General features: G+C 42.4%; 4 protein-coding genes across 16 annotated transcripts; 2 read left to right on the forward strand and 2 right to left on the reverse strand.

The window, feature by feature from the left end:
* Positions 1-32,302: 32,302 nt before the first annotated feature.
* On the reverse strand, positions 32,303-157,377 carry fto (FTO alpha-ketoglutarate dependent dioxygenase). 2 transcript variants are annotated; one of them, XM_066713411.1, is made up of 10 exons: positions 157,253-157,375; positions 134,920-134,997; positions 134,120-134,738; positions 131,281-131,406; positions 128,835-128,914; positions 126,961-127,104; positions 116,183-116,302; positions 99,141-99,268; positions 34,147-34,292; positions 32,303-33,525 (listed from the first exon to the last, which is right to left on the reverse strand). In XM_066713411.1, exons 1-9 carry the CDS (start codon positions 157,292-157,294, stop codon positions 34,154-34,156), a joined length of 1,476 nt encoding a protein of 491 aa, XP_066569508.1. In that variant the 5' UTR covers positions 157,295-157,375; the 3' UTR covers positions 32,303-33,525; positions 34,147-34,153. The 2 variants fall into 2 exon arrangements, with proteins under 2 accessions (XP_066569508.1, XP_066569509.1); XM_066713412.1 differs by lacking the exon at positions 126,961-127,104 and having other exon boundaries at positions 157,253-157,377.
* A 184-nt stretch (positions 157,378-157,561) lies between these two features.
* Positions 157,562-219,125, forward strand: rpgrip1l (RPGRIP1 like). 2 transcript variants are annotated; one of them, XM_066713413.1, is made up of 27 exons: positions 157,573-157,647; positions 158,713-158,798; positions 161,123-161,215; positions 162,210-162,354; positions 164,276-164,592; positions 166,015-166,120; positions 166,322-166,465; positions 171,643-171,748; positions 174,593-174,739; positions 175,190-175,263; positions 177,174-177,313; positions 180,647-180,753; positions 181,169-181,219; positions 182,096-182,275; positions 187,487-187,604; positions 189,633-190,097; positions 192,134-192,285; positions 192,602-192,968; positions 194,172-194,380; positions 196,057-196,152; positions 196,839-196,922; positions 198,681-198,852; positions 199,671-199,768; positions 210,165-210,351; positions 212,879-212,963; positions 215,820-215,953; positions 217,389-219,125. In XM_066713413.1, exons 3-27 carry the CDS (start codon positions 161,131-161,133, stop codon positions 217,478-217,480), a joined length of 3,861 nt encoding a protein of 1,286 aa, XP_066569510.1. In that variant the 5' UTR covers positions 157,573-157,647; positions 158,713-158,798; positions 161,123-161,130; the 3' UTR covers positions 217,481-219,125. The 2 variants fall into 2 exon arrangements, with proteins under 2 accessions (XP_066569511.1, XP_066569510.1); XM_066713414.1 differs by lacking the exon at positions 158,713-158,798 and having other exon boundaries at positions 157,562-157,647.
* Positions 219,126-235,982: 16,857 nt separating this feature from the next.
* On the forward strand, positions 235,983-246,222 carry aktip (akt interacting protein). 6 transcript variants are annotated; one of them, XR_010819989.1, is made up of 11 exons: positions 235,983-236,173; positions 237,978-238,105; positions 241,818-242,026; positions 242,557-242,621; positions 242,735-242,835; positions 243,154-243,242; positions 243,419-243,517; positions 244,160-244,267; positions 244,681-244,741; positions 245,149-245,309; positions 245,555-246,222. XR_010819989.1 is itself a non-coding variant. In XM_066713436.1 (10 exons), the coding sequence occupies exons 2-10, from the start codon at positions 238,064-238,066 to the stop codon at positions 245,254-245,256; spliced, it is 882 nt and encodes a 293-aa protein (XP_066569533.1). In that variant the 5' UTR covers positions 235,983-236,173; positions 237,978-238,063; the 3' UTR covers positions 245,257-246,222. The 6 variants fall into 6 exon arrangements, 5 of the variants coding, with proteins under 5 accessions (XP_066569533.1, XP_066569534.1, XP_066569536.1 ...); XM_066713436.1 differs by having other exon boundaries at positions 245,149-246,222; XM_066713437.1 differs by having other exon boundaries at positions 237,981-238,105; positions 245,149-246,222.
* A 334-nt stretch (positions 246,223-246,556) lies between these two features.
* rbl2 (retinoblastoma-like 2 (p130)) lies at positions 246,557-266,063 on the reverse strand. Of its 6 annotated transcripts, none has more exons than XM_066713432.1 (22): positions 265,672-266,063; positions 264,495-264,625; positions 264,023-264,223; positions 263,385-263,452; positions 257,995-258,123; positions 256,632-256,792; positions 256,405-256,469; positions 255,426-255,606; positions 254,436-254,602; positions 254,035-254,138; positions 253,569-253,672; positions 252,498-252,635; positions 252,012-252,176; positions 251,751-251,862; positions 251,112-251,378; positions 250,741-251,009; positions 250,171-250,347; positions 249,844-249,915; positions 249,260-249,362; positions 248,892-249,121; positions 248,062-248,226; positions 246,557-247,855 (listed from the first exon to the last, which is right to left on the reverse strand). In XM_066713432.1, exons 1-22 carry the CDS (start codon positions 265,807-265,809, stop codon positions 247,685-247,687), a joined length of 3,318 nt encoding a protein of 1,105 aa, XP_066569529.1. In that variant the 5' UTR covers positions 265,810-266,063; the 3' UTR covers positions 246,557-247,684. The 6 variants fall into 6 exon arrangements, with proteins under 6 accessions (XP_066569529.1, XP_066569527.1, XP_066569526.1 ...); XM_066713430.1 differs by having other exon boundaries at positions 263,385-263,449; positions 264,005-264,223; XM_066713429.1 differs by having other exon boundaries at positions 264,005-264,223.
* Positions 266,064-266,894: the final 831 nt, after the last annotated feature.

Consider the following 266,894-nt stretch of genomic DNA (forward strand, 5'->3'; position numbering starts at 1 on the left):
TTCTTCCCCCTGATGAAGCAAAGCCTCCCTGCCTCTGTTTCTTTCCTACTCTGTTTCTCAATGTGCTTCTTTCCTACTCCAGTCTTGATGTTGCTGTTGTTAGTGTTGCTATAAAATGACCAGTTGCCAGGAGCCCGGAGCTAACGAGTGTCTGTAAAAACACAAGACTCGGAAGGTTGAAGAGTGGCCCATAGACGCTAAGAATAGGGTCTGGTTGGGCAGTGTTCAGGTCCTGTACCTGGTTTGTGCTTTGGAGAAGGAAAGAAAACACATATGTGGGTTCTGGAGACATGATTCAGGCTGACTGTGTCTTTGTCTAAATGCAGATATCTGATGTTTTAGCATTTTCTAACTAAATGCCAGGATGCCAGGGTCCCCGCTTCCATTCGCCTCACAAGCCAGTAACACGAGATCAAGAATCCACAACCCTATACTTTCTCGGCATTGTACATTATTCATCATTGTAGTACAGAATTTGGATGCACCGTGTGAACTAATAAGACATATTTTCTCCTCCACTCGAGATAATGTGAAGGGAGAATGCAAAGCAGCAGCTGGATTGTTTGCTGGCCTTGCTGATCCTCCACAGCGGAAGGATTTTAACCCTCTTCTTCTTCTTCCATTTTTATGATTGTCAGGAAAGTGGGTTTTGGGTTCTGTCTGGGTATTGTAGTGTCCTCCCTCTAATAATAATTTCTAGGGCAGCAGAAAAACTCATGTTGTGATTTGTGCAAGTCTATAATTACATCATTTGTAAACACGGCTCTTAAGTCAAGCGGCAGTTGTTAAATGGGTTGTTCTAGCATAGCTCTCGGCCTCCTGCTGACAGGTACTGTATAATTATCAATGTTTGTTCTCCAGATAAGATCAGCCAGTGAGTTCTGAGGCATCTCGTGAAACCCTGCACTGGTTTGTGTAGAGAAGTTCAAGCGCGTTCCCTCAGAACCCCCTGACCCGCTGAGCTCTGTGGATTAGGGAGGAAACGCCACGCTGCAGCTCTTGATTGATTCGATCGGCTAACAGAGGGAGGGGAAGCTGATGAAATAACATGATGAACAGCAAGGCCAGTTTATTAAAACGATACCATCACTGTATTTTTAAAACAATATTTTGTTTTATAATTTTATCATTTTCTAAAATAAATGTATAACTTTCTATTTGCTTTTGCTGTCATTGATCTGATCTGATTGAATCAATGGTTAATTTGATGGCTACATGTTACTTCTCTCATGATTACACTACAGAGTTGCAGAGTCATTGATGGTGAATTTCGAAGTATGCCAGCAGTGAGCAATTGCAACGAAGAGTAAATATTGTAAATATTGTATTGCTTATGTTGTGCAATACCAAAGCATGGGAAGGCATTAGTCAGACCTGCTTATCAAAATCACGAAGTCCATCTTGGGCCAATCAGCCTGTGGGATTGATGTTGATTACCACTGCTTTTGAGTTCACAACAGCATTAAAAATAGCTGTATATAAAAAGAAGGTTCATTAATAACACTTTTGTATTGTATTTGCCTTCCATCAGGAGGTAAATGTTTATTTTATTACACATTCTCCATAGTTCACTCAAAGTTCAGAAATGTGTTTTATCAGCTGAGTGTGTGAGGGGTTACATGTGTGTGCCTGCGTGTATGTGTGTGTGTGTGAGAGAGTGCGTGCCTGGGTTTATGTATATGTGTGTGTTTGTGTGCGTGTCTGTATATGTGTGTATTGTGTTTGCCTTTATGCATGTGTGTATGTATTTATGTGTGTGTGTATGCATATATATGTGTGAATGTGTGCCTGTGTGCATGTATATTTATATGTATGTGTGTGTATGTGTGTGTTAGAGTGTGTGTGTGTGTGTGTGTGTGTGTGTGTGTATGAAGGATAATTAAGGAGCAGTAATCAGCCTAATGACGGAAGTCTGGGCTGGTTGAACAGCAGTGCCCTTGGTCTTCTAGTGTTATTGGCCAACAGTTACAGCAGGTTAGTGGAATGGTCACATCTACACAACTTATCAGCCCTGAGCAGCAGAGAGAGTAAATATCAGCACAGAGTCAGTGTAATGGTATGTACTGTACACACTGCAAAAATACTGTTGTTCCTGATGCATAGCTACACACTCGGCACTGTACTGCAGTGTGATATGCATACGCTGCCAGAATGGGATTCAACTACAACTCTAAACAATAAGCTTTTTAAATATGTGACAGACATTTATTTATTAATGTATATAATTATTCATACATTTATTTGTTTGTATGGTTCATTTTAATTAACCTATAGATTCAACTAAATCATAAAATGAATAACAATCATCAGTATTTTGACTTTAACTATCAACCCAGCACACGTGTGAAAATGTTCTAATATGCGAATGTTCAGGTGCGGCCCTTGTCTGTCAGTTTGTCTGTCTGTCTGCCTGCTTTGCTTCAGCCTGCGCCGCTCGCTCGCCAGCACAGTGAGACTCTCCAGACGCAGATAAATGACAGAGTAGCTGGAGACTCACTTCTGACAGGCGAGGCTCTTAAGACATTGAAAATGACTCTAATCTGAACATTTATCACAGACCATAATTGAATTATAGGTGGATATAGAGGTCATTAATGATCATTTTTACAGATATCCACTGGGTAGGATATGAATTGTTTAATGATATACATACACTGTTAGAGTAGAAGAAGAAGAAAAAAAAAAAAAAAACAAGAGTGTGAACAGGCTTACTCAAGTAACCTAATCCCCCCGGTTCATCTAATGGCATCCAAGAGTAATTCATTTTAATTTAGTTTTTATTGTGTGAAAGTGGGAATGATACACTGTAGGTTTATTTTATTTCATACCATAGCAAGCTCGACGAGGTGCCAGGTGTATTTTACAACATTCAATTTAGTAAGCATGGAAGTCATTGATTGTGAATAAACTAAAATACATATTCACTACAGAAGGAACGTATAGTGTGTGGTTGGGGGTCAGCAGGATCAGGCTAATCCAACAGAAGGTCAGCCTTGAAACTGTCACAGCAAAAACAAACCTCTTTTAATCTCCCCCCCCACCCCAAATCCTTTAAAGGAGGAGAACAGAGTGTTATCTCCCATGTACTCTCTGATTATTATTCCTCTGATTGCCCTTTCAGTGTGTCTGCTTCCTTTAATTCTCTGCTTGAAGAATATTAAATATTCACAATATGCTTATATGCAAAAGATGGTGGTTGTGATAAATGCTAGGGGAAACCTAAAGCATCAGTCCATCACTCACACCACAAACCCCTCTCACACAGTCCCCAGTGAGCGGCCAGATTTAAATATGTTAAAGCTGGAATGGGAGAGCAGAATAAAGCACTCCATTCTTCATAGTTCTCTTTGTGGTTAGATAAACTTGTTGTCAAGCGCATTGTTTGGGGCTGTGCAATGACATCCCTCAGCCTGATAATCGCATTGCGATGGAAATGAAGAGGGGAGAGAGGAGCGGTTGGAGAACTGCACCCATTGTGAGTCGAAGACAACTGCAGTGCTCCAAATATAACGTGCACTAAAAGCACCCTCTTATTTATCTACAGTGCATGGACCAAGACATTTTAATAGGTGATCAAACATTATTAATACCATTATTTCTATAATATAACACTATAAACTTTTCCCTAAGTTGAATTGTCCTTGTGAATCTTTTGTGCACATATCACACATATATATATATAATATAGACACACAATTATAGTCAAAAGTATATATTTTGTTTAATAAATATGGTTTAAACACCCTGTATTCATCAACACACACATCCATCACATGGAATCTTTATGGTTTTCTGTCGGCTCAATTAGTGTGCAACAACATTTAGTGAAGAATAAGGTTCACTGCATTGTTTCAAATAAAGGTAGTGCATACTCTGACTATAAGTTCCAATATGAAAATGTTTTTTTTTTTTAAATAACTATAAATAGCTTGTGGCCTGAAATCTCATGGGGCCTTGAAATTAAAGCAGTCAGGAATTGTGGACATATACAAGTAGAGTTATTGTCACTGGGAATGAACAGCAGAGGAACTCTTTCCTGCTTGAGATTGTGGTCACATCACTAACCTTCCAGCTCCATTTGCTCTGGAGTTTTGGTCAGACCAAGCAAATCTGTGCAAACGCAGCGTAAGACACAGAGGAGGGTGCGCAGCTGGCCCCGAGACAACACTCACTAGTGACGCCACACTTATACTCCCATCAGAGGGTATAACACAAGGCCTTGTGAAATGGCATGCCTAATGTAATTTTACAGGTAGGGAAACTGATTTATTTGAGGATTTAATTGCCAGTGTTAACAGATTTTCTGTCAAGAAAATCCCAAGACTTTCCTCCCCTTCTCTTATTAAAGCTCTGTGTATTTGTTGAAAGTTAATAAAATATACAGCAGCTGAACTATGACCTTTAGTCTTTATTGAAGGCCACAGTGCCGTTATTGCATATACAGATGAGGACCTGTTAGGAAATGATAAAACAAACAAATGATAAGATTTAAGGTCGGGAAGTTAAAACAACATCTAAAATGGCAATTAATAGGTCTAAGATTCTGTCTTTGTCATTTCCCCATGCTTGGAGAACTTCAAGGAGCTCAATGTGTTGGCTACAGAAATATTCTTTTAAAGAAAACACGATTATTGAATTAAGAGCAGAACTGCCAATGTAACTGATACGGTTATTAAAACAGAGAAAAACAGTCTGTATAAATGCCCCATATCATGCCTTCTCAATTCTGAATAATGAGGAAGTATTGTTGCAAAAAATAGCAATAGTAGTAGTAATAATACTAATATTAATATTACTATTATTATTATTATTATTATTATTATTATTATTATTATTATTATTATTATTATTATTATTATTAATCATAATAAATAACTAGATATCTAAAAATACTTTGAATGAGAGTGATTTTGTTTGCATAATATATTACTGGATGATATATTACTGGATATGTATTATGTTTTTTTTATATTTTTTTTTATAATAATTATTATTACATTTCTTAGCAGACGCCCTTATCCAGGGTTACTAACAGTTATAAGAATATTTCACATTATTGGAAGTATGCAGGTTTATGTCAGTTATAGTTTGTAATCAAAGTAGCAGTAATACAGTAAAATCATGGGGAAAATATGGGAAAAACATGGTGCAAACATGGTAAAATCATGTTTAAACCAATATACAGAAAATGTATATAGTGTGCAAAAGACAAAGAAAAAGAAAGAAAAAATGAATGGGAAAAGGGGATTTATCAATAGAACCTCCGTTATCTTGTTTACTCATTAATTATAGAGGAGATAAGGATTACAAGAAAGCACTAAGAAGCAGCTTAAGAAAAGATACCCCATGAACTGACCTCAAGTTTTTGTCAGCTTCTTCTTTTTCTTCTTTTGGGAGGGGGTGGAGGGAAATAAAATAAAGTCTTTTTCTAAAAAAAGTTAACTGTTTATTTCAAAGCCTACTGTCATTTCAGTATGGAGGTGTTCAGGAACGCAGGAGAGCGCAGGTGGCGAGGGCAGAGCGAGGGACTGTGGGCCTGATGGGTCCTTTAGTTATGCCTCATCCACTTCCTGACACACAGCTGATCCCCCCCACCCAATCTCATCCTTCAGAGAATGTTAAAAATGCAATGGAAAAAAAATACAGCAGAGCAGTTCAAGAAGAAGAAGAAGGAGAAAAAGAAGAAAGAAGAAAAACAAAAGTTAAGAAGAAAACCTGCCATGTGCTTCCCATCTCTGTCTGCACCTCAGCATGATCAGATCTGTCAGTGACGGACAGGTGTTATTCAAGGCTGGGCATAATCCCCTCTCTCTCCCCGGGCTGAGGATTGATCCATTTTCTGCCCTTTCTTTCTTTTCTGCAGCCAGAGCCAGATGTAAAACAGATTAAAGTGTTGTACAAAACCCCAGCTACAACCAGGCAAAGCTCTTTTTTCCCAGCACCATTCCCATTTAGTGAGGAGGGCTTGTAGCCTGACTGAGGCCCAAGAGAGACTGTACTCTTGCAAATTACTTGCTGACTGATAGCTACAGAAATGACAGCTCAGCACGTTAATAGAGATCTTTAGCAAAGCATTGTTGTTGACTAGCAGACAACCTTGTCCTCCACTACATGAAAGCAGATGTGGGCTTTGCTCCAGTACATGTATCGTCAGTCCTATTTTTTCAAGTAGCTACCAGCGTAGAAAGAAAACAATCACCTTCCGACACCCAACCAGCTCCTCAGGTTGACTTAGGAGAGCTCTGTGTCCAAAGAATACAACAGCTGTCATCGGGATGTTCCGACAAGAGACTCAAACTCACTGTTCCATGCTGGATTAAGTACAGTTTTTTTAACATTCTCCATTAGTTCAGAGACATGAACGCTTTGAAGTTTTAGTATCAGAAGTTCACAAGGCCTGTTGCAGTCACACACACATACAAAATGCTCACACCCTCTTCTTCTAAACGTCACCTGCTCCGGTACAGAGGGAAGCGATAGAATCAATCCTCGCAATCAGGAAAAATAAACATACAAATATGTTTAAAGAAGCTGAAGCAAAGAATGTTACGCTATGCATCAGCAGTGAATACAGGAAAAAAAACACAAATGTATTTGATTGTGCTGCAGTCTAATGTTTCGCTAAGGGACGTGTTGATCAAATCAGACTCTGCAGGTCTTTTTAATTGCCGTGAACAGATTATCAATTAATACAGGAGCCAATGCTGGTTTAAACATTAGGCTGCAGTTCCTCGTGTAACAGAAGACAAAACATAATTCAATTCATTTTCCTGTGGTCACTAACATAACAAAAGGTCAATCATAATACTTTTAATTAAAGGTAAAGCAGTCAATTGGATTGCCATGCATTCATGTTGACAGAAGAAGCCGCCAAACAATATCGTTAGGTTGCTGATTTAAATAACACTTTGATTTACTTATTATAGTAAAGAAAAAATCCTAAGATGTTGCAAAGTTAAACAGGGAGATGAGTGAACAAATTTTGCAGAGGCAAAGTGAAAAGAACAAATGCCACACTGTCTTTAGAAATACAAAGCAACAGATTGAATTAGACGTTAACATGATTCTCCAACTGATTTAAAATATCTATATAAATAAAATAAAATAAAATAAACAAACATGCAACCAGCCTTTACCCGCAATCTTTAGCAGCGCTCCACTTATGTTATTTGTGGGAACGTTTGGGAGAATTAAAAGCTCATGCAATAAACATATTTTTATTTAATTCATGACAAAACACTGATGGGCCTCTGAATTGTAATCCGTTACAGATTTGTTCGAAGCATATGTTTTAATTAAACAAGTCAGCCCTACTAGTGAATTCAGTGAACCCAGTGAATTCCTGCCTTAAAGACACAGGGCCAAGTGCGTGAGAAGCCACGGGGGCCGGGACACGCAGCAACACGCCAGCGTGGTTCACACGGTTGCTGTGTACTTTTACGCAACATGTACTGCTTCACATGTTGCTGCAGTCCAAGGGTGCCGTGCAAGCATGTCATGCTTCTCCATTCGTTTTTGTATTTTATTTCTTGTTCCATTAGTCTGCGAATAGATCCATTGTACCTGGTCTCCCCCCTAGCACCAGGCAACCAAAATGTCCACCTGGTGGAGTGGAGACGTTGGATTTTATGGCTCCCAGAGACTTAGCTGAGTTTCCAGCACACTCATGTTCGGTCGTTTTAACGTATCCGATTCGCAAATAGCAAGCAGAGTTAACGGGGGCGGGCTGATCGGGCGCAGGCCATGCTCTCGCTGCAGAACAAGACAAGTGCATTTCAGCTTTCCAGATCGAGCTGAAGTAAGTGACGTTTTGGAACTCTAATCCAGGAAGTCTGTCCTGTAGTATTTATGCATCAAATCAGACAGTATAGGATGTCTATATATATACACAGACAACCTGAGGTAATATATGTTTATGGCTCCACCATGGTTAGAGTCATGACATGGGAGCAGCTTCACGCAGGCCTCTGCAGACCGATGTTAATGCGTCCCTCTTCTGTTGTGGTATTTTCAGGCTCGGTTCCACATTTCAAAGTCTTTGGGGATGGAATATTTTCCAAAGCGGAATGCGAGGTTTGGGAGGTTGTGGGGCAGATTTATTAGGATTTTGAATCAACGAGTAATTTGCACCATGTTAGTCAAAGAAAAAAAATGGATCCATGCTAAAGTGTAGTAACTTTCAATCTTTTTTTCAGTATTTATGTTAGCCATCAAAGCTGCTAACTATGAAGTATCTGATTTCCACTCATAATAGTTGGCTGCGCGTTTCACAGATGTGCAAAGAATAGCGTTGATAAAGATCCAATTCAATAACATTCAGTAAGAGCACATTTCTCTCTGACAGTATTCAAACTATTAAAATATTAACCTGGAAAAATATGTGCATATAATATTTTTTATGTCAAGATAATGGTAGTGTACATTTTTGCTTGAACACTTTTTAAGTGATCCAATGCTTCTTTTTCACAAGGCGTTCTTTGTGAATTAGTGTCCCTAATAAAGGTTGCCAGGGTAACCTCCGCAAGTTCTGCAGTTCCATAATGACTTCCACAAATGCGGCTGTGCTGTTAACACAATAACAATCATTGACCTTGAGAGACGAAAAAAGAAAAGAAAAGAAAATGAAAACAGCCATTGCAAATAAGTAAATGTGTTTAAAAATTAAAGTGCAGGAAATTGCACATAATTGAAAAGATGTTCTGGTTAGCCTGTGTTCCCTGAAGCTCCAGGCAGTTGTAGTGCAGTAAGTAAACTCTTGAGTGACGTGGAGTGACAGTGCGCAGCTCCAAACACATGTCTGTGCCGCCACCCAGAATGTACAACACTCTTCACAAGGCCGCTCCAAATACCCCCCCGGCACCTCCCTGCCGCACCCCAGGAATCTCTCACCCCATCCCTCCAGCCATCCCTCCCTGAGAGAGAGCTCACTGTTCGGGCAGTACAAACCTGCTTGTGATGTCTCTGGCAGGGACGCTCTAATGAAGTGCCGTGCCGGAGGAAGAAGTTGATGGCCAGAAAAATGCCCGTCACCCCACGGCTGCTCCTGCTCACACCAAACACTGAAGCAGTTTAACCTGGTTGCCAATGCCAGGACTAGGCCTTTCTCCAGTGGGCAGAACCGAGAGGAGAGACACCTGGCCAGGGCCTCCTCAGCAGGCGGTAGCCTTATTTTTCAGGACAATCGTCATCTCCGTCACCATTCCCCCCTCCGCTGTCCCCCCAGGGTGACTCAAGCTGTCCGCGTACAATATTCCTAGTAGGGAGTAGAGATTCCAATTAGGGACTTATTCAGCTATGCAAACTTTGAATAATATGTGGGCATTGTATCTTAATGTTCATTTTACTCCCCCCCCGCCATTCACCACTTGGGTTTACTAAACATACACATTTAAACAATTATGCGCCGCTCCTCTCTGAAGAATCACCCTGAGTGGTTCAGCCAAGCATTAAGAAAAGCTTTCTCCAGGAAAAGAGAGATGATGCTCTACTTAATCACGAAACAGTCTGACCGCTGTACTTTGCGTACACTGAAACAGCCAGTCAATCATGTTTACAAAAAAGAGAGAGAGGGAGAGAGAGAGGGGGGGGGGGGGAAACTCAGAGCAAAAAAGCCAGAGGAGCGTGCAGGCTGAGATGTCTACAAGAGGAAACCAAAGGAGCTTCAGAGGTTAATTGCTAAGACACAGAATTCCTTAACTTTATTTTGTCTGAACTGCATACAAACTGGTTAACAAGCATATTTTATTTAAATCAAGTTGAGTTTTTTTGTTATCGTTATTGTTGGGTTTTATTTTTTGCAACAGATATTTATCTCTTATGCTAATTGAAAAACCATTCAAAAGGTCTTTACAGCCTGGGTCCCTGATCAATTACTATGATTCTCAGAGTAGAGGCAAAACGGTTAAAGCTGTCTCAACTTAAAATGAAAGAGAAAAGAGAGAGAGAGGAAGAGGGAGAGAGAAAGTATTCTCCATGTCATTCTATTTGTGCAAATTCAATAAAATAAATTTTGAATACCAATAAAGGTTTCTTTATTTTGCTTGGCTGGGCGTGGGCCCCTCAGTCCCTCAGTGCAGAGCTGGCCGCAGTGGGATCAACTTTCCCAAACTCATTGATGCCGTGCCATACAGGCTGGGGATAATTTGCTGAAATGCTCCTTAGATATTCCCGGTTCTTTTAAAGCAGAAATTCAATTTATGGACACTTTTATTACAATGTCTGTCAGTGACTAAAATAAGTTTTATAATCAGCAGCACATATCTGATCTGATTACACGAGACAGTTGGGTCAGCCAATATGTTGTCCATTATATCACAGGCTAGGGATCCACAAAAAAATAATAATAATGAAAGTAAGCAATAAGACATGGGTTTGTTGTTGTGAAACTGAAAAACATGCTGTCTGCAGGGCCGGGTGCCGGGGCACAGCAGGGACACCGGCTACAAAGCTGCTTTACATGACTGCTTCTGTATCCAACTGCTGGAAAAGGGATTCTTATAAAATTATATTAAAATTACAAGTTCTGCAGTGTAATTTAATGTGCCTGCCTACAACACCTGGACATACACCATTTTATTATGAGAAATTATGTATTTAATTGAAAACCTCACTATGCAAAACTGAAAACAGTAGACGTTAATTGATTGCATATATTGCATATATATATATCAGAGTACAATAAAACTAAAACTAAACCTTTTTTCAGCTTATTTTTACATTGCAATATATTTGCCTCTATAGTTTTTTTTATATATATATATATATATATATATATATATATATATATATGATATTGGCTAGAATGCTGGCAATCATTGGAAACTGGAAATGATTAACATCAAAACAAACAAATAAATAAATAATCCAAAATGGGCAGTTGAATAGTTGTATTAATAGAATGAAAGGAAATTTAAAAGGAAAGCACGCAAGTGGAGGAACACAATACTCATAAATGAAAATCGAATGGGTTGGATATGGTACAGTGAGGGTGAGCTGCATGCAATTAGTTGAAATGGCAGTTTCATTGGGGTTGGGGCCGGGCTGAACATCAGGGCGAACTATTATGCCTTGTTCACACTTGTATTTCCACAAATGTCAGAACTTAAAAATTTGTTTAAAACATTTTCTTGGATGTACGCCTCTTTTCTTTCGAGCAATTAATCAAAGTTTACCATAGAGACAGCCTTGCACTCATCCAAGCAAGCAGTATTTCCAGAAAGCTAAATTGTTGGAGAAAGAACTTTGAACCACAAACTAAACTAAAATCTAAAGCAGGTTTTAATTCAGATTTGGAAATGAATATAACACCTTTAATTAGCACAAAGATTAACTTGTTTTCATAAAAAAAGGGACAGCACTGTGGGGAGGGGGGTTCTTCTGAGTTTGCATTTACCAGATTATTTAGAAGAGCATCACTTGTCACTCAGATAGGTCTCCCTCTGATCTGCATCCGAAGGCAGATTTCATCATGGCCCGATGATATTATTGGAAAATATGTGCAGAAACTCAAAACAGTGTCTTTTTTTTAATTGCCTGCTTGTTCCTGATGTTATTTTTGGAGGCTATGCTAGTTGGAACTTAAGAGCCCATGCCAGAATCCTCAAAAACAGTAACTGATATCACCTCTGCCTGGCAATCCTTAAAATGTTCTGTGTTATTAAAACTGAGTGCATCTCAAAGGAATGTTTTACACATTCAGTAGGTGTATGTTAAGGTGAGGCATGACACTGCTGAATTATGACAGAGTGGGTTCTGGGGGATTTTTTAAAGAAGGGTGGGCTGACAGGGGGAGTTGGCTTCAGGCACCAAACAACATCTCTGCCAAAGCCACTGACATTGCACAGAGTTTACTACACCTCCCCTACACACACACAGCGCCCCCTGCAGCACGGTACTAGAAACATCATTGATCAAAAATCCCACGTGATGACACAACACACTCTAGAACATTATGACAAAGAGAAGCCAGCAAAGCCCACAGTGGGTGGAATGTCAGAAAGGAATAGAAGGCGGAGAGACAAAACGCTGAGCAAATTTGCATTGGAATTACAGGCAGCCAGTTTGATTTTTGATCTAATTCTGATATGTGTGAGGGTACAGGCTGAGCACTAACCATCATCTTTGAGTGATTTGTCTTTTGATAGAAAACAAAACAAAACAAATAAACAAGAAATACAAGCCTGGAAGAAGTAATAGGAGAAAAGGACTTCAATGACAGCGCAATCCGAGCTTGCTTCAGTAATTTCAAAACTGCATTAAATGTGTAATAAGTGATCAAATGAGACAGCCCCCCCCCCCCGGCTGAAGAATAGATTCTCTTTTACAACAAAACAGAGCTTTGATTCAATTCTCGACAGCATTGCAGTTATGAAATACATTTTCGTGACTTTTTCTTGTCAGCCAGCTGAGAGAGGAAAAGGGGCGTGTCAGTTGCCATCTTGTTGACTGCATCCGCCTCTTCTTGCTGCAGGACTCCAAGCATGGACCACTAAGCTCTACACAGGACCAACCCTGAAGTGAGATACTGCTGTTGAATCACATCCTTCAGCATCTCCCTGTAACCTCAGCTCTGTAACACAGTCTACTTCTTCAGAATGCTTTGGTCTGGACAGCTGCTGGGTCTCAAAATTCAGCGTCAGGAAGCCGGCTGATCCTCTGACTCGTGACATCACTACAGGACAACTGCATGATGGGTATTTAATGCTGTGTCTCTGACTGATGGGTCCCTTGAGTTCTTTGGAAGCTCTGGTAGATTCTGAAACTGGAAGTACCAGGCCCAGTGCCATTTTGAACCCTGAACTCAAGGGCCTCTCAGATTTTGTTGTCATTTGAGAGCCTTCTTTTTGGAAGAAGGTGAGGAACAGGGGGTTATGAGAGAAACAAGAGAAAATCTGCCTTTGTCAACACTGAGTGATGGGGCGTCGATGACACAGCCTCGCTCGCACACGGAGCACTGCCACCACGCTGCCACCGGAATACCACAGCGCTGACAGCCTGCCCAGGCACATCACACAAAGGGGGGCTGGAGGGCCACAACCGCGTGGGGCCGACCACACTGGGGAGCCCCAGCTGTTGGAAACAGCAGTTTAACGTACAAACAAGTCAATCAGTGGGCATCAAACCACCGCCGAGAGCTGACAGTGAATCAGATCACTACCGAGCAGAAGCCTACGGAGAGACTGATGTCAGGAGCCGCAAACATAGAACTGCCTGGAGACAGGGAAGGAATCCAATGCAGGGGGCCAAGGCTGCAGAGAGAGATTCTGGTAGACTCCCAGCCGTGGCCGGGAAACTCAAACCAACACATGTTTCTGCTTTCGGAAGATCAGTTTGGTGCTTTTAATGTTGGGAAGATTTAAAATTAAATACATTACCATAGATCAGTTTACAGGGATTAGGGACATCTGTTTTGAAAATGAAAAACAAAATTAAATAACATTTTTATATGTTCGGTAAGATTAAATTAAAATATCATTAATAACAGCTTTTCCAGGCTGCCCCGCTGTGCCAGGGGAAAGCTCAAAGCCGCGTCCGAGTAAAAAAAAACTTACAGTCTCCGGCAGAGTTCATATTACTTGAGTGCGCTGATCTCGGGATTATTTTCACCAGAGCTGCTAAAAACACCCAGGCGACAGGTGCTTTTCGAGGAATTTAAGAGAGAGAGGGAGAGAGGGGGGTGGGGGGGGAAAGAGGTCCCTTCTTTTATTCTGCTCCCGAAGCCTGTAATTCCAGACCCCATGTGGTTTTGTTTGAGGTGATGAGTGGCTCAGCTCCACTGGACTGGCCTCCAGGACACACCAGACAGCGAAGTCACTCAGAGACACTGTGGGGCCAGCTCGGGGTTCGTGAGAGCACGAGGAGGGAAAGGAGAGAAACGGGAGCGTCCTGTCGCTGAAAAAAATGTTTGGTCCAGATTTACACTTCATGTTCCAGACCAGGAGGTTTGGGTGACAATCTGGCCCAATTATAACAGTAAGAACAACATCAACAACCACAGCAGAAAAAAGTACAGCAGCCGATCATGCAAAAGCAGCTGTTTCCGTTTTGTGCTGTTTACTCAATTATTCCAGACGAGACTAAATAGACTTTGTATTTCATCATGTATTTGATTTCCTCAGCAGCTCTGAAGCTGAAACCCTAACTTACAAATAACTTCCAGGATAATCAGCTTTAATTTGCTAGTAAATGACAGTGTGCTGCAACAGTTCAGATGGTGAGTATTTTAAGAGAACTGTCCTGAGTTTCTGTATTTGTTTGTTTGTGTGTTTAATGAAATATCTATTAATGGAAACAACTTCACAAAAGGGAGGCTGAAAAAGGGAAAGTCTACTCAGGACTCGGCTCAGGTTTGGGGACAGTTCAGGAGGAATTTCACTCCATTGATTCTTTGTTGTTGTATTTTTTTTGCTTTAAATAGCATGCATGAGTAGTGTCACCATTAAAATAACACACAAACACTCACACACAACAGATAAGAGCACTTTCTGTGCCACTGGACAGCTGGGGCATCAGGTTTAGGTCACAACGGGGCTAGACAGAGAGTAACTCAAGCAGGGCCAGAACACACACATACCCACCCCCCTTCCATCCTCAGGATCTCAGTGACAAACTGTGCTGGCAGAAGCCCCCCAGGCTGACGCTGACATTGATAGCCTTCTTCAGTTCCCATGAGACCAGGCAGGAACACCAGCCACTTCACCTCTGGGGTCCTGGGGTCACTCTGGCCAGGACTCCCTCCCTGCTGGGAAACACTGCATTGGTGCAAACTGCAGCCCTCTCTCTGGACATACCTCGGTGCCCTGCATACATTGTGTTGCCACGAATGTCCCCACAACACCCTTCTAATCCGACCCAAGCAGCCTCTGCAGGGTGCTGATCCCCTTAGCTCCCCTTAGCTAATTTTGAGACATCCATCTATCAGGGTGTTATACACTGCAGCTGACTCCATTGGTGAAACACCTAGGAACACCTAGGAACTCCAATCTGAATGGATGTCAAACTTTCCTGGGCACTGTAACCTGTCCTAGCCCTAAACCTGAATCCCAGAGTGTTGTGTTTTAGGCCTAAATAACAGTAGGTTAAGAGAGGAAAACTGCAAGTTAATTTGAAACACCTGTGTAAGAAAACTTCAAAGAAGAACACATCCAAATCAATATTCACATGATGTTTACTCTTCTGAATGATCATTCTACCGGGTTACTCCCAGCAGTGCCCTGAGGGTCCATATGTAATTCACTGACAACAGGAAAACAATGGAAGGTGTGTGATCCTGCAATACCACTATGGCCGGATTGAAGGAAAATGCAATCCGGATAGAATTGGATTGTAACATTTTTTAAAGTTTTTAAGACGCATAGTGTCCAGTCTATGATGATGCATGCATGGATGCCTGTAAGAATTGGGATTCACACTTTTGAAAGTCATGCAATGAAGGTAGCTGTATTTAAAATGCACATTCTGAGAGCGGGACCGAGGACTCAGGCCTTCTCTCTTCTCTCGTTTATCTCTCACGGAAAGCCGCTGTCGGCAAAATCAATTAAAACCAAAACAGGCATAATTCTAGATTAAAAAAACAACAACTGCAAGCCAAGGACTGATAAGAGTGTTTGGGATTCTAACATATCAGATAAAAATATAATCATGAAAAGATCTGATTTGCCCTTTTAATATAGTATTGCGGCATTGTGTGCATTTTGGGGTTTGAATAGCAAACAGCTATGGCTGCTGCTGGTTGCATTTTTGTATTTATGGTAAGCGCAAACATTTCTCAGGGGCTTGCAGTCTTGTAATTTCAACCTTCTGATATTGGAAATGTGTTCGGCTGACAGCAAAGGGGGGACGTCAAGAAAGATTCCCCTGGGGTGCGAAATACAAGGGTTAAACCTCCGCAGTGCAAGCGGGCCCCGTGAGCACGAAAAGCACGGCGATCAAATGAAGCGTAAAAGTTAAAATGGGGGTTTAGAGATGCCGGTGGGAGAAGAGCAGACATTCAGAAGCCAGGGTTAATTACAGAGCGCAGAGAGGTTCACATCGGTGGCATCTCCGGTGCACCCGGTGGTTCAAAGCAATGCATCAGCCTCTGTCCCCATGCATCCAATCACACTTGCGATCAGTGAATAAAAAATGACCTGATCTCAATTCCCATATTGAGGCGGTGAATGCACGGGTATCATGACACTATCCCGCCAAGGTCTGTTAATAAGGGAATTAATAATACTAAATTCATCCTGTTTTGTTATTCATAGTTACCGTTCGTGTTGTCCCTCGTTGGACACTGGGCTCATGTTAATAATAACACTTACAATTACAGTGTCAGTATGAAGTGCAAATCAGTGCCAGGCGTTTTCCACTGCGATCAAGACATTAAGGCTGCATGCGTCCCAGTGGCTGGTCAGCAGTTTTTATGGGACGTCTCTAATTAGATGTTCTATTAGAATTCAAGGAACAGTTTCGTTCTTGAACACTCTACTTGGAATGGCAACATGGAACCTTGGAATATTAACCCCCATTTCAGAAATAAAGTCTGGGAAGCCTGGGTTAAATATATTACCTGGCTCCTGGTTTATTTTTAATCTTCTCCAGATTAACCCATTAAAGCAACCTGTGGCGCATGAGTCACAGGCTACTCTGGCATCGGCCCTATAGACTGAGAGCCGCCTTCAGTGAAATGAAACAGGAATGAATGAAACACGTTGAAATGAAGAGCGAGTGCGAGCAGATGGAGGTCTCTGTCCTGTGTTTCACGGCACAGTCTTTGCTTTGCAAATTAATTCTGCGTCGGTAGCCGTTTTGTTTGGTATGTAAAATGCCGCATCTGCTATCTTGTACGACAACACTTTCTTTGAACTGCATTGATCACCTTTTGCTGTTTACAGTCGTAAGCATGGCAAAGCACTGACCCCGCCAGACAGACGCGGGCGTGGGCTCGAACACACACATACACACACACACGCACACATGCACACACGCACACACACGCTCACACAGCACTGCACTCACAACACAGGGCTGATTGTGTTCTTCCGCATACATACAAACACACATTCATACATATATAAATATAAAAATATATTATACACATACACATATGTTTCTTGTTTTGCACTGTCCCCCCCCCCCACCACAACTATTTGCTTACACAAGCATAGAGTCGGCCTTAGTTGCCTAGTAATGAGTGAGAGGCAAACAGTCTCTGTGAGTCACACCGGCCAGAGCCTCTTTGATGTTGCCGACCAAGGGCAACAAGTGCCTGAGAGAGAAAGGGAAAAAGAAAGACACCTTCTGGAGTGTGTACCAAAGTCCCTCGCCATAGAAACTCTGCCATTCAGTTTGCTTAGGCAGAGCTCTGTGGCTTGTTGACTGTCCTGTCAGATGGAGCTCAAGGACTGACTCACAGAGGACCGAGTCTCAAGCATCCCAGAGCTTTCGAAAATAATCTATACCTCCCTGAGAGACTGAGGCTGTTTGATCTCTCCCTCTCTCTCCACCTCAGCCAGTCACTCTGACCCCGGGCCTCCTTTGCCTTCCCGTCCCCTTCACCTAAGCCCGTGCACACCTGCCCACACCTGTCGCCTGGCGGACAGGAGCTGCAACCTGGCGGCCATGTTGCTCTGAGGTGAGACAGCAAAGGCCTTGTCTTCCTGCCGCCTTGCCTTTCTGCCTCCTTGCTGCCAAAAGGGAATGCCTTGGGTGTTTAAAATTTAATCTTGAGTGCGTTAATTGTTCTGCGTTTTCGTGAGAGAAGCATCTGTCAACCCCGAGCTACAAAGACTTCATCAAATGGCAAATTAAAATAAAATAAATAAGAAAAAAGATCTACAACAGACGTTATTTTAAGGGGGGGGGGGAGATAGGAAAAAGAAAAAATAATGAATTGTAAATTGCTTCTTCTTCATCTCTATTGATCTCTATTACAATAGCAGTTCACTGAAAAATCTGGGATGGTTTTGTACAGATCTTATTCTGCTCATTTATAATTACTAATACACTTGTAATACCAAGGGCAGCTTCAGAAGGGGTGCAATGTGAACACTGGTAACAAGAGCAGATCAAAACTCTCTGTGGGGCTTCACTGCAACGCAGACCCCTCAGGCTATGCTTTTTCCTAACATATACCTGGAGCGATATATTTTTTTAAAGAATTGATAGAGTTTAGTTTAAATAAAAAATGAGTCTAGTTTCACCAAGTAAATGCAGCTTATTTCTATTCATTTTTTTTTATATACGAAGAGGTTTCAGGAGAGAAAGAAACAGAGAGAGAGAGGAAATATATACATACATACACACACACATATATATATATATATATATATATATACACATTAAATATTGACATTATGTAAAGACACACTCTCACTGCATGAATTTGTTAAAGCTTGTTTTCCAGGTCCTGGATTCATGGATCATACCTTTGCACCTATACTGTGCAATACAAATGTGGCCTCTGAACAATTACACTGAGATTAATATCATCTGTTACTGTGAAATGATTTGTAACTGAACTGGGTCATTTTGCACCTGCAATGATGCTGAACTTTACACTGCTGTTCAGGATAAAACCCACATAAATCAAACACACCGTTCAAAAATAACTACACTCGCTAACCCCATTCATCTAGACATCTCACCGCCTCACAAACAGTGCCATCATCTTACTAAACCATTTCACTGTTATTTCTGCCTGCCTTACTTCCCAGGAGATAAATATATATACATACCGTTGCCATTTTTACATGTATTTCAGAAACATGAAAACATCTTTGTGATTTACCATGAACATGATCACAATCCTCTTTACATCACAATATATTTACATACGACAGACACCTCTCAAAAGCATTGGCAGAACAGAATCGCTCCGTCTTCATTCTTACCAGTAAAGTCTGGAAGACAATTACAACAATAATAATTATAATGCAAGAAAAAAAAAAGTGAAAGTTGTGTTTCACCCTTTGTTTTTTTGCTCCCCCAATGAAAGAGAGCAGGCTGTGATTCCTGCATGAACACCTCCCTGTCTTCCAGTCGGCGGAGTCGCTCGTGGGAGACACACTTCTGTTCTCTGTGAACACAAACAAGCACTATCATAGAAGCTGTCTTCTGCATTATTTTCTGGGATGTGCATATGCAAAACATTACCCACAAACAGCACCTTTGTTCCAATCCTCTTGAAAGTTTAATCAGGGAGTAATTTATGAATAATAAAGAGGCAAGGACATGAGATCCAAAACCATAATGCATTTTATATATATTTTTTTTTCATCTGTTCCTTGAATCCAAACGTAATGCTCAAATTTAGAACAAATAAGACTGGAATTCCATGCACCATGTGAGATTCTCTTGTCTATAAAAGGTTTAATCTGAGCACATTAAACTAAGGGAATGCAAGTGCAAGCCTTGTGTGGGAATAAACCCCTGGTTCCTCTGAGAAATTGTCAGTGGCATTCTGTTAATAATTTAAGATCTTTTTCTTGGTCTCTGAATATAGAGTAACAGTAATGTTACAATACACCCCGTGCAGTGTTGTATAACAATGAATAATGTATCACTTAAATGGTCTAGTTAAAAATAAATTAAAAGGATGTTGGCCCTGGTTTGGTAAAAACTATAAAGCGGTGCTAACTCGGGCTGCATCGGTCATTATTCAGACTGTCTTGACACAAGCCATGAGCTACAGAGACACTATGAGGATGTAGAGCTGCACTACAACTCAGCTGTGGGCCCTGACAGTCCACAGCACAGCACAGCACAGCACTGCACTGCAAGCTCCTGTAACACTGCGTTCATCTGACAGGCTTTATACTCTTATTAAGACGGGGTCTAAACGGACACACTGGCACCCGTGTCCTTGACACATTCCTTCAAGACAAAAACAAAATTTCAACCGGAAACAAGACTCTGGCTTTATTTTAAATGTGCAGTGTTTCTTTGCCAGAGGACTGCAAAATCTCTGTCATGCAGGGGTAGGATTTATTTAGTTCTGTATCGAAAAGTCACACATTTTTGATTCCTTCTCTGGATTAGAAGAGTCACCAGGGAGAGGACCTGAGCAGACCAGTGGTTTTGGTTGCCGTAGCCATACCAGCTGGCAACACTCACCTGCAGCGAGGCCCCTCAGCCAAGTGCATGGACATAAGTGGTGACTGGTACCAAATGCATGGTCCTCTCACTGAGCCTGTGAGATCTCAGACCCCCTTCTGGGGCACAGGGGTCAGCCTAACTGCCAACCAGCCTCAGATACTGCTGGAGAGCTACAAAATCGCTCACTTTATTTTCTCAGTGGTGCTGTGGAGCCAGGTCTCAGAAATGGTGCTGTCGAAAAAGCCCCACATTTTCTTTTCAAAGGTATATCAGGGCCATAAATCTTTAAAATGATTTATTTTTAGCCCTGTATCCCCAAAGGGTAACTGAACACGGCTCTCTGCTGTTGACCGCGGTGCAGAGAGTAATAAAGGAACAGAAAGGATTAATGTTAAAAACGATGTAAACAATATAACGTTGGCAGCCCCATTGAATCTTAGGTTACTCAGAATCCGTGCATGATCTTATTTAAGATTTGCTGCTAAAGTTTCAAAAGCTGTAACGGGCAATTTTAATTTGCATTATGTCTTGATAAGCATGGCCTTGTTTGAATCTACAAATAGCTCCTGAACCTTTTAACCATTATGCAACCTTTTGACATCAACAAAGGTTTCAGATTTACATTCGCGATCCAGAATAGCTTCTCCCTCAGTGCCCATTAGTCCGGTCTTGATGTTTCCTGGCCAGCCTCATGCCTTTTTCCATGTTTCGTGATCCCAGCTGGAATTCTGTTTAACCAACTGTCCTGGCACGGAGCCCTGTGCTGCTGTGAGCACAGAGAGCGAGAAAGAGAGAGAGACAGACCCCTCGCTCTGAGGGTCAGCTGCTCCGAGTGGAGGAGAAACTCGATATTGACCTCACCCCCAACTCTCATCAGCACTCACTGCATCCCGCGGCTCAGTGGCTCCCTTTCCGTCTTTTATTTATTTATTTATTTATTTATGTATTTATGTATTTATTTAAATAAAGAACAGGTGTACAGCAATGCAGAAAAAGCAAAGCATGCTGTGGTGCTCTAGACCAGATTGGCTTTCATTTATTAAATTGTGTTTGTACATACTTCTCATACATCCATGCTTTGTTTTAGAATATTTCATTTGGAAGCTGTTTTTATTAATCCTGTTTTTATTTTGCTTGGTTTGGGTCATTTGAGTGCTTTCTTTACTTCGTCTGAAATCCATTCAGCTAACCGATACTACAGGTCATGAAAGTACAAACTTTTTCTCTTTAGTTTCCAAATGCTTCATCAACCAAGGTTTTGTGTTTCACTCATGTTTCTTGACTTTAATTTTGTTCAGTGTATCAGCAATACTGACCATACAACCCACAGAGTTTGAGATGGTCTCAGAGGGTAAAGAAAAGCAGCAGCTTGGAGAGTTGTGTCTGATTCCTGGGAAAAGGACAAGGGGAGAGTGTCCTTCATGGGCAGTAGTGCTGTAGAGGAAACGACTGACAGACAGGTTGTACAAACTCTGCAGCTCTCTGCCAAGACCACGACAGCATGTTCAGGAAAGTTGTGTGTGAAAAAATAAAATATATATATATCCTCATCAACAGCAAGAAAATGTGTTTGTGTGTTTTATGTGTGTGTTTTGGATTTCCTGAGAAAACACACCAATCACGGCAGACAGGGGAGCCCTGGACCTGTGTGTGTGCTGGAGAGATTAATATCAGGACAAGAGGATAACTTATTCATCAGCAGGTTATTGGAAACGGCTTCTTCACTGGGCAGAGTTCCTGCAACACCCCCCCCCCCCTCAACATACCCAGTTTAAGGTACCTGATCCTGCGAGGGAGTGGTGGGGGGGTTGATTCCAGAAAATTAAAATCAATAACTTCATTACACTGGGAGCCTGTTCCCCTACACCTGAGCTTTTCATTTAAAAAAAAACAGAATCGAGTTTACAAGTCCTACTGTTATATTTATTAACGCTTCGTGTCTGAGATTGTCTGGAAAAAGGCAACAGCTACACAGATATCGCCCCAGGACTCTGGAGAGAGAGAGAGAGAAAGAGAGAGATAAAGCACTCGCTCTCTCACACATACATATTGTATGTACATATAGAATCCTTACAAACCCTCTCACAGATTGTATACACACATAGTGTTTGACACACCTTATCCACTGGTTACAGGCATGAGTGACTGCCCAAGTGCTGCAAATGGGAATGGAGTCTAAAATGCGCCCAGAACACAAGGTTTCACTCCTCTCTGTGTATACTGCATGTCCTCAGTAATGTACCTGAGATAATTTCATTAGCAGGGTGGAGATCCACACAGGGTGTATGGGACTTCAGCCCCAGAGCTGAGCATCACACAGAGAGGCGTCACAATCTGAACAAACTCTCCAGCGATGTGGTAGAAGCTGAAAATTTGGGAACATTTAAAAATAGACTGGATAGGATCCTTGGATCACTCAGATATTAATGGACACCAAACGAGCATGATGGGTCAAATGGCCTCCTCTCGTTTCTTATGTTCTTATAACCCAGAGTGGTTTAATGTTGTTGTTTTGTTTGCCCCCTCATTCCCTTCAGTCAACTCTGAATATTTATTTGGGATTCATGACCTTTCAGTTCACCATCCAAGTGACAGACCAGCATGCCAGCAAACTCCTACACAGCCAAGACTGATCTCGCCGCTGTTCCCAGATACAACATCATGATGACATCATAATTCCTCACTTCTTCACAGTGCAGACATCACTGCCAGCCAGGCTCAGAATCACAATGCTCACAAAAGTTATCTATGTTTCATTCAATATTTCTATTATCCCCCATCTTCAAGTTGGAGGAGGCCCATATAATAGAGATGGGCCTCCTCCAACCTGAAGATGGGGGATAATAGAAATATTGAATGAAACATAGATAACTTTTCTGCAGAAAGTGGAAAGTGAAAAGCTAGAATCCAGCTCAAAGATTGTGACAATTGCTTCATTTTGTAAGAAGGTCCAGCTAACATTCCTATAACAATGTTTAGGGAAAAAAAAAGTAAATATAAAAATGATTAGTCTTTCCCACGCCTCCTTCCTCTCTTGTTAGGTCTTCACATTTAAACCTGCTGAATTAGAACATTTGCTCAGGAACCAAAAGTTTTGAAAGTCAACCTGTAATTGAAAACAATTATCTATTCAAGGATATAAAAGAACAGAAACACACTTCAACAGAAAACAAAGAATGTGTGTGTCTGTGTATGTCTATGCATGTGCATGGCTGTTTGTGACTGTGTATGGATGCATGTGCGTGTGTCTGTGGGGGTTGTAATGCTGACTTTGAAGCTCTGAAGTTTACTTGTGTGAGAAGGAGAGGTGAGCAGGATGCGACGTGACATTGCCGCTGCCCACTCACCTCGCTGATTAGCCTGCCCGGCTTTGTCCTGCCTCTCTTCCTGCAGACTGTGGAGAGGAAAGAGAGAGAGAGAGAGCAGCGATGGGAGCAGTAATTGCTAGAGCTCAAAGTCTGCGCCGAGAGCCTGCAGGCTGAGATCAGTGCCGCTGATTCCTTCCCCCCGCCCTTTCTTTCTATAACCTTAAACATCCCTCTATTATAAAAGTCATCATGTCAGCCTGTGTTCGCGCCGTAGCACTGGGTGAAGCTCTGCCGTGCTCTAATCTGTAGGTCCTCAGCGAGAGAGCGGAGTGCGGCCCTGGCACACGGTGCCACCCCTACTACCGGACCAGCGCTCGCTGCCCTACCCAACACTGCCACAGCGATGCCACTGTCTGCAGCGGGGAGCGGCTGGGCCTTTCTCTGTGGTATTGGTATTTGTTAAGACGGCCAACACACAAACAGCAGGGTGACCGTGGTGAGTGAGGGGACGCTGTGTACCTGCTTTACTGGGGGCAGAGCTGGCAAAGCTGATTGGTCAGTCAGTGGACTGCCTTTGGCTGGAGAAAGCCCCCCCCACAACCCATGCTATATGGAGAATTGCAGTGGTATGACAGATCCAAATGGCTGATTAAAGAACCAAAGTCACTTGTCAGTAATAACTTTAATCTCTTCTTCCCTGGTGCTGTTCAACTCTGTGCAGGTACTGTCTCAGCAGCCTGCAGGTCAGCCTTGGAGACACATTTTTTTAAATTATGATTTGATTTAGTTTTTTCCCCTCCATTTCCATTGTATCTATTTCTTTATATAGCTTCTTGTATCTCAGAGGTATTCTTCCCAGTGAGGAGATCTATGAATCCCAGGAAATCCTATGAAAACCTGCTCAAGGTCAGAGAGGCAAGATCAGGTTAGTATTCAGAGTCTCTCCTCTAAGCAGCTCAAGAAGCACCGAACCTCTTCTTTTGAAGTGAGCAAAAAGGAAAAAGAACTAAACAAACAAAAAAAAAAAAACTCAAACAGAGGGGCTTTAGGAAGCAGAAGAAATAAATGTTGGGCACAGATTTGACAACATCCAGAGATTTTTCTCAATTTTTTTGCTTCCTTTTTAGCAGGGAATTCAGTAAAAATCCACATTAAAAGAAGTTATAGATCAACCCGAATGTAAATTTAAAAGGGATGTGAGAGGAACTTGACTTTTCTTCTTTTCATTTCTTTTTCTTGTGTCTTCCCAGCAATGAGAAGCAGTTGTCAGGTGGATGTGTGGTTGTGTATTGTGGTCCATAAAATATTTACCAAAGCAATAATGACTCCCTGGACAGAGCAGGAAAAAAATAAAAAAAATAAAAGACTGGTGTTCTTCTCTCTCTCCAAGAGGAAGACCTGAACAAACACAGAGAAAGCAAGAGATGGAAGGAGGCCTTTCCTCTTCAAGTCTCTCTCTGCTTCCTTTCTTTTTCTGTCTTTCCCTCTATCTCTTCTTTCTCCAGTGGCTCATGTAGGCCTGAACCCAGAGTGTGGAGACACATGGTGTGTGTGTGTGTGTGTGTGTGTGAGGCGGGGGCAGGGAGTTTGTATTACCAGTAAGACATATTGTATGACATTTTCTATTACACTGTTGTAAATATTTTCTTATTTTTCTGTCAGACGTACTTTTAACTAATTAACACTTTATTTTTTGCGTTGGTTTCTTTGTTTGGCGTAAGTTAAATAAATAATATAACACAGGAAAAGAAACAGTATCTGGGCTGCTGTGCAAAGGGTAACACTTTGGGCTTCCGAGTGCCATGCTGGAGCTCATATGTCTCTGAGCAGACAGCACTGAGGGGTCTGCTGTGGTCAGTGCGATCCGTGGAGAAGAAGAGGAAATACTTTCACAGCGTTAATATTTATGGCACCCCTGACGAAAACAAGGACACATTCGACAAAATGGAAACAACAGTTTGAGTTTTAAGCAATGGGTGGAGCCTCATCCCGGCATGTCATCAGATGAATCCCCAGGAGGAGGAAGAGAAGGACAAGAAGAAGAGCAAATGTTTCCCAAATAAAGCAAAGAGGCCCACGGAGAGAGTGCCCTTTTAGAGGAACACAAAACTGTCGACAATTTAAGATATGTGCTTACACCAGGGCTGAGATAAAATTATTAGAACAACTGCTTGGCTTGGGGTTTTAAAGTACATATGTTGGCTTCACGCTGACAGTCTTCGGGTCTCTAGGCATTTCAGAGGTGCCTCGGGGCATTTCCCAGGCCTCAGTTCACACCAGCCATTTGCTAATTGAGTCCTCTGACCTCTGAGAGGTCCTCCAGCTGGAACAATGTGAGCCACTGCGTCGGCACTTGTGGTGGCACAGGCTCCTTCAGTCTGCGGGGGGGCAGGGCAGGAGCCAGGGTGAGCGGCGACCATAACGATGAACTGGATGACATGTAACAAGCTACACAAAAAGAAGGATGCCCTCCCTGAATGTGCAACGATGGGAGAGCCAGGCTACACTGCCGAGCAAAGCTGCAGGATATGGTTACACCTCCAGCAGAAAACACAAACAAACAAAGAAGAAACAACAAACGCGACGATGACAATGACGACAACAACAACCAAATTCTACGGCCTGTATGGTGAAGGATACATCACTCTCAGAAAGTGCCAGTCGTTATCCTCACTGGAGCGGGACGTCTTGTCCGCTCCCGTGATAAACTGGCAATTTCCCGTGACCCCTGACCAAGGAAGTGCAGCAGAACGCACGGTCACCGGGCCCACTATTCATCTGCGTGGCACATTTTAACAACAAGGCCCGGAGTATCGATACTGTCCACTTTATTTATTACTAAATAAAGATGGATGGCGAGAAGGAGACGCCATTGATTTTCAATAGCCCTTAAACAGAAGTCAATGGCAGAGGTTGGACAACACTGGCAGAAGCACCGACCGGTAAATAAGAGGGTTATGAAATAAACAATTCGGCCACAAGCTATTCCTCTGCAGGGTTTTGGATGCAGATGCGTCTGCTTTGTTTGTCTGGTTTCGTTGCATTTCTTCTGCTAGAAGGGAAAAGTTGATCGAAAAATAATGTAAATGCAATAGAGAGAGAGGTATACGAAGAGGCATTCTCGTATTGATCACATTGATTGGCTGCAGGACATGTTAAGATTTTTATTTTAGTGGCAGAAAGCCATTAACTGAGAAGCTTATAGACATAGTTGATGCAGCTTCGATCGCCCCCCTCACTCCAGTCTTCTTCTGTTCTTGATGCAACAATCGTGCTGATGCAGACCTCACATGCCCAGGCTTCCCTGTCACACAGGGGCCTGGGTCTCCATTCCCCGTCACAGCAAATAGCTGCTTTACACTGCATTGCCACCCACTGCTCGGTCCACCTTGCCAGCTTAACCACACCCACACCTGACGCCTTCAGGATCCACGGATCCACACCAAGAGACTAGTAAACAGTACCAATCAACGTCGAGAGGGCATAAGCCTTGTTAGTCACTCTGCCCATAGCTCCAGGCACTCCTGTTTCTTCAGAAGTGTGCAGACAAAAGATACATGGAAACCACCCATGTTTATCAATAAACATCACGGGGAGCACTCCCTCCACTCCCAGGGCTAGACCAGATCAAAACTTTGACCCGCCTGTGAATCTCAAGTGACAAAGTTGTACCTTAATGCAGTTTGATTCATAAATAATATAAAGTGTATTTTAACAATAAATGAAACCTCGTTAGGGTACAGATTTGTACTAGGTCACACTTTTGATTTGGTCTAGCCCTCAGTGTGTAGCAACATTAAGGCACGGCTGGCCTGGCTGAGGGGGCACTGACACCTTTGATCTGAGAGGCGCACCGAGTGTCAGGATTTGAGGCTCCGCCCAGACAGGGCCCAGTGTCGGTTTCGGTAGCTCTGCGACTGATAAAATGACAAGTAGAGACACTGCCAAATGGCCTAAAAAAGCTTTTTATTTATATTTCCCTGCCCTGCTCAGCTCATCTGTTTGAACCTGGCAACTAGTGCAGCTCATCTCCATCCATATTTATAATGTTTATTATTCTAAAGTGCGCACACACATAATATGACTTATGACAGATCATTCTCAATAAGTCCTGCCCTGCTTTTGGAATAAATGAGTGAGTCAAGCACAGGCTGGTGATTGCGCCCCGGAGCCCAGGCACTAAGCCCGCACAAACTGGGAGGCAATTAAGTTTAACCTGAGTGCAGCGGGCAGAGTCAAGTGAGAAAGGAGTTTAATTGTTTTTTAGTCCACGGCCAAACACAAAGCAATGAGGCGTGTTTGCACTGAGGAGCACTGGAGAGCGGCAGCACTATGTACACACCGCAGACTTGCAAAAAAGGTCACATCGGCCCCTCCGAGCATTTCCTTAAATAAAATCATCCTACCCTGCACTTTCACAAGCAAACAATCTCCCCGGCTCTTTATTAACCAAATAGAAGGACCTTGACCGGGACGAGGGGGTGTGGGTTGGAAATTCAATATCCAGCCCCCCCCCCGCCACCAAATATTTAAACCAAATAAATAAAATAAACAAAAAAATAAATAAACAGACAGATAAATAGAAATTCTCATGCCCCCGAGCATCCAGGGAAGGCTTCGGCTCCTAGATGTAATTTGACATCTAAGTTATTCAGAGGCCAAAGCCAAAAGCTATTCAAAGACTTTATTTGAAGATATGTCAATCAAGGTATCGCGCTTCCACGGTGGCGGTTCATGCAGGAGATCTCAGTGACTGAGATACCCTTCAGCTATCTGCAGATAAGGTGAACATCTCTCCTAATGAATATATCACATCCTTCCTCCTGCAGCCCACTATCAAAACATCTTAATACTGCCTTAATAGCAGCTTTTATCCAGCATGTGTCCTAAAAAATGTATTAAACATGATAACCATAAACAAGGAACAAGGTGTAGAAGCTTGTCCTTGCTAATTCCTTGCGGCTGATTAAGATTTTAGAGGCCGGCACTAAATCGAAATGTCAGGCCTGTCCTCGGCAATGAGGAATTAAACTTGCTTTTACGAGTTTTTTTGGTGTTGAAACGAGAGGACTCTCCCGTAGCCCGGCACCAAGCAGAGGCCGGCGATACTCAACAAGCCTTTCATCCATTTTAGATGAGATGCAGATGACTCAATTATCCCAGCCTGTCCATGCAGCTTGGCAGAAAAAGAAGAAGGAAAAAAACATAAATGCACAGCTCTGTCTTTTCTCATAACAAAGTGTGTGGCTAATGCGGCAGCAAAATGCTGCTTTTTATTATAATCTCCTTAAGAGACGCAACACTTCTAATTATGCAAATATAGGTCAGTGGGCTGCACATGGTGCATAGCTAGAGAGCTGCAAGGAGCTCGTTTGCTGTCTTCGAGAGGACAGGAACTGGATGGTTCCTAGTGAGCAGCAGAATCTGGAAAAGCACAAAGTGGGTCAGCCTCAAAGGAAGAAATAATTAATAACCTCAAATAGCCTCCATTGGGTGGAAGAGAAGGAAAGTGTGAGAGAGGGTGGAAGAGTGACATATACATTGAAAGAGAGTGTGAGAGTGAGAGAGAGAGAAAGAAGCCCCTATGGAATGGCATGATGGCTTTGCATTAGCTGTCATCTGTGAAAGCAGCTCTATCAACCCTCAACTCTACCCAAAAGCCAAAGCTGAGCATGCGTTGGTGGTGGTTGTTTCTAACCCCAGCTCCAATGAGCGGACCAGCATGAGCCTCCCACTGTGTCAGGTTGCCCTGGCCCCCTTGCGATCTCCATTTTGAGAGCCGTAACCTTCTTAAAGCAAGTTACCCACATTCCCAGATTAGTGAGAATCCTATCATAGACAACGCTGTGTAAAAGAAGTAGTGCAGCTCCTAAAAAGAGTGTAGGAGAAAGAGAGAGAGGAGAATGAACAAACTCTTGCTAGTTTTTTTATGCGTTTTTTTATTTTTAGCCCAAGTGAGACTGTATGCCTGGTGCAGCGTCTTTGGGGGCTCCAGGTGAGCCCTTCCTTTTACAGAGATTATATGGCTCTCATTAAGATATCATGGAGCTGCCAATGCTGGGGGAGGAGGAGGAGGGACAGACGTGAAGCTATAGCTGTGAACAGGGTCTTTATTTAGCTGTGGTTTCCACAGCCATGTGCATTTCCTCTGAAACACCTGCTATACCCATACATCGCTTGTAGCGCTTCTTGTCTTTCCATTGCCATCAGCTTAGGGACCTCTTGTCATGGAAAATAATACATTGATCACTTATTTAGAGGATTAGGGGGAAAGAAACAAAAAAAAAGAAACAAAGTACAGCACTTGGCAACAGCCACGCATCTGGGATGCCTCCACTGCGGCGTGTGTTAACGCGAGTGGTGCGCAGCGCCGTAATGCCTGGGACAGTTGCGCACAGCAGCCCCTTGCCTTCCCCTGATCGGCTAATGAGGCTTGTTTGTATTCTAATTCACTGTTTAAATGGCAGGCATTAAAGGACGCGGCGGGAGTCATTTGCCAGGTATGTGTGTGGAGCAGAGAGCTGTTTCTTGGGCAAGCTTTGCAATGATGACAAGCGGCTTATACAGCTGGGCCGGGCCGGCTCCCTCTCAGAGAGCTGCCTGAGAAAAAGGAAAAACACCAATCAACCAAACAAACAACATCTCCAAGCACCGCTGAACTGAGCTGATCTGAGATGAGCTGCCATTTCATAAAGATGGCAACAGTGAATGGCTTTTCAATTCAAAAGTTCTGTGATCATCCAGAGAGTCTGTTCTTTGTCAATGGGTCCCATCACAGTAATCACACATACAATCAGTCTTATTTAGGAGCACTGGGTGTTTGTTTCTCATCTTTGAGTGAAGGGGTGGTACACTGAACATGACATTCAACTTTTATGGGCATATTTCTAAATTGAATAGACTACATCTGTGATGACTACTACCTTGCTAAGTAAGCTGCAGCTGCACATTTCCATAATAAATAAATCACTTAAAAAATGTCAAAAGTAATAATAATCCAAATAACAGGCAGAGCGGTAAGAAACGTCGACTGGAGGTGAAAATAGTTGACTCTTGTTTTCAGATGATCAATAATGGCCTGAGATTATTAGTAGCTGTCACAGATGGTCAAGCGGTTGATAGTGTGATAAACCAGATTGTGGAGATGTTTATCTGCCTCTAAAGCAGAAACCAGATACAGGCCTCCACAGGACACAGCCCCCAGGGGTGGGGGCAGTGGACACAGGATGGCCCAACACCCTCAGGTAAGGAGATTCCAGCAGTAATCTCCTGCTATCCAACACAGTTTAGTACAGAGTTTCAGAGATAAGACACCAATCTGGTGTTTACCAAGGCACTCTGGTATTTTAGCATTTCTCTCTCTCTCCTCTCTCTTTCCCCCACTAGTTGCTGATCAAAACGTATCCCTGAATCGCTGGTCTAGTGGTGCACACCGACTACAGATAACAACAAGAGACAAATCACAGTAGCATGAAAAATAAAATGGTAAACTTAATTAGATGTGAACCCCTGTCCCCAGCAAAATCATGGAAACAAATCATAACAATAGTGCCTCAACCATAGCAATTGGTTGTATTTTTGTTTTCGTTTTTTGGAGCAACGCCCAATTCAAAACTCATCCCATTAGTTAACCCAGTAGATTGACAATCGTAACCTTACTAGAAGTCAAAACTAACTAGAAAAATGAAATCCTAATCTTAGGCCTAACCATATCCCAGCTAATCCTTTAGAATATATTGTTATTATTATTATTATTATTATTATTAACAACAACAACAACAACAACAACAACAACAACAACAACAACAACAACAACAACAACAACAACAACAACAACAACAACAACAACAACAACAACAACAATAATAATAATACTACAAATATTTCTACAACCACTGACTTTAGTTCTGACAAGGAGTATGAAGAAGGCAAAATATGGAGACCGAGCTGCACAGAAGAGCCTGTTCTAGCTGTTGTACTTATGAGGAGCCCAGATCGGCCTGGCCCCGGGGGCGAGCAGTAAAACACAAAGGGTTCTGATTTTACACTTTATATAGCAAGCACAACACAGCATTAACTCTGTAAAAACAGCACGCGGCCTCTGCTGTGCTGGAAGAGCCCATAAAGCTGCGGGATGCGTTGCAATAGGAGAATCACAGAGCAGCTCTCCCTTCCCCCCGGTGTCCGGTGAGCTGAGCTCGCTTCAGATCCTGGTAAAAATAGTCGTAGCGATGCTTGTAAATTCAAGGCTACAGTTTTCAGAGCTGACAATCTGGCAAAGATACAAAAAAGAAAGAAAGAAGAAAAACACTCACAGACACTTGAGCTAATTGGTTTGCGAAGGAAAAAGGCCAAGTACAGTAAATAACTTTAATTCCAATAGATGTCTGCCAATATTTCTTAAAATGTATTTGAATATTAGGAGGTGCTGTGACTGAACAGAACCCCAAGACTATAACTCAGAGGAACCTGAAGAATTTTCTGCAATTCATTATTGTGTTGAAGGAATTGTACAGCATTTCCAGTCTGGATTGCACCGCATATCCCCAATTAAGTGGGCATCCAGGAGAAACCAAATAAAACAAGCACATGCTGGAACTAACTGGGAATAGTCAATGGATATTCACCCTGTGTGATACTTTCTATCGGGGCTACCAGCTGGATACAGCCAACATCTCGCACTCAGCAGTACCTTGAACAGGTAAATCAAATTGCAAGACTGAAAATAAATTTATATTATATATATATATATATATATATATATATATATAATATAAATTTATTTTATATATATATATATATATATATATATATACACGCACACACCAGTTATCTGATAGATAATTGATTCTTCAATGCGCAATGGTTGCATGAATTCTAAAACTGTAAAAAAAATAAGAAAAAACACAAACTGGAAATGACAGCAGAGATTTGGCTTTATTATAATAATTTTAAATGATGATCATGATGTTGACAGTATTGGTTTCATAAACATTCAGCTAAAATCCCACCACTCCTTGATTCATAATGTTTACAAATTACATAAAAAAAAAAAAAACAGCAATACAAAAAAATACATTCATTAAAAAAAATCACAAATGCCTCAAGTACAACACCAAAAAACACAGTTGAAAAGCCATTAAAAATGACAAAACAGATGTAATTATGAAAAGCATGTGTTCTGCATTGGATTTCGTCTACACTGTGGAGATAAGGTTGACTCTTATCACTGTTACACACTGGAAAGAGGTTGCAAGTTTCCCCCGCGAGCACAAACACCTCCCCACATCACCGCTGGCTCATACTCCTGAACACATGCAAGGCGGTGATAGCCACCTAACAGCACAGAAATTAGGGCATTAATCACTAAATAAATAAATGAAGCAAAGACCGCAGCCCACAGGTGATAGTTGCACTCCAGAAAGAACGCTCCTCCACATCATGAAAAGCACAGCCTTCTCTGATTAACCTGCTCAGCATGTATGGTTCCCAGCATTGTCTGTCTGAAATTAAACTTTACAAATACATGACATGTCCACACCAACCCAGAATCCACCTCGGCTATGGATCATCTTCTGATTTAGCTTTTAAAAACATCCCTTCCATATGAACATAGAATGCAATGAGTCGTTTTATCGTATAGACTGAGAACACTGTGGTATCAAAACTCTGATCGGCCACAGAAAACACTTGATTAAAAATACCTTAGATTTAACGAAGTAGAATTAAAAGTACAACAATGTTTAAAAGGTTGATTATGCTTGCATCACGAGGATTAACCAATGGATAGAACATGACATGGATTTTACGACATTGTGAAGTAATCGTGCCAGGTGACCGTGGGTTTTATTTTCATGATTTCATCTGAAGGGGATAAAACAAACAAACAATGCACTACTTGTACCGCCATTCGTTACTCAACTGCTTATCCACAAACTAAACTCGCAGATCTGGCTCAAGGTAAAAAAATTAAATAAAGAAGTGCTGTGTTTGTGTTGGCCTCCATCGCCACAGCCGTGTCCCCGTTGATGGATACTGTCTAAAGGCAAGTGGCGACAGACGATCAGATCCCTATCTTCAGTAATCCATTTAGGCTGACACACGTGCTGCAGGAAACTATTTCACAGCCATTCTTCAAAGCCTGATGAAAACAAAATATACACAAAGTCACCACCTTCTTCAATTTGAAACTAATCAGAGTTTGCTTAGTATTGCCAAGTAATTTATGCCTGCGCTGCGAGAGGAGAACCTGACCTAGGGTCTCCCTGCACTTAGAGGCAGAGGAGGAAGAGCACAGAGAGAGAGAGAACATCCATTACGACAAATGAAAAAAAAAAAGAGTGCAGAAAGATGGTGTTTGTACAGAGGCCAAACTCTAACGGCTCTGATAATTAAACCATATTTATGTGCAAGGGAAAGAACTATTGACCAGACAGACACCATTTATCAAAACTGGGGATCATAAAAATATAGAGGTCTCTGTGCTCAGACATTTGGCCAGCTGTCCAAGTTCTCTTCTCGGGGGCTTGGCAGCGGACAGCCGTGATGTAGGAACTCAAGAGCGGCCACAAATTCCCACACATCAGCAAGACCCCATTAAGGAGAAGAGAGGGGGAAAAAAAGCAAACAAAAATAAATGAATACACCTTTAAGATCAACACCCATTCTGCAGACACAGACATTAAGGTGTGGTAATTCAGAGGTTTATTCCTTTTAAAAGTGTGCCATGGTGTTGTGTGTCCTGTGTGTGCACCCTGTTTACCTGGGTCTCACAGAAGACTCTCCAGAGTTTGTATGATGGTCTTCAGGTCAAAAGGAAGAGGCAGAGAAGGGTCATGGTCACGCCAGTAAGGGTGAAACATGGGAGCTTCGTCAGCGGGCAACGTCTGGGCAAGTCTGGACTGGCACCTAGAGAAGAGAGGTTTATTGAAAATCATGAGACTGAGTCTTCAAGAAATGCAACAGCTAAGTGTGACCTAAACACATGCACTTAAAGAGGACTGGAGTCAAGGATTCAAATGCACCTTGTGTCTTAGAAGTATTTTCATATTTATCTATTTTTAGGTGTAAAGATGAAATTAATCAATGAATTAATCAAGAAATTATAGATATAAACAAATATAAAGCATGCACCAAGAACTTACAGATAATACAATTAATACAAGAATAACCAGATAACCAAGCAGCTACCACCCTGAGTAGCCTAAGTATGCTCTGATTGGAGTGTATCAGTGAGCGAGGGCTGGTGTAACTGTCAGTGCGCGGGCCGTTTGCTTTCACTAAACACAGGCCTTTATCACGGAGAGCACTAGTCCAGTTGTGTATCCCCACCTGATTTATTCCCCCCAATAACCATCACTAACTGTCAACCACACACATCAGAGTGGAGCACATGGCGCAGAAGGCTGTGGGGACTCTGAGCTCAGTTCTTGTTTAGATCTTTCAGAACTGACTCGGAAATCTCCTTTGTACAACAGAAGGCTCAGGAAACACATGAATCAGCCGATAAGCAGTACGGGATTCGATTTGATCCATATAACAATTACTTAAAATGCTGACAGATGGCTTTGTAGCTTTGTAATTTTCTCTTTTATACCTTATTAAAAAAACACAATCCAGATTTGTTTCTATAATATTTAAAAGGGATATATATATATATTGTTTTTTGGGCGAGAAAATATATGCTGTGAAAGCCATCAAATCGTTGTTATTTTATTTGTCTGTTTGTTTGTTTGTATAGAATGATTTCTAACCAAGAACACGCTCGATCCATTCCAGCTTTTCATATGTCGGTTGAGGTCCTGTGTAAAATGGTTGTACGCTGTTTCCCCTGTGTAACCACAGGGTGTCTGAACAGCACCTTGCGGCAGGCAAGATCTTAACTGTCACCATCAATCTGTGCTGCCTGATGGCTAGAGAGGATGACCCCTGACCTGGTAGTGCACTGAAGTGCCTAGCAGGGTGGCAGTGGCCCTTTCCTCAGGAGCGTGAAGGTGATCGCGATGCAAGGACTGCAGATTATTAAAAAGAAACTTTTCTTCACTGACTCTAGCCTTCACAGTGACCCCCCCACTCTCACAGCCCTCGAGAGGTTCCTAATCGTAGTGGGTTGTTAGTGGGTGGGCTGTGTAAATGGCCAGGGGACAGCTAGCTGTTGCTGCAATTTGTGGTTGCACATTTTGTTCAGGCCACTTAATACCCGAGCAGCTCTGCGGCTAAGTGCTGCGTTTCAGCCTCATCTGCCCTCAATCTGTAGTACATTACACTAGGAGGACAGTATTAACATATAACATTCCAATATATCTTCTGCGCTTCAAATCGGGCCCTGATAATAGCATCTGTTAACATGCACTAAGTACTATTATGTAGCACATCACTTCATAAATAATAAGATTAGCCGACCTTGGGGCTTCGGAACGAGTAATGTGTTTAAATGTTCTCATTATTTATTTAGAGCCAGAATTAAAGGAACAGAAGCTGCCCGGGACAATCCGCTTAGCATAAATACTCTCCACCATAATAAAGTGTGCAAATTAACACAAAATAGCTGCTTTTAAAATGTTGGGGTACCTCGTCACACGAGGCATGTTTCAGCATCGCCGTAATTAGGAAATTGACGTCCATGCACAAAATCCATATCAAGAGTTCCCTACATTTGCAAACAGAGTTCAGTTACACAGTACAGTACAGTACAGTACTCCTCATTAGCAGCAGCGGTTTCTTCTCTGCGTTGTATCTAATGAACCGGTCTGTGAGTTTGCTTCCTCAAATCAATGTGCTGCTTTTGAATTCCCTGTCCGACACAATGAGCCACGGGATGACAGACAGATGTCTGGAGAAAAATTGAACTTGTGTCTGGTTCTGCACAAACCCTGACGAGGGGACACAGTGATTGCATTGACTAATGGGAATGCCTTGTTATCCTATGCCGGGGTGAGACACATATACCTTTTTTCTTGTTGCATTGGTCTTACAATTCACTGTAAAAAGCTGCATCTCAATTTGCTCTTAAATCATCTAATTAGATATTACTGTAGCGGTTTAGATACTGTACAGCACACCGAAAGCAAGTTACATATTATGTAAGTGTAATGTCCAGTTCACTACATACACAGACATATATGACATTTACATAAATGTCAAATCTGTATGTGAAAGCCGTGGTTTTACCTCATTGCAAAAGTCTTGACTATTTGCACAGTGTTACTCAAAACTGCTTTAAGAAATAAAAAGAAACAAAATGGGGGATAAAAAACAAGCAAGGCGAAGGCAGTCAAAAAGAGAAAATAAATAAATGAGGATTGAAAATATGAAAAGGAGAAAAAGAAAAGACCCTTCAATATTTCTCAGTCTTAACCATTTAAATAGATTAACCTCACGCAAATACAGGTTAACTATCACATTTGGCATATGATCAAGTCAGATTGGCAATACAATCACTCATTTCAATTTTCAATGAAATCCTATAGCTCAATGATCATCGTAAAATGGTATGCTAATGTGAAAGGTATCTATGCTTCTATCCCCTCTATTCCACCGAGGCTGCTCTGAACACTTACTGTGAACTGCGGCACACTTGCTTTAAGCGAACACTGGTCATGATGCTAAAATTAACCACTTTAGCTAAAGTGAGTGTTAATTATGGACATGCAACCAGTCAATAAAAGGTTAATGTAAAAGTCAAAGGATAAATTCCTTTAAGTATTGCATCATTCCACCGTCTCCATGACTAACATTGCGCTTGGTGTTTTTTCTTTTTTTCTTTCAATCAATACGTTTTACTGTAATGTGCAGGACATTGATTTTGCAGGGGGGGGGGTTGGCCCTCACTTGGTCTGACTACTCTAAAAACATTTTCTGTTGTAAGTAAATACAATTATTAATCTCTTCTTCACTCTGTTTTTTAAGAGGCTTATAATGAATGAAAGCATGGCTGAAGATTACCATCAGGACCTTGCAGCTGCCTGGTGTGTAACTGTCTGCAGCACTCTCACTCGCGAGCTTTCATTAAATGCATTTCGGTTGTTACAGGATGGAAATCTACTTTAATAGACAACATCAGTGCATCCGCCTCTTGTAATTGCTCTGGTAAATGCAGAATCTCAAAATAAAAAAGATAAGGAACCCTTACTACAAAGTACCCAGACAACTCTTAACACATTTAATGTTGTAGGAAGCCATTTATAACAGGTCCAGTACAGGATCGTAGCAAAAGATCCTGTACCTCCCATGTTTGCTTAATATAAATGCGGTATTTGCTGCTGGAAGTGCCTTTGAGCTGATCAGTACTTGTCAATTTTGTAGTGATGCCTAATCATACAGAGTTATGTGACTCTTTACAAGCAATCTTGCAGGTATGCAGATTCTCTACACCTGGATACCTGAAGTGCACACACAGAATGTAATCAGACTAGTCATGCAAAACAGGCACGCATGTATTGAGAAAGGGTGTACCAAACTGGAAGCCATATATCAAAGGCAGACAAGGAAAGAGACTGCCAGCCTTCATGACTCTTACATAAGTGGAACTGTGTCAGTCATAAATGCGACTGAACAATCAGTTTCGGGAACAAAGATTTTGAAAGCTGTTGTATGAAGAACTGCGTTACTTAGTACAATATGGAAACATCAGAACACAAGCTTCCTCTGTGCTTGTAAAACCAGGACAAGAAGTTATGTATGTACTTATGTGTAGGTGTTGGATTGCGCTTTGTATTTTCCCACATCAGAAGTGCTATTGTTTCCAGATTGTGCTGACAATTGAGCAGTTAGTGTGAGGGGATCAAACATGCAACATATGTTCCTTTTATTTTTTTTTAAATCCTTCTAATAAAACCAACATCTGATAAATTCTTTCGTCTAATTAACAGCCTTGAAAAACACAAATACTTTTAAACTTTAATAGGGTTTCCCCCCCTCTCCTCTTCTCTTCTCTCTTCTCAGAGATACCTTTGCGGGTGTGCTTACTCTGCTGCCACATTGAAACGCTGTGAGGTCTTTATAGTTACAGTCTGCGCAGCTCATTAAACCACATGAAACAAATGGGATCGTTTTCATTAAAAGCTGCTAAGACTCTAATTGTAATAAAACAGGGGATCTGTGGGCCGCAGCACATGCAAAAGGCGCCACATGGACCCTGGTCACCTCAACCCTGCTGCATTGGATGCACCACAAAAAGAAGGAAAAAAAAAAAAGAGCTGGACGATGAGAATGCGAGAGACCACAAATTAGGTGCTGTGCCGGGAGCTGTGTGGCAGTCTGGAGCCCTTGGCCGCGTGCAGATACCACACGCAAGCCTGAGCAAAGGTAGCTCCTAAACAGGCTTTATAATTGAAACAATAAAAACAATTACAGTCTAGACATGTGAAAAGGCAATGAAAGCTGCAGAGACCGCACTACCAATCCAGGTGGACATCCATTAGGTTCTTAACAACGTAACAAATTACACAACACCTAGCTCTTCTCCTCGGGCTCCTGTGAGGTATGCAAGCTACAGTTAACTCATAGAAATTAATGACCAGTAACAACGTTTTTAGGCAAGTAGGTTACAAAGAGAGAAGAAACAGGAAAGAAAAAGAAAACATAAACCTTTTTTTATTATTATTCTCAGAACCATTTGTCCATCTGTCAGGGGAGGGAGATGGATTGTACCCACAAGCTTTGCTCCAGAATCAGATTACAGTTAGATTAGAAATGCACATCGTTGTCAGCCTGGGGCCACTGACCCGGCCTGCAGAGCACACGGCCTATATGGTGGGTGTCTTCAGTAAAGGGGATGAGAATGGATTCAAATACTTTATGGAAAAAATGCCATTAGTGCCTCTTTGAAAATATACAAATACGTCATCTAGACTGGAGTCAAATAATAATTAAATAAAACAAGCAAAACTAACAGTTTTGTTTTTGTAGTTTTTCTTACCTATTTAAATAGTATTCTAATCAACATTTCTGTACTACACTATAATGACAACGAGGAATATTACACGCTCGTTCTCTCTCGCTCTCGCTCTCTCTCATATATATATATATATATATATATATCATGTTTGCACAGTTCACACCTGAGTAGTTTAGGGGCATAAATCTTTGCATGGTCAGGAAGAGTGTTATTGCAGGGCTGGGAGCAGTAATTCTTACTCACTAGAAACTGCACGGTGTTGCTGTGAAAACTTGTTGTTTTGTGAACGTTTTGTAAAATGATCCCAATTTGCACCTTCTGGGCACAATCTACTCAGAGCAATAACATCTGTGATGAATGGGCTGCCATGACAGCTATACAGCTACTACCAGGTGACTTCTGACCCTAGTCACATGATAAGGTCAACTGAAACTCATACAATTCCCACCTGTCTGCAGGTAACAATATGGGGGTCAAATAGGGTTGGATAATTATATGTATCTTGCCTTGAATTGCCTAGTTACAAGTTATACTGTTAGCTGCAGGGGTTGTTGAGTTAAATTCCAAAAGCTTTTTCGTGCTAAGCTATGGAACACAGGCATTAAACTATGACATAAAAGGTATACTGTTTCAGAAAGGTATATGTTAACCTGTGTTACAGTTTTGTTAAAAAAAAAAAATTATATATATATAAAATATATACACTCACCTAAAGGATTATTAGGAACACCATACTAATACTGTGTTTGACCCCCTTTCGCCTTCAGAACTGCCTTAATTCTACGTGGCATTGATTCAACAAGGTGCTGAAAGCATTCTTTAGAAATGTTGGCCCATATTGATAGGATAGCATCTTGCAGTTGATGGAGATTTGTGGGATGCACATCCAGGGCACGAAGCTCCCGTTCCACCACATCCCAAAGATGCTCTATTGGGTCTATTGGGGGCCAGTTTAGTACAGTGAACTCATTGTCATGTTCAAGAAACCAATTTGAAATGATTCGACCTTTGTGACATGGTGCATTATCCTGCTGGAAGCAGCCATCAGAGGATGGGTACATGGTGGTCATAAAGGGATGGACATGGTCAAAAACAATGCTCAGGTAGGCCGTGGCATTTAAACGATGCCCAATTGCCACTAAGGGGCCTAAAGTGTGCCAAGAAAACATCCCCCACACCATTACACCACCACCACCAGCCTGCACAGTGGTAACAAGGCATGATGGATCCATGTTCTCATTCTGTTTATGCCAAATTCTGACTCTACCATCTGAATGTCTCAACAGAAATCGAGACTCATCAGACCAGGCAACATTTTTCCAGTCTTCAACTGTCCAATTTTGGTGAGCTTGTGCAAATTGTAGCCTCTTTTTCCTATTTGTAGTGGAGATGAGTGGTACCCGGTGGGGTCTTCTGCTGTTGTAGCCCATCTGCCTCAAGGTTGTACGTGTTGTGGCTTCACAAATGCTTTGCTGCATACCTCGGTTGTAACGAGTGTTTATTTCAGTCAAAGTTGCTCTTCTATCAGCTTGAATCAGTCGGCCCATTCTCCTCTGACTTCTAGCATCAACAAGGCATTTTCGCCCACAGGACTGCCGCATACTGGATGTTTTTCCCTTTTCACACCATTCTTTGTAAACCCTAGAAATGGTTGTGCGTGAAAATCCCAGTAACTGAGCAGATTGTGAAATACTCAGACCGGCCCGTCTGGCACCAACAACCATGCCACGCTCAAAATTGCTTAAATCACCTTTCTTTCCCATTCAGACATTCAGTTTGGAGTTCAGGAGATTGTCTTGACCAGGACCACACCCCTAAATGCATTGAAGCAACTGCCATGTGATTGGTTGGTTAGATAATTGCATTAATGAGAAATTGAACAGGTGTTCCTAATAATCCTTTAGGTGAGTGTATATATATATATATATATATATATATATATATAAGGAAAACAAACAAGTTTAGATGAAATTCCTGTAATTTCTGACAGTCTGGGCAATATTCCTAAGTGAACTGGTTGTGTGCTGTTAATCTTTTTCTTTTATTTTCTGAGCCTGTCTACAGCAGGAAAAGTCCAAATCAGAGCCTGATATACAGTAAATGAACACTGGGCATCATGCTATCAAGACTTCTAATCTTGCCTTTCCTTTGAAATGAATCAGCACTCTGAAACATCTCATATTGCATTTCATATCGCACCCAGTTAATTTAACAACATTTGATCCTGATTGCTCTGTGGATATTTCCTAAAGATGGCCATTTATTACACTGTGATAACAGGACAATGGGGGCTTCAGGAAGGCCAGGCCGGATCCTGAGCAGCTCTCTGGGCACCTGGGGTCTGATGACTTTGGGTTTTGGTTTGGAGGCCTTTTCCATGGAGCTCTGACATCAGAGGTGGGGGAGAGAGGCCCAGGTGGCATGAGCAGTAGAGCCCCCATTCCGCTGCTGTGGAGATGCTGAGGTAGCTCAGCATGTGGATACCAGCCACAGCTCACTAGCTACATCCACCCTGCTGTAGCTGCCAGCTAAGGTGACCCCTTAAGAGGAGCCCATCAAATATAAGCCAATGATCACACTGTGACCCCTGTCAAGCTCCCACCCTCACTGCAGAGGATATGAGACTCCTATAGACTCTGGCAGTCCAGGGCTCCAGAGTGAAGGAGTGCACCGCCCCCACCCCAACACTGCAGGTCGAAACAAGACAACTATCTACCCAGACATGTCGAGAGGAACACAGCTTGTCAAGTCTGAAACATTACCATGACCAATATTTCAAATAAATCATTGAAGATGTCCATTGATTAGAAACTATTCAGAGTGAATGGCATGTCTTCAAATTGAATTCATATTGCACCGCATTGCATTGCTGAATTCTCAGGTCTGTTAATGTTGCACAAATCTTCAAAGTTCTCCCCTCAGAACTACTCTAATGCTTTGAAGTCTTTATTGGGGAAGTAACTTGGAGAGACACAGCTGCTGACAAAAACCCTCCTCTCTGGACCATGAGCTCCTACTCTTCCACACCATTTCTACACCAGCTTTTATAAACTTGTCAATATCTGTAGAGGTCATTGTGAACGGATGGTAAAGAGCAACCCATTCATAACGTCACTTGCTAAAAGCCTTTGGGGAGGAGTGTGTGTGTGTGTGTGTCTGGGGGGGACAACCTTACAGGTCACCTCTACTTTTACACTTATAATAACTATTAATGGACAGCAGAGATCCACCTGCAGTGTGCCACAGAGCCAAGTGCAGTCAGACAGCGTAGGCACCATGTAGCAAAAGATGCAACCCGACAGGACGCCGAAACATTTTCACTCCCAAACTGGAGAAGAGGAGGAGCTCCACTACGGAACAACAGTAACTGTCAGGGCTGTCAATCTCAAGAAAGCTGCAGCCTCCAATACATACATCACATTGTACCTAAATTTAGTGGCAGCAGGTGGAAATAATGATAACGATAATACTCTCAAGTTGACCAGGATGAAGAACTTTGATATTAGGATGCAATAAATTGTCATAACCATTGTAAGCTTCATTGAAAACAGCGGACATTTCATTTTCTTTCTATTTTTTTTTTAATTAACACTATAAATTGTCCTTCCTTGCCCAGAATGCTGTTGCAGGTTGGATTGCTTTATCCAAACCCGGCGTCTCCTACAGCCCGAGTCTCTCAATCAAACCACGCTGTGTTTTAATTGCAGTGCAGTTCTGACGCTGGCACCGCTCAGTTGTTCCGTCTGGAAAACGTTACATTATTCCGAGACCTGCGTGGGGGCACCGCATTGTTTGATTCAATTTAAATTTATTTTCTTATTTATTTTCAGAGAATGACTTCAGGGTACAGCTTTACCGATTAATATCACATAATTAATGAAAACCGATCTTAATAATGTTTGGGTTTTTAAAAAAAGAACAAAGATAAAACAACCATTTTCCCCAATTAAAACAGAAATAGCGCAGTGGGAAATACCCTTAGACAATAAGAAGAAACCGCAACGTACAATAAAGATCCAGACGCACTGAAATATGCAATAAAGTTAATGACGGGTAATTTAAAAGTGATGATATAATTTGCGAATGGGCATGGACTCATTGTGACTCACAGACCAAACAGCTTCTTTAGACCTGAGGTAAGAAATCGCCGCTCTTATTTTTATTTTTTATTTCTCTTTCTTTCTTGGCACATGTTCCTGCACAGCACAGTGTACCACACATCTAAAGGATCCCAAGAAGCCCAGAAAAAGAGACAGCAGCTTGTGAGGGACTGTACCACCTCCTGTGATTTAAAGAGTGTTTCTCCAAACAGGGAATCAAATAACACACTTTCCAAGCGTGATGAGAATATGGAAGCAGACACATCTGCATGAAAAAACAATCAAACTACTCCATATGAAAAAGGTCTGGGTATTCTGCATTTACCACCTAGTAAAGCATATTTGCCACAGGGGTGACTGCTCATTCCCCCATTCTTTTTGGAAGTTGGAACTTAATCATCTTGCTTTTCCTTACAACATAAATCATGCTTTTGACTAATTTTTCAGTGGATGACACAAAGGAACTGCACCCTTCACACATGGGAGTGTTGTCCCTGCTGACAAAAGAGTACATTCAGTGGCATGAAGAACATTTGAACGCCTCTGTACCTGACATTACACCTCGCAGAATCAAACTATTAAGTAGCTTCTGTAATTATATGCTATTGAAATGGTGTGAACATTTAGCAATTTGTTTGAAGCAGAAGGCTGGGCAGACCCTGAGGCAGGACAGTGTGTTCTGTCTTGCCTGGGGGACAGGTGTCCTTTTCTATAGGAAGGAGGAGATGTGTGTGTGTGTGGGGGGGGTGTGTGTTGATTGAGCTAAGAGAACAGACACCTGGCCAAGACTTTCAATCAATCAATCAATCAATGATTTAATCAACTAGTCTATTTTGGTATAGCACAGGTCACCTCAAAGCACTTTATGAAGATAAAACCAACCAACAAACCACCAAAGAAGCAATATCAACATCCTGAGTATCAATAGAAAATATAACACTAATGAGAGAGGATTAAAAAAAACAAAAAAACAAAATCAGAAGCAGATTACATGCGATTCAGACATTAATAACTGTGTAATTACACAATTCGTACCAATCAAAATCTGATATCATGGAGTTACACAGTGTGTGCTGTGAATGTTTCTAGATAGAAATAGCTCAGCTTTAACTAATGCTTTAGGACAATTTGATTATCCCCTTATTCTGTGGTGCAAAAACAACATAGGAACAAGAGCCTAAGGTATATTTACTCGGTTATTAAGCCCAAGTATGAAAATTCAGAAAGGTTTTGGTCGTAAATGCACATGGTGCACACTATGTCAGAGACTCCCTACAGAGGACATCTTGTATCAGAAAAAGACCTGACCTAACCCAGCGTGGCACTAACTACTTAAAACACAGACAAATCCTCCTAAATATCCCAGGGAAAAAACAACACAAAAAAAGACAGACAACGTATCAGGTTTAAATTCTAACTGGTGTCGTTGAAGAGGTCTGTGTTCTTTCTGCATTTGACATGTTCCCTGCTCGCGTTACAGGATTCTTCAAGAGACGACATCATCATTAGCATGCACGCCCTGGGGTCTCCTGCACTCCTCTCCTCACTCTGTGCACAGTAACTACAACCTCCCAATCCCATTCGCCAGCAGAATTAACATGCAGAAACAATACAAGAGATGCTCCCTCCATTTTCCATTAAGTCAATTTATTTTACTCGGTAGCTCGATAGCACGTAAAAGCTATCCGGCTTTAAACTGCATGCATGTAACATTTGGATTCTGCCGTTTAACAAGTCCCCGGCGTTGTATGGAGCTGAAACACGTCTCTGAGCTGCTGTGCATTGACCATTTATTCTGTTTGCTGTACAGCATCATATACAAAGGTTGCAGCTGCAAAAGTACTGTCCCTAATTAACGCAGCAGCACAGTGGACGCCCCCACAAGATTTCAGAGATGTGGTGTTGGGGAACAGGCTCGTGGGGGGTGGTTTCTGAAATACCAGCATCCTACAGTAAAATGCAGAAGAGGCACCCTCTGCAGATCTGCTCTACAGAGTCCTGTCTCCGACACTAAGAGCCCCACACCAGGCAGAGCAGGATAGCCGGGCCGTGCATTGGGATGCCCTTGCCCACACCAGTGACATGCAAGGAAGAGGGTCTATTCAGCGAGACACACACAAACAGTACACAGAGCACTGCTTCCAACGCTCAACTCTGACAAACTGCTTTTCTTTCAGATCCACAGCTGTCGTGCACTGTGCATCCTGACTTCAGATCCCTCCCAGCTGCATTTAGGGCAAGTGCCTGACAACAGGGTGACACAGTGGTGGTGGTGGGGAGAAAAGGAGGCGATGGCCATGACTGTCATTCCACAAAGTGATCCTTACATGCTCAGTGTGAGCACACTGGCGTCAACATGTCACCGTCCATTTGAACTTCCTGTAACCACAGAAGCAAAAACAATTTTTACTCTAATTCCATCTGACTTAAATTGTCTGCTGTAGAGTAAAAAAAAAAAGGGAAAGGAAGAAGACAACAAGCTGTAAATATGGAAAGAGACAGAAAATCATTGAGAATCTTGCCTTTATGAATATTTGATGAAGAAAGGTTGGATTTATGGCTAGTAAAATGACTAAGAAAGGATGTCTGTCATGTGACTCGCGTGTCAGCAGAGGTTAGTATAAACAGGGTTGGACTTAGTCGACATGACAGCAGGCATTAAAAATACTTGTCCGCTTCTCGCTACAGTTAGTCTCCCTGTCTTATTATTCATGTCTCAGGTAAGTCCTGGTCAAGCAGCCCATTTTGTTTTGCTACAGTAATTGCTACAGCTCTTGTAATAAGATTTCAATCCCTCATTATTTGACAAAAGTTTTGGCTTTAATTTTTAGCTCCTGCTCAGCAAAAGAGACTGGCCTTCTTCCATATTTTAAAGTGTTATTAACTTATTTACTTACTTACATATTCATTGATGTATCTTCGCAGAAGTAGAGCTTTGGTATTTTCCCACTGTGACAGTGTTTAGGAGCCGTGGGAAAACTCCCACAGATAATCTGAAATGGTTTAATTGTCACCTCTGGCGATGGGATTTAACTTTCGGCCGACCTGAATGTGCACTGTTTCTGTACACACTGTGGTTTTAAATAAGTGGGTGGCTGTCCAAGATCATGGATATTTTTTAAATTCTGCACAGGTTACTACATCTCTCTCTTTGTTTCTCTCTTATTATTATTTAGCTGTTTTAATAAGGAGCGGTTTGGTTGCCAACTTTTCATGCGCAGAACACAGTCTGTTATGTTACTGAACAGGCAAAACAGCATAGTGGTTAAAGCTTATCTGCCAACTATGACACCCGAAAGTCAAAGGCATCGGCAGTCATTAATTTTAATGCGTCTCAGTGGTTTTAAAATGTTCAGTCCATCAATCCGTCATGATTATAAGTACATTCTTTACTAACTGCCTGCAGTGTCTTCATATATTAAGCTGTCTTTTGCACCTGAGTAACTACCCATGAAAACAGTTCTTTGTGGTAGGCATTTTTCATTTGTAATTTATTTCCCTTAAACATTCTGTGTGTGTGTGTGTGTCACTTCATCTTCTTGAATGTTCTGTATCTTTTCCATCTCTAAACTATCCAGGGATCTTACCATGGCTCCCCATGCTGATAAACATTACTTAAAAGTTCTCCATGATCACCATAGCAAATGGAAAATGTGTTTGTAAACCAACCAAAGATGTCTGCAGAAAGATGCCCTTAAACAGTTTACAAACTGGGGAAAACTATCCTTCTACAGAGATGTGGTTGTCTGTTTTCCTTGAGGGTGCCTCGCTCAGGGTCTGAACAAACTTACCAACAAATAAACACTGAACCAAGTGATTCTGGGATTCTTCCCTGCCCACGGGCCTCCCTGCTGCCTGTTCTAGACTTCCTCAAGAGCTGTCATGTCCTGTCAGTCAAAGTGTGCCAGCGGAGAAAGAGAAGCTTATCACTATGGTTTCTTGGGGTGTAAACACAAAGGAAACTGTAAAAACAACCTACAGCCACGATCCAGACTCACTGTACAGCCTTATTGTGCCGTATGAAGCAGCTGAGCTACAGCGCCACCCTCTGCCATGCAGCACGCACTGCGCCCTGCATGCCAGCCTGCCCGCCTGAGGTGACGGCGGTTGGAGTCTGCGACAGCAGGCGGGGCTGGGTTGGGTGTCTGCTGGGACCCCCTGCCCTCAGCGCTCACCCTGCTTCCACACTTACAGCCATGTGAAAAAAGGAAATTTAACACATCAGGGAACCTGCCAACTTATCAGATCAACTAATCAATAGAATTGACTAAAAGCACCGGAGTTAGCTCTGAGCGAGCTGCAAGGTAAGTAAGAGCCATGGGGCTTTGTGCCGAAACATTACCTCTGGCCCGCTGCCTCTGTCGAGGGACCTGGGGGGGCACTGGCTCTTTCCCCATTGTTTCCGCCTAGCTGCCTACCAGCTGCCTTTCAACCCCCCCCGACACACACATCCTCCCCTCCTCATCCTGTAGTGGCAAACCGCGACACGGAAAGGGACAAAAATAAATAACATAAATCAGAAACACACGCTGTCCCTCTCACAGACAGACACAAACACACACACATGCATGCATCTTCCACAGGGATGTCCTCCGAGGCCTGAGAAATAGTGATCCGGGTCATGAGACAGCCGCCCCGCTGCAGCCGCAGTGGTTCAGACCCGTGTAAATCTCAGCACTGAAATGTGCGTCGGGAGACTCTGTGGGATACAAATGGCTTCTTCGTGTAGCTCTCTTGCTCACAGAGGCTGAAGGTACCTACAGGAGGAACTTTCATGCTGTCTGACATTCACCTGACAGTCCTGAAAGACATGCTGACAAATTCCAACTCACAGGATTTAATGCTCTAAAAAGCAACCAGGCTGATTGGTTCCCCCCCATTTTTCCTTTCTTGTTTCTCCTTCTCTTTTTTTATACAGAACCTCGCTCCAATCACAGTTAACATTCAAATACAGAAAAAAAACAACTGGAAAAACAAGACGAACAATACAGGGGTCTTGCAAGAGGTCGGGCTCTGACATCTGGGGACTGTTGGGACTGTTTAAAAGCAGAGATGCTCAAAAGTACAAAAATGAAAAGAGACAACATGCAGTGAGTGCTGTTTTCTGCCTGCCTGCCTGACAGTTACTGTTGAAGATGCTGCACAGCTTTTGTCTACTTTTCTTTTTGAAAAGTTAATCTGTCCATAAGAATATATGTACACTCACCTAAAGGATTATTAGGAACACCATACTAATACTGTGTTTGACCCCCTTTCGCCTTCAGAACTGCCTTAATTCTACGTGGCATTGATTCAACAAGGTGCTGAAAGCATTCTTTAGAAATGTTGGCCCATATTGATAGGATAGCATCTTGCAGTTGATGGAGATTTGTGGGATGCACATCCAGGGCACGGAGCTCCCGTTCCACCACATCCCAAAGATGCTCTATTGGGTTGAGATCTGGTGACTGTGGGGGCCAGTATAGTACAGTGAACTCATTGTCATGTTCAAGAAACCAATTTGAAATGATTCGACCTTTGTGACATGGTGCATTATCCTGCTGGAAGTAGCCATCAGAGGATGGGTACATGGTGGTCATAAAGGGATGGACATGGTCAGAAACAATGCTCAGGTAGGCCGTGGCATTTAAACGATGCCCAATTGGCACTAAGGGGCCTAAAGTGTGCCAAGAAAACATCCCCCACACCATTACACCACCACCACCAGCCTGCACAGTGGTAACAAGGCATGATGGATCCATGTTCTCATTCTGTTTACGCCAAATTCTGACTCTACCATCTGAATGTCTCAACAGAAATCGAGACTCATCAGACCAGGCAACATTTTTCCAGTCTTCAACTGTCCAATTTTGGTGAGCTTGTGCAAATTGTAGCCTCTTTTTCCTATTTGTAGTGGAGATGAGTGGTACCCGGTGGGGTCTTCTGCTGTTGTAGCCCATCCGCCTCAAGGTTGTACGTGTTGTGGCTTCACAAATGCTTTGCTGCATACCTCGGTTGTAACGAGTGCTTATTTCAGTCAAAGTTGCTCTTCTATCAGCTTGAATCAGTCGGCCCATTCTCCTCTGACCTCTAGCATCAACAAGGCATTTTCGCCCACAGGACTGCCGCATACTGGATGTTTTTCCCTTTTCACACCATTCTTTGTAAACCCTAGAAATGGTTGTGCGTGAAAATCCCAGTAACTGAGCAGATTGTGAAATACTCAGACCGGCCCGTCTGGCACCAACAACCATGCCACGCTCAAAATTGCTTAAATCACCTTTCTTTCCCATTCAGACATTCAGTTTGGAGTTCAGGAGATTGTCTTGACCAGGACCACACCCCTAAATGCATTGAAGCAACTGCCATGTGATTGGTTGGTTAGATAATTGCATTAATGAGAAATTGAACAGGTGTTCCTAATAATCCTTTAGGTGAGTGTATATGTCAGTATGTAAGTTTAGTTCTTTTCTAAATTAATTTCCGTATACTGAAACTCCCAATTATATGGGCTGTAATAGTGACACATTCGTGGATGTGTTTTCAGATACAGCTCTCTCTAATTTTAATCTTTTTTTTTTTTCCTTCTTGAGAAAATATATTGTACTACTATATGATGTATTAAGTCAATTAAATATACATTATATTATTTTTTTCAGCATTTTGAGGAATTAACTACCACCTTATTTCAAAGATTATTCAGGGGTTAAAAAAGAGAAAGCAGTCATGTGCCAGAAATAGTAAAGAGAAAAAAAAAGTTTTGCATGGGACTGTTAGCAACATTATGCAAATGCATGGCTGTGAGCATCCTTTTCCTAATTGTAAACAGGATCTTCACAAGGTATATAGCCCGCAGCCCAGCCCCAGATCTCCTTCTCTCACAGGCGGCCCAGCTTGTTCTGACTTATTAATGAACAAGCCATGTAAATGACGCGAGCTTCCTGATGAGGAGACACCTCACGACACATTCCACATGCCCCTTGTGTTTTTTACACACAGCAAGCCCTGCCGTCGTGCCTCCCGGTCGTTACTGTGGCACGCAGGCAGGAAACTGCGAGGCTACTGCTCCTGATGACCTCTGACACGCAGCAGTGGATGTGTTACACTTTGGTTTGTCTGAACAAAACATAAATCAAGTAACAAAGCAGCCCTGGAGCGCGTGCCATGCTAACCCAGCTGATGGTGTGACATGTTAGTGCAACCACACTTGTTGCCAGGCTGCCTGTGGAGTGCAGTATGGAAGCCAGGGAGGGGGGCCTAGCAGGGTCTGATCGCCCTCTCAGGCTCTGGGCAAACCACCCTGAGCTGAGCCGCCAGGTTAGGACAGGTGAATCCAGGTGGGACCAAGTGTAAGGCCCAGCAAGGATGTCTGATTCCACTCAGGTCCTTGGCTATGGCAGGCTGTGGGGTGTGTGTGTGTGTATCGTGGGCTTTGGAGGGGTAGGGCAGAGGACTCCCTTGCTAAACTGCCTTCAGCTCCTCTGCCTCTGCTGTGACTGTCCACTGGAGTCAGGACCCCAACCTCCTTACTGCACTGTCCAGGGAGAGGAGAGCAGTCCACTGGTACAGGACTCCCTCCCTACTGCTCTCTCTAGGACTCCTGCACCTCTCTGTCAGACACTGTGCAGTGAGGGGCAGAAACACCCCAAGCGTCTTACTCTATCAGAATTGCATGTTCCTCAGCTATTTTCTTTCTCCTATTGCACATTGTACAAGGCTTCTTCCCAGCCTCAGAAAAAAAAAAACACGTGTAGCTCTCACAATTACATTATCTTTGCCTTGGTTGTGAAACAAAGTAGTTCATCATAATTCTAAACATAACACAAAAGTAAACAACTTCATCTTGTGTTAAAAATACATGTCATTGTGATTTCATTAAGCTGCCTGATGCTGCTAAAATGGCAAAGCACTTCTGTATATTCTAATTAATGCAACGGTTTGAAAGAGGAGAAAGTATTTACAGAAATGCTCTCTTCAAATAAACCTTTCCTCCGGGAGACCATTGTTTGTCTGACAACACGGGTAGCCTTATTTACGGATTTTAATTGCTTTGGTGATCTGTGGGTAAAACTTAATAATCACACCACAATAGAATTGTTACTCTTTTTGACAATTGTAATAAAATGCTAGCAGTGTCTGGGGAAATTCAAAAACGTTTTGGATGCAAATAGTAAAATGTCACTTCAATTTTCCCTTAAAGGGGAACTAATCCTTCCGAGCAGGAGGCAGGGATGAGAGTGCCAGTGTGAAGCCCAGTGCCGGATTTCGCTCCAGCTCGATGTGACAGCCGTGAGGGAGCCACGGCGCCACTTTCTGCCACTAACAGGCCCGGACAGGCGGAGTGTAATCTTAAAAGACGCTGACAGGCCAATCATATCATACGTACTGAACTCAATTATTAAAGCTGGGAAACTCAACTCAACAAATCCTTGACATATACCAGAAAGCGACTGACCTGTACAGCTGTGCCAAAGAGAACTACAGGACAGGACACTGGCTCAGTTTTGTTCTTTGTTTGTTTGTTTGTCTGTTCCTTCAAAATGCTGGCTCTGATTCAATGATTCCCCCCCCACACTCCACTCCTTAAAGATCTAAAGTTGGCAAAGTTGGTAATTCTCTATGCACCCCTACGGTGGATGAAAGAAAATTAAACTGATTGCCGAAAGGCGTGCAATTAAAAAGAAAGATAAATACAGATGCATAATTAAAGCACTCTGTAGAAACGGCACTTGAAAAAGAACTTCAACCAGACTTTCACACGGGCCCTGTAATACTCCAAAGGGGTTTGACAGAGAGTTTATCGGAGCACCGAGAGTGATCTCATACATCTACATTTCAGAAAGGAACACCCCCATTCCATAATGATATGAAATAATTAGCTGTTGTTCTACCTAGTGAGTATTAAATACATACTGCAGAAATAGTCTATGAAAAAATTCAGGAGCGAATCAGAGACCAAATTGTTCTTTTTCATCTCCTCGAGGAAGCCAATGGGAAAGAGCCTAAAGGATCAGAAACCTGCAAGGGTTTATTCCTCTGTGCCCTGCCCAGCAAGTATAATCCAAACATAGGCTGCCATTTACGTTTCTGTTAGTTTGCTGAAAAAGTGCAGTGCGAGCCACCTGCACCCCCACCCCAAAGTAAACTTCCTTGAACTTTAAATCCGGACTGTGCTCACACAGCAGATCAGCTGGGACAGGACACCAGACTTATATACAAAGAATCCTAGTCAGATTCAGATAAGATTTTTTTAAAACTTTTTTTGTTCTTACAAATATAACTAGTTTAAAATTATGTTTAAATGCAAGTGTATAAAATGTACGCATACATAATTACACTGCATCAGCATAAGCAGAACAACAAGCAGGATCTTTCCCCAAAGTGCCAATCAACTTAAAGCACCGGATTACTGTACCCGTCTCCAAAAATACAGCATTGGCTTAAAGAGTGGGAATTTGGCTGCAAGGCTCCTGCAGCTCTGTGGTGCCAGTGGGACACGGTGAGGAGATGGAGAGGGAACAGAGCTGGCTGGGTGCATTAGTGCCGCCATGCTCTCCGAGAGGGGGCCTTGGGGGCCAAACGGAGCGGGGGCTGAGGCCTGAACCATGATCTCCCCTGTCGGTCCATTCCATCATGGTGGTGGTGTGTGTGTGTGTGTGTGTGTGTGTGTGTGGGGAGGGAGGCTGGAGGGGGGGGTGCCGCGCGCTAAAGAGCAACTACACAGTCAGCCACGTTCGATCAATAAGTTAATGCAACCAGTCGATGGCAATGATTTTTTTAGGTCTTAATTAAAGAAACACTTTCAGAAACAAATGATGTCTTCAATCTATCGACAGCAGAGAGGTGAGGGGTTAAACACGAACACAACCATCAATGTTTTTTTTTATTCCATTTCACAGGCAAACATTTCAGTAAGCAACCAAAATAGCTCCTAGGCCTCCAGTGTTGGCCAATTAATCAGTCCCTTGTCAATTTCTCCCTCCGAATCATACAGGCAAATTAGACTACTCAAAAAAAAAAACAAAAAAAAAAAACTGACTGAACAGTTTATGATGAAAAATAGATGTAAGTGCATGCATCTGGCTTTTCTTTATTTTTTATTTTATTTTTATTTTCTTCCATCTAGCTTGTTCTTCTCCCTCTTGGAGAGCGAGCCAGATTCCCTGGAATGGGAGGAAGTCAGCTGACAGGGCTTTTTCCCCACTGCGAAGTGTATAACTAGAATAATTAAAGAACACCTAAATTGATGGATCCCATTAATGCAGAAGAATTCTCCAGCGGGCGCTCTGCACAAACATGTTAAGTCAATATTTTTGATTCCCCCTGATGGGTCTGCACCAGGCACTAGTTTAAAGAGACATCAATCTGTGATGTCAGCATTTATCTAATGAACCTTCAAAAATCAATGCGCGGAATGGTCCGCTACATGTATGCCCACAGTTCTCGCCGGCTGTTTCTCCCAGGGACCCTGCGTATAACTAAGGAGCCCTGACAGTCAGAGTGGCAGGCCTGTCTGGACAGCCTGTGGTCCAGAGAGCCTCCCAGCTCAAGAAGGAGGGGGCCACGACAGGCTCCTGTCATTTTCCCCCTCACTGGTGATGAGCTCCACAATGAGGCCTGCCTGCCCCTCTGCTCTCCCAAACCGGCTAATAGCTGTCTTCTTCAGAGGTGTTTGCATGGTTGTAAAGATAATAATTATTATTTTGTTATAAAAAAAATATTCTTAATCATTAATCATCCTCCTAATGCCTTTTTATGTTTTATTGCATTCTTGTTTATTTATCATTCTGTCCTGTATTTGTGTAAATGTAACTTATAGTATACAATTACTGGCTAACCGTTCCCAAATGATGCAATCTCAAAATCTATTGACTTCCCTGAATGGGCTATATAATCTTCACATCAGAGCAATAAATTACAGACAACATAATTTGTCAGAATGCTGACTTCATATTCCCACAGAGAGCGAAAGAGAGAGAGAGAGAGAGAGAGAGAGAGAGAGAGAGAAACACAGGCCGGGTGACATGTTAATCAGCCAAGATAGGGGAGCCAATGGAGGAAGGAGGGGGGGGATAGAATCGACTAATGTCTTCAAATGTAAATAACGCCTTAATCTTCTGTTGTCGCATACGCAGTCTTTATGGAACATTACCCTCAACTACCTTCCAGAGATATTTGGGCTCACTGGAGAGTAATTTATATGTCTATAGGCATCTGTGGGTTGTGATAGGGAATGCCTATTAATATAGCCCACATTAAATTTATAGCAACAATCGCTGTGAGCAGAGGCACTGCCTGCCAGTTTGAGTCTGGATCCCCGGCACAGGCGGCTTTTATACGCGCAGGGTAAACTAACCTTTGCAATAAAGATTTAGCAGGTTTATTAGTTTAGGAAATAGCTGTAATTAAGGATAATTCATAATGGCCGCTTATCCACTCTGCTGCAAAAAGGCTGGCTTAATTTAGCCTCCATTTCACACAGTCATAAATAAACAGACGGGGGCTTTTCTGCACAGCTGTGATATTCCATCCTGGCTGGCTGGCTGGCGGGATGGTTGGCCAGGCTTTGCTTGTGTTTCAATCAGAGGAATTAACCGACGAGACAATTAGGCTGAATGCGCACTGAAACAATGCAGGGAGGGCAGAGACCTCTGGGACAAAAATAAATAAATAGATTGAATACCCCAACCTCCCTGAGTTAAGTACTGTACTTACTGTACAACATGCAAAAACACTTCTCTGGTGATGGATTCTCCAACTGGTGAAGGCCGTTCAGCACCCAGTCTGGTTTGTGCAATTACGGAGAGATTATATTGACATGGCAGCAGACAGAAAACATGTACACAGACGTTAATATTACAATAGGGCTTTCTGCAGGTAATTCTCTGTGCGGAGGTGGCTTGGCGACGCAGACCATTCTCGGTCTTGTGCATGGTGTTTACGTGGCGCTAAGTCCCGCTTAGTGGGGCGCACAGAGCACTGCTGCCGCATGGCCCTCCCTCGGCATGCATCACTCATAACTACCATAAAGATTACAAAATCAATAGCTTCATAGACACAGCCTGTACATGCAGACCATTAAGTATCATGCACACAAACACACTCGCACCAAAAATCTGACATTGCTAAAGACTCTCCACACATTTTCCTCAGCAAAAGCTGGGTCCCTCCAGACCATTCTGGGCGAGTGTGAGGGTCTCTCTGCATTGATTCACTACAAGTAGGGGGAGCTTCCAGAAAGCAGTTCTCAGAAATAGCTCCCCAGCACTGTGAAACAAATCTCTCTTCCTGGAGCAGTGCGCCAAATTGGACATAATTACACTAATAGATGAGATGATAAACGTTCGATAAATCTGTCATAAACACATGAAAAAGTTCAGCAGATTCCAGAACTCCATATATAAATCACACCACGTGCTTCTGCATTAAGGCTGGTATGGCTTCCCTTGGTGCGAGGGCCTGACCATATCGCGACAAGGCTTTAAAAATATATACATGTTAATATATTTTAATGTACCCTGGTCAGGTGCGGTTCATTATAATGAGGTTTGTGAGCAGATGCACACAATAGTGAGGTGCTGGCTGTTCAGATGTTACATTCCTTAAGAGGTCCAGTCCCATTAACTAGGACTGAGAGCTCCAAGAGGGAAATGTAAAAACAATCAATTAGTGAGGAAGATGTGTCCAAAGTGGGATTTCATCTGCCAGTTGTCATGTCTCTACTCTAACATTGATTATCCTTGTGTTGCCCATTACATTTTCTGTTAATTCACCACACACACAAAATCTATACATGCATTCTTAAAATGGTAGGCTGTGTTGTGTTTAAGCTGCCTTAGTTACATTAAAGACAATAGCTGTCAATCTGCCTAATGGCTGAAAATCCTGACAGTAGTCAGTAGTCACTGAAATAGAGACAGGAAAATAAAAAAGGGATTCTATATATTATATTTATTACAGTGTGGAATCAAAACTATTGGCATTAAATATTAAACCTGTAAAGGTGAAGACTATTGTGATTATTATTATTATTATTATTATTATTATTATTATTATTATTAATAATAATAATAATAATAATAATAATAATGTCTTCACCTTTACATGCTTAATCATTAATATGAATAGTTTTGATTCCACATAATAATAATAATAATAATAATAATAATAATAATAATAATACCACACTAATTACTTTCAACTATACATTTATTAGGTTGCATTATTATTTCTGGAAACCCTGTAAGTCAGCTTGAAATGTATTTATTACATAATAATAATCATATTTAATAACCCTAATGAAAAGGTTAGTTACATTCTTACATACTACAATACCTTTCTTAAAGCTGCTGATTGAAGTACAGGACTGTCTCCATTATTTCTTAGCAGATGCCCTTATACAGGACTACTTACAATTGTTAAAATGTAACACATTATTTTATATACAATTACCCATTTATACAGTTGAGTTTTTACTGGAGCAATCCAGGTACAGTACCTTGCTCAAGGTTACAGCTCATGGTACCCCCACCTGGGACTGAACCCATGGCCCTCCACTCAGGAGTCCAAAGTCCTAAGCACTACTCCACACTGCTGCCCAGTACAGCATGGCAGGAACACAGCAGACAGCATCGCAAAGTGTAGGAACCAGGACACAGATCAAGAGAGAAACACGGCAATGTTAAACAAACTGATGAGAAAAGCAGGGGGGAGATCTGTCAAAGTGACTGTGGTACATTTTCATAAGGGCTAATTAAATAATGACATAATTGCATACATTAATTAATTAATGTAATCAAAAAGGAAGACCATCGTGACACATGCACACAGGGCACTTATTTATTTACCTGCTCAGACACAACCTGTATTCTGGCTTATTATTATATTGACTTCAAAGTGAAGAAAGGCAGCCAGGAGATTGACAGACATAAACAGGTATATTGGCAAGCAGTCAGATTGCATGTGCCCTACTTAAAATACTCTGACAAGCTGCATTGCCCTCGAAAGCAAACAGCCACAAGTAAAAAGAGATTTTTGTATTTTTAAATTGGTGGCTTGGATACTTAATTAATACTGTATAAAGCCCTTTTACACTTGGGTAACAATAACTTTTACTAGCTGAAAAAAGAAAATAAATATCTGCAATGAAGACAAGGCTTTAACAGGACAGTTAGAACTGCTCCTGATATCTGTGTAACCTCTGGTGTTATCTGGTGCATTATGCTTCAGTTGAAGGAGATGCAATAAGAGATCCACTCCTGTATATGTTATGATGAAAATAAATGACAGGAAAAAGAATCTACTAAGGCAGTCCAAGGGTATCAAACTGTCAATGAAATGAGTCCAGGGCAAGGCACGGGTAACACAAAATAAGGAAAAAAGAGAAGGGAAAAGAAAGGAATATATAACTGAACCAGGGTAAGAAGCCGAGTGAGAACACATCACTTTATCAAATTTCTCCGCAGCATATTGAGACAGGGGTCAGGAAAACAAAAGCGAGGGGCAGTGTGTAAGCCACACGAAAACACAGCGTCCCCTATTAAGTTTTATAAAGAAGACCGGGCAAGCCGAGCTTTTCTGCGCTGCCTCCCTCCTCCGCTGATGATTAAATACAATCTGAGTGCCAAAAAAGGTTTAACCCGGCTGCCGACCAGGGGAAAACGCAGCTAAAAGCAATTTCTGAAACACCTGCCCCCTGAGTAAAGTGGAGGAATATCGAGGGCTTCCTTAGCATCCCTGGCCTCCAGAGCTGACACGCTTTGATGGGAAATTTAATGTAATATGCTGTGAAAGCCAAAAGGCCCGTTGTCAGCAATGAAGTCTGAAAGTTAGCAGAATTAATATTATAGAACAGAGAGAGTGATCCTGGGGGAACAGGCATGCAGGAGCATGGGACAGAAAGAGTGAAAGAGAGGAAATAAAGGGGGGGCAAGAAAGACAAGATGAAGAAAAGAAGAGTCAAGAATTACAAAACAGAGTCAAAACAAAAACAAAACTAGGAAAACCAAAAAGAAAAGACAGGCAAAGGTGAAAGGCAAAGAGAGAGGGAGAGAGATGTTGCAATATTCTCTCTCTCCGTTCAGAAAAGCCATCATGGCCTGGCCCTTTGTGCACCGTTTATTTTTTATCTAATAGAAAGTAATGACAGAGACAGCAGTCCAGCCCTCTTTGACAGGGAGTAGGCCTCGGGGGGAAACTGAGGGGCAATTTTGCATCCCAGAATGCAATAAGAATAAATGCATGTGGGAGTCTATTTGGCGGGAGTGATGGCTAGTTTGTTGCTTATCGAAGTCCAATAAATCTCCATGCTTCAACGAAAGATGAAAATGGTTATCTCATCACAGCAGAACTGATGTGAATTTTTGACTCACAGAGTGGAGTATCTTTGTGTGATTTATTGAGGGGAGGCGAAGAGGAGGTGGGGATGGGGGGGGGGGTTATTTAGCAAACAGAAAGAAAAAGGAAGAGAGAAATAGAGACATAATGATAAATAAGAGAGCAAATGAAAACAATCACAAAGAACCGGCAAAGTGGGAGCAAAACAGCACAGAAGACGCAAGTAAGATCTTTGAACACTGTGAGGTCCCATGATAGGAATCCATGCAACACTGACCAGTGCATTTCAGCGTCCCTGCCCCTCTACAGCAGGGCAGAGGATGCCACTAGTGCTGCCCAAGCATTGCCAGGGCCGTAATACCGTAAACACCACCCAATCCTTAAACCTCAAGCTATAGAATCCCCCTGAGTGAGTGAACTTAAATGATCAAAGTTAGAAAATAATATTGAATAATATAAAATTCCCAATTATAAAATAGGAGGGGCTGGCCCAGGCGTCCTCAACAGGATCTTGGCCTTGATCTCCAGTGACAGATGACTGACCCAGGCTGCCATGTTGACATACAAATGTGAAGAGCTAAGCATCACATTTTCTTTCTAAATAATGTGTGCCAAAGTAAAGCTCTCTGAAAAACTGCCAGAGCATTCCTAACTCGGACTATGGCCTAAACAATATTACCAGTGAGTTTGATAAAGTCAGTCAATTTTCCTCAAGAAGCCATTATGTCCCGGGGTCATGCCCTGTAGCCGGGATGATAAAGACGTGTTTACACTGTGTCCCTGCTGCGTGGCGACACAGAACCGGTCAAGCAGGCCTCCTTCAGTCCCATTTTTTCAGTAAAAGCCAGAGACAGTTTCCCTAATTACGCAGATGCAGTCTTTCTTCTGCTGTCCCAAGATGTAAGGAAATAACGTTACATGCTTCAGCAATATTCAGTGTGACATCAGGGAAGAACAGCACAGTATATTTAGGAGGCGCTGTAAATATAATCAGGACTGTCACTGAGCTAGCTGGAATCACAGCCTTCAAGGATCATTGATCATTATCTAGCTTCAAATACACTGGTGCATTGCTCATCTTAAAAAAAATCTATAATAAGGGCAACAAAGATAAATTATTGATGTGAATGCTGTTTCACAGTACAGCAGAAATGATTTTTTTTATTATAAAGTGTTAAGAACGAACATTTCGCAAAGAGATTTTTTTTTTTCCCCTTCCAAGGCCTGCTAAGTTTTTGTATTCTTTAAAACAAATGGTGAAAGCTCAGGCTTCAGGAGAGGGAGAGGAATAAAATGACTTGTCAAAGCCCTCTAATGAAAGATAATCATTTGAATACTTTTTTGTTTGTTTTGTCTTGTTTATTTCCTCCTCTCGAACACATACACACACACCACCAAAGACCAGCACTCATTAGCAGCAGTAATTAACGACTGTCAGACACACAACTCTACCAAATCTGACGGGGAGAAAGTAGTGGTGAGGAGTGCTAATAAATCAGGAAATAACAGCTGACACACACACACACACACACACACTAGGAAGCAGGTGATGAAGAAATGTTGACATCAAATCTAATTATGTTTGAAACGGGGCCGTGTGCTGCGCAATCCTCGCTAATGCGCTGTTATTGCCACCAAGCATCCCCTTTGCTCGGGTTGTTTGCCTGGGTTTGTGATTGAGCCTCTTTACGGCCCTCTGTCATATCCAGTGAGGACAATATCAGGGAGGGAAATTACGGGAGCCATGACCTCTCCAGTTAGAAATTTAATGATGAATATGGTGCTGGAAAGGCATGGCAGATTACCCCAGTAAGAGCCTTAAAGCCAGGGGTGATATATGACATATTCGGTGGGCACTTTCTCAGGAATGTCACCGGGAGGAAAAAATAAAGGGACAGAGAAAAAGATGACTGGGAGAATTATGCAGCCGTAATTGTCAATCATAGCCCGAGATGCGCCACGATCACCGCGTTCTCATATCGCGGCGGCATAAAGTTGTTGTGGAAGGCGGGAGGGCTTCTTAATGCACCACAGATGAGCATAATATTCCAATCATTTTTTACTCAGTTGCTAGGCAAATAGTACTTTCTTTAAAGCTGCTGCCTTGGCCCAGGGCAATCTCGAGCCCAGCATTTACACTTGAATTGAGCAAATATCTGTAAACCACAATTTTTCATATTTTCTGCATGCATAAGAAGATGAAAAATTTCGATCATTTGTATTGTCTGGCTGAGGTTATACACAAATATTAGTTTATCTCCTCCACTTTAGCTCTCTCGCTAAGCAAGACGAATAGATCTGGGGGACAGGCAATATTCTAGGTACAAATTTAGTCCATCTTTTATCTGGTGTAAAGCACACATCCTGCAGGTCTGACATATTTAGAAAGACAACGGCAAAATCTCTTCTATAAAAATAACAATGCCAGCACCAAAGACAATCTGGAATTATGCATATCTAATTGCAAAGTTCATTTTGCATTTGTTTTGGTTCTTTGATTTTTCCAAGTAAACCATGCAAACAATCCAACTCCTTTTTACTGCAGATAAATGTATAAAAAAAAACATGCAAATTGGAAAGTGGACCTGTAAAAAAAAAGAAATAGATATCAAATTTAAAAATCACATCGATTTTTATGGCTTTCATAATTTGCAATTCAAGTTCAATTTTCTGTGTTTGGGACATGCAGTCCTATTTGCAAAGGCTTGGAGGGGAGGGAGGGTAAGGAATTCTGGGACAGAAATTAGAAAATCCTCCAGGAGTGTCTGATTAGCCCCCATGCAGCCAAGCAGAAAACTCATTAAACAATGCAGAATGTTCTTAATCAAATCAATCAAGGGATGGACTCCAAACTGATAGCTCTTATCAAAACTTATATAAACCATGAAAAATCAAATTTGCTCATAAGTATTAAAAAAGGAGTGGATAGTTATTGTGAAAATACCACTGATTGTTCTAGATCTGGATCAATATCCCGGAGACACAAGACTAGTGGAAAACTCAGCAAAAATAATATTTTTATTATTATTATTGGTTGCACAAAAATGTGCCTGCTGAGTGGCAGTCCAAACACACCACCTGTCCTAACTCGAATGTTATCAGTGCTGCCATCTTTACTAAGTCACACCAATATGCCAAAAACTTTGAAAAGGTGTATTTCTAGAAATAAATGTAGTTTAATGAGCATTATGAATTCAACTAAATTAATCACTAAACAACATTGTTTTCAAATGGTTGGTGTGAATATTTTAAACTATAACTACAACTTATAGGCTTATTATTTATTTAAATTACATTATATGTTGGCCTTTTAAATTGCAATTGCATGCATTTGTTTATCTGAGAATAAATTAATGGCATCCCCATTAACAAATTGCAAAATGCATCAACATAAGACCAATGAACACAGCCACAAACACAAGACCCTTGACACTTTTGACCAACTTGATGTAGCAGAGATCACAAAAATAGCTGACTAGGGGGGCCTGGGTGTGGACTGACCAGAGGGAGGGACTGATGTACAGGGGCAGTGTAATGCATAGTAACCCCCCCAATGCCAGCCCTAAAACAAAGAGAACACAGTGGGAGAAGACTGGCTGCTGTGCATCTCTAAAGTGCTGACAGACTGGGTAGCTCTACTGGGTAATTAAGCTGCTCGGAGTACAGATGTTGAGCTATGGAGGCATCTACCAGGATGCATGGTGTTACAGCAGAAATAGCCTGGCATCTGGTTTCAGGAACTAAGTACCATTCTTAGGGTTTGGATCTTAATTTTTTACAGTTGACAGCAGTGTTATTTGAGCTATTCAGTGGCATCTGGCTAAGAGAGAGAGAAAAAAAGCTGCATGCACTTTAATTAATTGAGGAGAGATTACATGGTCCTCCAACCGTGTAGTTTGTCATCAGAGCCCATTACACATTTATATCAGATGTTTCTCCACAGTGTCAACAATAATTTAAAGGTGAGCTGTTTTAAAAAAAAACAAAATAAATAAATAAAGCAGACAGCATTAATGTGAGACTTCGGTTAACACGCTTTAGAGGACTCGCCGTTTTGCAATTCACACTGAACCCCCCCCCCGCCCCTGCACCATAAAGAGGTCGCAGCATTTTTACAGACTAATTTATTCAATAAATACTATGAATAAATGTTCAAAGAAACTACAGCACTACAGTATGTCTCTCTCTAATCTCTTTGACACAGAACACACAGGGTATTAGTGTATAGTAGCGGTGCGGTTTGTGTTGTTTATGGTTGCAGGTAGCAGGTATTAGTTTGACATTGCAGGAATATTAGGGAGCAACCCCCCCTCACACTCACACACAAACTGTACTGGTAAATGGAGTTTAGGTGATCACGTTAAATAAATGTATGTGTGTATGTGTGTGTGCGTGTGTGTGTGTGTGTGTGTGTGTCTATATATATATATGATGACATACAGATGACAGCTACAATCCTACATTGAAAACAATTTCAGTCATCCAGAGCTAAAAAGCAGCAAAAAGCTTGTTCTACAACAACAGCTAAAATTGACTGCATACAGTGCACACAGCTCCTGTTTACATTTCATCAGTGTCTTCAGGCATTTTACAATCAGCATGCATTAGCAGACAGCTACACAGAATCCAGGACAGAGCCCTGCGATCAGGAAATAAAAACTTCGTCAAACAGCAAAGTTTTTAGGATAGCCTTCAAATGTGCTCAGCGCTGGGAGTGCAGGATTGATCCTGAGCTGCAGAATGGACAGAACCAGCTCTCTGCTCCAGAGCCTGTATCTCATGGTGTGACAGCAGGGTCTGTGCACAGCCAGGTATATATATTTAAATGGTCTGTGAGCCAGGGTCTTCACAGAATGACTTTAAATAATTGAATTCCTCTGTGTAAAAAACATTATATTGAATTGTTTATTTGTGCATTCTGTCTCCTCTCTAACCTATATATAACCGGAGGCCGGCATGTATGCCATTAATCTCATTAGACCTGCCAGAGGAATTAACAAAGAAGTTGTTTTGCACTGAGAAAGTTGACAACATTAGACATGGATACAAAACAGAAACATACAATCTGGCTATCAGTGCATTGTCATGCGCAGTTCACAGACATGTTTTGCAAGGCTGTCAGGGTGCATTTCAGTATTTTCCATTTTCCATAAATACATGTGTTGGAAAGAGAAACTGTTCTGTATTTAATTTCATGTTTTTTCTACTCGTATGTCTCTAGCACATTATTTTTTCTACTTTTTTCTTCTTTGCCCCCTAGCAGGGCTTGTGCATTCCTGTCTGACCACACATGCAATTACAAAAAAAAGTAATAAAAGGCAGCATAAACAAACACTTCACAAAGGCACACTTAGTACTTGACTATTACAATCCAATGGTAGCACACAGACAATTAACACTTTATTCAGATAATTAGTGCAGACAAACAGATGTTTAACAGGAAATTCCTTGGGAAAAAAGCTGTGGCCTTTTACTGAGTCATTGTATAAAGAAGATACAAAATCATAAAATATTATTAGGAAGGGGAACAACAACAAAAAAGCATTTATATACTGTTTGACAAGCAGCTACACACTTTTACTAGAACATTACCACAATTATTAAGGGTTTCCATACAGGGTTTATGTCCAGTTTCAGTAGTAGTGCTGGTCCTAAATATTGGTTTTAAAACTGTGTCTTTCCCCCTGCTGAATGAGTGCTGTTCATTGGAAACTGCACTTTAGACCACTGCTAAATGCAATGTGGGGGGATGCAGACCCTGGAGAATGTGGACCTCACTTTGCCCAACTGATGCCACCTTATGTAGCAGGGTGGGAAACCCAGGACTGGCACCGCTGGAGAATTCACTCTCAGTGGTTTCCAGAGACACGCTTGATTTCAGCCAGGGGAAGGCACTGTTAGATATCCAGAGGTAGTAGGTAAATAAATGAATGCGCTCGGACGCCAGAAAACACAACCATGTTGAGGTTTTATTATTCCCAGGGCTGCTGGGTTGGCTCTGTCTAGGTGTCTGGAGGCTCTCACTTTTCATTTGAATTGTTGTCTCAATCTGTGCAGTACAAAGCATAACACTGACAAAACCTTTCATCAGTGATGAATAATTAACTTTTTTTTCACCCATTTTATTTATTTTCTTAAATTAAAAACAGTTTAAGTTTTATTTTCAAACTGCTTCACTTTGGCAACAGTATTTTCGGTTTTGAAAGACTCTCGACAACGGCACTAAAATAAATGTTATATTCTTTTAATCTAATGAGTTTTCCCCCTCATAATGAACACAGAGATTGAATTATATCTTCAGGCGCTTGGATGTCGAGATTATGCAAAAGGAATATTGTGTACGGTTGAAGACTTGCAGAGAAGAAAGGGTTAAGTCTCCATCCTCATATTTTTCTTTCTTTTTTTTTATTTATTTGTATTTTTTTTTCCCAGGACAGAGCGGTATTGACGGCTGTGAACTCAAGTTTTGCTCCCAGTCAAACCTGCAATTATTGCTTCTTGTATCTCTACCTTAAACATTGCTTAACAAGAAAAATATGTCAATATGCCATGAAAGCTTTCATTTATGCCTTGAAATTAAGCTAACTGCTTCAAGCTATGTTGTAAATTACCCTTAAGAATGCACAACTGGGCAAAAAACAGAGAACAAATCTCCAAGCCTTCAGACACAACGAGATTTATAATTTGTAACATTTTAGAGATATTTATTGTTTTATCGTCTCTTTGTCCCAGCGACCCCCTTTAGCCCCAGGCACTATTCCTATCTGATCCTTATAAATCACGTCTCAAATTTGTCAGCATGTCACATGCAGTTTTTTTTTTGCTTTTGGAGGGGTAAATTACAAAGCACACAGAGCCGTTGTGAAAATTACTCTTTCAAATTTACGGGGGAGAAAAGGGGCTGTGTTTGTGTTACACCCCTGATGATTTATCATCCTGTAATAAACCTCCAGAGAAGCACTGAGCAGGCCGGACCCCTGCCTCTCTGGCAGCCCGTGCCCCACAGTCGAAGTGATCAGAAACAGGTGCCAAAGCCAAGTCACTGTCCTGCCCACAGCGGCTGTCAGCTAATGATAGATTAGACAAATCTGATTGCTCTATCTTAACAAGCATCTCTGAATCTTCATCAGTGAGGTTATTGAATTATGATTAATTCACTGGAGTGCCACTGACAGATAAGGCGCTTTATCTGTGGATGTGCAGCAGTTGGTTCGCCCCAAGCAAAAAGGCTGTGCTGCTGCTGGTAAAATAAACAGTATCAAGTACAGTGTGCTGTAAAAGATAATAATCCTAACACATACCTTTTAATTCAACAAAGAGCTAACTGTGAGAACAGTGCGTTAAGCAGTGAAAATGACAAAAAGAATGAAGACAATGACAGGTAAAACACAAAGGGATGAGGCAGGAGAGGGGGGTGTTCAATGATGAGAGAGGTAGACAAGCAGGATGACCACACTGACGACTTTACGGTTTAATTATGAAAATAAGTAGTTAGTGCCAGCTCTTTGTGTTTGTTCTGGGAGAGAGAGAGAGGACTACAAAATAGCACAGTAACAGTCAGTGGAAGGATGTTAGATTTGGCACCTGAAAAGACTACTGCCGAACTTAAAAGGAAAGGGACTGGTTTCAAAAGTACTCGTATGCAAATGTATTCTTTCACTTTTTATTGTTTTTAAAACCAGTCCCTCATACACAATCAAATTTGGTAAGAGCAAGTCAGGTATATTTGCTGTAGTATAACAATGGCTCTAATCACTGTAATAATAATAATAATAATAATAATAATAATAATAATAATAATAATAATAACAACAACAACACACAAGCTTATAACCCTGTTCAGAACGGTATGCTCCGCAGAACAGACTTTTCCATAGAGTACGGACTCCAGACTGGGCTATAGATTTCTCATTCTTGGGAGATTATTTAATTATACCTCTTCCGCAGCATTCAAATGAAAAATCTCCAACAAGGAGCTTTCATTTATTTCCCACCCTCTCTCCAGTGCTCAGGGCATTACCAGACATTATTAGGCGGTGTGTTAGCTAATCGTTTCCAGGTAGTCAAGTGAGCACTTGAGAGAGAATCAAAGAATATTAAGTACAGTGAAATCCTGAAATGTAGAAAACAAGAATCAATGGAAAACGGGCTCCTCCTGTCATTATTAATTCCATAAGAAAGTGCTAATTAACTTATTGTGACCTTACAATTTAACCAAAAGGCTAATGTACCATAATCATGTTTCAGGCCAAGCAGTATTAACCTTTCCATGACTTATTTTCCCAGCCTGAGTTAATCGATTGTAAACTGCAGCTGAGGTCAAGACAAGCTGCTTCCTTATTTCGCACTCCTTAGTTTCCCCCTCATGAGGATGTTAATGGAGTCATATTCCTCAGGAATCAATACGTGATTACAGCATAGATTCCTATTGACTGCTCTGATGAGATCTGACATTATAAAAGCCAGGAGGAGGAAAGAAAAAAAAGAACAAGAAAGAAAAAGAAATATGAGGCAGTCTGTGCTAGGCTCCTGTACTGTACGGATATTGTTATGTACTGTACAATACTGGGTGTACTGGCCACTGACCAAGGAATGGGATCTGCCCATGACTGATGCCGACGAGTTCTGGGAAACGGAAAAGTCAGAAGCAAAGAAGAAACGTGAAGCCAGGAAAGATAGAAAGAAAACACTTTCAAATGTGTGACCAGAGCGTGACATTTTGACCCAGGAAAATAAAATGTCATGACTTATCAGTTTAGCTGAGTGGAACAGACAACTGGCTCTGGTGCACCCCGCCAAGCAAGGTGGCACGCACCGTGCAGTGGCGTTCTGAGGACGCACAGTGGGTATTTGTTTTCCAAAAATCAAAGTTTGTTTTCTCCCCACATACACATTGTTAATTCTCTGCCTGTAAATGGTATCAGGAGATTGTTTACACAATCAGCCAGGCTCAACACTCCTACCACCTTTTATTTTATTATTTCCCAACCTTACTACTTTTACCTAAACATCAACATCAGAGGGGGAAAAAAAGCAAAGCGAGGACATTAGAAGAGCGACTATTTCAACTATTCCTGCTGCCCCTCTCCGTGAGAAGCCATTGTCAGGGTGGAGTGGGAAGCAGATTCATGTCCTCTCAATCTCACTGGGTCCCCAGGTCACCCATGCCCGGGGGGGGGGGGGGCTGGCTCCCAAGGGTGGACTCTCTCAGGTCGCTCCCCGCCAGCAGGGAGGCAGCTTTATCACACGCCCTCCTCTCCCCCAAGAGGCTCTTTCACAGGACATAATTATCTCTCATACATAATCCATAATTGCTGTGTTTACAATTAGTACATAAGACACATGAAACAAACACTAAGAGCATTAAAAGGTGCACGATTCATTTCCAGATTTCAGAAGACTTGCCTAGTAAGCTTTCAGAACCCTCCTCTGGGTAAAAACCCCATCGTTTACTTATTTTTCAAAAGATAGCCTATTAATTTAATCACGTTAAAAAGCTCCAGCTGCTGAGAGATGGACTGTGTGGAAACTCCCTGGAGTGCCCCTTGGAGTAAGAGCGATAAATGACCTAAATAAAGGATACTTTTTGAAGGCTACAGCGATGCGCCAGCACCATTAAAAGAAAATGAAGTGTTTATTAGTGAGACTCCGTGGCACTTTAACTTATTGAGATCAAGGGCTATTGTGGTTAATGCCTTTCCGCATGTTCTCCGTTTATTTAATTCTGCCAGTCAGTCTGAAAACCCAAAGCTGCTGCCTTTTTCTCTCTCTCTCTTCTTCCCCCCCCTCTTCTTTTTGTTCCCCGAGAACTCAGCTCCACAGAGGAAGAGCACTTGGGGAACATAGGTCCTGAGGTTGTCTCTCCAGCACGTTAACACATGGAGAGGAACGCTTACATCCTGCTGCAGCAGGGAGAGAGAAATCAAAGGCATGCAGATGGAACATGTAATACAACACACTCGCCGTGTCCCACCGTTTCCTCCGTGAGAAGAAATTAGCATCATGCTTTAAAGCCATTGCTCGTCATTAGGCAGGCGAAACAGTGATGACATGCTGAAGCCATTTAAAGTTCAGCATTTCTGTGCTGGCGTTTGCTGAAACTTTTACCTGTACCAATGAAAGGGCACACTTATCCTTGTCTTCAGCTTTAAGCTTTATGAAATGATTGGAAACGACACATTATTACACAGAAAGATGTGTAAAGTGCTACTTTTTGGACAATTCTCCATGGCTGTTTCTTTACGATGCGTTTAAACTCTTAAAACTCTTTTCTAAACTTCTGCTCATGTGACTTCTTCAGTGCCATTTACACATAAAGATTTTAATGAAAAACTATAAATTGTCTGGCAAGCATTATTCTCTCATTAATGTGAATTTAGCAATACTTCTCTAAATTTAAAAAATCATTCCTGGTAAAGCTTTCTTACATCATAATGGGCGACTGTGGAAGAATAATACCATTCATTTAGAGGTGAATTAAAAGATAACTCACAAAATGAAACTTGTAAAAATTCTAATATGCACACCTAAAACATAGTTGTTGTTTTTTCTTCCTTTAATTGGTTTTCATAACCTCCAGCGCTATAATACTGAGGTAACCAGTTTTAACATTAACACAGTGTCATAGTTCTTCATTTGTTGAATACCCCCCCAAACCTTCAACCCTTCCCATTCGTTGGAAAGCTGAAGTCTAACAGTGTGGGAGGGGTGGCTTACAAAGTTAATGAAGTTTTATTATAAATTGCAAGGGTTCCTATGAAGATTGATGTTGGACACAGTATAGTTCTGAAGTCTAAGACTGCAATTACAATCCCATGCAATTATCTCCAGCCGTTAATAGCCCAAGATAGCAAGTCACAATCCAGCAAGTGCATAATTTATCTTGTTTTTTTTTTTTTCTTGTTTTTTTTTTTTCTTTCTTTCTTTCTTTCTTTCATTCATTCTTCAGAAGCTCTTGTGGTATTCCAAATGTATAATCTTGTTGTATACATTTCCCAACGGTGCAACAAAATGCACAGCAAGTGCTGACTAGAACAAACTAAAAAGCAGGGCTATTGACAAGCCGTCAGCGAGTAATAATGAACGCTCTCCCTGTACTTTCACCTTACAAAGCAGCAGCTCTAAATTATGACAAAGTGGGGGAAGGGGCTGGCTTTCAGCTTCATTACACCCCCAGTGCCACTCTGAAGGAGTAGGAACAAGACGGCCCCTGGCACAGCCAGCGCAGTCTCTCCCTCTCTCCCTACCTCCCTCGCTCCCGAGCAGGCAGCCCAGAGCACCAGCTCCTGCCGCTCCCCGACTCCCTTTGCAATTGTGTAGTTAAGACGCTCTGGATTCAGGTGGCTTAGGAAAATTATTGTGAGGTTTAAGTCTCCCTTACTCGTAGGGGAATGTGAGCACCGCGATTACGAATGCTTCTGTGGGTAGGCAGGGCAGTCAGGCCCGTGTATCCAGTGACACAAACACACTACCTATGAACAGGGGTCAGGACAGATTTGAGGAGTTTGAAGAGCTTTTGAGTTTTCAAAGAGGGGTCCAATCACAGGCAGGTAGAAGAGCCACAGAGGAGGCAAAGGAACGGGACTATGTGAGTCACTTAAGAAATCCAGGGCCTATATTATATACACACACTATACTAGGTCACCTTCACCTCATTAACTGGCCCGTTTGCTTAGCACTATATACAACGATCAGCCATAACATTATGACCACCTGCCTAATATTGTGTAGGTCCCCCTTTTGCCTCCAAAACAGCCCTGACCCGTCGAGGCATGGACTCCACTAGACCTCTGAAGGTGTGCTGTGGTATCTGGTACCAAGACGTTAGCAGCAGATCCTATAAGTCCTGTAAGTTGCGAGGTGGGGCCTCCATGGATGGGACTTGTTTGTCCAGCACATCCCACAGATGCTCAAGTGGATTGAGATCTGAGGAATTTGGAGGCCAAGTCAACACCTTGAACTCGTGATTCATCAGACCAGGCCACCTTCTTCCATTGCTCCGTGCTCCAGTTCTGATGCTCACGTGCCCATTGTAGGCGCTTTCGGCAGTGGACAGGGGTCAGCATGGGTACCCTGACTGGTCCCCATACACAACAAACTGCGATGCACTGTGTGTGCCGACACCTTTCTATCAGAACCAGCATTAACTTTTTCAGCAATTTGAGCTACAGTAGCTCGTCTGTTGGATCGGACCACACAGGCCAGCCTTCGCTCCCCACGTGCATCAATGAGCCTTGGCCGCCTATGACCCTGTCGCCGGTTCACCGCTTTTCCTTCCTTGGACCACTTCTGATAGGTACTGACCACTGCAGACCGGGAACACCCCACAAGAGCTGCAGTTTTGGAGATGCTCTGACCCAGTCGTCTAGCCATCACAATTGGCCCGTGTCAAAGTCGCTCAGATCCTTACGCTTGCCCATTTCTCCTGCTTCTAACACATCAACTTTGAGGACAAAATGTTCACTTGCTGCCTAATATATCCCACCCACTGACAGGTGCCATGATAACGAGATTATCAGTGTTACTCACTTCACCTGTCAGTGGTCATAATGTTATGGCTGATCGGTGTATCTGTCCAGAGGAGAATATTTTTTCAATACAGGCCATGCTAACTGGCCAGTTGATTTCACAACTTCTTTTACAGGTCCCATTCCACTTTATTCAGTAGCAACTCCCAATCGAACGACGCCGAGCAATAAATTCTCAACTTCTAGCCATGGTTTATGAACGCCCCCTTAACTCATATAAAATTCTTCCCAGCGATCATGCAGACGCCTACCGTGAGTGACAATTATTGTCTACGGAGCTCCTGACAGTCAATGTGATTTATACAGGTTATTATAGCCCATTACCAGGACAAAATAGGAAACAAACACACATCACAAAGCCGCATCCCAGACACAAGAATGGGGCTTTCTGCACTGGCACGACTGAAAGGGAAGGGAGCCACCAAGCAGTTGGTAAAAGTCCAGTGTATACTCAGCTAGCCACTGCCTTGCATTGTCTTTAATCTAATTCTACACATGGTTTCATTTTAATTTGAATTGAAAGCCTCATGTTAACAAACCATAACAGATCTGCCTAATCCGGTAGTACAAAAGACTGATGTACACTGCATTCCTGTGTGATATAAGGCACTTCTCCCTCTCTGAATCATTACTCATTTGCATATAAAATGCATGCTTGAGGTAAAGGCATATATTAAACCCATTAGAAATCTCTCTCTCTCTCTTTAATGCGTTTACATAATAGTGTTTTGCATTTTTTCAGAACAGTAGTCCAAGAGGAACGTATTAAATGCTCGTGCTGAAGCTATCTGTTTTAACTCCTGCAGCCTACTGATAATAGTTTTAGTGATATGCAGTCTGTATGTAATGAATGGAGACAGGCCTGCACTGCATCATGGAGGTGTGGGGCTAATTCATCAGGCTCTGGGTATGGGACTGCAAGGAAAGAATGGTCCTAATTTTCTAGAATAAATAACAATACTGTAAATAAAATAACAAGTAAAGCGCCCGTGTAAGAAATTCATCAGTAAGTGGTTCTTTGGGGTAAGTGTCTTCCACCACTTAATGTGTGCAGCAGCAATGGCGAAAAACTCAAAATAATAGGGTAATGAAATGAATCCTAGGTAAAGTTGCACAGAGTAAGTAAGTAAGTTGCTTCATAAGTATTGTTTGAATCAGCAATGCACAATATTGGTAAAAAAAAAAAAACAAATCACACAGATTCAAAACCTGCCCGACAGAGGTTTCTGTGCTTGACTCCCATGACAGGTTCGATTTCAGAGCGAATCTGCAAGCTTCACTCTGTCTACACATTCCTGCGTCGTGTCATCATCGCCTCCCACTCAAACTCGACAAACAAGTCATTCTCATAGCAGACAGGAGAGCAGTTTCATACCTGTATTTACCGACCGTACCCGAAGCGCACAACCCGACCAAGAACCGAAGTCTTAACTCATGCCGGTGGGAGGCAGGGAGAAGGAGAACAACGCAACCTGAACAAAACGCTTCCCACAAAACCCCCCCAAGTTAATGACTGTCCAAGTGCCTGAAGGTGCATAAGTGAGACAAGAGCAACTCCACGCTCACCTGGCCTCGCTGCATACCTTTGTCCTGACTTAAGCACACCTGTGTCCCGCTCACGGCCCACAGAGGAGCACAGAACACAGCTGTCTCAGCCGCAGCACACAGAGGCCTTCTTCATGGGGTAACATTTGGTGCTGATACCGTTTGACAGCCAGCGATCAACAACAGTCATCTAAAGCTACCATGTAAACCACAAGGTGCACACGGCATAATTACAGCCTGCTCCAGTTGGTGCTACAGCAATTAACTCAAAGGAGAATTAGTCAGTGCTAACACACACTGCTGTGCACTTCAAACACGGTTGTGGTTAGTCGTTAACGGTGTAGGAATTCTTGTGTGGGGAACCTGTCAGTGCTGCAAGTGTGATCCACCAACATACCTGTACAAATTAGAAACTTTTTCTTCACTTAAGTTGAACATCAATCTTTAGAAGACACCGCTAGGCAACAGGAGGGATCCATCAAGGCTTAATTTTATGCTTTATTATTAGTCGTTTTATTTTTTTTTCCATTTCCAAGATGCCAAAATAGCAGACTGCATTGATTTTTTTTTATCTCCACCAGACGAGCCAATTAAGTGCCCCGACATATAACCACAAACAAATTATCCACAGCTTGTTGAATCGCTCCTGGTCGCCTCCAGTTATTTAGCGTCACCTGTGTGAAACGCCTCTGGCTTTATGATAATTGTATTCTCTGTGAGCCCAAACTCCCTGATGGTTCTCTGCTCTTCCATGTCAGTCTGATTCTGTGAGGAGAAGGGTGGCGGGTCTGCCTTCACAAGCACAAACTTTTGGGCATTTTGAAAAATGTGTGCCACTCCAAAACATGTTCAAAATCAATAAGAACATTTCTATCTTCTCATTTTTTATTTTTATTTTGTCTTACAGACTTGTCGCCAATGCCTTAAAGGTGTGTTTATATCATGCATGCACAGGCTTGTCAGCTGTGTCTATTTGCATATTGTCATGACTGCCTGAACAGGACCTGGTAATTGCAAACATTTCTTGTAATGAGGACTGATGGTTTATGTGTGCAGCATATTTCAGGGTACGCCTGTTGACAGCTAAGAGAAGTGATAAAGTAATACTAAACAATGCACAAATTACTTGCTCTGTATGACAACCGAACAAGTGGTTTGTAAGAACTCCTTTCATGTTTTATTCAGTAAAGACTGTGCCTATATATCCCTATAAATAGTCGTGTGAAACAAAGTGCTTAACAATTGGTGCATTGCAGAAAAGGTCCAGATAAGGTGAAGAGATACTGGAATGTTACTTGAGAGAATGACACCAGAACTGCCAAACTGGCAATGGCAAGACTGAAATAAGGTTGTAAATTAGACTTTTGGTGGAGAAATTGCACGATTAGCCCGCAATAAGGAATAGTATACAGAACTGGCAGGCTCGCTCAAAGGAGTACCAGGTCTGAATGCCAAGATGTACTGAGGTCAGAAAAGGGGCCCGTCAGAAAAGCTGCGGGGAAACACTCAGAAACCCTGCAAACCCGGTGCCAGACTAGAACCACTGCCACTGGAGCGAGCCGAAGGCTTCCCGATTACAATCCCTCAGAGCACCATGTTAAGGGGCAATATGAAAAACATCATGAGCTTTAAACGCTTTATTTAGTATTTATTTATTTATCTCTCTATTACGCTACAAGTGAACCATCAAAGCTAGAGTGTAGTTTTAAGGGAGATGATTTTCAATTATAAAACAACAAATCGCTGTCACTGTGTGTTATTTATTTTTCTAATTTAAGTATGAAAGACTGAAACAGTTGGTCTTTCTTTTTTCTTTCTTGGCTCAACCTCTCATTAGGTACTGTGGCTGTAACCTGAACCTTTCCTAATGCCTTGTGTTTACAAAACCAGAGAAACCATTTGCCTATAATAACAATGTTGCAAATACAAACCCTACCCTAACTGGGAGGGTGGAAGGGACGACGACACAAAATGCCTGTAGCACATTCTTAAAAGAAAAGAAGAAAAAAAAGTCTGACTTGAGCATAACAAATCATAAACGGTAAATGAAAATAAACAGAGATGCACTGTCCTTTTATCTGCTTTGTTTAAATTTTCCTCAGAACCGTGCAAACCCATCACCTTCAGCGCAGTACCTGAGTGTATCGAAGTTCTCCTGCACACACCATGCCTTCATTCCACATCGATGCTGTAAGACGATAACCTTGTCTTTGCTTTCTCACTCATCGGGAATTTATTCTTCTTCTGGAGAAAGATGTGTAGGTATTTAGGATATTGCATTAAAAAAAAATATATATATATATATATAAGATAGAGATAGATGGGTGAGTGGGGGGGGGTGGAATCATCAGCGTTTGTTTTTTTCCCCTAAAAACTGAAGGAGGAAAGGCGGTCTGGTATACGCCAACAACAGCTACTCATGCAGGGCCTCCCGCTTTAACCTGCCGGAATCCGCAGGGGGAGAAACAAAGACATGCATTATGGGACACATCTTAAACAGGCTCGTTTATTTTTTAATCGCTAATCCTCCATAATTACCACACAGCGCCCGTGGCAGACACTCTTCCTGACACATCCCGCAACCAAATGGCTCGGGCGGGGGGAGATGGGGATGTGCGGCACTCTTTGCTGCCACTTTCGGAAAGTCAAGGCGGTGATGATAAAAGTTTGCGCTGCCCCTCCCTGGAGATTCTTGTTTTTCCTTCGAGGGACAAGCAATCAGTGCTCAGCCCACCTATGCACAACCCCAGGGCCCTGATGGCATTCCTCTGACAAACACACAACCCAACTTACCTGGAAAGGTTCATGAGCAATTCATAAATAAACCTTCCAGAGAAGGGCGTGAAACAGCACCTGTGTCTTAAGTTGTAATTTGTAACAACAATTTTCTTGTTAGGGCTGTTTTATGGGAGGCATATAAATACTGATGTCTGCTGCAAGAACAGCTGCAATTACTATCTTGTTGACAGCTGCCCTCACATGTCTCTTGTCAGTTACTGCAGTCAGTTCGATTCCTTTCTCAAATTGTTCTCGAATGCTGCAAAACCTGCAGAATAGGACTGACCAGGTTAACACTGTAAACCCGCTGAGAGCAACACATACTGAAGTAGTGGGGCAAGGGGTTTAGGATGTTAATGCAATGCAGCCTTGGACTCCAGGTGAAATACGCACCATGGGGAGCTATCCATATTGGGCTGCTCGATTGCCAAGCACAGACCCAAAATGTCCAAATTACAATCACAAGTTCAATATGTCCCAATGGTCAGAAACACACGAAAGGGAAAAATAAACATTTAGAAAACTAAAACAATGTACATAGCAGATGTAGGAAGAAGAAAAAATTATCTGCACGTGTTTAATTAAGGTGTATTCATATTTAAACTACTTTAATAATGGGACACTGTGATGTTTACCATGCATTAATTAACATGATGTGAAGGCCGCTCCCCAGCGCGAGGTTACACAAGTACACAGCGCTGCACAGCCTTCAGAAGTTTCTCACTGGTCACGCTTTGTGGATTTCTGCTACGGTGGTTGGAAAGCAGTTTTCAAATCCGGTCTCAAAAAGAAGGAATTTGGGTTTTAAAATCCGTCTAAAATCCATTCACGGGTATCAAGAGGAGTTGCCGAACAAGCTCTTAGGAGGGCTGGGAGCGAAGCTTTCCACACACTGAGAGACGAGGGGCGAGCCTTTAGTAAGACGGACATGAAGGGGCATGACACAGGCTTACCCACGACACCCACAGCCCCCCCACCCTCGGAGAAAAAAAAAAAAAAACTGTATACACATACACACACCCACAAAGAAAAGATAATGGGACTAAACTACAGCAGTAGCCTTTGCCTGCATCACACACAGAGTATCAGTAAGTTCAGGAACTTAAGTAATTCAGATACACTGATCTATGATACTGTTGGGCTCTGTTGTTTGTTGCCAGGTGAAGGACTATGCAGGAGTCTGGGAAACAGGTCCTGGGCTGTGCTGGTATAAGAGCAACCTGTGAAAGAGCAGGCCAGCGTGGGATCTGTGTTTCAGGACATCGGCACAGATGCTTGGGATTGGTCAGCTCTCTCCTTAGCACCATATCTACATAGATCATTTTAGGTCTAGACTCTTCAATGGTTTCTTCACATTTATAATTGATTATAATCTGAGACCATCTTTTTTTTATCTCTCTCTCTCTCTCTCTGGTAAACCCCTAAGCTAGTCCCACTATATCTAAATATGGATGCATTTAGAAATTATAAACAAAAAAAAAGTTACAATCAGACCATTCAGCTTTTATTTGTGCCGTTTTTTTTTTTTTTTTTTTCCTGCTCGTCGTTGTTGTTGCTGAATTCTCCAAACAAAACCAATTGCGGAATATGATTTTATCACAGCTGTGATCTTTTATACACTATTTGATCAGCGTGAAGGAAAGTAACTCGAGCTTTTCCATTTCTCGATCAGGACTGGTTTGGGTTAGAGCGCGCAGAGAGAACGAACTATAACAAAAATCAAAAGGCCTTTAGCTAATTATAGTGGGACAGACTCTGCAATGAGAAGTGCTGCACACAGACCTGTGCAGTTAATGCAGAAAACTACGCAGACGCATCACAGTCCATCTTCACCTTCAAATTCAGGAAACATCCACCGAAATAATAAACAATACTGATAAGAGCTTATCTTCCCAATACTTTTCCTCTGGTCAATCTGAAATATTTAATAAAATGTCTTTGCTGGGGAAACCAAAGCATTTTTGGCTGCTGACGAAATTAAAGCAAGCAGTGCGTCTTTAATGGTGATTATAATAGGCAAAAGGCGCAACGATTATCTACAATTTGAGGTTTTCTTACAAAGCCAAACAAAAACTACAACATTGCCAACATCTACTGTTTATACACAGGCATTTCCAGGCAAAAACAATCGTTTTGGTTTGGCTCTGTGGAAACCCATCCCAGAACTCTTCAGAATGAAAAGATAAGGCCAAAATGCCACAGATAAAAGACGCCTAAAGCCTATAATGGTTTAGCGTTAAAACAGGGGATTCAAAAATGAAAAACTTTTCCACTTGAGAGGTTTAATTTCTTTTTTATTTATGTATTTATTTTTAATCCCAACAGTGATCTAAAATGCAGTCTGCTGTGGGTCGGTGTGTGGGGGACAGCTATGCCTGCTGCTGCTGTTTTGGTTGGTGTTGCAACAGTATTGACTACAGGGTCCTGGCAGCCAATTACAGCTGCCAGGGCACAGGCTCCATGTCAGGGGATCTTGCTGTCCGCACTGCCAGCACACAGCCAGCCCCCCCTCCACTCTTCTCATCTCCTATCCACTCACAGGTTTCACTGTCCAAGCCCTGTTGCCAGAGCATGCTCGCAGTCTGCAGCTTGTGCAGTAAGTGATATGTAAACACAGCGAAGGCCATCTCAACCCAAAAAAGGGAGGGAATAGGAGAAGAGAAAAAGGAGAGAGAAAAAACACAAAAAACTGCAGTTTATAAGTATTTGGATTATCTTAACTAAGTCAGCGGATTTACCTACTGAGATTTGAGCAGTTTGCTTTCAGCCCCTGAATGAAGGGCGAATTATGAGGCAGAGTTATTCAATAAGAGCTATCTGCTCTGGCACTTAATCAAAGGGATTAGGGTTTGGAAAGCCAAGCCTACAGGTTATCCTTCAGGAAGCATACCAAGTAGTTATCAAAAACATCCAAGTTCAAAGCAGCTCAATTTTCATATATTAGAAGTGTTTGGCCAGAGCCCGGGGCTTGTTTCTAGGTAAAGAACTGTGTTAAAGCTGTTTGTACTTGCATGCTTGGGAGACAAGAGGGAAGAAAAAAAGCCAGTGCTTAAGTGAGCCTGGGTCCATCCACTCTCTGGGCTGCACAATAAATCACTGGCAATCCCAAGATGGCGAAATATAATCTGCCAGTGTGTCGAACACTCACATACTGCTCGCTGACTGAACGTTATTACAGGTCCTTATTCAAATCCATTAGCAAGCCACGGTGTGGCTGACACACTAGATTCTTTGATACATAGGTTTGGTGTGTTTGGCACTTTGCAGGGATTCATAACATTCCTGGATCCTTTATTTTGAAAGAAGTTGTTTTTGTTTGATCGTTTTTTTAAATGTAAGCAGAAAGATTCATTTCAGTACAAATAGCTGATGAGTCTGTGGACCAGCAGCACCTACCACCAGGACCCCTGGCCCCCGTGTATTACACACACATCTCTTACAGAGACACCCACATTTCATTACTTTTTGCTGAAAAAGTATTTTTTCCCATCATTTACAAAAACATAGTTGCAAAAGGCACCTGAAACAATCATAAACAGGGCAGTCATAACACTGTGGAGATGGAAAAGAGCTAATGAGGGAGTGTGAGGTGCTGTTGGCTCTGCGGACAAGAGGGGTGGAGCAAAGCTAGATGAAGGAACAGTTTAACAGCTGCCCCCACTAATGGCCACAGCATTAGTGTGGAGAGCGGCTGCACACACATTACACCTGAATGGCACGAGGATAGGCAAACCAACAAGGCCTCCGCAAACAGCACACACACACACCCTGCACTCCCTTTAAAGACACGTGTCAGTGAAAGTTGGCTTTTTCTGGTGCTTCATAAAACATACAGGAAAGTACGGACACCTACCGGGAGACCGAGGCAGGCTGGACTGGGAGATGCCTGAACTCCCCTGAATTATTACACCTCTCCCTGGGCATTCCTGACCACTGAGACAGCTCAGCCCACGCAGTGTGAAGCAGCGCTCTCTCTGTTACTCCTTAACTGAAAGCCATAGAGAGGGAGGAGATTGGAGACCATACCTCCATGCTAGGTTTCAGCACCTGGCGTCGCAGTGACGCAGTGCGACTCCTTCTAACACTCGGGATCGCCTCAAGAAATCTGGACTGCCCTGCTTTCACCCCTACCCCTCTCCCTCTCTGTCTATCCCACTGTCCCTTTCTCCATCTACAGATGTGTAATGGGCAGCAGGGTCAGGTTGAGGGGCTGTGTAAGTCCATGTCTGCGTTAGCCAGGACATTGTGCAGGCTTACCCACAGGAGGGAAAGGTATCAGTGAAAACAAATGTTTTAAAGTCCCGTGCATGTGCGTTCCCTCAGATCTCCTTCCGAGCACATGTGCGATGCCTTTCAAACATGAAAGAAGGGGTTAACCCATTTCTCTTCCAACGATTTACTCAAAGGTTTACACATCTTAACATAGAAATCTGTCTAACTCAATATTGTAAATTTACATTTTTGAAAGCCAACCTGCCAGAGAGAGAATATGGCTTTAATAGAAGTGTACATCTGCGTGGCATTACAGACATTGCAAACAGATGTAGCTTTAATTGTATTTTCATCTAAATTGCAAAATAGCTACTTAAGAAAGAAGCTAAAATAACATACAAACAACAGTAACTATAATAACAAGTGCAGCTGGAATGAAATGAAAAAGATCAAAACGGGGGTTTACAAATTCAGAGCTGCTCTTTGAAAGAGGATCTCCCAACATTGTGGTGCTGTATTGATTTATTCTGCAAATTCGTGTCTCTCTGCTGATGGCAGTGCACCAATCTTTACTTAGCAGGAGGTCCTGCAAATAGCACTTGTCCGATTTTCCACAAATATTTTTTCCAAACATCAAATATTAATATCCGAAGAAAAGGCAATAAAATGGACTGAAAGTTCTGTTCAAAACAAACAAGCAAATAAACATGAGAGAGAAAGAAAAAAAAAAAAAAATCAAGAATCAAACCGCTGAAGCAGACTCTGTTCTGCAGAACAAGTTAGAGAGTTCTTACATTTAGTAGGTTGAAATACCTTATTTACAGTTTTGTTGTTATTGTTCCAGTTTTCTTTTTGTTTTTGCTTGGTTTCGGTTATATAGTTTTTCTACTCTGATTTGAGAGGGGGGAAAAAAGCCATTTTACAGAGATTTTCATTTTGGCAAGTGACACTGTCAGGCGGGAGACAAAGGAGGGTGATCAATACAATCTTTCAGATCCCCCTCTCTTGATGAACGTCACAATCCAAAACCAGCAACAACAGCGACACGACTCATGCATCAGTTTTTCAAAGTTTATTGAAATGGTGAGACTGTTTACAACAAATACTAGCAGAACACAAAACGATATTCCCCTGCCTCAACAAGCAAAGCAATGCTGAAGTAATATTCCCCTGTAGACTGGCAAAGGATTCGTAATACATACATACATACATAAATAAATAAATAAATAAATAAAACCTTCAAAATCCCCTATCTTCTTTAATGGGTAAGGTCACAGAGAAAAATCAAAACAACATAAGTGTCCTTATTTATCATTAAAGTATGTTGTCATCTTTTCTCCTTAAAAGAAGCTACTATTTTCTCTATAAATGATCGTGCCAGGCTTCAGGCCAGATGGTACAATACTGTAATGTTACAATTACCTCAAGGTTGCATGCTAAAACAACTTTCAAAACATTGCCTTTTGAAAATATTTTCTATATTTAGCAGAAAATACAATGTTCAAGACTTTTTTTTTTTTTTTTTTTTTTTTACAAAAAACAGAATGCAAAAGAGAGAGGGAGGGGGAGAACAGAAAGAGAAAAAGAGAGGGCAAACCATAATCCTAGTTTTACATTTTAGTGAATCCTACAAACTGAGTAAATAATGGCAGATAGCTACAGGCATCTCCAATGAGCGAGACTGTACCCTACCACTGATTGTGCACTTTAACCCTTACCCTGTTGAAAGCTAAATCTGTTACTTGCTTCACTTTCCTGATCTTGTGCAGAATGACTGAGGAAGCTGGGACTTAACTATGACATTTGCACTTGTTAGCTCCTTGTGTACTAGGATGTATGATTATATTTTGGGTTTGGTTATATTTACTTTACTTGTGATGCATTGATAATGTTTCTCGTGAAAACTGTAAGTCACCCTTGGAATTGGCATCTGCTTATAAAATCAAATCAATAAATACTTTAAACAGTTTAAACAATCAATCACCATCATAATCACTGATCAAGAAATGGGATATCTGGTCTGAATTCAGCATGGCTGACAGCCATGCATGCTACACAGATTTCTATATAACAGATTGAATGGACTCTTTAAAATTTTACACAGATATGGTATTTACTGTTATAACAATGTAATAAATGTAAACCTCTTAATAAATGTGTAACGAGTACGCTGTATAGCTGACAGACATTTAAAACATAAACTTTCCCTTCTAACAGCTTTATTTCAACATAGCAACCATAGAAACTGGAAAACCAAGACACTGGCCTATATTGTATTTTACAGAGAGAATAACAAAGGTTATATCTAAAGCTACAGCTACTCCTATTAGTACTATTAATATAATATTATTTTTGTATTATTAATAATAATAAGTGGTACAATAAAAAAAAAAAAGATAGTCTAATTGTATGTGACTGCATGCTGTAACGGTAGACCATAAGCACCTGGTATTTTTGCTGGCTGTTAAACATGCCCAGCTAAGGGCCCAGCTGGCAACCAGACACAGGAAATCTCCAGCCTGGGGACCCCTGACCCTTTGGGGGATAAACCGAGAGCCGGGCAACCTTGCTGCAAGCCTGGACAGCTCATCAATGACATATTTAATCATGTTGGGATTACTGACAATACCCCCAATTTTCAATGGCTTTGGACACCGTCCAAAAACATGCTCCAGATTTGTACTCTGCTGCTAGACACATCATCAGAATGTCGTCGTCGCTGTTCCTCGTCTTGTGCAGTAAAATAAAAAAGCTCCAGACTATCTAAGACCACTCTGAAAGGAAGGGGAAGTCTGTGAAAGCTAATTAAATGTTTATCTGTATTCTTACACCACTACAACATTTTTGTTTCAGAACATTTCAAAAGCCTTTTCTATAATGTATGAGCCCTGGTTAAGGCTGTGTTTACCAGTAAACAATTTCCTCCCTCTGAAATGGAGGCACTGTTATGCTTCATTTTGGGAGTCATGAGGTTTAAATAATTCAGTCACTCAACTCTTACACCTAATTCAAAAAACATATAGCATAGATGCTGCCATGACATTCAGCATTGCCCAGCAGTAAATTAATCCAATTATTCAAATGTCAGTTAAACCTGTCAGACGACGGCTCCTTGGGCTGGGCGAACGTGTTAAAAAATTAACAGTACTTTAGTCCATTTAGCTCTATTTGCGAAGCTAATGTAGAACCCACAGTTTCGACAAAAAGTTGTGGGATTTCATGGGCGGACGAAACACAAGTGCCTCTCTGTAATGCATGCATAATTCACTTTGGAAATCCGCACTCGCTTTTAAAAACGTTACTGAAATATACATGTAACATATGCTAATGTGTCAGTGTACTCGTGCAGCCCAGGCATGGAGCGATTGGGAGACTGCACAACACAAAGACCTGAGGGGCTGAGGGTGTCGGGGATTATAAATGGAGAGGAAACATCTTTGTCCCGAGTCTGGAGTCCACAGCCTTGGCCCAACTGACAACACCAAATCCCAACAACATCCAACATGCCCTTCCTGCCGCGCTGGCAGCCGGCTCTCCCAGCCTTAATGATATCCCAGCTGACTCCTGCACTCTTGCCAAAAAAGCCGGCAGCAAACGACGCACCTTTACTCACAATATGCTCCACGAAGCAGAATCCCCACTTAACAGAATGGAAGCTGCACAATGGGACAGACAAAACAAAACAAAAATGCATACACACACACCAACCCCACCCCCCCACCACCACAAAAAAACTAAAAAAAAGAAAACAAAGGAAAGAAAGGATATGCAGGGATGACAGGATGCAGGGCCGGTGAAGAGAAGAGGACAGGTAGCAGCAGTCCCTGGGAGATCACTCCATAGCGCAGTGCTGTAATAAAGGAGCCTTTCCCCAGCCGCCACATAAACCCAGTGCATCTGCCAGAGCAGGGTGTGTGTGGCTGCTAAGTGCCCTGCGCCAGGCTCTGCTGTTTCTCAAGGATGGGTTGCTCTCAACTAAAGCTCAGTAGATTAAACATTGTTAGCAAAGGCCAACCAAGTCCCATACTGCTAAGGCCATTATAATTAAAGAATAACAGCATGCTACATTCTGTGACTGCAAATGGTATCATATGTTTTCCAGACCAACTGGCAGAGCGCGTTCCATTTAACCATTTAGGATTTACTGTACTGTTCGCTGAAATCCATAGCCAGCAGCCTCATAAGACAGGAGAACCTCATCTGTGCTCTCGCATTAAACTCTGCCGTGGGCAAGACGTGTGCGCTTACAACACAGACGCTGTTTCAAGCGGGTATTTTCTGTGTTTAGTTGTTTTGGTCGAGTTTTTTTTTTTTCTTAATCCTTCAGGCATAATGCACAGACACATTTTAAGGCAAAAAATTAATACAAATGCTGTATGACTATGTATATAGTGCATAGATTTTGTTGTGTATTCATGCAAAAGCCTGTATGTGGAGGCCTGTATTGCAATATTTGTGAGTAAGTTATTCGAAACAGAATACGCCAATAAACCCACAAGTTCAAGAAGAGCAGCTTCAAGAATAGACACAGCTTGTGTGTATAGACAGGAACACACAGACCACAGAGGTAAGATCTGCCATTAGATACTGAAAAAAAACACATAAGCTTTTTAATTTACAATCTCATAAAAGCATTTAATAGGCCTTTTCTATACAATATTGTTGCCTAAAGCTCATCTGAAGAGGTGTTAAAACCTGCAGAATACGCTGCATTCTCAGACTGCTTTCAGTTAAGGGAAGAAGGGGGGGGTTGAGGAAAAAAGGCCAATTAATATGGAAATTTCCAAAATATGAGCTAAGTGTAAATTACTTTTCTTTTTACATAAACATTGGCTCCTTCAGTTCCGTAACAGACTGCTATCAGACGCAATGAATCACTTTGCTAATGAGAAAAAGCCTCTATGCAAAACTGTAGATAAATATCAAGCGATAAAAAGAATGTAAGCAAATACAGCCTTTAATTATTGTAACATTGCTGGTAGAAAATACAGATAAGACAAATATTACCCATAGGCAAGCCAGCTCTCAGTACACTGTACATTTTAATCAAGTTTCTAAACCACATAATGAGGCAATGCTCGCGCTGAATTATCTGGTGGCATTGGCCTCTAATTAAAGTGATCAAAGTCCTTCACTCCATTGATCTGTTCCCTGGCACACACTAAACTGAGCCAGCACTCCAAGCTAGAATTACGGCGGGCTGGTGGTCATGTTTAAAAATGTCTTCCCCCTCATGCTGCACCTATTAAAATGGCTTAAGAGCTTAGTGCACTAACTTTTTCCCCTCACCACCCCACTTAACAATAAACCAGTTCCTGCTACGCATCTTATCTGGGGGTTCAACTGCTGCGTTACACTGCGATCTCAAGGGCCTGTGCCAATGGCCACCAATTCCACAGGTGGAGAAATTCCAGGCCCACATGAGGACTTGAACTCCCTTAAGATGCATGAGGCTGGTTCAGGGCGGGCCCCCGAGGTCGACGTGCCATAGGATTAGTGCCTTTTCTGCCTGTGGCGGCAGCATATCCGAATCATCTTTACCTTGACAAAAGTGAGCCAGCTTATGCCATTGGCTGACCGCGCTGATCAGCAGCAGACAATATTGCTTTGTAGGAGAGCCATAATCAGCTGACATCTCGGAAGCGGTGCCTGGGCTGACGAGTAAACCTAATACTCCTCCAGACTGTCACAGGAGACAGAGAGCTGCTGGCTCTCATGAGCAGGAATGCTTGTTGGTTAAATAGTTTCGTGGAGGCAGTCAAGTGAGGGCATCCAACAGCGACAGTTTAATTAGGTAGATCAGTATAACTTTATCTGCAGGCTGCAAGCACTGGACTAGAAACAAGTGTTAAACGGCATTTGATACTGAGCATCAGCCTAAAGCAGAGCAACGGGGAGAGATGGGGAAGAGAGGGAGGAGGAGAGAGGGTACTCCTCCTTAGACAAACATCTCCCCTCAACGACCTTGGCGCACGTTGCTGGGGAGAGATGTAAGAAGGGCGGGGTTTAGGACTGCTCTCCATTGTTGTATTGATTTCTGGGCACTGTGTCCCTCAGCCATTCTTGCCTGAGAAGGGTCTCTCTCTGTACTTTACTCATCCTATCACATTTCCCTCTTGAGAAGAACACCCTCTGGGTGCATTCCTCAGGACAAGGGAAACCCAATTACTCTTTCTTTTCTTAATTGAGTGCTTTAAAAGAGGAAAAAAAACAGTATGTCTCTGAGCTAAGGGTCTGAATCAGGGTTAGGGCCCGTCTGGACTGGGCAGCAGACCGTGCTGAAGGTGATCTCCTCTCACAGGCCCCTGACTCTGCCTGGGGGACACATAGTTTGTCATGTTTAGTATCTGTCCTGAGAAGAGTGTGAGACACACATAGAGATGCTGTTCCAGAGGCAGTTGGTTATAGTCTGCTTCACGTTTCTATATTGCATTTTTGGCTCAAAATTAGAGTTCTAAATGTGAAATGTAATCATCTATAACACATTTTCCACCCCAATGTACATTTTCAACTTCACTGAAATTCATAGCTGTGCTCAGGGGTAGCTGGGGTCTAGCTCAGCCCGCAAACACTGCAGACATCTGCACCTATCTGGGCACGTCTTTGAATAGAGTGAGGGAGGCCTGCCGAGGAGTTGAGACTGCAGCCTAAAGTGTAGGAGTCTTTCTTGTGACCTTTAACCCTCCAGTGCAGGCTGTGCCAAGGGCAGTGCTCTTACCTGTGCCCGGTACTTCAGCTCCCCCAGCAGGTATTATGCCAGCTTTATCTACACCTGGATAACCCACACCTGGCATTCAGAAATGGGCAATCACACAAATCTGTAAGAGAACGTTATACCTCAACTACTTTTTACAATTGTCTTTTCTTGGGCTGGGGGGGTGATATTCCAGATAACACTGCTTCCATGCAGTGTAAGGTGTGTGCATGTACACATCTGTACATCACTCCTGACATACAGCTCTGAATCCGTGACGAAGCACTTGATCTGATCTCACAGCTAGGCTGGGAGGCGATGACTGTCTAGGGCCCTGAGCCATATCTCCAGTGCACGTCTCCGTAGCTAGCACCTCTTTCAGTTCCTTGTGGGGCTACAGTCCTGGTTAGGACAAAAGAACATGGACCGATGGCCTGGGCAGTCATGTGGCCCCAGGTGTTACCTGACCACAACATTTCCATCTCGATATTTTCTTGAAGAGCAGTTTCCTGCATAGGTGTGGTCATGGGTGGAGTTTGTGAGAGGGGGGGTGTTTGAGGGGGCTAAGCCCCCGCAAGCTGGATATGTTTATTAATTTATTTTCAGTAGTTTACAATTAAGATTAACAATAAATTAATACATTTTATCGACCTGCGATTCCTAATATGAGGGGCAAAGCTAACCAGAACCCAACTGCGCTTCCACCGCTCAGTCTAAACAGGTTTCACGGTATTTTCATATAGTGACACAAAATTCTGCAACATTCCATATTTTTCAAATTCGATTGTAATACATGAGAGTGAACGCTAATATAGAAGAGAACTATTACACTATTAATTAATTTAACAAGATTTACATTACATTAAGGTAAGAACAGTATGTTAAGACAATGTTTATGTATGCGTAACACTACGGAGACATAAGAAGCTGTAACGTAACTATAGTAAAAAGCTGTACATTTAGAAGATAGACCTACATGTATTAAAACTAAGTATTCAGTGTTTCCCCCATCATTCTACTGTCTAGGTGGCATGCAAGCCTACTGGGGGATAAAAAGTTAAATTGCATATAAAAATACAAGAAGAGATTAAAATATTGTTAAGCCCCCTGCCTACTGTTGCCGCCTGGCCAGTATTTTACTGAATTGTCTGGTATTTTAATTGTACTTTGACCCCCTGTCAAATTTATTATTATTTATTTATGTATGTGTTTATTTATTTATTTTTCTAAGATGTTCGGTACAATCAGTGCACAAGCACAACCCCATCCCTGCCTCCCCAAATAAAGATGTCAAACTCCACTTTTGGGTGTGGGTTAGTTATAGGTAACTACAGCCTGGACATGGGCTAGCTAACATCTACTGCAGAGTAGCAATTACTGGAAGTGATAGGTAACCATCTACTCTGCAGAGTAGCAAATAATGGCAGCCTTTTCCCCCTCCCCAGTGTCAAGTACAACAACCTGCTTGCCAGCACACAGCTGATGATGGGAAAGGGGGAGGGGGTACAAAGAAACAAAAAACAAAACAAAAAACAGGCTTAAGCAAATAATTAGCCATAATCAACTAAGTACATGACTACCCTGCACTGACTGACAACAGTAGTAATGCCGTATCATCCTCCCCTCTGTAAACGAGAATGAGTGTGTGCATGCGTGTGTGTGAGTGAGCACGTGTGGGTATGTGTGTTTGTGTGAGAGTGAATACGTGCATGTGAATGTGTGTGCAAGTGAGCGAGTATGTGCCTACATTTTGTGTGCGTGCCAACTCTGGACCGTACCCAGGCCTGCTCTGAGCCGGACAGAGGTGTCCCCTGCTTAGGACGACGGTTTATTACGGGAAAGCCAAGCGTCTGCCAGTTTACATCTCCAGGCGGCGTGTTCCTGCACAAAATTAATGATGTTCGGAGCCGCAGCCTAGCAGGTGAAAATGTGCTGCAACAATTATTCTAATGCTGGAATACCACAGCACCAAATGTTGCTGTCAGACGAAGGTTTAATTACCTTGGCACCCGTGCCACTTATAATCACCTGTCATTAGGAACAACGGCTGCATCTGTTTACACGTCTGTCAGAGATGCCAGGACGCTCAAGCCTAAAGAGAAGACAGCTTTCCCTGAGACAGAGACCCAGACGGAAAAAGGTCATGATGAGATTTGTCTGTCCTCGCATTCATATCTGCTGGATATCAGAGGAGTGAAGATGGCTGTTACATAAAGCGAGCTTCTTACCAGAGGTTTCCGCTGAAATAAATAAGCATTAGAGAGCTGTGTAAGCTGTTATTCATTTATGTTACTGTCCTAATGTTGCACATGCCTACTTGCTGTCCTGTCATTACCGTACTGTACTGTACTGGATGGATGCTATGGCTATTCTTCTCCTTCTCTCTCGTGCACCTTTTTCTGTCCATTCCTTCTTCATTTTGAAATAAAACTATGTATGTTAGCCAATAACTTTATCACTTAAATTAACCCCCAGCCCCTCCAAAAAATAAAAAGACTCAACCTACAATATAGTCAATGTTTCCCCAGGCCTCCCCCAGGACTGGGATCAGGCCCAGTGGTCTTGGCAGAAAGTCTGAAGCCGAGGTGGATGACTCCAAATTACCAGGGTGGAAAAGTCTTGTTTTCTCCGGAGTTTAATCTCTGCTGGCTACACCTTGGCTCCACTGATTGCAGGGGGATTTTGAGGGAAACTCTTCAAACAGATAACACCATTGGGAAGTGTGTGTGTGTGTGTGTGTGTGTGTGTGGGGGGGGGGGGGTTAAGAAACCATTAAAAAATAAGACAAAAGAAAAGAACAGAGCAGAAAAGTTTGGACTGTCTTGCTGCCTGCTGATAGCTACGAGGAAATTACATTTCAAGATGCAAGATACTGATTGATTGGCTGATTGACTTGATGGGTTGCGAAGGCAGAGAGAACAGCGCAGACTCTGTGTGGCAGGAGCACAGGGCCCTGTACCCTCACAGCTGTGGGTGCCAATCCCGTGGGGGCAGGGTAATATATAGCGCCGACTCTGTGATGCATCACTGCAGAAGACCAGCACAGCTGTTAAAGGGGGGATGGGGGCGGAGGAGGGGGGGCTGAGGCAGTGCCAAGGTGTGTGGCACCTGTGCCCACTGACCCCTAATGCAGCTTCACTACAGCTGGTGGAGAGTGTGTGTGTGTGTGTGTGTGTGGGGGGGGGGGGCTCATTACAGAGGGAGCTGGAGTTTGCACCGTTGAAAAATGAACTGTGTCGGGATACTAGGGTTTTAACACCAGGCTCTCCACATTCCACACCACGGCCAAGCCAACAGAACATCCATTTCCTAACGGCACCCCCCACGTGCGTCGTGTGAATAAATTGTTGTCGTAAGCAAGCTGTCAGGGCAACACTTAGGCCTTTGCTTCCTCCTGGTCCATGCCCAGTAGAGATCGCTGGCAATTATAAAGGCTTTTTTGTTTAAACCTTCCCTGTCCTAAATTCAAATAACACCCCTAACGTATGCCAGCCCACAACAAATTTAGGGTTTACAACAATCTGAATGCGGCTTCAACATGATCTAATTCTTCCCTTTAAGGTGTCTTTGGGAAAAGCAGAATCTGGCCACCATTTATGTTAAGTAGGCCTATTGAATACAACCACTGACCAGAACTGACCTATTAAAACAGATCTTCCTTTGAGTAAGACACTAGTCACTGCCGAATTGCTTACCCCTTTGAACATATGCATTTCTGCAGTGAAATCTACGATGTTGGACTATACAGCTACAATACTGATACACAATGCTACATACAAACAGGAAGTAACTGGCAGGGACCTGGGTGCTTTAGGTTTCCTAGCAATAGAATTCAGGTTTCTGTAGGATCTGCAAACTGACCTGGAGAACAATGACACAAAGAGCTCTTTCTAATTGCACAGCCTGAATGGAGTGCTTAATACAGAATACTGAACACTTGCAAGCCTCTTACAAGATGCAGTACTAACAATAAATACACATATTTGGCAAAGGTACCATCACACCCTTGAAGAAACTGCATTTCACATCAGAAAAAACCTGCACTCTCTCACACAGCAAAACCGCCTCCCCGTCTTTGTCTCTGTCTTTGTGTGTGTGTGAGAGAGAGAGAGAGACAGAAAGAGACACACAGACTCACACAGATACCTCACACTTGATGACAGTAGGAAGAGGAAAAGGTCTCGCTACCTGCCTGCCTGCACCAAGTTTTTGTAAAGTAATGAAGAGAGACAGCTTTGGGACCGCCCGCGTGCCTGTCTGCCTCACAGAGGGGCCACGGGGGAGCACACGGCGGGGGGGGCCTTGACAGGGCCAGAAGAGGCGTCCTGTGCAGTGACAGGCCCTGCCCGGCCCCCCAGGTCTGACCCTCTGTAATTCCTTCACAATGTGGCCGATGACAGGAGCAGCTGCGGCTCCTAACCGAGATGGATGAAATTTTCATAACTATTTCCCCAAGTTACATTTCACCTTCAGGATAATTTATGACCTGCTCGGGAGCCTTGAAGAGACAATATGCTTGCCATAAAATTAACTGTAACAGTCTTGTAGGTTATAATTAACAATAGTGAAGGGGGTAGCGCCAACTGGATAGGAACACATGGCGTAATTGATGGTGATACTGGGGGAAATTAAGGGGAAGCTAACAATATCATTACTGCGCACGTCACTTCAGTAAAAGTCAAGGCATCGGAGTGTTAATTACAGATAAACCCGCCCCCCCGCACCCACCACCCTCTAAACCACCCCCTCTCTTGGAACTGCTCACTCTGCACTACTACACAAGGAGAGGAGAGGAGAGGAGAGAAGGAAGGGAGAGGTAGAGTGAGGAGAGAAAGGCAGGCCTACCCACCACTGCCCCCACCCCCACATGACACACACACACCCACCCTGTGCTCATTTAATTCCTTCTCCTCTCCTCAAGCTGCTCTTAACCCCACATAAACATTATTTAAGCCAACAGAAAATCACTTATTAGGTCTCCCATTCCTAATGAAAAATAAAACACACCACAGCACCCATGCCCTCTATGGTTCTGTCTTCTCCATGCTGGGCTCTGGAGCAGTGCGTCAGGTCCCGTGTGAGTGTTTTACAGCTATAGAAAATGAGGGTTTCACACCAGTGTGTTTCTTCCATCTTGAGCGATGGCTCTGGGTCCAATTAATAAAACCACCCCATTTCCTCAGCACCGTAATGACTTTCTTAATTAGTTACTGGCCCAATTAGGAAAGGCTGCGAGTTGCTCTCGGCTCGTGATGGAGACAGACCAATCCAAGGTCTGCAACATTTTGGCCATCAAAGGCAGTAAATGACATGGCTCGGGATCAATAAACATATAGTGTGTGAGAGAGAGAGAGAAAGAGAAAGAGAAGAATTGGTTTTGAATAATTGTGTTTTTGGATATATGGTTTGATTGCGGATTTCGGAATGGACTGGTTGCGGGTTGTCTTGTTTGTTATTATTATTGTTATTTGTGAAGTTAGGGATCTGTTTCATGTGCGTTTAGGCTCAACAAAGAGTTTTGTTTACCTTTTCCCACATCTCTTCTGTTTTGAGCAGTAGCGCACGAAATAAATCGAAACTTATTTCCCCACATCCTCATCTACGTGTTCCTTAAACCACGCATGAGAGTCCCGGCAGTGCTGGACTCCCCTTACACTTTCACATCATATATATAAGGACCCTTCATTATACTTAATTATTTGTCTCTCTGGGAGTTTGAAAGGATACAGAGGGAGATGCCAGGGAGGGACAGTGGAGATCCACATGGGTCCTAGACACGGCACGATTACTCCTACAGATGTTTTCACACACGCTTTATGATTCCTATCCTATTACTATGTCCTTTACGAATAATTACTGGTTTCACATCCAGTGAAATCCCTCTTGGCCTAGCCTTGTTGGTTGGATTTGCACATTTTGTAACAATGTTTCCATATTAAAAACTATACTCAATAGGCGCATGTCTCTTCAACATGTGGCTTTTCGTGTCTGCGGAATCTTAATTACATTCTTCCCTCTATACGCTGTATAATAACGACAACCAGCTAAAAGCTTAATTATAAAATTACTGTTTTCATTCACTTTTACAAGTGATTAAAATGAGCTGATGTGATACGCGGATCTTTTTATTCAGAGGCTATACATAACTTCCTAATGGAAACCTAAGCACAGAATCATAACTTCCAGTAAAACAAAGTTTATTTAAGTTTCTTCTGAGCCATGGCAACCAGGCTTAAGAACGTGAACCGTGCACAGGGATATTTCAGTTCGAGTTACAGCACAGGATATGAAGTGATAACCACAGAACTGTATTTAATCTTAATTCCCCTGTCTGTACAAGGTGTCTGGAGAAGAAACTAGGGCAGTTCAGTGCAAATCGGGAAACTACATTTTCTCTGTGGAGATTTTTATTCCCCCCGCTATGCTGACAAGACTAAACTATTCCTACATTACTTCACACCAACAACGGGGTAAGAAGTAACATATACCTTAGAGGGGGGCAGAGTGCATTATTCATAGCTTTCTAGTAATAAACAAACAAACGTACAAAAAAAAAAAACAATTGGTCTCTTTGTAGATTAAAACACCAACCCCATGGCACATTCGGCTGTATGCTCTGTTGAAGAACACAAAGCCACAATTCAATTCCATACGTTATAAGACAGGGCCCTTCCCGTAACACCACACTCACTTTGAGCTGTTCAGGGAAGCCAGCAATCAAGTGAAATTCAAATATTTTTTCAGAATAAAGACATCGGCTGGATCCCTTTAATGAGAACTCACCCGGCTCAGGTGAGGGCCCAGTGGCACCCCTCAGCCAAATAGAACCTCTCAGATTTACTGCTCACAAACACCCACCAAAATGGGACGCCAAGTAAAACTATTAAATGTTCTTACCTGGCAAATTCAAACATCATGCTCTGCCCTGACAGGACAGGCTAATTAATCCATTCTCTCCAGTGAGAATACATAAATAAACACTATTAAGTGATGTGTTACACTGCACTACAGTCGGGAGCCCTTGCTTCCTCAACAACAGCAGAGACAAGTTTAGTGTAAATAAGTCGTTAGGGCTGCAGGAGATTGCAATCATGTCTCGCATCAGGTGTTGAGTTAGAGAGTTCTCAAGTTGGCAACAGATATATGCTTTATAACACTAATTTGCTTATATATACACTATAATTATAACTTTGAAACAGATCTATATATACATATACAAATTCTGCATGCTTCTGTATGGGCTACATGTCTTCACTGCACACTGTAGCACCATTACCCCTCACTGCTTAGTCCTAAATAGATTAGTGCTTGATTAAAAGTGGGTAGCACCAAGTCAGCCCATAGGGGACTCTTCATGCTGACACACACGGGAGGTTTCCTGGTGTTATCCGAGAACACTTAGGCAGGGGCATTAAAGCACTTTGTAGGACAATGCTGTGCACAGTGGGACAGTGACAGGGAGAAAGCAGGCCGTCTTCATCGCCATTGTTGCTGACGTTTAACTGGAGAGCCATCAGGCTGGGGCCAGTGTGCAGGGTTATGGGTGGACGGGCACCCTCTTTCACACTCCCATCTGTGAGAGCATGCCATTGTTCTGTAGCACCCAAAGGGTGGAGGGTGCTGTCACTCAGACACAAAGGCCACGTCTCTTTGTAGAGGGGGCAGTGTGGAGGCGGGGGAGCTCTTGAAGGAGCAGAGGGAGACAACTGGTGGTTGGCGCGTCCAGCACATTTAATCAAGCTCCCACACAAACAACTGTTGCTGGGAGTCCAGCTCCTATTGATCCGCCCTTTAATTGGTGCCAAAGCTTTTCCTCTCCAATGGGGGCCGCACAGGTGAAGAGAGGAGGCCGGGGGAAGCGATTGCCGGGAACAAAAGGGATCTGGCAGCGACTGAACGGCCTGGGGTCAAAGGTCTTCCTGGGCAGCTGAGCAATGAGGGCAGCTGTGGGTCTGACGTCTTTATTCTGGAGTACAGGCAGGAAGAGAAGAAACCCTTGCACACTCCCAATCACAGTGGGAGAGAGAAGACTACTTTGTGCTGACACTTCAGTATAGGTCTCCTATGTGGCCAAAAAAATAAGAAATCTGAAATCTACACTCAACACTGATTTCTCTGCTGTGTGCCATTGAAAGTGCAAAGGGCTCAGTGAAGAGTTCTACTACATACAGTGTGAGCGAGAGAACTGTACTGGGCAAGATAGGGTCTTGTCCCCTGTCCTTTTCCGATATTTGGTGGACATCTGTTTTTTTGTTTTGGCACAATGGAAAATAATTCAATCTAATTGCATACAGTGTAGCTATGGTACATTTTTCTTAAATTAAGCCTAAGTGGAAGCATGTGTAGACAGTGCTGCATCAATGAAGTCCACATGGATGACCAAAGCTCAGACCTCTACACAACTACCGGGCAGCAGGGGCAGCTCACTGGAGAGCTTTAAATGTCCCTTACTTGAAAAGGCTTTTCAGGTCCCTGATTGAGATGTTCTCACTTAGTCCAGGAAAGCATCCCAGGACAGATGCGGGGAACGGTCTTGGTCAAGGCAATAAACAGCAGATACACGGAAGAGGTACAAGTGACAATCTCAAGAACAGTCTTAGAAAAGGCACTTTTATGCAGACCAGACAGGAGAGAGAGATAGCAGGGCCCACATGTCTGTCTGATGAGTGGAAGTTTCTTCCTGACAGCTTGTTAGGAACAACCATATATGGTTGAACAGGGAAAAATTAAGGTATACATAATATTTCATATTAGGGGGGCTTGTATGATGTATCAAGCTCAAATTGCTGGTAAAAACTGGTTCTTATCAGACTTTGTTCTTTTGGGTATGAGAGTTGAACTATAGCACAGTAGCGTAAGAGTAAGACAGTGACCTTGTTGACAGGCACACAGGGAAAGAAATGCAGTTCTTCACCATAAATTAATACATAGATCGATAGATACATGAATAAATAAATGTACATTACTGGTTGGAACTTGTAGACACACATGTATCCCCCCCACTCTTTATTCCTTGCAATCCTGCACCACAGACACAGTTATCTAAGTCAGTGGCCAATCCACCCTATTGCTTCATCTATCCAGTGGCTGCCTCTCTGCCCACCTCTGCCCTCCCGTGGGCCCCTGGGGACATGGTGAAAAGACGAGGCTGCTGGATCGGACCGGAGGGTGGTCTCTGCACCCACTGCTGTCCCTTTCTGCTTTCTTTTTCTTCTCTTTTTGTTTTTTCTTTTTCTTTCTTGCTTGCTTTCCAATACGACACCAGCCATGGATGTTCGGTCGGTAAATTGTTAATCTCCTCTCGCTGCACATTACAGCTCCACAGCCCTCACAACTGTGGAGATGCAAGTGTGGCTTTCACATAGAGGGGGAGAAAATAAAAGAAAGAAAGGAAGAAAAAGAAAAAGAAAGAAAAAGGAAAGCAGCAGAGTGCCAGATGGGCACCTTCACAGTCCATTTATCAAACCCAATACACAGGGCCTTACCCTGACTCCCCTCCCTACTGCTCTCATGTACTAAAACCCCATGTAATTTGGTAATAATTTTCATTATCATATAATGACCTTACAAAGCCTACAGCAGTTTGCAGGAGCAGTACAAAATTCACAGCTGTTCCCTTTAGTGTTTGCTCACTGGCTGTGATAATGCACATACTTTATTGGCCCAGGCGTGACCTATGCCTCTCTGAGGTCACAGCAGGGTCACTCTCTGAGTGGCTCTTCAGCAGGTTTGAAAACCTGTCCATCAGGTGCAAAGGGCTGGCTGAAAATAAACCTCATCTTTCACTAAATTCGCTTTTTAACACCGGAAACCCCACAGCCACCACCTCCACCACCACATCCCACCCTGCCTCCCTCAGGACGTTAGAGAAAGTATTGCCGATCATTACGCTGTGGAATTAAATTAATTCAAATCCTAAGGCCGGTCCAGCCAGGATCCCAGGGGGCGCGAGTGCTCGGAAAGGAGTAGGCGGCTGCCCGGTATTAATTTTAAAAATTGCAGTACATTGCACTGCGATGTCACGCTGTATTAAATCACTACGGCCGAGATGCAAATGATACCGCAACATGTTTGGAGAGCCAAGATTTATCTGGGGCTACAATGGTTAGGAGGCTGTAAATCTGGGAGCCCAGATTGTGGCTGGCTTGAAAGCAAGGTAAACGTGCAATTAGAAAAACGAGGGAGGGAGGGGCAGGAGGAAGAAAGAAAGGAAAAGCCTCAATGAGAGGAAGTGAATAAGTGAACAGCTGCCTGCAGTCAGGCCGGGTGACGGCGAGCGCGATAAGTCACTGTGAAGACCCAAGAGTCAGAATTTAAAGACTTCTTTTCTCTTGATGGTCTCAGAATGGGCTCTGCAGCCTTTGAAAGCTAACAGACAGCTAACGGCAGTGAAAATGCTGGATTTATGTGCAGTTGGATTATTTAACATATTTTTTTGCAAACGGAAACAAAGAACTTAATCAATTTGATTACTTAGGACATGTCAGCTATACCTACAGTATATACTGATTTGAGGAGCACACACATACACAAACATACTTACACACACACAGTCAGAGATACCTCCCTCTCTTTTTGGTAAGAAAACAATTATCAGGAACATGGCTAGCATAGATAATACTTTTATTTTTATTTCACTTGTAGAAATGTATTATTAGACAGACCCCTCTTGACAGGATAAGATCAGGAAATAAGGGGGACTAAACTGAAACCAGCAGAAAATGATAAATCTTCATTAACGATTAGGAGACCTGAGAAAAGAAGCACAGACTGCAGCAATCCCTAATCTGCTTGGCTGAACTGCGTTACACACCCAATAATGACCAATTTAATAATAATGACAAAATATATTTTTTAAAAGCTACTGGGTCTTAAAGTTAATTATGAATTTTTGAATATATTCCAAAAGCTTTGTATCATGAAAAGCTGACCTGTGTGTGTGTATGTATGTGTGCATGTTACATTACATTCTGTCTGCTGACAGCTACTCCACAGGCAACACACAGTGTTTTAAACAAGGTAATCTGCTCTGAGATTCCCAAAGAACAGTGAGATTAAAAAAAAAAACATGTTATCTGTGCGAAAGTTTAAGGGGGGTATAATGAATAATATCTGCCATCTAATCAATAAACTACTGCCTTAGTGTTAAGACAAGGACTAATTCTTTCCTGTCCTGGTCCATCTGAGCCCCCCCCACCATACTATGAAGTACACACAGAGTTGTAGAGGAGGTTTGATGGCTTCTAGCTTTCAGCGCCTGGACCAGCTCTGGCCCGGCAGGCACCTCACACTGCGGTAGGCGGGGCCAGGAGCATCAGCGGGGCAGGGAGAAGTGTGTGGTAACTGTCTGCTTACAGGGATCATCTAGTCGAGACATTCTGATTTGTTGCTGGGTGGAAGGGGGAGCTTTAGGTTTTTAGTTTATTTAAAACTCTTGGGACGTCCCCCCTCGTGGGGCAGCCATGTTGCCCAGAGATTCCCTCCAGGTGGTTTCGGCTTGTTCGCTGCGGCCTGCGTCTTATCTGCCACTAAGCCTGCTAAAGAGCCCTAGCATATTTTAGCCAAGATGAGACTGTGTGTACTTCAGGCCTGGCTCCAGAGCCTGATTAAGCTGTTCGCAGCACACAAAGGTCAAACCCATTTGTACGCAGGCCTCATCAAATCCTCAAGGCGTTCTGTTTACCTAGGCAGAACATTAGGAAACTGGAAAATGTGAGGAAACCTGAACGAGAGGGGTGGGGAGGGGAGCTGGGATGCAAAAACAACACCCCTCAGTCAGAGAGTTTATCTGTGTAATGGTAACTGTTAAAATCTCTTGTCACTCGGATAGAGGGTTATCTGTGTGGAGGAAGTGGCTAGCTGGGAGTTATCTGCGGGGCATCCCTGTCACTGTGATCTCTGCCAGGCCGCAGGGATCCCCTCCATCCCAGAGCTGCTCGAAACAAGCCATCTGCACCAAGGGTGTTTTCACTTCTTTAAAAGGTAAACTGCTGTTCAGTATACAACATTTTAGAAACCATAGCAAGCGCCACATCCCAGCCCTGTAGAGTGATTCGTTTTACAACAGTAGAGCAGTAAAACCCCATGGCAGGAGTTATCCTGAGAGTACGGTCACATATTCACCTAGCACCCAGAGGCTGGAAGGCAAATAAGATATGCTAATGTCAAGCCGATTCAAAAGCACTTGCAGTCACAGGGAGAAGTGAAGCGGATACAGGCATACAAAGCAATATATACACAAATATTTACTATTTGGCTTTTTTATGATGCATTTACTCAGATAATGATAATTGAATGCTGCAATTCCCAAAATATGTTTACACAGTATAACAGTGCAAAGAACCCATGACCTGCATGGAACGACACTCACATTCAACAGATGGATTTCTCTGCTGACTAATGGGAGGTTCTATCTATGGACAATAAGCTCCATCTTCTGCATCAGTTCACAGCACAAATACCCTTGGAAGATTTGTCTCCTTGCCTCAAATGATCATGAAAACACTTTGCAACCAACTTTTTCATTTTATCCTTAATTTATCACAAGGTAAAACATTGTGTGTGCATGGGAGACTCCCTGTGCTAAGTTGAGTCTGAACTCCTGGGCAAGGGGCAGTGTAACCTTTGCCCTCCATGGCAGGAAGTGGTGGGTGTGTGTGGTATGCCAGGGTGGCGGCAGACACTAACCTAGTCCTCCACAGCTGCCTGAGCTCCTGTCTCTCAGCGATGATGGGCAACAGAGCTTCAGCTGCCTCCCTCCTACTCTTCTTGTCCAGCCGCCCTTCTTTGTCCACTACCGCCAGAGCCAGCTGTGTCTGGACAAGGAAACAGGACACAATTAATAACAACCTGGGAACAGCAACAGCAAATCAATGACTTCTTTAATACTGCTGGGCTATCAACAAATCGATGCAGCGCAGGAATACCAGTGCAAGGGCCTAGGTGTGTGGGTGGGTGGCTAGCTGACTGTGTGTTAGTTATTGTATAGTTGTGCTTGGTTGAAGGGAAAGAGTGAGACGTGAGCAAGCTAAAGCTTCACATTGCACCGGCACCTCAAATTTGATCACAAAGAATATTGGCAAACATGCTTCAGAGGGAACATCATGCAGCTATGGCTAAAAAAACAAAAGGCTGATCACGGTTTTGTATAGGGAGTCAAAATTGCAGTCACAAATGGTTAAAGACTTAGAGTAAGGTAGTAAACAGAGAGTAGAAGGCGTATGCGAGCAATGCGACTCCTTATCAAAAGTCTGACAAGCTGTAACAGATTAAATGGATACATTACAACTTGGACAAACATGTATCTGAAGGCTTTTCACTTTAAAATTCACTTGCACTTGTGAGGTGCTATTTCCGTGAGTGTTCACCAACATCTAGGTAAATTCACAACGATGCACAGGAGTAAATCTCAAGGCGCCAGCCACCTTTCAAGTTGCCCGAGTTTTTATATCAGTTCGGTGAAAGAGAAATGAAAAGGAATTTGGCAACACAAATTAAATGCAGTGTTGTCACTCCCACTCGAATAGGTCTTTCCCCCAGTCTCTCTGCCGGCGGTGTGATGGATCTGTTACTCTGAGCGACTCTGATGCCTTGTTAGCAGCAGTCTCTCTCTGTCAGATCCACAAGTGCAGCCGTTTCATTTCTGTCGATTACGCAAAACTCCACTCTTGATGTTTTTTATTTTTGTCTGAAATTATATATATATATATATATATATATATATATATATATATATAGTTTTATACATTTCAGACAATCCAGCTGTCTGTTTTTATTCTTGTGAGGACAGGTTTCAATGTATGCTTTCCAAAGCCACATGATTTAAAATGCTCAATCATGATCACTTTCGGTAAGTTTCCAGATCTTTTTTTTTCCACCAGTGGGAGGTGAGACAGACAGACAAAAGGCACATTTTTACCATAACTGACGCACCTGAAGAGGACTACAATGCATGCGACACACTGCCCGAGTAGAAACACCCAGGACACGTGCAGCTCTCCGGATGGTACAGCACTGTTCCAATTTACATACTAAATGTGCACAAAACCCACAAGACGAATAACATTTCAAATCAGACCTTCAGACAACAGATTTCAATAATTTAGCAAAGATATGGTTTTCTTATGCGGTATTCTTTGCTCTCAGTCACCCATAAGAGAAAATGTTTTCAGCTGAAGACGGTACAGTTTCAAACAGAGGCCCTGATTTCCGCTGCAGAGACTGTGGGACTGTTTACACGGAGAGACACCTGAGGACCAAAGCCCTGGCGCTCCCTGGAGGGGTGAACTCAAACACACGGAAAGCTATTAAGGTCAAAGGTTTAATGAAGAGAGGAGAAAAGAAGGAAAAAAATCGTACCAGCGTTGAGAACAACTGCGAAGAAAGAGTGCTTCAAAAGTACAAAGAAAACAAACAAAACAAAACAAAAACTAATAGCATCTTGAACTCCAGTCACCTCTCTTTGAAGCCTTAACAAACATCATCAAGATGACCTCAGGAGAGTGTCTGTCTGTGCCTCTTTATTACTGTAATGGCGCTACTCACTTCATCTCCCTCCCACCCACAGCTCTGTTTGCTGTGCTGCGTTTTACCCTGGTGCTGAATGAGCCCTTCACATTTACCCCCGCGGTGATCCCCTGGCCTTTCTGCTCCTGGTCGCAGGGCAGTCATTGTACAGGTCGTCCCAAAACACAGATAGCTCCGAGAGGAGCCTGGCCCTGCCTTATCTCAGCTCTCTGTTAGCATGCGACGGGGAGGGGTCCCAGTGTTTACAGACAGATGACAATTCCTATCCTCTGCTTCCTGAAACCATCAAGACATGTCCCCCTGACCCCACCGGCAGGGCTGAGGAGGAGAAGACAGGTATGGGCGATTTCCCAGACACCCTGTATATTTTTACTAGAGAGTGCGGACCATTTTTCCTCCTCCTAAATGGCTTTTATGGGTAAAAAAACACAAACACAGTCCAGCAAGTGACAGGACAGACCCAGACACAAATGTTGATAGCACCTTCAAACGCAGAGCAAACAAACTTCTGACTTCATTCCAGACTGAAGTGTTGCTTGAGGCAATGTCCCCCTCCCCCCCCCCCACCATCCCTCTGTACAATGGTCACCTTTTGTCCCCAATGTCCTCTTCATCATAGCTAGTCTTAACAGTAACTTCAACAAAATTGATTTTTTATTTATGTTTTGTAAATCACGATATTGCTCAAATTGCACATTTGTTGCACTTTCCTGCTTCAGGACAGAACTAAAAACAACACACTGCAGCAAGGCAGCCGAGAGCCACCAATGCCAAATAGCTTCTGGTGTGTTTGTTACCAGACCTTCTGCTGAGTGTCTACATGTGTTAAACTGTGAGGCCTAAAGATAGCATCTGAACAATTAAGGGTCCTGAGCCAGCCAGAATTTCAATTCCAGACGCACAATCCTAACTTCCTTCCATTCCTCAGTTGCAAAGAGCGGCCTGCTTTCATTTGAGTCATGCCCTTCCATTTGAGAAGAGCAAGACGTTTCCCGAGACTGGTGTTAGAAATACGGCCAAAGACAAATTTCTGTGTGTGTGTGTGTGTGTGTGTAAATTCCCTAAGAGAGGTGCCAGTTGTGCACTTCCTCACAGACGGCTATCCCAGACCAACCTGTGAACAACAGAATTATTCTACACACCTGCCAATATTTACTTGGCCCCTGTGTTGCAGGTCCTACCCTGAGACAGTGTGAAACTATGCTGTATCCAAAGGTGAATGTCGGGAGCCGGGGACCGGGGAAATCGGCATGGTCCTGGAGAGGAAACTGAGGTTGGCGACTATGACTGTGAACATCAGCACTATTGAAATGGAGGATCGGACATTATTGCCCTACTCCCTCATTTACCCACAAACACTGACCCCCAGCCATCCCCTTCCGGCGCTTCAGCCACGAAGACAAAACTTTCTTTGGGCATCTCATTCTCCCTGGCAGTGGGAGCCAGATACACAGGCTGTTTGGCTCCATTGACTTGTCCTCTCTCAGCTTGTGCTTCCCGCATTGGCAAAACTTCAACTGGACACTGGCTCCATCGGGCATTGCACAACTTCTACACACAATTATTTGACAACTGCATTGCCAACCATATGGGATAAAGGAAATATCAAGAAATCCATATTTCTCTATACGGTTATCTGGTGCTCCCCATCAGCAGCCACACCATTAACCTTTGTGTAATGGTAACACCTACAGGGATGGTGCTTATTTGACAATTCTATAGCAACTCTACAATGCAAAATCTAACTTGTGTAGCAAAAACTGGGATTAATTACTAAATGTACTTTTAAATTACCTTCTGAACTTGACAAATTGACAAATTCCTCCAATTAACTCATCTTCACTGCGATATTTCACTGCAGTGCCAAACAGAAGGCTGATGTTACACAAGCTCTGAATTACAGCAGTAGGTAACCTAGCCCATTTAATACCCAAACAGCTGAAACAGACAGACTGAAACCCAACCCTAGCCAACATCACAATTTCAAGTGTGGACACACAAATCCAAATTAAATTAATTCAGTAGGAAAACAACCCTAACCCTAACAAAAGCTGGAGTTCACTGGGGACCCTGACCCCTAACCCCAGCTCAGACCAAAACTACACTAACTTAATTTCAGTGCAAAACTGAACTCTTAACCATAATGAGACCATTCCTACCTTCATCGGTATGATACCTTAAAACATAACTTGAATAAATGTTCAAATTTGTGATGTTCCTTTTTCTTCTGTGAGGTGTTTGTAAAAAGAATAATAATTAAATCTTCAATTAATAAGAATATGGATATTAATTAGTGAAATCACTCACAACAGCACAATAATCCAAGACCATTCCAACTGTCAACCCTAATTAAAGTGTATAATTTCATTTATTTTTATTTTTTTTTTAAATCCATTGATAATCAAGCCTGGACTGAAATGTAACCCTAAATTCATCTGTAAATGGAAAGGGCATCTGTAACCATTGTTGACCGGCCTTCACCACAGACCTGATTCCAGAGGTCGACTTTTCTACTTGTTTGTTGACATCTTTGACACTGGCCGAGCACTAAAGCGAGTAGCCTGGGGGAGGAGAGAGATGGGGGGCAGGGTTGGTTGCAGGGGGTTAAAGAAACACTGAGGCTCCTAAAGAAAGGGGGAAAGGCCAGCCCCCTTTAGGAAGGAGGAGAGACAGAGGATGAGGCGAAAGGCACTTGTGGTCTGCGGGTGATTGAGAGGTTACCCTTTCTGCCAAATCCACCCTCCGAGAGCTGCTGACATGTCCAGCCCAACATCAATTATATCAGCCATAAAGTAAGCTGGCCATACAAGGCCAGATTATATGAAGTGTAAAACATTAGAAAAATGTGTTCGAAGAGCAGAGGAGACGGGGGGCAAAAATTACACTTGCGAAGAGGGGACAGCTGACAGAACCATCCCTAACAAGTAACGATGTCTGAAAACATTGTGCATGCCAGAAAAGGGCCTGCTTTCTTGCCATTGTTTCTGGGCTATAGTCCATCTTTAAACCAACTGTTGCCTGCATGGCTGGACATATGCTTTCTGTAGAAGAACTGAAGCAGAAACACTAGGCTTTGTTGCTGTTCTTTTAGTATGAAGAAAAAAAAAATCTTCTGTTTAGGTCAGAATCAAACAACTCCACAAACGTTCAATACTCCTTGGTCTCTGGGCCCACTCATAACCAACAGATCTCCGTTAGATTGTTAAAGAAACTAATTTCGTACTTGAGCTCTGCAGATGTCACCCTGAAACCTAGGAGTGATGTCTTCAATCTGACCACAGTGTTAGACTGATCCTCACCTACTTAAATCAGGTTACTGCTAAACAGACAAAATGATTACATTCACTAAATAAAAGTACAAGTGACCCTCACTCTCAATGCACCAGTTTTATTAAAGCTATCCTAGCCATTTCACTACTGAAATTTACAACAGACATGGTTTTTTTGCATTTATAAAGGATATGGAGCCAGTTAATGCCGAAAAGAAGTTCAAACACTAAGAATGCTGGGAATCCTCTCGTATCAATGTTTTATCTATTTATTTATTTTTGGGGGAAAAGGGTAATAATTGCACAACTTTGCAATATAATCACAATATTGAGCATGGGGCACAACTCTGATTTCACACAATTTATTGATTTAACACAGAATTAATTTAATTAAAATCATCATTATCAATCCCCACCCCAACCAAAGTGCATTTTTCAGTTCTGTTCATGGGGACTTTATGTAGATTAAACCATACATGGTTGCATTTCTCTTACCTTAAAATTACAAATCAATTAATCAGGCGATTCAATCAATCATATATAGCATCATACAGAGTAGTTAAAAGCTGATTAAGAAACGGCAGTGCCTTATGAGCACCAGGACTCTCGCACTGAAATGGGAGGGAGGGAGGGAGGGAGGGAGGGAGGGTGCTACCGCAGCGCTGTGGACTGGTACAGCAGCAGCAGTGTTTTATAAGTGACAGAGGAGGGTCAGTTTAGAGAAGCACAGCAGGTCAAAAGAGCAAAACAATTTTTTTTTCTCCCCTCCGTCCATTGTCAAAAGAATTAAATAGAGTTTGCGCTTGGATGCACAAGGCTAATGCTAAACAACTGCTCTATGGAGAGAGAAATGTGCTCCCTTTGTGACTGTTTTACAATGAGTTATTTAAGCCCAGGCCGATGCTCCGCTCCTGTGTCCTCCCTCTTGTATACAACTTCACTACACATTAACGCAAACAAAGGACGCTGCGTTTAAATTGTAACCATGCGATGGGGTTATGTATGTGACCCCCGGCGCTGTGGCTTGTGCTTTGTGGCGTGTCTCTCTCTCCATGTTATAAACAAGTATCGCTACTGCTCAAGGAGGGGGAGGCAATTAAAAACAATCTGAGAAGCATGTTGTACAGATGCTGGAGTCTCAGGTCTGTGTGACCTCCCCAGCCACAATATGCTTTGGTAATGAAACGTGATCTATTCGGGCTATTGGATGCCATAACCTGCACTGCCAAAATTAACACACACTTCTCCTTTCACGAAGCACTCGAGACTTAACAATCACTCACTCTTTCAAAAAGTACACTCTCCACTTCCTGGGCAATCACAGGCGAAATATACTCATACATGTATAAATGATTAAAAGATGCATTCCCAGATGCAGTTCTTACATAAATAAAAAGGTAATTTATTAACTTTAACACAACCCTCTTATTACACACAAACCAGGATTAATGAGCACTTTATCCGTGTACTCCCTATGGAATGAATGAATCAAGCTGCATGCTGTCCTGTGTTCGCCCTGGATCCTTTATTGTAAACTTTGTGTTTTAGAAGACAGCGAGGGAGGGAGAGAGAGACAGACAGAGACAGGAAGAGAAAAAAAAGGCCCACAACTTTAAGAGTCAGCATGAGCAAGGTAAGAAAAATAAACTACATGCTCCACTTAGTGGCCGAGTGGACTGGCTAACATGTTGCACAGAAACCGCAACTTTCCAAGGTTGTTTGATCATCCCACGGTCAACATGAGCCTCTCAAAACTCCTTCATAAATAAAATAAAGCCTCTGCAGTCTTTTCAAAGCATCCTCCACTCCCCCCAACCTTCCTTCTGTCAAGACCCTGGTGAATAATAGAAAAGTTTGCGGTCGTGCCACGTGGGCCGGTAGCGGGCAATAAATGAATGAAGCTGCTTCAGAATCTGCGGCCTGGAGAGCAATGACCACAACAGGACATTTTTACAAGAGGGAGTGGGGGTGGGTTGCACTGCCTCTATCCTGCCCTCCAGACAGCAGAAACCCGTGCCCTGCAGGAGGTTTGGACAGGCCTGAGGTCAATATGGAGAGTGGCAAGGCAGCACTCAGTACCTAAGTGTCCTGTCTTTCCCAGGTCCTCCAGAAGCCCCCACTTCTGCTGCTGTAGGCTCTAGCGATATGGTACAACGGCCAACTGCAACACACTTAAAGACGATCAACTATATGTGCACTCAAACCTGCAACATGTCTGTGTTTTGATGTTTTTTTTTTAATCTGGTCATTTTAAAGTCAGCGGTGCCTGTGGAGTGCCCTTGAAGGGAACTCCATCTCCGTAGGGCCCTCTGGTGCCCAGCAGACAACACATCCTATTCCTGACTCGTGCCCGTCTCCCAGCTCTTTGGCCTCATGCTGTTGATAACAATAACCAGCCCTGTGTGCTGAGGAACGCTACACTAGCAGTGGAGAGAGAGAGAGAGCGAGAGAGACAGAATAGTCCAGGGCAAGAGACAGCAAACATGGCCCACAAGAGAGTGAGAATGAAAGACTTATGAATGGAAAAACGGACGGACAGACAGAGAGAGAGAGATGGGGGGGACAGAGAAAAAGAGAGAAAAACAACTGGTTTGTTAGTTATACATTGGAAATGTTAGTTTGTTTTAAACAAATAACTAAGTTACTTCCCAGATTTGTATAAAAGCATTTACTATTCATATAAAAAAGTCAGTAACAAGTCTTTAAAAAGAAAAAAGTTTAAAAGATCACACTGAACGAAAAAATAAAGGAAAGCGATCTTTTTAGTACCTAAGGAATATGATTTTTTTTTTTATCAACACACTTCGGTTTTAATATCAGTCAACACGGTTCCTTTTTCACGACTTCTGTGAGAAACAAAACCAAGCAAAACACCAAGGACCTGGAGGAGCAGTCTGGCAGTCAAACGGTTTCCCAGCGTGCTCTCTGCCAGGCACTCGGGCTTCACTGCTCATCACTGCCAAGGGTTCGGGCTCGCTTTCATTTCTGCAGTTAAATAATAAATACGGATCTCTGGCTCCATCAAAGTGTTACTTAAGATAACATTTGAATATGCTATTCCCTTCTGCCTCCCCCCATCCACTCAAAATTATCACCAGGATCTTTTGATAATTCTCCTTTCTTTGCAATTTCTCAGGCGAATCAAACAATTTTACAGTCTCTCCAGTCAGGATCTCTCTCATTCTCCTGCTCTTTGTTCTGAACTTAGGCTTAATACACTTAGTTAACAGCCTGATCGGGAAAAGCTGCGGAGGTGATTTGGAGGAGAGAGTCGACAGCGTTTCTTGAGGCGAACTCCCCTTTCAGAGAGAAGAAATAAAGGAACGAGGAATAAAAAAGAAAAGAAAAGATAGGTTTTCATTAAACTGCATTTAAAATCTGAAGAGCAAAACCTGTTCCTGCCATGGGGGTGCTATTAAATTAACATGACACATTCAGACTGGCTTTAAAGAGGCTGTGTTTATTTTAAATAAACAATTAGAGCCGGTTTAGAGTGATGTAATAATTGCATACTAAGCGCGTGATAATGATTATTGTCAGCCATAAAGGGTGTGCTCTCAGAAGGGAAATTAGTTGCCAGTAACAAATGTCTTCCACTTTCTTCCCTCTCCCAGACGCAGGAGTGGCACGGCGCAGGCAGCAGACACCGGCCCTGCAGAACGCGATTAGACCCAGTAGTGATTAATCTGCGCTCGCTTGTAATTCTTTTTACCACTTTAATGGATGTTATCTTTCTCTTCAGAAGACTTATCTTGCTGATCATGGGAGAAGAAAAAAAAAAAATAACAAAAAAAAAAAAAATAACCGGATAAGAAAGATAATTTACTCTGCTCTCATTTGTTTCTGAGGAACAGACAACAATTGACAGCTTCATAGCAGGAAGATGCATGAAGAAATACTGCTGATATCACAGATGAAAAACAAACAAATATAAAAACAACAAAACAGTGAAAGTGTATATTTGATAAACTATCACAATGATATAGTTGCATACACTGTGCGTATATATTTCTTTAAAAAAATAAATAATTATATATATATATATATATATATATATATATATATATATATATATATATATATAGTAATTTGCAAAAGTTTTAGGCAAGTGTGAAAAAAATGCTGTAAAGTAACAATGTTTTCAAAAATAACTAATAAAACTGGGTGAGGAACAGCCAAACCCAGCTAACAAGGTGAGGTTGCTAAAGACAGTTTACTGTCAAAAGTCACACACCATGGCAAAACTGAGCACAGCAGTAAACTTACTGCAGCAGATGAAAGACACATCATGCTTACTTCCCTTTGCAATTAGAAGATGTCCTGCAGTGCCATCAGCTCAGAATTAGCAGAAAACAGTGGGACCCTGGTACACCCATCTACTGTCCGGAGAAGTCTGGTCAGAAGTGGCCTTCATGGAAAACTTGTGACCAAAAAGCCATACCTCCGACATGGCAACAAGGCCAAGCCACTCAACTATGCACGAAAACACAGGAACTGGGCTGCAGAAAAATGGTGGTCTGGACTTACGAGTCAAATGTGAAATATTTGGCTATAGCAGAAGGCAGTTTGTTTGCTGAAGGGCTGGAGAGCCGTACATGAATGAGTGTCTGCAGGCAACAGTGAAGCATGGTGGAGGTTCCTTGCAATTATGGGGCTGCATTTCTGCAAATGGAGTTGGTGATTTGGTCAGAATTAATGGTCTCCTCAATGCTGTGAAGTACAGGCAGATATTTATCCATCATGCAATACCATCAGGGAGGCATCTGATTGGCACCAAATGTATTGTGCAGCATGACCATGACCCCACACATACAGTGAAAGTCATTAAGAACTATCTTCAGAATAAAGAAGAACAAGGAGTCCTGGAAGTGTTGGTATGGCCCCCACAGAGCCCTGATCTCAACATCATCGGGTCTGTCTGGGATTACATGAAGAGAGAGAAGCAACTGAGGCTGCCTAAATCCACAGAAGAACTGTGGTTAGTTCTCCAAGATGTTTGGGCCAACCTACCTGCTGAGTTCCTTCAAAAACTGTGTGCAAGTGAACCTAGAAGAATTGATGCTGTTTGGCAAAGGCAAAGGGTGGTCACAGCAAATATGGATTTGATGTAGATTTGTCTTCTGTTCACTCACTTTGCATTTAGTTAATTGATAAATATAATCTATTAATGTCTATTTTTGAAAGCAGTTACTTTACAGCCTTTTTTCTCATCTGCCTAAAATTTGTGCACAGTATTGTTATATATCTATATACACACACAAACCTGTATGTTTTAGTAGGAAACGTATTACAATTGCATTTTGGTATTTGGAATTGACACTTACAATGTATGTTTTAAGCATCAGTCATAAATAATAATAATAAAAGCAGACATTGCTGCAGCATCACATAATTGGGGATTTCCTCTTCTGATTTTATCCCAATAAAATGACCACTCATTCACATGTAAACACAGTTTATAATCCACCCCCAGCTCGATGGCGACCTGATCAATGACAGAAACCCCCCTTGTTGATTTCAGAATTCAATACACTGCAACAATTACCACATGTGAATTCAGATTACATTGAATGGAAAGAGACTATTTTCATCTCTGATTTAAGAAATGTATATAGAAAGGTGATCTTAAATTATTTAATTACTCTAAGAGTATGTTCAAAATGCCATATCTAAATATCTAAGAAATATTCATACTGCATTATCCTTCTTATTATGATTGGTTCTTATATTTGTAAATAACCATTTAACTTAAATAGTTTCAAGGCTTACAAGATGTAATGTAAAAACAAAAAGACGTCACTAAAAACTATTTTTTTTAATTTTTCCAAGATTTATTTTCACCAAACGTACAAAAAAAAAAAAAAATCTATAATACTTAAAACAAAATACATGTAACTAATTAGAATAAATAATTATTGCTTTGCTAATTTTGCATGAATAGAGTAACATCACTTTCTGGAGAAAGAAAGGAAAATAAAAACTAGAGGAACAGGAAGTAGAGGATGTGCCAGGCACAGCGCTGCCCTGTGCCAGTGCTCAGGTGGGCCCTCGGCTATGAGCGACTGGAGCTGCCCTGTGAGCCTTGGAAGGAGGCGCTGTGCAGAGAAGGGGGTGCTAGGTACTCGCAGCGCCGCAGCAAGGCCCCCCTGCAGCAACAAAGGGTTAAAATCAGAGCGTCTCCTCGGCTGCTGTGCTTTGATGCTCCTGCAGATATTGTCACTGAATGTATCCTCGGTAGAATTCTATTCAATACCTCTGTCTTAAGGTACAAAGCTGCAGGCTGTAGTGGCTTTAGGAGACATAAGTGCTCTTTTTTCTGTAGTACTGTATCTGTGCGTGAAATTCTCTAAAGGGGTTTAAGTATTTACCCAGAACACTATCAGGCAGTTCCTAAAATTCTGCTTATCCTGTTGAATAAGTACTTCAAAGAGAATTGCAAATACCTTTTTCCCGCTACTTTCGGTACATTTCTTTTTCTCTTTCTTTTCATTTTATACTTTAAAACACGAACAGCTTCTTAATGTAAAATGTATTATCAGCGGCATAGTTACTCTTAAAATGAATAATAACAATAATCTTATACTAATTTATATCTCATACACAATAGCCTAAATAAGGCACAACGCCTGAACGAATACTGGGCTGGAGGTAAACAGAGCAGTGCAATAATTAACCTCGGGATTAAACCTTTCCCCTATGTTCCAAGATAAGAGAAACTGGTTTTGGTATCAAGCTCCTGCTACAGCAGAAAATGACAATAAAGGATAAATGATTGTGCGTTACTGCATTTCTTTTCCCCCCACACACAGAGCTCTCAGATATGCAGAGTTACTGTATAATTATAAGCCAAAATGCTCTTTAAATAATTTACCGCATAATTCACGCTAACACTGGTTTATCTGGTATGCACATGTGCATGCAAAATGAAATAAAACATATACAGCATGCAAATTAAATAAACACATTCAAATAAATTGCTTTCTGGATGGACAATATTATTCTCCATCAGCCGCTTCCCCTAAAACCCACTGCAAGGGCCTGTTATTATTTTATATTTTTTGAACTGGGTAAAAAAAAAAAAAAAAAAAAAAAACCTACCATAAAAACATTCATCTTTTTTCGACTCCTCGGTCCCCTGCAAAAATATATCTTTATTATGAAAGGCAAAAGAGAACTATAAAATGTATATTGTTTTACAAACACATTAAATAAGTGGATGGGGATTAATTGGCCCAGATGACCTTAAAATAATTATATGTACAGTGCAATATACAGTGCAATTCTAAACTCCAATGAAATTGATACACTTTAATAATTAGATTCTGGGCTCTGACCCACTGAAGTCAATAAAGGTTATTAAGGCCAATTGCTGTCTAAATACATTACAGCTCGAGTAAACTGGCGGTCGGAGGCAGTATTTCATTGCCAGTATGATAATTCATTCTCTGTACTGGGGTTTTTAAGTCCCGTCTGTGTCTGTAGTCTGCCATACAAAACCAGAATGGATTTGCTTAACCTTTCGGGGTTTCGATCAAACTGGCTCACATTGCAATAACATTTACATTGACCCCCGGCTCTGTCAATAACCTAATCAGCTATTGATGCACGCCGTGCGAAGGCAGTGTATAATTGTCTGAAACCTCTAGAAATTTCCAGTTAACACCATGCATGTGCTGCCAATCTGAGCACCCTTGCGAAGATGCTTGTGTATTCTCATGTTGTGTGTAAGTGTAATTGCAAGCATTTATTATTATTATTTTTTAACAGTATGGATACATATTCTGAACGCGCAGCATGTTCTGGTCTCAAACTGAGATCAGCTGCATTAACGGCACCTCCTATATATTTGGCAGATTTTATGTTAACTGCCAGAGAAGCAAGCATTTTTTTTTCATGATTATTTTAGTTTAAGTAATATGGTTTGATGAAAAATTTTAACACGCCACGCTCTATCTGTAAAGCTGGTGGATTAATGACATTCAAAGTGGGGAGATCACTTGGAACAGTCTGAGCCCATGCGAGGGGAGACATTCCCAATCTTTTTACTTTCCCCCAATACATGACAATGGCCTGCACCGTATTTAAAATATTCTGCATAAGCCTGACTTTCTCCTTTTTGTCAGCCTTGCTAAAGCTATTCATTGTTCGTAGTTTAAATAAATGTCAGTTTTGTAAGGTTTGCATGATACCAGACCCTGGGAGACAGAATCTCTATCCAGAGCATCTGTGAACAGCTTCTCCCAGCCTCTCACTCACATCACAGGAGACTGCAGCCTTTATGCTCTGTTCCTTTTACCCCCAAAGCAAAGCATGTACACCTCCTTTCAAATGGAAACGAAAATTTCAAATTCACTTGACGCTTATCTTGATGTTTCACTCGATAACACCTCAATCTCTATCGCCTTTCTCCCACTCCGTTAAACAAAAATACAAACATTTGAATAACCTTCATTTTTCTTCTTCTCCCCCACACCCCCGCCCCCTCTTTCCCCGTCCCCTCACTATATGTTTCTGTTTAATAGCTCATCAATTCATAAGGTAATAGTTTGAAAGAAACAACTATTGGCTGTTTTATCAGAATGTCATTCAAATGGAAGGTTCAGCATTTACATCACAACAGAGCGCGCCGCAGAGAGAGCACCCTGGGGAGACAAACAGCATCAATAAACAGCAGAATTAGAATATATTTAATAAAAGAGGCTTATATTCCACTTGAATTTAAAGGACAATAATCTGCCTATCAAGATCACGTTACATTCCTATTCAGTAAACTATATATATCACAATGATAATAAAGTCAAAGCATCTACTTTTCCTGATATTTAACATTTATATTTTCTTGTTCCTCATTGTCAAAAAATGAATTATTACTATACTGTGTGTGCCATTAACAATGCTCTAAAAATTACAAAAGTATTGTATTTTATTTATGTATTATTATTACTATTATTATTTTAAAGAAAATTATGTGAACTCCTGAAAGGGCACAGAAAGTGCATTTGCAAATTTTAAGGAACAGAGACAATGTGGTCCCATCTGAAATATTAGCCAAATGTCTATTCAGTATTTAACATAAGCTAACAGTGGACAGTCTAACCAAGAAAGAAAGGTCAAACTCCACACATTTGTAAGTGTAAACAAAGTATCTACAAAAAGTGTATTTTTGCATATATATATATATATATATATATATATATATTTTTTTTTAAACACTGAGCATTCATATGCCAGAATCATGCAATTGATTCAGAGAGAAACACAGAAACAATGACTGAGAAGAGAGATGTATGGTAAAATAAATGTTCACAACCAGAAACAAACTATGAGATTATACAGAGAGCACTGCACCAAAAATACCTAGAGTAAGCATGTATGTTTGCAGCTCCAATTTATAGAACGTGTGTGTAACATTTTTAATTTTAATTAAAGAAACACATCTAGGGAGAAAAAAAAAACATGGTAGCAAAGAGATAGCAAATGCAATTAACTATTTCCAAATTATTTAATATAAACTGGATGCTGAGGGCAAATTCTTGTACAGAGGGAAAAAAAAGGGGGGGAAAAAAAACAGCATTAATTTTATTGTTCCTGGAATTGTGCGCTCTGCTTGTGAAGTAGCCAGATAAGAAAAGTGAACAACTGCTCACCAGACACCCAGCACCACATGTGAGGCAAATCAAACCCTGTGTGCTACTGTACATTGTCATTACTTACACACTGCACTAACTGCTCCAAGTACTGCACTAAACACAAACAGTGCATCCCAGCATTTCACACACACAATACGAAATCGTTGGTGTTTGAATTCTGAGTTTATCAGACAATGCGGAAACACGATTACAAGAAAAAAAGAGAGAAAAAATTATTAATTATTAGTAGTAGTAGTGATATTTGTAGTAGCAGTAGACATAGTAGTAGCAGCATTAGTATCTGTACTGTAGTATTCATTGTAGCAGGTGACCTATTATTGGTAGTAGTTATGAAATCAGTTGTATTAATACAAAATTATTTAAAAATAATGAAAAACATTTTTTATAAAGTTTGCACTTATGATACAATTATGCTAACATCACACTAGTGACACTGATGATGTTAAAAGCACAAACGCTGTACACAGCAAATGCATGCATGCAACAAGCACCTCTCAGTGTCCCACAGAAACACACCTGTATCTATAGCACAGGCAGAACTGCAATGCCCCTGGGTTTGGGACAGGTTCCCATGTCCTCTCACAGAGGTCATGTTGATTTGACATTTTTCAGATTTATTTAGATGCGTTTTAAATCTCACCCCACATAGCATTGTCACTATACATGGATACAAATGCTCACTGAAAACTGCTCCCTTGAAAGAACAGACCCTAACGTACAGTGCCAAGAGAACGCTCCACATGAATTTGTCCATGGCAATGTTTTTATTTTTCAGTGAACTGAAGTAAACGTACAATTCCATGCCCATTGTCACCTATACAACAGCAGTACAGTGCTTTCTCTTTAGATCCACAGCAGCACATTAAATGTGATTACTGCTCCAGTGCAGCTGCATTAGCACTGAGCAAATCTCCTGGCAGGAAAGCTGATACAAGACTGCCCCCTGGTGCTCGCTCTGCCAACACTGAGCTCCAGCTCTCCCAGCAGCAACAGGACTGGCCAGGACAGAGCCATTACAAGGAAAGTCTGGACCTGCAGAGCACGGGGTCCAGACCTGTAGACGAAGTGACGGCCCCAGCCGTAGGAGCACAATCACAGAGACTGCTCGACCAAAAGTGAAAGAGCAAGTGACAGCAAGCTAGGCCAGTTTTAAGATTGTCAATGGTTCCATCTGAGATTAGTATGCCACTCTTTTCATGCTGGCTATCTTGACAACCCAAAGGAGGTCTCTGAAAGAAGAGCGAGTTATTTTTCCTGTGATGGCCGGTCATCTCATTACTGATCTGTTTAGCATGCCTGACAGGGCAATTTATGAATGCACTGTCTACTGTACAACAACCAGAAACACAAACCTTTGCACCTCCAGACACAAGCTCCTAAAGTCTGACACTACTGTAAGCCTATTACCCCCACATTCCTATTTCTGTAGAGGAGCCGCCTGGCCTCGGACTGCCTGTCACACATACAAACAGGCCAGCAAGTTACACACTTCAACACACACAATTATATGGCATTTTGTCTGAATTCTTTCCACCCCAGTGTAATAAGGATCAACTATAGTGCTGTTTAGATTCACTTGCGTCTGAAGACCATCCAGCACTCTCAAGTTGGGTGAGATTTTGAGAAATATTATTATTGTTATTATGGTTATTAATAATACTAGCACACTCATTAAAACAGGTTGTATTAACAAAACAAAAAAGAAGCATACATCACAAAAGAGGAAAGAGGAAGCCAAGATTGATTGTGTGGTGTGTATAAATATATATATATATAGAAATCAAATCAAGCCAAGACAATTCTGACACACTATGTAATGCTTGAAAAACATTCACTCTCAATTAGCGCTGGTAGCTGTCATCTGCAATAGCCGAAACAAATGGTAACGAACGAACGTGATAAATGGAATCGCAAGAAGCTCAAATTAGGAGCAGAAGCGGCTCCTGACTGTTCAAAAGCTTCAGGCTCCTGACAGGCCTCATACTGGGGCCTGCGGAACCAGAGCCTGCTCTAATTAGACACACACGGCCCAGCCAGGCCCGGCACAGCAAGCCCACAGAGCTATACCCTGGATTCCTCCTCCCCTCTTCTCTCTCTCTCCTCACCCTCACCGCCTCACTGTACAGATTTCACGGCACAGCACAGCAAAGTGCCTTTATTGCAGGTGCTCATGTTCACAACTCACCACAGCGCAACACCCAGATATGTTAAGGATTTCATACTGCGTTGTTGTGTTGGATAATTAGAAGGCCCCTGAGCGAGGGGTTAGCCGATAATGTCTTACCATGGTCTCCATCTCTCTCCAGGCCTCCTCCAACTTCTGCATGGGTTGACTCCACCAGCTGCAGAACTTTTCGAAACGCCTCCCCTGAAACCAGTACTGCCGCAGCCACTCGAACTCCACCTGCAGAACAGTGCAAAGCCACGCAGGGCACAGACATGTCACATCTTGGCTATTAGCCTTACTCACCGTTTCATCTTGTGTTTGGAATCAGCTGGATCAAACACATTTTTGACAAAACTGACAACAATGTGGCAAAACAACATTTATCCCTTGGTAACAAAGCAATACATTGTTTATTGCAATGCACGTCTGTCATGCAAGTTAAGACACACAACATCATTATAGTGCACGTGTGCTAGGATTTTACAAACCTGTATCAGTAAAAAAGTTCTATAAACAGTATTAAATACATTATTTATTTATATATATATATATACACATACATACATACATACATATATACACATATCTATATATCTATAAACACACACACACACACACACACACACACACACACACACACACACACACACACACGGCTACGGACAGGCCCAGTGGGCTAGTCACTTCCAGATGAGATTGAGGTACTACAGCACAGTCATAAATAAACTAAAAAACTAAATCCAAGAACAGAGGAGGCAGAGATAAATAAATAAATACTTAAAGGCAGAGAAAAATTCAGTCCAGCAGACAATCACAGTCTCAGCCTTGTCTATTCATTGTGTTGATATGAACTGCTGTTTGTTGCCGTCTCTGGGTCTATTTACTGCCAGTACTCCAGCACACCCAAAGGCCTTCTATTCCCAGGGCTGAAAGACACTCCCCTTTCAACACAAACATTTGTGGTTTATTATATATTATATATTAAATACTATATATATATATATATATATATATATAGGCCTATATCCTCCTCTCTCCTCCATCACCAGCAAGCACACAGCTCTGTCCAAGCAAAACACGCATTTCATCTATTTATATGTGTTATATGTGACATTAAAAAAAACATTTTGATATAGACTTGCCGTTTCAGATGACTGACTGTCTTGGGTCTAAATCAAGAATCAAAGATAAAAGTATTTGATCCCCTGCTGATTTTGTACGTTTGCCCACTGACAAAGAAATGATCAGTCTATAATTGTAATGGTAGGTGTATTTTAACAGTGAGAGACGGAAGAACAACAACAAAATCCAGAAAAACCCATTTCAAAAATTGATTTGCATGTTAATGAGGGAAATAAGTATTTGACCCCTTCGACTTAGTACTTGGTGGCAAAACCCTTGTTGGCAATCACAGAGGTCAGACGTTTCTTGTAGTTGGCCACCAGGTTTGCACACATCTCAGGAGGGATTTTGTCCCACTCCTCTTTGCAGATCCTCTCCAAGTCATTAAGGTTTCGAGGCTGACATTTGGCAACTCGAACCTTCAGCTCCCTCCACAGATTTTCTATGGGATTGGCTAGGCCACTCCAGGACCTTAATGTGCTTCTTCTTGAGCCACTCCTTTGTTGCCTTGGCTGTGTGTTTTGGGTCATTGTCATGCTGGAATACCCATCCACGAGCCATTTTCAATGCCCTGGCTGAGGGAAGGAGGTTCTCACCCAACATTTGATGGTACATGGCCCCGTCCATCGTCCCTTTGATGCGGTGCAGTTGTCCTGTCCCCTTAGCAGAAAAACACCCCCAAAGCATAATGTTTCCACCTCCATGTTTGACGGTGGGGATGGTGTTCTTGGGGTCATTCCTCCTCCTCCAAACATGGCGAGTTGAGTTGATGCCAAAGAGCTCGATTTTGGTCTCATCTGACCACAACACTTTCACCCAGTTCTCCTCTGAATCATTCAGATGTTCATTGGCAAACTTCAGACGGGCCTGTACATTGTGTTACCAATTGTTTTGTAACAGTTATTTTGTGTTTCTTCCATTTGCGAATAATCGCACCAACTGTTGTCACCTTCTCACCAAGCTGCTTGGCGATGGTCTTGTAGCCCATTCCAGCCTTGTGTAGGTCTACAATCTTGTCCCTGACATCCTTGGGCAGCTCTTTGGTCTTGGCCATGGTGGAGAGTTTGGAATCTGATTGATTGATTGCTTCTGTGGACAGTTGTCTTTTATACAGGTAACGAGCTGAGATTAGGAGCACTCCCTTTAAGAGAGTGCTCCTAATCTCAGCACGTTACCTGTATAAAAGACACCTGGGAGTCGGAAATCTTGCTGATTGATAGGGGATCAAATAATTATTTCCCTGATTAACATGCAAATCAATGTATAACTTTTTTGAAATGCGTTTTTCTGGATTTTGTTGTTGTTATTCTGTCTCTCACTGTTAAAATACACCTACCATTAAAATTATAGACTGATCATTTCTTTGTCAGTGGGCAAACGTACAAAATCAGCAGGGGATCAAATACTTTTTTCCCTCACTGTACCAATGTACAATAGCTAGTTTTGTTTCCATTACACAACCAAAGAAGGGGAGGATGCCACCATCCCTTTTGGGTTACACTCTTTACTGTGGTGCAGGCAGTCCTGTGGGCAGCCTCTTTCCAAGGACGCCTCACATTCACATTTTCCAAGCAATGCTCTCACATTCTTAACACTGTCAAGGCTCTTACACCTGTAACTGACTGCATTTCTGAATCAGAATGACTGGAACACCGTAAATTTGGTAAATTTGATAGAACAAAAAACAAAGCAAAGCATAACATTTCTAAACATGTTAAGTACCCACACAAACAAGTGAAACCTTTGGGCAGCTGACTGCTCTATGCACAGGGCTCAGTTTTCCCTGTATGCAAATTGCCCACTCTAATTTTTCTTGGGTAAGAGTGTAGGTTGGCCAGCCCTGAAGAGAAGAGAAAGGACCAGTGGTGCTCACAGACGCACTGATACACATCACAGAGGGCTGAGAGTTAGGCCAGGATCCTCAGGATAAAGCAGGAATATGCCATTGGAGGGACAGGGATGGGAAACTGACCCAGGTATGGGCTGCACTGGTGAACCCTGTATTGGCCCATGCAATGCACAGCAGTGGGACTGTGCTGTTAATTTCCCAGCAGCCACTGCACCAGCACCTCCGAGCTCTGCCCTTCAAATGCAAGAACTGATGGACTGATTTCTTCTCTCTTTCCCCCCTTCTCCTTTCTCCTCCTCCTTCTCTTGATATTTTCCTGCTTTCCTACCCTTCATCCTCATTCTCTCTTTCTTGAGGGAATGACAGTTTATAATGTAGAGCCGTTCACCTTTTCTCTTGTGGAATGATGTTCATTTTACTCTTTGAAGTGCTGATTAAATTCTCCAAAGGATACCTAGAGCTGCCAGGTGTGTGTGCGATTGCCCCAAATACACAAGATGAAAATGAAAGAGGCTCCAAATTAGCTGAAATACTGTAGATACCCTCCCCCAACATTTCTCTCTGTTTCAGCACAGTCCTCCAAACAATGCATGCCCCATTTCATTCCACACAAAAGACAAGTATATTACAAATAAAAATGGCACAGCAAGACATGAAACCTGTTCTGTACATTTCAACAACGTTCACAAAACCATATGTTTTAATCTTGTTTTATCAGCCATAATTTCATAACTCATTATCAGATATAGATGTGAAGTCTGACTAAAGAATTACACATACATACATACATACATACACACACACACACACACACACACACCAAAGCTGTCCATGCTCATTTGGAACATATTCTCTCTCTCACAGACACACACAGAGCATAATTTTCTGCATCAATATAACAATGTGCTTCATTTGTTATTTCTTTTATCTGTGACAATACACTAACTAAAATATAGCATAAATCAATTGCAGCGGCACAAATCTCTTTAGGGCAACAACGTAGCACGGTGAGGAAGAGGGTTTGTAAAGGAAAGGAGAGAGGTGCCCCCTCACCAGGATATACCAAGTCCACTTGTGATGAGGTCACTCACCCCAAGGGGCCAAAAACACAGGCTGCCGGTGAAGAAGGAGAAGCAGCGACACCACCCTTTTGAGACTGAGGCCCTGGGCAGTTTTCAAAAGCATTGAAGAAATAGTAATTTTTCTTTGTACAAATCCAGAAACCTAGAAATTCAGCTCTGTATCAGGATTATCTATCTGGTGGTCTGGTGGTTGGGTTTATTGTTTGTAGTCACATGTTTACACTGGGATTGCAAACCTGGTCTGTCACATTCAGTGCAAAGAAAGATTGTGATATAAAAGCAAGGGCTGGTCTGGGCTGAACTGGGCTGGACTGGCACTGTGCACTCCTCAGCTGTAAGCAGTGCAGTCAGAGTTTCAAAATCTCTTATTCTCTCAACATCCCATTGACAGGGTCTGATCACAGAGGCCAACATTCAGGAGAGGGAGAGATATGAAGGCAGATCGCAGGGGTTTAGCAGTCTGAGCTGAGATTAGGCAGGCCTGATACGCTCCATACAAGACACCCTTGAAAGAAATGTCAGGCTTTGTTGAAGTTCAAACCTACACTACTCCCACGGCCTCTGCAGTGTACCACTTACAGCACGAGGGTACAAAGTCTGTCTGTCTGTCTGTCTGTCTCTCTCTCGCTCTCTCCTGATTGTTTATTTGTCCTTTAAAGAATGATTACTGTCTTTGGATTAGCTCTGAGCCAATGGTGGAGAGTCCTGCAGAGTAGTCCAATAGCCACTGCGGAGCATGCAGTGCTGTCTGGCATTTAGCGTGGAGCAGTCGCACTGTGAATTATTGAAAGGGATTAGTCGCTAAATGCCACCTGCCCAGGTAGAGAGATTCTGTGGAGCATCTTCCTTTTTTCATAGTGTCAGGCTGCCCCCCTGCCAGGCCTGTCATCTCACAGAGTGACGTGCTAAATGCACATTAGCCCTGCGTTGACTGTGCATTCACCACCGTGACCCCAGAGTCAAACTGAGCTAACCCCTTTCAATTTAATGAGCCGCGGTTTTTCCGCCTCACACTATGCCCCGGCCAGGTTCAATCAATTTCCAGGGAGCCCCGAGGTGGGAGCTGATGAGAACCCAATCAATACAAGGCTGCTTTTCTGTTTCTTCTCTCTTTCTTTTCCGTTTCTTTCCTTCACTCTCCTCTTTTTTCCTTGCTCCATACCCAGAAGCTACCGTGGCTTGGCTACACCACGCACCCCCCCGCTGGCTCAGCAGCCCCTGCCATCAATCACATCTGCAGCATCATATATTTTTAGTGCAAATTGCTACTAACCAAACAATCATCTGCTATTGGGGCCAGATATCTTAATTCATTTTTGGAGCCGTCTATGTGCAACTGTGTATAGGAGCCATGCCTGGATTTGGCCTGTGAGGTGTGGTAATTGCATGTGCAGCACTGCTGGGGCGTTCTGCTGTGCCGGCTCACGCTCTCCAGAATCCAGCTCAGGGATCGCTTCAATTAAAATGAAATAAAATAAATAAATACCCACTGCAGAGCCAAAGAGGCACGGATTTAAAGGCAGCATGCACCGGTTTACATCTGGGATCTCATTTCTCCCATCTCCTTATATTTAAATTGCATCGACAGGATTGGCACAGACATCCTGCAGGGACATGGCTACACGCCCACCAGTGGAATGACAGCGTGGCTTTAAAATGAGATGAGACACTTTTAGTTTTCACATTTGCATTTCAAAGTAAAAACACAGAACTTTTTGTTGCGAAAGCTAGCCTTAACTTCGAAAAGACAGTCGTGGAGTTTGTAAAGAGGCAGAAGGATTAGCAGCACAGAGGGACAGGGCTGGTGAACTGAGGGATCAGAGTCGGAGCTCAGAAATCACTCATTTCACTTGTCAGACTCTACCAACAACCCTGGGTCCATCCAGGCCACCAGCAGAAGAACCTGCACTTTGAAGTCTGCAGAGGGATAACAGAACGGAGATTCAACTGCCAGTCCTTCACAGCACTGAAACAGGCCGATATCACAGTGTCCCGCTTTACAACGGAGAGAAGAGGACAGCTGCTCCCTCTCTTGTGCTCCATCTCCGATCTGTGCCTCTGATTTCCTTTGAGGAAGTTTTGAATTGTGAGTGAGGAATAGCGGTGAAAAGTCCTTGCAAGGGGTTCACTGTGGTGTTGCAAATAACCAATCATGCCCACACACAAATCTCACAGACCAATGTGAAGTAAAAAGGAAAAAAGGGAGGGGGGGAGTAAAAAAAAACAACAATAAATCATTTAAGTATAGGCACTGCCCTCATGGGCAACTTAAAACAAATAGCCCACTCCATCATTTTAACACCAGGCATAGCTGTTGACCTTCCAGCTACATTTTCTGGGTTTTATAAATAGCGTCCTGCTTTCCAAAATAAATGGTAACAACACTCAACAATGGTTTCTGCAGTAATCCTATGCGAAGTGTCAACCTTATATTGCTCTCCATAACAAGGAAAGGTTGCTGTGTGTCAGTGATGGAGCTGTTTCTTGAGATATCTATTCCTCTCGCTTTGAATTATAAATATCAGGTACAACCTTTAAACAACCTCTTATGAAGCTCATCTGTCATTCCTACAATGCCCAGTAACAGTGTGGTGACATTTTAGAGTTTAACACACACACACACAAAAAAAAATCTGTTCTGTCCTGAGAGTCTTACTGACATACAGAGCAGTACCCGGGGACAGCCCAGAGAGGAACACCTCACCCTCTCTTTAACCCTTACCCTGCAGGAGGCTGTGCCACACACCGGCCTGCACAGCTACAGCAGGGCTGGTGGACAGCCTTCCATAAAGAGACCAATACACACGTGCCGGGTCAAAGCTCAGGCAATCCAATGCAAGTTAGTCTCGTTCACTTGCATGCATACTAAAGTGAAGGAGAAGTGTGCTCTCTTGTTCTCTGGAGTTGGATTACTTGGATAACTATCCACTTCCGCTATTTGGAGTTTTATCGCTACTATTGGAGCTTTGCCTCTCTTCGGAGGTAAGTCTACAGTGGGAGTCTCACTCGGAGCCTACTTACTTCCTGTACCATTTTTTCCTACAGATTCGAGTGAAGGAGAAGGGGTTAGAAAGCGACGCTACTCCGGCTGGAGCAGTCTCCTGTGGTTTCGCTTCTCTTCCCATCTCCCAGTCGAGAAATCCCCACGTTGACTCAATCTCTGGCAGCAGGAGTCTAAACTGTTCGGCACAGAGAGCAATACGAACGACCTCCTTCAACATCAACGTCTCGACCATACCGTCGACATCTCTACCAGGCTGTTGAAACTCTCGACCAAACACGTCGACCTCGACCACCACTGTTGACCTCTCAACCAAACCAGTCGATATCAACCACCGCTGTTGACCGATTTGACAGCATCGAAGTAGACAGTATATCCTGTGAGGGGTTCGGCGAAGCCCTCTTACCCTAGGAATTGTCCATATATATTGAAGGTCTGGACGAGGAAGACTTTAGGACAGACCTGTTGCTGTCCAGGATGAAGCCTAAAGGGACGTTTCATCGGTGCTCCGGGTGCCAGAGCAAGCTGCCCTCTGACGATGGGCACGAACTCTATGTCCGATGCCTGGGTGCTGAACATGCCCAACAAGCACCAGGCAACGGAGGCTGCCAGCATTGGTCAGCCTTCATGGAGGTTACCTGCCACAAGAGAGCCAGGAACTCCCCGCCGTCTTCAAGACCCTCAAAGAGCCGTCGCAGTGGAAGCTCTACCCACCGCTGTTCTGCAGGTTCAGCCCCATGCAGGCTCCCCTGCGAGTGGCTCTGTGACGACAAGCCAGGCGGCGATTATCTTAATCCAGGGCCTCCCCGGCGAGGGTGCAGTCTGCTTCCCCCTCTCCACCTCCTCACAGGCATTCTCCAGAGAGGAGACCACGTTCCCCCAGAAGGAGATCCCCGAGGGTCCTGATCCCACTCGAACCAGCCAGCATCTGCTGCTGCGACTTCCAGGCAGGCATATGCAATGTGCGCAACAGCGGGGGTGGACCAGAATGGCCATGGGATCCTTCCCACAAATAGGAGACTCGGTGACCAGACTGGTGCAGGCTAACGTGTTGTTAGGCAAAGAACCCACACTGTCCAAACAAGCAGTGCAGGACCACGGACACTATGTTCAAGAAAGCATACTCCGCCAAAACTTCAGTGGTCCAGGCAGCCAACACACAGGCCATCCTAGTCCTCTACATGGGACACCTGGTGGGTTGGATGAGGGAGCGACACTGTGCGGGAGATGCGTAGGAGCTAGAGCTTGTGTCTGCATATATGACGAATTTGCTGCACGAGGGAGGGAAAGCCATGGGGAGATCCCTCGCAGCCATGGTAGCAGTCCAACGCAATCTCTGGCTCACACAGGCCAAACTCCAAGACACAGAGAAGGCAGTGATTCTTGATGCTCCTATCTTTCTAGACGGCGGACCTCTCAACTGAGCGGTCGGCTAAGGCTAAGGAAACAGCTTCAAAGTATGCGGATCTCCAGCAGGCTAGGAGGCAGCCACAACAGCGGCAGTGGAGCTACCAACAGCCCAACAGGCAGTGGCCGAGACCAGCAAAGCCTCCTCCGAGGCCACAACAGACCAGTGTCCCGCAGCCTGAACAATGCCACCAAAGCCAGCCACAGGTGAGGGGTAAGAACAGGCTCTGCGGCTGGAGACCTAAGGGCCGGGGAGACCTCCGGCAGCCCCCTGAAGGGACGCGGCCATCATCACCAACCCATCACCCCCCAACAGATCGACCGGACTCGACCAATAGCAAAAGCCTGCACCCAGGCCTCCTGACCCATGGATACGCCCTCCAATTCCACTCTGCCCCCCACCCTTCAGGTGGGTACTGACTACTACTGTCGGAAAGCTCTGTCACTGGAAAGCTCTGTGATGTGGGAGAAACGAGCTATAGGATTAGTGGCCGCAGAGAACTCTCGAGCAGGGTTCTACTCGGGATACTTCCTAGTGCCAGAGAAGAACGGAGGCTTCAGGCCCATTATTGACCTGAGGGGCCTCAACATGTTTCTGAAGAAAAGAAAATCCTGCATGTTAAGTGCACAGCGTATCCTGCAGTCTGTCCAGGCAGGCGACTGGTTCACGTCAATAAACCTCAGGGACGCCTGCTTCCACGTCCCCATCCTGCCAGAGCACAGGAAATACCTGTGCTTCGCCTTCCAAGGCCAGGCGTATGAGTTCAGTGTGCTGGCCTTCGGCCTCTCTCTGGCGCCCCACACATTCTCAAAGTGCATGGACGCAGCATTGGCCCCCCTCAGGACAAAGGGGATAAGGATCCTGAATTACCTGGACGACTGGCTGGTGTACGCAGACTCCAGGCTTCAGGCAGAGGTACATACAGCAGAGGTCATACGTCACATTACTGCACTGGGTCTCGCAGTTCACACAGAGAAAAGCTCCCTCAATCCCGCACAGATGGTGGGCTTCTTGGGAATGAGGCTAGACTCTCAGGACATGCTTGCCTACCTAGCCAAAGACAGAATCAAGTCATCGTATCATTCAGAAGGGCATTGACTCTCCAACTGGTCAAGTTTCAAAAACCGTTGGGGCTGATGGTGGCCGCCTCCAATATTCTCCCCATGAGACTCATGCACATACGTCCATTACAAAGCTGGGTAAACGCCCACAGGCTAGACCCAGTGAGAGACAAACGCTACCACAGTGACCTCAACATGCTGGCAGGCAATGTCCTGTTGGAGAGATCAAAACAATCTGCTCCCCCCTCGGTCATCACCACAGATGCTTGAGGTAGAGGATGGGGTGCTGTCTGTAATGGGATGGAAGTAAGAGGGATGTGGAGCGGTCTCTGCATCGACCCACTGCCCTCTATCGATCTCCCTGGAAATGGGAGACGGTCCCCTGGGCGTGGACACTTTTACTCACCCATGGCCGCAGGAACTGCTGTACACTTTCCCCCAACTGTCACTTCTTCCACTGACACTGGAAAGGATTCGCCAGGACAGAGCTCAAGTCCTCATGATCGCCCCCTGGTGACCAAGACAGTTGTGATTTGTGATGCTGGCACAGATGATCAGCGTGGATCCATGGCAGCTTCAGTTCCGAGTCGAGCAGAGGGATTACTGTGGCACCCCAACCCAGCGCGGCTGCAGTTGTTGGTTTGGCCCCTGAAAGGCCTAATGTCTATGGGGCTGCCTGATAATATTGTGGAAACGCTGCCGTCAGCCAGGGCCCCCTCTGCCAGGGCCCAATATACTTATAAGTGATCAGCCTTCCAGAACTGGTGTCTAGCCATACACGTGGATCCGGTGTTGTGCCCCATGTCGACCATCCTGTGCTTCCTGCAACAGCTGCTAGAAGAAGGGAAATGTCCATCCACATTGAAGGTATATCTGGCTGCCATCTCAGCATGTCATGATAAGACTGAAAATGTCTCAGGCACCATGAGTCTCTGCTATGCTTGCCATGATGGGATTGGGGCTTAAATCAGTTGTCAGGACTCGCGACAGCTCGGGTACAGTCTTCCCATTCAGTAATGCCTGTCGTTCGATTTGAAAGGGAACGATAGGTTATTATCATAACCATGGTTCCCTGAAAAAGAAAGCTAGCCATTTCCCTTCATGGGTCACTCAGCCAGACGACCTTCCTGATCAAGAAATGGCAGACAGCTGCAGTCAGGAGGAGACTTTTCACAAATGCCGGGGGCGGGTCTTCCTCCTGCCAGCAGGGCCGCTATTGGGCAGCTTTGGTACATGTTTGACTGATTGGCAGGTCAGAATTCTCTTTCCATTAAGTAATGGCTGTCTGTCTTTTTCAGGGAACTGGGGTTATGATAATAACCTATCGTTTTAAAACGTAAAGGATCCCCCTCCTGTTAATCACAACTCCTACCTCATTGTGGATTTCTTCACACCGCCGAAGAGCAGAAGGTTCTACTGAGTGCAGGGTCTTGCTGCCCGAAACTGGGTCTGTGAGCAGGTTGTCTAAAGCAGCCCGACTGCGCCTCTGGATGTAGCCCAGCGTACCCGTGGAGCACTGTGGAGGTACAACAGGGGGAATCGCTCAGCTTTGGACAGGGACACAGCTGGGCACGAGAGATCAAACAAACTGATCACACCTGATTCCAGCGCACTGCCTGTTTACAGCTGCCTCATGAAGGACACGACAAGGAGAATTCCTCCATTCCTTCAGGTGGCAGGACGTGGGAAGCCAGTTGTGACAAGAATTCATGTGGTGTACGGGGTCCAGTATAAGAATTCTATACAGCTGCAAAACCAGTCAAATCTTACAGAATTCAAACCTTCTCAAATCAATCAGTAAATGTGACTGTACAGTGTTTGCTTGGTTTTGGGTTTTTCCTCCTGTAAAAGTCCTCTAAAGTGCTTGAATATTAACATTATTGTCTAGGCACAGTATTGTGTGTGTCTGGACTGTGTGGAGGGGGGGTTAATAAGTAGGTGGTGCAGGGGTCAGGGGTCAGGGCTAAGTGTTAGGGAGGCTGAGCAAAAGCTGGGCAGAGAGAGCAGGACTGGCCATGATAAAATGCAGTCCACACGAGCACATGAACATTTTCACAGGCGCACACAAATATGAGCACATGCACACATGCACACAGAGAGTTTGCCTGCACCCCCTCTCATCAGCAGGGAGCCTCGTCTCTAGCACATGAACAAGGCACAGCATTCGGAACAACACGCCCCCCCGCCCAGCTTTCCTGCTGTCCAGTGGCATGCAATTAAAATGTTTATGTTCTGAATGAAAGTAAATCTGATGTTTTGTAATCAAAAATGACAATGAAACCAACAGTGTAATTCTCACAGTTTCTCCTGTGGTACAAGAGAATTTAGAGATGTAAACATGTGAACTGTTTCACAGAGCTGCAGTCTCCCATCCCAGAAGAGCAGAGAAGGCGGCCTAGAAACATGGACTGAAATTTAAGTTTAGTCTTCTGATACAAAGCTGGATTGACCCACAGGCACAGGCATACACACACATCTCAATAAAAGATTTTGAATGTCAAAAACTCCCAAAACACTGAAGTTAAGATGAGTTATTAAGATCAATTAGACTAGATCACATTCTTTTTATGTAGTTATTTTTGCTCCATGGCAACAAATCCAAGAAAGAATCCAAATGAAAATTGATGAATCATTAACCATCGAACTGTAAGTCAGTTCTCTTAAGGCATAGCTATGAAGCCCAGATCCGGAGTTATTCCTAAAACCCCTTAGCGGTCAGAGGAGAGCGTCTGCAGAAACTCCAGCTGGATGACACAGGAGCTCGGCCTTGTGAGCACTGGACCCGTCTAAATAATCAGCGGTGACCTGGCCGGAATTCGAGTCACTTTCCCCTGTTCACTGTTCTCTGTGTGGTGCCCCTACTTTTGCGGCAAGTGGTGGTGCCTATGAACACCATTACCAGTTCCCTCTCACAAACCACACGCTTAAACCCATTCCCCCTAAAGACAAACCATTAAATAGATCACTGCTTGTATGCTGCACTCAGTTAGGAAGCGGTTCGTTTGTGCTTTGCTCTCTCTACCACAGTCTGCTAGTCGGCCATCTCATGCGGTGGGGGGAGAAAATTAGGCTTCTGCTCACTGCCAGCTAAGGTCAGGAGACCTTAGACAGCTCTTGTTCCACAGCAGGTTTAATAAAGGGAAGAGTTAAGAAGATGTAAATGTGCACTGAATTGAGAGCGCTCAGATGGCTTATTACCCCCCCACCTGAGGAATGGTGAGCTGGGAGAATCCGGTCAGGCCTTACCTCAGCGGCGCGGTGCGTGGAGCTGAACCGCGCAGACTGCCCTGCCAGGACGCAGTGTTGGTGGGTTGTGTTGAGATCATCTAAAGACAGATTAGGAGACATAATCAAACTTTAATCTAACGAGGGAAAACGTATTAAAAATTATATGTAATCTTACAAGATACAGGGCTCTTGTTCCTGAAAGCTCTGCTGACTCTTAAGTGATTTAAGCAAGAACAGGGTTGTTGTTGCTATTGTTTTTTATTTTGGTTGTGAGTTTGGTTGGTTTACCTGTTAGGTTTCTCTGTCACATGGTGTCTAAAGACTTCTGAGAGACTCTGCTCCCATCAGCGCTTTAGTGTAAAAGCTGCTGTAGTTTTTGTTATTATTACTAGTACCTCCAATTTGGGGGTTAACAGATAAGACCTCTACACTGCACAAAATAAGTATTTTGTCACCTCAGGCAGGATTATTGGCAAATAAATAAAATTCTAATGTTTTTTTCAATTGTCCAGCTTCCAACCACATAGTAAAATATTTCAATCTTTATAACATGTCAACTATTATCAAGCTGTCTTCAATCTATTATGCTTGGAATTAGAAAAAATAAAATAAAATAAAAAAAAATAATAATAATATATTTTTTTTTTCATCCCTCACCACTCCTCCTCTCTGGTGAGTGAGGGAAGATCTGGGCTTTTAAAGATATTGGGTCCAATCTGCTCCCAGTCCCCAGAGCATTTGTCCTGGAAATTGTATTATGACACAGGCCTGGTGTCAACCTCATATTGTTCCTACCACTAAAAATTCCATTTGGTGCTAATATGGGGATTCAATTTGCAGTAAAGTGCTTTAGCATTAGCAGTTCAGAGGTCATGACATTGAGAAACTGAACAAAAAAAAAAAGAAACGTAGCGTAGGGCAGTGGAAACGTAGAAGAAGGAATGTGATTCTTTGGTATGGGGCCTGTACATCGCATGCTATTAGGGAATGTTTTTAGTGAAGGGCTTAATGCGCCCTTAGTGCTGTTTTGGCGCTAGGTGGTATTGTCAAGCAGGTGGCCTTGATGCAAATGCTTCCTCCTCAGGGTTAGATGGCGCTGGTCTCACAGTGTGGACAAGGGATCTCTAACAGTGCTCTAATTCAACATCCCCCAGGTCTGCGGCCCGGGCACCTGCAGCTTCTCGGTAACACAGGCAGCGATAGCAGTGACTTCCTGGAGTTAATGTCAACATTATTATGATTAGTACAGACACTTGTTTAAATATACATACATACAGAGAGAGACAGAGAGAGAGACAGATCTCCCCGAGAGGTGGGTTTGTACTCGTAAGATCAAACAAGAGAGCTGGGGTGGAGTTCTCTGTGAGGGGGGGGGAGAGAAAAAAAAAGAAAAATTTGTTTCTCTAGTGTAGGAGCATGTTGTAAAAACAGACGATCCCACGCTAAGAGCATTAAGAGACTGACTCGAGAGGCACTGCAAACACCCTGTAGTGGAGGTGCAGAACACGCAGCACTGCGTGAAGGAAGAGTCTGCAGAGTCCCAGGCATCTGCGGGACACATCAGTATAAAGCTGTGATTTACATTCCTTGTCCAAGAAGCACTGCTGTAACTGGCCTCATATATCCATCAAGCCACGATCAAGACTGGGTCACAGTACCTCATAAAATAACATTTGGTTTTCTTAACCTTTCCAATGCAGGCAATTTCAAAGGGGCCCAGGACTACACCATGTAACGCAAACCCCTCGCCCAGGGAACTGTGCCGTTCTCCACTGTGCCATTCCACAGCCTGATGAAAGCAGCTCGGCTACACTGACTGTACCATCACACGTGTGTCTGCACTTCCTTAAGGCATGAATAATCCTGCACTGCAATATCTGACAGTGAGGCAACACTTTGTTCCAGCTCGCTACACTGATACTGCGTTAGGAAGCAGCCCTTGCATCGTTCACTCAGACACACCTGTGTACAGAGCCCAAGCATTTTAAAATGGACACATCTTAAAAAGTACAGTTTTATCAGAGAACTGTTACACCCCTGGTGTAAACATCAACAGTGGTGTAAGGCCCTTCCATAGTTATTTATTTAATTGAATACAGTCCTCTCAGGACAGACCTTGAACCAAAACATTCTGACTATTTAAATAAGGGGGGGAAAACTATTTATATTTTATATAAGTCTCAATCGTCACATCACCCTGACTGGCAATTCTGTGGGCGTACTCTGCACTGAACATCGCTTGTATTGTATTTTTCTGTTCCAGTCAGCGTGCCAGGAGTAGTCAATAAGAAGGTGAACTTCAGTGCAGGGGGGTGGGGTGGGTGGGCGTGGTTAGGTTTACCATTGGGCTGATGTGATGGTTTGCTGCGTGCATCCTAGTTGTGTGTGTGGGAGAGCAGCTGGTGTTTATACAGCTGTATTGGTGGGCAGTGCAAGGGGGGCAGAGCAGACTGGCACACTGTACCCAGCATGTAGTAGCAGTCTCCAGAACCCAGAGGCACCATCAGTCCAGGGGTGTGGATGTCCCAAGCCACTTTCAGTCCCACAGCCCAGCCGCCACCATCCTCCACACTCTCCGCTGAGCCTGCGTCTGAAAACACACAGGAGCCGTCAGTCAGTTATTCCCTTGTTCTTTCAATGACATAGAAGCAAACTATGGTTTTAATACTTTCCCCACTTCGTTGTGCAAGTTCCTTGGTTTTAATAGAAATCCCATTGTAAGCATTATTGGTATAGTTTAACTCATTGTCCAACAACGAGAAAAAAAAAAAAAACACAGCCAGACCTGTAAAGAATATAAAATACAGAAACATTAGAACGGTAGACTTCTGGGCTAGCTGTAATGATGCATCTTGTGATTGAGTGAACAATACAGGATCTTTGAGCATGACTTCTGTGCCTTAAAACAGACAGACACACACATAATCGAAGCTTAAGTTGAGGCTAATTTTTATCGAAGTTGTTTAGCTGTTAATTTACTGTCGAGGGACATAAAGACCTGCGATGACAGTAATGTGTCAGGTGACGAGGCCCTGTAGGAGACGCAGAGAGGGGGAGAGTAATGAAATGTCTGTACTGTTACACTAGCCTGTACCAGGCCTGGGCAAGGCTCTGCGCTGCTGCTGCAGGCTATCCTATCACTCACTACACAAATGAGAAAACAAGATCTGCCCAGCACCCTGCTGGAAAATCAATACTAAAGACTTTGCACAGCTTTTTCCTTTTTCGTTTTTCTTTACTCTGCTCAGATAAATTGTAACTTAATTTCCCCACACAGTGCTTTCTGAAAGCTGCAAATGACATTTCTTCCCAGTCAGTCTGGTGTAAATTGGGAATGAAAATTCAGAAGAGGGCCACTCATTCCAATGGAAAAGTCAGAGTCTCATTTGGGCAGACGATCGGTTCGTTTGGGACATTGCAGATTTTAAACACAGCAAGAGGAATGGAGGGATTTGTTTTGGGTCAGTAAATTGGCCTATGAGTCTGTGCAGTCTATCAGTCTTACAGTAAGTCATCAGGTCAGTCTATAAGCCAGTCAGTCAGTCAGTCTACGAGTCCAAGCAGGTGAGCAAAGGATTCATTTCTTTAGCTTAACTTCTTCAAATTAATGAAACTGATGAACCAAGTGTCTGCTCATCCAACGTAAGAAGGCTTTAATCATAGTCACAATTAATTATTTAACACTGAGTGTTAAGTATTTTACTTGCAAGTGCTCTCGAGCTCTGGGAGGGCAGGGTTAACACTCATTAAGGTGGCATCAGCAGTTTTAAGTTACAATATAAATCAAAACCCAGCATTCTAACAATATTACATACCCCCCCTCCTCACATGTCAGCATGCATTCAATTATGAAATTCTTTCTTTAAAACTTAAAGAATAATTGTTACAAAATACAACCTTTCAGTTTTACTAAGCTCCTTATAATAACAACAATAATATTCAGTATATTCCTGGTTTTCAATTAAAGTGGTTAAATATTGCGTGTTCCATATTGAATAAATGAGAGGATGTCTGCGGTGTTCACAGGCAGGCTGATATGAATGTATTTGTGTCCCAAGCTGTAATTGAGGAAGTATTTGCTCAGAGCTTTTCCGGCTCTTTTTCAGAACTGCACAGCAGAGCTACATTAAACAGAAAAACACAACACGCTGTGTTTTCTCATCGCCCTCCCTGATAAGAGGCCAGCTGACTCGGTTTCTGATGACATTTGATAATGCCCATACTGCACAGAACAGATAAATCTGACTAATATAATTAAGTCAAGAGAGGGTGTCTAAGGGGGTGGAGGGGCAGGGGAGCTACAGGGCTGTCTGGGGTAGCAGATCTCTCACATGCTGTACAGGGGGATATCTGTGGCACGTGCAAAAAATAAAACAAACCTGTGACATTTTGTCAACAAACTGGCATGTGCATCTGCTCCATGTTTGCAAGTTTAATGTACACAGCCCTGTTGGCTCCTCACCACGTCACTGCAAGGCGATGTTTCAGGTAGGAAATGGTGCATTATTCTATGTAAATTATATTTTCTGCAGATAAATCACCTATACTGTATATTTCACAGACTGTGCAGTCTACTGTGCAGCCAGGGGCCCACAAGGGATCGCCCTGGTTCAAAGGCAGCTCGACAAGTGCCTTAAAAGGGAAACAGCGCAATAAAGCCAGCAGGAAGCAACAGCATAGCCACATTTGACAAATCACTCCAATAGAGACAATGATGTCAACAACTATAAAACAGCCCATTTTATAAGAGTGGGAATGTGCACCTGGGGAACCCCACAGCGATGGCATCCGAGGACTGTGCTCCTTCTTTCTAGGATTCCTGGAGTTCATTACGGCATTATTCCAGACCCTTTCAATGGAGAATGAAGGGGGAGAAAGTGTAGCTATGAACTACATAACTACAAGCAGCGACACAGCCACACAAGCGAGCCAAGAGTCACACAGGTCATGCCATGGGGATAGAGGGGCACAGGGGAGGGAGCACCTTGCAAACAGGGCTGCAGGTGCGTGGCAGTTAGGAACGCGCACAGCTTGAGGGGTGGAAGCACGAACAGCCATGAGCAACAGGAATCGGGGTTGTGGTCAATTCCAATCACAGTGTGATTCCATCACAATTCTATTTGTAATTCCATTTTCAGTTCAGGTCCAGTTCCAGTAAAGCCTATTCTGTCCGTGGCAAAACTAACTGGAATTGGAATATGGAATGGGTCTGAAAAGAGGAATTGGAATTGAAAAAGTGTAACTGACCCCCAACCCCAGCAATAGTTGCAATAGTCCCAACCCTGGTTGCATTCTCTCCCCACCTGCGCTGCCTCCACAGCTGTAGCTGTACACGGCCACGGGGGACCCTGGCACCAGGCCCTCGTCATGGTGCCAGCTGACCGCCATCCTTCCCATGCCAAAGTAGGGTTCCTCCTTCAGGTAGCTCATCTGAGCTGGGTCCATGTAGTTCAGCAGCGTGACGTTGAGCTGTGTTCTGCTGCAAAATGGCGCTGTACCAACGTCAGCCTGGGCCGAGGACAGGCTGTCCCTCTGCCCTGCAGCGCCATCCTCCTCCTCTTTCGCCCTGTCCCGCATCATTCCACTCTCCACCTCCGTGCAGAAGTAGCAGTTGAGTTCCTCGAAAGCCTGGCAGGCTGTGCTCAACTCCCGGTCACTGTAGCCGCTCCCCGATCCCTCAGCTTCCCACGGGAGGGCGAAGAGCCGGGTGCCGAGGTACTTGTAGGTGAGTCCGGGCCGGCCCAGCAGCACACGGGACACTGCCGTGAAGACGTCCCGCTCGCGGATGCGCACCAAGTCCCGTAGGAAGCAGCCACGCTGCAGCAGCATGGACAGGGCTGCCTGGACCGCTTCATGCAGCCCCCTGGGCACTGCCCCCTCCTCTGCCCGCTGCACTGCCAGGCTGGAGTAGCGACTGCACCACTGCAGGAAATGGGGACAAAAGCAAAGTCACCACAGCTGACCTGTGCACCTCGGTTTGTCTGTTTTTCTCCATTTATTTAGCCTTTTGTTTTACCAGTCTGTCTCACCTCAGGCCTGTGAGCAGGTGCCAGCGTCTACATTAAAGGTTTCATGTAAAGTGACGTGCAGAAGCTCAACTCACCAGCTGCTGAAAACCTGCATCTCGGGGTGTTAAGAAGGGAATCTGCCTGCCCTCCAGGTCCTGCAGCAGCTTTTGTCTCTGCAGAAATACAAAATTAATCAATTGAATAATCTACATCTCAAAATCATACAGCTTCCACTTTGCTATATTTGTAATGCCTTTAGAGATTAGCTATTATATTTTCAAAGAGGATATGATCTGAGTCCTACGTGGGGAGGTCCTGCACTGCTTAGACTGGATACCCCAAGGTAAACGGAGGGGCTGCCCGGGCCCTGTGGCAATGCAGGGTTCTTCCGAAATCTCTTTGGTTTATACGGCCAGTTTGCACTCTCAGCGTACAAATACAGCTCTACTCGCATGAACACGTAATTGTTTTAGTTTGTCATTTTAAATATTTTTCAATTAAAAAAAAATCTAAAAGGCATGCTACAACAGGGTATATATATTTTTTCCTTTGGTATTCCTTGGCTGCTCCACATTTCCATCTTTTCGTCCTCTCAGACTTTTGTGCTTCTTCTACTCTGCGCTAAGGTTCCTTGCAACCTTGTGAAATAAGCCCCTGGTCATACTTTGTCCCTCCAGTAAAACACAACCTGGCTTATGGTTCAAAGGACTTTTATTGGGGTACATTCCATTCAGATCTGTAAATCTCATAAAATAAGTAACAAGTAAAACCTGGATACCCAAATAAATTATACATGTGTAGCTCTTCCCCAAGTGCACCTTAAATGGATTTCACACAGGTGCAAAGAGACAGAGAATACAAACGTATACACCAACGTCAAATCAGCACTATTCTCACCATTTCTTTGCTTTTTTCAAGTTGACACAGTCCACAAGCATAACAGAGCAAGTGGCACTGATGTCTAAGGAGTGTGTGTCTCATATACAATATCAGACATTTACAATGAACATCTCACATTTCTCCAAGTCTAATAATGCCAGAGTGTGTGTGACGTTTTAGGAATGTGAGACAACTCTGCCAAGAAATAGGTTTGACTTATAAAGGGCAATACAATGTGCTGTTAATAACATTAAACAGCAGAGAACAATTGTGTCATGTTTGAAAAAAATATATATAATATACATTATAATCATAAAGATAGTCAAATAAAAATACAACGCAGTCTGCAGCCCTATGTATTATATTAAGGATTTGAGATTTCTGGGGTCAAAGTAGTTTCCTAGAAGTCAGATTTATGCGTTTATTTACTTTTATTTTTCAAATTCTAAGTAGCTGTACGTTATCTTCTCTGGTCTTCATGGACGATGGATGCCCCCCCCTGCGAGGGCACACAGCCACCCTGCCCATGGACAGATGCACTAAGACACTTCCGCATTGACCATTCAGAAGTCGGTGTACAGACTGGTTCAAAAACACACCCACCCACGCCTGGAGGGGCCGGGGCGAGATATACAATATTCATGGCCATTGCTGCTCAAAGGCTAAGCAGAAGAAATGAAACAGACAACCTGACACACATTCATTGTCGGTGTCAAATGCCAGCTCGTGGTGAGAGCGCAGTACATTAAGCCCCTAGCCCAGGAGAGGTGGGGGGGTGGGTTGGGGGGGGCTGTTCTGGGGAGGGTGATTGTCAGCCCTGGCTAACTGTGGCTACTCAGCCTGATGCTCAGACAAATACACACAGCTGGGCCCGCCAGCACACTGCCCAGCTCACACACAACGAAGCTGTCACACATATGTCAAATACATCAAGCTGCTCACAAATTCCACAAAAAGAGGACAGAAAAAAAAAAAAAAAGAAAAAGACAACCTAACCATACCAGCTGGGCTGTGAGGGAATATGAGACTGAAAACAAATCAATCTTAATAATAATAATAATAATAATAATAATAATAATAATACATGTTTTTATTGAAAGGCATATAGTACCAATTATCTTCTAAGATCATTTTTTTACCATTCTACAGAGTGTAATACACTGTAATACACTGTGGGAACTATGAACTCTGGTTACTTTGTCAAATGCTAAAACGAACACAGAAGTAATAACATGTCTACAGCCTTTTTTCTTGCACGCTTGCTTGAACATTTTATGAGTCTCTTTTCTTCTTTGTCTTCATCTTATTCTTTTTCTACCAATTACAGTGCATTGCTGGAGAGGGTCTGTTGAATCAGGTCTGGAATCATTTCTAGAAATTTATAAGGGAGAGCTCGAAGTCAGGGACATTCCAGAACTCCCTGTTCCACACCATCATTCCTAACCTGGGAGAAGGTGACAGATGGTCCCCGTTAACTCATAAAGCCCAGAGATGGGCAGTGAGGAGTAATAATAATGATAGACCTGAAGCCTCCAAGTGCCACTGCGGGCAACAATCCAACAACTCGAACTAGACTGCCCGAGAGAAGCACCCACGCATATCGGTCAATGGTTTCCTTAACAAGGCCACTTCCTGACATTACAGTACAGAACTATTTCACACCCTGTTTATGGCCTGATGTAGTTTACAGTGGTTTCATAAGCAGCACAGACATGCACCTCAGTTTCATCAGCCATGCATGGGGGACTCTGATCCTGGGGGTGCTGCTGAATTTTCTGATTTTAAAGTTCCACCTCAAATCTCAATTGTTTAACTGAAGCATCAATTTGCAAAACTGCAGCAGCTAAGCAGTGTTTTAGATTGTGAGCAGGTGGGGGAACACAGAGCAACCGACAACACCTGCAAAATCATGTCCCCACAATTGCGTTAATCCCAAAACTGTTCTGCAGTTCATTATTTCATGCCGACTGTCCTGCAAATTATTTTAGGCATGAGGTTAGGGGCAGGGCATATGTGCAGTGACCCTGACAGTCTTGTTTTGCATTTTAGAAACTCACTGCTGAGAGGAGAACTGGGAGACAGATCAAGAGTACAGCAGCTTCACACTCTGGCCCTGAGAAACCCGGCAGCACGCACTGAAGAGCAGACTTGGAGCTCTTTTGGCGGATATATAATAGAGCCCCCTGCTTATGGAGTAAACTGTTAATATTTGTGTGACACCAATCTCAGAAATGGTCTGCTCACGTAAAAACTGACAGGGAATCAAATATTTTAACAAGTAGCATGTAAAACATCAGACACTTATGACATTACCAGCAGGGGCATCAAACCCATTTCCGCCCCACTCCATTTGTCTCTTAGTTGCAAAAACTGGACTCTGGGTGTCACCCAGCTGCAGGAATGTGCTGCACGGAAGGAAGAGGGAATGCTTGCGTTGTTTCTCAAGTTTGGGAAAGAAAAAAAAATGATGACCCTCACACCTGAACAAACAGCTCCACTCAGCATATGCCTGGGCCCAAACAGCCTCTTGCTTTCTTTCACTGATATACTGTAGATCCCTCAAGTGAGGGGCATGTCCTGCTCTGACTGGTACAGCCGTGAGATGAAACAGCACGTACATGTGATCACACATGCTCACAGCCTCTGCAAATACCTGCAGTCCACTCCAGCAAAACATCCCGGCATGACCAATTTAGCACTGCACTGCCACAGCCGGCTCATTTAACCTCATTAATAAATAAAACACTGAGCGGACACTAGAGACATTTACTGTAAAACAGCATTTTGTAATTTAAAAAAAAGGAAAAACATGGGGTAACTTCTCAGCTCCTGCAAAACTATAAAACACAAGCCAAACACTGTGTATAAAATGCAGATCAGAAACATTGTGTCTTACTGGTGGATTTTTAAAGAGATGCAATGATAAAAGCACTGTGACATTAGGCATACACAAAACATCTGCCATCACAACCCTGCAGACTGATGCCACTGCAGAATCGATTGCCCACCCGTGCATAACTGGAGCATCACAGATTACACGGCAAAAATGTGACACTAAGTGTCAAAGGGCACCAGGGATAGTAGACTATTTTGTTGGTTTTTATTTGTTAAATTAAATAGTTGCTCCTACAGAAGTACGGGTGAAAACGTTGAAGCTGTGCAAAGACTGTTTTTTCAAGCAAGGTATAGATTAAAACAAGAAGCCTTCACTCCCAGCTCCACTGTGGTAGGCCTAAGACTGCATTGGACCAGTCCAGAGCCACCCTGAAGCACATATACTTGCATGGCACCAAGGGGAGAGGCAGTTGCCAGACCCTCCTCCCATGCAGTGTAAGATTTTCAGTCTCAGGGTTGGACATTTTCCAGCCCTGATGAGAGAAAATTGCCATAATTCATCTAAGCAGCACGGCAAGGAAAAGAGCTTGAGACCTTAAACGTGTTGTTACTTTCTACCCAGGATGGAAAACTCATCTATAATAGCAAGTGTGTTGCAAACATATTGATGCATTTCGGCGGCCAGATGCTGAGAGCAGCATCTTCTCTTCCAGCTCACAGCTCTGCTCTCAGCATCTGGACACATCTGGCCCAGGTTAGCCAAATGTGGCAGAGAACTGCCCAGGAAGACAACATCCATCATTTGTCTTCATAATGGATGTTGAAATGTTTGTACCTAGACTGATGTCTTTAACGCTATACTACATATTAAAGCAAGAGCTGAGAGGTAAGGATCAGATGGGAACCCTCTCAAACTCTCTTTGCTACAGTGTCAATGGGAGAGCCCTGCAGATCTAGCTTACAGTTTCAAAGTTCCAATTATTGCAAAGTACTGACCCAAAAACATACAAATGTGGTATAAGGGTTGTAACCAATTGGGCCAGGGGGCATTACCAGGTTTTTACTAAAGGAAGTGAAACACAGCCGGCAGCCCTGATGATGCCGTTTCTACAGTCACTCACAGATAAAGGCATTGCAGAGTTAAACTGATTTCTGAGGCTGGGACTACTGAACAGAATGTCAGAGAAGCACTGTGATTAAACACTGACATTCAGTAGCAGCCAGGCCCTCCGAGTAGCTCCCTTGTATAGTAGTGGAAATGCACATCCGGTCCCAGACATGAACCTGTTGCATCCCAGTGAACAAATCTGAAATTTCAGGACCTGTGAGTCAAACGCATGGCTCAAGACAAGCTCACTGTGCAGCCAAGAGCTCTGAACCCACGACAGACTGTTCCTTTTCATTTATTTAATAGCTGTTAGTCCTCCATCTTCTGTGTGAATAATTAGGGAAATCTTCCCAGAGAAGGAAAGGAAAAGCCATTAAAAAACTAAGAAAAGAAAATAAAAAAATTACAAAACCTCACCAAGAGCGCATGACATCAAAACTGAATATTTTGTTGTGCTCACAGTAACCCACATGTAATTACACACCGGTAAAAATTAACTCGGCATTGATAAACCAAACATTAATCTTAAACCTGTTCTGAGTTGCTCCGTGCCAGCCCGAATCTTGGCTTTGTGCTGGGAGCTGAAACCTTGGTTACCCCTGGCCATAAATCACAAGCCTTCCTCCAGCTTTCCCACACACTCCCACCCCCCCACACCAGCACAGCACGCCTCACCGGCCCTAACCAGCAAAGAGTTAATTTATGCTTAAAACAACTCTGGCTGCATATGAAAAATGGGTCAGCTGCCAGCAGCCTCTCTTGGAGGCACACAACAGTGAGTTAAAGGTTCACTAATCGCTGTTTCAATCTGGAGGGGAGCACTGTTCATCTCACTTACCAGCAGGTTATTAGAAAGAGCGACTATCTATCTATCTAAATATATATGCTCGTTTTCTGTGCTCTCGTTTTTTTTCTTTGCTGCGGTAGTCTGGTAATTGCTGTGCCCAGGTTAGTATGCGATTTCCTTCTCTTATCACATTACCTGGACCGTGGTGTTAAAACGATAAATCATTAATTACTGAGACAAAGACACTTTCACCCAATCCCCTGCAGAGTCCAGGAACAGAACACCCACATCCCTGTCCATCTCTGGGAGCATTTTGACTTCAACCCCCACTCTCTATAACACACACACTTGTAAATAGTGTAGACTGCCTCATTTAGCTGTAAATAGACCAGGAATGTTTTATATGAACTATTGGGGTGCTGGCTATAAGAAAATTTAATTAATTAAATAAAATCTGGAGTACAATAAAAACTGACTTTAAAAGAGCTTTATAGGTCTGTGCAGAGCAGTCAATGACCCCCTAACCTTTCACACACAAAAAATCTCAACACCTTCTTTTGGGTATTTTAAAATCTGTTACGGGACCTATTCTTTTATAGCTATCAATACACTGAGCTTGACAGGTCTTCAGCCCACGACTAACTCTGACAAAGACCTGGCAAGTCTGAACGCTGCCCTCACCGAGACAGACTGGTCATTTTCACGACAGTAATATCAGCATTCGTTAAGAGACGGTGATTAGCAGGTTTGCAGTAAAATGTGCTGTACTGCAGCACCGCCGAATCCTGAAGCGCAGTCAAGGAGATGTCAGCGCTTTATAAAGCTTTCACAAGGGGGAGAGAGAGAGAGAGAGAGAGTGAGAAGCTACATATTCAGCCATTCTAAAATCAATACCATTGTGCAAAGTGCAGCAGAAGGATTCTTCTTTCTTTTTCTTTTCCCCCCTCCTCCCCTAACGCGACAGTGTCCAGCGAGAGAGCGGAGGAGGTGTAGTGTCCTCAAAGTCAGTCCCACAGGCAGTGTCAAGGACAGAACCACTGTGGGTCCTGTGGAGCGCATGGTCTCTGGCCTCCTTGCCAGCTGCAATGGGGATCAATAAGCAGCCAGAGCATTAAATTTCAACTACTGTATCTGTCATGCTCTTTAACTGGGTAGAGGCAACCACGATAATGGCTGAAACTTGACATTTTGTTTACAAAGTGAAGGATTTCAAATCTTTTCCAACAACAATTCAATAACACTGAACTGTATCTCTCTCTTTTTTTTCCTCGTTCTTCCCACTTTAGAACATGTCAATCTGTAGAAGCCCTATATAAACACAGCTATGGAACAAAGCATGTACTAGAACAGCATTCAACATGGTTACTATTTGTAGATATTTTTTTTTTACTGAAAAATAGCTTGATTTAATTGTTCTTTTATTGATATACTTGGGTATGTGTAGATGTGTACAATTTATCAATTTAAAATCTTTCTGGAAATGATGTGTAGAATGTAGTAGATTTCTTGTTTTGTTTTTGTTTGCTTATAAGAATTGTTTTAAAGATAATGACTTGATCCTCCATCAAGCATGAATTAAGTTGACAGGGAAATGCTACAGATGCTGTAGTGTACAATAGGCATCTTTTGGTCACCTTCATAACGTTAGCTGGGGCAATTTGTAACAAAAGAAGATTCTGTGCCATAACAGTGGTGTGTTTAACCCTCACTGGCGGATGCACAAGAACAGTCGTGCTGCAGTCTGTACGTTGGTCACAGAGAGGTGCACTGCGAGTGCTATCGTGCTCACAACGCCCTGGTCTGCATAACCCTGAGCCATGTTAATTGGCACAGGAGCCTTGCTGTATTTAAACATGCGGCTAGTAAGGGGGGAGACTGATTAAATTCTTGCATTGACAGGATGCACAGGCTGCAAATCAGGTTGACTCTGAGGGTATGTTTCCTGTATCCATTTCAAGTGAGTGTAAATGTTTTATTGTTGTCTTATGCACTGGAGAAGGAGGTCAATGTTTGGTAATTGTTTCCTTTCTGCACTTGGACTTTTAACCACACTCAGCAATACACATGCAGGCCCAGTATCTGAGTGAGCTCTCGGACATTTCATAAACAGAAGACATTACTGGCCAGCAAGACCAGAGTCCATAGGGGTTTCAGTTAGCAGTTTGTTCATATATATATATATAGAAACTGTTAAATATAATTAACCATTTTAAATAACTAATTCAGTAATTCAGGAAAAAAGGGACCAATTAATAGCAGACAAACACTTTGTTAAACAAGTCCAATGTGGATATTTTTGTGGTTTTATTTTGTTTTTAAAAGCACAATAATTTATAATCATCAGTCCTATCGCTACTCTGATTTTAGTGCTGTAATATTTAAGGTCACTGTTAACACCGTTTCTATAAAGCCAAGGTTGGTCGACAGATCTCTAGAGCACGGTTAACGTGATTGCTAATTGTATTCCAGGAATATTTATATATATATAAAAAAGATAACTTGTCTAAATTACATTAGAGCAATCCCAAACACGACAGAAGGAATTTAGCTTTCCCTCAGATCTACTCAATTTATTTTTTTCTCCCCCTTTCAGCCATCCTGAACAAAAGAAAATATTCTACCAGGAATTTAATAACTTAATCTTCTTTTTAGTTTTCCCAGTAGTCTGAATTGTGAAAGATTAACAGTGGGGAGGTTTACAAACCCGTCTACAGCCGGCTGATTTGAAAATGTAATTGTTTGTGCTGCTTGGAGCACACAGACTGGAGGGGGGTTAATATAAACCCACTGAAAACAAAAGCCCCCAACGCTAGTGGAGCGGCAGAGGGCCGGGGTTCCAGCCGGTTTCACTTCCTTCTCCCACAATCCAGTTTCTGTCACGTACAGAGGCTCTCCAAAATAAATGGCAGGTGTTGCTAAATACCCCCGTTAGTGTTAAATTCTGCTAATTATTACACCAAATCAGCACAGTTAACAGGGTGGAGAGGCAGAAGGGCATGTTCTGGGGCATTTGATGGCTGGCTGGAACGGAGGTGAATATATTACACTTTGGCCTTTAACAATAAAACAAATGCTCTGACATCTGAAGTTCACTCAGCTGAGGAGCAGCAGTAGGAGCCGGGAGCTTGGCTCGCATACAGTGATATCCAACTGCCACCTAGTGACAGCTCCACGGCTGCCGTTTTCTCTATGAGACAAAAATGCAGGGATCCAACAGCAAGTATGCTAGCACAACACCTGCAGGACACGTGGCTGACGGGTCTAATCTGAGCTTTTCGGGTTCCTTCTGGTCTGCCACTTCAGGCTGGTGGTTGCAAAATTAACTGGGGAGATAGGTGTAGAGAGGGAGAAATTATCATGGCCTACAGTCGTCCATGAGACCTAGCACCATCTCCTCAGCCCGTTTAGATGAGAGTCGCACCATTACCGTCTGTACAAAAACTACTTAAATTTTCTCGATCTGTGAAGACTACCAGCTTCCTGATTGATAAATTTCATATTCGAATTTGTGGGAAAAAAATATTATTTCCTTTGGATTTATGTATTTTTAAAGGGTGTTTCGAATTTTTCCCAAATTCACCTGAATAAAGTACATGCATATCTATATAGGACAAGACAGAAAATATCAACAGTAAACTATCAAAATACAGCCAAAACATTTAAAAGAAATATCATCATGATACAGGAAGAACAAATAAAATAAAAAATTATATAAAACTAGATCTAATTAACGTAAAAATATTAGCAAACTGTGCAGTGGACTGATCAGATATACAGTAACTAGTAATGGTCACTTAACAATGGGGATACCATTCTGTTCCTACTGCTTAATGTATTCATGTGATCAGACACACAGAAAATTGAGTCCTGTTATTTATTTATTTCATGAAATTGCAACCAATCAGGAGAGACTGTCAGAAAGGTTAAAAAGCAACTGGTGTGTGGCAGTGGCTGTGAGTGGCTCTGCTTTTCTAACTCAGTGGCCTGTGTCTTTGGGACAACTAAACACACACAAACCCTGTGCTGTCACAATTAAACTCAGGAAATAGACTGCAGGCAGCAATTACCTGATTAGTTTCCACTTCTCCTTAATATACAAAGAGCGCACTGTACTGGCAATAAACCAAGTGCTGACAAACTACCAGAGTTTAACAGGCTCAGTACACTAGTGCCAATTCACAGAATGCATCAGTTTCTGTCACCATGATTGTACTACTGTAGTAGAATAAAACATAAAAAGCATGCATCATTATGTATTATCTATTACACAAAAGATGAGTGGACATATTGTTTTAATTTTACATGCATTTTGCAACACCTATTTATTAAGTGGTGGTGTTCAAAACACAGTCAGTCCTTCTGTTTACCAACCAATTTTATATTCATTAAAAGTTAGATTTTTGTCCATCAGAAACACTAACAGCCCTGATAGTGTAATAGAGGTGAAGTGTTACAAAGCCAGTAGCAAAAAGACAAGGGTAAAGTGAGGTCTGGTCCGAAAAACATGCATTTTAATATCAACAAAAAATATAAATAATTTTAAAAGGATTATGCATATTTAACATTAGTAAAAAAGGCCCATCAAACATGTAATAGACTAGACTTCACTGTAAATCTCTGAAAACTACACCACTCATTACATCTGTAAAGTCTACTATTATGTGCTGTAATGTATAGTGCTGTGTTGCACTGTGATATACTGTACTGTGTTGTGTTGTACTGTATTATGTTGTACTTCATTGTGCTGTACTGTATTATGCCGTGTTGAAGTGTTATATTGTACTATGCTGTTCTATATTGTACTGTACTTTATTGTATTGTGAAATGCTGTGCATTCTCGTGTTTTGCAGTCAGTTTGATGACTTCTTCTAAATTTGGATGGAAGTATCTCCTGCAGATCTGGCCCCCTCCCATCATTAAAACTGACCTCCCCCTCCCACAGAGCAGAAGCAACATAAATTACAGCCTGCTGCCGCCCGGAGGTGAGGGAGATGAGAGCTGGGTGAAACAAGAAATAATGCGGAAGCCAAGTTGGGTCAGGCTTCCATTACAGCCGCTTCAAAAACTATTAATCTTGCTTGTAGTCAGTGGCCTAGAAATAATTACTTCATCTAACCTATGTAATACAGCATGACCAGCAGTTGGGACAGGTCAATTTTGAGCTGGGGGGGACCACAAATCATAAGCAGACCTCCTGCAAATGAGGATAGAGCACCCCCTACCTGTGAACCCTGGAACTTACACTTCTACACACACACAGGCAAGCACCATAGCACAAAACACTACAGAACAGCAGACAGACCAAAGTACAATACAGACATACACAGAACAGCTCAGATTAAAAACAAGTCCAATTTGTCCTTACGCACTTAAGTAGAGAGGACAAATTAAGGTTTGGTTTGTCACCCACTGCATGAAACGTGTGTACAGACAGCCATGGAGAATCTTGGGCTACATACCTTTTGTTCTTTAATTAAATCAGTCTGTATGTGCAAAGGGGACAGACTGGTAGAGCTTAGGGTCTCTCTACACAAGTTATGACAATACTGCTGTTGTACACCAGAAATACAATGCAACACACAAAAGTTTGCATAAGCTTATTAGGTGCACACACAACGGTTAGACATATGTATGAGTATGTAAAATATAATAATGTGTGTGTGTGTGTGTGTGTGTGTGTGTGTGCACGCATGTGTAGAATTATGTTGCACACGTCTACATAAACACAGTCGCTATGCCCGCACCCCTTGAATTCTTGTCACAACTGGTATCCCTGGTGCAAATTTAATTAGTTGAGGTGAAGTCTCCCTTGTTGTCTGAGGGTCCTTCACAAGGCAACTGTAAACAAGCAATACATCGTAATCAGGTGTCACCGGCACGTTTGATCTCTCCCGAAACATGTCACAAATCCCTGGCAGAAAGTGGGTCGGCAGGGAGAACAAAAGGAAGGAGCTGTCAGAGGATTGGGGAGATCGTGTGAGGCTGCCTATTAGCACTCTCTATCTTTCTGCTCCTGTCTTGCGCTGCCCATATAAAGTGCGACTACTCTGACAGACTATTCAGTCATCTGCTATTTGATGTACAGTAATTTTACTAGAGTAAGCAGAAATCCCTGGAACACCTGATCAGCAGCGGAATCAAAAGCCAGAACAAAAGACACCAACAGTTCATCTTTCAAAACAAAATTACAAGCAGAAGCTCAGCTTTTCAAAACTGCTGCTATCGCTGCTCACTGCAGAGGAGACTTTTCACAAATAACAAATGCTTTACTTTCCATCTCTCCGTCTGTCTCACAATCACGTACACACACACACGGAAAAACAAATGATACATATACAAAACCATTTATATTTGGCCTGATTTAAATACTGTTTACTTTTCACTTTTTTTTTTTTAAGACTGTGGGTATTTAACAACATTGTAACAGAGGAAATCAGAGAATGATAACAAAACAGAGGCCTATTGTATGCCAGCATTAAAGTGAGCATGCAGGATGATTTTAACAACAAAAATCAAACAAATTAATTATAAAACAACATCAAAATTAAGAAGCCAAGTAGCGAATTAAAATAAAAACATCTGTCACTGACTTAACTTCACATAATAATACCAGTGTTAGAACATTTATACTGTTGAAGTTAATGATCCCCTTTCTAATTGACAGTCATGGAAATATCGCTGCTACAGCATCCTGTAGACGCCGATAACAGAGCATTAACTCAGCCCTTCCCCCCAAAACATTTTTAAAGAGCCTTCTCACTAATCCCTATTGTCATTCCATTACACAGGACTGACTACAGATATACAGTACTCTGCAAAAGCAGTCTGTTCCCAGTAAGTTAGGAGCCAAGATGCTCCTTCATATGAAGAATCACTTACTACTTAGATTAATCCCATCCCCTATATAATTCACAAAAGAACAACAACTTCCATATAGGACTGTACGTGTCACTTTGTACATTATGCACCCTTGGATCCTGAAACATGTCATTTAATGTGTACATGTGTCTTAAAGTTTATAATTATCACATTATAATTTGGGGAAGGTCTACATTTTATTGTTTTTGGATTGACTATGTGTATTTTAGAGTTCCTTTTCCACAATCTACATAAATTAATGTTTGAGGAGTGCAGTAACCTAGAGCATGTGTTACAGTTTGCTCATGGTCAGCATTGCACTGCGCTCCTGTTCACCCCATTCCCCCCCACCTCTCCCTCCAGAGCTAGCACTGTCCCAGGAGAGGGTGGGGGTCCCCTGTCTCTACACGCAGTCTGTCACCTCCAGTGATCGCCTGCTAGGGAGCTATGATGACGCGCAAGAAACATGACGGACACGGCGGAGGCGGCATGACGGCCCAGGGACAGCTGTCTGAGGCCGCACAGAGACGCTTCTAAGCGATTTCGTGTCAACACTTAAAGACTGTTAACAGGACACCACACAGAACAGGCTGGACACCTGTCACGGCTTGTCTTCCCGTCTACTTACATTCCACAGTGCTGAGAAATCAAATCCAATTAATTTTTTTTCTGAAAAGGAGGGCGAGGGGGAGTGGGGTTTTAACTAATCGATATGCCTACAACACCACTTTTATGTAGTGGTGTATCGAGGATAGTCACATCGTTAGTTCCTCTAAACACTGCAATTAACAGCTCACTGCAGATGCCACAGAATTACTGTAATAAAATACCTGTGGAAGTGCTGTTCTTAAAGTCTCATTAAAACGGCTGCCACACCCAGACTGGCACCCCATTGTGGAGCACGACCACTGTCACCAGCTGGGCCCTTCTGCAGCCTCCTCAATGGAACCACTAGCAACCCCAACAGCAGCACAGAGCATGTGCAGGACGACTGTAGTACAGCACATTAAACAACTCGGCGCCTTCTCCTCCAAAGACACAAGTTAAAAAATAAATACAATCATAATTTTTTTGTTTGTTCCTGTTTTTTTTCTTTACTTTCAGGTGTGTCAGTTTGAAGACGTAATCCTAAAGAATCTGGTAGTCAGTAGTGCTACAGTGAAGTTACTATGAAGATCTCAAAATATGGTGAGGAAACACAAAGGTTTTAATATATATATATTAAAGAAATAAAAATAAATGCATCATGCATCAATTAAAAAAGGGGGAAGAAATAAAGTTTAAAAAAAACAGTTAAAAAGTCCTCTGACAGAGAAAAACTCAAGGCTCATCTAGGTAAAGCAAAAGAAAAGAAAAACAAACCTGTACTTTATCTTCTTTCAATCTAATTTGATAACAAAGCATTTTCATCATACCGAAGCCTATGCACACCCTGAGTACTTCCTGGGTTTTACCACTCTGGTACAAATTACAGTGGCTCCCTTCTCCCTGGCTCCACATTACCATACCAGCCCATAATCAACACCCAGTGTGAGAGCCGTCCTGGGCATTGTGGAGGGGGCTCCACTTCACAGAGCACCCAGTCTCCTCACACTCTGCACCGCCAGGAGAGCCAAGAGAGCAGGGCTGCCCACTTTTACACTGCCCAACGTGCTATTTATTTTATTTATTTTTCTCACACCCTCCCTCCCACTCGCTCTCTCCCCCACCTCCTTCTCACTGGAGACAACAGTTCAGATTTTTACTCTGGCAACCAGATATGACCTGCTGCCCCCCAGTGAAACTCATCTGAATAAATTGAAGGAGACACGAGCATGCACAAGAAAGAGAGCAAGAAAAAGAGAAAAAAAATCTGCCTATATTATGATAGGAGGAGGAGGGAGTTTGGGGAGGTGGGGGGGGAGTTGGGTAATATTCAGTCAGTTCCATTTTTTTATGCACTTTTGATCATGTGGTTGACAGCACTGGAAGCTAGAAGTATGGACTGTTGAACAAAGGTTTAAAATCCTGATGAAACCAAACGGCAGGCTACTGCTGACAGGCAAATAATGACAAGTACGCCGCAGGCCGATGCCCGTCATTCAGAAGCATTCCGTCCTGCTCTAACCATTGCACAGTGACTAAGTGGGGGGGGTCAAAGGTTAAGCGCTAAGAAGACAGCGATGAAAGGCAACTGTCATGCACCAGTGCTTACTGCGAGGCAGCGAGGAGTGGTTGTCTTCTGAAGAACATGCAAAGCGCACTCATTCTGTCCAGCCAGACACATATCTCAAGGTCCTAAATGAGACCATTGCCAATTCATGAAAAGCAGAAACTGACAGCATGCCAGTCAAGCTGTCTGCCACAAATCTGATTCTTTTTTCCATCTCAAATCACAAATGCATGCAAAGTTTAGGCTTATGAACAAGAGCTCAGAAGTCCTGAAAACAGGACAGGGGAAAAAAATGTACACACACACACACACGAGCCACACACAAAATATATTTTTGCACAAAAGAATAACTAAAACAAAGAAATTGCCACAACTCATATTCAGATTCTTACAACTTGAAACACAAACTAAACTACTACTACTACTACTACTACTACTACTACTAACTACTAAAAAGAAGGCAAGCGGGGGGTGGGTGGGTGGTTGAACACCGCAAACAAACAAAAAAAAAACTATTAATGAACCAACCACATTGAATTTGAGAAAAACAGGCTATTATTGAGCTAAGCCTACATATTTTAAAGGGAGAAAAAAATCTGCCCTTGTGCAGCTTTTGTAATAAGTCTTTAGTAATTTGCTTGTGCACTAACCGTGACTGAGGCCGCCCAAAAACTTAAACAACAAATTGGGGCCTCCTGTTTTTACAATGACAGTACGATATTTAAATTTTTTTAAAAACCCACAAAAAAAAACTGTCAAACTTTCAGGCTAACCGTCTGCAATACTTACCACCTGATGGGGACGCTCACTCAAGAGGCAAGCGATTATGGAGCAAAGCATGCTGGCAGGGTAGTGTGTCAGCTATGAGTCAGGGCAGTTCCCCCATTACCCCAGCACAGCGCAATGCACACTCAGGCACGAGCCAGTCCCCCATGCCTTCATTGCTCTCATTTACAGAGAAAGCTCTTGTGATCGGCAAATTAACAGTAAATATTTACAGCAGCTCATGAAAGGGAATCCTGGATAAAGGGACTGGGCTCCTCATCTAAAACACACTGCCGGCTGAAGCCACCAGAGATCACTTCGCTTTATTGGGAGGGGGAACTTCTAATAAATAAAAATCAATCAATCATTAAACATTAAAGCACTAATGAATGATGTCAGCTCTTAAAACAGACCAGGTGGCAAACACATAACAACTGAGGAGGTTGTCTCATCTCGTTTCACTTCGGTGTGTCCGTAGAGAGCGGGGACTCCAGAGAGCAGCAGCGGATATTTAGTGTTAAAGACTGGTGGGCATGACCATGACCATCCAATCTATAGCACGTGGACATTAAGGACACTAGTAAGGCTGGTAAGGAGAGGAGGCTGTTTGGCACCTCTGCTCTGAGACTCTCTGGAAGCAGACCTTTCCGCAGGCTCTAATGTTGTGCCCTTGGGTCATGCCGTCTCACGGCAGGTGGTGCTGTGCCAACACAGCCAGAGCGGATCAGCGCTGGAGACGGCTAACCAGCTTGCGCTGCCCCCAGATCATAGCTGCCTGAAGCACAGCGCCCCACAGTGCAGAAAAAATTTTCAATAACAACCTCCCTACTTCATGTCAACCATTAGAGAAGATGCCCAGTGTGACAATTGAAGGTGCCTGCTTTTCACTCACCTCAGCCAGCAATGCAGAACAGGTGAGGGGATGTACCCAAGGGCGGTAGGAAAGAAACAAAAAAATGAAAGTCTGAATTGACAACAGGTGTATCCACCTCACAATAACTGCCTTCCACATTTGAAACAACAACAACAAATAATCACAGCAACAGCACCCACAACCACAGGAAAGCAACTGAGGCAGCCCCAGTACTGCAACTCATATTATCCCAAGTTAAGCCAGTAGAAACACAAGCCTATACTTAATAGAAATCAAAGTGTAATGTAGATGGGAAACTCTAACCCTACAAAAGTATTTTCCACTGTTGTACACTGAAAGAGTAGCTATCACAACGGGACAAAGAGAAAGACGACGGCAAAAGTCAAGAAGCCATATTCTGGATGCTATATATCCAATTTCCCTTAATTTTTAATGTGGAAATTAATTTCATTTTATTAAGGGAAGTACAACATTTTAAATAAGGCGTGGTTCAGCGCGACTGAACTGGTAACCTTTCAATGGGGCAGACATCAAGTGCTTGCATGGGCCCTAAGCATGCATCTCCATCGCTTGGCTCTGCTCAGGGACGCATTATTCAGATCGGGAGCGCAAACGAAAACTTCACCGGCCGTCATACTAATCACCAAGCATCCGATCAATGGCACAGCACAGGCCCCAGGGCCGTGGAATAATACTAAAAACTTCATATTAATTCATTGATTTAGTTTTCAGCATAGTATATCATTGAACTCCAATGGGAGTGAGGGGGAGAAAGAAGGGGGGGAAAAAAGAAAGGAAAAAATAGCTATTTGTGAGGTCAACCCACAGCACAGACAGATGTTGACATGATATTGATGGCAAGGTAGAAAGCAATGGCCAAATATCCAGATCAATACCTAGTTTCACTCCTACAGCCTGCAGAAGACATAAATATATATCTTTACAGCTACAGAAGTGCTAATAATGAAAGTGAGAGATAAATGCTTCCCTCAAGGTAAACTATTTGATTAGCTGAGGGCAGGGGTGATGAAAGCTATACTGATGAGGAAACTTTACACTTCCAAATTAATGGCTGAGAGCGGACTATGAAAAAGGCTACATAAGTAATGGTTCACAAGCAATCGCTGTAGCCTGGACTGAGACCTGAGCATTATTTATTTATTTTCAGTTAATTGACTTCTTATTCATGGGAAGGCTATGCACATCATTTGTAATAACACTGAGGGTAATTAATAACGCTCACGCCCCAGAAAGAAACAAAGCGGACGTGTAAACAATAACAATCCAGGGCTTCCTCATTGATCCAGTAGTCCCATATGTCCATGGTGGACCCACATGGACGGTGTTTGAAGAAGCTAAGGGGCAGTGAAGATCCAGAGGTGGGGGCACATGTGGTCCCTTCCCTCCCTGCTAACACTAAAAGGGAACCATTACACACCCCCATTATCACTGGACACGACCAACCATCAAGAAAACTCTAGACCTACCAAACTCTCCCCCCTAAGAGTTGCACCTGAACTGGACAGGCTTAATCATTTGTTTTCGATGCCATAGCGTTGATGTGAAGAGTTGCCAAGATCTTGTACTCCACCGGGAAAAGAGAAACCTAACTAACTAAGAGCAGGGAAAACCTTTGCAAAACTATTACTTATTTTCCATTTATGGATTTTTTTAGTTATTTTTAAAGCATCCAGCAAAGTCAGTCATATGTCAGAGGGGAACAGACAATGCCCTTTGTCCTTATTGAAGGGGGAGAGGTTATGTTTATTGACACAGAGGGACAAGTAGGAGCTCTGAATGCAACTGCACGACAGAGCACAGCACGTCAGCCCAGACTGCCAGGAGTACAGACCAGGCGTCCTGTTCCCAGTGCAATAGCCATAAACAACACCAGCGCCCTCTTCAAACAGGCAGTAAAAGGCGCGGGACGCAGGCTGGGGCCGGATTAACACTGCCTTGGTGATAAGTAATTTTACAGAGGATTAGTAGCATGATGGCCTGATCAATACACAGTACTCTGGCCATTACAAAAACAGCTAGGAAATTGCCCCCTCTGGTAATAAAGCAGCACGTCCGGGCTCTCCTTCATTTGCCAGGTCCATTAGTGTAATGGTTCGAACATTATCAGCCCAAGCTTTTTTTTTTATCCTCCCCCCGATATTCTGCTTCTTCCTCCTCCTCCTCCTCTTCTTCTTCTTCTTCTTCTTCTTTTCAAACCAGCGGGGGGGTCTGATGAAGTTGACCGAGGCACGTGCTGAGCTGCCATTCTTCACGTGGCCGGAGCGTAAATCTACCTATCAAGGGCTGCGAGTTGCCTGGCCCTGTAATCCCAAGTGTGTTTTATGTGAGCAACCAGTACTATTTCTCAATTATTGGCCTATTAATAGTGTTAGCAGCCAATACCATGACTAAAACATTAAATTTGCTAGTGGCGAGTAAGCTGCTGATTCTGCTGAAAGTGACACCTTCTCTGGCTAAACACCGGCCCCAACATGACAGCATGCATGCATTAGGCCCCATAAATTGTTATGTTTACACTATTTCACAGGGTAACATTTTGTTGGGGAATTGATTAACCATATTTAGACTCATGGCCACATAATCAGGCTTTTTGCTTTAGCACTTTGTTAATTTAACAGAAGTGGCACGGGAAACACAACCCACTTTAATGAGGGTCAAGAAATTAAAGTTCCAAATTACTGGTGGAGGCATTCAGAAATTAAGAGAAGGTGGATCTTCTCTGTGTGGCTGACGTTAAGAAGAATGCTCAAGGACAGGGAAGAACACAGTGATTAATTGAATTTTCAAACTCTCTCTAAAGGGTGCTTATAAAGTTCTCATCTATTCCAAGAAAAGGATGACAAGAACTGTGCATAATGGAGCTGTAAAATTTGGAATGTACAGAAACAGGATCTGGAAGAGCAGAGTGTCCAACTGCCCCCCAGACAAGCCGAACAGCTTTATGCAGTGGTGTCCTTCTATTATTTATTTCTAATATGCAAGAACGATGGACACCAATGGTAGTCACATTGAACCTCTCTTTAGTGTGTATTGCCCTTGTCTATGGGAATGTGTTGCCCATAGTCCAATGTGTATGTGAATCACATGTTTAGCTCCACAGTGCACAGAGATCAAGATGCAGTGTTGGAATACGCCAAATTAAGTTTATAAGCCTCTGGTACATACATATATAAATACATACAGCCTAGACTCTCCACTTTGATGCACATCAACAGGCTGCAGACTAAAAAGGTCTTTCATGTCAGCAATGAAAGTCACAGGAAGTCAGAAGGCAGATGACATTAAAGGGGGCTTAAAAAGCACCAGAGGAGCAGGAAATGCCTACACTTATCTCACTTTTGGAAAGAACTGCCGGTGGAAAACCGAGTTAAAAAAATATAAATCATAAGATGGGAAAATATTCAGCAACAAATGAAAAAAAAAAAGAACTTCCAAGAACAATGCGACTCGGTCCTAGAGAGCACGTGACAATGTAAAAAATATAATGGTGCTGTAACACAAAGTACCTCATTCTAAATGTCTTTGATACAAAAGTATATACGTAATAGGTTATAAACTTGTTTGTGCTTGAAGCCACAGATGGCCTCAGTTAGTATCAGTTTGCTCAGTTAGTGCTCTCCTGTTAATTTAGAGACTGTTTTTGTATCTCTTCCACGTTGTACACAGTGACAGGCCTTGCCTCACTTGCATGCCATAGTAATCAAAACTATTGTGCTGTGAAAGAACACTGCAAATGGAAACAAATCTAAAAATAATAAATCATTCTTGAGAACTACAATTCTATGTCATCACATGTTGTTTTTGGCTGTGCTGGAGAAAGAGCATCTAAAATTGATTAAAATGGCCCCATACGAATTAGTTTGCAATGAGCTCACTTGCAAAAAGTCATAAACACAGTGGCACATGATAAACACTCCACTTCATTTACATCTCTCATTACCAAAAAAGGCATAACAAACAAAAAGAAAAAACAAATATATCTATTAATAATTATGTTTATTCCTGTCATAAATGTCATGTATTGCATGCTAGTTACTTCAAGTAAATTGCAGAGGGACAAGTATTCTATGGTGTGTAAATACACACTGAAAGTAGGTTAACCCATGACTGTTTATTAATTTGATGGCAAAACTAAATTCTATTTCCAATGCAATTTGATTTAAACAGGCTAACATGAAGAGGAAGTGCATTTAGACATCACATTCAGGTAAAGCAGAGAATGGTATTATTGGGGGAGGAGGAATTTACTTTAGGTTTCCAGTTTGTGTTTGTTTATTTTTATTTCCCGTGGTTTCTCATCCTGAACAGAATTAAATAAACACACACACGTCAGCTGCTTAAGGTTCAATTGCACAAGTGTTTAAACAGCTGATTGGATCTCAGTCTCTCTTATGTAGAGATAGGGGCTCTCATCAGTCCAATCAATACAATTACTGAAATGTCCATTACCTTTTACGAGTCCCTGGTGAGTTGTGAATTCTAAACACAGAAAGCACAACAGAGTGGGTATTTTTAACATAATATGCTTCAGACACTGAAATGAGTAAGGGCTTGTGACTGGCATTAACTGGAGGGAAAAAAAAACTTTAAATGCTTTTACATGCTTTGCCACTTTCATAATTTTATTACAATATAAACTATACAGCAACCTCACAGCAAAGAGCGGTACAGTTTAAGGTTATGCTCATAATTTGGTTTATCTGTGGTTTTACAGTAGTTCTGGAAGCAGAATATATTTCCTTTTTTTTCAGCCACTAACAGCATAGTCCTTGGTTATGCTTTTCTCCTTTCATCCTGTTCTTTCTGGGTTTTTTCTTTTTCTTTGTGAACTGTGGAGTAAAAGCTAGAGCGTTTACTGGTCTGACAGCCAGCTGGAAGCAGCTCTTCCATATGGTCACCATCGCTGCATAAATAAACAGGAGGAACCACGGCCTACATAGTTTCTCTGCTGTCTTACACGATCCAAACACATGTGAAATGTGAAGCAAGGGCCAGAGCAGAAGAGGGGAAGCCCAATTCTGAGGCGCTGCAAGCCACACTGTGTACCTCTGGTGTACCCGATTGCTCCACTAACACCCTGCACCCTGTCACACAGACACCAAACACATGTTGCTTGACTGTCTGACCAGTCACCAGACCATACAATACAACAATTGTATTAATCAGGATCCCACATGCAACAGTGTGGAGTTTTATTCTAATATTGTCTTGTTGTTGTTTTTTTATTTATCAGAATCTGATTATTTTTGGGGGTTTTGATATTTTCTTTATCGGCAGGTCTACACTTCCAATTACCTAATTCAGCTTGTAATGACTGAACTGGACCAATTTAACAACTCTTCACAGATTCTTAAATCAGTGATGACTCCATCATCGAGACCTATGAAACGGACTTGTTGGGGCCCTTCAGCAACAGCTTGGTCAATCCAGTGGTGGGTTTCTTCGGCAAAGGGCCACAGCCCTAAATCAGCCCTAGGTCAGTCTTGTATGTCTCTCTACATCCCCAGCTTCTCCCAGTCTGGAAATGATACTTAACTGGTTCAGATTAGGGACTAAATGGTTCAGTTACGTATTGAGGGAGGACGTGTAACACAGAACACAACTCGAAATTGATCACACAATACTATGACAATATGCTTTATGTGCATGCATATGTTTACTATTGTTATTGAAATTTAAGTTCAGTTTAGTTTACTCGCAACACACTGTTGAGACGTTACCATTTGATTCAGGGGGGAAATATTCACTGTGCTTTATAGGAATCTCTCGCAAAAATACAATACAGATTAATGCATTACGTTTCCGAGCACAATACAGTTAGCAGCTGTAGCAAATGTAGTTTAACCTCGCTACGTTTACATGGTGCTATTTTACCTCGCCTTTCGCTTGCGCATACTCAGCAAATTGATTTATTTAATAAAATAAAATAGAATGATAAAATACCTTCATATTTGTGTGAATAAAGTACTGAAAGATTGTGTATATTTTCGTTTTGTTACTAAAATATCACTCAGGTGCACGGCGAATCCTAGTATAAGCACCATTAAAATGGGAAGGGCATTAAAATGTACTTAATAATTAGAACTATTACGTTTTATTTAATTAAACTTGGTTGTCTGTTGTACAAACATTAAAAGAGCATGATCTACCTTAATTTCCTTCTCTTTCACTGAAGCATCCGACCTCTTCATGTTGCTCGTGTTTATTGACTCCGGTTTTAAATCCCCGCCTCATTTCCTCGCATGGTATCTTGGGAGTTGAGGTTCTACATTTCAACACACGAAGTATAACTAATGCAAAAGGTGCCCGGAGAGAACTCAATATCCCAACATGCACGGCGTTCCGTGAGGATTTATGGAAAAATGCACTTTGGAGAGAGCGCCTCCACATGCGAGGCTCTCCAGAAAAACTACATTTCCCAGGCCTTAAGCGAAGGACTGCGCATGCGCACACGGAGTGCCGTTGCTGCCGTAAACGGAATGTGAGTGTTTGTTAGCAACAGTCGCTGTGGTCGATGAACAGTTGTGAATTTCCATTGAAAAAGGTAAGTATGAGTACCTTGTGCAGAAAATACATTTACACAGCGCATTGGAGAGTATTTAAACTAACATAGTAGTTCCTTGCCGCTTATTGGCTTAATTAAGTTAATGTGTTTGTGTTCATATATTGCGGTTAAGCTTTGAATGTGTCTGTGCACGTTGCTTATACTGGCCAGCTGTATGTTCATCTCAGTGTTATTTCCCATCGTCTTGTTATTTTTATCACAGTCAGTTAGGACAGTGAGCACCGTTTAATTGTGTACCGTTTACTGTGTATTGTGATCACATGTCTTAGCCAACATGTAGTGTGCAGGAAATAAACAGCCAAGTTGACGCCTATTCTGCACTCGCTGCTACGCAAGCAGGATAGAAAATTCAATGGCAGGCTGACTTGAGCAATGGATATGTTTATATGATGAAGTATTAATCAAATATTTCATTTGAAATCATCAATATAAATTTTATGTATTGTTGTATTAATTTATGTTTTGTAGCTTTGCACTTCCTAGGTTACTGTAAGTACTAGTAGTGGTAGAAGTTAGGTTAGGAGTAGTTTGCCCAAGTGATAGGATGTGACAATAAGTAGGTTAACAGCAGTAGTGTAAAAGCAGGCATGTTATTGTCCACCTAAGTTGAAGTATATGTATATCAGAAGCAGTGAATACACCAGTATATATACACTGCATTACAATATATTACACTACATTGCATTATCTAATCCTCCAGTATATTATACTACACTGTATTATACAACACTGCAGTACTACAGTACTGCACTATAGTACATTACACTGCACTGCATTGCACAACACTACAGTATATTATACTACACTGTATTAAATTTAGTACTACAAAACTGCACTGATAAGAGTGTATCCAGCTGATCGTTCAGAGGAAATGCCTCCCAAGACTAAGTAATCTGTTTAATCTTCACTGATTACTATGAATCTTTCACATCAATTCACTAGACTGACCTGAATTAAATTAATCAAACTGCATATCACTAATCCACACTCACCATAAGAGCTGGAATAATTACTGAACTGGACCAATTTAACAACTCTTCACAGATTCTTAAATCAGTGATGACTCCATCATCGAGACCTATGAAACTGACTTGTTGGGGCCCTTCAGCAACATCTTGGTCAATCCAGTGGTGGGTTTCCTCGGTGAAGGGCCACAGCCCTATGTTGGTCTTGTATGTCTCTCTACATGCCCAGCCACTCCCAGTCTGGAAATGATGCTTAACTGGTTCAGATTAGGGACTAAATTTTTCAGTTACGTATTGAGGGAGGACGTGTAACACAGAACAGAACTTGAACTTGACCACACAATACTATGACAATATGCATTATGTGCATGCATATGTTTACTATTGTTATTGAAATTGAAGCTTAGTTTACTCGCACCACAGTGTTGATATATATCATGTTTTTTCCAGTGACCAAGCAAGAGGCGTCCTCAATGAAATTAATCAAACTTGATCACTAATCCACGCTCACTGTAAGAGCTGGAATACTAAACTTATTTTCAGCAAAGGTATCGCTCCTCATTTTCCCAAACAACTGATTTTATTTGGGTTACACTTGAAAACTGACATATTGAACGAAGTTTGGCAAACCTGTGGATTTTTAAATTGGCAGGATTCCAGAAGTATGGATTTTAAATGTATTTATTTTGATCATACTTGTAACTCAGTATGAAATAAACAAGAAGTAGCAGCACAGTTGGGCACTTGTGATGACTTCCCACCTGGGATCAGCCACTCCTCTTATTTGGGAATATATCCTCAAATTTACACAGCACAAGCTACCCCCACCCCCAATCGTTTTCTGAGGTATACCACGCTAATACCACAGTAGAGTATATGATAATGAAATGAAAGAATATCAGTGTACATGATGATGAAGCAAACCATGGAAAACTGCAGAAGCAAAGTACTTTCTACCATGTGAACTGCCAAATTGCTGTGCATGTTTACTGTGCTAAACTTTCATTAGGGCCACTCTGCAAGGCACACTAGCTATATTAAAATATTGAGGAACCACCCATCCTCTGAGTAGCAAACACATTATAACTGTGTTTGTAGGAATAATTGGTTGCCATTTGAAGAAATCAGTGGTATTATTATTAATATCAATATCTAAATTCAAATTCAAACCATGACATAAAATATTGTGAAGTCTGTGAAAGATTAGTGCAACCCACTCTTTCAAATCGGGCACAGAATGTGTTTCTTTCTTTGGAAACTGCTATTTTATGGTTACTTGAAGTGCCTTTGATGAAACCTAGCACAGTATTTTCCACATTATTCATCGTCACTCTTCAGGGCGCCATGTAAAAGTTCAATTCATTAACGGAACAGAAGTGCATGATAAGCAGTTCAAACATTAAAACATTGTGTGTGAAAGAAAGCAAGGGGAGGCAGTGAATTGTGCAGAAACTGGGCACATGGACTTCGCTGGTCAGAGTGAGAAGCACCTGGCAGTGCAACTATAAAACACATCTTTACATGACGTGTGTTCACACAGATGTTAAGCAGGTGCTGGGGACATGAAAGCTGAAGTGAGTTATTTCATGAGGTAGAACAAAGTGCTTGTCTGTTAATATTGTAAATCACTGAGATTAAAGATATTTCTGACAAGGCATATACTCGGTCCACAATACTGAGCACAAAGTGATGTACTAGGCTTTGTAAGAAAACAGCACATTTTATAGCCAACAAAAGAAAAAGGAAAAACTTTTTAATTTTTTATTAACTTTATTTTATATTCTTACTCCGTCACTAATTACATTTATTTTGGACCGAGAAAGGAATGCAGCCAAACTGTGATTTAATGTCTTCAAATAATAAATAAATAATATTGTAAACATATGCAGCACGAAAATAACAAGGTTAAATAAATAATAATATTAGGACTTACGTACACTTATGAAAAATGGTGCTCAATAGATTATTTTGGCTTTGGTTTATGTATTAATTTTCTATATGTAATTCATGACTCAGGGGCTTGTTATACAACAGAGCTGGTCCAGAGCTATCAGCTAATCACCTCTGCTCTGGCAAGTGCCGCTGAAATAATGATTAGACATAACATGGCAGAGTAGGAGGAAAACGCATTCGCCAAAGTATTATGAATTGCAGTCACTATCCTGCATGTCATTCAGCCTGTGTTTCAAGAAGTAATCATGTACAAGTGGAGACTTCCACCCCCCATTCTCCACTGACCCCCAGACTGAAGGTCAGACCCAGACACACTAGGGGTGAAAGGTAAGGCACTACACTAGGCCTTAGAAAGAAAAAAAAAAAACTGTTTCCAGTTTTTCTGCCAATCATCAGGGAAACAAGTGGGAGTCTTCTCATTCAGCCTTGGCCGTAAAAAGCCAACTTCAGGGTTATCGGAATATATAATATTTTTACTTGCTTTGTCTTAATATTAATGGGTAGTCTAAATCTGTACTGTACGTCATTCTTTTCAGATTGAGCCATGTCGGCTATAGCTGATGAAACAGCGGGAGACCTGCCTGTGAAAGATATAAGCTTGAACCTTGCTGGAGTCGGGGGATTGCAAGGTTTGAAACACCTGCTATTTATTACCATTACAGACTTTGATCAGTGTCTTCATTAGGTTTCCTTTGTAATCTCTTTCTTTTATGGTAGAACTGACCTAAACGAGCCGAGCACAATGATTAAAGACATTTGTGCTTTTCACCTGTCTTGTAAAAGCGAAAATTTGTCTAACATACAAAGATTTGTATGTCTTCAACATCCTGTTGCCATAAACATCAGGGCCCTTTTGATTTCTATTTATAACCTACATTTCCTTTCTTCCCTTTTCTGTTACGGAGAAAATGTCTGTTTGAAAAATATCTTCGGAAACATTTTGCCGAAAGTAGATCCATATGCATCCTTTATATAAGAATATAAACATATGGTAATGGAAGTTTTTATACGTTAACAGGAAGGAAATTGTTATATTAATATTAGAAGAAAATGATGTAGTCTGTAGCTCATGGTGATGTTTCCCTCTCTTTTCGTCTTATCGTGTTTGTACTTATTACACCTCAATACCTGTTTGGTGTCACGTCTACACTATACTGCAGTGTTTGATCTCTTAAATACTTGTGAGGAGCAGGCTTTCATGAGATTTTGATATTAAACTAAAATAAATAAATACAGAGAACAGGTAAGAGGGGGCAGAGAGGGTGTACGTGCCTGTAGCCAGAGCAGCGCTGTGCCAGCATGGCATCCTTGAAGAACAGGGTGAAAAGCACTACATATGACCAGACTGGCCTGCATTTGTTCACTGGCATTTCTAATAGAGGTCAGGTGCCTGCCACATTTAAAACATCATGGGTTTTAAGTAACATAGGAATTAAATACATCAGCTTTTCCCATAACCCATCAATGTGTTGAGGTACTTTGGGCAACTCAAGGTGTTTTAAATGGAAACTTAGCTGAAGGTTTTTTAAGTTCTCTTTGCGAGCGCTTCTTTTTGTTACTCTGTTCTGAAATCTGTCTCAGACTAAGATGGGGTGCCGGGGCTGTGTGTTGTTGCGTTGGCAGAGACCTCAGCAACGCAGAATGCCCGAGCTCGGCAGGCAGTGTCACGGGTCAGCCGTGAAGAGCTGGAGGACCGCTTTCTGCGCCAGCATGATGAGAACATCCTGCTTAAGCAGCACGCTCACCGGCAGGAGGACAAGATCAGGAGGTGGGCACTGAGGCACCCCAGACACCACCACACTGTACTGTAGACGCCACTCTCCACACACTGATTTATTGTGTTAGCGTGTGTACTTGTGTGTTGGCCTTTTCTGATGTTGTCCTCATTGTTTTTATTTTGAATCCATTTTAAAGAGAATTGGATGTTGTTTAATCAAAAAAACTAGATTGAGGGAGAAACACATGCTTTGTGAATACAGCGGTTAGTTTGTCTCTGTTTGTGTTTTCTTGTTTTTGTTTTTTATAAAGTTTAGAAGGAAAAAATATCATGAGATTTCCTCCATTTTTTTTAATGTTATTTTTAGAGGCTTGTTGTCAAACTCTCTCCATCCTGGATAAGGAAATACATACCAGCGAAATGACAGTCTTTGCGAATGCTGCCCTTGGTCTGTGCCCAAGTTTTTTTTGTTTGTGTGTTTTAATGTGTCTTTACCTTTAACAAAACAGGTTTATAAAACCTTAGTTGTTTATTTTACAAATCTGGCACCGTGTTCTATATCACTCTATAAAGGCAGCTGTATGTTTCTAAAAATGTACACTAAAGGTCAGGTATGCCAACCTAAAAATAACATTTGAGAATCACAACTGTATAATTGCTCTTTTAAAAAATCCTACCTCAGGTGCAGGTAGTTAATTTTTTTTTATGAACTGGAAGTACAGGCAATTAGGATTTTAATCAGCAAGGTGTGCACTAATATGCCAACAATACCTACCATTTGTCCTGCAGCAAATCATTCACCTTTTAAACAAATATATATTTTTATGTTTTTGTTTAACCCTGTGCATGTGTTTGAAAGTATTTACAACCCTTTTAGATGTGGTACAAGGTTTTCTTTTTTTTTTCTTTTTTTTGGGAGGTGGACAGAAAAACTTAAAACTCCTGTAGCTCATCAATCCCCTGTTTCTTCTCTCTGCCCAATTTCTCTCTTTCCACTTGCCGTCAGGCTGTTTTGTGTTATTGTGCATTGCATCAGCTCCGGACTGCCCTTTCACAAGATTTTTTTATTTTATTTATTTTTTTACAATATAATGAGTGTATGAAAAAAGGCTGGCAGGAATCAAAGGTGAAACAAGCTCAGTGCCAGAAACACAATTGAGCACATTAAAGAGAGACGAAAGCCATTGTGCATGGTCCGTATTAAGAACAGAGCCCCGGCCCGGCAGTCATTTTTTCCTGAAGCCTTTAAGTTTTACATTATTTAAGGATCATAAAGTTAAAGATAGGCTCCATTATAAATAAGGACGTGTTTCCCTTTGGGAATTTATATTGGGCCACCTACGCTTTATATAGCTTTATCAAATTGTAATGTGGTTTCTGAAAGAAAGGGAAAAAAAAAGGAAAAACTGCAAACAATATGGCCATGGAACGTCCTATGTTATTAGTGATCTTTTTGACTTCACATAAGGTACTGTAAGAATTGCAAACTGCACATTTTGCCCACCACATCCCCTGCCCACAACTATTCTTAGTATTATGTGGTGCATTCATATAGACCCATTCGTTTGATAGCTCTTTCTTTCTTTTTTTTCCATATTGAATGAGCATATGGAGCAAGTATGTGCTTCCCCTGTGCACTAACCTTCAACGATAAGCCTTAGGAAACTGTTATTTGTCAGTGCTATAAAGCAGATTGCTGCCCAGTGGTTTCAATTAACATCAAAGCCCTCTTCACAGGCAGTAATAGTTATATCAAAACCTGAAATTTATTATTCAGGTTCCGTACTGGAGTCTTCGTAGCGATTATGTCCCCCTTTTTTTTTTTTCTTGCTGACTTTCCACATTCTTTTATTTCTGTCTTTTTAATTTTTTTTTTAATACCACCCCTGTGCACCTCCCATCCACCCCCGCCCCCCCCCCCCCCCCCCCCCCACGCTCCTTCCCTCGATCTCTGTCTCTGTTGGCGCTGTAGGATGGCCACAAAGCTGGTGCGGCTAGTGAAGGACAGGAAGCGGGCAGAGCTGGCGGGCAGTAGGGTGCGATCCCTGGGCCGCGATGTGGAGCTGGAGCAGATGATGGAGGAGCTCCAGGACAAGGTCCAGGAGCTGGAAAAGCAGAATGAGAGCCTTAGGCAGCGACTCATCGCTACAAAGCAGCAGCTCCAGGTCCAGGGCCACAGACACTCCCCCTACGGGCACGTGCAGCCACGCATCAACAGTGGCCTACGCAGGGCACGCAATGAGGTCACCATGCAGACGCCGCAGATGCAGCAGACGCAGCTGAGTAAAGGTGCAGCACGCACGCACAGAAACAGAAATGCAATGAAACTTATTCCCAAGTAAAAAAAGCACCAGTAGACTTGTGTTCATATAGTAATCTGGGGGTTGAGGATGGGGTTTACAAATGACTATTTTTTTCATATGGATCTCCTTATTGAAGTTTACCTCGTTCATTTTACATATAGGAATTCCATTATAAACCATGATGCATGTTTCTAAGGCACGTTCACTTTAATTCACTCTGGCTTAGTCAGGCTCCAGTGTAGACACCATAGGAAACCAAGGGCAACCTGCATGAGAGCATGCAAAGTGTGTCGTTAACCCCGATCAGTTCTGTTAATGCATGTTTACTCTGCAGCAGATGTTGAAACTCCCAACCAATTTGTGACTGACTGTTAAAGAGAGAGTTTTTGATACGTTATCCTCTAAAACATGTTGGTCGTATTTCAATTCAGCTCTTGTTAGCTGCACTGCTTAAGACAAGTCCAGAGATTTCTGAACTGCAACCTCAAGGACTGTTTGCCTGATCACTGGAAACCAGACAGACACCATTAACTGTATACAATGGATTAATTGAGAACAGTGATAAGCTTCCATCACAGTTTTGAAAAGTATACATTGCAGGTCAGTGCTGTTGGTGAATTTGAACACCAAGCAGGGTGCTCAGGACATGCTACTATATGATTACATTGATGCATCTGCCCTGTCTGCCAGTTGCTCCGGTATTCAGTGCCATCCACAGATCCAGCCGCCTTCCACGAAATAAACAGGGCTCCAATAAACTGCTTTAAGAAAACCAAAAAAAAAAAAGAGAACACCATTTAATACATGTTAATGAAGCTCCTTAAAATGATCACACACCACCACAAGAAAAACACATGTTTTGTAAACAGAAAAAGCTTGCAGGCCTTGTGTTATGTGGTGTGCCTCTGTGCTGGGATGGCTTCCAGGCCCTGCTCAGAGGAAGCACTGAGCTTATTGCTGTGATTTAGATACCATGATCACTGAACGGTTTTATAAGAAAGGCATTAAAGGGAAGTATGAAACACAAAGGCCCTCTGTTCAAATCTCACGCACAATGTCACAGGGAAGAAAAGACAACCTCTTCAGCCAGTGCGTGTGTATGTACACAGCCATTGATGTTCTGAGCGAAAGCATGTCAGTACAGGAGATAATGCTGAAAAGATTTTGTCATTTAATGCACCATTGATGCTGAATCAGATTTTGATTGGCTCTGTTTTATTGCAAAGATTTATATTTTCCTGGATGATAAGTTTTCCCCTCCTTAAAGCATGGCTCCATCTAGGTGTGGTAACTTCATTTATTGAAATGTAACAAACACTGACAGGGATTATGAAACTCCTGAGAGGAGAACAATGAACTCTGTGGAGAGAAGCCATGTGTTAAGTTGTGTTTTATTGTTGCTCCGCAGGGCTCAGAGGCCTGGAGCCCGACGCCAGTGCAAGGGCCACGCAGACAGCACTCCCTCGCTATGGACACAGCTTGCTAGACGACGCCAGAGCAGAGATCCGCAACCTGTATGTACTGTGGACATGTACTTCATATTTTACATTTTAAAAAGAGAGGAGATTGTTGGTGATCTTTCATAGACCTTTCCCTGTTATTGTTTTTTTACATGCAGTATTCAGAGGTCTTTACACAGCCTAGGAATTAGTTTTAATAATGATGAGATGCCAGGTCTTTGATGAGTGTGTCTGTGTTTCCTGCACTGTGTCCAGGGAGAATGAAGTCGAGTCTCAGCGAGGTCACATGGAGGAGCTGGAGGGGATGGTGGAGATGCAGAGGGAGCAGTTGAGGAAGAGAGAGAGGGAATATGAGGAGGCGTTGCTGCAGCTCCGGGAGCAACAGACCACAGGTCAAAGGTACTCCCTCCTAGTGCTCTACAAAAGGAAACGAGCATTCGCCTGCACAGATGATGTTATGTGAGAGGGGTATAGGAATAGGAATGATACTGAACTGCACACCCATCCGAGTCACTGCAGAATCACTGCAGATGGTCTGCTTGCAAATATCTAAGTTTTTGTCATCTTCTGGATCTGCACCACAAAGTAAAAAAATAATAATAATATTAACTCGATTTGATCAACAAGGAAAGAAGAGAACACTTTTAAAGGGAAGAATGAAAATAAAACCCTTCCCTGTTAAATAGCACTTCCCTCAGAGTTGTTGTTGAAGACAAAGTGTATTTCTTAGTTTTTTTCCCAAAGTATTATTATTATGATTGCCATTATTATCACCATCCTCCTCTTCTGATTGCTGCATTAGTATAAATGCACACAGACAGTCTCCTGAGCAGTGTGTGATTTGTAAATGTCAAATAAACAATACAAGTAAACCATCTGAACACAAGTGTTTTGCATTACTCCAATTTTAAAGGGGTATTTATGGTCTTCAAAGGTACTTCATGCGTGTTTTCTTCAGTGATTTTAAACACGTTTTTGGCAGAGCAGTACCCTCTCTCTGCCTTCAGCTGTAGAAGAGAATGCAGCATCAAGCAATTACTGGAGAGGAGAGAGATCTACTCCATGCAGGGCTTATTTTGTATCTATTATTATTGTCTTCCTGACGTCTAGGTGAGTTTTTGTACAGTGAGCCACGACAGGGTAGCTGGGCTGCGTGGCCACAGTGTGTTTCCAGGGGGTTAGAGAGAATACTGAAAAGGAGCAGACCAAACATTGACGGTTAAAAATAACAAAGTAGGTTGTGGTAAAAAACATCGGGAGCAAAGAGATGCCATGTGCTTCTGCAGCCATACAGCCTACCGTTAATATTGGGCAGACGAGAAAGGAAAGACTTGAGACTTGTGTGCGAAGAGGGGCAAAACGGAGGAACAATGTTTTAGTAATTCAGACCCCCCCCCCCATCCCCAAATTTTAACGTCTGAACTCCCAATAAGTGCCCATGCCATAAAGACACCCTTTTGCAGGGTCTGTAAGTGTCTCAGTGCTGCCAGCTTGGTGCTCTGGCTGTCCAGGCCCTCACTCGGTGCTACCAACCTCTAGACGCAGTTGGTGTGGCACAGCGTCTGTATCCTTACTGGACCTTTGAAGCCCACCCTGTGCAGTAGTGAAACTGCACTTCTAGCTTGCACACTTCAGGCAATTGAAGAGAATTGAAGGAAAGCATTCAGAGTAAAGATGAGTTGATGGTGACAATTATTATTATTATTTATTTAATACATATTGTTGCACCAGTTACATGCCTCAGACCATTTGCATCTCTGAGGGAATTATTCTGATGCCAGCCCATTATTATTATTATTATTATTATTATTATTATTATTATTATTATTATTAATACAAATAATGATGATAATAAATCATTCAAGGGTTTTAGGTTTCTTTTCGTGGTGCTTGACATTTGTGATTTTAATTTCAGAATTGTAGGCTTAGGGATTTCTGATATGCATAAAGTAAAATTAAAAAACATTCGCTGGCTCAGTTATTTAGGAAGAACTGGACTGGCCTGCCATCCACTGTGAGGGGTTCCCCTGGCCTCACAGCTGCAAGATAAACAGAAACGGCAGCAAAAATGTACATGCAGAAACCAGAAATACAAATTTGAGAATAACTTTTACTTTTTTTCTTTTGGCTTCTTTAATGGCAAACAAAATCAAAATACTTAGAATAGTTTGTTGATTCGTTATTCAGTTTATATACACACTTGGGATTCTGTGAATCACTTGACACCCTGTCTCGGCACCTTTGCAGCGGTCCACGTGCCGGTTCATGTTAAGCTTGCTTTAAACCCAGTAAATCGCATCAAACAGGTGTGACCTCAGTCCGGTTAGAAAAAGGACATCAGAGAAACGTATCTGGATTTTGTTGTTTCTTTTCTTTCTTTTTTTTCTATCTGTTTGAAAGTAAGTCCAGAGCGATATGTTTCTAAAGAGCAGGGACTCCCAACTGTGCATGACATTTATGGCAAAGATCCCTCAAGAAAAACGTCATTTAAACTCCTCTCAGCATGGGCTTAATTGACCGGTTTGGTTTGGCATCGGCATGACATAAACTGTTGGTTATCCAAACCCCCTTTAATTGCTTTGATGTCAGGACCGAAATGCTGCTTGCTTTTATTAAAGTCATGTTTTTTCCTGTTGTTGCGGCCCAGTTCAGAACACTAAGCTGTGATTTCTGCATGTGTTCTACATAATGCCTCATTAGCTAAAAATCCTACATTTGTTTCAAGAAGCCTGCATGTCTGAATTTACTTGGCCTACAAACATCTTCTCTTCTCTCTCTCCCTCTCTCTCTCTCTCACTAACAATGTTATATATACAGCGTGTGTCTGCGTGTGTATCGATGGATGTTTTCAAATGACACTAATTCATTTGAATGCTGGGTACTTGCTGTGTGTAAGTGATTATACTGTGCTGGGTTCAGTTACTCTTTTCCCATGCATTTGGTCTGCCTGTGTGTTTTTTTATTTTTATTTCTTGTTTTTTTCTATATATACTTGTACAAAGGGGCAAAGTTGTATGTTTTGCATCATTCACTCAGCTGCCCTTTACATTGTATAACACTTGACACCTCAGAGATAAAGAATTTTAGGTTAGTTCTGCAGTGTTTTCAATTTGCTGTGACTGCTTGTTATTTACTCTGCTTGTGAACTTCAGTTGACTCTGAGCACATGGCAGCACAGTTACTTAGGCAGAGAGAGAGAGAGAAAAGAACATCTTATCCCCAGAGTGACAGTGCCTGGGTAGCTGTATTTAGTGACAGAGGGACAGGGGGTGCACTAGTTGTCTTTAGGAAATTCCTTCCCCATGATGCCATCCCCTGAAGCCACATGATAAACCACAATATCTTATAAATGCCTATTATACAAATTGGTTTCTGTCTCAGTGCAGACAATGATTTGTAAAAAGATGACATTGCTTTCCTTTATTCATTGTCTTCTTCCCATGTTTTTGTTTTTTGTTTTGTTCTTACGAATTTGGTACAAATGAGAAGAAATGGGTTGGATGTGTGTTTTGGATTTAACGGTGATTGGTAATAATAATAATAATAATAATAATAATAATAATAATAATAATAATAATAAAAAGAGAGAGACCTTTTACCCAGTATAGTGTTTGTGTTTAGATTGGCTGTTATTCATATTTCCTGTTGTTCAGATTGGTTGACTTTGTGAGCTGTTGTCTGTGTCTGGGCTGCAGAGTCAAGCCAAATCAGCATCAGAACCCATTAAATTACATCATGCCGATTGCATCCTTTTAATAAATCAAAGTATCCTTAAAGGGCATCTTGATCCTGTCCAGAACCATTTATTCATCCTGGGCCAAGTGAGGGGGCTCATGCTAGGTTCTAGATGAGAATACCAGCAAATCTGTGTCCTTGTATTCCAGTGAGGTAGACTTAACATTACGTTGATGCTAGTACTTGCTATACATTTAATTTCAAGATGTGTTATCTCTTTGTCATATCATCGTCTGATTGAGTTGGAAAGTTTTCCCTTTAAAAAAAAAAAACTAATTTCATGAATCTGGTTGTGTGGTACCTGAATGAATTGCTGAAAAGTTTATCATCTTTAAAAGATGCTGTCTAAAGAACTTTCTCCAAAGAGAAGGCAGGTTGCACTACGAAAGAAAAGAAAACCAGCAGGAATAAACGACATGAGAGTACAAATACCTTCTTGTGTTTTACTTTGATCAAGCGCTGATTGCTGTAAAACTGCAATAGATCTAAAATATTTATCATTAAGTTGTCTCCGTCAAATGCTTGACCTTGCCTTAAAAAAAAAAAAAAAAAAACATATATCACAAAATAATAACTACCACACACCTAGGACACTAATGGTTTCCATATACTTTTTTGTTGTTGTTAAGAAAAGTAGTGTTGTAAAAAATCTTATGAAGCCAGCAAGTGCTTTTGCAAACAGTGCTGTTTGTATTGAAGAGCCAGAGCCAGATTAATAAAAATGTGTGATTACATTAGCGTTCCAAAGACAAGCATCTTGACAGTGCTGCTGTCTTAACTCACAACAGCTTTAATGTATGTAGATAAGGGGCCAGTGAGCCAACTGTTTGTTTCAACATCGTGTCAGAGACGTTTCTCGGGCAGCGTCCCAGCTTTCTGCTTGTTTGTCTTTTTTTGTATGAGGACAACTGCTTGGGCACTGCCACAGCACTTTGATATCGGAAAGAAAAAAACCAAATCGCTCGGCTCTCAGCTGGCTTACAGATGTGTGGGTTCTCCGAGTCCGCTGTCTGAACTGAATGTAGATTTGTGACATCCCCCACCCCCCCCCAACATGTGCATGAAAGATATATATACTCATAAATATTACAAGAGAAAAAATGCCAATGCCAAATATGTTTTTTTTTTCTTCATATTTCTGTGGTTAAGTTTTATAATGGCTTTTACCCCATTACTGTTCTGGAGCTGTTTTCTTCCCTGTCTTTTATGTGGTTCTCAATAACATTACAATTGTTTACAGGTGGCTCTGAGAATTGGTAGTCATCGGGTGGTACTGTAATGTTTCTTTTTTTTTTTTTCTTTCTTTCTTCCACCAATGTTCACTTCGGTCTTTTTCTGTGGTTGATGTCTGTGTGCTAGAGAAATTGGTGAAAATTTTGTTTTATGACAACTTTGTTTTTTGTTGTTGCTTTATTTGTGCTCCCCAACTGTCTTAATGCTTCCCATGTCTGAGTTGCGGGCGTCTCTGGGGTTAAAGGTGTGCCTTTGTGTGTAAGGGGAGCCATGTGCCTGTGGAAGGCACGTATCTGTGATTGAGTCAGTCAGACATTTGCTTGAATCCTCTCTGTCCATTTCATATGCAAGCCTTTTATTTATAAGGAGAGCAGAACCAATTGTTAATTGAAGGTGAGCATTGTTCAGATCCTCTGTATCTACTCTGTAAATTAGTGGAAGGTAATTCAATATTGTTGTTGTTGTTTTTTTTATTTATTATCCAAGTTTCTCCATGGATCATTGGCACAACATTTGCTTTTGTAGATATCTAATTATGTATGTATATCTAAAAATGTATTTGTGTGTGTGTGTCTATATATAATACAAATAATATGCATCTCCTCCAGGTCAACCATCAAGGACAATGTGGAAATGATCAAACTGCAGAAACAGCTTTCAGAGAAAGGAAACACCTTCACTGTTTTGGAGGGGCGTTTTGTCCAGCTGCAGGAGGTGAGCAGGTAGCAAGATTAAAGGAAAGCAAGCCCAGAAACAAAGCATTGGGACACTGTGTCTTCAAAGGGAAAGCTATATTTAAAAAATCAAAGCGATGGGATAACGTTCTAAAGAGTTCAGAGATGTTGAGTGACCGTGAAACTGTAAGTGATGTGCCTTTGTGGGGTGCTCTACAATCAGAGAGCACAACTGGAAAGATAATAACAATCATGTACAAATGAATGGTGTATTAATCTGACAGCTCTCCACGTTCCTCAAATGTTTTGGGACAGGCAGGGAGCCTCTGCTGGATGTCAGTGCTGAATCGAACAAAGTTTCAAGATTCAACTCTGCAGCTGTGACAGGGCAATGCCACAGTCCCTCGTACCTCCTAAAAATAGAACAAAGCACACTGTAAAATATCTAAGAAGCTGTATAATTAAACTTGCCTTTAGATGTTTTTCATTTTACCTGCATCTCCAGAAGCCTCAACACCCACAATCCATAGCTAATTAATATAGTAAGGTCTTTGAAATTGTCCCTTCAGGGTCCTTTTAACCAAGTGATTAAGCTTGTAGGAGGTATTGTACTCAAGGTACTGTGGCATAACAAATTGCTTACTAATTTATATGCAAATGTTACATTACATTTCTTTTTGAAGAGAAAATCACACTTATGTGCACTTACTACAATGCCTAATCTCACGATCATTTATATAATAGGGCTATTAACTCCTTTTAAAAAGTGTTCAATTCATTCTGCTTTCTAGCAGAACTTGGGAGTCTAGGAAAATAATTTGCTGAAGAGATCTCGGCGAATATTCACTGTTACAAGATCAGAACATTGGTGGTCTAGTATTGTGAAGCCTCCAACATTTTGAATATCTCGACCAAGGAGAGAGAAACCGTTTTCTTAGTGAGCACCCTACCCTTTTAAGCTGTACAATAATTACAGAAGATCTTGGAAGAGCACAAAGGTGGCACTTTCACTGACCTTTGTCCATCTGATCTCAATCTGGTTCTACATAAATCAAGGGAGATTAAAACTGTGGAAGAAGCAGATATTTAAAATGCAATCCCGCAAGGGCTGAAGACAGTAATTATGTTTTCGACAGAACCTCTTGTTGATGTTGTCGATGTCAGCAATGCCAGTTTTGACTGCGATTGTACTAAAAATAAATAAATAAAAGGATAAATAAAAATAAAAATCCCGCACTGTGGTTTGGAAGCATAAATTCCAGCGAGAGACATAAGTCTGTTGTTTGATGAACACCAAACACTTGTTTTAAGATGTTTTGGTGAGCCAGATACTTTCAGGACATCAGGGCTGGATGATAAGAACCAAAGTATAAACTGATCAGATAAAAGCTGCACAAAGACAAGGCCAAAGATGTCTCTTTGTTCTGTATGCTGTCTCCTGATGTTAATTGGTGGAGGATCCCATTTAAGATGCTGTTGTCGCCATACGTCGCACCTCCTCGTGTCCTGTCTGCAGCCAGCAGAAATCCCTTATTCTGAAGCACCACCGTACAGCACAGCGCTCCACTGCATGGCGCAAGTGTGTCTGGTACTGATTACCATTCTCCCAAAAGTACTGATTGAATCTCAAAAGTCAGGAAACTCAAGTTATGTCCTCACAAAAAGAAAGAAAAGAAAAGCCACAGATTTACTGCAGATAACATTTCCTGTCAATCTGATTCTGTTTTAGACCATCATATTTACACATACATGCATGTATTTTATATAGATATATAAATGTATGTATATTACTTAAATTCATGTTTAGTTTTTTATTTATTTTGGGAAGTAAATCTCGACAAAGCAACTCGCTCTGGCGTCATAAACCATAATGCAACCATCCAGCTGTAAAGCCTCAGTGTGCAACGCCGTAAACTGCGATTAAGGGGGCGGAAATGCCAGCCAGCCGGTGGTATGTCCCGTACCTAAAGAAATGCAGCGTTTTTCTGCGCCTGAAGATTAGTGGCTTTGTGGCACAGGGCTCTTCACTTCAGTCGCATACCTGCGGTCGGGATCCTATTCTGCTTGCCACATGTCGCTCTGCTCCGGTCAATAACCCTGACCAGCTCTTTTGCAACCGGCATATTTGATCTGGTCCCCAGATGTAGTTTTAGGTCACTTCTCAGCAGGGCTTGCAGGGCTGCCAGTCCCACCCGAGAAGTGCTCTAATGTTCGAACGGAGCCGTGTGTCCTTGCGTGCTGTTCCCATCGCACAGCAACTGTCAGTCAATGCTGTCTCCTACTGGTAGGCCCCTGTAACACAAGCACACACATACACACAAATACACACTCGCACACACTGCCCTGGGAATTTGGCTGACTGGCAGTGGATGTGGAGTGCTGTTATTGCGTGATGACTGATGCTGCACAGTCTGCTTTGCTTTTGCTCACTTTTAAAGACGGGGGGTGGCGGGGGTTTGGAGGCTTTGGGGACAATTTGTCAGGGAGAAACGTTTAGCTTGTTCCATCTCTCCGTATATTGCTATACGGACTGTTAGCGGTAAGAGGATATACCCACCAAACCCTACCATGTCATCAATCCCCTCTTAAAATGTGAAAATAATGGAAGATTGCTGTTTGAAACATGCATTAACCCCTTTAGCATCAGCTGTGCCATTTGAACAGCCATCCTGAAGCAGATGGAGAAAGATGAGTGTGTCTGGGCCTGTGCTTTGCCCTTCTTATTTCACTAAGGCCACAGGATCCAGGGCTGCAGTCTTAACCCACAGAGCAGTTGACATTACTTGGGTTTGGCCCCTTTGAGGCCCTCTTGACCCATTAATCTGTCTTCGTCAGGTGTGTAGCATAACCCGTTCTCTCCCCCCCGAACTCCCACCACACACAGAAACAAAAGACCCTGAAGGCCAGCCATGATGCCGTGATGTCCAAGGTGGACGAACTTAATGCACTGCTGAAGAAGGAGCGTCTCAAGTCCCTGAGTCTGGAGCAGCAGCTGCAGGCCGTCTCCCTGGCTCGCCACCGGGCCGAAGAGGTGAGCTTGTCCTGCCCTGCCTTGCCCTGCCTTGCCTTGCCTTGCCTTGCCCTGCCCTGCCCTGCCTTGCCATACACAAGTTAAACTGGTAGGCACCTTTCAGCAGGCTGCACCAGGGTTAACCCACAGTGAAATTCCCAGTAAAGCCCAGAGAGTTAAACTATGATAAATAAAATGGAAAACCCGGCCAAAGTAAAAAAAAAAAAAAAAAAAAAAAAAAAAAGTGTTTTAAAACTAGAAAAATGAATTTTCTTAAGAGACAGTAGGCTGCATGTTTTCAGCAGACCCTTGATTTGTAATGGTTGATGTAAGGAAAGAAGTGACTGCTTATATTGTGTGGGTTAGCATTGGGGGTCCAGTCTGTTGTTTTTGGCACCACATGATTGTTCGTCTCTACCACCTTTCTCCACAAATTACCCAATCCTGGCCTCTTCTCTGCTCCTCTGTCAGCTGCAGGACCGTGTCACTGACTTGGAGAAGGAAAGAGATCTGCTTAAGGAAAACTATGACAAGCTTTTCAACAGGTAAGGCAAGGGTGTGGGGTGATGGTAAAACGTGAGAACTTTTTATCATGTAGCATAAGAAACTAAAATCTCTTGTAAAGTATATTCTCAGACAGCATTGCATTGGCTGCTCAATATGAGCTGAAAATAAAGGAAAATAGATGGGAGGGTGGCTTTCAGTAATGATATTCTATACAGTATTATCATTGTGTTTTCAACAAGTTATTTTAAGCCATAACCGCATGAACAGTAAACAACATTTTTTGTTAATTAACAACATGGGAATAGTTTCTTCCAGTGAGCATTCGGTTGTGTGTTTACTGTCGTTTTTAAATCCAAGCATTCAAATCAGAGAGCTCAGAAAGCTATCACCCCCGAGTGTACAGTGCGTGTTGGCTCCCCATCCCGCATCCTCAGTCTGTTCTTTGTGTTACCAGTTTTCCGCGGGGCTGAATGTTATTTATACTCGGTGTATCGGCAACCACAGCCTCCACAGGATTCCTACTCATCAGCTCCAATCTCCTACTATATGTCTCTCCCCTTCATGCCAGCTGTGTTTTGTTTGCTGTATATATGGGTTTGCTTATGTTCTGAAGAAAGAAGTGGTCTTGGGCCTGCCGTCCCAAAAAACAGATATTTATGTGGAAAGTTGCATTAATCCCCCCCTCCTCCATTTTGTTTTATTTCTTCTTCATTATAATGGTGGTGGTGGAGGAGTAGCAGTTTTTTTTTAATCACGCCTGTTACTAAATATTTACCATTCATCTCTACCTATCCACTATCAATGTCTGAATCGCCCCCCAGCCCCCACCCCACCCCACCCTGGTCACTGCCGAACTCCTCACTGGACCCCCCCCTGCTGTGCCTCTGGGCGTTGCCTTGTGTATGAGTCCAGTGATTGTAGTCAATGCAGCGCGACTGAGGATGCAGATAATGTAATACAATACACTGAAATCAATTGGAAATAATTTTAATCTGGAAGATGATCAAAACTTTTCTCTCTGTCTCTGGGCCTTTACATCGCAATAGGTATGTGATTAATCGCAGGAGCGTTTTATCCAGTTCGCTGGATTACTTAAATTTCCATCTTTTAAAAAAAAAAAAAGAAAAAAGAAAGAAAACGCTTGAAATGTGCAGGGGATTATTGCGCACTGATAATCTCCCCTTCTCGTTTGTCATGCTGGTGCTCGTGAGCTGACCCTTGTGTAATGTTTTTTGATGATAGATATCAAATTTAATAGTTTAATCGGCTGTAATAAAAAGAGACAAAGCGTGCTTTGTTTAAAGGCACCCGTGGCCAGATTCAAGCATGATGCCGCCAGTTTGACAGTGGCTATCACTTAGTTCAGCGTTCCCCGTCTGAAGGAGCTGTTGGCTCAGTCATGCCCCCTCCACCCCAGCCCCGGTCTTCTGCAGCAGCCTCCCCAGGGGTCAGGTGGGCTCCTGCCTGGCCCAACGCAGGAGGGTTTTGTATGCGGAAAGAATGGTTTTGTCAGCAGCCTGTTGCTGGTGTTTGTTTGGAACTCGACCCTCCACTGGAATATGTAACCGAATTCCTTTCCTGGTCCCACAATTGCAGCACACTGCCAGGATTTCTGGCTACGACGCTTTAAATTAAGGCCAGTCCTTTTGCTCATCCCACAAAGCCTTTCATGTTCCCAAACCGCAGCCTGAGTAAGGCGCCTTGGTTTCAACAGCAGCAGACCAGCACATGTTTGCCTAATTCCTAAGACATGATGACAGCGGTCTCTGAGCCACGAAAAGCTTGCCTTTCTTTCTTGGCTTTTTCTCTGTGTGCACTTTAATTATTATTTTCTGTTGTTGATGATTTCCAATAGTCACAGGCCACATGTTTTCTCATTACTTGTGTTTTTATTTCCCTCCACCGCGCCCCCCCCCTCCGCCCCACCTCCTCCCCCTTACCCGCACAGCGCCTTCGATCTGACCCATGAACAGCAATGGAAGACGAGGGAGAAGCAGCTGAACCTACAGATCGCCCAGCTCGAGGTGGCACTGAAGTCGGACCTCACTGACAAGAATGAGATACTGGACAAGATCAAGCAGGAGAGAGGTAAACAGGGTGTTCTCACGGGCTGTGTGCTGGAGATATGTAGACTTGGGTCTAGCTGCCTGTCTGTGGACAAGACACGGAAATGCCCAAAAGCCCATGAATGGCAGGGCCAACAGTCAACAGATTTCTGCACTACTGCTTGAGCTAAATTAGTGTCCACACAAAAAAGTTGATTCAGTCTCTGTGCCCATAGAAAGAAAGCAAGAAACTTTAAATGCTGAACAATACTAAGATAATATTTTATTCATGCTACTTAGTAAATATCACATCTCTCTGAACTTAAAGCAAGTGTGGTAGGTTCACATGGCCAATATCGCTGGGCCATGCAGGGGATTCCTATAACATTTTTTTAAAAAGTGGTGTATATTATATTGTATGAATGTCTTTCTGGGATATTGCTTTCAAGGGTTTCTATTTCAGAACCACAAAAAACTGTTTAAGTGTGTTTAGCAAGAGTCCCGCTAATTCGCTGCTTGACACCAAAGCAAGTCCTTCCGAGGTTTGATACAGGCAAACGCACTGATCAAGGCAATTACATACATAATTAGTGAGTAGATTATATGCAAAATCCTCTTACTTACGACCACACTGGATTTGGTTCATGTTTTAGCAGTGAATCCTACTAACTCTGCCCCGGCCCCAACTCTGGTCGAAGGAGTACAATATTTCATATTACAGCCTGTACAAATATTTCAGCCTGCTTTAAAAGCCAGCCAGTGACAGAGACTGGCCTGGCATTAGCAAGGCGCTGGTGGGGTGCCCAAGGGGGGTTCATCAGACTTAAATCAACAATTCAGGGCCTGTGGTCAAAATAGGGTCATTCCAGAGGGGTGACTTTAATTGAGCTTAGGTGCCTTCAATCTCATTTAAATCGCTCCTATCTACACAGGCTCAATAGAGTCTGCAAACCTCATGAAGGTATGCCATCTTTACAAGCCTGTGTTTAAAACCTTCCAGATCCCCAGCTAGACCGCCCTCGGCATTGCAAAGGTGTTATGGACAGTGTAAGACAGTCCTCTTTGCATCCCATGAACTCCACTAACTCTGGAGCTCACCCGCTCACTCTCTCCCTCCTGTGGTACAGTATTTTTGGTGGCTGAAGTCCATCCCCTGAGGTTTAGGCTGGACGCCCCTCTTCGCTGAGTCTGCCGGCTTACTCCCTTGGATTCATGACATTCACATCTGGCCGTTTTACAGAAGATAGCATAATAAAATCCCTACGAATCAGGGACCTGTCAGAAGAGAAGTGCACAGAGCGAGCTACCTGTTACTTGGGGTTTTTGAGTTTTGGAAGGAGGCTTGTTTTGCCGGGAGACATATATCGTGGTAGTTGGTGAGTCAGCGTTGCATGTTCTCCTCCACACCATCTCCCCGCTGTCGTGTGCTGCTCATTTATCTGAAACACATCTGAGATCACTGTGCCAATCTAAGCAGCTCCTTGTGTGCTAAATATGTCCAGCTCAACAAAATCTACATAATGTTTTTTTTTCCTTTCTGTCTCTAAGTTTGACCGGAATTTCAAAATAATCAATCATTAAATCTTCAGCACTACTCAAGGAAACAGTCATGGTTTATTTTATTTCTAAATTTACAGACACCCACAGTACACTTAAAGACAGCCTCTCAGAAGCAGTTTGTTTTGCTGTACAGACCATATGTGACACACTGACCCCTACTGTAAACACAGTTGTCTTTCCACAAGACTTTGTCAATTTGAAATAATCACTTTTTTTTGTCACTCCTTCTTTGAAGACTGGGATATCTGCAGGAGGTGGGCACAAGTTTAAAATAAAGATTTAACTGAAGGCTAACTTGATCATCACAGTAGTGAGATTGTATTTACCAGAAGGCAGCTAATTTTAATTGAAAAACAGTTCCCCTGTAGTTAAAGAGCTCTGAAGCAATTATACCATAATAAACTTTTAATTTGCAGATGGCACAGACACAGTCAGATGGTGTCTCTCCCTTCATTCTGACCCAGATTTCCAGGAAAAGATAATATTATAGTAATTGCATTTATAAACACAGAATGGTCTTGATTGATGTGTGGATTTTGTTTTAGTTTTTTTTCTTCTTTTTTCAAATGTGTTTTTTAACTGGGCAATTGACCGGATTTGCAAGGGCTAAAACTTCCGTCTCTGAATTTGGGCAATTAAAAAACTGGGTGTAATTCAAACATGGCTGAGGGAGTTTAAAATCCCAGATTGGATCAGCTTGTTTCTGTAACCAGGAGTTTTGCTTAAATAACCATAAAACCTTGTGAGTACCTGATAAAGCAGGGAAATACTTTAATGTATTTAATATTTATTCCATGTACAGTATTTTCAGTGCTTTTATTTATGTATTTGACTTTGTGGAGCACCAATCCACCCCTCTGAGTAGTGCGATTACAGTTGACCCTGGTGGCCAAAGTTCAAAGACATCCGGTCTGAAAGCAGACTTGGCTGGATGGCTAGGTTAAAACCTGGTCCTTTCATCATTGTATCCCCTCAAACCATTCTTATCAGCAGGTATCAGGTGTCATGGAGGGAGCGGGGAGAAGGAGGGGTCAGATTGCTGTGCTTCAGTTAATTATCCGTACACGCTAAACGAGCTGCAGGATTAATGGGGTTTGGGGGCTGCTGATAAAGCTCGGCCCCACTCCGGGTGGTCTGCCAGGAGCACAGCTCAATAGCTGCGCTACAAAGGCAGGCCAGACACTGATGCTGCTCGAGCTGTTCCAATCTTTGTATGTCGCTGATTGAAATATTCCTGGGAGATTTTTTTTTTTTTTTTCCTCGCTACTGGAATGCCCATGTTGTTTGCTTCCCCTTTGGTTAAAAAATAATAATAATAATAATAATATTTTATTCATTATTATCACTTGTATTGAGGGTAGGGTAGCATGCGCTGTGTACAAGTAGGTGAATTATTTTCATTTTCATATTATTTGAAACTGGAAATAATAACTGCAGCAGTTTATTTTTAACATTTCACCATGTGTCTCCCAGACTGCACCGAGAAAAGCAGTCCATTTCAGGAATCATTGAAATCTGGTCTTAAATGTAGGTTTTGTCTCTACATGTTTATGAGAGGTGTCATGCTTTTATTGACAGACACCAAGACAGAATTGGTTAACCAAGGTATAATATTTTAAACTCGTACTTCAGTATATAAAAAATAAATATATACATTTGGCTTGTTTATATGACTATATTATATGTATTTGTTTTAATGCATATTATTTTGTCTCTTTTTGTGGTGACATGCCCCATAAAAACATAAAGCTTATTAAAAAAAATCTCAGACACAAGACATAAATAAACATTATAACAATTAATTTTGTTGTTTCAGAACAAAATGAGATCTTGTCACAGCAAAATCAAGAATTGCGGCTAAGAGTTCTGGAGCAGAAGCAACAGTTGGATGAAATTAAAGATCGTATGAAGTTTTTCACCAAGGTAATGCTGGTTAGGATTTGAAAGATGGGAAAGCCCAGCAGAAAATGAACAGACATAGATACAGTGGTGCAGCTGGGCTTGTTTAGTACGCTGAAGTCAGCTCTAGACCTGTGTGGAAACATTTATATGTGCATCTGTTTTTTATGTTTATTTGTTTGTTTTTTTTAATCGCACTGTGCTCTTTTACAGCTGTGAAAAAGGTATCTGTGGTATCAATGTTTTATGCATGATGCAATATGCATTTTGTAAAAGTGAAAAAAAAAAATGCAAAGAAGAGTACAGCTGGTGTTTACTTATTCATGACATTCAAAGAAAGCCCCATGTTTAGAGCAGATCTGTGTTATTTTTAGTGTATCTCTCCATAATTCATTTTCCCCATGATAACGCCCTGTTATTGACTGTTTTTTAATTTCAGGAGAGTGATATTGATGTGGCTGAACTCAGTGAGGCATTGATGCTTATAAAGGTAATTCAAAGAACTTGATCCCTTTCCCAAATGGAGCTCGCACTGTAGTCTAATAACTGGATGACCCCTTGTGTGCCCTGATAGAAGTGACTGGCATTTCAAGTGGCTGATTCATTTGTGTACCCTTAAGTGGCTAATGCTGACTGCTCATACATGTGCAAATGTCAGCCTTTTAATATGAGAAAAGCACAGGGGAGAGAGAAGGGTGGCAGGATGAAATTTATTTTGGCTCTGTACATATTTCATTATTACAGGGAAAGTGAATTAGACTAGACCCAGGAACATTTGCCTAAAAAAAATATATTATTATTTTTATCCCCACTACCACCCCCCCCCTTCAATAATAATAGGAAGTCCTTTGCATTCATGACTTCCTGCAAATGTGTCCCATAACAAAGTAGGATAAGAAAAACACAAACCTAGAAGCACACAGTTATTTCATGCAATGAAATCAGGACAAGGAACCAACTACAAAAGTTTAAATTTGTTTTTCTTTAAATTAAACATTTTACTGGTGACAGCCGACAGCCAAGGTGAAAGACAGCTGTCCAAGGCTCGCTCTGTGTGCTCTGGGGCACCCTATGAATTTTCTCTGCAGTATTTCAGATGAACAGATGCCCGTTTCTTACATCAGACATTTCTCTGTCCGATGCAATCGTTTTATTAAACGTGAATGTGGATTAGTAGTAGTACATTATGTTGGTTTGTGTAAGTAAGCCATCCAACAGATACTTCAAGAACATTGTCTGTATTTCAGATTCTCCTATTCGATCTTACTATAAAAATCTCAACTACTGATATTAATCAGTGATTATGTTTGCTACACAGTTAACTGTATAATCAATCAGACAGACAAACACATGATATCATCTACAGGTTCGCAAAAACCAGAAGAATGGGGAGCTGGAGTTCCTGGAGAAAGCAGAAGATAATGTGAACACGGATGTGCAGCGTTCCATGAGGGAGCTCCAGGCCAATCACGCAGATACCGTGCAGGAGCTGGAGAAAACACGCAACATGCTCATCATGCAGCACAAGATTAATAAGGAATATCAGGTAATTACCTCTATTGCAATGACCTCTGTTGAACTGAGCTGATTGTCTGTGTACTCTGTCTGCCTGGCGTCAGCTGAGCATTGCACAATCCACCCAAAATGGATTCACTCATTCCTGTATTCCTGTACATCACATTTCTAGCGCAACAATGTAACATATTTTTAAAGCTGGCTAACTTGATGTTGTTGGGGGTGGGTGGAAAATAAGGGTACTTGGATGAACACAACATGTACAGCTGCTTTGTTATTTCACTAAATTCCATTATGGGTCTTGTCCTGTCCTGTTGTCTTATTGTCCTCAATTCAATAAACATTCCTACATGGCTGAGTTAAATTGGCAGACATGATTTAATTGAATTTCATATCCTTTGACCACATTTGCTGCTTAGTTTCTCTGGGCATCTGGAGTCTCTGCTGTAGAGCTGGCTCTTCATCTCACCTTAGCCCAACACACTAATTGAAAGAGCTCTAAACATTAGTGGTCCATCAAACATTTAAGACACAATTTTATACATTTAGATGAAAGCAAACCAACTCATCAATAATGACAGGACCCAAAGGGGTCCTTTTACCCGCTGCATTTTCGTCTTCAATCACATATCATACAACCCTAGTGTCACAGTCATTAGTTATTTGAAAAAGAAGTGTAGTATTTTTTCTAATGAAATCTGTCTTGCACTTTGTGTCCTAGAGAGTATCTGGGATTGGTTAAAGACTCATTTATCTTGTGTAAATAACCCCAAACTATCTATAAAAAAGGCAAAAAAATAAAAATCTTCCCACTTCATCTGGGTCTGATTAATATTTTATGGCATGTAATTAAATTTGCTGGATACTTGAACAGTACATGGGTTTGAGCATTTGAGTATCTGCTCAGTTTACACATTCTGTTTCTTTTGGGAAAATTCTCCCTTTTAGAAGGGTTTGTTTTAAACAGTTTCCATATGTTGAATGTCAGAAATGGATCTGTGGTATAAGGTGGCAACAGATAATACAAATTAAAAGCACTGCAGTAAAACAAAATATACAATTTAATCCTCACTGTTTTAAATCTGTAATCATCATTCCATGTTAGGCATATGTCACAGAAGGCACCACTCTAGTTACAGAGCTGTTCAGAAGATATTTTCACTTTTTGGTTTTGAGATCAAATCAAATGGCTACCACAGCCTGTTGAGTTTGCTGAATGCTTAGGCATTATTAATATCACAGCCAAGCTGCAGTATTGTCCTCACCTTTGTCCTTCTGAATCTGCTATTGCAGCCATTTAGTAGCCTGTGTGATGGAACTGTTTTTTGGCCACTTTGTAAGGTTGTTTGTAAGGTTTTCCAAGTTTTCTATCGTCGCCAGTCTTCTGATGTACACGGCCAGGTTCCTTTGGGGAACTTTCCTCTCTCAAGAACAGTTCTGTACACGTCACAGATAAGGTGTTCCCCAGGGTGCAGTACTGGGTACTGTGTGCTACATACATTCACACAGACAATTAACACTTGCATTAACATCCTCAGCTGGATGTTAACAGTTTTCATTCAGACTTCACTGACATTGTCCTTGATATTCTGCCGAATATGTGTGTTTAAAAAAAAATTATAGGTTATATATTTTATATAATCAGTGGCATGAGATAAGTTTTATGCCTTTTGAAAGTATATTAACCAGAAAACAATTGGCAGTTTATTTTATGACCAAATTAACACTGCAAAGTGCTCATACATTTTCTCTCAACTCCAGCTGTTTATTTATTTACTTACTTTTATCAACAATGGTAAAAATGATTTATCCATCATCTAGTGTGGACACATACCTATGCGTGTGCTGTAATGAAACTTGTTTGAATCTGCAGAATGACGTATATAACAATTTATAAAGCCGAACCGTTTTATAGGTTTTGTACTGGCGTTGTCTGAAACAGAAATCAGGGTTAGGGAGCATTTGCTGGTACTGTATTTGAAACATCTCTGAGCTTGTCTCATTCTGCCCAGTGCCTTTTTACACTCCTGTGGGTTGAGCATAGAAAGCTAAACTCTGCAAAATGTCTTAATAACTCAAAATATGAGTGCCTCTTCTTTTTCTTTTTTTTCTTTCTCCAGAATATTCTTCCCAGACATTGCAACCGCCTTTTGAAACAAAGGAGGTTTTTAAATAGATACACTAGTCCTAATTTAAAGATAACTTCTCTCTTTTTTTCAGAACAAATGTATTTTGTTATTAAATCATCAAATTAAGTAGCACCAGCCTACAGTTGTAGCAGACTGTCAAAACAAACTGCCAAGAACAAGCTGAAAAGAGCTGCCACTAGTACCACATTCGTCCTGTATTAAACCAGCTTAAACCACAAGACATGTACTTACACACTGAACGAGTTGCCACATTATGCCACATCCCTGATTGATTAAATTAATGTCATGAATGCCTCATTGATGAATGGCAGGCCTGCAGGCAGTTTCCCCACACATTAAAGCAAGCTCATGGCGTTTGCATAGCATCACGCTTGCCTATTCGGATGTAGAAATTGTAGTTGTTTTCGTTTTTTAAAAAGGTAACTGAACTGATTGGGAGCAGGTGCGTGCGAGTCGGCCTTCCTGGCAGGTTTGCTCGGTTTCCTTCACTCGAAAGACATTCAGCCACCAAAGTTATGCACAACGTCGATGGCCGATCTGTTTCCATTACAGCCACTGGCCAGAAAACATTGTGTTGTCTCCAGTGAGCAGCAGCAGGCCTCGGAACTGATATCTTTACTTGTATATTATGAAAGCCCACAACACACCAAATGGTGGTGATTCAAATACGTGTAACATGAAGCATGTACAAAGTATTTTGAGCTGTTCCTAATAAGGTTCATTCACATGCAAACCTCTAAAAAAGAAAGAAAATGTCTGTATGTCTGAAAAGTGTGGTTTAGATCAGACTTCTTGGAACACCTCTGAGTTCTACAGTGTCCTTAACTTCTGTTCCTGCACTCCTTCTGGAACATGGCAGTCTGTTCTGGAACTTTTTTCTTCTACCCATCCCCCCCTCCATTTTTCTCACACTGTGTGAGGTGTGCTCTGCAGTGAAGGTGATTTTAATTAAGTGATAATTCTTTAGGGAGTTGAATTTATGAGTCAATAAAGGTCCTGTGGCGTCTCTATAAACTGTGAGGCCGAACGCAGGGCTGTTTATTCAGTTCAGTAAACAGCCAGCATTTTCTCCCACAAGCTGCCCCCCCACCACCAATGCTTCCCAACTCTGTTCATTGTCCTGCAGTGCAGGGGCCTTCTCTTTCTCTCATCTCTTCTCCCTGGGGGAACACCTAACCTGTACAGCGATTTCCAGTTGTCTTTATTTCTCTCTTTCTTTCATTCTTTCTTTCTTAATTGTTGTGTGCTTTTGTTAATTGTGTTCACTGAGGCTCGGTGTCTGTCTCCCTCTGGAGGATCTGTGGGGACGTGATGCTGCTCCCAGATTCTCAGAGCTATTTGGTTACTTTAGTTATTTTTGGGGACTGCCAGCTATTCGCACCACTGCGGATACCAATGAAATGGCAAGATAAAGTAAATAGGTTGCCCACAAGTCCAGCCTATTATTCGAAGCTCTGGTATATTGATCTATTTTGTGAGAAACGGGATACTCTGCACTTTATGTTGAAAAATGTGAAACCATACGCACATCCCAAATCTTATAAGCCACCTGATTAAAAAAGTTAATAAATAGAAAATAATGTTCTTAAATACATTTTATTTTGCAGCTTTAATCTTCTTTAACATGCAGCTGTTTTAGAGTATGTATTCTGTTCGCACTACTTTCCAATTTTCTTTGAAGATGAGCACCAGCCGGTCAGTGCAGTGGGGCCCTGTGTGGCCGAGGTCACTAACGCCATATTCTGAGCGCAAAGCTGCTCGCCTCAGAAAGAAAGGTCACTTTTAATTATGACTTTGATTTCTTTTTAATCATTCCTGCACTATTTTTCTTTTTGTATCCTCTTAAAATACTTTTTACTTTCAATTAAATGTTGCTTCAAGCATTGTAGGGAAGAGAGCAAATGTTTGCCTTATTCTCGCAAACGTGACCATAAGCGAAGGGCCTGCCAGACTGCATGTTCCTCTCGGTTAACCTGAGTGTTGACGTCTCGACACATCAAAGTAAAGTGCACATCTATAAAATAACCTTTCAGCAGAAACATCTGCATCCTTCATATGCCTTTAAAATCATTGCACCATTCGGTTAAAAAAAATAGTGTATCCTTGCTCTTCCAAAGCCAAGCAATCTGTGAAACATTTATTTTGTTGCCTGGATACTCATTATTAAAAAAAGAAAAAAAATGCCTTGCAGTTAGAAAAGAAAATATGCTGCAAACACTAAGAAATTGAAAACCGTTAAAAATCTTAATTTATGGTTATGGGCTGTTAGTAATTTGGCTCAGCTACTGCATTATTGCATAAGCTTAAGTAGGACAATTATATTCATGGACACAGCTAAATATATTTCATTGTCAAGAGAGGAAGAAAAAGCTATAGCCTTTTACAGCAACTCCAGTTTGACACCAGATGTGCAAAAGCTAATGTACATTTTTAGTTCGGCCACAGCAGGAGGGAGACGGTCCTGCTAACTTGCACAATGAAGTCCAACTGAAGAAAGGGGCTCTCGCAGTCCTGAGGTACATACAGCATGACCAAACACTTAAAATCCTTTCTCATGTTTCTTTCTTCCCTCGGCCAGAAAAGACCACCTTGTCACGCACCGATTGTTCACGGTCTGCAACGCGGAGAAAAAGAGACAGAGAGTTGGGTCAGAATTACGACGCATCAGCCCCCGGTCGAGCCCTTCCACTGTTAATCTCCGTGTACATTATCACATTTTTTCCACTACCAAATCGCGTCTCCCTGTCTCACTCTGGCCCAGATAATCCGATACACCACTCAAATCTGACAGCAGCAGAGATTTGCGGTAATTCCAGCGGGCCTGGTAGTTGCTGTGTCTGGCACGTGCAGGTGATTCCCGCATGGAGGATGTGGATAGTTTCATTCACGAGGAGAGAGAAAAATTAAATAAATAAAAGTGAATGATCTTCATTTTGTGCACTTAGTAAAATACTAAAATAATGTTTTACTTTACATCTTTAGATTTTGGCATTCCTAGCTGTAAGTTCATAGACGGGGTGAGTGGCTGCTGTGCAGGCTGTGGTGAGCGCAGGTGTTTCTTCTTTAATTCTTCTCTTTTGTTTTATTTTAAGACTGAGGTTGAAGCCGTAACCCACAAGATGGAAGACATTAAGCAAGAATACGAGCTGGAACTCGAGAAGTTGGCCCAGCTGCTGGACATGAGGGCCGCTCGTATTCGGAAACTGGAAGGTATATCAAAAGTCTTGCTATACCCTTATAAGCCTATTTTCTTTTTTTTTTCTTTTTTTTTTTTTTTAAGTATTTTAAACTGGAATGGGCGTTTGAGAACAAAAGAACCCACTGCCATTTGAAAAGGCGTGTTTTATTAGCGTGAATTATTACATTAATACATTTACGTTAACATTACGTTTAATTGAATACATTTGCAATCTCACAATCCTAAAGCATTCGCCTGATTTTGTCACTTTAGAGTCTTGTTTTCAATCTCTTTTCTGGTTCTGTTTGTTGTGTGAACCTTGTTATTTATTAGAAGTATTTGTATTATTATTATTATTATTATTATTATTATTATTATTATTATTATTTATTTATCTTGGTCAATTTCTTCAGTTGGCCTGTGTCTTTAGACTTTGAGCTATGTACTTTTTTTTTTTTTTTTCCATATGTGTGCAGATGTGAAATATCTGCTGGTGCTATAACAAGGCTTAAGACCGTATTAACATAAGTATTTGGGGTATTTACTGCTGTGGTAAACAATATTATTTTAGTTCTTTTTAATTTAAAGCTGTAAATGATCATACACACACACAAAACAACTTGCACACGAAACACAGCATTCCAGAGTCCGTAACTAACTTGCTCACCAGCGCCGCTGCCACCCACCCAATCTCCATGCGACAGATGTCACACAGAACGCACCTTCATGGTGGCCCCTCCACATTCACTCGTTTATCACACTATTTTTTAAATTCTGTTTTGTTTTTTCCTAATAATAATGAATCCATGCTTTATAATCTGAATCATATGTCTGCGAACTAAAGAAAAAAATCTGTGTCGAGGTCACATCGCTGCTTTCTGCTGTTAAACAGTTTGAATACTGTGGTGAATCTCTTCTGTTATTATGATTATGATATTGACGTGATGATTTTTATTTTGAATTACTATTATTAATAATAATAAGTGAATTATGAAAAGTTTTGTTTGTTTGAAGTTGTGTGAGAAATGTTTGAAACTAACAGGGCCTAACTCTAGTCACTGTTGACAGTGCTGGGTTGTGTGTGTCTGTTGAGTCCGGCAGTACTGAATATGGGACCCTGAACTTTTTGTCGTGAGCTCACAAGAGACATCTGGTGCACACTCCGCTGGATGCACTCGTGCCAGCATGAACACATTTAGGCGTGAGACCAGCGCTTTGAAACCCCAGTCTAACATGGAGCACATGACAGTGAAAATCAAAACCAATCTGTGCAAGCGAAACATTTGCACTTCAGTTCTTTGTGAGATTTCTTCCCTTGGCCAGTGAGTGGAAGAAAAAAGCTTGATCTTTATTGAATTATGAAGGAGACATTGCACAACCTTGTACCAGAGCTACTTTCAAATCCACTGTGGTTTAGATAGGGGAACTGCTAATTTATACATTATACAAACTGGTAGTGATGTGGCGTGAAGTGGCATATTGTTAAATAATAGCATTTCACAACTACACCAAATAGCTACAATCCTTACTGGCAGACTGCCTTTGCTTGACAGTAACTGGTGGATTTAGTCACTGTCGCTACAGGCTGCCTGTGCCCTGGTGGAGGCGCTGATCTGTGCTTAAATTGAATAAGACTGGTCAGATTTATACATGAAACATTTTCCCCTGAAGGATTTACACTAACTATCACCCAGGGCCCTTGTAAACAATTTGCAGTGCTTATTGTGTAAAAGTTGTATAGCATCTGTAAGAGTTTGTAAGTAGCCACATTTTTATTATTTTAATCTTGATGTGCTTATAGAGTTTAATAAGGAAATAATACTGTAAGTTTATGAATCTCAATGGTTACCACAGCGTGGCCTATCCCAGCCTTACAAATGTTTTACTGCTGCTAACTTTGCCATATGAGAACACACTCTATATATAAACCCCTGGCTCTGTGCGATGCGCTTTTGGTTCTACTTTAAAAAAAGAAATTGAGGCTTCAGGACTTTTTTTTTTCCCTCTCTCTCCTCAATTATTGTATATATATTTTTTTTGTCGTTCATCCTTTAAACCAGCCCAGTTAAAGGATGTTGCTTACGGCACCAAGCAGCACACGTTCCGGCGCAAGAGGGGGCCTGCGGACAACTCCGACCCCGAGGTGGACGAGTTTGATGAGACACTGCACTTGGAGAGAGGGGAGAACCTGTTCGAGCTGCATGTGGAGAGGGTGAGCTTCTCCCCCGAAGCACTGCAGGCCCTGGGGGACCGGGAGCCCACCACCTTCTGTACCTATGCCTTCTATGACTTCGAGCTACAGGCCACCCCCGTGGTCAGGGGCTCCCATCCAGTCTACAGCTTCACCTCCCAGTACCAGGTGCGAGTGGATGACTTCTTCCTGCAGTATTTGCAGACCAGTGCAGTCACCCTGGAGGTCCAGCTTGCCGAGGGCACGGCCTACCAGACCTTTGCTGCCTGCCAGCTGAGGCTGCATGACCTCCTGGACAGGAACGGGAAAGTGTTTGGCACAGCTCCTCTGGTTGGTGAGTGGGCCGGTCTCTGCTGATGCACTGCATTATCTCTTTGGCTGACTAACAAGCTGCACTAATAATAATAAATAAATGCAGCTGATTTTCTCCCACCTGTCTACTAATGAGGTCAGTTACAGATTTATAACCCAGCTTTTTCTTTTGTGTTCACTCTCACATGTGATGTGTCACATGCAGAGGCCTGGTTACACAGGGGCATACATTTTTATCAAGCCTGGTAAAATATTGGTTATACTAGATTCTCTGGGGTTATTCTTCTTAACTGCAATTTTTTTATTTTATTTTTTTTATTTCAAAAGATGTGCTGAGTTGTCAAAAGTCAATGCCAGTGCTCAAAAGGACCAAGGTGCATCCTGGGATCATTTGACTTTCAAAGTGACTTTTTTTTTCTCCTCAGTTGCTCCAAACTGTCAGGCTGCCAGTTGCTCTCATCACAGTGTTATTGACTGGCCTCATTTCCCTTCTTGCAATGCTTAAGTTTTATGACTCCTTGCCTGGTCAGATTTTCATAGCATCCCTATACCGTCTCCCTGAAAAGCTGACAGCGTCGCCACCCTGCCTCGCAGTTTTATTGTTTGTATAAAAGAATTTTGGTTGAAATTTTATCATCTGGCAGTCACTGTTTTGCAATTAAATTATAGTTACATCATCGTGACCACGATTCTGTGCATGAATTAAGTGACTCACAATTTCTAATTAACATCAGCACAGTAAAAAATACATTTTATTATTATTAAAATATACATTTTTTTATCAGTAGGAAAACTTGGTATTAATGTGTGTGTGTCTGTGTATTACATCCATTATGGTATAATTGAGATGTATTTTATTATTTCAGCAGACAGAGATACGGCTATTGTTATTCCACGAAGGACTATAAAAAAATGTAAAAAATCTTTTCATTAGCTAGTGTCAAAAGACTGGCTGGGTCTCTCATATGGACCTTTTCCCTCTAAATTGCTTTTCTCTATTAACTATGTTTCATTAGAGAAAAATTAAAGTGCTGAAGAGAAGCTGGTATCTTGGTGGCTGGAGGAGAAATGAGACTGATTTCCTCTCAGAAAGAATGAGCTTAAAGCATTAACTGAACCCCTGGTGACATTTACGAAATCAATCCGGACTAAAAAGGTTTAGTTAAATTGAGTATGCCAACAAAAGTCAATAAAATTATTTAAAGATAATGTTTGCAAACAGCAGATGCTTGCATGCCATTTCATTCCATTTCTACAGCATCCTTCTATGCATGAGTGCTTTTCAGAAATCAATTCCTAAATTGTATGGATTTTTTATATATATATAAAACCGATATCTTTTGACTCCTGGGTTAGCTTGTTATCTTTTATAGCTGCTTTTTTATTTAACATTTTTATAGCTATTCCTTTTAGAGCTGCAATTTTTTTATTATTTTTTATTTTATGTAATTTATTTAACCACAGCAATTGATGCCTTGTCTGATTCAGCATTAAATCATTCTGCAGTCCAGTATGAATATCTCAGCTAAACCAGTCCAAGTAGTAATAGCAGTGCTCAGTGTGTATCTGAGAACACTTGGTTCATGAGGTTTGTGTTGTGAAAAATAATTTCTGTTGCCAGCCAAGCTGTGTTTTACAACTAGAAACCCACTGCAATTCAGCTCAGCGGTTTGGTTTGGCTGTGTGGGGTGGTAAAGCATTGCCCTGGCATTCATACTAGCTTGTGGTGTTGAGTGATTAAACAAAAAAACAAACAAACAAACAAACAAACAAACATACATGTAAACCCAAGTCCTGAAAACCCATTATACCAAATTTTTTTTTTTATGACAAACTGAATATAATAACAGGATACATTCATTGCAGACTTATAATTTCACTCTCAAACTCAATTAGAGTTTGGCCACTTCTTGGGGAAAAAATAATAATAATTCTGACCGTCTGAGTGAAATTTGGCTGTGTCGGTGTCAGAAGCCTCCCCACAGCCTGTCGTTTGGGGGGACTGGGGGGGATGGTCAGAGCCACGGCACAGTCCTTTATTATGGTGTTTCTCTGCAGGTGTTGGCAGCAACGTTAAGGCGTGCGGTACAGCGGAGTACTGGCTACGGCTACGGATTCCCATGGACCAGGCTGTCCGCTTGTACAGGGAAAGGGTGAAGGCACTGGGCTACCTCGCCTCCAACCACAGGGGCGCACAGCAGGAGGAGCAGGTATGCTGTCCACATCTGAGATCAGCTGAGCAGGGCGAGTGCCTTCTTGACCCCAGGTTGTACTAAGACTTGGTTTTGCGGGGCTGTAAAGAAATTGATGCATTGGCTCGTAAGTGTGGTTGTGTGTGTCTGTATGTGTGTCTGCATGAGTGTCTATATGTGTGTCTCTGTGTGAGTGTGTGGGTCTGTGTGTGAGATGCAGATAAATAAGGGTAGATATCTGCCCCTCTGCACAATGGCACAGTAACACAGTCCCCTATGATGTGTGGCAGTGAGAGTACTCCTTATCCCGTTAACCAGCCCTGCATCTTCCTAGACCATGGCAGGGCCGGCGCTCCTGTCCCCAGCTTCCACCGAGGGCAGTCTGAACGAGCTCCACATCACCGTGCAGCACTGCAGTGACCTCCGATCACGGCAGCCCGAAGTGCAGCCCAGCCCCTACGTGATGTACAAGTTCTTCGACTTCGCAGACCATGATACAGCCATTGTTCCCAGCAGCAATGACCCCCACTACGACAACCACATGAGCTTCCCAGTGCCCATGAATGCTGACCTTGACCGCTACCTGAAATCAGAGGTGCTGTGGCTATACGTGTTTGATGACGCAGACACACAGGGGCACCTGTACCTGGGGAAGGCCAAAGTGCCTCTCATATCCTTGGCTCACGACAAGGGCATTACAGGTGAGCATGGCAACACTTTTTATTACTCTGTCGTGGGAAAAAAAATAAAAATAAAGATGAACATCCATGATTTCCTTTCACACTGTGTTCATGTGACTCGTATTATCCTTGCATGTAAAACCATGCTTGATTAGTTGTTAATACTTTTGCAGTTTTACATAATTGATTCATAATGTCTTTAGGCCTATCAGTATTCAAAGTGGAGCAGTAACGAGATCCAAGAGAGCAAATGCTTATGCAGTACATCTGGGTACATAAAGCAGGATTGAAATGGAGGGGAATTAATTTACAGTTAGTCTGCAGGACACACCTACTTTTAATAATGCTCACATTTAATTGTGCCTATTAAACCTTATTTGCAAAGTAGGAAATTAGCCAATTACCCCTGTAGTTAATGGGTAACATATTTAGAAAACAAACAAAAAAAAAATGTCCTCGAATAGTTATTGCTGTTCTGTAATATTTTGGCGGCTTGTATTTTGTTCTGTATTATATTATTTCTTATAGGCTAATTAAGAGATTAGCCATTCTATAAATTCCACAGTGCTCCCAAATGATTTTAAATATTTCTTTTGTTTTTCCAAGTTACTTCTCAGTGTTTCTGCTCAACCTAAAAAGACTCCATTACAGCCTTTTGCAAATCATATCTGTGCAGCTTGTCGGCTACGTTTATCGAGACCTCTGAACCAGTCTGCAAATGGCAGTAAGCTGTGTGACCACAGGAGAAATCTGCTAGTAATTACAATATTACCAGAAAGTAGCTAAATGGCTCAAAGTTGTAACTTGGGATTCCCTAAGTCTGTGACACAAAGACCTCAGTTCCCCACTCACATAACACAGATTTATTTGTTGTTTGTTGTTAAATCTTGTCTCTATCACTAATAACTCTGAAGCACTGTAAGTGTAAGTTTGAAGGGATATGGTAAAATTCATTCTTTGCCCAATAATAACTCATTATAATTATAACTCAAGAACAATCCAGGAATTTCCTTCATTGGCTTTCATTTTTGAAGTTCCCAGCTTTCACCGTTTTAAGTTTTCTAAAACGTAGGGTTACCATTCTTAGCACCTTTGTAAGCAAAGCTGTCCCAAGACTGTGTGATAGTTTTTGTGTATTAATTCCTGAGACTGACCTCTGACTCAACATGTCCCCACCTGTCTTCCCCTTGCCCCACTCCTGCTTGGCTCTCTCTGTCCTCCCAGGCACTTTTGAGCTGCTGGATCCGGAGGGATCTCCGAGCGGCACCATCAACGTGACCCTGAAGTGGAGCCTGTCCTACCTCCCTCCCCGGGGCTCCTCCATGACAGTGGAACAGGCCAAGTTTGTGCCCAGAGAGGTACCAGAAAAACTGAGCACCGAGGAGGAGAAGAGCAAACTCTTGCCCACTGTGCCACCCATCTCTACCACACAGGTAACTACAGCCCTCCGCTGTCAGTGCGCATCGCTGGGCTGTGATGCTGTTAAACCATTGCCTAGTGTAACAATATCATTGGTGTCTCAGAATAAAAGTCTCCTTCCTTCTGTTTTAATTTATTCTACATTCTGTGTGTGGAGTTTATCTACAGGGTGTAATTTTCAGCTGTGCAAGTTTTATTTTTAAACTTGTCTAGTCTTTTATTTTCATTATTATTGTGTATATATATATATATATATATATATATATATATATATAGAGAGAGAGAGAGAGAGAGACAGACAGAGAGAGAGAGAGAGAGATAAAAGACTCAGAATCTCGAACTCTATCCAGCCATTAAGCCTTTCAAAAGACAGCTAGATAGCATCTGTGTGAGTGGGATTCTTCACCCTGTGTGAACCACTTCACTGGATTTGAACTGCATTCTGATGAGACATCTTCTCTGGCTCTGGGCACACCCAGTCACTGGGAAGAACTCTCCGTACTCACTGACATCATTTGACCTTGACTCCAGAGTTACATAGTAGCATTGACATGTGGGTCTAGGCAGGGTAATGTTTTGGCTGCAGTGCTTGTGGGAAATGTTTTGGGAATAATTGAAACAAACCTTCAAAAATAAATTACAAAATGCAATACACTTTGGTTTGCTTATTTTCCTATACTTTCCTGTTGTGTTTAAAAGGTCACTGTTGTTACATTTATCATTAGCTTCCCCGCTCTTGCAGTTAGTGGGAAACTTAATGAGAAACATTTCTCCGGCAACCCCAGTAACGTTAAATAACAGCAGCATTATCTTGCATAAATGTAATTTATCGTCATGTTTTATGTGTTGGTTTTTTAGGAAGGGATTATTTATGACTAACCAAAATAGATGCACTCTGTTCTGTGCCTAAATGCATACAGTCACTGGAGAATCTTCAATTTACTTAGATAAACTATATATCAGTAATATATACTGTCAGTAACCATCTGCTCTCCAGTGACACGTGGTCTGCTTGTTTACTCCCTGCGATGCAGAACATTTGAAGTACTTTCTGAAATGGTGCGGGTTTGTTCAGACTCTGACAAGCAGTCCTCTTCTGAATTAAAGCATTCCCCCGCGCTGTGGCAGCCTTGCTGTATTGTGGTCTTGGTATCGCCCTGCTATGCTCAGTATTGCTGCTAAACAGGCCTACCATCCTCTGTAGGGTCTTACTGTTCCTCAGATGCATCTGATGTTAGTTACTCTTGCTATGTTTCTCTGTATGAGCAGATTGTTTGAGCTGTACAAGGCAAAATATGAATATGCACAGGGCACAGATTAATCAGTTTCTCTGACCGCCGAAATCTCCTTCACAAGATTTTTTTTTTTTTTCGTTAATGAATGTGTGGCATTTCTGTTTAGCTGCTTTATAGCAAAGACATTTCATTCTTTGCACCTTTCCTTGCCTACAGTTCTGAGTTTGTGATACAGTATTACCCCCTGTTCATCAGATTGTCTGGTGTTCATTTCAAGGATGGGCACTATTTAATTTTTAAGATCAGAAAGATCAGTTTATTTATTTTGGTCAAGGTGGTCCTTCTAACTAGATTTATTTGTGTGAGAGAGAGAGTTGAATTCTTTATATACGTAACTTAGGTCAAACCCCCACAAAATGCTCTGTGTATTATAACCATATTTTGTGTCCCCACAGAGTCCTCTGCCAAAACCAAGACAGCGCCTGCTTTTAAAGGATACGCTAACGAGCAAGAAAGTGTCCTTTGTCGACGTTGCAGACCCTGAAAGCCTAGTAAGTCAGGGTGTTCATTTGTTCATTTGAAGAACAGGTGAACGGGTGAAGATCATTTGATTTCTTTATTTACATGCAACAAAAGACACATAATACATTTGGAAAGTGCACTACACCTTTCTTTGAATTTCTTTTTGGGGGTCATCCATCACACTTCACTGAATATTACATGCGTTTCTGGGGGACCTCCTGTAACACGACTCTTTAGACGATGGCCGTTTTTCCCCCCCTTCACGCCTCACCCCCCAAAAATCACCCGGGAGCAACACATGGAATCCTTTGACTTGATTTATGTTTTTGTTTGTTTGCCTCAACAGCAACATCACTAAGTTATTGTCATACTTTATTATTTCGTGTCACTATGCCAGACTCCTAAATATTATAAGTTGCCAAAGTTCCACTGCTGAATGACTGTAAAAGCATGTCCCCTGGGCTGTGTGGTGTCCAGAAAGATTGCATTGTCACTGTTAATTATATAGACTGACAACAGTGAAAAATCGGGTGAAATTACTATAAATAATGAAGTGTTAGGACTTTACACTTTGGCAAATGAAAAGGATTAATATTGCAACACTTAACGAAATCAGCAACATATTGATGTTCTTGTCGGCCAAACACTTTTCAATGTGCTGTGTGGAAAGTAAAGCTGAACTTCTCGTTCTTCTGTCTGCCTGTAAATGGTGCAGGAGACTAGAACACCAGCCCATGAGGAGGAGACTATGCAAGAAAGTGACCTAGGCCCGAGTCCGAGCCCTCCCCCATCTCCTGAGGTACAGTATGCCACCACAATCGACTCCTGATGCTCTGCAGCAGGCCTATTTTAGTCATGCGTGTATTTACAGTGCACTGCAGACACAGCACGTCTTTATACCTGTAGTATTTTGGCCAAGTGGTTGTCAGTCAGTTAGTTACATTGATTCACAAAAACAAGTTTCCTAGTTGTGAGTCTCGTCTTCTTCCGTTCATCATAAAAAGATTATTTTATTAGAGGTGGTTTCCCTTCTAGGAATTATGCTGCTTGTAGTACATTGGTAAAATGCAATCACTTTATCTACACTTTAACACATAAGAAATATGAGATACTCATGTATTATGTGTACCACTAAAAATGTAAATTAATGCTCTTGTGTAGTTGTCCACAAGTGTACATAGGCAAAATGTCCTGGAGTCTTAACACAAGGATATCTAGACATAAGTCTGCTATACGGCAGCAAGATATCTCATCTCCTGTAGCTAGATTTTTTTTTTTTTTTTTTTACAAAATCACTATATTAGTAATTAGAAATGTATAGCAATAGGAAAAAAATCTGCCCTGTCGTGGGGGAAATTGCTGTAGTTGTCTACTCTAGATAGGCATGCCACTTGGAAGCCCAAGGGCGAAACATTCACGTTCTTTTCCACAACGCTAAAGGTGTTTTGAAGGTTATAATAAATCTATGACCTGCAAAGAAAACTGTTTTCTATTTTCTTTTGTGGTGTTGCGAACTCATTCATCATAGATAAATCAGTGTTGTTTTCTCTGTTGTGGGTATCACAGGCTGAGCACCGTAATGTGTGAATGCAGTCCGCCAAGACTCACTGGAATGTGTCATAAAGGCTGTTTTCCGCCTGTTTAAAATGTTTACCATGTGAACGGGGGTTCTCATATTGTGGATCAGTGAATCAACTTTTTATCTTTTAATGTATTTGAGGTGAAGGCGATGATTATTGAGTCTGAATGCTTTCTTCTACCTAATCTGGGAGGGGAGAATTGCTACATGTGTTCTAGTCGAATGTGAAAAACCTTCACATTTTTAAGCATTACATGATGCATGATCATTCCTTCGCAGAGGAACTAAATAAATAAACAGACATATTGTTGTATATGTTTAACTTGGATGCTGTTCATCTGAAAATAAATATAGATTTTATTTTTATTTTTTTGTGCTAATTCAGTAATTTGTTTGAATCTCATAACTTGCATTGGATCTTCCCGGGGGAAAATACAATAATAAACGGGACATAGTTGGCATCTTTGTGGAATCGGCTGTAATGGTCAGAATTCAGGAGTGCAGTGAACAAACTGCCCTGCAGATCCCTGGGAGCTGGGGTTTCAGGATGGGAACAGATGTTTCCTGTAAGTGACTTTGCGTTCCTGTTGATTGGAACAGACAGTAAGGGCTCACCTCCTGATCCTCCTGTGTTGTACCATCACCCACCCAGGATCGGCACTCTCTCTGTCATTTCCATGTGTTTCCGTGTCCAAAATAAAGGCCGGTTATTACGACGGTGCAAAACCTCAAAGATCATCAAGATAATTGAATATTGTCTCATCTGAATGCAATTGACCTCACTTGCATCATTTTATATAAAGGTGCTGGATGAATACTCTCTCAGATGTCTATAAGATGGGCTTTGTCTCAGGCACAGATCATTTGTCGTATGTCCAGGCACAGATGCAGTGCATGCAGGGCTGGTGTCGCCCTGGTAGGGCAGGGCAGTTGCAGCCACAGTGACCAGTGCTATTGTTCTCCTGCTCTTTCTCTCAGGCTCGGACAGGGCCAGAGCTCGGCAAAGAGCAGAGGCCACAGAGCACCCAAGAAGAAGAGGAGGAGGAGGAAGAGGAGGACTCCCGGATCTCAGAAGGGCAGCTGGCAGCTAACGGCTCCCTATCCTCAGAGGAAGAGTCCATCTCAGAGGAGCTTCCTCAGTACAGCAAAGGTTGGTCCCTCCTTCTCACCCCCCTCTGAAATATTTCCAGGCATTTTCATTCCACACCGGGGTTTGCAGCCATACGTCACTGCAGGCAGAGCAGGTTTTATCGGCTATACCTGCGTAGCTGCCGGCAAGCTGATATTTTTGTAATTAAAACAAAAAAGCAAACAAGCATAAATGAAAAATATGTATGTATGCATTTATTTATTTATTTATTTATGTGTAGGGATTCATTCCCTGCAACTCTCTCTTGTATCCTTAATCCCATATACAGCCCAAAGGGTAACGCAAAGCGAGAGAGCTGGCGCACTCATCGCTGATCCGAGACAAATAAGGTTTTGGTAGCTAGTATGCAGCGTTTCTATTCGCTTTAATGTGCAAATGATCAAGTGTTGTTTTCAGGTCTGGCTCGGAGCTCAGGAAAATTATAAATATTGAATGGGATGCTGCTGTCGATATTCCGATCATAGGCTACGAACAGCAACAGCAAAAAATTTTAATATATCCTGACCTTGTACAAGAAGGCACCTTTCAACTCTAGTTGTAATACATCTCACTCTCAGGATCCTGGTGTGGTTTTCCTGAATGCTTCCTATGGATAAAGCAATAAAAAAAAGCACAGAAGATAGTGAGCAGACAGTTTTTCCTGCCCCTGTCGATGCTCATCGACTTACCTTCCTCCAGTCAACAGTCAATGGATCAGCACGACTGTCTAACTCCATATTTCTTGATCCTGACAATTTGTAGCTATCAGGTTCCCCCGCGCACCTCGTACGGCCTGTAATTATAATTGTTTTAACAGTGTCGATCTCTTGCTTTCCCAGAAGGGGATGATGCACTGGCCACTGATCTGAACGAATCAATACTCTCTGACAGTGATGACTGCATTGTTCCAGCGCAGGCATCTCAGGGCAGGAAGCAGGTTGGTGGGACTGTAAACATGTTAATTTCACTACACATTTTACTGTACATCGGACTGGGGAATTATCAAGGTCTTTTTGCTGGTTTTTGCAACCTCTGTGCTGTTTTAGATCATACAGAAGTGCTACTCAAGTGTTGGAAGGTAGTGCATCGGTCTCACATTTTAACGTAAGGCAAGAAAAGGTGAATTAAGCAGTGCTCTTCAATTACAAAAGATGCCTTTCTTTCCCAACCTGTGATTCATAAAACATAAACCATTGTGCTAAGTTTACACCTGTTTTTTCCTCCTCAACCAGAAAGCATATTTCACATACATACTTGATAAAGTTCAGGTTCCCTAAAAGTAGATTAACATGTTTGTTTATTCATTTATTTAATTACTTTTCTTGTCCTTTTCCTTGTGCTTATGGAAAACACTATATGAACTCGACCAGTAATCTTTTCAGTCACCCCCTTCTACAGCCCACAGTCTTAATTTGAATGTGCTTGAACTGACTTTCAGGAAGGAAATTCAACCCTTCGAGCTGCAGATCCACACCAGAAACCATATACAAGACCTAATTCATTCAGCACACACGCACCACTTGAGGTCAGAGCAGAAACACTCATACTTAAAACCAAGACATGACAAAGAAAATTCCTCTGTGAACTCATTTGGCTGCGACTGCTCCTCCATCACACAGCCACTCATCATGTCTTCCACCATGACACATTGCGAACAGACGTCTTTCTCAGCCTTGCTTAGTTGCTGTTTGTTTGTTTGTTTGTTTATATTTTATTGTTTATTTGTGAGTTTGGTTTCTTTCTGTCTCCTAAAAATCTCTCACAAAAGGCACGGTTACAAAAGCCAAATATCGCATTGCTTGCCACTGCCCACTTAAAACCCAATTGTGCCTCATTGTGTTTTGTGAATTGTTGCCTTCTGCTTGTGTTACACTGACTGACCCCAGGTAATTATCCCTCTTCCAAGCTTGATGTGGGTGAAGGTTTAGCATTCTTCCACTAAGAGCTATGATAATTGGCTTGCTCAGATTACACCCCAGGGAAAATTCTCAGGGACCACTGATAACCTTCAGGGCTTTAGGTTACAAATCTTCACATTTCTTTGATTTCAGACCTGCTTCCTAAACTATCCCCCCAGTCTTTTTATCTCTCTTATTCTTTTTTGACTTTTCAAGTAATGTAACACATTTAAATATCTTTTAATATCTATAGGAATAGAAAGGTAATTTAGTGATTTTTTACATATATATGTGTGTGTGTGTGTGTGTGTGTGTGTGTGCACGCACTACCTTCTTTAGCGTGTCGGCTTACAACATGATCACTAGGTAACTGATCACTCTGTATCTGAACTTAATAACCATATTGAAAACAGTTGATGGATCCTTGTGGCCAGACAAAGCCCGGTCAGACATTTGAGCCTGGTTGCATTTGTGTGTTCGGCAGTGATGTTGCATCTCGGTAAGCTTTGATGGGCTGGTATTTCTGTAGCTGTGAAAGTAGTTAGGTGCGCTGTGTATGGGTCATTCAGACTGTCTTCTATAGGTTGTCTGTGTCACTTGGCTTTCTAAGACATTGGCCAACTAAATTGCCGCCATGCATCTCTAACAGGCTCCTGTGTCCGAGGTCTCAGCCTCCAGATCGGGGGGGGGTCAATGGCTCCACCGATCTCAAGCTGCACAGATAGGGCTCTGTTCTGTCTCTCCAGCAGAGCGTCTCGCACCGATGCAGGTTACTGCACGATAAGAGACATGACATGTTGGTGAAAGGCAGTGTTGCAAGGAGCTTTTTGTCCTTTCAGACAAAAGGAGGATCATTCTTTGTTGGGGGAAAGGGATAAGGAGGAAACTCGTCCATTTTACTCTGTTCCGTGGGTGTTCTGCAGAATTATGTTCAGAAAGGTGCATCAGGCTTGTGTCTTACACCGGGAAACACCAGCAGTGTTGACGCCCCGGCATTCATACCCCATGTGAAAATCATGACTGCCCAAGCTTTTTTGAATAGGGTTCACTGGATCTCCTCATACACTGAAGAAATGTATTTGAGGGTCAGGACCTGGAGAAAATGGGCAGAACCTCTCATAAACCTTGTCTGAACGACCTAAACGAAGAGAGCGATTGCTTTGCTGTCCTTATTCCTTTTCACACAAGGCCCCCTTCTCCCATCTGAGTTCACATGGCCATGTGGTTTTCAGGAAGATTAAATGGAAGGAGAGCTGAAGCGAGGCCTTTGCTTCTCTCTTTTCAAATAAAGTTGAAGACTTCAAAGTTTAAAGAGTAGAAGAAAAGTTCCTTGTACAATAACTACAAAACATTTAATCTGTATGCTTTCAATCCTGGCCCCCAGGTGAAACAGAAAGAGCCCAGAGGTGATGGGAGAACACAGAGAGAGAATAATGGAGGGGAATACAGAATCGAGCATACATCATAGATAAGCAGTACTTGTGAGACCACAGCCAGTGGCACTTCCCTATGACATCCCCCTTCAGTGGGGCAACTCAGAAATCTCCAGCCCTCCTTGCTAATTAGAGGGAGGATTTGCTTGCATGGTGCCTCAGCTGGAGCTGTGCGTGTGTGCACATTGTCAGATCACTAACAGGAATAACAGGCCAAAACAGGACAGCACTACACAAACACTTTTTTAATTGTTTCTCAGTTTTATTTGTCAGTGTTAGTGACTTAGTGAAGTCAGTGTATCCATTTTTGGTGGTGGTCAGGATCCCCACCCCCCAAAAAAGCATATTATTGATATTAAAATAAAAAATAGGTTTAGGAATAGGTCCGCATTGCTGCACACTGTGGGTGTTCACAGAGTCATCCCCCACAGCTGACCTGTTTTTTAAAGCAAGACGAGTCAGAAGAGTGTGCCAGGACCTCAATAAGAACTGCTTTACATACAATGCCCATTGTTTGGGATCTGAAGACATTGCTCAAATAGTGACAGGGTGTCTATTGTCTGTGTGACTCCTCCAGCAAGTGTAGTCTGACAGGCCATTAGCTCAAGGAATGAGTGTATTAAAAAAAAAATATACAGTTCCACTCCAGGTTGTAGAAGATTCCAGAACTATTGTGGCTCAGAAAATGCAATAACCGCTTCTGGGTCAAAGGTCATCTTGAACAGCAAGTTGCAGGTGGATGATACGTGTTTATGCTAGTTTACCTAAAATAAAAATACTGTTATAGATATAATGAAGTACCACTCCAACCATTTTTCTGCTTTGGGGCTAGAGATTATTTTATAATTATTTTTAGCATTCATTTGCAAAACACAATCGTGTTTTTAAAAGATGGAATCTTTAAAGTTATGTCTTATGTTGTCTTCAATACTTAAAAAAGAAAAGAAAGAAAATATGCTGGGAGCCCCCTGTGTTCGTGTCTTGTTTATTTGGATCCTAATAATAATAACAATAACTTGTTTTTGTTCAGCTGGGACAAATCCATAACTGCACAGTACTGCTGAGTGCTCTAGACTCACTAGACCTTGTAATTCCACACTAATTAGCAAAGCAGAAGTGGGCTATGCGTTGTAACCCAAGACAATTCCGTTTTAAGAGCCATAATTGAAGTGACATGTTAATTACGAAATGATATCATCAAGCTCATCACGTCGGGCCTCTGTCTTTCTCAGATGTGTTGATTAAAAAGGAAGCCCAACAGGTTTGCAATATCTAGGCACTGCGTTTGCCTTCCCTCACCTTTTTCTCCTGCCTGTGATGTATAATTAAACAGAGATAACTTCATTTTGTTTCATTTCATTTACAACATTTATGAGCCACACTTTGTCGAAGTGAAATGCTTGTCCCCTCCTCTCCCTTTCCAAAGTGCTGTAATTAGTGTTAGCATCTTCTTTAACAGGCTACATAAAGTTTAGTGGCTGGATTAAATCAAGTCATTAACATAATGTGCTGTACAATTTGCCCCTATCTCTCTGCTTTTCCAGTACATCAAAGCTCTGCGGAGCAGCGGTGTAATTGGGCCATGCAGCCTTGTCAAGTTCAGTCAAGCTGATGGCTGCTCCTTTTACTAAAAAGCTCCCAGGCATGATAATTAATGTAGAAGAAAGTCAAGTAAATGTAAAACTTTGGACAGTTACACATGAATATTTCATATATTTGAATAATCTGGAGTTAACATTATCAATTTGATGTATAATACATTGATTAAAAGCCTTGTTCCCTTCCTTGAGAAGGGGGGGCATCAATACTGGACATTAGCGTCTGGATTTTTTGTTGTTTTTTTTCAGCCCGGTGTTTTTTTTTTTTTTACACTCACTCTTTGTAATTGTTGTAGTGATTTTAGAGAATACAGATTTTTATGTAATATTTTAACTCTGAAGCACAGAAGGTTGACCTAGCCTTTGAGTTTGTAAGACCTGGACGAACAGAGAGGACTGTGCATAAGATGCAGCGACTGGTGGCAAAGTCCTGCTGTTCTCTTAATTATAGTTCAAGACACCACTTTACCATCAGTTAAGAGCATTACCTTGTCACTGATTAATGTCTTAGCACCCCAGAGCCCAGGGAATGCAACGCTGAATGCTGTTGTAAATGCACAGGGTGCTATTACAGTTGGGAGCCTGTTGTAGATAACCACAGAATAAAAAGGTTTTCCGCCACAATGTAACTGGCTGGGGGTTTGTCCGTGACATCACGTCGTTTAATTTTCTTGTCTTTTCAGTATAACTGAAAAACACCCATTGTGTATTTGTGAGAGACAATCTGCTCGGTCTGCTTGCTGCAAGTTTTGCTTGCCGGATTTGATCTTGTTATAATGCAATTATTCCCCAGTACGGATGCTTTATTTGACTTATGAACACTGAAAATGACAGTCTCTTCGTTTGTAAGATGTGTAACGCTCAAGCTTGTCTTGAAACTTGAAGCCTCAGTTTATCCAGAATCCCTGTTCTGAGAATAATAGTGTTTCTGGTATCTGCCTTGTGCTTTATACCCTAGCTGTCAGCAGTCAGCTTTTAATTTTTACCAGACTTAATTACATCTAGTGCAGCTGATTGCTGTTTAGCAGTGACACCTGGAGTCTGGAGTAATTAACGAGCAATCTGGGAGCCAGGGTATCTCTCTTTCAGAGGATCAATAGAGACCCTGACGTGAATGGCTGTTCTTCAGTTTCCTCTTCAGTCTGATGTCACAGATCTCCGGTAATGACAGGCCGAGCCGGTGTGACCACATTCCCTCCTCTCTCGCCTTGCAGTGTTTCTGTATTGGGAAAGTCGGTGATGATACACACCCCTGCATCCTGTAGCTATTACACATTTGTTTGTTTTTGTTCCCCCATTGGCAAAAAAAAATAATTTAATTATGGTTTTGACAGTGTACCTCTGCGTCTGCAGCGTTGCCTCAGAGAGCTGTATTTCTCGCTAAACTGTACACAACGCCACAACCGCTCTGCGAAAGAAGACAGATGGGACTTTGGCTCACATTAGGATAATCCCATCTTGGCCATATATCTTGAAGGAGTCGCAACAGTTCAGGCCCAAAAAAAAAGGTTTTAAAAAATGACATGCACAGTAGAGTTGAGACAGCGGCCTACATTCACAAAAAAATTTGACAAGGCATCAGTGCGTGAGGACTTCTCTCTAGTTTTTAGCGGCACAGTCCAGCTGCATTAACAGAGGAAAAGTCTGACACACAGCTCAGGGAGCAAGGTTCAATTCCAAATAAATCCATCGTGTGTACTACTAGTGCTAATACTACTGCTAATAATAATAATAATTTGTGTATTTTCTTTATGTGTTTTTGTTAGCAGACGTGCACACAGCTTTCGCGTGCCACTTCTTCATTACCACCTCTAACCTGGTATGAGACGCAAGGCAGTGTCTGTTTGAGCTCTACCGAGGCCTGCACCAAACAATGGATAAGCCTCTTGAGTGAATCTGGGCTTCAAAATAACCTCAGGTCACACAGGTGAACTTACAGTAAATTAGTCTTCACCGTTTTTTAACACATGGATTTTTATATACTGAGTGTGGGTGGGGGGGGGGGGCCGGTTTCACATAATAAAAACAGGAAGAGGTCAGTGTTGTGTCTGGAATGTGGACACCCGTCAGACCTTGAGAGGCGTTGTAGGGAAATGCCATTCGCATCTGACTGTCAGCTGATTTGCAAATGAAGGACAGGAGACAATGGATGTCATGCCGATTGTCAGGCAGACAGCTGGCCGTCCTCATGGTCCACATCTCATCTGCAGCAGTTTGACACCCCGTAGAGGATGGCCTGACTAATGAAAACAAGAGGCGAAAGCTGTACCTAACACAAAAAGAATGCCGTGAGCCTTTGAAAAATAGACGACTGCATTCTTTAAATAGGCTAGACAATACTGCTGGTGTCATTTTATTTTTTTTCCTCTCCTGCTTGTGAATGTAGGGCACGAGGGGTTGTTAGCTAAACCAAGTAACCTTTCTGTTCTTTCATCTCTTTCTTCCCAAATTTGAATATGAAAAGCCTTTTTTTTCCCCAGTCAAAGACCATCACTTTAATGACATTTGGCAGTCATTTGATTTATTAGGTTTTAGAAAAAAAAAAAAAAAAATCCACTAAATATTTCATATGCCATGCTAATCCTTGTAATATTGCCATCTCAAGCCTTGTACCTGCATTGCTGGAGACTGAGCAGTGTGGATTTCTCTCTGTCAACCTGGTAAAATGCCTGAGAATCTACTGAATAATAAAACACCCTTATTGAAATATTTAGACCTAGATTCTCATTAAGAGAATCTTTAAAACATGAGACAAGTTAATGCGTGGTTTCATAAAAAAAAAGGGCAACAACCCAAAGACTATTTTAAAAAGATCATAATGCCATGCAAGCAAGCAAGTGGAAAATCAATGTGTTTTGTGTCTGTGAGGGGGGATTTTAATTTGATTTATGTAAAAAGTTAATCATTCTGCAGCATACAATACCAATAACATTTAGCCAGAAGAATAGGTGTTATTGTTAAAGGCTGTCAGTTCCTTTCTGGTGTCTTGTGACATGAAGAATCTTAAACAGAATCAAGCAACGTGCACATCAGTTTGATGTAATGGGTGGTTCATATTTGACTGGATTTCTTTTGTTGTTGTTGATCTAAAATATGATCGTATACACTAGACCCTAAGGTCATTAGTCGGTGTGCTGACACATGCAGCAGTGCTCTCAAAGACCCTGATTAGCACTAATCTACTCTTGTCCAAGTGAACAGTCCGAGCTCTTCTGGACACATACATATTGTGTTCACTCTTTGTAGCACTCACAGCAGTATCAGCATCAGGTTTCCACAGAGGTGTGTTGTGATCAGTACCTTATAACAAAAACAGAATAATATATATGGGGCTTAACCTTATAACAAAGCTGAAAAAAGATTTTGCTGCCTCGGAGTCATAATTACCTACACATCGACCCACCTGGCACACCTGCAGGCTCTGTCCTTGCTGAACATGCACTGAACACAGATACCTTCCCAACAATCAATGTGTTTGACTGTAAAAGCTCAGTTTCTGATCTTCAGAGCTTACAGCCAGAGCTGCGGCTGCTGAGTCGGCTCCTGCCAGCGATCAATATCCTTGTGTCTGAAGCACCGTTATAATTCCCTGCTAACAAGGGGGAATTGCATCTGAAAACAAGAGTATGGCCGGGGCTGCGTTCTATTACAGCTCTGTGCTTTCGTGTGCTTGTTTATTGAAGTATTTTGCTGCAAATTTTTTTCACATTTCATTTGAAGTTTCTCAAAAGAAATAACAGAGAAAAAGAAATAAAGGAAACCTACAGGTCACAGAAACATTACAAGGTCCTCAGGTTGAGGAGAGAAAGGTACCTAATGTGATGGTGGAGCTAACTGGACTTAAACGAGTAGTAACAGAATCCAATACAGCTCCTCCTCATTTAAATTAATAAATAAATGAATGTGCTCACTGCATATACTGTTAAGGCACTGTATATATATGTTCAAAGCAGCAGTTATCTCTAATCCTGTGGTCAGATGAATCACAAACTGTTTCTCAGGCCCAGTCCGGTGCACAACATGAGCCTGTGCAGACGGGCCTTCCTGATGGAGCTGTGCTTGCAGTTTGGGCACTGCTGGCTAGCGGCCGTCTCTACCCACAAGCTCTTGGCGAGCCAGGCTCCTCTTTCATATCCCTTCTTGACCGTACAATGACATCAGTTCCAGACACTGATGTATTACCAAATAATGATTAAAGGAGACTTTGTGGACCACCACCACAGTACAAATAAAAACTTTGGGCACCATGTTTTCATTTTATTTTTTTAAAAATTTTTCTCTTTTTCTCTGTAATGTCATACTATATGCAGTATAGAAGAAGAAAGAGGTACTGTTATGAATGGATTCATATAAACTGTGAAAGCACTGCAAGACACTAAAGGTCACAGAAGCGTTTCATAGTGACAATCCTATGAGTAGCTTGGCCACTTTCACAGATGGACCGCACACATTTTCTTCTCTGCCTTTGGATGGTAGTTGTGTTTTTTTTGTCCATTAAATTTGTTTCAGTCAAGAAGAAATACAAAACCATTCCATTCATTCGTGCCCTGTATTTTATTTCAATGTTTTCTGGATCCTTCTGTGATCAGTCTAGTTTGATTCCTGACTTGCGAAAAAACACTCATATGCGCAAGAAAGTACGTAATAGCGAGCCGAGCGGATGTTCCGTGTGAAATTAGGCCCACTACTCCCCCTGCTGCCAGGTCAAGAGAAATGCAGCTGTCCGTAAGGCTCCTGTGTTTCAAGAGCTTCGCGCTAGGTAAACAATCGCTAATTTAGTTAATAAAAAAATATTTATAAAAGGTGTTCTGTAATATGTTTTGCAAGCTTACTCCTTGACGTTAATCTGCAATCTTCTTTTATGTATGATTTTAAATATATATATTTATACATTTTTATGAATGTTTGAGTGTGTAAGTGTCTATGAATACCTACCTAAGAGTCTATTATAAAGTTTTAGCTCTTTAGGGAAATAACAGCTGGAAAATTGCATTTTGCTTTTTGCCTAAAGCAAGGCCAGTGTGAGAGGGTGGCTTTCAGTATCTCCATACAGCGTGTCATTGGAGCAGTGATTGATGGGTTCTGTGTACCGAATTAGACTTCTGTGGAGAAAGTAAATATTTTTTTTTAAGTGTTCATGAAGATGCCACGGAAGACGACGTGCTCTATAATCAGAGCAGGCAAAACACACAATAAACACGCACACTCGGCTTAAAGTGGCTCATTGGGCAATTAAGCAGATCTCAACGAGAAAATTATATTCTCTTTCGAGTTGCACTGTATGCAAGCTTAGGTGAAGGGCCCTTGAAGCGGTGGAGGTAAATGTGAGATCATTCACGAATCTCACACGTGTAGAGCTAGTTAAGGGAGATAATCAGAGCTGCGGAGAATTTAATTAGACATAACAGGCATCACTTTGCAGGGCAACGGCAGGGATGAGAATCCTTGAAGGCGCTGACAAATAATTTGCAAACAGGGATATTCACGCTTGACAACTAGAGGCAAACAAATTAACCTCTAGCACGCAACACTGGTGCGCTTTGCATGATTTGCCATCGGGCTCAGACCCAGGACTGCAATTATTCCAAACTTCCAAATTGTGAAGACGAGCAGAACTGACACCAATAAGCCACACATCACTCTAATCAGATCTAAATGAAGGATGTGCATGCTGTACCCGGCACCTGAGCCAATGGCTGGACGGGATCGCATCATTCCAGCACCAGCGATACAACACAACACTTCTGCTGCTAATTATCGTCAGGATTTATGTTTGGGGTTTTTTGTATTTGTCTGAGTCATTGTCATCATCATTACTGTAAAACTTTAAAAACGAGACATTTGGGAGTGTGTGAAGTACTGTATAACCACAGGAATGCTTGGGCTGGCTGCAGAAAAAAGGAAAATAATAATAATTACAATGTGAGAATTTTGTTTTTGTTTTTTTTTTTCTTTGGATTAGTATCCTGGTAGAAATTAAAAGAAGGAGAAGTACAACCTTTACATTTGGAAACCAATTTGTAACATTCCTGCCTAGAGAAGGTCAGAGAGTTAAACAGGAGTCTGTATTAGGTGTGGTCACCAGGACTGAAGAGATATGATAAAAACCAAGCAAAGAGACTCTCTACTCCCTTACCAATACCACTCAGTTTTACTGTGAATTCCCACACTTTTCCGTGGTTTTTACCAGGCCAAACTACAGTCAACTCTTATTAGGCAATCCCCCGGTCTCACTGGCGTACATCTCAACAGCTTGTGTGTGTGTGTTTGCTTATGTTGCATTATTGTGCAAGCTGTTGGCAATCCTTGGTCCTGTCTGAAGGTGCTACCTGAGCATAGGCTGTTGCTGGTGGTAACTTTGCAGTGTTATATGTGTCCCACCCCAAACCCCCCCATCCCCACAGCCGTCCGAGCGTATCCGGATTGAGGTGGTGTCCCTCAGGCTGAAGCCGGACTCGCGCATATCCAAAGATGACAGCATCCAGAAACTGTTTGTGGAGTTCAAGCTGCTCAACCTACCGAACAAGGAGACGCCCCTGTCCCTGCCCAAGCCCAGGGCCGGCCAGAGCATCCACTACAACTGCAGCACCGGTGAGTAGCACCGGCGCCACACTGAGAGCACATCACACCATCATTGGTTATTTCAGGAGCCATTGTGTACTGCAGGAATAACACCCTTAGTGTAACAAAGCAACGTAGAAATATGATTCCAGATGCATTGTATATATCCTTGTGGCTTTAGCAGTCTTTTTTATTTGACTATTTCTTTAATTTATTCCTGGAACATGTTCTCCTTAGCTCTCAGTTCTTCAATCTTGGATAATGTCATAAGAAAAGCCTGTGATCTGATAACGGAAATTAATCCAAGCCGGCGTTTATCAAGGTTTTTTTATTTTATTTCATTTTATACTCACTCTCTCTCGCACACACACAGACACACACTCAGGAGGCCCTAATTAGACTTGTCTGCATGGTGCTGAACAGAATATTATCTTTAATAAAAATGAGATTTACCTGAACAGCAGCCTAGAGTGAAATTAATAGACCCATTGGGTTCAACAATTTTTATTGCTTGCAGATACACCGAAGGTTAGAAGGAGAACTCTTTAATTCAGTTAAATCCACCTGTTATTTGGGATTTTTTCACTGTAACATTTTATTCAGATTTGGTACAGTGAAAACAGTAGCTTTCCCCTCACAAATCATCTTCTCTTTCTCCTGTTTGCTGAACTCCACACACATCTGAATAAGGCTGAATATTAGCGTGCTCTGCTTCTCTTGAAGCCCGGTGAAGTCGAGCAATATTTGTATGAATTTTGGTCTCCTTTGCAACAGGAGCCCAAAGAACCCACATGAATCCTTGACTCCTCTGTTCACCGGGGAAAGGCCGTTGTGTCGCTGGGTGACACCCTACCATAGCCATGTCTGTGGTTGTGTGCAGAGGTGCCATACTGAAGCACATTCACTTATCTAAACAGACATTGGGAGCAGAGCAGCAGACACTAAAAATGCTAACAAGAGGTTTAAACACCGTCAGCGTATCGGTAAACACTTCCTTATTGATCTCCGAAGTAATGGATGAGGAGCCCGATAGATTGGTTGGTGAAATAGATTTTCGTCTGAATACTGCCTATAAATAAAAATAGTTTTATTTAGTGGCATTGATTTTTGTTTTTTCACTCCTCCAATCCACATTATTAAAAAGTAAGATTACAAAGAGAAATACTTCATATATAATTTTTACTATAACATTTGATTTTGAAAAGATGGGAAAAAAATAGTACTGAAGTACGTAACAGAATAATCATTGGGGGGGGGGGGTCTTGGGTAATCCTGCAGTCCTCTGAAGTCTTTCATTAAGTACTTGCTAGAAGGTGGAAATAATGCATCAGCTGCCTGAGCACAAATCTTCACTTTATCTTTGGGCATTCAGAGGCCTGATTGTAGACACCTGTTGACAGGTGTTGGTTAACTGTGATTTCTACATTTTAAGTTACTTGACTAAAACATATTTTTTCTGCATTCTGTTTGGTTTTGGGGACAGAACGTACCAGTGAAAGGAACCCTTTAGGGAGGTTAAGCAAGTTTCCTGATGTTCCTTTGTTTCCTTGGCTCTATATCTGTACTTGATGTCCATATAGAGAGCTACAATGTCTAGCTTTGTATACAGCAATGCACTGAAGCTGCTGGTACATCTCATTTGTTCCTGAGGTTAATGCCACTACTGCCATAGTGATCACACTCACTCACTCTCTCTCTCTCTCACACACACACACACACACACACACACATACACACACACACACATACATATTATCGCATCAGCCTTGCCCACTTCATTACAGGCCATATTTACAGACCACATGTATTCTATAGTTCAATCTCAGACATGCCAGTTAGTAGCCATGTTCTGAGCTGGATGGTGAGCGGTTCTACAGCAAAGGGTTAATGGCACTAAAACAAATCTCCTTAGGGCCTAACTGGGGTTGTCAGCATCCAGGGAGAGTGTCACTTGTATAAAACAGTTGTGTTATCTAGTTCAGGAAAGGGAAAGAAGAAATGGAGACAGACAGTGCCCTAGCTCTGTGAATTTGGTTTGCTCGTGCTGCCCCTCTCTCCCTACCTCTGCGAAGGAACAGGAGTGGTGGATATGGATTAAATTGCTGGTGTTGTCAAAAAGGACAAGCTCCCTGCCACACACCATCATTATCACCAGCTCCCCGGGTGAAAGAAAAGGCATTAAATCCCCTCAAATACACGACAATAAAGACTGCCGGCTTTTCCAATTGAGACTGCCAGTGTCATTAACAGGAGATGACAGTTATGTGGCACACTGCAGAGCTGTCTGTATCCCTTCTGACAGTGCTCACATAAACCTGCCAGCGACAAAGACATCCAGTCACATGATCTTCAGATTTAATGCCAAGCCCCTCTTGCTGACTACTTTCCTCCTGTATGAGTAAACAACAGAGGGAGAGGGAGAGGGAGAGGGAGAGGGAGAGAGAGAATGAAGGGAACAGGCTGCCCTTGCTTTTTTCCATATGGCTTCCTAAATGGGATGTAAGAACCTTCTTGTGTCAGATTGTATCCAGTAACCGGCAGCCTGTTGTCCCAACAGTGATCCATGTGGATGTCGAAAACAACAAGGCAAGACGTGAGATCCTGAAGTCGGTGCTCCAGGGAGCCCAGCCAGAAATGGAGAGGTAAATATTGGTAGCAAAAATGTTTAAAAATAAATAAATAAATAAATAAATAAATAGTCAGACGAGTCAGCCTGGCAGGATTGTGATGCAGCACCGTTCCCCGATTCTGCAGCGCACTACTCCTGTCCACCTGTCAGCCTGTGTGCTTGTTCCTCCGACCTCCCTGCCCTTTCAAAGCATGGGCATGCGTTTACCATGTTGCAGTGACTGTACATACAAACCACATAGCTTAGCACAGGGCTCCGGTCGGCTCCAAGCTGCACTCCTATAGGCTTCATACAGGTTTCTGTACTGGGTTTTTAAAAAGCAGGATTGTTCCAGAACTAGTGCCATAATGACAGAACAAGTGTAGTCAAAAGCATTTACACTCTATGTGAAACATTGTCATTATAATGATTCCTTGATCTTAATGGCCTTATTTATCAAGGACACCTTCTAAAAGCTTGTTGAACACTGCTTAACCCAAGAAGATTGCAGGTTGCAGTTAATTGAAGGGTTGTGCAAACTTCTGTCCATCACTGTCTCTGGTTTCCATGGATATAAGTACATGTACGATTGTGTTTTCATTTCTGTGAAAGAGAACCCCAGTAACAGCAACAGGGAGCTCTTGCCAAACTCTCCGGGGATGCTCGTAACAGTGAGGCTCTTGCTGTAAAAGCTGGTCTGTCTGTTTCAAGAAGGTGAGTTGGAGCGAAACGAGCGTGACGGTGAACTCCTTGTGAACGTCTGGCCAGAGCATATTTCTGAGCTGTGTCTTTTTCAGCCAGAGGTCGAAGTACAGACAAGTTTCTGTGCAGACGAGATACTTAAACAATCTACCCCACGTATAGAAGATAATTGTGATAAATAAATACACGCATACATAAAGGCTGAGAGAGGAAGCCAACCAGGAGAACGAAATCCTTGAATATATGGAAGAGATGGGCAGTAGAGCCCTTGAGTGTTTCGGAGAGGGGTGCCGACTCCAGAGGGAAGAGGCACCCCTAGCCTCTAGCCAGACCCTGGGAGAGTACAGAATCAAGAATAAATATGCTTTAAACGCGAGTACTCCTCTTCAGTTTATTTGAATACAGACAGCATTATTATGCCCATTGGTATTACCAGCTCCTTGACACATTCATGCATATATATCCCTTTTTCCTTGGAGTCTCTTCAGACTAGCCCTAGCTAGTGCAGACATCAGGGGCCGCCAAATGGATAGTTGCTTTCCGATATCACAAACTTGTTGTGTCAAGGTATCAGGCAGCTGCATCTCAGTCAAGGGAACATGGACATGATGGTGGTTTTATTCTGTACAGTCTGTGTAAGAAATGGGTGTCAATGGGTGTTTGTGGTTTAGATATCTCCTTACCTTCTTTTGTTATAATTTGTGTTAGGAGCAGTAGTCCAAATATCTCAATGATAACTGTTGCTTTACACACTATGGCTTCCTGTTCAAATTGGTGAAAAAAAAAAAAAAATCTAACATAAATCAGAAAGAACCCCTAATGGGTGGATCTGGTTCCATGAGTGATGTGCCCTTCTCAAGGGATTGTGACCAGACAAACATGTTTTAAAATTACTCCACATTAGCGTTATTCGCATAGAGCTATAATGTGTGCCTCTGTGCTTTAGATATATGTACGTGATAGTAATTGACCATTAAATTAGTTGACAAAATGCCACTTTTCTCTGCCAGAAATAGACATTTGGCAGAAGTGAGGACTGCCTTGCGTTAGATGATGAATGTATTTTGCAGACAACATTTCCTAATCTGAATCAAAAGACAATTTTGATCCATTTCAGCACTAAAATATGTATGTGTTCATATTGTTTGGAAATGAAACCACATTCTAATCTTTCATAGAAGAGCAGATCTTAATTCCCATTTAACAGTGATGGTTTAGATCTTTTTGTCAATTTCTCACCACTAATTTGTGTTTTTGTTGCCCCACTGTGTGCCTGCACTTTGATAATTTTATTGGTGAATTATACATTCAATTATTGCTGTTTGAATTCTTTGAGGGAGGGGAGGGGAGACATTAAGCAAAATTGGATTCCATTCAGCTTAGCATTTGTTTGACTTTAGTTGATCCTTATCAAGGGGTTCAAAGCTTCATAGCTTACAAGCATTCAAGGTTTGGAAACCCTTGCCAATGCATATCAAAAGAAGAGTGCTTTGCTATAAATTCCTGTCCTTTAGTCCATCCAACTGTCTTGGCCATAGCACAAGCCACTAATGCAAATCAGCCCCGTACAGATCACTATAATTATACACAAAAAGAAAGAAAGGAAAACAGAGCTTGGATATTGTTTAAAATATGAGGCAGTTTTTGCCCCCTGGGTGAAAATTTTCCTTTATCTGTGTTGATTTTTTTTTTTTACAAATTTAGAACAGATTTTTTTTTTGTCCCCAGTCTTACTGTTAAACAAGAAGAAGAAAGGAAAAAAAAAACATCAGGCCTGAATAAATACTTTTTTTACTTGTGATATATTTATTGCCACAAAAAAATATCAACATTGACTGTTGGATCGGCGCTCAGAAGACATGGCAAGACTGAAACATTGACCGAGGCAGAATAATTCCCACTGGAATGCAGCGAATAAATCTCTGTGCATGGAGCAGGACATTGTATTGTGCAGTTGCTTTGTTTCTCTCTCTCATTTTCCCTCTCGGTCTGATGCAATCGTGTCCAGGTCAGCAGGTACAGAGCTACTGTTCAGAGGGACTGAGGGACTGTTTTCATTTCCTCCTGCTTATACACTAATCTGTACCAAAGGGAAAAGGGGAGCAGTGTGTGAGGTTAAAAGCAATACAGGTCAGGGAAGACAGGGTTCAAAGCAAATCTGGCTAACTTCCCCGCTTCCTTCCGGCAGCATAAAGTTCACCGTGGTGAGTGAACCCCCCGAGAACGAGCAGGACGAGGACTGTGAGGACGTGGGCGTGGCTTTCCTGAGGATCCGGGATGTCCTGGAGGAGAAGCGGGACCTGGTGGACCGCAGCCTGGACAGTAAGTGGCCATGGGGGGCTGAGGCAATAGTGGGGTGGGGGTTTGGTGGGCAGAATCGGGGGCAGAGGTGAGGACACACACCCAGGGCCTTACTGCCGACACTTGCCCTGTCCAGCTGTAGTATTTACTCCCTGATTCCTGTGCTTGTGATGCCCAGTTCTACCTACTGGTGAGGCCCATGGGTAGCCCATGGTCCTGTGGCCGTCAAATAAACCCCCTTCAGTGTTCCATTTACGGTAGGAGCTGGTCCCCCAGTATATCGCATTGACTTTAATAGAAGTAACTATTTTGTGATGTACTCTTCAATCTGTTACTGATAAGGGCTCTGAAACTGTCCTCGTGGCTTTATGGGGCTTTGAGATGTGCATTACATTGCACTTAGTCGTTACTTTACAGGCAAAGCAGAACGGGCCCTGTTCTAAACACGCTCCTTCCTGACAGCTGTGGCAGCGGAGACCTCGGGGCAAGACAGCACTTATTAAGAGGAAAGCACACCACTGCCAGGAGGAACATGTCAGCAACAGTTCTATAAAAAAAAATAAAAAAATCCAACAAATAAATAAATAAATGAAATAAAATAAGAGATGCTCCCTCTCAAAGCCCATCACTTTCACGTTTATTAATTTAAGGCTGTGTTAAGAGTTTTATGATCCATGTTATAAAAATTCCAACATTGTTCTGAGTGCAATTTCATGTTTGAACATTAATGGCACGAAAGTAGAGGGGCCCCCATAAAGAATTCACAAGGAAGTAAGAGAGGGGGTTTTGGATCCGTGTAACACACCGCAGTAACACCAAAAATAGCAAAGGATTTCAGTGTTTTAACACTTTTTTTAGAGGGAAAGATTGTTTGTTCTCTTGTCAGGACTAGACAGACGTGAAGCATCAAACAAATGCGATTGATGCCTTGTAGAGCTGCCTTGTAGAGCTGCCATGCGGTGGTCACACGGGGGAGACGCCACTTCCCTCCAATTCATGTGCCTCTCGAGAGGATTGTTCGCTCCTGACAGACCCTTCTGCTTCGGCAATATACCAGTTTCTGTATCAACAAAAGATGCAAATAAATACCAGCAAGCTTAACACACACACACACACACACACACACACACACACACACACATATATAAAAGGTTATGCATGTTGTAACAATGATACAGTACATTTTCCGACAATGAAAACGGTACCAGAAAGCAATGTATGTTTTTTTGACGGGCATTTTCCCATCTACATGCATCCATTTTCCCAATCCCAATTTTCTTCCCCTTCCGACGGAGTGATTTCCAGTTCTTTGCGGGGAAAATGGGAAGACCGATGGTTACTTTTCCCCTTCCTGTCCCGGGCTGCGCTGTGAGAGTGGTGGAGGATATGTGCAGCGTCATCCTGTCCCGGCTGTGAGTGCTGACCCGCGTGTGTTGCTGTTCTTGTTTCTCTGCAGTTGTGGACGTGCAGGGCCACGAGGTGATGGGGAGTCTGACAGTCACACTGGAGGCCTTGGACGCCATGCAGTCTGTCCTGAAGGAGCCCTGAGAGCCCAGTTGCAGCTCGTGCACACACAATCCTCAGAGCCAGAGTCTATTTTTATATCTGATGCTAATTTGTATATATATTTATACTCGTTTTGTAATTAATGAAATATGTATGTGGGCCATTTTACACATGGCGCCTAATTGTGAGCCCAATGCACAATACAGAATGAAAAAACCTGTCACGATGTAAACAGATTTTCTTGCGTCAATGATGCGCTTCCTCCATTAGCAGCGATAGAATTCGATACACATTATTTGTGTAATACGTCGTGTGAAAGTCAGTTAATTTTTAATAAAATATTTCTTTTCAAAGTGCCAGCTCAGGATTTAAGCCCCGCGAACACATTCTAAACTAAAGTGTGCTGTTATCCCTAATCACTGGACTAAATGAAAACCCTGCTAAGCCTCATTAGGAGTTTTACACTATGACGATTTTATTGGAAGTGGTAGATGAAAATTGCCTGGATTAATGTGTTAATCCACCTCTTTAAAATGCTAATGTCCATTTTATGCACATTAAATCTCAGTATGCATTTTCTTTGATGCGTGCAATTTCTATCAATTAAATACAGTGGAGAGAAACAGGCACAGCACAGATTAGTTCTCATGCTTCAAGCATGGATTTCTTATTTTTTGCGGTTAAAATTCCCCCAGAATGGAGAGGGAAAAAATGCTAATATGAGATTCGGCGGCCTTCTACCAAATATGAGAAATCTGCAGCACTGTTTGTGCTAAAAGCTTTTGAAATGTCTCTACAGTGTATGCACAAAGATACAAGCATTTGACCTGTGAAAATAAATAAATATTAACAGGCTCTCTGTCACAGCGCACACCTAGCTTTCTCAAAGATGTGTGAGAAGTTAACTGAGGATGAATAAGTATGAATAAAATACATCACTCATTTAATTCAGTATATCCGCGCTGCTGTCTTCACGCCAAACCAGCATTTCCCGGATTATCATTCTGAAAGGCTGTCCTGCTGCAGACTGTAATGAATGACTCCAAGGATGTAGGTTAAATATTTTAACAGTAAAGCCGTCAGGGGTTCCAAGAAATTCTGCGATGTGATCTTTTTTCTTTGTTTTTTCTTTAAATAGGGCTTTTTTTTTTCTCAAATTGTCAGCTCCAAAGAGACCAATTTCAACCAATCTGTTTATTTTTTTTATATTATTTTAAAGCAGTGATCAATTAATACATGTATATGTATATATGTAATCTGATGTGATTTTTTAGGCCGTCTTGTTCTTGTTTGAGTAAATGTTGGCTGCTTGTGAAAAATCCTGGGCTTTTGTCCTAACAAAGCAGAAACAACTACATAGTTTCAGAAGTGTTTAACCGTTGAGTGTGAGAGATTCAAGGTGTATCCTGAAAGTGCAGCAGTCTGGGTTGATAAACACACTGGAGTCATTGGAGAGAAACCGTGGTGGTGAGTTTGCAGTTTGGATCGGAGTCCACAGGGATGACTTTCACATGCCTTGAAAGTCATGCAGGCATTTAAAGAGCAGCAGTGACAGAATTTATCTGATCTGAAAATATGGTCTGGTCTACCATAAACTGCTTCCAGATCCTTACACACACACAGGCACATTGTCTAGAGAGAAATGCGCACTAAAATGATTCCAATAAAACCACATTTATCATATGAAGATTGTGTTTACCGTTGAATTCAGAAACTGATTTATAGAAGGTTATGCTCCCCCCCCTTTCCCTTTTAATCCATACTGCTTTCTCCAGGGCTCACTCACTACAACCAATATCTGCAGAGACATGCATTTTCTTTATTTTTTATCCTTCGATTCACAAAGCGTACACTTCACACAAAAAACAGAAGTTCAAATCCTGATATTTGTTTAATATAATGTCTCTAACCTATATAAGTGCAGGAAATGATCTTCCTTTGTTATGCAAATGCTTTAATTTGGTGAAAATGGGAGCGGTGAGACGCAGGCTGATAAACCTGCGCATAATCTAATGAAAGCAATGGTTCAGAAAGCATTTCCCAACATCAGTGCAGCTCAAATGTGTCCTGGTCTTTATCTGCCTTGAGAGTGAAATGGCATCGATCATTACGAGGGCGCGCTGGTGTGACCGAGGGCTCCAGGCGCAGTGGTAGACAGCACTGGGCTCGTTATCACACTGCGAGTCTTTTGTCGCTTCTGTGCGTTGCATTGTGGTCAATTCGCAGTGTTTGCAAACACCTCCTGTCCCTTTATGAGCATATGTAAAGCATTCAGTGGGATGAGTCATTTATTAAAATCTACCTAATTTTCCGTGATGTATTAAATCTCTGCTTCAGTAATCATAGCCCATTTCATTTAGCGAATTAGGCACCCACTACTCTGTGTGATTAAAGCCCTGGAAAATGAGGCCTGTGCTCGTATTAGTGAACATTCAAAGACCGCTAATGGCAAGGAGATGGAATAGATTATGAGACAATTCATTACAGTTCAACAGCAAGAAAGCAGCTATAATGCAAAAAAATGCAGGCGTGAATATCTGCATATAGTGTGAACCATCTGTGCTCTAATGGCCTCTATAATGGCTCGCCATCCTGAGCAGCCTTTGAAATGACATCCATGCAATATTAATTTGTTGATGTACAGCGTGAGGCCGTTGGAATAATTCTGCCTGCGCTCAGCAGGGGGGGTGGCAACAATGCCGGAGAGCGCGGACACGGGAGCCCCCTCTCCCGGGAGCCCACAGCACCCTGTCCCATACACCACTAATCCTCATAACTAAAACATTCCCCCTGCAACTTCCCTGCAAACCGCAGACATCTGCGCAGCCAGCCACGCCATCCCCAGTAAAACAGTCACATGTTTGATGTCACCCGGGCTGCCTCTTATCTCATTCTTTTTGAATCCTCTCCCCAGCTTTCTTTGGCCCAGCACTAGGCAGTATCATCATTAGGAACTATCACAGTAAATTACAGTAATTTAAACCAGTTCAGATAGTCAGGAAGATTAATTGGGGGAGCTGTGGAAGAATGCCGTGGTGGTGTGTCTTTCGAAAGCAAACGTGCGCAGCGCTCACCACTGCTGGAGGGGCAGGGAGAGTGTGACGCATGTGACGTCAGTGTGAGGCTCGGGGTGCCTTCACCCAGCCAGGGGGTTACACTGACTCATGAAGTGCTATGCCAGCAAAGAAACCACAACAAACCATGGAAACAAGACAATTAATAATTCTCTCTCTCTCTTATATATATATATATATATAATTTATTTGCCAAACCTCTTAAACCATTGCAATAGAAGCCGGGGGGGGACTAGTATAATGGAGTTACCATTTGCCTTCACATTTTTTCTTCTTCAAGCAGAATTAGCAGCACCCGAGTTTGAGGTTGAGCATGACACACTGTGCTCCGTTGTGCTTTCTAATTATGTCATTTTAGTTCCCATTCTGTGCAAACAAGACACAAGATGTCCATAAATCGATGGAAGACACCCAGGGACTGCCCCCCCAGGGCACAGCTTGACAAACACTGTTGGACAGTGCCAAGCTGATGTGGTTATCTGATAGTTGTCTGCTGCTGAGCTGCTCACAGCACCAGAGACTGCTTGCCTTATACTCGGCCTGTCAGTAGAGCCATGTTCGTGCGCAGTCGACAGCCAGCCTACAGGCTGCAGCGGACTGTGGATCGGGGTCTCGGGGCCTCAGCTCCAGATGTGCAGTCCCAGTCCCTGTGTTGTTCCAGAACTTGCTGAACTCTGCTGAGCTACGAGTCCCCCCAAACGTCACGTCCGGGGGCACCAGCTGAAAGGTTTTCTTGCTCTCCTTAAACTGCTGAGCCCCTTCCACAAGCCCTTTTTGGAAAGTGAATACTTTATCTTAAAATAATATTATTATTTTCAAAATAAACATGACATGCTCCATGTGCAATTGGGTGGTTTGTTGTCTTGAACATGTGTGTCCCAGCCTTGAGTAGCTCTGCCACACTTGGCCCTAGTTATGCAATACAAGATTCAACAAATTACATTGAACGACTACATGAATCTCAAAAAACACTTAGGACCCAAACACAGGAAACTTGTGAAGATCAATCGACCAAGTATGCAGCTGTTCTCCAACTAAAGGGCTTCAGATCTCTGCAACAAAAATATGCATCCCTTGCAAACCCTCCTTGCGCAGACAGTTTTTTTTCCTGTGAGAAGAAGGTGTTATTCAGCCTCTGAAAGAAAATGTACGTGTGTGTTTGTTCTGGGAACTTGGTGTTGTAGAAGTCACCCACTCTAGGACCATTTCAGCAGATACAAACGAACAAACAAAAAAACACAAGATCCACTGCATCGATCCTGAATCACAGTGTGAAGGGGGGCCTGCTTGACCATTACTCTTGGTCCTGCCGTGGAGTGAAATTGTTGCCTTTCAAGGACTTTGTTTTTCAGTTCTACAAAGGGTTACCTTCCAGTCCGCAGCGCGAGGGCGAGCAGCTCTCGTTAGCACCTGCGTTCTAAGACATCTGGAGCTGGGAGCCCTCCGTCCGCACCTCCCAAGGTGAGGAAGCAGCAACTGTGACTGCGAACAGCTGTCTGAGCCGACGCTGCACTGGCGACACAGCCAGCACTGTGTGGGACGTGCTGCTATTTATACTGTGTCACTGTTAATATACTTTATCATTTGTTAGGCTGTTCGGCTGCTGAATTGCATTCAAATGAAAACAGGGAATCCCTTCTGTGAACGAGCGCGGAGGGGGGGGGGGGGAAAGGCATTAACCAGATCATGATTTTATTAGTTCTGTTTTCGTTGTCACCACAAACATGGAAACACACAAGAACATGTTGGGTGGAAGAAATAAATAAGGGGTGATTTTCATGTGCTCCCTGGCATGTTCCTATCACATGACTCAATACAGCAACGGGCCCCCCCATCACACCCCCATCCTCACCACAGCCCTTGTGCTGAAGAACCATAAATTCCAGCAGAACATTGACATCCAGCCCCGTGCCAATATGCAATGAGGGTCGCCATCTGTTCAGACAACGGTCCTCTTAAAATTTTTGTGGATTTGGAAACTAAGATTGTTAGTCAAACTGGCACCCCTATTAAATGCAAAATGATTTCCGTATGCATTAGACGGCAACATTCGAATGGCGTCTTTGATAATGGGCGAGCAATAAAAGAACACAGAAAACAAGAATCTGAACCTTATCTCCTGGCTGCCAAAACGATAAAGCAAATCCTTCTTAACGCAATGCTGCTTATTCCTCCCTCACTTCCAGTCCTGCGCTCTGCACGAATTTGTTTTCAAAATGAACAAGGCCGTGATTAGTATTCACTGACATGCATTTCATTATCGGGGCACACTTTAATGTTTACTTGCATACACATCAAATGTGGACTTGCGTTATTATTAATGAAGCATTTTATTTTAAATCAGTGCTGGGAATGGGAATCATATTTTCTTGCTTTTAGAGCAGGTTTTCTTTGGTCATCAGAGCCCTGCCAATTAAGCGAATAAAACTTTGTGTGTATAGATGGGTGTAATTTCACTTTTTCTTGTAAATGTTATGAAACAATTTGCTGGCTCCACTGTTGGTAAAACATTTCCATTCATTTCCTTCTCACTATTTTTTAGTGTGACTCTTAAAACTGCAGGGCATCAATAGGAATGGGACAAGATGTCAATATTACTCTGCACGCCCGTCACTGTTTGATCGTGTTTGGGATGCTTATCTGGAGTCGTAATTTATTTATGCAGCTTATTTTCATAGAAACAAATTATGGAAAACACTAAGTACTACAGAAGGATCCCTGTGCATGGTAAATGAACAGGGAGGCAGCAGACAATTCCATTAAAATTGGGGAGAGATGAATGGAGGTTGCACAGATTGTGTCTCTGGATGAATTATTCAAAACAGGGCTTCTCTCTTTGTTGACCTCTTTAAAGAGGCACAAATTATTAAAGAGGCAGCCAGGGCATCCTCCTCTCCCCCCACTGTGAAGTGTGATCTCCTCCCGAGGTATCGGAGGGGCACGAAGCCTTTAGAGGTGGAGGTGTGAGCAAGGCAGTGTAAAACTATACATCTAGATTTATTTTCAGATTAAAGGAGTGCACCCCCCCCCCCCCAGCTATTTATCTCATGTCTTACTTGCTGCTCTCACTGCTGTGTGTTTTGGAGCACAGCTTGGTGATGTTGATTCAGCATGCTGACTTAAAAGGCTCTTTCTGAGAAGAAGAATATTAATCAAAATCTTCTACAAAGATGTTTTCCTAGGTGAGGAAGCGGAAATGGCAGGCAGAAGAGTATCAGTGGGGCGCTAGCTGAGGCATGCTAAGAAAGGGTTTCAGATCTCTGTGCAACGCCAAAATGCTTCCCCTGTGTGCGCTTTTCCTGCATCCAGTCAGCTCTTCCCTCCGTCAGAAGAAGGAGATATTCAGCCTGTGAAATGAAGCAGGTGTGGTCTAGTTTGTCTGTTTGTTTTTCTGACAGCGGTATCTTCCAAATACAAATAATATTAAAGTCTCTCTCACAGCATAGTGCTGAGCAGCAGACACCTGTGTCTTATCAGAGGCAAATGGCTTTATTCCACATGGATAGCATCAGCACTTCATACATGGAAAGTGGAGGTGTGCACTTGATATTAAAATTATTCACCTGTAGTCCTCAGTTACATTCACAACTACTATGTAAAATTAAATTTGAATTGAAAACTGGGGAGGAAGGCCAGCTTTTGTCCACAGCCATTCCTTGTTGCGCTGGGTTTCTTTAATGTGTTTTGTCAGCAGAGCCTTAAATTGTGAGAAGGTAGTTGTGGAAGCTGGGAGCGTCATCACAGATCTTAATTTACTGTTCTGCAGGAGGCATCTAGTGTCACCTATGTGGGTTCAGCACTCCTGCTACTGTGCCCATTTACGGGCTGTGAAGAGCCCGTCTTGACACACCGGACAGAAGTGCAACATTTTACATCCCCTCTGGGCTACGTCACACTTGCTGAAATTATTGTTTTTCTATGTTGCTCATTTAAATCCTTGTGTAACTTAGTCCTCCATTTTTTTCTCTTCCAGTCCATTTTATTGTGCAGTAACTTTTAATCACATTTTCAAGCAGACCCGGTACTGAGTGTTATTATGCTACGCTCTGCTTCCAAGCCTCCACGGCACTTATTTAAGACTATGGTTAGGGCACACTCACGCACGTCAGGGTGGCTCCTGCCAGTGAGTTAGTCACAGCGGCTGTACGGACACGTCGTAAAGTCTATCCCCTCGCCTGGCTGTTAAAAAGCAGTTGTAATAAATGAGCTGTAATAAACTCTGAAAGTGAGATGACTTGTGCTGGGAGCCCTGCGTTCTCTGTGTGGGTTCTATATGGAATGCAGAGAACCATTCTAGAACAAGCAAGGGTTCTGTCCACACGCGCAGTGGGCCTCACCGATGACCAGCATCTTCATGTGGAGACTTGAGCAGATCTACCTGTGCTGTTGTTACCGGTTTAAATATAACGAATACAGTAAGCAAGAGTGGATGCACACAACAGGATTTTTTCCAGATATGAAAGTAATTAAATCACTTATTATAACGTGAACTTATGTTTTTCTATTTTTTCCCAGGAAGTGCACACACATTCCATTTGCTATAATCCCTGTGGAAGGAGTCTGAGTGACCCAAATGAGGTTTGAGAAATTACATTACAACCAACTTCTTGTGTGTTATATGTTAATTATAATCATTTTTGTTGGTGGTGTTTTGTTTTAAACTCGTCCGATCAAAGCTGTAACTGGGCAGTAAAAATAATTAATAACAATCAGAAGAATGTTTAAAAAAAAAAAAAGATTTGTGTGTTGTTTATGGGGCTGGAAATATATGTCTTTCATGTGAATTGTGATCCATAGGAATGCACACAGGGATCTGTGTGTAATTATCACAGGGACAGCCCGGCATTGTGTGCGTGAACAGATACTCACTCCTTTGTTCAGCACAGCCACTGTATATCTCCCTGTGAGGCACGACCATTAATACAGGTTGGAGAGGAATCTGCTAGTGTAATAGTACTGGGGTTGTATTTTCAAAGTTTCAGATATTTGTTTTCGTTTTTTCCTCCTCTTACAAAAGTGGGCAATAATACTTCGGGCAGTAGGAGAGAAAGGCCTTTCTAGTGCAGTGAAGTCTGACTTCTCTCGCAATAGTGGAGGGAGTCTGCCCCCTGCTGGGGAAAGAAAAGAACCACAGGCGAGAGCGACAGAGAGAAGTGTATAGGCCAAGACTTTGCACATAGATACAGAAATAAAACAGATCCAAGCCTGAGATGTTAACAGATATTAAAGTTTGCTTTTCCGTGTCCTCGGTGCTACTGTTAGGTGTTGTATCCCTTTGTCATTGTCCTTTGTTTTGCCAGCCCAGTATCCCGACCCTTTTTTACGTTTTAATGATCCTGAATGCAGGAATATCTGGATGGCAGAGGTTTATTCTTGTGCAGGGTGTGTGCTGGATTTCCCCTGGAGTGAGAAAACCACAGAGAGAGACGTGTGGCAAGATGCAAATATCTCTGGCTACGAAATAATCATCTAAAAATAAAAGAAAACAAGAAATGGGAGTCACTTTAAAACCATGGCCATTGTGCAGTATGCCTAAAACAGACACTATTTAATTGGGCATATTTCCCACGTGTCTTCACTATGAATGTAATGTTTTTCTAGCGGTTATGCCACAGTGCCATCCTGCATCTCTGAGGCAGGCTAGCAGACTGCTCAGAGGATGGTAAGTTGTAATTTATTTATTGTTTGTTTTAGATTTAATAATTATAATTATAATATAGGATTTCACATTATATCATTAACATATTATACACTGACATATGTGAACTGTCTTACATGCACTTTAAGAAATGTACTCATGAATTAAACTCAAAAACACTTACAAAACTGTCCCCAAAAAAGAAAATCACGGGTCTTGTAAAATGTAATTTCAGCCCTGTCGGTGCACGATGTATAGTGTTGTTCATGTAGGTTATACAAACATACGAAAAGATAAATGAGCATTTAATGTGTATTTTGCAATATAAAATAATCAGATTTATACCGTACACGTAACTGCCCTGCTCTTGTCTGTCTTGCTGCCCTGTCTGGTTACACTTCTGACTTCAAGGGGGGAGAGGGAAAGCAATATGCAGCCTACGGTAAGTGTCTAGTTTAATTTAATTCAATAATCCCGATAAATGAAATAAATCCCTTTTGGGACCCTCATTTACTTGGTTACTGAGATAATGTGAAATGAGGTTCACAGAGAAAAAATTAGGACCCTATGGTTGATTGAGCTCTTACAAAAAGAAAAATATTAATACTCAGATACACTTTATATTTATGATTTTAGTTTAATGAATGAGTGCATCCATGTGGAAAACAATCAGAAGCAAAAAAAAAAAAAGAACGAAAGAAAGAAAGAAAAAGAAATCCGAGAGTTTTAATAAATCGGCTGCAGGAGCTGCTGAACAGCTGGGTCGCACGCTGATCTGTGAGCCGCAAACTGGGTTAGAGATCCGTCCACACAGACAGAAGGAGAAACTGGTTTCAAACTGGCTGTGACAAAGTTACACGCAGCAAAACAATGCATGAAAAGAACCTTTTCCTGATTCCTACATGTAATCGGTTTCATTACAAGCTCCCCCCGGCAGTGCTGGTGTTTCTGGGCCAGTGTGTCAAGGGTGGGTGGACACTGTACCCCACCCCCCACAGCCCCCACAGGCCAGCACCGCCACACACTGACCACTGGCTCTGCTAATGCTCCCCACTCACCGGATAGCGTTTACAATGCTGAGATTCCTTTATATTTCAAAAATGCAAAATTATTTGAAAATTTTGGTAATGATGGTGATATTATGATTAGTATTATTACTAGTATTATTAATAATAATCGTAATAATAATAATAATAATAATAATAATAAACTGAATATGTATTTTCCCACTTACTATTAGACCTGTTATTATTATTATTATTATTATTATTATTATTATTATTATTATTATTATTATTATTATTACGGATCATGTAAATTCATTACGAAGGGTCAGATTCATTTAATTTAATTTATTTGTTTTTTATTAACATTAAAAAAAGAAATAAGAGGAATACAAACTGTCACATTAATTGTTTATTAATTCCCCAACATAGCCTTCAAATCTCTTAACAGTATTTAAATACTTAAACTAAAATGATAACAATAATGAAATTGGCTACTATGCACAATAGCCTATTGCAACACAAAATTCGTTAAATAGCGATTTTATTTTCTGGAAAAAGAATTGTAAAGTGAAACGTTTTAAACAGTAAATTGTAATTGTCTAACAGTTAATTCGTTAATTACAATGAAGTGCTGGGTATTCGCGGAAGTTTGCAGCCGCTCTGCTCATTTACACACCTGCGCCGGTTTGCACCGGACCGTGTACTGACCATAGGTACAGTTAACATTAGACATATAGATTTTTTGGGGGGTGGGGGGTCAACTTCCTATTTGACCAGATCTAAAGATCTGTTGAGGAAACTGAGCGCCACAGTCTGTGTTCTCCGACAACCCAAATGCAAATAGACTGGAAGCACACTGGATGAATGAAGTGAAAAACTGCAGAATTTATTCCTAAAATGATAACTGTATACTTTAATTCTACCTATTCAATGTCCATTACAATAGGACCCAATAAAAGGTGTTAATAAAGTTGAAAATGTGAAAGTGCATGCTAATAAACAAGACTTTTCATTTGTAAGCATTTATCATTTGTGGATCTTAGACGTGTTTAACTAGGTGTGGTGTATTTCATAACCATAACCAAGACTCAACAAGCGAATCGATCTGCCCCTTTCTCAACTGCACATGTGAAGTTCACACTTTGAACACATTTCAATATACTTAGTGTTCAGTTTAAGGTATGGAATATGGTGTGATCAGTATTTAAAAATATTAATAAAATAATGTATAGAGTTATGATAATATGATATATAATATTCGATCGTGGGTGTTTGTTGATTCCCTTTTTGGGGGTGTTTTGCTGGAGGATTGAAACCATCAGGGAGCTGAGAGGAATCCCCAGCACAAAGACATCTCTTTTTAATGCCCAGGATAAATGCAACATCATTTAGTTTCATTTGTTTCTACAAAACAATCCTTACAAAAGTTTGTGTTGTTGTTGTTTGTTTGTTTTGTTGTACTTGTTTTTTGTACATTTAAAATCTTCAGAGAGCTGAAACAGGCTCCTCTTTAAACTGAGATAATTTAGTTTTAATCAGAATTGACAGATTCCCTGAATAATAGATTAAAACATTTGTTTTCCTTAGATTGAGATGGTACAATTTGAATTTGTATTATTATTTGTTTATTTGTTTGTTTATATATGTTTATATGTGGGTGTGGGTGTTTGGGGTCGGAGTTAATGTAATAATAACAATAATAATACAAATAATAATAATAATAATAGAGTTGAATGTGTTTGAAATGTCATGAAATATTAAGCAGCTGCCTGACAGATTGCCCGTCTGTAGAGAGTAGTGTTCGAGTGCCCTCTACTGTCCCACATGGTGCACTGCATGCAATAATATTTTCTTTAGAGAGAGGGTAAATTTACTCTGCTATTTCTTCCAAATTGAATTCAGATGCAGCTGTCAGTCTGATTTTGCCTCTCTGTCCTATGATGGCTGCACTTATTTTGTGTGGTTTAGGCATCTGTTGCTGCCGTGAGTTAGGAGCCCGTTGTTTTCTGTTTGGCTGAGTGCTCGTCTCAGTGTGGCGGGGGCAGGGGTGCGCAGGTCTGGCTCTTGTGGCTGCAGTCCAGCAGGGTTATAGCCCCCGCACAGGCACAAGCACATTCACAATCAAGCAAATTGCACCAATTAAGCAAACAGAGACTAATTCATAGAGAGCTCAGATGTACTGAGAGCCGAAGATCCAGGGTCTGGGCTGAGGGAAGAGGCTCTCTGTGGCAGGGAGCACTGCTCTCACCCCAAAATACAGACATACAGCTTATAGTCAACATCAGCCTTCAGGTCCTAAGAGGTGTGGATGTTGGATGACCTTGTTCTTGTTCTTGTTCTTGTTCTTGTTCTTCTTCTTCTTCGTCAATAGCTCATTCCCTGTTGCACATGCTGTGATTTCAGTGACTGAAGTTATTGAGCATTATTGAATTAGACTTCCCAGGACATCTGTTAACCTGGCTCTCAGAGGTAATCAGACTAATGGACTTTAAACTTCTCAAAATACATACATAAATAAATAAGTAAAAAAAAAACACTCCACTTGCCTGCTAATCAATTGCCAGAATGCATCTGGTAATTAAGTGTAGTTAAGCACAGCAGTGAGATAAATGTGCAGATCAATGTATGTGAGAGTGCAGTGCGGCCTGCATGATGACTGACAGGTGGAGGGGCTCGGGGGGCAGCAGCCAGGCCAGGCAGCGAGGGGGTGGGTGCCCTGGACTGCTTACACACACACACACACACACACACACACACACACAGAAGCCACAAGCCTACAGTGTGGTTAGGAAAGGTATTTTTATGGGAGGTCAGACTCAATGAAATTCAAAGCAATTATCTCCGACATACCACTGTTCATGCCAAAAAATCCCAGTTCTCTCGCTAATTAAAACACCAAGACTTACATTCATATTTCCAAACCAATAAAATGCAGGCTTGAACCATGTTTTCGGATCTTGTCTAAAAAAATATAAAAGAACGAAAAGCGAAAGCCACCCTGGAATGTATGAAACGCATTCATGGGGACTGAACTCTGAAAGCAAGGAGGAATCACAGCCAAACCCCTCTTCTGGATACCCTGCTGTGCTGGAGATGCAAAAGATTAAAATATAGCATGCAAAATGCGACACAGAGCTCCCTGCCAGGGTATTTAAAGCATCTGAATAGAATCCAAACTTGGTAAGAAGCCATATAGTGAAACGCTAAAGTCTGAGCAATCATCTGAACAGTCCGTGCCGAGCTGTGAAGAAGCCATATTTTAAGGCAGTGATAAAGAGCAGACCTGTTCCTCCTGCTGTTCATAAAGACGAGTTACGGAGATGGAAAAGTTCAGAATCAGAGGCTGCAGGGAGCCCTGGTCCTGTATCTCACTGTTTTATTGATAAGGGACTTTGAAACACGAGATCCAAGACACACAAATGGGGATTCCTTCAAGCTGAAACTAAATACCTGCAGTCCTTCTAATGATGAGAAAACATATTGCAGATACCCAGGTTTCGACTCATGGCTGTCTGTGTTGTTTTGATATAGTTTGATATGTCCCCTCCCACCCCTGCCAGAATTTGATAAAACCTAACTTTCGGGGACCCAGTGTCACTGTGCTCTCAGGGCCTGTGAGCAACCCACTCTCACAGAGCTGCTCAGCGGAAACAGCAGCGCCTGTTTGAAGATGACAAACCCGCCTGGCCTTCTTGATCATTACTCCTGCCAAGCAATATTCATAAATTTAATTTCAAATCAGTTTCCTTTTATTAGTTTCTGTGTTATTAAATGAGATTGCTTCATCTTAATATATTTCAGGGCTTGAAACGGGGCTCTGAGCTGTTATTCAAATCAAATAACACGTCCCTTACTTGTGCGTGGCACTAATAAATGCCAGCTTTTGATACATTCGCAGACAACCGTCGTGTATATAACAGCAGGCAATAATGCTGGTAATGTCCTCTTTAACTACAGATCTGGAAAGTGAAGACAGTTCAGCTGCCTTTCAGTGGGGCTGCTCCCTCCAGCACAGCCCTCAGCCACACAGGCAGAGCGATCGGACGAGCTGCAGCAGGACTGTGCATAATTAAGACTTTTCAACACACACAAAAATCAACCTGGTGTATTTCTTCACACTGATTTCCATGTGCACGAGCAAGATGGCGTTACAGTGAACACCAGCAGATGGTTAAGGCGGGTCAGGTGTCTGTCTTTAACCCGTGTCAGACTCAAAACTGCTGCAGGACTGCTGGCCCCCTCGGCTCCCAAAGGGTTAAAACATTAACAAGCTCCTTTCTTCTTCTTTTATCTGCATTGCCAGATGACTACGCGTGTAAAGGTTGCAGCTTAGACAGCTTAACTGCTATAGGGAATGACCTTTACTTTTAAAATGAATATGTATTATTATTATAATAATTATTATTGTAAAATGTATGCACAAGAAACATGCATTTTTTTATTATTCATGTAAAATGTTAGTCAATGAGCCTACAGGCTCCTCATGCCACCCCCTACTCCTCCCACCCGTCCACCCCCCCCTTCCCTCAGCTCTCTCATTTACCATCAGCGCAGAAGCTTCCTGACAATGGAAATTAATATGCGCTGAACACTGTCCCCTTTATTTGCTCAGCGTGGTTTTTCTGGGCAACTTTATCAGGAGTAACATTATCAAGAGCTTTGCTGTGAGCTTATTCATCACATTCACATCTGTGCCGGCCCAACACTTGTCACTGTCAATCAAGCAGCAATAATACACAGATGATTCTCTCATTTGGTTTAATAAAATCTCTTGGCTTATTTGCACTGCAGTCATTATAGCCCATAATTGCTGTATTGAGGTGTAAGGGAGGCAGTAGCCTGGGGGATAAGAGAAGACTATAGCTATATGAAGGATTTATTTTTTTGCCTCTTTCTCTCCCTAGTCGCTCATATTCCTAAAATTAATATTGCATTTGAATCCAGCCCGTGCTCTTCTTATGCAGGATAACATCGTTATTACCTATTATCAGGATGCGGAGTCATTCGTTCTTAGTTTTATGTCTTTGCTGTCAAGGCAAATTTCATTGGGAGCTGCCACATGCAATTTTTAACTGTCATTTAAACCAAATTCAAGATGTGAATTAGGGGGCTCCAGGATTTCAAAGGAATGGACTGACATGAAGCATAACTGTGAGACATATTTCTCCTGGAATTAAAGTTTAAGAACTCACAGCTGTTGTTGTTGTTGTTGTTGTGTGTGTATGTATGTATGTGTGTGTGTTGTGCATGTGTATCCGCATGTTGGGTCAGCTTTTCATGTGTTACTTTGCTTGTCCTGGACTCTGTTTTGACAAGCCTGCCAACAGTTTCCTCCAGGACAACATGGAAACAAGGGCACTGCAGCTGAGCCCCCTGTACGGCATGTGTACTGAGCACGACCCGGTTACTTAATTGGTATTTAGGTTGTGTGATTGACACTGCTCTTGAGTTGTTAAGAACTGATTTTGTTCCAGCCAACACATGTTGAGATTTTAACATCTTAAATATTTTTAACAATGTAGAGATTTTATTTTCCATTCCTTTCAACTGTAAGTTTTTTTTAATGATCCTCTCTCATCCTACATAAGTAAAATTATTTTCATATTTCATAGTTTTAAAATAATTACATTAATTTAACATTTGATTTGAATAGATATTACTGTTGATCTCAAGAAACACACACATACAGTACACGCATGTAACATACATACATACATCAGTAAATGCATTGTGATAACTGTGTTAATTCAGCCCTGAAACTGCAGCCAATCCCCTCGCTTGGATCCACAGTCCGCAGACAGCAGCCTTCCGCTTTAAATCCATCTGCTCAGTAATATGGCTGGGGAACGAGGCAGACACAAGCAAATTACCAATGAATATTAAACACTTTCATTAAGAAGAAGCATATTAAAAGTTGGACATGCAATATTATTATTTTTTTAAATAACGGTTAGTCATTAAATAGATTAAACTGTATCTCTGTGTAAAACTGTCTTTGTGTGCTGCATAAATGTCTTTAATAGTCAGAAGTGGTCGGTAATGGCACTCAAGAGAATGGGGTTTAATGTGGCTCGGGGCAAGAAGAAAAAACACTAATAAATGGGTTTTGTTAAAGCTAACATATTTAACCATATGTTTGATATGCAGGGTGTGTATTTATAGATGGCTGTACAGTTTAACTGAAACTGTCCCATTGTTTCTTTAAACTGGTTTGTTTTAAAGAGGTTCTAATTAGTGTTTTGGAGTGAAGTCAGTGACCTTGTGGTGATATTTACCCCCGAATTCTCTGATCCACAATAAGAACTAGATGCAAATTGCCTTCGTCAATGAAGTGTAGTAGAAACAAAATAGAATCAGATTATAGAGCAATAATGAAGTCAATAATTAGGTTTTACATTCAAAGCTGGACAATGTCATTTTCTCCAATTAATTTCAGCAGTGAAGCATTAAATTAGATTTATTCTGAATAATTACGGAGTTTAATTGTCATGAGATCGATCATTTATCATAACCACACTGCTGAAGAGCTGAGCAGCAGAAAAGTACCTAAGGCAGCTAACAAACTTATGTGTGGAACTGGCAATGACCTTTCCTTAATGGCTGGACAGAGTGAGGAAGCACAGGCAGGGCAGATGTCTGGTCTTACACATTGTTCTCATCAATATTAGTGCAAAGGGTATGTCTACCTATTAATACACTGCAGACATAAGGGAGGGAAGTGCCCCCTGTCTCTTGTGTAGCAATTGGCATGAATATCCACCCACATCACACATTCTCACGTCTATAATAGATGCATCAGCCACATCATCATCATTAAGCTATCTGAAGATATTCGTGTGTATGACTTTTTGCTCGACATATTATTGAATATATGTATGGTAGTGGTAGTATGAGGGTAACCAGCAGTGATGGTTAGTGGTTAGTTAGTTAGTGTAGTTATTAGGTTATGAGGAGCAGTGCTCATAAGTGAGAGTTTGTGACAGTAAGTTGGTTAGTTGTATAAAAGCAGGCATGTTAATATCTATGATAGTATGAAAGCTAGTATTTAAGCTGTTTTTACATCATAAACCCTCTGCAATATGCAAATATGACCCCAATAAGGAAGAGACAAAGTGTGGTAGAAGGCAGCTTAAAAGTGTCATAAGGGAACGAGAAATGTATTATGGGACTGTGGGCCAAATATGAGGCTGTGACACTTTTGTCCCCTTCAAGATTGTAGTGTGGTGTAATGTGGTACAAATACAGTAAGGCCCACTGTAGTGTAATATGGTAAATGTGGTCAAATATAGTTTACCATGGTACAAATATGGTTTAAAATTATAAAATGTAGTGTGGTGTACAATGGTAATATACACTGATCAGCCATAACATTATAACCACCTGCCTAATATTGTGTAGGTCACCCTTTTGCAGCCAGCCCTGACCCATCAAGGCATTGACTCCACTAGACCTCTGAAGGTGTGCTGTGGTATCTGGCACCAAGACGTTAGCAGCAGATCCTTTAAGTCCTGTAAGTTGCGAGGTGGGGCCTCCATGGATCGGACTTGTTTGTCCAGCACATCCCACAGATGCTCGATTGGATTGAGATCTGGGGAATTTGGAGGCCAAGTCAACACCTTGAACTCGTGATTCATCAGACCAGGCCACCTTCTTCCATTGCTCCGTGGTCCAGTTCTGATGCTCACGTGCCCATTGTAGGCGCTTTCGGCAGTGGACAGGGGTCAGCATGGGCACCCTGACTGGTCCCCATACACAACAAACTGCGATGCACTGTGTGTTCTGACACCTTTCTATCAGAACCAGCATTAACGTTTTCAGCAATTTGAGCTACAGTAGCTCGTCTGTTGGATCGGACCACACGGGCCAGCCTTCGCTTCCCACATGCATCAGTGAGCCTTGGCCGCCCATGACCCTGTCGCCAGTTCAACGCTTTTCCTTCCTTGGACCACTTTTGATAGGTACTGACCACTGCAGACCGGGAACACCCCACAAGAGCTGCAGTTTCGGAGATGCTCTGACCCAGTCGTCTGACCATCACAATTTGGCCCGTGTCAAAGTCGCTCAGATCCTTACGCTGCCCATTTTTCCTGCTTCTAACACATCAGCTTTGAGGAGAAAATGTTCACTTGCTGCCTAATATATCCCACACACTGACAGGTGCCATGATAACGAGATTATCAATACTTCACCTGTCAGTGGTCTGTCCAATATGGCTGATTGGTGTGTGGTAAAGTGTTGTATGGTGTAGGGTGGTAACATATGTTAAAATATGTTAAATTAATGGTATTAACATAGTATGATCATGGTAAAATAATGCTAAATCATAGTAACAACAAAAATGTGGTACAAACATGGTAGAAATATGATAAAAACATAGTAGAATCATGGTAAAAATATTGTATAAACAACACTACACTACTACACCTACTACTACTACTGCTCTCCAAAAGCTTATTTTTATTCCGGTTCAAAAACTGCTGACAGCTTTCCTGCTAGACAGACATTAAGTCTGTGAGTTTGAGTCAGTGTCAGTGAAATTTAGTATAAAATGATCGAGTCTTTGGAATCGACTAATCTGAACTGAAACGTGAATCGAGTCTATCAAATTAATCGACCTGCCCGTCACTGCTTGAGTTACATAAAACCCACCTATCAAAACACAAGAATCCACTGATTTACCCACCTTAAAAAACAAGAACGTCCAATCAGAAAGGGTTTATAACGGGCTTTACAATTTGATTGACAGCCATTTAAACCAATCCAAGGTCGAATTAAACTCGGTGTGTGACTTCTAACCAATGGAGGTCGAGGACTGGTTTCAGAGATCCGATTTCAATGGGGTGAGTCCGGTGTCTGGGGTTATCTGTGGTTGATTTAAAGATGTCTGACCAAGGATAGCGGATTAAAGAGCAGCCAGTTGGAAAACACCGTTGAGAAGACAGCGGCCCCCAACCGAGCCTGATCTTTCACACCCGCAAGCCAGTGTCGAGGATGATGTTGTAAAGCACAGATACAGGTCAGGGCGGGTCTTATTCTTCGTGTTACTTTGGCGAGATCGATGTAATAATGGTCATGTTGTGTTATTGCATTATTCTGTTGTGTCGTGTGTGTTTCCCAGGCGTGCAATGTAAGTGTGTTGTCTGCGCTGCGTGTCGCGTCGCCGTTTCAGTCGCCTTGGCTGTGCGAAGACAATAAATCGGCGAAAGAAAACTATTCAGCACAGATATTTCTGATCACAACCAAGCCTGATGACCGAGGCTGGCTGTGACTGATGCGCTTACTAGCCAGTCACGATCGAGAGCGTACGCCCGTCTGCGCTCGATCAGCCAATCACCTGTCCGCGGAGAGGACGTACCCGCCCTCTGCTCAGGTTCGGTTGAGGCCCGGTGTTTGTGTGTGACGGCAGCAGCGCTTGTCTGCTCTGGTCGGGAAATATTGGGAATAATTGTGGACTGTGGCGACATTCAGGTGGGACAGAGGAGATGTGTGTGTGTGTGTGTGTGTGTGTATATATAAATTTAAATGTCTGCCTACAGGCTATGTATGTATGTATGTATGTATGTATGTGTCGTAGTGTTTTTGAAACGGATGTTTGGTTGTATTATTTTAACACTATTCCATGAACACCGCGGGGAATATGCTAAATCATACATGGCAAGCGCAAAGTATACTGCTGGCGAGATGCCATTGTCCACAGCGGATGAATACAGATTGAATGCATTATTTAAAAAACACCCCCCAAAACCCGTCCATATGCAAATATTGTCTTGCATGACAAGGTTTCTTTTTTTTTCATTTCAAGATCTAATTTCATCCCAATCTGTGTACATAAAGATAAGCCTGTGTTTATGATCGCAGAGGCTTTGCGTCACCCACATAGACTGCAATAATACAATGACTGCTGTTACTCAGCCTATGTGAATTAGAAACCCAGGTCTAATGATTGTCTTCATTGACTTCAGCATGGTATAGCTACATGTCAAAACGTTACAAATGCAGCGTTTTATGCAACTCTGAAATCACGTGAACGGGGATATTGTAATTGTTCTGTCATTATTATTATTATTATTATTATTATTATTGGTTTGTACTGTATTTTGTTCCTGTACCCTCCTGAAGGTAGTCCTGACTGGTGCAGTGTGCGTGTTGCCTACCTGCTGAATTTTAACCCTTTTGATTTAAACTACTGTTTCCTGGTGATGTCCGTGTAAATGTATATCAATCAGGCCTCCATCTGCATCTAATGGACTGCTCCCGGTGATGACATTTACACACAGGTTTCACATCCATACACATTGGTTTTGAACCACTTTGACCCCGTTGATATGGCAATGGAGCAGGGGTCTGGTGTATGCATGCATGCTTGACTTAATGACCTGTTGATGGAGTACCTTGTTTGGTCCCCTCATCTCAGTGCCTGATTTAAATGCTGACAAACACTTGAAGAGGTCAGCAGAGATTGTCAGACTTGTCAGCAGATCAACCTGCCGCCTTGTCTATGGCAGTCACTGTGCACATGCTCAGATGTGCTGTAAGTCAGCGGTCTGCAAGCCTGGTCCTGGACAGCCATGGTTCTGTGGGCTTTAATGGGCGTGAGGCTGTCCAGGTCTCTGCTCTCCCGTACTTAAAGCATGTTAACCTGTGCATGTTGAGATGTGGTCTGGTTGATTCACTCAGAGCTAGGCTAAGCCCAAATCTCCCAGAGGCTCTCCTGCCACCAGGGATGCAGACTACTTATATCTTATACTTATAGCTCTATAGCACATCATTGAAGGTCTGTGACATGTTAACCTGCCCTCTCTCCTGTTCCCTCTGCCCAGTAGAGACGGCGGATGCCACAGGCTGCAGTGAGGTTGCAGTGGGTGGCCGTAGAGAAGAAGGTTCCTTCACGTTCCCCCTCTGAGTGATGAACCCATTCTGGAGCATGTCTACGAGTGCAGGACGTAAGGTAGGCAGTGTCTGTCTGTCTGACCACACAGAGGGGGTGGGGTGGTACCAGAGGCCTGGAAGAATAAATCAGTGTGGAATTTGCAACTAAATTTACAAAATTGCAGCATAATTCTGCCCGATGGCTTCTTTGGAATTCCTTAGAATGTTTTAATGGTTGATGTTTGTTCCTCACCCCAAATATGCAAACATTACTCCAAGTCATATGGACAAATAGGATTGTAGGTCTATGGGGAATCCTGTGTATTTATTGATTGCATGAGAATGAGGAAGTTCAGTTCTCTGTAGAAAAGATGTTACAGGATTATCTATAACCAGTTGATGCTTGACAAAGCAAACACACTTTGGAAAACTCTTTCCAGTTTTCTACACCTAACACGGGGGGTTGTTTTCTCCTCTAGAGCCACGCCTGTTTGCCCTAGCAGTCCAGGAGTGTGAAAATTTCACAGACAATTACTCATAATTGCAGGCAAAACCAAACCAAAACCTCAGTGAGTGGATAGAGGGGAAGCAGGAAAAGGGACCCAACCCAGAGTGAAGTAGAAACATTTTTTCGTTACTGCGGAAAATTAAACGCATGCTGTGAAGATAGTGTCTCTTCCCTGGCCAAGGTGGCCTTCAGTTTTTCAGCTGTTGGCTCGAGCTTTAAAGGAATTTCCCGAACATTTCTGTCATTCTTCTCATACTGGTATGTCTCGCCAGGAAAGTGATCTGCTAAAGTGTTACCTACCCTGTAAAAAGAATAATATACAAGCGATAAAGCTAGACATGCAGTAAGAAGGTTGAAATGGTTTATATTTTGAGTCCTTACTGCACAATGCAGCTGGATCCTGTAGCCCCATGCCAAAGCAAAAACTACTACAGTTAATGCTGAGTTACTGCATCTAATTGAAGTAAAATGCCTGATGAGTAAGCAGTTTTCAGCCATCCTGCTAGCTCTGCATTAGTGGAGCACTTGTAACTGCTGCCCTGATGTGAGGGAGAACATGGAGATTGTGAGAGGCTCGGCACCTATAGCCTCTGATGTCCTCACAAAACACTGCGCTGCTCCCTCCCGAGTCCCCTGAATCGGACAGGCTGGGCCAGGCCTCCTCTTCCTGTGGAGCAAGGGAAACTGTTTTCTGATGTTCCCAGGAAATGTTAATCTGAGAGTCCCATCTTCTGTTCGCAGGCTATATATATATAAAAATATATAATATTTAGTTGCTTCATACCTATTAATTTGTTTTTGTGTGGTCTGTGCTGGAGTGATCTAATTATCCTAGGAAAATAAATTTCAAGATATTAGTTGAAGCCTTTGCTAACAGCATGGCTTCATGGGAACAATTTAAACTTCAATAAGTGTTTTAATATATACAGTACTGTGCAAAGGTTTTAGGCAGGTGTGATGCTGTAAAGTAAGAGTGCTTTCAAAAATAGACATGTTAATAGATTATATTTATCAATTAACTAAATGCAAAGTGAGTGAACAGAAGACAAATCAACATCAAATCCATATTTGGTGTGACCACCCTTTGCCTTCAAAACAGCATCAATTCTTCTAGGTTCACTTGCACCCAGTGTTTGAAGGAACTCGGCAGGTAGGTCGGCCCAAACATCTTGGACAACTAACCACAGTTCTTCTGAGGATTTAGGCAGCCTCAGTTGCTTCTCTCTTCATGTAATCCCAGACGGACTCGATGATGTTGAGATCAGGGCTCTGTGGGGGCCATACCATTGAAGATCTACATTTTATATTTCTAGGACTACATTTAAACATGATTACAATTTAAAATTTAAATTGATACATTTCACATTCCTAGAGTTTTAAAGCTGACTCTGTTTGTCTTCGGACCTGGTTAAAGTTGACACAACCTCCCTCAAACAGTATAGATTCTTTCTCTCATTTCAAATAGATATCTTATCTCTAAGGCTCTGTATTCTGTTGTTTCACTACATCTTGTTGTTTAACAAAACTTGCTGTGTTGGCATCCTTGACCAAGAGGTTATTCATTCATAAAGTCTATGTAGTAAGTAATTTAAATGTCTCTTGTTAATTAGTTACAATTTGCTTAGTAAGCTTGTTTACACCAATCAAGAAGGAAAGAACTGTCTTTGCCTTGAACACAACCCATAAAATACCAAATGTAACTTAGAATTGTTGAGACTGTCTGAGGAAACTTCTCAGGTCAGGCTCCCCTGCAGCTGCCGGAATAATCAACCTTCTCCTACACACCGAGTCTCTTGCTATTTTCTGCAACTCTTCACCAACACTTCCAGGACTCCTTGTTCTTCTTTACGCTGAAGATAGTTCTTAATGACTTGCTGTATGTTTGGGGTCGTTTTCATGCTGCACAATACATTTGATGCCAATCAGATGCCTCCCTGATGGTATTGCATGATGGATAAGTATCTGCCTGTACTTCACAGCATAGAGGAGACCATTCATTCTGACCAAATCCACAACTGCAGAAATGCAGCCCCAAACTCGCAAGGAACCTCCACCATGCTTCACTGTTTTCTGCAGACACTCATTCATGTATGGCTCTGAAGCCTTTCGGCGAACAAACTGCCTTCTGCTACAGCCAAATATTTCACATTTGACTCATCAGTCCAGAGCACCTGCTACCATTTTTCTGCAACCCAGTTCCTGTGTTTTCGTGCATAGTTGAGTCGCTTGGCCTTGTTGCCATGTCGGAGGTATGGCTTTTTGCTCACAAGTTTTCCATGAAGGCCACTTCTGACCAGACTTCTCCGGACAGTAGATGGGTGTACCAGGGTCCCACTGTTTTCTGCTAATTCTGAGCTGATGGCACTGCTGGACATCTTCTAATTGTGAAGGGAAGTAAGCACGATGTGTCTTTCATCTGCTGCAGTAAGTTTCCTTGTCTGACCACTGTGTCTACGGTCCTCAACATTGCCCGTTTCTTTGTGCTTCTTCATAAGAGTTTGGACAGCACATCTGGAAACCCCTGTCTGCCTTGAAATGTCTGCCTGGGAGAGACCTTGCTGATGCAGTAGAACTACCTTGTGTCTTGTTGCTGTGCTCAGTCTTGCCATGGTGTATGACTTTTGACAGTAAACTGTCTTCAGCAACCGCACCTTGTTATCTGAGTTTGGCTGTTCCTCACCCAGTTTTATTCCTCCTACACAGCTGTGTCTGTTTCAGTTAATGATAGTGTTTCAACCTACATATTTAATTGATGATCATTAGCACCTGTTTGGCATAACGGTTTAATCATACACCTGACTATATGCCTACAAAATCCCTGACTTTGTTCTAGTGTAGCTAGTAGAATTGATGCTGTTTTGAAAGCAAAGGGTGGTCACACCAGATATGGATTTGATGTAGATTTGTCTTCTGTTCACTCACTTTGCATTTTGTTAATTGATAAATCTAATCTATTAACATGTCTATTTTTGAAAGCATTCTTACTTTACAGCATTTTTTTCACACCTGCCTAAAAGTTTTGCACAGTACTGTATGTGTGTATAATATATATATATTTGTATTCCCCCCTCCTCTTTGCAAAAAACGCATGAGGCAAGGGGTTGGTTAATTAAATGTAATAAAATAGTGTGTGGGGTATGGGTCAGTTAAAGGACTACTGTGTTTTAGTGCCCCCGTGCCAGAGAAGACCTTTGATAGGTTGCAATGAGCTGCCCCATAGGCAGAAACTACCTACTGCTATAGCTGAGGACAATTTCTTTATTTTTCTTCCTTCTGCAAGCAGAGGTCAGACAGTGAGGATCGAAGTGGACAGGTGGAGCAGGCCATCAGCCCTCCCCGAGCTCCATTTGGCAAAAAGCAGCTCCCTTCCATACCCAAGAACGCCGTGCCCATCACCAAGCCCATCTCCCCGGCCGCCAGTGCGCAGTCCACCAACGGGACGCATGCCTCCTATGGCCCCTTCTACCTGGAGTACTCGCTACTTGCAGAGTTGTAAGTAGAGCCTGCTCCAGTGCTCCTGCCTCTACCTGCACCTGCCTTGCTGGGTTGTAAATCACTTCGTTGTGTGATGATCCTTGTGGGCTAAATGTCGGCCACAAGTTGGCCAAATATCTGCTTAGTGAAGCGTTCTGCAAGTGTGTAAAAATACAAATCCACTTTGCCGCATGGCAGTGATCCAATATATATTTGTTAATAATAATAAGAACCAGTAACCTTTTGAGTTACTGTGTTCTATATAGTGCGGAGGGATATTTTTCAGCAATGCAAAGTGCAGTGCTGTTAATCTTTAACTGTGGTGACTTACAAAGATCTGTGCACAGACGCATTTAAGCTTCCTGTCAACAGGGGTGGGAATCCACCTCGGCTGAGGGGAAAACAGGAATGACACTGGATCTCAGCGTAGTCCTACTGTACACTGTAGACCATGCATAGTGTCATAAAGCTTTGATTATGACATCTGTGTATTGCAGCCTTAATTTTGACCCTGTTACCCATTCTTTCTTTCTCTCTCTTCCTTACAGCACACTGGTAATCAAGCAGAAGCTCCCTGGGATCTATGTGCAGCCGTCTTACAGATCTGCCCTGAGTAAGAGCTGCTATCACTTGTTTTTTAGTTGTATTGGTATTTAAGTTGTATTTAGTTGTACTGTATTGATGGTGAATGTTTTTAAACATTTTTCCCTTTGTATGTAATTCCAGTGTGGTTTGGAGTTATTTTCATAAGGCATGGCTTGTACCAGGATGGGGTTTTCAAATTCACTGTCTACATCCCAGATAACTACCCGGACGGCGACTGTCCCGTAAGTGTGGCTGAAGCCGCTCTGTGTGGCGTTTTGAGAGCTCCTGCCCCTCTGTGCTTTTGCTTTGCTGCGTTGCAGCTTTGAATCTGTCTGCTGATCCAGGCTTGTGGCGCCGTACCGTGTGAGGGAGAGAATGTAATGCATAAGAGAATAAATTGCACTATGTGCAGATTAAGAGATGGAAGTCGATGTTCTTTATGTCCGCAAAAAAAACCTTGTCAAGGTTGTAAGATCCTTAGTGTGCAGTGCCAGTGTAGTCTGTATGACAAGTTTAGTGACTCCATGTGACCTCTGACTCCGGCCTCTGTCTGTTTGCAGAGAGTGGTGTTTGATATTCCAGTGTTTCACCCCTTAGTGGATCCCATCTCGGGCGAGCTGGATGTGAAGAGGGCTTTTACAAAGTGGAGGTCAGTTATGTGGGTTGTAACGCATTGTACTTTCTGCCATTCCCAGTTTGCATGTTCAGTGGCATCTTCATGTTGCCTGTCTGATTCCCAACCCTTTCATCTTTTTTTTTTAACTTGTTGCACTCTCCTGTCTCCCTCTGTTGCCTGCTTCTCTCTCTTCCCTCTTACTCCCACAGACGGAATCACAACCACATCTGGCAGGTTCTGATGTACGCGCGCACGGTCTTCTACAAGATTCACACGATGGAGCCGCTCAACCCCGAGGCTGCAGTACTGTAAGACTCTCCGGCATAACCTATCCCCAACTCCTCCCTTTCTCATGGCTGTGTAGCGAGATGGGTTTTTGAATGGCATTTAAATTGGGAGGCTGCTGTAGGAATAACAATACAATTGGCTTCTGTATGAGCCCTAAGGTCCAATATTGATGTATTGGGTTATTGCAGAGCTGGGGGGGTAACCATAGCTGTTCCTTTTAGGGAAGCTGTCTGAATCGGGTGAGGGGCTGCTGGGTAATATAATATCACTGTAATATCACTGCTGCCATTTCCTCTCTCCTGTGGGAGAGGAACACAAAGGCTGACGTGACCGATGCCAATTCACTGTCTGGGTCATGCGACCTTTGGTACTGCAGCTTGTGTTCTCTGCTCTGGACACGAGGTGTGGGAGTAAGGCTTAGGGGACCCTGAACCTGCCAACTCCACTGGCTATATTTAGTACAAAGAAAATAACGAACGATCCTTGGAAAAGGCCTGCTTGTCTGTAGGGCTAGCCCTCTGTTGGCAGTTTGTGCACAGTTGTTCTTGTGAAACCCTTCAAGGGCAGTCTATTGATGTAAACTGAGCCCCTTTTGGTGTGGAAAATATATATTTTATTTATGAATCAAGACAGTGTTAATCAGGATGTTTTGTGACCTGCAGGTATGAAAAAGATGTTCAGCTGTTTAAGAGCAAGGTGGTGGACAGTGTGAAACTATGCAACAGTCATCTGTTTGACCAGCCGATGGTTGATGACCCCTATGCAATAAGGTCAGTGATGGACCGCTTGAATTCGGCCAGCTGTCTGTCTAGTAGCTGCTGGTTTCTCTAACCCTGATGAATGTCTGTCTGGGATAGTCTTGTCTGGAAATATGAAGTTTAATAAGTTCAGTGTTCTAGATGTTCCTTCTAATTGGATCAATTAACACAATGGACTTTTTCCGTTATGGGTTCACTTCCTGCATGGAGATCAAATTCTTGAGTTTGAATGGTTCCGTTTCCTAATGGAAATCAGAGATGCTGTCAGGACTGGCTGCAATATGGCTGGAGGCATATGTTCTTCGGTTTCCTGCTGCAATAGAGTGCAGCCAGCTGAGCGGTTAAGCAGTTGCTGGTGGGATTGATTAGCTCTTGTTTTGCTTAATAAAGTGTGTTTTCTGAGAGACTGTTCCCCTGTAACTCAGCTTCTCCCCCTGGAATCCCACTCTGCATGATGAGGCGAGAGACCGGATGTTCACACACAAAGTGAGTATTCGAAAGGGTTCGTTTTCTTTTAAACTGGATGCGTGTTTAACACTGTGCTTCTGGATAAGTTGCCTCTTGAAAGTGGAGCTGTCCTGTTGGGTCCATTACTTTTGGTTTTGGTTTAGATGTCAACAGCACCATAGGTTTGCTTGTTACACAGGTTAACTGAACTGTAAGCTGTTTATGGTGGCAGGGAAGTGGGTTGTTATTTGTGTGATATGCTTGAAAAAGAAGTAAAGTAAAAGGGAAGTTTCCATTACCCAAGACTGGAGACCTCAAAGGCTTTATTGTCAAGAGCACTCTGGAATGGGAGCAGGTCAGTTGAGCTGTGGAGAGATGTGATTGGTCGATGTGCCGGGAGTTCTGGGGTGTGTCCATCAGTCATGTGACATGCTGTTGTTACCTAGAGACGGCCTGAGGATCACCACAAGGGGCTGCAGGTGTCGGGTCTGTCCTGGGTGAAGCCGGGATCCACGCAGCCATTCAGCAAAGATGACAACACTCTACATACATGAGTCTGCACTGCCACCTCCCGGACACCAGGGGGCCCTGATGTGGAGGTGCACAGGTGTGGATTGCATACAAGCCTTGTATATACTTTGTCTGTTCTTACTATTCCTCACTGAACCTCACTAGGAGGTGTGTGAAAACTGTTCCAGCGTGCTTGCTTGTACCCATGCAGTGTTAAAGCTACAGTTAAAAAAATGAAACTAGTGCAGTTTCTAGTTTGGTTCAGTTTGAGGAAGTTCAATTTTGTTCCCCCCTTCTTCTGGTTTTGATTTAGTTTGCTTTTACATTTAAATGTTTTAACAGGTTCAGGCTGTGCTTGTGGTGGAGCAGCAACTATACACACTTTCATGGAGATCTTTTTTTCATGCCTTTCTTGATTTGAGATAAAATGTTTGATTTTTATATAAGGGATTTGCTGTAGCTTTTTTTCCCTTCTGGTCATTTGTGTTTTTTCATGTCTTAAATAGTTTTAATATATATTTGCAGAGGAAAGTAAATACTATTTTTAATGGAAAAAACTGACTAAGTTATATTCAATTGAGTGCATCTCTACATACTGTAAAAGGTTTTGTGATTTATTAGACTTAATGGTATTGAGGTTGCTGGTATGTAAATATACTAGTAGATTGTGTAAATAGCTTGTTAATTACTCAACCTTTTTTGGGGGGGTTGTATAGTTTTGCTGAAACTCCAGTTAGTGGCCCTGTATGATTACTTACATGTAGCTGGAGTTGTTGGTAAAACATGCATTGGTAAGACCAAGAAACCTTGGGTCATTTTACTACATGATTGTATTTAATTCTAGACCGTGCATTGTGTGCACAGTGTCAGTAACTAGCCCATGGCTTTGGTTTATGTATTTAGATGTTTTTGTTTTTGTAAACCTACTTCAAATCACCGACCATGTTTGAGATGCTATACAGTATAAGTAATGTTTTTAAACAGGAGGCAAATAAATGCGGTTCAACAAACTGGGTGTGTGTTCCCTTCTGTGCATCATGTTGTGAAAACAAGCCCAGCGTGTTAGGGAGGAAAAGCAGCCTCAGACTCATCTCGTTACAAAGAGGGCCATCTGTGGTTTCTTTGGTTTTCTAGTAATATTGATCTCTTGAGTTCCTGTCTGCAGCCAGTCATCCTTGAATTGCTAGTTTTGTCCTCTGCTGTGCACTGAAAACACCTCCATATTAATGCTAAAACCATACATTTTTCTGTGAATTGTCCCCACATATATATCTTTTAAAAGTAATTTTCTTGTTGATTTTACGTCTTCCCCAGTAGGAGTATAAAGTTTTTTTTACAAAAAGATCCAAAATGTTTTTATTTCTTCAGGAGTTGGTTAAAACCTTTTTTCTTTCAGAAAACTATTACAATTGTGTTTGAATAGGAAAGGCAAAGGAACATGCATTACAAGGAATTGACACAACAGAACAGCATTCTGGGTACACAAGGCACTTGGCGATTATATATTGATTACTATAAATTAATCTTATTTACAGGTATGTACACATTATAGATTTTGGAGGTTATAATTCATGTTTCTCTCTTCCTGCAGTGGTTTCATGGAATAGCCACAGGGTCATTCAAATTGTCCACCATATTTTCTTGAACTTGGCACTTGCCTTCCTTGCTTCTGGTGTATGTTTTGAAAAATGTAAAGCCAACTGCTGAAAAGTTATATGTACATAATTGTTAATGGGTTCTGCCTGCTGGTCTACAACACTGTGCTTTTATTTCTGCATTCATTACTTTAAGTAGGAAAAATATAGTACTATAATATAGCTCTATATAAAATGGTCTCGGATAGGCTGAAGACTAGAAGCACATACAATACCTTGCCATAAAAACTGAGCAATGCTGAAAAGCATTTTGTTTACCTTTCAAAACTGTGCTTATTAAACTTGAAATTCTACACCAAAAGAGGGGAACCAGTTTCCTTAAAATATTAAAACATGGTCTTTTTAACAATGAATATAAAGTATTTGAAGTTGTTTCTTTTAAGAAGCAGGCCTATACATATGAGTGGTATAAAGCTGCCAAATGAGTCTCTAGTAATACATTCTCATTCATGTGCTATTGCTCACTCTTCTCCATCTTGAGACCGAGGTCACCCAAAGCAGCTGCGCTCACTCTGCCTCGGGACACAAAGCTGGGGCTCCTCTGGCCCCCGGGACAGGGAAGGTGTCTGTAGGATTCATGGACGGGTGCGCTGCCAGATGCTCGGCCAAGTCCTCACTGGAGACCACGTCAACCTCAGATCCACGGAGTGTATGGATTTTTCTTATTAAAAGGGTCACCATGTAGCTTCATTGATTCGGGCAAGGAGGGGGGTGAGAAAATATGGCAAATCTCTTGAAATGAATGAGCTTGAACAGGATGACCAGGGTGCAGGATCTCTTACCCCCCCTCCCCGGGCCAGCGTGTGGCCCTGTGGCCTCAGTGTGAGCCCCTGTCGTTGGCCACGTCCTGCAGCCTGCGCAGGAGCGCGGTCTGGTTCTCCTGGCACAGCCTCTTGGCCGGCGATTGGCCGCCCTCCTCCAGCGTGATGCTGCGCTTTTTGGTGGGCGTCTCCCCTGTCTTGATCATGCTGTTTATCTCCCGCAGGCGCTGTGCAGGGAGGGAGAGAGGATGGATGTCAGAGATAGTGTGTGAAGCTCAAAACGCAGCTTTGGGTTTAGTTAGTTACAGGTTAGTTTTTTTGTTTTCATGTGACACAGAGTTCCGTTGTGTATTCAGAAACACCCAAAATGTGTCGGCTGGTTCTTTACTCCAATGCTGTGCAGTAGATGTACACGGCCAGCCTCTGCACTCACCTTGGAGGGGCTGGTGCTGATGTAGTAATAGATCTTGTCCCGTGGAGTGAGAGGGTTTCCGTTCTTGTGGGGGGAGATGTAGATGGAGTGGTTCTGGGACAGCAGGACTCTGCGGGGGGACCCTGTGCGCACCGAGGGGTACGGGGAGAGCGGGGGTGCTTCCGCCTGTCACAGAAATAACAGGTCAGACGCACCTGTCCACATCCAGCCTCAGCAGGCAGCAGCGACCAATTCATTGTTTATGAAACTACGTATTAACCTGTGATATATTCGTGAAGTTTATTTAACACTCCTAGCAGGAAGTAGTAACTATTCAAGTTGTTTCAGCTGAGTAAAGAATGTACACAACATATATACACATGTGTGCATGAAGAAAACCTTCAAAATGTTATTTCAGGCTTCTGTAGATAGTTTTCAGTGTCTACAATTAAAAATCTACCACCCACCAAATAGGGAGTTTAACTACTGCAACTGACACAAGATGGCAGCATTAGTTCAGGAAGACTGTAATTTAAGAATGGATTATTATTTACACTGTAACACATGTATGCTAAGAACAAAATATCTCAACTAATGATTTCCATCATGGCACTAAAAAAATCTCAGGTGTCAAAACCAGTCAGTTCTTAGAGGGACGTGCTCTAATTTTCTAAATTAAAAATGGCACTTTTATACTTTAACAGCTTTTTAACGGCATAAACCTTTTCATTTTTAAGATGCTGAATTTGCCCTTAGCAGTACCTACAGCTGTGAATGTCCCGCACCGTGATCTATTCACTATTATGATTGCTATTATTGATAAGTGATGGTCTGTACAGACTGGCACTCACCCCTGAGGCGGCCAGTGAGCCAGGCGAGTAGCGCAGGGCGAAGGTCCGAATCTGCTTGACATAGACGTTGTTGTAGAAGAGGATGAGGTCACCGCGCTCCTCCTCCTCCTCCTCCTCGGGGCCGGGCGGGGCGGTGCTGAGGTGGGTGGGCGTGGGGGGGTCACTGCTGGGCTGTGGAGCGGGCAGGGTGCTGCTGGAGCGCATGGGCACAGGGCTGGAGTCTCGGCTGACTGGGGGGAGGACAGGGAAAGTTCAGTCACACACACTCACTGTCCCACACACATGGGCCTATACACAGTGTGTGCACTGTGCATAGCTGGTTGAGTGTGTGTCAGTGTGCACGTGTCTGCGAGGCGGTTGGTCCTTACTGCGCTCTCGGCTGGCCTCGCTGGGGGAGCTGTGTCTGGCGCTGCTGTCACTGCCGCCGGAGCTGCGCCGCTTGCGTCCCAAGATCAGCACACTGCGGTACACCTGAGGGAGAGAGGGGAACCAGTCCCTTTAACTGGGAGAGCAGAGAGCAGCCTCTCCTGGCAGGAATGAACCTACAGGGGTGCACTGATGGATACTACATGGGAATAAAAATATAATATTTATTTATTTATTGGCAGATGCCCTTAGCCAGGGCAACTTACAAAATATAAGTGCAATATATATATATATTTCTGTGGTTGAACTGATGTGCATGTGATGTGAATTTATATATAAATGTATAGATAAAAAATCCATATCTAACACAGTACCACGTGTACACTGTTTAATATGTGTAGAAGTGTGGGAATGGCCTGCCAGGAGCCGAGTCACTGTGGGGAGGGCACAGAGGAGTCAATCTCAGTGTGGTATGGCCCCAGGGCTGAACACAGACGTGCCCTCAGGGTCTCCTGTTGTCTCACTCGCTCAGCTCTGCCTCGCATCACTATCGTGTCGCCCACAGAGATGAGGCTTTCACACTCACACTGCTGCTGGCCTGGGGCTGCATCCTGTAGCACTTCATTATGTTCTGGAATGACTTGTCTTCTTTGGTCACCTGCGGGAGCGATAGAGACAGACAAAGACAAAGCATAGCTGTCACACTGGTGACACAGCAGTTCAACACAAAACCTTCTAGGCACAGATCCAACAAAACTTCTGCAATCTTTTTAACATCAAAACATCTACTGAAAACAAAAAATACTAATAATAATATCAACTGTGCTCTGTGCATGTTCTCTCAGTGTCTGTGCTCTGTGCTGGTTCCCTGTGTTCCTGTCCCAGGGCCGGCCTTTGTTAGGCTTCTGCTCACCTTGGTCATGACGTAGACGGCGCACATGAGCAGCTGGTCCAGGTGTCTGTCCACCATGAGCTCAGTGCAGTGCACCAGCGAGTACTCGAAGCACGTCCAGATCTTGCGGCGCAGCTCGGTTGAGATGTCCAGCTTGGCACACAGGTCCCGCAGACGCACACTGGCCAGGTGATACACCTGGAGGGGGATCAATCAGCCCGATTGATACATTTGTCAACTGATAAGTCAGGCTGAGTTATTTATCAAAAAAAGCATTTTCATCTCCAAGATCCTGTAGTGTAAATCTATAATACACAAAGGAGCAACTGAGAGCATGCAATGAAGTTATTATTAAGTATTATAATTATTATTGATAATATTCATAATAGTAGTGGATGAAGAGGTTTTTACAAATGAATGGATAATAATAATAATAATAATAATAATAATAATAATAATAATAATAATAATAATAATAATAATGTGCTGAAGCTGCGGGTTCTTAGTGGCTACAGAAGGTTTTCACAGTTTTCACACTCTGGCTCTGGACACAGCACTGACTGAGGAGGCTGGAGGGGAGAGGGGTCTCACCTTCCTGAAGAACAGGCAGAGGGAGCCAGTCCTCCTGGGCTTGCTGCTGGCTGGGCTCTGGGGCAGGGCTCTCTTTGCCAGCTGGCCTGGAGAGAGTGTGCTCTGTGCTGTGACCTGTGGGGCGGCGCTGCTGAGCTGCTGTGCGCTCAGAGTCCCAGCGAGGGTCTGTGCTGTGAGGGGCTGCAGGGTGCCCCCCACCCCTGCAGCCTGGCCCCCCATGCTCACCTGCACAGGGATGAAGGTGATGCCCCCGTTCTCATTGGCGATACCTGCAGCAGGTGGAGGGAACAACAGCAACGGGGTTTGTACTGAACTCAACACTGAGCTGCTTGAAATGACAGGCACAAATGACCAAAAGCATCCCCCTCTACCTTGCACGGGGATGGTGACCGTCTGGCCATTGTTGGCTGTGACCGTGGCCGTTGCCATGGTGACCACTGTCTGCCCGGGCACGGGGGTGATGGAGACGGTTTCCGCAGCGATGTTCTGCACAGGCATGGTGCTGACCAGTGGGGATTGCTGGGAGACTCGGACGGGGTCAGAGGTCGGTTCGCTCTCCACAAACAGCCTCCTGCGTGCAGAGCCGGCCGGAGGGGAGCTGTAGCGGTCGTGCAGGGTGGCAGGGGATGCACACACGCCTGAAACACAGACGTGGACATGTCAGTAGTCAGGGCAACCCACCCCCGACTGGGGTCATGATCAGAGTAGGCCTACTGAGCAGTAGTGCAGAAGCAGCAACAGTGAGGCAATTAAAGGAACCAAAGTAATCACAGAAAACAATGAAAAATAAGCAGCGATAGAAGGGGGGAGCATCGAGGTGGAGGGGTAGCTAAGTACAACGTTTAGGAAAAACTATTAAAAAACGACACCCTCAGGAGCCACTGCCGTCTATTAGAGAACGAGTCTTGCATATTACAGAGGCAATTCATTAGCAATCGTGATGATGATGAATGGTGAGGGAGCCTGCTGTCCAGGCAGTGCGGGCTGGCTCCGGGCTCAGGCGCTCGTACCTTTCCCTCCTCCAGCTGCCTCCGAGCGGATCTCGGTCACCCGGCTGGGGGTCAGGGGGGTGCTGCGGGTGCTGCCCCCCTCCGCTCCCTCAAAGTGCTGTGGCGGCATCACCTGAGACACAGGAGACAGCATGAGGCCCAGCAGGGACATCCTCCAAATGTACAGCGTGTGCGTGTGGGTGTTGTGTGTGTACAGAGTGCAGTTTATAATGTATAATAAAGTATGCTGTGCTGTGCAGGAGGCAGTGTGCTGTGACTGACCTCCTTGCAGGCTGGCACTCTGTTCTTGGCCTCCCTGACGCTCTCCCACAGCGGCGAGCCCCCTCTCCAGGCCAGGCTCTCCAGCACCTGCTCCTCCACGCGGTTCAGGTGCTTCACCACCTCACGGAACAGCCCCTCCTCAGCCCGCAGCAGCACCTCAATGACCTGCAGGGACACGGCCAGCTCGCTCACGTGTTCAGTCGCCCATAGCTTAGTGCGCAGAGACCCGACTCCACTGTCAGAGACGTGGGACACAATTTGCTCTAGGTGCATCATGGGGCTTAATATATAATAATGTTAACAATCTCAACTTCAACTACAGCCTCTTCTTAATCACTATAAAGGATTCCAGAGTTCTGTGAGGTTTTTATAAAAACATCTGTTGGGATTGTAGTAGTATTATAATTATATGTATTTATTCATATATCTAGTGATTTATTTTGCGTAGGGCTGCCAGCTGTATTGCTCGGCTCTGGTTGCACTCACCTTGTAGAAGTGGTAGGGAGGGAGATGGAAGATCTCAATGACCCGCGGGAACTCCCCCGGGGGGCGGTAGGAGAAGATGATGATCTCCAGGCAGCAGGCCAGCAGTGAGCGGTGAAACACATCCTGCTCCAGGACCCCCTGCAACACCAGCAGACATGTCCACCCACTGACCAACTCAAACCAGCACACACGCCCACCGTTGACTGGTATCCCGAGAAACTGCCACGTCACTGTCACTGACTGATACATGGACTGACTCAAACAAGCACGCACTGGTGCACACTGAGTGGCACAGTCACACTGAAGAAGTCTGTAAGATTGCAAACTGTCTATAAGTTGCAAAACTATTTAGATAGTTGTACGTTTTAGAAATATAGAGAAGTCTGCTCATTATCTTACCAGGTACAGAAGTGTGCTTCTGAGAAAGTCTGTTAATTAAGGAAGTTGGCTTAATATGAAGAAGCTACAAGGACAAACTCATTGTTGAAGTGACATCAAAGGGTCTGCACATGATAAGAAGTGATGAAGTTATGCCATACGCATAGAAATAGAGATTGTATTTAACCAACTGAAGTGTAGTGTGCAGATGTAGATTTTATAAAAATAGTATTGAGTTTGTGTAACCTCCTGATTGGCGAATCGTAGAATATATACACCTATTGTTTGCTTCCATGAAACTACTGTTTTTAAAATTATAAAAATCCGGTACTTGGAGAGACCGCCTGGACAGGCACTTTCCCAGCCCATAGTGAATAAACACTAGAGTGTGATCAACGCAGTGACTTCTTCTGTGCCTTACTCTCACTCTTCAACACTCACTCACTGACTGATAGACTGATATACCCACTGAGAGTCTGACTGATTGACTTTCTAATACACTCACTGACTGCCTGGACTGTCTGAAGCCCTGACTGACTGGTTGGCTGTAGCATACCACACCAGCTCACTGTTATACCACCTGTGTCAACTGTGCTTTATAAAATATTCATTTTTTCTCTTCCTCATGGCCCACCGGCAATTATTAGCAAGAGGGTCAAGGACTGACATGGGAGCTGAGGGGGCGGGACTTACAGAGAGGTCAGTGTCGCCCAGCCTCTTCTTCTCCTGCTCGATCACAGTCTCCAGGGTCTTGTAGTAGAGAGCCTCAGCCAGGCGGAAATACTTCACAGCGATTTCTAAAGAATCAATTCAAATGAAAGGGCATTCTCACACAGATCTGAGGGCTGCTGTGATTATCACAGAATAGTGTGTTCACTCGCTCTGCAGTCGCAGCGTCTGCACAGGACCCGCAGCATACTGCATTATTATTATCAGAATTATCATTATTATTATTCATTCATTATAGGTTAAGATTCTTCGTTGTTTGTTAAAAAGTATTAATTTCAGTACAGACTCTCTCTGTTCTGTGTTAAATTGCAGTCTGCTGGTGTGTTGGATACCTCTCAGCAAACACAGACTTAAACAGGACAGGCCTTGCTATGAGCCCTCATCCGCCTTATAGCCAACACACAGCCCGCATCCCAGTCCGTGTACTGACCTCTGGACCACTCCTCTCCACTCCCGCTGTACTGCAGACAGAAGGTTTCGAACATCTCTCGAACCCTGTTGGAGACTGCATGCGTGGGGTCTCTGGAGCACGACCTGCACACACAGCACAGCCGGGTCAGGGCCGGGTCAGACAGCACACACACACACATACACAACACAGCCGGGTGAGGGCCGGGCCAGACAGCACCCTGTGTTCTGAGGGGCACATTACTGCGCAGACCTGAATACTCAATCCATCATGCAGTAGATGTAGGGGCTTAAACCAGTGTTAACTAACACACTAGTGTTTTTATATTATTCTAAGATTTTAAACTTTGCATTTATGCCTTTATCCAGGTTGTTCTAAGTTGACATATCTGATAAAACAAACAAATAGGAGGAAGCAGTGACCTGAGCGTCTGCGCAAGCCTCGTGCTCGGCCCCTGCTTTAGGCCGCTCAGCAGGCTGTGCAGGCGGCTCACGCTCTGCATCGCTGTGGAAACAGGCGTGCCCAACTTGCTGTTCTCCCGGACGTAGCGGCGGCCGGTCAGAGGCGTGGACTGACGGAGACCCGGAGCCTGCAAACAGGGGAGCAAGAGTCACTGAACGAGCCCTCAATATCTGTCAATATGTAAATGCATACACTGTACACATGTATTTGTTTATGTCAATGTCAGGTATCTCAGCAGAGTAAAATATAAAATATAAACTCAATTATTAATCAATTATTCAATTATGAATAATGTAGGTTGATATCGGATCTTGCGCTGGTCATATGTGGTTTTGAAGCAATTATATGTTTTTAGACTTCGAAATGACTCAGAATCGCGCATTTCAGGTCTCCAATTGTCAAAATCTTATGGAGGAGGACCCCCAGACCCCCCGCCTTCAATTACTCAACCCTCTTTGCCATCATTTTGCAACATCAATTTTGTGCAGTGCACAGTGGGACAAAAGGGAATAGTAAAGACTGCAATCTAATAAGACACAAAATGCTTGCAAGTTTCCATTATGTTTATCTATATGCCTACAATAATCTTTAACAATTTAAAATAATAAAAGTGGTCTGAAAGCGCTTTAACTTATATTTACATTTATTTAAAAGTTTTATGTTTGTACTTTGTCAAATAAATGTACTAAATATAAGCAATAGGGGATATTACTAATTCACAGAATTGTGTGTGTGGGTGTGTTTGTTGGAAAGGGGCATTTGGAAGTGTGATTTTTTTTCCCCCCCTCTGGAGTCTGGACCTTGACCAAGAAATTTGGACCCTGATAAAAAATAATTCACTACCCCTGTTTTAGATGACTGCTGTCTCATTCTGCATATTTTGCATCAGGCTGTGTCTACATGCTTGTCTCACACTGCTTGTTGTGCATCAGGCTGTGTGTGTGTCTCACTCTATGCATGTTGTGCGTCAGGCTGTGTGTGTGCACGTGATCGCTGGAGTCAGCTATCCGTGTGCAGTGACACTGGCCCGGTGTCCCGATCTCCTCACTCGCGTCCTCTGCTAGGAAAATCCTCTCGTCCAGACTGCCTGTGGACAGCACGTGCTCCTCATACACACGGCTGAGAGATGCTCTGCAAAGGGAGAGGGAGGAGAAATGTGAGAGAGAGAGGGAGAGGGAGGGGGGCAGAAGGAGAGAAAGGGACACTGAGTACGGGCTCTTTGCTTTTCTCAAATATCTGAAGCTTGGTCAGTCCTACACTGTTATCATAAGGGTGGGAAGGTCTTTTACAGGCAGTCACCTCCCTGGATAAGAATGTCTGCTATGAAATAAATAATACAAATAATAATAATGACGTCACCTGAGGTGGGATTTATGACATTTTCAGCATAGTGCTAGTGACACAAGTATTATCATTCTTATTAATATTATTATTTATTGTTATCATAGAGCATGTCATAAATGCCTGGGGTCCGACTGTTGTCTGTTCATTCATATTTGCGGTATTGTTCGTGCATTTTATTTTCCATAGAAAGAGAAAACTAAGTGTGCTTAACCCAGAATGCATCCTGCTCCTGTCTTCCTGTATCCAAAGTATCGCACCAGGAGTTAAGATATAACTTATATATGTTATACATCTTATACAGGGACCACAGGAACCAATTATACAATTAAATCCCTATCAGTCTCAATCAGGATTTCCTTGTGCTGACATCGACGAGAACCTCTGCTTCTTAAATTGCCATTTTAACTTCACAAAGTTAATATTCAATCGTTGCAGAAAGGCACTTTATAGTATTCGTTAATCGCTCTTACAGGCACACATAAAATAACACAAATAGACACAGTTTACAGGCAAGTCACCATACACACACACAGACACGTAAAACAATGAATGCTCCAATCTCAGTAAAGGGATATTGAAACTTACAAACTGTCTCCAAAATTCGCTGGGTCTAAAAATCCTGTCAGGGTTTCTTCCTTCCCCTTTAAAATCTGTCGAAAGTTGTAAAACAGAAAGAAAGAGCTCAATACAGAAGTAAAAAGTGGAACAGGTCCCACAATCTGGGCTGGATGAAGTACAGTGCAGTAATCAAAAGTACAGTACAGTACAGTGCAGAGCTCATTAGTAGACCCTCACTCACGCAGCCCCCTCACCTTCTTGTCAAAGAGCTTCTTGATGAAAGGCTTCCAGAAGTGCTCCTTCACCCCCTTGGCATCCAGCACCAGGCCGTCGTGCAGCATGCACAGCTGCTCTAGGAAGCACGGCGGCCCTGGCCCTGGCTTGCAATCCTTGCTGCCGAAGTCTTCGGGCAGACCTTAGTGGAGCACACAGACACACACAGTGATTAACCCCTGCTGGTCACAGCCACCACAGCGGGAGACATGCACCAGAAACCACAGCTGGAATTTACTAGTACTGCTGCTGACACAGTGTCTTTACACTTGGCCTGGATAACAGATAAAAACACACAAAAAGAAATGCTCTACTCTTGGTAACCTACTTCTGAATCATTTTATCCAAATGCTGTTTTAATAATTAACACATATCCAATTCAGACTTTTGCCCATCATGTGTTTATTATTTATTCGTTTAAATTGATCTCTGATTATACTAGCCTTCGAAAACAGCTGGCCGTCCTACCTGCCGCCTCTCACAGTGTGATAAGAGCGCAGCTGTGGAGACGGTGGGGGAGGAGGGCTGGGACAGCGTGCAGTACTGCCCCTCTGCACTGGGGCAAATTGCCTGCAAACAGCTCACATTCACTCTGCTGACTCAATGGAAACTTTTTTTTTTTTTTTTTTTTTAGCCAACTAATTATTTGCACATGTCTTCTTTATCAAGCCAGGTTCCTGTCAGTCCTCCTCCCTCCATCTGTGAGGCAGTCAGAGTAATGGCCCCATTCCCATCTGTGCCAGATATTTTTATCACAGGGCTCACCGGCCTTGCTAGAAACACGATCTTCCCGTCTCTGAGGTGGCGGGACAACCCTTGTGAAAATTCACCACGGTAAATTTGTTCTACATTACAACTGCCAGATTACACCTCCCCTGCCGTGGTATTGCTATGGTTCAACAGGCAATGCTTTAACCCCACATCTCTGTGTCTAACCACGTTTTCACTACACGTTTTAACCACGTTTTTACTACACTATATCACAGTATAAACATTTACAAGGGGCTTTCAGAGCAGAAAAATTTGATTAAAACCAACACTTGTTTTGTTAGAAAACACAACTTTTGTGATATAAGAGATAAAAGGTAGACCTATATTATAATAACAACAATAATAATAATAACAATGATGGAGCATTGAATTTGTCAGTGGGCATGATTGCACAATGGTCTCAGAGCCATTGAAGGAAACATGTAATCTACACAGAAGCCTCCCTGCTTCTGAGCTGCCTGATGCTGCCTTGTGAAGGAGAGAGTACACAGAACAGCACGCTCCCACCACTCTGTGTGTGCAGGGCATGGAGCAGGGGGCCAGAGTGGGGCCGAAGTTGGGCAGGTGAAGTACCTTTAAAGCTGGGGTTGAGTAGGTCCTTGCGTCCGGAACAGAGCAGGGCGTTGCCAAACACCAGGTCCAGAGCGCACAGCAGCAGGTGGTACGAGTTCACCAGGTCATCGCTGATCATGGGGAAGTTCCCTGCAGCGGAGCGGAGAAGAGTGGTGATAAGCGGCCACGAGCATGGTCACTGTGGCCCCTCAGCCACTACACCAGCAACACCACTACCTCGCGTAGATTACAGTGCCCTCTCACTACCATACGAAGACATTCAGAACTGAGTGAATGCTCTGGCAGAAGATCAACTTCTTGTTGTTATTGTTATTGTTGGGTTTTAAATATCAAAAACAAGTATTTGAGCTTCATGTTTCCCCCGTCTGTGCCCAGGCTGATGTCTGAGTGCTGTTGGAGTTTGCTAAACTGATCACGGACATAGCCCCCGCTGAACGACGGCACATAAAACACGAGCGTGGTACCGCGAGTGATCCACTCTCTCTCTCTCTCAAGGAAGAGCAAGGCTTTGACCCCCGGGCCCTGGACCAGAACCAAGACCCCCTGCACTGAGAACTCGGGGCATTCAAGGACACAGCCAAGGGCCCCTGGCAGCAGTGAGAGCTATGGCGTGTTTCCTCACAAAGACACAAAGAGCAGCTCTCTCTAAATCAGAGCTTAACTAGACTTCAAGACTGAACGATCTAGAGCATGAGCAGAGCAGCTCATCAAAGTGTATACATAAATAAATAAAATATAAAAGCCAATAGCCCGTATCTTTAGGGAGTTGGGATGTGATGTTTAGATGTTTCCTTTCCTGCTTAATCAGCTCCAAGAGGAACCTGCCTGTACACTCTGTTCCTGCATAGAGTATACGCAGATACAGTTTCTAATAATAAGCCATGAAGACAAGAATCATACTACCCCCCCACATACCCCTACACACGCATACACACGCATACACACACACACCTCTCACGGCAGCTCTGGCTTTTCTCCATGAAGAACCTATAAAACGGATTCAACGCTGCCAGTTAGCCCCTGGCCGCTGCTGCTTCATAAACAGCATTGAAAACTGCATCTATATATTGATATACCATAAAACTTCAATTAAACGCCCCTGGCATTTATTCCAAATAACTTCAAGAATCCCCAGCATCAATTGGGAGACCGGCAATTGTAGGAGAATGGTATTTGTATTAAACATTCATAAATAAAAAGACATCATGCAGGGTAAGAAGAGCCTGAAACATTGCTTAATTGTAGAAGTAGGCTAACAGGCCAGGCTTTTACGTATGTATTTTTGTAATTGTTCTTATTTTTTAATAATTTGCTTTCCAAAGATGCAAACAAATCACTTTCAATGTATGGTGAACTATACACTGGATTGAAAACAAGATACCGGTCATTCTGTTAGCAGTCTAAGATTCCATATACTGTGAACTCTAAATAAACAAAAAGCACTTCGACAAATCTGTGGAAATACGCTTTAAACCAAAGCATCAACATTATACTTCATCAATGCATTGTTTATGTCACAGTTGACAGTTAGTTCAATCACTACCATTAACAGCAATACAACTATACAGCAATATATATACACACATTTATACTTAAAGTGAGAAATAAAGTAATAAAAACACATGTGATGGTGTTTTTTTAAATAAATATACATTTACAGAAAACAGGAAATATGCAAAAACAAAAAATAAAAGTTTACAAAAATATGTGTTATTGCATCTTTAGAAACTGCATCGATTTCCCTTTTCTTTATGTATTAAACATTGTCAAGTAACCCGGCGTTTATTAGAGACCGGCTTCTGTTTAAATATGATTATGCAAATCAACCTGGCGAGTATTGGAAGTTTTACGATATATGAATTTAAACTGCATATGATAGATGTTCTAAATCACTTCTGCCTGGTATGTGTGTACATGTGTGTGCATCTTGACTTATCTTATGCGGTTGCTAATTCCAAATTCCAAATGGAAAGCATGTATCAATAAAGATTGAATGTAAGGATGCAGCTACATTCATCTCCACAATTCATTTGACTTCCACTATCAGTCACGGAAGCAGTCACATTGTCTGAGGCTTTTCCTTAAAGCCAGCCTGTTGCTGACTGCATACCCACACACCTGCACTGCCCTCAGCAGGACTGTGCTTACTAGATGTTGGGACTCTCTGTTTAAAGCTGTCCATATGTGTTACATCCTGAAAAATCCTCAACTAACAGTGAGTATCACATCAATTATATTTTAAGTCTTAAAAAGCACATAATAAACAAACAGATACTTAAATTAAGTTTAAACTGTAAATGATTACTGACTGACACTGGTATGTATTTCATGGTTAGTATAAGAAAAAAAATACATTTGCATATTTAGATCCTATTTAGTGAATGCATACTTCAGATATCAAATAATTATAAAGTAAACAAAACAAAAAAACAGTTATTCATACAGCTACTGATTTTAATAAACTACTCATGCACACTGCTTACCTGTCCAGCTCTCCTAAGTATCAATGCACAGCAGTTGGACTGAAGCTGGACCTTGAAGCCAACTCTTATTACAGCCTTCTTAAGAAGTCAAAAGCTTCAACCGAAACACAGCCCAGTAGGGTCACAAACTAATATTTGCACAGCTAAAGCAGGGAAGATGATAAAAGTAACTTACTGTCTTTCCAGTGTGATCAATACCACCACAGGCCCTTACTGCTGCCCCCTCCCCCACTTGCCCACCACCGAAATCAAAAACAAACAAATAAATAAAACAGGAGCTGGGGCAGAAAGAGAGAGGAATAAGGAACAACGAATGACTGGTGCACTGGCTGCTCGTGGAGGGCTTCTCAGCACAGCTACTGAGAGAGAGAGAACTAACAGAGCTGCAAGGAAGCTGCACCTATTGGCCCTTGAGAATGCAGGCCGCCTCACTGACAAGCCCCGACTTGTCATCAGAGAGTGTGGTTGCTATGATAAGGCCCGCAGGCTGAGGGCTGCAGGCCGAGACAGCGGTAGTGTGACAGTCTGCTAACGCACAGGAACAGGATGGCCCCCGTGGGAGAGGGCTGTGCCTGCACCGCTCCTCCCCCCTCCAGCTGTGCAGAGCCTGGCTCCACAAACACACAGGCAGTGTGTAGGCTCAGAAGCTTGCGTTTAAAGTTTTGTTTTTCATTATTGATGTATATGCTTTCGGATTCCATTTTGAAAAGAAAAAGTAACTAACAGGTTTAGGAAAGTTATCAACACAAATGGAGGGATTTGCACACAAAAAATAAGCCAAACGTCCTATGGAAAAACAACAAAACGTCTAAAGTTTTCTGAAACCTAACTAAACAAAACGCAACCAATGTGAAATTTGCTTCATACATCAGTCTACCACAACAATGTCAAAATCTGAGTCAGATGTGAACAGTAACGAAGTGTTTCTTCACTGACGCTAAGCATTTGCTGCTGCATACCACGTTTATGCAGCTGCTATGAAACGCAACCAAACAGTAAACTGTGCTTAAATTGTTTTTACCAGAAGCCACCACACAAGGCATTAATTGAGCGAGCTGAGAGGGAAGCACATCTCGCAGCTTACCTCTCACAGTGCAGGTCTAGGAATGGCATACGTGCTTCTGTGCACAGACTCTGACAGACTGCACACAGAGTGACACAAGCCTCTGCAGCAGGGCACACACACAGGCAGACTCACAGGAACTTTACAAAAACAAGCCCAGCTCAGTCAAGAAACACCGATCAACGCAGATTAAAAACAACCAACAATGAAAACAACAAACCAAAAAAAACAGAACTGTCGGTCAGTTTTATTCCTCAGGACGCCTCTGGTCTCCAGCTGACAACAGACAAGTCTGTACAAGTCCTGTTCATGAGTGTGAATGTGAACCCGAGGCCCAGACTGAGCGGCAGTGCTGGAGCCTACAGTGGGCTGCTCCTCTGCTCACAGCACTGCTCCACAGACAGACAGGCAGGCAGATTGCAGACAGGCAGGCAGATAGGCAGGCAGATTGCAGACAGGCAGGCAGATAGGCAGGCAGGCAGGCAGGCAGACAGGCAGGCTTCCTTGGCTGCCAGAGACTCAAGAAAGAGCTGTCACTCCACAATTAAGCCCTCGGCCTCATTCTCCAATCCTCGCTGTGACTCCCCTTCAAAGATCAACAAAGCGCTGACACCTTAATCCCCCACAACCGCACTGAGGAGCACAGGAACACAATCAAGCCGACTCATTATCGAGGAACCCTGCTAAGGTCGTCTCTTTAATTGGTCCAAAATTCCTTTTTTTATTTTAATTTTTTTTAGCACAAAGGTGGAGTTTAGGACCTGTGTTACCTTACTGTGCACACACGAACACAGTAATTTTTACAAACTAAATTTAAAAGCTCCTTTTATAAAATAGGAGAAAAAAAAAGGATGTAGTGCACTGAGCTTCCTGTTGCCTTTTCACAGAACCACAATGGACAACAGCAACTGGATTGGACCAGTGGATTAATTAGTATACTATCTGAATTCATTTATTGTCATTGAGTGAATATGTCTACAGATGCACTATTTTATCCACGTCTGTCTTTTTTTCTCTTTAACACTGATTTCATTTAAAACGCATGTTACCAGGCACCTAGCACACCCCTTTAAGATCACACAAAAATGAAGTTCTGCTGTGCATACTGAACTCTTCAATAGCATATTGAGCGACCTCCAAGCGGTATCCACAGACAACCTAGACTCCTACATCACCGCAATGTCTCAGTCGGCCTGCTCATCCAGGCTTGGGTTGTCACCCCCACGCAGTTTTTAGAAAAACATTTTACTAGGACTTGGGGCTAAAGGGCACTATTTTTTTTTCTTCTTAAGAAGGAAATAGTATATAAAAAATACATCATTTTTTAATGAAAATAATAGTGTTAATGTGGGAACTTGAGGGAGCATTGGAGCCAACGGTTAATTGTTATTAATATCTGCAGGTCTGTTCTTGATAAATGAGGCCCTCTGGATTCATAAACACAGCTTTCAAAAGCACATAGCTTCACTCTCCACCTACAGAAACAATTATTTGAGTCAATACTCAATCCAAGACACATATAGCAAAATGCACTACATTTAATATTTTTCCATTTTCATTGTATAAGGAAGAGGGTGTGAAGCGAAGGACTGTACCCACTGCATCAGGCACGATGTGCTGGCCCAGCTGCATAAACCAGCATGCATCCAGACACAAGAACACACAGGGCTTGAACAGGATATAGTTGATCAAGCAGTCATGCGATAATTATTCAGTTTACTTCAGCCCATGACACAGGGTGTGGGTGCAGATTCAGCACTACTTTTTCCTACAGGGTTGTTTTATTCTGCAGTTCTGCAAAGTTAAGAAGGCCAGAACGGAGAAATCCTACAGCCCTTACTCACCTTTTGCGTGAACGAACAGGATCCAGCAGAAGTTGAACACCTCGGAGACAGTGCACGGGTGACGTCTGCTGGAAAGGTCAAACAGTCAGAGTCAGCTCTCTCTAGGGCACACACTCACAGCACTGTTCAGCTGACATGGGGACCAATGCACAGTGCACCCTGTGAGAGCCTGTTCCCACTCAATGACATAAGGCTTAAGACGCATTGGGAAGGATTTCAAAATATTACATACATTGAGGAGAATACACGGGCTAGTTTGCTCTTCATGAACTCATGTAAGCAATGTGGTCCAGGCAGTGACACGTCCTTTAAGCAATGCATATTTATATCATCACGAGTACAGGCCCCATGAATGTGTGCCTGGGCTGATCAGATCAGAAGCACCTCTTGTTTGACACTTCTCTCTACTGCAGATTTTCTGTTGTTGATGTACCTTCCACACACACACAAAAAGAGAAACACACTGTCAGGAAACACAAGACACAGAAAAACAGAGAAACAGACAGACATAGAAAGACACACACACAGACAGAGAGGGACCGATGGACACAGAGACAGAAAGACAGACAGACGCTCAAAGAGAGAGACATACATACATACACACACACACACACACTCACTGAGACTGTCTGACTGACCGCTGCTTGCGGCTCCTCTGTGCACGTGGCGGGTCCTCGGACGGGTCTCGGAACATGTCCTGGAAGATGGGGGCGTACTTCCTGAAGATGACAGCCGAGACGGTGAAGTTCCTCTCCAGGCGCTCGGTGCGCTGCCGGAAGTCCGTGGGCAGGCCGGCCATGTCCTCCCACTTTTTCATCTTACTGAAGAACTCAATGAGGCTGAGCGAGCAGAACCCAGAGACAAGAGAAGAGACGGGATGATCAGACTCAGTGAGCAGAGCCCAGAGACAGGATCAGGACCTGCTAATGCTGTGCCCAGAACCCTAATGTGTCTATCTTGCACAGCTATTAATTGTTCTACACAATCACTTCAAACCTAGTCAACAAACCCTTCGTGTTCTCTAGCCTATATATTTCACAATATTGCATTCATTCTTGGGTTAGTTAGGGCATTTGCCAGTGAGAGTGCTGTGCTCTGGTCAGTCAGTACCTCAGCTCGGAGCAGCGCAGGATGCGGGTGAGAGAGACGTAGTTGCCCTCCGTGGTGCCGCGCCCCACAGTTGGCACTGCCGTCCTGCACGCCACGTACAGCGCGCACGCCAGCCAGTGCAACTCACTGCCCTGTAGAGAGAGAGAGAGCACAGCTGAGCCCACGCTTACTGTTTTGGCTATTATTATTACTACTACTACTACTACTACTTATACTACTACCAGTACTATCAATACTACTACTGTTGCAATAATAGTAACATTACTACTATTTATGTATTTTTGATTCAAATGATTTCAGTTATATTTTCAAATTTAAAGTGGGTAGTACAATGACAATTTTGGCCAGCCAATGACCATGTTATGGATACTGTTCTCGGTTGTGAAATGCTTTAACACAAACTCGATATTAATGGCAGTGTTTCCAAGAGGAATACATTAAGACAAACTTTAAAACGCAATAAATCACAGCACACTGTCATATTAAGTGTCTGCTCATTAATCTGAGGTGTCGGTGCTTTGAGACGCAATGACTGAGCTCTACAGCTGACGCGCCGTGCACTGACAACGTGACTAAGCGTCGAACCTCAAATGGTTAAAGAAGACAAATATAGTTGATTTCATTATTATTATTATTATTACTGCAAATATCTTTTTTAAATACAATACACTGTTTTGTATATATGGAAAAGGCAAACAAAACGATTATCTTGACGTTATAAATAATTGCTCCTCGCAGAATTAAACAATAACACATTACGTTAGATAAAATGGTTGTTAAAAAGAAAACTAGGCTTATTTTTTTTCGCGTTCACAACATGCATCATATTATATATATATATATATATATATATATATACACACACACACATACAAACGTATATAAATATGGAAATGCACCGAACCCAAGAGGTCGCTATTAATTACTATCTGAATAGCTGAAAACCCTGACCTGCCCCCTTTTCGTTGGTCCGTAACAACAACAACATAATAATAATAATAATAATAATAATAATAATAATAATAATAGAAATAAATGTTGATAAATCGTTCTTCTGATTGTAAACCTATATTCCGCTCCACACCTCCGACTGTGCTGCGAGCTTTTTGCACGGTAGCGGATACCATTTTAACATTTCCCCCAAACGGATACAGTAATATCTGTATTCCCCTCTGACCTCCAGGGTGTAGTTCTTGCTGGCGTTTTCATAATTGCCCCAGGCCTCGACACCGGCCGCCTCGTCCATATTGAGCGCCCGACACAGATCCTCGAACCTCCGTCTCGCCGCCTGCAGAGCCTCTTCCTCCTCGCTCATTTTTAATAAATAAATGCACTCTACCACTACGAGAGGTACTATGTATCTCCAACCCGGAATAACACTTCACCCTTTCAAATTCGTGCGACACAATAGCAAAGGCGGTTTCACGAAAGACGGGATAAAACGGCAAGAATGATTTAAAATAACACTGTATCGCTGTTGCTGTACAGTACGATGTGTAGTTCTGTACAGTGTAGCCATTTAAATGCCGCTTGAGTGACAGCTGCTACCTTGTATCGCAGCCTTACGTAAGGGACGTAGAGCCGTATCCGAATGGTGGTACTTACGTGTAAATCGAGGCCTACGAGCATTGGTGAATAATACTTTGTTGGTGACAAGCGCCCGCCCCTACAATGCGTCCTAGATTCTGAATGGACGGCCTGTGCATCAATCAAAGCATGCTAAACATAAACTTCCTGCTGCGCACGAATGCTTGTTTTAATGCTTCGTATTATTTCCTTTCAACTCACACAGTTCCTTTCTGTGCTGAAAGGGAAACTCCTCCTCTCTTAAAAGCACCATTACAACTGTGTGCACAATTTATACTGACTGGAATATTGCTGCATGTATACAAATGTAATGTACAAATACACAAGTAAAAAATAAAATCTGCAACTGTGTAAGATACCATTTTTTGTTTACTATGTATAACTACAGTTATTTTAAACTACATCTTTTTTAACAATAGTACACCACACTATACTCAAAATGCATCCATATTACACAGTGGTTGCAAGTTATATATGTAAATGTATAACAAGCATTTTTACATAAGTTATTTACTGCTTAAGTCTGTTGTACTAGAGAAGCTTATGGACTTATGCCTAAATGTACTGTACAGGGTGTGTAATACTCTGTATTGTAGTGTAATACACTATACCATACTGTAATACAATATTGTACTATGATACTTCTGTACTGTACCGTGATGCACTATACATCTAGAGGCCCCAAGCTGTAGTTCACTTTAGTTGTTTCCTAAATCCAGCACTGGCTTAATTAATTAATTAATTAACAAGTATGGGGCCATTAATTGCTATTGCCTTACAAGGTTCTATAGTTGCACATTGGTGAATCCAATG

Source organism: Amia ocellicauda, chromosome 9 (genome assembly GCF_036373705.1).
Source record: "Amia ocellicauda isolate fAmiCal2 chromosome 9, fAmiCal2.hap1, whole genome shotgun sequence".
Classification (NCBI taxonomy): Eukaryota; Metazoa; Chordata; class Actinopteri; order Amiiformes; family Amiidae; genus Amia; species Amia ocellicauda.

Bases quoted from the DNA above. Each gene is read 5' to 3' on its own strand.
- fto (XM_066713411.1), bottom strand. From the start codon at position 157,294: ATGAAGAGGTCGGATGCTTCAGTGAAAGAGAAGGAAATTAAG. The intron at 134,998-157,252 runs GTAGATCATGCT...GTATTTCTGCAG, and splicing joins TGAAAGAGAAGGAAATTAAG to AGACAAAAGCTGCTGCAGGA. The intron at 127,105-128,834 runs GTAAGGCCTGAC...GTACCTCCACAG, and splicing joins CCACGCACCGCGCCGCTGAG to TGCTCCACGGGTACGCTGGG.
- rpgrip1l (XM_066713414.1), top strand. From the start codon at position 161,131: ATGTCGGCTATAGCTGATGAAACAGCGGGAGACCTGCCTGTGAAAGAT. The intron at 161,216-162,209 runs GTTTGAAACACC...TTGCGTTGGCAG, and splicing joins TGGAGTCGGGGGATTGCAAG to AGACCTCAGCAACGCAGAAT. The intron at 198,853-199,670 runs GTTGGTCCCTCC...TTGCTTTCCCAG, and splicing joins GCTTCCTCAGTACAGCAAAG to AAGGGGATGATGCACTGGCC.
- aktip (XM_066713436.1), top strand. From the start codon at position 238,064: ATGAACCCATTCTGGAGCATGTCTACGAGTGCAGGACGTAAG. The intron at 238,106-241,817 runs GTAGGCAGTGTC...TTCTGCAAGCAG, and splicing joins CTACGAGTGCAGGACGTAAG to AGGTCAGACAGTGAGGATCG. The intron at 242,836-243,153 runs GTAAGTGTGGCT...GTCTGTTTGCAG, and splicing joins ACCCGGACGGCGACTGTCCC to AGAGTGGTGTTTGATATTCC.
- rbl2 (XM_066713429.1), bottom strand. From the start codon at position 265,809: ATGAGCGAGGAGGAAGAGGCTCTGCAGGCGGCGAGACGGAGGTTCGAG. The intron at 264,224-264,494 runs GTACTGACTGAC...CTGCTCGCTCAG, and splicing joins CTGCGCTGCTCCGAGCTGAG to CCTCATTGAGTTCTTCAGTA. The intron at 258,124-263,384 runs GTGAGTAAGGGC...GCTCCGCTGCAG, and splicing joins CCTGTTCGTTCACGCAAAAG to GGAACTTCCCCATGATCAGC.